Genomic DNA, 288,358 nt, shown 5'->3' with positions numbered 1-288,358 from the left:
GATCTCCAGCACTCAGCGTCATATGATTCTGGGGTCAGAGGTTATCCCCACTGATGAATATCGAGCCGAGCCTTGTCTCCCTCACAAAAGAAAGGGAGTTGTTTTCACTCCCTGGGTCTGGAAAGTTTATTTCAGGAATCCATCCTGCCAGCACGAGACTGTAAACCTGTCTAAAGGCAGAAGAGTTACGTCCACAAATATTACTTCTTTTTTTTTACGGTTTTATCTGCCTGCCAAAACATCTAGAAATGCTCTCATTCTCATTCAAATGCATCTATGGATGTAATCACATAGCAATTGGAGAAAGAACAAAGATACATAAAGTAAGTGTGTTTATTTACTAGCGAAACATACATACATCCCTGGGTTTTTTGACAGGATTTGGAAGATTATAGTTTGCAGTCTGTGAACTGTGTGAAAGTACACTGGTGTTTTGTGTTTATCCTTTCATACTGAACGCCTCATCCCACAAGCCATCTCATTATATCCCAGTGACTTAAGGTGGTAATACACCAGCTTTCTGGGCAACGTAGAAGTGCAACAGTCCCAGAAACAAGCAGAAAAGTGAAAGACGCTGTTAAAAATACATATCTGATTCTTTCCTTGCAAGAATTTACAAGTTATTTTTGTCCATACAGTTGTTCTGTGAATCACCATCTTTAGAGATCTTCCCGCCGATATGTAAACTCTATAATGAATAATTACAAGGCATTTCAAATAACACTGTCAGCAGGATTTCTACTAAAAGCCTCTGGGAGATTATAGCTGCCCACGAGTGACAAGTGTGATATATGAGATCACACATGTGAACAAATGGATGGCAGAAGCTTGGACATTTATGAGCCTACTGGATCAGTCTCCTCCAGGATATATACAGTCGTTTGACAGTTTTGATTTGAGTAATGAAAAATCACACTGGTGCTCCCTGCAGAGTGAGAAAATCTGGTCTGCCACTGACTGAGGTGACAACACAGGGTCAAGCTGAGGAGGGAAAAGGAAGCAGAGGCGTGTGGGATTCAGAAGAAGCCTCTTTCCTCAAGCCCGCAAAGACAGAAACACAAACAGGAGGTAAAACTATAAAGCTTAATGGATGATGACACTGTGGATGATGTTACCAAGGTAGGGTGTGGCCAAGTTTGAGGTTTACAGTTCATACCGACATAGGCGTCATCCCGTGGGTGTTCGGGAACTCGGGCACCCGAAGGGCAATCAGGTGACCATACCAGGAGATAGGGCATAGCAGAGTTTTAACTATTAACCACTTAATTGGTGTCCTGACAGCTCAGCTCTTTCTGACTGACTGATATAAAAGTGCGTCAACTTTCAACACCTTGTAAACCGATGCTGTCTAACCTGACTGTCACAGTAACATTCAAACCTGAGCTGTTGCAGCCAGTATAACACACCCAGTCCATTAACAACTAGACCTTTAAAAAAAAAAACATTAAAGTTTATACAATAAATGGTAGAGTTCTTCTGTGGCACCAAAACATTCAGTACCCACATTACACCACTTATGTCTTTAGCAGTCACCGTTGATATTGTTTGCATTGCATTTACTCATGGTTTCCTATGTTATGTACAGTGTCTCATAGTGTTTTGTCTAGGCCTATGCTGATCTGTTGAGCCTGGAATGATTCAGACAGATCCCCATCAAGAACAAACTAAATAATAGCTAAACAAGTTCAAATGCAGTTTTCAAAGTGTGGCATCATCATGAGTGGTGACTGAGCTGTGTGTTCAGTCTGCTACGTAAATACTCCATCATTTCCATATTGTAAGGGGGAGGGGATGCTTAGGTTATTTCGGGTATCCCCTGGGAATTTATAAATTCCACTCCTATGCAGGCCTACATTAACCACACACGAACCCTCTCATTCATTTGAATGAAAAAGTTGAACCTGGTTCAGCTTTTGCTGAAACACAACGTGACATCATCTTGCAAGTCGCTGCACTGGCCAATCACAAATATGCAATGCAAGCACACAATGCATTCACACTGCTATAATTTTCAGTGACTCCAATCATGTACCGCCTGCTTCATCACTTCCATACATACATTTCTGAACTCACCCACATAACTTCCAGGCCTTATCTTATCCACACTATCAACCTCAAACTCACCACACCCTCAGCTATGAGCTACCAACCCACAACCGGACCAGCAGGTCTGCTGTCTTTATTCCCAGGAGCCCCAAACATGGGTCGCCTCACCCACACCCCCCCTGCTCCATCCTCTGCTATCTCTCAGGGAAAAGATAATGAGGGATATTTGCCCTTATTAGTGTCCATTGTGCAATTTAAGGTGTAATCATCTGTCTTATGGAGAGACACGTATTACACTGGATGTCTGACATGTTTTTCATAAGCAGCTTAGTTGTTGCACAAAGAAGCCTGATAACATAACTGGAACTTGAGGAACTGTACATTTAAACATAGTTTTAAAGGAATAGTTCAACATTTTGGGTAATACACTTCTACACTTATCATGTAGATGCATACAATGTGCATTGCAAAGTGAAGTTCCAACAATATCCCTATAATCTTGCATTAGTGAGTGCTGAAATAGTTAAATATTTAGTGGTACAGCAGTCAGATTAATGGAATAGTTCAACATTTTGGGAATTATGATTATCTGTCTTCTTACTAACAATTGGACTTGAAGATTCATACCACACATGGCTGTAAGGTAAATATTAGACTAGAGCCAGGAAACAGTTAGCTTAGCTTAGCATAAAGAATGGAAATAGAGTAAACCAAGTGCAAAATGCTTTAAATTAAAGAAATTATTCAACATTTTTGGAAAAACACTGTTTCTTCTCAAGACTTAGATGAGACAATCAACACCAATCTCATGTTTGTGTGGGAAATATGAAGCTACAGCCAGCAGTCACTCAGCTAAGCATAAAGACTGGAGACAGGGCTTTTTCCAAAGATTACTTTCTAACACATTCTTGTTTTTTAGTTCATACAAAAAAACAAAGTTTAAAAATGACAAGTTGGACAGAGCCAGGCTAGCCCCTCTTTCCACACTTCATGCTAAGCTAAGCTAACTGTCTCTTGGCTGTTGCTTCATATGAAACAGACAAACATGAGAGTGGTATCAATCTTCTTGTCAAACTGTCATCAAGACAGTGAATAAGCACATTTTCCAAAATGTCAAACTATGTCTTTAACACACACAAACACACACAAGAAATGTAGTGTGGCATGAGAAAAGTCAGACAAGACAGGTTAGTAATGAGCACAATAGGTCTTGAGTCTGCGTGTGCAATTGTCCCTAATTATGACAATGATTCAAGGGAGCTCCACATTCCAGTGCCTCTTATGGTTTTGCTGCTATGTATCTTGGAGCCTGCGGAGCCATTAACACGATACCAATCTCACCAATGGCTCCAGTTCGGGCCTCCAATGGGCTCCTGAATGCAACCTGTCCGGCTCAAGGGAATCCAAACATCCACCCCCTTCCCCTCTACTCTCACACACTTCTCTCCCCAAGGAGGTGGCCATCAGGACAAACAATCAATGCCAATGACAGATCCCCGTCAGACAGAGCGTAATTATGGGAACGGCGTTCTGAAAGATACTGTGTCATTAAAACCCACCGTCTCCACTCCAACTGCAACAGACTCTTTCCTGCTACTCGTCCATGCTGTGTGGTGTGTGTGCGTGTCTGTGTGTGTGTGTGTGGGTTTGCTCTATGAATGTCAAGCTGGACCAGTGCTTGTGTCGCTTCCAATGTGTCCTCATATAACTTTTTGTGTAACTGCTCTTGGTTGCTGAGTGAAGCTGTAAAGGTGCAGAGATGAAGCCATGTAGACATGACAGAGACATGAGACACAATTTGAGAGGCCATGCATGACTGAGGGAAGCCTCAAATGCACTTGACAGCAGCAATTTGAGAACTAAATTGCTGAAAATGCTTAGCTGCCTTGTTTTGAAACCATTCTCACCCAGACACCATTAATACAAGATTATTCGGAGGAAGATAGGACACTTTTAGTTTGCGTGGCTGGCAGAAAAGCGGTCATGACACTCAATTTGTACAGGTAAACAAGGATAATGTTCTGCAGGCAGTGTGTAAAGACATGATCTGTGTTTGTCTCTCTCTTCTTCTCCTAGACAATAATTAAGTCGATGAGCCAAAAACCAAATCATGTAGAAAAACCACCAAGAACTAATGATGTGAATTAAAATCTGCCTCTTTCAATTTAAAACCCACCGACAAACCAATGAGATGAGAGCTCAGCAATGAAAAATTACACACTGGATGTACCTGAGCTATTATTTATATAATATATTTGTTATATTAGCAGGTAGAGAAGCTTTTTATTATAAAAAAATCCTTTCTGAGGCACCACTGAAGTTCATTGTGCACACTGAAATATTCTGTCTTACAATAGTGAATGGTTGCATGACTAGTTCGACATTTAGGAAAATATGCACATTTGCTTTCCTGCTGAGAATTAGATGAGAAGTTAAAAACCACGCTCATGTCTGTCCATTCAATATAAAGCTACAACCAGACAATTCGCTTAGCTAGCCATTTTGTTACATTAAGGGAGAGCCAGGCTAGCTGTTTCCAGTTTTTATGATGAGCTAAACTAACCGTCTCGATCCTCTCATCTAATTGTCTACAAGAAAGCAAATAAGCATATTTTCCAAAATGTTGAACTATTCCTTTAAAAAGCCAGCAAGTCAGTTAATGTCAGAGGGATAATCTAAGTGTTATATATTATATTAATGAGAAAACCAGCAAGAAATGAGCAGCAGTGCATTGCATTTCCTCTTGACTTGCAGGACAGAGGGGACGGGGACAGTATCATAGCAACAGGTTTGTTTAGGGCAGCCTTGGTATCAGCAGGACTTGGACTGCTCGGCTCTGTTTGGAGTAACTTAGGCTGCTGTGAAAAAATCCGAGGCATGCTAAAAACATAATATACAGGAGCCTGGCATCCCTTAGAGAGAGTCTCACTGTCTGTCCCTCTCTGCAGGTAGCCATGTTTGGAAGTGCTGACAAACAGAGAAGAAAGACAGAATGCATGGGGTCCGGGCCAGTGGTTGGCTCTTCGCCAAAATGTCATGTCCTCTTCATATTTGGGCTCCAGCTATGGTTACCCTTCAAAACCATGCTTGATTGTTTGCGTTTGGAGTAAATTTAAGCAGTTTTACTAATAATCAAAAGTGAACTGGATTGATTTCCCTCCTTTGAATGAATTCTAGAGTTTGAAAACAACGTATGAAAGCATTTTCACATTACAGCGGAAAAGAATAAGAGCTTGTACTGTGTGTTGGTCAGAGCATTCTCATTAAGGTTTTCTCACTAATTACTCATAATTAATGCTATAACTTTTGTAACTAGCCATATTTGTTATACGTAATGTTTAACCTCTTCTGGTTACCTGGTAGATTACATTTTGCAAAAATTACCAACAATGCTAATGTTACTAGCAGCAGATCGTTACATTTCAGAGACTCAAACTGTGTTTTTGTAACAAACCTGGTAGCTACATCTGCATGCTGATATTTAAAGTAATTGTCTTTTTTGTCTGGACTCGATATGAGGTAAATTTGTTATTGTGCAGTTCTGGAAATTAAGAAACAAAAGTACTGTATTTGCCCAAATATAAGTCATTAAGATGTTGTTTGTGGTCTTTATGTTGCTAGGCTTATGAATGTCTTCATGTTCATTTATAGGGTGCCTTTTAGTCTGCCCAAAAAGTTTTTCATTGCAAACAAAAGTCCAAAGTGTCTACTGATGTCTTTACTACAGAGCTGGACCTTGGACTGAATCATCTGTCAAGTTGCCAATTACCGCTGTCACAGATGTTGAGAAACTCAAAAATAGTCTGAAAAATGCTAACCGCTGAAGAAAATTATTTATATCGCTTCCAAGACACTGACAGGAGAGCATGTGAGTATGTGACTGATGGACAAACTATACAAATGTGGGATTTACGTTCTGCTTTAATGGTATCTCACTTTTACGAGAGAAAAGGCTTCAAGGATGAGGACTCTCTTCTCTTTGGATTAATAGTATCTTGGGGAAACTTTCCTAACAGGACTAGTGTGAGAGTGTTGTATGTTCAATGTATACCATACCAATACCATAATTCCTTTTTTTATCCATCTTTCAGTTCAAGCAATGGTCAACAATGATTGGCTACACCCACAAAGGAAAGCGCAGCTCAGGTCAAAGATCAACAAATGAAAACTTTCAGCACACCCCCACTCTGCAAGGCGTACCATGGACATCCACGCAGAGCCATCACAACACACCACATACACAATAATGGAGGAGGCATGATAATGTCAACATGCCTTAAGGTATTAAAAATATGTGGTGTGTTGTTGTATGGTCACACTTAGTTCTGGTGTCTCTTTGTCTCAAGGACGTCTGTACACCAGAAGATTTGCTTAAAGCCGTCACCCAATGAGTCAGTCACTAAGGTAGAGGAATCTCATAATTAAGGCCTCATTAAAGCCACACAGCCCAACTATGTTGGTTTACAGGGCAGACAGAAACCTCACAGATTCACAATGGGGCCATTCATAATACCTCACTTCTCTGAAGGAAAAGAGAAAAAGCAGTTGCTCTTAGCATTTGGGCAGATGTAATTGCAATCACTCAGCTTGTCTGATGCTGATAATGGGGCGATGGGAAATTCCTGTCAGAGTCGTGGCGCAGGGTGGTTTCGCAACCACTTTGGCAGGCTCTGTGTTCCACTGCAGGGCAGCGAATGCGTTACGGCACGCTCACATATCTGTCATTAAACACATTTTGAAAAAAAAAAAAAACAGAAGACAATCAAAACTCACAAGTGTGTGCCATTCTCTTGCTTCTTGAGCAATGAAAAGGCAAATATTATGTGAAACATATATCGTCTGTCATCCCTGCACAGTTTAACATGTTGAAAGACCACAGCTTATGAAAAACAGGAAACTAAATATGCTTTAGCAATAGCCAGTAACCTAATATACACTAAAAATCCTGGATGAGCTATTTTCAACATCTTTATTTTCATTTGTCATTTTAAAAACATTTCTCTTGACTGGTAGTTTATGTGAAAATTAAGCTGTGGAGAAATAAGAACACACATTAACTGGTACCTAAAAATGTTGGGCAGTTCATTTAAAAATAAAAAAGTCATGTTTGTTTTCCATATTTTGGGTGTGCTTTTCAGCAAGCAGCCCATTCCTGTCTGAAATGTGTGCTACAGTAGGTGGCTGAAATAGCATGTGGGTGCAACGTTCTTGTGGTTGGTCCTTGGGTACAGTATGTGACACTTGGCATTTCAGCAATGCTTCCATGAGAAGCCTCTATTATAAAGCATTCATGCAATGATGCTAACAAGCTCATTTTACTGGCTGGACAAGCTTTCGAGCCATAAAGTCTAAGACCTTCTTATTAGTGTCTTGTGAGACCACCCAGGAAACAATATACTATCATTAAAGATTTTTTAATAATCACTAAAGTATAATGATAAAGACATGATTTCCCTTGACTGCAGTGTGTTTTAATTAAGCTGGAAACTTGAGGATTATAAAATACATGAAAAGCAGTCTGGACAAAAGGTAATAGCCATTAGATTTAGTTCCCTGGACACACAATCCTGAATGACATGCAGAGTGTCTCATTTCAAACACGAAGATGTTTTAGTAATATTTTACAGGTAGGTAACTGCAGTCATGGATTTACTTGGCAGTCTGCCAGTGTTTGCAAAAGTATTTGAGGTATTTGGGGTATTTTACATTTACCATGATGCCACAGAGAAAAGTTTTGTTGCGCTTCAGAGGATCATATCATAAACAAATCAGAAAAAAAAGAAACCCTGATAGCAATTTCCCTCCCTTGAGCTTTTGATCATAATGTTATCATGAGTGTTTAAATTAATATGCATCACTATTATCATCATTATTATGTGCAGAAACCAAAAAGCAAAGATTTTAAAGAGTTTAATTTCAAATTACAGCATATTATGAGTAATAAAAAAATAGTAAAAAGATATAACTTTATTCTTGCAGTAATCTGTGGTTTCAACAGTCCACGAGACTGTAAATCAACACGATTGATACATTTTCTCAAACATAAATACCATATCAAATTTCAATGCTTCCCAATGTTACTGGTGTATCACTTATGATAAATTACAAATATCTATATGCAAAGAAAAGAATAAAATACAGTGAAAATAAACAAGTGATAAATGAGAACACAAATGGGCCTGTAAAAAGGAGTCTTCTCTTACAGTCAAAAGGTGTATCTGGATTTGTTTGACACGTTTAAACGAGACTAACTGGATGTTCAGACAGAACACAAAGCAAATTTTAGACATGGTGCGATTACATACAAACTCAATGCAAAGACGTGAATAGACATAAATTCACCCAGGACAGCACAACTTGATGCAAATATATGTCAGCGTGAGTTGAAAATGTTCCAACTTGTACGAAAAATGTGTGTGTATCACGGGGCTTTATGATCTATCTATCTGCTTCATAAACATACAGAGATGAGAGGGGAAAAGGAGAGACTAGAGGGAAATAACAGAAAGAACCGGAGTATCTGGTGAGTTCAGTCAGAGGCTGAACTGAACACAAACACTAAGGCACACTCCGTTGCTAGCTAGCTTATAGCAACATACAGTTGGTATTTTGACTGTTAAGGGTGAATAAATACAAATGATGCAGTGGTCAAACTCTTCACTTTGCGTTCTGTCTGAATAATGGATGTATAACAAGAACGGGATATGGCGCTGCTGCTCAGCCTTGCTGCCAATTTGTCCCAGTGGCTACTCGCGGTATTGCAGAAAAAAAAATCCCCTGCGGCCATTATGAAAGAGACTGTTCTCTTTCACCTGGAACTGCAAATAAGGTAAACTCTCACTCTCTCTATTATGAATTTTTAATCTATGAAGGTTTTATATTTGTAAAACTGTCCTCAAGCCTAGAAAAGCGATTTTAAAATCTGTGATGTCATCCCATGTAAAGTCTATGGGCCAAGCGGGAACTTGCGGGCGGGCTCATTCTCATTCGACTGAACATCTTTGAGTTTGGTATCCAATTCTTATAATACATCCATTTTCTGAACACACCTTAAAAGTCTATAGCCATGCTAGCAGCTCATTGACGCTGTACTCAGGTACAGCAGTGCTTTGAGCTAAATGCTAATGTCATCATGCTAACACTTACAATGCTAACATGCGTATCTTTAGCAGGTAATGTTTACCATGTTCACCATCTGAGTTTAGAGTGTTAGCATGCTAAAATTGTAGTTACTGAGATATTTCTGTTTACACCAAAGTAAGTGGACCGACAGGCCAACACTGACATCCCTATAGAGCCATGCTGCTAGCATAGCTAAAAATGCTAATAACAGTTATGTTACAAAATGTGTAATTTTTACATATATGGGACATCACTTTTCCAACATCATGTGAGGCCATATTCTGTCTATTGTCCATTGTCCAGTGTACTCACAGAGTCTATGTACCATATAACATATATAAATGTGAGATTAAATCCTTGAGAAAAATAACTAAAGTTCATGAGTGTGTACACAACAAAAGCATCAACATGTCAGTATACATTAAACACAAAAATACACTGTTTCATGTTCCCTAGCTCTTCCAACATCTACAGAGAACATAAAAAACATTGATATTTGGTTTAGCGCAAAGGTCTTCAACAACCATGACAATATACTGTAATAGACATATTCACATACTGCTTTATTTTCAGGTTATTCTATTGGTGAAGCGACAGGCATCCAAGTTCCTCCGGGAAGTGGCAGCGCACTGTGAAAAACAAACTCAGTCCTAGAGTTCTTCACACTGTCCTTTCACTATCTGACGAGCAGTCAAGTCAATATAAGCCTTACTTCCTTCCTTCAAACCTCCCCCGTAGTTGTGTGGTGGTGCTCATTAGCAGTCCATTGAGAAAAATAATAGTGGATGGCTTGGATGATGCCTTGTTCATGTGTGAGGCTATACACCAAGCAGCATGCCCATAAAATCAGAGCCGTTCTGTATTGTTATGGAGGCGCCGGCTGCATTATCCACAAATATGGAGGTGTACTGTCCAGCCTGCAAAAAAGAAAAGAACATACAACTTTGATGCAGAAAGATTGCACAAATACAGATATGTTATGTTTGAGTATGTCTTAGCATGCTGCTTACCTGTAGTTCCAGCAGCCCCTGTACACTGACAGTGAAGATCTTGCTGTTACTTTCTAATCCAACAATCATTTCCAGTGAACTGCAATCATATTTTAAAAAAGACATTTCTGGATGAATATTGTGTTTTCAACTATTCATGTCAAATTTGAATTGTTCCAGAAGTGCAAAATACTTTAAATCAAAGGAATAGTTCAACATTTCGGGAAATATGCTTATTCGTTTCCTGTCAAGAGTTAGACAACAAACAGCCAGTTAGGTTAGTTTAGCATTGAGAATGGAAACAGTGGGAAACAACTAGCCTGACTCTGTCCAAAGGCAACAAAATCTACTTACCAGCACCTCTTAATCTCACTAATTGACACGTTGAATCTTGTTTGTTTAATTTGTTCAAAAACTAAAGCGTAAAAACAACAATTTGCTGTTTTACAGGCGTTATGCGCCAGCCAAACTACTTCTTGGCCAGGACCTATTGCTGTGTCTGAAATCATGCCCTTGTACACTCACTCACTACCCTCTATAATAGACAATATAATATAATAGACACCTAATAGTTGTCAAATTGAGATTTCGGACACTTACTAATTGGAATTGTTTTGCGTCATCACTATCTAAAAAATGTGGAGCACTGCATTTTGGGATTGTTAGGAGAACATAGTGTACATGCCATGAACACTACATTTTTGTCGTTCCACTGTGAAATGTAAACATAGTTCACTACATAGTAAATAGAGAGTGATTTCGGACACAGCCTTAATCTGACACATAACCCCCTTTAAAACAGCAAAAATGTCATTTTTACACTTCTATTTTAATTCAGTGATCATCTAGTGATCCAGATGCACTAGAGGCTGGATTTTGTTACCATTGAAAAGAGCCAGACTGTTTCCCCTGTTCCAGTCTTAAAGCCAGCCAGCTGCTGGCGGTAGCTTAATATTTAGCATAACGACACGAGAGTCGTATCAATCTTCTCATCTAACGCTTGGTAAGAAAACGAATAAATGTATTACCCAAAATGCCAAACTTTTCCCTCAACAACTCAGTGCTCTAAGAGTCTGTGTATATGGTTGTTACATCTCTGCAGGCTTTAACCACACAGTGAAAGCGCTGGCTCCTGTTAAGTGGAAAATGCTACATTTTTATGGCAAATCAATCATGTTTGTCTTCACTCCAACTGCCATCACAATGAGCCTCATTTCACATTCTCTACATTTTCATGTGTGGGAGGGCGAGACTGGCTGGGGCTTTGGCTCGAAAAAGCAAAAGCCAAGCACTCTTTTGGGTTAGGTAACCCATCATAATAATATTATTTATACGTTCCTCTCATTGTACCACGCTATAAGGGAGGCTGTGGAGCTCTGCACAGTCCGGGGGAGACTTGAGGGAGCAATTTATTTCAGCAATTTTCACTGACTTTATGTAAATAAAAATGTTGAAATATTGGAAAGAACTCAAAACCATTCCCAACTGGATTTGTAAATTTTTCGTAGACCCACTGTATCAGAAACTTCATTATCTGTCTTCCACATCCCAAACAAGGACATTTCATTGCTGAACTGTTGAATATAACAGGCTGCCTGAAGTGTCAAAGGTGAGTCTATAAAGATTAGTTAGGCGACAAGGATGAGGACATTTCCTTTAAAGACCTGCTCTGCCTTTATACAGGAAATGCCAAACTGGTTCCACACAAACTGTAACAGACAACACCTTTAACAGCTCATAAATTCTGGTTAAAGTTAAAGCGGCATTAAACACCAATAAAATACCACTGTTACGTGGTAAAAGTAAACAAATGGTCAAAACAAGAATGTCAAGACTGCAAAGTGTGGTTGCAGTCAGATTAATTACTTCCCAAGATCTTTTTTATTAACTTTTATTGGTAATAGCTGGGGGTACTACTGACCAGCATGTGCTATAGCCATAACAAATGAGAGCCACATGGTTACTAGCTATTGTGGTAACAAAGAGTGTAAGGCAGCGTGTATTTGATTTGGATTCACAGAATACCTACGTGTATCTGTGGCAGAGTGATTCAATGCAGATCAGCACACGAACGTTGTCCCTGGCCTTGAGCTGACTCTTGCTCCTCTTCACCTCATTGTGATCTGTAAGGAGGAAAAGTGTTCACAATCACATGAAGATACCGGCTGTATCATAGCTCACAAAAATATACGTTGTCCTTGAATTGACTGTTCGCTAAACCCCTAGCAACCATAACAAGGCGTGTCAAGCTTTGGATTTCTCTACATGTTGATGCGTTGTGTGTGACGCTGTAAGAGCAATAATCATATATTGTTAGTCTTTCAAAACCAAAAAACAAATGTTTATCTGCTGTAATGTAAACTGCAATCGTCCTGCAAGTATGTGTGGCTTACTAGCTTAGGCTGCAGCAGTGACCAAGCGTTACAATCAAGGTCCTGTCCTGTCCTTTATTGGATTTGGGGACATTTACACTCCAGCTAACATCCGCAATTTTTTGTGTGAAAAAGTGGCCAAATTTTCTTCACCGACAGAAACACATCTGATCAGTCACAACTCTACATGCAGAAAAGTCACACAAAAACATTCAACATGTCGGATGGTCTGACTGTTGTGGTTTCTCATAATAATCACAGTATGTGGTGTGTTGAGTTTGCCTCCAAAAAGCTTGCTATTTTATATTTGTGTTGTTTTGGTGTCCTCTTTTTCTCTTACTACATTAAAAGTGAAAATATACTGTTTGAAAATATGAATAAGTATGTAAGCTAAGCAGCCAAACGATGTTGTGTCAGAATGAAATAACAGTCTGATCTTCCTTTTTTTTTAAAACTAATACTGGGACTTTTCATGTCTTCTGCGTGGATCATCAATAGGAGAGGATGGGTTTTTTTGCCCTAGACATGTAGCTTTAGTCTCATATGTAGCTATCAAGTGCATATTTGAAAAATGTTGTTTTAAGATTGTTGTTTTAAAACGATTCAGCTGGAAACATTAAAATATCAGCCAGAGATGATGTTGTGTTTTGAACCAACAGCTAAAGTTAGCCAAATTAGCTAGCTAGCTACAGCCGATAAATCTGACAGCAGCAGGTGTCGTTTCCGCTGGAAAGGTTAGTCATATCAAGTGGACATCTGCCACATTTACATTTTGATTATGGCACGAAAAATCTATTTCAATGTTCATTTGGACACCTGACCATTGTTTTAAGACAGACTTGAAAAATTGTGAACCCATCCTTTAAATCTTCAATTATTAACACACAAAATTTTGCAGTCAGAACTGTTCCTTTACTGTTTTAGACTCTTAAGGCCTTGATGTATGTACTGTAATACCCCATATAGGACAATAACTGTGATTTACCGATGTGGACATTAGCAGAGAACTGGTAGATCCCTGTGATGGGAGCTGTGAATCTCCCGGTTGACTGGTCCATTCCAGACCCTCTGAGGAAGGCTCCTTTAGCCGGCGGCTGAAAGCACAGAAAATCAAAATTAATGTGTTTACATTTTAGAGCAATAATGCATTTATCCCTCCTCAAAGGCTCAAAGTCACTCAGTGTCTTGCTCGAGGGCACTTCAGCAGGGTTAATCCTGAAACCTAAAAGTCTTGGATACAGACCTCATTTGAATCCTCCTTGTGTCTTTCTTCTGTAAAATATCTCTTTCCACAACCAAAGTAACACATCTACACTAACATAATGCTGTGTTAGCATGTTAAGCTTAATCCTCCCTCCTCCAGCCTTGTCAGCCCATCCCAACAGGGCATAGTTCTTCCACTACAGCATGCTGTTTCAAACAGTGTCTATTTCTGTCCTCTCCACACTTTATTCCAAGTCAGAGACAGAGTGCCTTTTGTATGCCGCCCAGAGAGTGATGTGTAGAATTGAAAAAGTAGATATTTTTGACCAAACAGCCAGTCTGAGTCTCGGAGTGGCACTGCATGCTTTGCCAGTGCCAGTTACCAGTGAGGGGATGATCCTCTCATAATTCCACCACATGCAAACTAAGCGATGATTACTAAACACTCGCTCTTTCAAACACAGTTAAGACAGAGAAGCAAATGGGTCAGAAACAAAGTATGTAACCACGCAGAGGAGGATTAGCCAAAACTTTACTTTTTCAGCCACGCGCAGGGAACAAAGCTGAACCAGTTCATAAACATTTACTTGGTTTCAAACAAACATACTGTCTGAAAATTTTGGAGCTCCACCAGAGTCTTCTTGTCGACCAGCACGGGTCCCTTGAGCTTGCAATGGAAAGCCTCCTCTATTCGTCGGTAAGAGGTCATCCCCTCCAGGGTAAGGAGAGCCATAGGTAGCTGGCTGGGGCTGGTTTGTCTGTCCAATGCTGCTGCTCTCCTCTCTGTAGCCTCTGACAGAAACAAATCCAGGTTATCACAGTGCAGACTGAGTTTACATCAGTTTTCAAACCACACTTTCATCATAATGTAATGAAATACTGGGTGTTTGCAAAACTGACATAATTGTAGACAAAATATTGTGCATCCTCAAATGATCTGCACAACTTTGTCACCTTCAATGGGCTGGAAAATCAATATGTTTCTACCTTTAATCATATCTTTGAATTCCTGGAGAAGAACTTCCTGGGTCACTTCAGCCCCAGGAGAGCCAGGGGGTCCCTGTGGGCCTGGAGGACCTGGTGGACCAGGTGGGCCCGGCTAGTGAAAGATAGACACACAAAACATTAGCATTCATCTAACTTGCTTTGAAAATGAGTATGCAACTTCACCTTATTTACAGATTACCACCTATATGTCAGTTACTCGTCATAAAATGTAAAAATCATTAAAAATGCAATGTTTTTGAAAAACTGCAGGACACACAGTCCATCTACTGGGTTTACCAGGGGTCGTTTCCGTTTGCGACACTTTCCAGGGAAGTTGCCAACAGGTCTTTTGACAAAGTCCATCCATGATCCTAGTGGATCTACTCTCTGATGATCAGAAATCTGCTACAGAAAAGACACAGAAAAAAAGAATTTCCCACATGAATCATTAGGCCAATATGAGTATTGGCTAATACACAACAAAAGGATATCAAAGAACTGTACAATATAATCAATAATGATAATAATGATGTGGAGAGGTGATGGCAAGATATAAACATATATTGATGTCCTGCTGTAGGAAAGCAACGTGAGGCATTCATGGAAAGCAAATACAACAAACCTTTTAAAAGGGACTAATTATCAGATTAATCACATATTTCATTTTTAAATATATTCATCCCAATGGGGTATAATGCAAATGATTGTACCTACGTAGCTAAATCCTATGAGTCATAATTTCTTCTTTTAAACCATCACTGGAAAATCTTGCCCTAAGATACAATTAAATGGTGCCAGACACCAAGGGAGGTCAAACAGGGAAACCCTCTTTCTTTCTTCTGCACAGTCGACTGCAACTCTTTGAAGAGTAATGCGGCTTTTCAATTTGCCATCTAAGTTTAGTCACCATTCTTCTCCGAAAGGTTTGGTTTATGCTTATTCTATTTCATTCCAGATAATTCACTCAGGTGCCGCGTCAGTTCTTATTTGCCCAATAGGCTTGGATGAATGTAAACAAACCTTGTCAAGTGATTTTTTTTTCAACACATGAAAATTTCCATGAGCACTCTCATGAAAAATGAGTCTGCTTGTGTATGCGTGATGTAGATTCTGTGGATTGCAGAGCTCAATTACTGTAGTTTATAACAACATGTCAAAATGGCCAATACTTTCTCTCTCACCCTAGGACATACTAGTATTTTCTTTTATTAATACTGCTTGTTTGAGTAATGTAATGATGGAGAATTTAATAAACGAGACAAAAGTGTATATACAGTATGTATACCAGGGTGTCTTATGATTTAAGATTGTTAGTCTATTTCCTAACTGTGTGTATGCTCAATCTTCTTATCTGAAATAACTCAGTTATAATAAATTACTGTATAGGAGACTGGGATTTGTTGGAGAGATAAGAAACACACTCCAAGAAGACCTCTGGAAGCAACATTTTTATGCATACTGCTGCAAATTGGCGTATTTTCATTCTGGTCAAATGTGAATCTGTATGAATTCCAATTACAACGAGCTTGAATCTTAACCTCACCCTTCCCCAAAAATGTCAAGTGCCTTCAGTTGAGATAGAAGAGGAGATAAAGACGAGCTATGGAGGTGAGCTGTCTGAAATGGAATTTGTTTAGGTTTGGCAGCGGGACACGGATCACTTATCTGCAAAACCAACATGCCCCTTTCTTCACTTTTAAAGACGCGCCTCTTGTTCCACCACAACAAAGTAACTCCTTGTTTGTCTTTTCAATATGCTGGAATACAAACTGTTTTCTGAAATATTTGGGATTTTCAGGAGTCTCTCTCTCTCTCTCTCTCTATTTCTCTATTTCTTCCCCCCCCCCCCCCCCCCCCCTCTCTCTGTGACTTTCTCTTCTCTCTGACAGCAGACAAAATAAACAACTTAACAGGCGCTGTGCTGGCTGCATGTCGGATGGTTCTGTGTTTTTGTTGTGAGTTTGAGGCTTGGAAACAGATAAAAGCGGGACTGATTTGGTCAAAACAAGAATACTTTTACAATGCTTGATACTGTTTCCATAAGACTGGGAGTCTGCTGAATAAAATGTTTTTTCCTTTCAATTATTGTCATATTCATTAACATAGTGGTCTGTAAGTTGTAAAGGAATAGTTTGACATTTTGGGAAATACCCTTATTCGATCTTTTGCCGAGAGTTAGATGAGAAAATCAATACCATTCTGATATCTGTTCATTCAAAGTAAAACTACAGACAGCGGCCAGTTAGCTTAGCTTAGCGTAAAGGCTGGAAACAAGGGGAAATGGTAAGCCTGGCTCTGTCCAAAGGTAACAAATTCCACAACCATCGGCACCTCTAAAGCTCATTGATTACCACGTTTCATGTGGTTTTATGAAGGGTTATGCATCGGACTATTTCTTGGCCGGCCACACTGACTTCCTGGTGTCTCAGCTGGTTTCCTGATAACCTCATATTGATGACAAGACTTCAGGAAGCCACATATGCCATTAATTTCACATCGGAGTTTCTGACTTGTAAATAGCATTCAACATCCAAGTTGTACTAACAACTGCTCAGATTTTTCTGAGAGCTCCGATATATCGAACTTAGTACCTGAAAATCAAGGAAACATGGTTGGCTCACATTAGCTATGACCAACTCTTGTCCGATGATATGAAAGCTTGAAAGCTGTAAATATTGGAATCTTTCCGATATTTAATAAAAAAAAATACAGTAATCCTGCATTTGAGAGTGCTGAAATTATAGCAATTGTTCAGCATCATAGGAATTACTCTTTACTCTCACTTTATTGCTGAGAGTTAGATGAGTGGATTGATATCACTCTCAAATCTGTCCATTAAATATGGAGTGAAAGCCAGCAGTGGGTTAGCTTAGCTTAGCATAAAGACTGAATATTTAATAATTACTGGATACTGGGTAATTAACATGTTTTATCTTGTTTGTTTAATCCGTACAAACACTGAAGTGTAAAAACAACACGTTGTGCTTTTTATGAGGGGGTTATGATAAACATGTCATAAACGTGTCAGTTATACATTTCGGTTTTTACTGGCTGTAGCGTCATATTTACAGACATGAGACTGGTATTGATCTTCATGTCTTTCTCTTGGCGAGAAAGCGAATAAGCGTATTTTCCCAGATGTCTAACTTGTCCTTTAACATAAGAACATTCAGTTCTGTGAGCTTTAACAAATATTAACATGATGATAACTGGGAGTTGTGGAGGCGCTGGGGTTGTTCTAGTATTCCATGCCTGTGGCAGTTTGAGTATATTTCCACTGAGATTAATTGTAAAACTGTGAATCATCACCTCAGACACTGTTAGACAGCTCAGTATGATCTGAAAGACACACATTTGATTAGGAGAGCCTGTGGCCGCTAATTCCTTAAAAGTCAAAGCTTTACATTTGTTCTTTTGTTTATGTCATAGATCACTGTCTTACGCTGCCAGAGATATGAAACAGTGCACGTTGGCCCACACATGTGACTTGTAATGACACATCTTAGCCATTCCCTACATGATAATAAAAAAGACAGCATATCATTGCCAGGAAATCAGCCATACTCTGAGCTTGTTATCCTCTTTAACACACGCCATTGTAATTAAACCATTAAAATCTTGCCCTCAAGGATTTTCTGTGCTCAGGGAAGAAAGGCTATGACCAAGGTAATTATTACCTTCATTTCTGAGCTACAAAATAACAGCAAATCACTGTATAAATAATTTAATCATCAGCTCAAGGAATGCTATATTTTTCCATTATACAATTGTGTTCTCATTTTAGGCATCTGCCCTGTCAGATACACCATAATGACAGCTGGGATGGCTCACACAACTTGAAAAAATGTGATTCATTGTAAGCAGGTGAGTCTCTGTCTCGACTGAGAATATCAAAGCCTCCACACATGCAGACTGAAAACCATATTGCTTGATGACACAAGGAAACCTGTCAGAGGCGTTCAATCTCTCACTCGCCGCTATTCACTGTGGCGCAAAGTAAACTATGGATTCCCGCGCATAGCTCTGTATCAGCACGTACAACTCGTGAACAAAGTGGGGCGGGAGTAGATCCAGGTATCAGTCTGAGAGTTGATGAAGAACACCAGGGTTCTGGCTTTGATCACCGCTGATGTGTGAGTGCCTCGTCTGTCAGCAGGTGTGTGCGCACGCCTTTCCAGCACGGACCGAGAGAATGTGTCAGGTATTCTGTCGAAAGGTGAGAAACTTTAAATCTTCCAGACAGTGTTTATCTTCATAGGTGGGGGTTTAAATCATACTGCATTACTGAGGCTCAGACACTAACACTGGGATGTATTGTCTGTGAAAGAAGTACTCAGAGCCTCCGCATAAAAGGGACATAAAGCACTTTTTGTGATTTTCTGTAATTTATACACTGTTATGATGTCAAATGTTTATGTTAAACATGGTCAAACTTCCAAAACTTGAGGTTAACGCATATAAAAATACTCTCTGAAAGTCAAAAGCCAGAGCCTGCTCTGAATGCTCCGTTTGCAGTGTTACCTCTACTTTCCCATCGAACTGACGTCAGATTGTTCACGCAATGCCCACAAACAGCCATTCGCTGGTAGCCTTTGTTGCTAAGGTAAATGGTAAATGGACTTGACGTATATAGCACCTTTCTAGTCTTAAGACCGCTCAAAGCGCTTTTACACTACAAGCCACATTCACCTATTCACACACACACTCACACACTGATGGCGGCAAGCTACCATGCAGGGTGCTGGTGCAGCCATCGGGAGCAATTTAGGGTTCAGTATCTTGCCTTGGGACACTTCGACATGTGGACTGGAGAAGCCGGGAATCGAACCGCCAATCTTAGAATTAGTGGATGACCCGCTCTACCCACTCTATTGGTTGCTTACATTGTCCATTTGCATAATTCTGATTGGATCCAGACTCGAACGAAGTTTAGATTTTGATTAAAGAACGAGACAAAGAAGCAAAATCCGACTACTGCTGTTTGTGTACGTAGCTTCCTGAGCTGCTGTTTGCTGAGAGGCACCTTCTGGAAGCTGACCAATCAGAACAGAGTTGGTTTAGCAGGAGGGGGACCTTAAAGAGACAGGAGCTAAAACGGCCTGTTTCAGACAGAGGCTGAACTGAGACTGCATAAAGAGCCAGTATAAGATAACTACATTTCAGTAGATCACTAGAATATGAATATAGAGCTGGAAATGTGCAGGATATATCCCCTTTAAGTTGAAACAACAATGTAAATATACTCCATTACAAGTAAAAGTACTGTATTCAACATTTTACTTAAGTTAACATACAAGAGACTTATCAGCAAAATGTACTTAAAGTGTACATGTAACAGTACTTGCTCTGATTGATTCATTAAATATGAGCTTATTAGATTGTTTTTACTGATGCATCAATGTATAAGCAGCATTTTACTGTTGTAGCTCGTCGAGTTGAAGCTAGTTTGTAAATACTGTCAAGTCTTGTGGTTCCCAACCTCCAGAGGGTCATAAGATAAATTTGGGGGGTTCATGAGATGATTTATGGGACATGAGTGAAAACCACAGATTTCTGTTCATACTGTATTTCTCTAATCTTTGCTGTTTTTGTAAAATATTGGCTAGCTTTTACCACAATTACTGTAAATGAAACCATCTCAAAAGTTTAAAGGGGAAATAATTCTTTGGAGGAACTTCTAACGACCCAAAGACATCTGAAACGTGACAAGAGACGAAACTAGACACTGCTTTTTTGTTAAAATTCTTGGGAGCCATTAGTCTAACCTTTACCAATGCATTGTATTTTATAAGCTTATCGTATGTCTGTTATTTTAAAATGTCATTTTACTAACTGGAAAGTAACAAGTTTCTATAGCCTGCCAAATAAATGTAGTAAAAGTATAAAATGGAAATACTAAAGAACAAATACCTCAAAATTGAATTACAGTATTTGAGAAAATATATTTACTTTCCTTGTTTTATTAACCTACAGCACAGTGTATTTGGAGTTTTTGGATCAATTAGTGAATCACTTGTAACCAGTGTTGATCATTCACAGAAGCCTATGAGATTTTATTACCAAGTAAAGAATGATTTGGCTCCACATGAATAATCCTTGTACGTGCACTGCTTTAAGTGTGTTTGTCATGTAGTTTGGGGGAAAATTAGGGTGAATTTATTTGAAGCAATAAAAATGGGAAAATTTCCCTGGGGCAGCATGCCACCAAAAACACAAACACAACTGTTAAAACATGTCTCTGAAACTCTACTCCATGGCAGGCAGCTCCTGAATTTTTCCACGAGTACAGTTGAACTTATCTTATTTTCTTTTCTGTGTTATCTGTTTTGCTACCTGTTCATGCACACTGGAGGACATGAAACTTTTTGTAGCTGATAAAAATGTTGCACAGGCAGGTTTAAGGTTAGACAGGATGATGGAGAGCCTTCCATAATCCCTTGTTTTTACATCCCCATACTGCTCTCTGTGCAGTCATCCATGCATGGGTGGACGGGCCCGACGCTGGGCCGATCCCTCCCCTGGAGGCAGGGATCCCCAGGCTGTGTAGGATGAGGGGATCCTGGTAACCTGCGTGCATCCCAGTCGTCATGCATCCACCCTCGTGTTCCCCACCGCTGCACTTCACACAAACAGATTGCCTCGAGGATTTATTGCTGAAGAGCTAAATACAGTTCGGCATGCAATGTTGACTCTGTTTTTGTCTCACTGTGTTATTACTCAATTGGCAAGCAACGTGTGCAAAACATAATTACTCTATCACACTATGGATGCTGCTATTAGTTCAGCAAATGTTGAAGGAACACCATGTGAAAGTGTAAATGAAATATAGTTTATTATAATGATATAGTTGAACATGCTTTTTATATTATGGCCTGATTTCAAGTTGCTGTTTCTAACAACTTCACTGTTGTCCAAACAAAGGTGTGTATGCATTTATTATGTGTGAGAGAAAATGAATAAATTTGTGTTTATGCTTGAGAAATTACCAGAGACAACCTTGGCTTCCTCTTTATATAAAAAGGCAATATAAGCTGGAAGAGACTTTGATCGCTCTGTCACATCTGTTTTGTGTACAAATTATAGCTTTGAAATTGGAGTGAGTGCTCATTTTCCCTGTGGTAGGTAAAATGTTGAAAAGCACCAGTGATCCAGTTCCATCTCAGGTACAGGTTTGCCCCATGGTTTGACTGTGGGCAGAACATTTGAGGTACAAAGTCCTTAGATCCTCCTCCTTTTATATGATTCATTTGTGGTTCTATGTCACATAAGTACATACCGTCAATGGTTTATTTTTAGTTTCTTATTTTTATTATGCAACTAATTTTCCCCTGAGTATTTGGAGAAATATAAAAGGTTGTAGCACAACAGGGTGACTAACCAACTAAAACTGCAAAACAGTTGTACAACATGTTTGTTTTAAAAAGTACGATAGATGCCAAAAACAATGGCATGCATTATTAAAGGAATACTTCATTACATCAATTCAGTACTTCAATACATCATTTTCATTTGCTTTCTTGAAGAGAGTTAGATGAGAAGATTGATACTCATCTTGTGTCTCTTAAATATGAAGCTAAAGCCAGCAGACTGTTAGCTGAGCTTAGCATAAATACTGGAAGCAGGGGAAAACAGCTAGCCTGGCTCTGTCCACTGCAAGCAGCAACTATCACGGCTTGAGGCTGCTAGATGCTGACTCCTCTTGACTCCCATTCAAAAAGTGCCAACTTCTCTCTAGAAATACTAAGTCATCATTTTTTTCAATGAGTCATTATGGTGTGAATTGCTAAATTCAGGCTCTCATATAAGTGTGCTGGTGGTCATTTTGGAAATCATTGCTCCGTTAATACAATTTGAATACTTATAGTAACTTTGATATCTGCCATGTGGGTGTTGATTGACAGCTGTGATTGACACCTGCTGTTCTCTCCAGCTCCTGGACTGGCACTGAGTTGGACTATTGTCGCAATATTTCAGTAAGTTTAATGTTACTTGATTATGATACGTGCCCTGTTAGCACAATTTAGCTAAAGTAGATTAGTCAGAGTGTGCAGCGGTCAGTGTTCCCAATAAGTTAGCGTTAGCTTCAGTCTGAGGTAGGGATGTGTGTTTCCACAGTGTGAAAGGCAACAGCTCATACTCCTTATTTGGAAGATGTCGATGACCATAAGCTGCAACTCTGGGCTTCAAAACTGGCTGGAACGTAAACCAAAATGTGATGTCACACCTCGCTATGTCCATCTTTATATACAGTCTATGGTCCACCAATTGTGGTGCCAGAAGGTCAGTAATTAAATTTAGCTCACTATTTAGCATGTCATATCTCTTATGTATAATCCATACAGAAACCAAAGTATAAAATAACATGTTTAGCGCCCATAACCTCCCATAAAACCACAATGCGTTGTTTAAATATGTCAGTTTTTTTTTTTACAAATTAAACAAACAAGATATAACATGTTAATTAGTGAGCTTTAGAGGTGCTGGTAGGCAGATGTTGTTACCTTTGGACAGAGCCAGGCTAGCTGTTTCCTGTTTCCAGTGTTTATGCTAAGCTAAGCAAAACAGCTACTGGCTGGAGCTTCATATTTAACAAACAGATTTGAGAGCGGTATCAATCCTCTCATATAACTCTTGGTAAGAAAGTGAAAAGGCATATTTTCTAAAATGTTGAACTATTGCTTTAATCTAACTGCTACACAGGAAATTGTGACACTACATATCTAACCATTTCAATATTCTCAAATGCAGTATGCATGGGATTTTTTTATACAACTGCACCTTGTAATGCACATCATATGCACCTGCAAGATAAATGTGGAACCTCCACCCTCCATTGTTGATAAAAAAAAATATATATAATGGCCATCTTAGGTTGATTAACCAGCACTGTAGTTGTCTTTACTTTAAACCACAGTGGACCAATCGACTATAAAAATGCAGCAATAATTCTGAAATCATGGTTTCAGGAACATGACCAGCACATGATAAGAATCAGGCAAGATTAAGGGATTTTTGTATAAATCTGGCATCAATCTGAATCCATTATAAATGAAACAAAATCCAAATAAAACAGTCCCTCTATGTGTCTGGGAGGTGAAAATACAATACTATGCCGTTTATTTTACTTGCGAATTTCAGATATAATGACAAAAGAGTATTTATTATTTGTTTCTCTTTCGTTCTCCCTCTGAAGACTTCATTAGGTAATTTTACAATGTTAAATAAGCGTAACCTTTTGGTGGTCTGACATGTTGAAAGCAGACTATAAGTAGTTCACACCAGCAGTAGTGTATGAGAGGTGTGTGCTCTCACAGTGGTCCTGTTTCCTGTGGGACTCTGTCTTGTCTCTTATGTGTAGGTTGATCCAAAAGGTCCCACACACTGCTGCATTAATCATCATTGGGGATGAGAGAGAGGAAACAAAAACCCTCGCCTCGGGCTAAACCCAGCCATTACTCAACACGCCAGGCGTGATGTTTGACTTGACTCCCTCAATTACAGCCATCACAGATCCCTCACTGCTCTCAATAATGACAGATTCCTCTCATCTTTAGAGTGGAGAGCAATAAGGCTTACATCGGTGCGCCTCTAAAAGTATAAATCGGACAACGTGAGGGTTCACAGAGATCACGGTTGTTTGAAATGTTCCTCAGTTATCATCTCATTAAAAAAATTCCACTCACAGCACAACTCCACACCTCACTATTGTGATCACTTTCAAATGGAAAATCTCCCGAGGAATGCAGTGTACAACTGCACGCTGCCAACAGCCCACACACGGGATTGGTCAGATAGAAAGTGAATACCATCATAAGAACTGTTTCCACTGTTTCCACTGGGTACAAGGGAAAAAAATGTAAATGTGGAGTGTAAATGTTTGGCTTGTTTGAGAACACAAATTTCTTGCCAAGACAGCTCCAATGGACGTGTTGTTTTCTCTGGGACGCAACAGATGTGTAATAGGATAAACTTACAAACTACCCAAGAAAAGCAAGTTTACCACTTTCCTGGTGTGTGGCACACTTTTTTTTTTTACTTGAACAAAAATCTCACATAGAGTGGCAACAACAAATGCGTTTTCCAATCTTGAATACAACCACTTCCACAGATGTCAAGCTTAAAGCTCAGGTTCTCATCAGAGGTGACACTGTTTGGCAAAGACACTATCTGGCATAACACTGCGTCTTAAGAGTGATTATGTCATTACCCTCTGATTGTGAGAGATGAGATGAAAAGAATGTTACTGAGGGAGGCACAGGGGGCTAATCCTCGCCGAGGTGTTCTCTTTCAGGACCCTTTCTATGGGGCTTTGTGAGGGGCTTACACGGCATGCTGCCCCAGTTTTCGGGGCCGCACCGCCCCTATCGGATGTCCCAGACACAGCGGAGTCAGACTAGGCCTGTGAATGACAGAATCAATGGGCTGGGAACAACATCGCCATAGGTCTTTAAATATCTGCCCACCTAACTTTCCCAGGAGTTACATCATGACAGTGGGCCTGCGGGGGGAAGTTTGTGAAGACAGCGAGACACCCAGCTCCCTATGGGATGAGACAGAGGAGTGAGAACCCAGTGGGGTGCAATCTTCAGCAGGCTTGAGGGTTGACACAAGGTCATCCTTCATAGCCTCTGCTTTTACAGGGCAAACCAAGTCAAATAAACATCACCAGGCCACAACCACCTACAATGTGTTCTTAAAGATACAAAGGAGACCTCACTGCGCGGTTTTCATGGGGGGGGGGGGGGGGGGGGAGTCGGTGGAGGTTACCGTTAGGATTCCAGAGGCTGGCTGGTAGGGGCTGAAGTGAAGGCGGGTATATAGGGCAGTGAGAGTTATATGAGAATGCCAACATAATGGGTGGGCTGAAAGCAAAACAAATAGCCTGTTGGAAACCCTCGCAAATATGCAACACCAGCAATAAACCAATAAATAACAGAGTCAAGGGCCAACTGTTGCTCCTGAAAATGGAATTGTACCACTGTGGCGCAGTTTTACCAGACGTTTCTAATGAAAACAACGCTGTTCTTCATTTACAGATGACTATTTTTCTCACTTGTTGTCATGGTAACAATTCTCTTGAGCTAATAAGAATCTGTTTCGCATTTTCAATTGTTTTGTTTACGCATTAATTTCCTGCTGTGGCGATGAGGCATCAATAAATATCTTATCTCCTTCTACCTGATACATGAAACCTTGCAATGTCTTGATTTGTTCACATAGGCCGGAAAATTGGTGGCAGACACCCGCAGCGTGCACTAATTGATGCATTGATCAGCCTTTAGATGTCCACATTCCTAGCATACCTCCGGAAGTCATCCATTTAGTGTTTCACACATTTGGGTCCGTCTCACTGTCTGAGGTTTGACCTAGTAGGGCACACCTGTCCTGTCCCAGCTTTTTACCATTGCCACACTTTTATTTGCCCTGCATATTGCCTGTGCTGACAAGAAATCTGCACATATCTCACATATCTGCAGGTTGACTTCAAACTTTAATCTACACTTCTGTTTATCTATACGCTATATCACTATAAGAAAGTAGCTCATAAATGATACATTAAGAAGCTTAATATATTTTTTTAAAAAGTAATTTTAACATTTAGAGAGTTGCAGCCACTACCTTGATGCTTCCACCGACCTCCTCACTGTTGGATAGAGTAGCGTTGTACGTCTCTGTGTGCTGTGGGGTGGCTTCCTTTGGCCTCTTTTTCTCCTTCTTGGCATCCACCCCATCCAGAAGGACACACTGAGTCCAAAAAACTGCAGCCACCACAGCCAGAGGCCCGGCCCCACACCACATCTTCACACTCTTTCTATCAGCACCAGGATCCTTGCAGAAACAACCTGAATCTTCTGGGGAGGAACCGCCGTGTGATTAGTCAGAAGCTTGAAGATGCCCACAAGGCTCACAAACACAAAGTCCCAACGGGTGGAAGGAGAGTGGAGGAATGCAGCTTCAGGGACTCCCTGTCCAAGAGACTGATTGCTGCCGCTGTTGCTCCCTTCTTGATGAGCTCTCAGCCAGCACAACGTTGCAGGGGCACTGCTAACTCTAGCCAGAAAGCCAGGAGGCTTACTCAACTATGAAATGTGTCAAGCAGAATGGTCCAAGGGTATGACAGATCGGCGCAGATCTGACAGCAAATAAACCCATTAGTGAGATTTTTCACGCTTTCTGCTCTGTTGGGGGGTGAGGTGTAGGGGAGGGAGGGGGGGTGTGGGGGGGGGGGGGGGTACAGGGGGCAAAAGAAGAGGCAGAGAGGAGGGGCGTCCAAAGCTGAGGGTGGGCTGTGGGGGGTAGAGATGGATGGCAATATTCTCTTTTTACCCCCACTCTTCTCCTACTGTTTCTCACACTGAGCAGTGGATCCAGTCTCCAGCAAAGTGGTGCGGTGGCTGGAAAAACTGCAAGATCCACAGAAGTTGGACTTTCACCAAAAGATGCAGCTCAGCATTCAAATCAGTCAGGTCTGTCCGCGCACCATGTGCCCGCGGGGATGCAGAGGGAACAAAGCCTGAGAGAAGATGGATGAGGTCCAGTTTTGATCTTTGCCCAGACTTTTTCTTCTTGAAGTATAAACTCACAAAACTTTACAGGTAGCAGCGTGCTCTTTTTTTTTGCTTGTGCTCAGGTGCTCTCCCTACTGACTGTCCCAGCAAGTCATCAAGTCCAAGGCCATGTGCACGTTTCACGTCAAAGAGCAGCGGTTTGATGTGTGGTAGGTCTCTTTATGTCTGCTCCGTCGCACTCCCTGTCCCTCTGGTCTCAGTTGCTCCTTTGCTCTCTGACTGAGCGTACAGGAGGGCTCACAGTGGAGTTTTATCATCACCCTTTCTCCCTCCCTCCCTCCCGCCTCTCTTTCTCTCCCCCCCCCCCCCCCCCCCCTCTCTCCCTCTCCCACTCCCTCTCTGTTTCTCTCCCTTGCCTCTATTGGCAATCTCACTAGCTTATTCAGCTCTGTTTTATCTCATACTGTAGATGAAATGCTCAAGCTGAAGAGGTTCTTTGGCAGACAAGCACTGTGTGTGTGCATGTGTGTGTGTGTGTGTATGTGTGTGTGTGTGTGTGTGCCTGTGAAAGACGTGTGTATCTGTCATTTTGGCTCAGTATTAGCCTACTCCACCAAAACCCTGTGTTTAGATCCAAGCAAGAAAGAGAAACAAATTCATGCACTTTTTTTTGTGACCTTAAGGCATTATCTTGTGTAATCTCTTGCTTGAAAACGTGCCAAAGATTCCTGACTGTGCGATATACCACAGCGCATACCTGTTTGTTTTATTCTGTTCAGATGTTCAGCAAAATGTCACTTGTCTGAATGCTCTGAGAGGAAAAGAGTTGAAGTAATACTTGTATTTCAAGTAGTGTAAATTGCAGCTTTCAGTAAATAGCCTAACACAGGACTGATGTGAACAAATTGTTGGTCTGATATTCCTACAGTCAGCTCATCTGACTTAAAGGAAATCAGCCCTTTCATACTCTTATTAGGATAAATAACATGTTAGCTCAAGAGTGCCACAAAGTTGTTGTTTTTTTTTTGTTTGTTTTAACTTGACAACTTTTTCTTAGACTGCTGTTTGGTCTGTTTGACATTATTACATTTTAATATAGTGCCACCCAGAGGCAGCAGCCTGAAGTACAAACAGCTCAACCAGTAAAGTACCTTTCCAGTATGGCTTCATACTGGTGCCATCTAGAGTTCCTGGCACTTCTCTCTGAAAACACACAGCAGCCCAAACAGTGTCAAGCCTGCCAGACGAAAACATAATGAAACCGGAAAACTGGGTGATTTTGCCTTTAAAGTAAAAGATAGAAATCCAGATTGTATGAGTCAGAATAAAACAAGAAATAAAAAATGTTTTCCATTACTTTTAGCTTCTATTTCTAATGTTGATCCATTACTTTTAGCTTCCATTTCATGTATTGATTCATACCATACCATTTATCCATTACTTTTAGCCACAATTTATACATTTTTTCTTACTCTTTATATTGTCCATACATTACTTTCAACTATTTGAACTGTTATTCATTACTTTTAGATCTATTTCAACCATTTATCCATAATTAGTATCCATTATTTTCTTCATTTTCAACACAGATCACCATTCGGCTCACATAGTAAAGATTTTGACCTGCAGAAATGCTGAGCAGAATGTGCTAAAGTAATATAACAATCATTAATAACACAATATAAAATAATATTTTCATACTAAAAAAAATGAATGATTTGATGTGTGAAAAAAATGATGAATGTGATTTAGTATATGTGCATTTATGTATAAAGTATTTCACCAATAGAATTATATTATTAACCAAAAATTCAATACTTTTGTCCACAACAAATATCCAATGTTGATTTTTTTGAATGTAAAATTCTTAATATGTATTTCTTTAGAGATAAAACAAATTATAAACATTTGTCCACATTTTCAGGATTCCAGTAACCTTGTGTTACTTCCTGCAAGTGCAGAGGTATCCTCCGGGGTAAATACTCCTACTGCTTTACCAGTGGTGGAAGATAACTAAGTACATTTACTCAAGTATTGTACTTATGTACAATTTTGAGGTACTTGTACTTTACTTGAGTATTTCCATGTTATGCTACTTTATACTTCCACTCCACTACATTTCAGAGAGAAATATTGTACTTTCTACTCCACTACATTTACCTGACAGCCTTAGGTACTTTTCAGATGAAGATCTGATGCAATGGATAATATAACAAGCTTTTAAAATACAACACATTGTTAACCAGTGGTCTCCAACTTTTTTGGCTTTTGATGTCTTACAAAAAGCAGTGTGTAGTTGGGGTCACATTTCAGATGTCTATGAGTTGTTAACAGCTCCACCAAATAGTGACTTTTCCCTCTAAACTTCTCACATGGTTTCCTTTTCATTAAATGTTCACATGATGCAATATTTCATCAAAAATCAAAGATTAGAGGAAAAAGTCCAAAAACTGAAAACAGAATATAAAGTAGTTCAAACTAGCTCTACATCCAGCAGCTACAACAGTAACATGCTGCTTATACACTGATGCTACAGTATTAATAATCTAATGATGTCATATATAATAATATATCAGTCACAGGGATCAAACCACTACTTTTACTGCAATACTTTGACCACATCAAGCTGATAATACTTATGACCTTTTACCTAAGTAGGATTTGCAGGACTTGTACTTGTAATGGAGTATTTTTACATTGCTGTATTGGTAATTTTACTCAAGTAAAGGGTCTGAATACTTCTTCCACCACTGTAAACATTAAGTCAGTAAGGAGTTTACTTCTGAAGTGCTAACCGGAAGTCATACTTGAGTATTTCGGTTGGCTTTACATATTTACCAGAGCAAGGTTAGCAACTAGCTACCGGTTCAACTGACAGCTTGAGTGAATTAACAGAAACTGGAATATCGGCTCGGACTTTAACGACCTGTGACTCTGTAGTGTTGTCTTGTGTTGAGCCGTCCCACATTCTGGGGGTGGGGGCGTTGTGGTGGAGCCACGTGTACAGGAACTGAAGTCTGACAGCTCGCAGGTCTGTTTGACTCTCCCAGCTAACACTTAGCGTCTGCTAGCTGCTGCTCGCATCTCTCATTTCACAGCTGTTTCCTCTGTTGTGATCGAGCTCGACAGGTTGGTCCTTCTCTGCGAGAGTCACCGCTTATATTCTGACTGTTTACTTCTACCAGCTAATGATAGTTTTAATGTCTTATTAGTCTGCCTGTGCTAGCCGCTTAGCATAGTCAATTACGTTATAAAATAATGAGAATGACGTGACGCTGACTGTGAACGTTATTTACGTTAAGGAACCGTTGGTGTCCTTCTGAGCACGTAGTTTCAGTTTATATATATGTATTTGCTTTCAAAGAGGTTTATTGAAAGAGATATTTAGAAATGTTATAAAGTTCAACCATTGATAATGCTATCACACAACCAGAACCTGCAGCTGAACGCCATCCAACTCGCTTCAGCGTCTGATAATGAAATTGGTACTTAATATTAACTAAATGTCAAGGACTTCCAGTTAAACTAACGTTATAATCTTACAGTATGTGGCGTTCATTAAACGCACCATGTCTCGTAGCAACATGTTGGAGGCGTTCACTTCCGCAAAGTTTATAGTTTATGACCACTAAATAAACCTAGAGTTGCGACGATTAGTTGATTAATCGATTAGTTGTCAACTATCACATTACTCGCCAACTATTTTGATAATCAATTGATTGTTTTGAGGCATTTTTTTAAGTTAAAAAGTCCAAATTCTCTGATTCCAGCTCAAATGTAAATATTTTTTGGTTTCTTTATTCTTTCTATGTCAGTAAACTGAATATCTAAACAGACAAGACATTTTATAGATCAAACAACTAATCAATTGATTGAGAAAATAATCAACAGATTAATTGATAAGTAAAATAATTGTTAGTTGCAGCAGTAAGTGAACCAACTGCAGTTTTAAAGTTAGCTTTGCTAGCTAGCGTGGCTTTAATTTGTTTCGCTTTTACCTGCCTCTATTTCTGTATATCTGGATGTGAAAGGTTTGTGTTGATTCTTGCTATTTGGATTTTTACAAACCCCTCGTCCACACAGTAATGTTTGTAATAAGGCTGACATGAATTGGTTTGTCCAGGGAATGTGTTGCCATTATGGAAACTCCGATGAGTCATTAAAATGGTATTTAAGTTGAGGCAGCAGTGTAAAAATTGTACAAGCACACTTGATGCTGTGCATCACATTATCTTGTTATTGCCTCAGATAACTTAAGTTGATACCTTTTTATTTTCATAATAAGTTCACTTTATAAAATTAACGTTTACATTTACCCTTCCACAGGCAGTCATGGCTGTTTGGAGAAGACTTTGGTGCAGAAACCTCTTGGCTGTTTCTCTGCTTTTTTACATCCTACTCCACACCTTGGATGTTCATGCACGACCAGCCAACATGTCAGCCTCTAAAGACAAGAGTCCAGCCAGCAAGGACGATAACGAGATTCTTCCCCAAGACCACATGAATGGGGTGAAGATGGAGATGGACGGCCACCTCAACAAGGACTTCCACCAGGAGGTTTTCTTGGGTAAAGACATGGAGGAGTTCGAAGAGGACTCGGAGCCAAGGAGGAACAGGAAGAAGCTTATTGAAATCTTCACCAAGTAAGACATTCTTTTTATTCTTTGAGTTGCAGTCAGGAGTAACAACTTTCCTGTACTAGATTTTGATTTGATTTAATTGACATATCAAAATATATCTATACACATAATGTCATATACTGTGACAAATACATATTCATTGAAAATGTAGAGGATAACACAATAAGGTTAAATGATAACTTATTTCCATTGTGGTTCTCTTTCAAGAAAGACAAAGATAGCAAGACAAGTCACAGATGACTAGGGTACCCTGTGCCATTGCATATGCTACAATAAAAAAACAATGCATCCTTATACATATAAAATTACAAAGCAGCGACTCCCATCTTGAGTGTGGCCACTTTATTAGGTGCACCCACATGCCAGAGTCATGCTTGAGTGTAGCTGCAGATCAGGTTCTTCAGGATTCACCAGCATGAAGTGTGACTGCAGTTGTAGGACTTAATATCCCAAATGTTTCAGCACTAGATTAGCTAAGAGACAAAACCTTTAGGGGAAAAAAGTCCCGTTTCCTGTGATAACTATACTTGTCACTGTTAGGACAAGCTGCTTGAAGATGTGTTGGATTTAGATAAGGCTGCAACTAACTTGTTTGATGATTTATTTTCTCAATTAATCCATTAGTTGTTTGGTCCAGAAAATGGCAGAAAATGGTGAAAAATGTCACTTTTTTCCAAAGTCCAAACTGACGTCCTCAAATATCCTGTTTTTGTTCTGAGCAACAGTCCACAACCAAAAGATATTCAGTACTGTCATAGAGGATTAAAAAAAACAGATAAATTCACATCTGAGAAGCTGGAATCAGAGAATTTGGACTTTTTTTCTTCTTAAAAATAGATTAATCTAATAGATGGCAACTAATTGATTCATTGACTAATCGTTGCAGCTCTGCTATACTCATGAGTGTTATAAGGATATGTTGGGTTTAGATGTGGTTCAAGTGTGTGGCAACAGCGTGACATTACAGAACACACACAAGTTGAGAAACTGAACTGCATGTTGTGAAACCCCAGTGTGACTTTTTTTGTTAAGTCATTTTCCACTTTGTTGAAGGCCAAATGCAACTGTAGAAGAAAAAAACTTTTACTAAAGAACAAATTTGAGGAAACAGATAAGTGCACCTGCACTTTGAAAGAAAGCACTTGTGTTGAAACAAGTTGTGCAACAATTTCTCTGCATAATATACAGTTACAAGTCATGGTGCCGTTGTTATATCAAAGAGTAACAAAGGAGGGAAATGCAGACCTGCCAACCCTGCACAAATTTTTTGAGTAACACTTCGGCGACCTAGATGCAAATTACTGCTGTTCGCACAATGAATTATTGTACATAATTTGCATACTTGTAGCAGTCAAACAAACAAAACATTGAGGGAAGCACTGATATGGAAATTCTTGATACCATTAACAGATAGTCTACAAAAATACCCGCAGATGCTGTGAGTTGGTCATTTATGCCTGTTTGTCCATTTGCCTTTCACCTGCCTAAACACAGCTTACCAAGGAGCACACTTTCACTCAGGCTACACACTAACCTACCACTACTGCTGCATTTATGCCTGGTGAACAAGTAAGCTAGCTTGCTAAATTATGTAATGTTAGGCTAACGCTATTAATGTTCAATATTTTCCCAAGGTTGGCAGGTCTGCGTTAACTTAAGTCGCAATTTAAACTTTCCACATCCACATCCTGCGCTGGTGGAACTCTTCCTCTTCTGCTTTTCAGCAGGCTAGATGCTGCTGCCTCTTGCTGTTAGACTTGATTACCGCACGTGCACGATTGAACTTACAGGCGCCACCAGCTTTTTGCATAGTTAAGAGTGACAAATCATACCAGCATACTTTGATGTCAAAATGTGTACAGGTTGGCAGGTCTGGAAACTGAAACTTTTAAAACTAATCCGTGTCTCTGACTTGACAAATTTTCCCTTTTTAGGAAGAAAGCTACTTGACAAATCCTCACCATTCTTTCGTTATTTTACCTTAAATGGTCAGGAAACATCTATGTTAAAGGTATTGGTGCTTGGCAGGTTTTAAACGAAAGCACCAGATGGGACACAAGCCAGACTGATATTACATCATATGGGTCATTACAGCTGATAATATGTAATTAGCAATTCAGTGGAGCGTTTAATGAGTGTTAAAGTTCAATAACTCAAACTTTTTTAAATTTTCCTCTCACAGAGTTGACTTCAACAAGGACAGGAGTGTGAGCGCCAAGGAGATGCAGCGCTGGATTATGGAGAAGACGGAGGAGCACTTTCAGGAGGCCATGGTGGAAAACAAGAACAGTTTCCGATCTGTTGATCCAGATGGTGACGGTGAGAGGCAGCAAGTAGAAAGTCACGTCCACGTATAGTTCAGAACACTCTGAACTCTTTCTTGTCACGCTTGTGATCTGTCGTGTTGCAACACTGCTTCATAAACTAATATATATTTTCTATTTACTCAAAACCCAGATCCTAAATTCATGCTTTGTCTGTAGGTCACGTGACATGGGATGAATACAGAATCAAATTTCTTGCCAGCAAAGGTTTCAACGAAAAAGAAGTTGCTGAGAAAATAAAGAATAATGAAGATCTGAAGCTGGACGAGGAAAGTAAGTAGAGAGTTTTATGGAATATGTTGTAATCTTTTCAAGAATATCTGAGAATATGTGTGGAAGATATCTCATTTAAACATATCTAACATACCTAACAGCACTCAGTTTCACTGTGCTATAAATATTTCTCTGATCTTTTTCATTGCAGCTCAGGAGGTTCTGGAAAGCCTGAAGGACCGCTGGTTTCAGGCTGACAACCCTCCAGCTGACCAGCTGCTGAACGAGCAGGAGTTCCTGTCTTTCCTCCACCCTGAGCACAGCCGAGGCATGCTCAAATACATGGTCAAGGAGATTGTGCGCGACCTAGGTACATTTTGCTTATCCGATATCTGAATCATGAGCTTTAGTGTTTAAAACTTACATTAACTGGGTTTTTTCTGCAGCAGAAACAAGCCGTAAACACGGACATGTTATCACTTTTCAAATTGATGTGGCAAAGTTGTCAGCAAACAGCAGCTTATGTACATATGCAGCAAATACAGAACATTTTGAGTCATGTTTGAGGCCATGTGATAAACATGAGTCTGCTAAATGGTCGACTTTGTTCACCAGCTAGTCGCTAACTTTGTCTGCTGTTAGGTGTTGGAGGTCGTCCACAGTGGATGTTTAAAGCTTTTTTTGTTGAAAATAGCTGCCTGCTGTGTGTTAAAGCATTCGATGAGAGCACTGAGAGTTAGTCAAAACAGTGAAGTTGGTCACTGGGGAAACCAAAACAATGAGCTAAAAGTCACTGAAACACTCCATTGAGCTGATGGGAACTCAAAACTACTGATTATAGTGAATTTAATATACACATTGTAGGATATTTGAGATGTATGTATTGCAGTTTTAAATATCTGCATTTGTGTTTACATATAGGGAGTATTTTGCTCTTAAAGTGACCTGGTTTTGTGTAAATATAATAACTCAGTTCAGGTAACCTCATAAGCTCACACTCTAATGATAAGAAAGCTGACGAAGCTGAATTAGCTGGTGTTGAACTGGTTACTGGGTTATATAAACATCCTACTTCTTCTCTGCTTTCGGTTCACGCTGTCTGCACAAACAGCTCTGCATGGCGTCATGGGTACCTTTTTTGGCATTTTGCCTCAGCAGATGGCACAGTAGGAAGTTAAAGGAAACATGGCAGGGACATCAAGGTTATGTGGTATGCCTTAGGCCAGAAACTAATGATTTTGTGGATTATTTGATTTACTGTTTGATCTATAAAATGTCAGAAAATAGTAAAAAAATTCCATTACGAGTTCCCAGAGCCCCAGGTGGCATTTTTAAATAGCTTGTTTTGTCCGAACAACAGTTCTCAACTCACGGAACAAATTTACTATCATAGAAGACAAAGAAAAGAAGGAAATCTTTTCATTTGAGAGGCTGGAACCAGCAAATTTGAAATTGCTGCTGATTGAGTTTCTGTAGATCGATTAATTGTTTCAGCTCTAATATACATTATAGACTTATATCAAAACATGACGATTAGCAGTACTTTCACCATCTGTCAATAAATATCTCATCTGTTTATGTCATAAACAGAATGGTCGAGTCAAGTCACTTTTATTGTATATCCCTGTATCACATATTTGTCTCAGGGGGCTTTACAGTCTGTACAGCAATACATCATCATCTATCTTTAGACCTTTGATTCGGTTAAGGATTATAGTGAATCTGTATATTGGATGTTCAAATGCTAAATACACATAAATGCTCATGTGTATTTGAATATTAATATTAGTTATTAGGGATGCACGATATTATCGGCATGTCATCGGTATCGGCCGATAAAAGCTCTAAAATGAAATATCGGCATCTGCAAATTCTGCCGATTATGAGAGGCCGATATGTCCCCTTCTCCTCCGCCACCTGACTGTGCTTCCCTCGACGGACTGTGTCACCCTGACGGTGCCGGTGCTTCCTCCGCAGGCTCCAGCTTGGATCTGGTTGGATCCAAACAGAGAGCCGGGGCTAACGTTAGCTGGGAGGCTAGCTGAGGCTAGTTGGCTGTGCTTCCCTCCAGTCATGCAGCGGCTAACGCTCCGCTAGCCTCTCAGCTAACGTTAACCTCGGCTCTCCATGTGGATCCAACCGGAGCACTGAGCCCCGGTTTGTTATTCAGGTGAAAGTGGGAAGAAGCAGTGGGTCTGACGGTCAGCTGAGTGAAGTGGAGCCTGCAGAGGAAACACCAGGACCGTCGGGGTGAAACAGTCCGTCGAAAAGCTGCTGAGTTCAGCTGCACAGATAGGAAACACTTCGACTGACAGGATGTATCACTCTGTTTGGGGGGGGGGGGGGGGGAACAACTTCTTTTTGGTTTATAACGGCGGTTGGCAACCAGTGTATTAGGTGCATTACCGCCTCCAGAGTGTGGACCAAAGATTAAGTCCTACACATTAATCTTGTCTGTCTCATAAACTCAAAGAAAACTACTGCTCCACCCACTTGGCAGGTTCATTAAAGTTTTAATGCTGAGCTCCTGAACTCCAGTCTTCCTAAGTTCTTCCTTCATATATTGTCTTTCTTGATCATACTTAGTACAATATGTGAATATATCAACATCAGCAATGGGCCACAATGAGTTGGAAATATCGGCATATCAGATATCGGCAAAAAATCCTATATCGTGCATCCCTATTAATGATGAACATTATCCTGTGATGAGGCCCTTCATGAGAATGTATCTAAACAAATACAGAGTGTAAAATCAGATGTTTGTTGTGCTTTGCTTGTAGACCAGGATGGTGATAAGAAGCTGACACTGTCAGAGTTCATCTCTCTACCTGTTGGCACTGTGGAGAACCAACAGGCTCAGGACATCGATGACGACTGGGTCCGAGAGAGGAAGAAGGAGTTTGAGGACGTCATTGATTCAGATCGTGATGGCATCGTAACCATGGAGGAATTGGAGGTATATAATAAGAAAGAAAAGTCTTTTTTTAATAGCCTTTATTATCTGATTCTCTATATTTGTTGTGAAGAAAAAAATCCAGTCAATATTTCTGTGTATCCAGCTTGCTAAAACATTTTAAAGGATAGGTTCACAATCTTTCAAGTGTATCTTAAAACAACAGTCAGGTATACATATGAACTGTTCATACTGGCTGTTAAAAGATCCCTTTCAAATGTGCTTTCAATGTAAGTGAAGGGGGGGCAAAATCCACAGTGTGTCCACACAGTCATTTAGTGCAAAAATACATTTAAAAGTTGATCTGAACCTTATATGAGGCTTCAGCAGTCTGAGTTAGTCATATCAAGTGGATATCTGCCACATTTACAGTCTTTTTAGCATCAAATTCCCTCTTTGTGTTTCCTCGGACAGTGTTGAGCTGAGATGGAAGTATAACAACAAAAAGAGGGACTTTAGCACTAAAAAGACTGTAATGTTTGAAAGATATCTACTTGATTTGACTCATTTGGACACTGAAGCTTCATATTAGCTTCAGATAAGTTTTTAAATACATTTTTGCACTGAAGGAGGACTGTGGATTTTGGCCCCCATCACTTATTCAGTGTTCATATGGGCACCTGACTGTTGTTTTAAAACAGACTTGAAAAATTGTTAAACCGTCCTTTAAGTTGTCAACAAGGACTCATAACACATCATGATGTCATTTCAACTTTGTGCAGTCAATCAGAGTGAGATTGAAACGTCGTTGACAGTTTTTTCCTCCTTTCTTCTTCTGATATGTCTTCCTGCGTGATGTTCAGGAGTACATGGACCCGATGAACGAGCACAATGCTTTGAACGAAGCCAAGCAGATGATCGCCGTCGCAGACGAGAACCAGAATCATAATTTGGAACTGGACGAGATTCTCAAGTACAGTGAATACTTCACAGGCAGCAAACTCATGGATTACGCCAGAAATGTTCACGAGGAGTTCTGAAGAAAACAAAAAATCATCCTCTCTCTCTCTCTCTCTCTGTCTGAGACATCCTACATCTGCTTCAGGGACAAGCCTGTCTTACTGACGAGAGAGGGCGACTTAAAGATATGATAGGATGTTTTAGTGTGCAATTCTGTGTTTAAAAGTCTAGTCTCAGCGGCCTCTTTCACTGCTGACTCCACTTAATACACCCCTCCTTCAGCCCTGGATTGTCCACTATCAAAGACTGTTTTTAATGGATATCGAGTGTTGGGCTTTTCCGTGAATTTGAGGCACTGCTTCGACTCCAAATTGATTTGTGTTCTATTGTGAAATGTGTGTATATGAGGAATTTTAACCCTGACTGGATTTTCTGTTTCTGGTGCAGTGGTGAGAGAGACGGCGCAGCTAGGAGAGATATTTGGTCTGAGCTGGTGTGTCTGTACACAGTGTAAATATTCATCGTTACATACCAACATCTCTATCAGAGAGAAAAGCCGAAAAAATAAATATAATGCTGCTGAAAGGAACAACAGATATATCAATATTATCATGAGTCTGGTAACACCTTCCCAAAAAAATCTAAAGGTGATTTTTATCATTAGTGGTGTACAAGTCCACTAGTTTCCATGATGATATTATCCGTCCTACTACTTATAAACAGGGTATTTATGGTCTGTGTTTAAAAAAAGAAACAACTTTTAAAAATTGCTACAGTAACATTATCTTCACAGACTTTCATTAACAAGCTTTTGAGAGTTCTAATCACTGAAAATGTAGGAAAAACAGATTAAAATATGACAACAAAGTGCCTTTTTCACAGCAGATGTTTTGACTCATTGAAGGAAAAGAACAGGTGTCACTGATAACGTTAACGACAGCCTGATTAACATAATTAGTTTAACCTGCGTCTGACAGGTCAAAATGTCCCCTGTGATAAAGGCCTATTGTTTTGTTCTTCACTACGATTTAATCGTCACGCTCGTGTGAAAATGTGGATAAAGATTTATTTATTTGATCAGTATGATTTGGATCGGCTGCATCTTTGAACTTCACACAGGTGTGTACGTATGAATGCTTTATGGCAGCACAGGCTGGTTTCATGGTGTCCTTTTCTTTCTCAAAGGATCGATAGTTTACTCTTCATCATATTTACTCGTTAATGTTTGAATGCTCTTGGTTAATCCATACAGTTTCACCTGTACGTGGTTTTTAAATGCATGGACAAACAATGAAATTAAACACATCAGTTTAGTTGAGATTTACCCTGTGGAGTGTTTGGATTTACAGTCTTCTGTCCCTGGTACTATTTGGATTGTAAAATAAGATTTATGATGACAGAATGTGAAACAGCTTTATAAAAGTGTATTGCAAATATACTGGTAAACAATAAATATTTCTTATCAATTAAAAACCACTTGGATTTCTTTAGTGTTCAGTTATTTGCTGTATACAGATTGGTGAGTAAATATAGGTTTTAGGAAAATAGGTGCTGCCAGAACAGCTTCAGTAGACTCTCTGGAAAGGAGGGAATTAAACACCAGACTTCCACAAGATATTCCCTCATCTGGTAATGATGATGTAGCCTAAAGTCTGCCATAGGTCTGGTCCCAAATTTGTGCTAAAAGTAAAAAATTTGAATTGAAGTGAAAGATTAAAGTAAAAATCCATCACTTCTGCTCGTACTTGCAGGCTCATGAATAAAAACTATTAAACTTTTTATGACTTAAAAATGCTCTTAGATGTAAAATAGCTCCAGAGTTCATTCAGGGTAGATCGTAGATGACTGCAGCACAGAAACAAGAGCAAAGCATGCTTCTGTTTTCTGTCTTATTGTGCAAAATATCATTGGTCGATAAGACAATGAATGATGAATTAGACATGAAGCTGTATAATTAAAAATAGAGAAGTCTTAGCCTGCCCATTAATTGTATCTGAATATTTGAACAATTGCTTAGAACAAAATTCACTTTATGATTTCTCTGCAACAGCAGACTGTTTTTTCCATTTCAGCCAATTTATTACTTCAGCCCTATTTATGTACAGTATTTATAATTCTATTAATTGATTTAACAACACTAAACCAATTGTTGCTTCAGGTGCAGCAATCACACTTTGTTCTTCTCAGTTTATTATTTTTATTCCAACAACTTTTGCACCAACAACTAGTCCCACACGCTTACAGCTAGAAACATGGTTCCACTTCTAAAATGTTGAGTGTGTTTCCACAGTTTAAGCTATTACTTTATTTTTTCTTACATATTTCTGTGATTAGTTATTTATATATATGTATGTGTATATATATTTAAATTTATAATGGTAGCCTATGGGGGGAAATTGAAAAACTCTTTGTAACTTTGAAACTCACATGCTCGGATAGATGTTGGCCAACAGACCCAAAGTTTAAAACATTCAGCAAACTTTTAATATTCAAAGTTGTGTTGTGATACCTTTTGCACTTTTGGGCAATTTAAGTCCAAAGTGAGGGCTTTTCCAGTAGTTTTCAGATCTTATCAGTGTGTGGTGTATATATTATTCCCATAGGAGTTTTAGTTTTTTAGTTCTAAACCTTAATTGATAGGGAGAACAATGTCCAGCTCTCACTCACTGCAATACAAACTGCAGTTGGTCCCTCTTGTTTCTTAAACTTACAGATTCTCTCCCCCTTCAAACACTGTGTAAACACATTAAACATTTTCATCCTCAACTTATCTTGCTGCCACTAATGATGTATAAATCTCTGGGCTATAAACTTTAGTTTCAGGCAAATCAATTTCTCCTCAACAAAATGGGAACTTTTTCTTCACATATCAGGGTTAGTCTACTGGCTCTGCGGTTTAAGCACTGTTCTTATGTTCAGCTTTCCTGTGGGATTACAAGGTTGTGGGTTTGATCCCCGCTCCTGGCAAGACTGCTGTTTTTAAGGAAACGCAGACACAGAGACACACAGCTGGTTCCAATCAGCCGATAGAGATTCTCTCTCTCCCCTTTAACTGTAAGAACATTCAGACCTTCAGAGGCTTCATGTTTCATTCACAATTCAAAACTGCTTCAGTTTCTCTCTTTCTCTCACACACACATACGCACGCACACAGACTTATCTGATCAATAAATCTATGACAATATGTCTTCACATAGAGAAAGAACAAATATTAAAACAGTAAAAGCATATGATTATTTGTACACTATTATTACATTTACACACTATTAATACATAAATCACTATTCTATTAATGTATGAAAACTGTACTATTTTAACTACATGTTCAAAATATAACACAGTAAATAGTAAAGAAAATAAGGAAAATACTATATTTTTGCAAATAATTTCTTTATACATTATTGTAAATAAACATGTTGCACATGTTGTAAATAAAGTTATTATCACTTGTATGACGTTAGTGACATATGTGACTGGGGACCCGCCAGGGGCCTCGACGGGACGTTGAGAGCCTGACATATCAACACATGAAGAACTTAAGCAGCTATTAGCGCATGAAAATAAAACCATAAATGTGCCAATAGAAGATGAAGAAATAAAGAAAATCAATACCCTGCAATTAACATCCAAATCCTCACCCTTTGTGTCAAAACACAAGAAGAAAAAAACTAAAAAAAAGGCATTTTTCATTTCTCATTTCATTTCACATCAAGACTTGTGTAAGCAATGTCGCACTGCCCGTGTGGTCATATCGTTCGATATCTGAAATGGTCAAGGGCTTAAAAACAGAATTATGAAAGGATGAAAAGTTTGACAATATTGAGTTAGACAAATTAATCAGAAAATTAAGACCAAAATATGACTCATAACCATATGAGGTTATCATGTGGAAATATAGTCAACCCTAATTTTATGGTACAGAAAGTAATTTTAAAAGTTACCATACACTTAAATTAAATTCTCATTTAATATTTACCAATACCCCCCGCTCCCAAAAAGTTTAAAGGTGCTGAACATACTAACAATGTACTTAACCTATTGATTATATATAATTAGTGCAAGTACAAATATACTGAAATACACTTTTGGACACTTGACTGTGTGATTTTGAGACACCATTAAGTTATAATTAAGTCCCCATCCACTTTAAATATTTTTTTCTTCTCGTTCCTTTGCTTAGATGTTTGAGTTCCACTGTGCAGACTTTGACCCTCTGGTGTTATAGGATAAAACACGCAGTTGCACTTTAAAGGAAATGAAATGACTCAGACTGTGAAATTAATTACATTATTGCACTTGAAAATTGAGCATTTTTCCAATGCAGTGGACTGATTTAGCCTGGGACTGTGCAATCTACTGTGCATGACATTTGAGGTTACTGTATATATGGTGCATTGATTGAGAAAAGACCTGGGTTGAAGCAGTTTATTCTATATACAGCATATAGTACAGTATCTTCTAATCTTTATATTGTACTGCTTTCATATGAGAAAACAATGTCCACATTGTTTTACAGAATTTATTTCAAAAATTGAATCGTTATTTTTGTTTTCTTAGATGTTCCTGGAGCTGTCTCACCACCATCCACTACTATTTTTCATTTTGTCCAGCGGTGAGTACTGTAGCTCCCTCACTTTGTTTTGTGCATTGCATTGTTGGAGAATATTATCCATCAACAGCACACACAAAAATCAATCGAAAGTCAATTTTGTCACTTTTCCATTATGAACACACTAAACACTTAAACCTGCTATATAGTGAATGACTGATCCAACTGTGGTGAATGATGAATGAGCAGAATACACTGAAACTTAGTGACTCTTTTGTCCACTCTACTGCTGTGTTTTTTAGATATATATGGTATGGTCTGAATATACATTCATGTTTCTATCTCCAGTGGATTCAAATGTGTTTTACTTCTTTAGGGGAGATGTCAATCAAGGACAGTCTATACAGGCCCACACAATCCTAAGTAGAAGTCTAATCAAGCAAAATAAGCCAAAACTCCTCTGTGGGTCTATCATTAAGGACCTTTAAACTGGGAGAAGCAGAAGAATTTAAAAACGTATTGTTATGACCCAGCCTAAGAGAAACCCTGGCGCAACATGAAAATGACACTCCCTCGTCCCAGCTCCCAAGAAACAGCAGCAACAACGGACTTTTCAGCCCTTTAAATGTTTATTTCATAGTTGTAGTTTCAGGGTGAGTTAACAGCAAAACAACAAACAAAAGGGAACTAAAGCTAATCAACCTAAAATTACTTATTTAAACATAAAGAAACAAAAATACAAATCACTGACTTAACTCCTAACTTAACAGAAACAGGAGAAAAGATATTAAACAAAAATGCTATCCACCCCTACAGAAACTGGGCTGTTGAATATATTTACAAAGTTATTTACAATACTAGTTTCCTGTTATATTTCTATTGAAAATAAAACATACTTAAATAAATATTAATATTGATGAATTAGGGCCCCTGGTGGCCTTGGATGTCTCCAACATTGGTTTCTAAAATAGGGGAAAGTGGAACTTGAATTATTAGAAACTAAATTAAAGACTTTTAACATATTTATTTGTAATTGCATTTTAATGAGTTAATTACTATATGCTTTTAAATTACGCACTGTAAAACTCAAAATAAAAAATATATACTTCATATTGTTAAATTTGCTAATTAATAATTGTATTTCTTTGATCTGTCTTTAAATGTTTAATGATTAAGCCTACATTTAAAAAGGATATTACAAAATGAGTATTTAAAAGCAGCAAGAGCACTGATTATTTTTATAGGTTATATTTTGCTCACATGATGTGACTTCCCAAACACAGCTGTGTTTCATCAAATTACCACAAACTAACCAACAAACAGAAAAACATATCAAAAACTTGGGCCAGGTGTTTCAGTACAGGTGTACTCAGTCCTGTTTCCTGAGAAAACATATTGGACGGACGCCTGACACGCTCTTTTTATTTTTCTCTTTTTTTCATTTTTTCCTTAAGCGTTAATTAATGATAAAATGATGATGCGAAATACAGGACTGTAAAACACCACAGAATGAGAAATATATGTAACATCTGTAAAGATCATGTTTGCTGAATTCATTGTTATAAATGTTTTAGAGATTACAGCAAAGAGAGAAAGCAATAACCATGTAAAAAACAAGTGATGTACTCTGAATATATGTACTGAATAAGTAGCGAATGAGTATTTTTATTCAAGTGTAATACACCCAAAACTGCCCAGAAACATGGGATACAAAATAATATTTACATCACCTGTAGAGGCAAGAAAAATGAAGGGAAAGCAACCCACACATGTTATGTGTAAGACACATTACATCAGATAGTAACATATGTTGGTGTTAATGATTTAACACAAACTGAGCTGATGTCAAATAGACTGGGATGTCTGGTGGATATTTTCAGGAAAAAGTTCACATTAAGATCCTGATAAAAAGAAATAACTAACAGCCACTTTCTGCTCCAAGAAAACTTAATTGAAGTTAATATCAGTGTCAATACAGTTTATACATATTAATTCAGCCCGGCGGAAATCATTTTGCTACTTCTAATAGAAACAATATTCTAACAATAAAGCATAGTCAGTGATCAAATGAAATCAGAGTGAAACTTCGTCCATTTAAGCACAGGGAGCTGCCGGTGTCACTTCCAGTTTCCAGTTCACCAGTTGTTCACTGGCAAACAGAGTGAACAGTGATTGAGCAGCTGTCTTCACTCAGCAGTCTGAGTGTTTGTCTACACAGGGGGACACAGAGACACCGAGGCACCAGGCCAGAGCCCAAACCCAGGATACAGAGGTTGAGTGAATGTAATGTTGAAGGTGTGGAGGTGGATCAGTGTGCCAGAGGAGACTCTGTAGAAGGACAGAATGCCAGCAGGACAGTCCACATACACTACTACTCTGTTAGAGGCAGAGGAGGGGAAGAAGAGGGGGTAGGACGAGGAAGGGATGGATGTGCGTATCCCATTGTGACGGACATGGTAACCAAGAGCAGAGCAGTCCAGAGTCCAGGACTGATCATTAAATCCAAACAAACAGTCAGAACTGTCTCCTTTCCTGCCGATCCCTCTGTAAGACACTGCTATAAGAACTCCTCCTGTCCACTCTACCTCCCAGTAACAGCGACCAGTAAGGCCATTTCTATACAGCAGCTGAGGACCTACGTCAAATCTGTCTGGATGATCAGGATATGGCTGATGCTGTCCTACACATGTCACCGTCCTGTTGTTGTTAAACAGTTTGAGGGTTGTGTTTATTGTGTTTGTATCCGGTGTGAGTTCACAGATATCTGATGAAGAAAAGATGAAACAACAAAGCAGCAGTTTATCATCTGACACACCTGTTGGATTTATTCTCTGTTTAAGTTGATCTTTTGTACATTTCTATCAAGTTTGACAATGATGCATTTTCTAAGAAATGTTTTACTGAATAAATACCACAAAGATCAACTTAGTATTTAAAGAGAAAAAGACTGTGTGCTGTTAAGTTGTCATGAATCAAATAAAATCCACACTTACACTTCTTCATACCAGGTTTTAACCTGTGCTCTCCACCATGGTCCACCCTGGAGGAAGAAACACAGTTAAAATTGTTTTCTATCCAACATGAGTCCTAACTGCTGGTTAACATGAAGCAGTGTTCATGTTCTCAACTGTGTGCTGCATTCTTTAACTGAAGTCTGTGAGGAACGTGAAGAAGAAGATGTGATGTACAAATATGTCCTCCCATGTGATAAATCAGAATATTAAATATTGACAGAGTTTGTCATGACTTCAATATCAAAAGGAGACTGAATTTCAAGGTGAATGTTAAGGAGCAATTTTGAAATTATCAAAGAATAAATACACCTATAAGATAGCAAACCATTTTAATGCAATTATATGCATTTGTTTATTCGTTTGCTTTCAATATATAATTATAAAGGTTATAATAATAATGATAATAATAATAATGATGATAATAATAATAATAAATAGTACAGGAAAATATGTGACTTGGAGATGTATAGTAATGCAATATTGAAAGGAGATTGTATTTCAAGTTGATTAAGGAGTAATTTTTCAGTTGGAGAATAAATGCACCTTTAAAACATCTTACTGTAATTATATGCATTTGTTCATTCATTTGGTTTGAATATATAGGCTAATAATAATAGTTGAAAGACACTGTAAGAAGCAACAAGGACAAGTTAGGAAGTTCTAAATAAAGTTCATGATACAAGTGAACCTCTTTATAATAAACATTAAATATATCCATAATAAAATAATATATGGACTCTCCTCTGATGAGTTAAGGGACACCAGGAGAACAGGAAAGTTTCACAAAAAAATAACTTTAGGTCGCCTTACTAGCTTTTTCCAAAGGTTTCACTCACATCACATGGTCTTCAAACTATTATTTCCATGATCAAGAATGAACATTTATGTTCAGCATCAAAGTTATACCGATTTTTACATTTTAAACTTACAATTATACATTATGTGCAATAAACATTTCAGTGCATGAGCTGCTCTTACAAACTGACAGCTGTCTTGTGTGCACAGTGTTATAGCAGAGGGACATGCAGAGGTTTTATTCTGAGCTGAGGCTGAGTTCACGCTGTGTAATATCCAACGTGAAGGCAAAAACCGTTGTTCAAAGAAATGACTGATGCGCACAAAAGCAGTAACTTTAGATAGTCCTGAGTAACTAAACTCATATCAAACCAGGATTTTGATTTTTTGATACGTATAAATGATAATGAGGAAATGAAACAGTTTGTCTGTTTTCGCTTTCAGGAAACAGGGCCCCGGAGCCTGTACTACGAAGCGGGAGTTGGAGTTACTGGAGTTAGCGAGGTAACTTCAGGTCTGGGTTTTCAGGGTTACGACGGTGGTTCACTTCTTACCTGTGTTCAACGCCATGGTAACTTATGCTGAACAACTAACTTGCTCCGGCGCAGACTGACGTGAACGTCCCGTCCATGATTGAATTACATGATCACGGCCAAGCAACATCTTGACCACTGACCAATGGTAGAGATCACTGCAAAAAAAAAAAAAAAAAAAAAAAAAAAATTCATAATTTCTACAGGATCTCGACATGGACAAAAATCCTGAGTTTACAATAAAGTGACAAGTTAAAAGAAGCAATATATCGATGGAAAGAGCACAAAACATCCTATCTGCAGAATTTTCCGATTGGCTGATTTCACTTTGGATGATGAGAAAAAGGAAAGCTGCTCATATTCAGTCTGTCTGCAAGATAATCCCGTCCTTCGTTGTGACAGAAAAGTCACACAACAAAACAAAAACACAACACAGAGTCCCTGGATGTGTAGGGAGGCTATAGCACGAGTGTGTTACACAATCACTGAACATTCACTTCCAGCGGACAAGTAAGCAAATACACTGAATTTAGGGAATTCTGACCCTAGTATACTAAAATGTAGTAACTATTACATTTACTACATCTATTTACTTGAAAACAAACTTAATTTTATTTTAAATTTAATTTTAATTATTAACTTAATTTAGAGCATCGTTTTGTAGAACCTCTTCCAACTTGCACCAAGTGCAAAAGCTCCTATCTGCACTTTGCGAGGCATTAATACCTAGTCGATATTGTTAACACATAATAGGGATGTGCAGAGAGCCCAGTATTTGTATTTGTATCTGTATTTGTTGAGGCAGCAAAATTATTTGTATTTGTATTCGAATAAAAGTGGACAGAGGCTTAAAAATTGCTTAAAAATACACTTTTAATTTTAGAAACTTAAAGTGTTGCAATAAGTGTTCATGAAGCGTGTGTCAGGGAGTGATGTCCAAATTAGGAAATGTGCGTCATGTAGCAGGTGGATGTGACTCCCCTCACTGAGCCCCACTGATAGACGTCACAGCAGAGAGACACTGAGATAGCGATGTAACCGACCTGCACTCTGGTATTTGAAATGGTTTATTGTACTTCCTGAAAACAAATAATTTTTGACATATTTGTATGAAACAAATATTCGTAAAAAAAAACCAACAACACTATTTGTAGTGTAATAATGTAAAAATAATGTATTTGTATTCGGGCACACCCCTAACACGTGACATAATAATATAGTCCAAAAACAGTGTATTATATATTGGGTTTCCTTAACAAATAGCATTCTGCAAGAAAACAAGTTTTTTTTAAGTTTTCTCAAAAAAGTGCATTTTTCAGATAGGAGATTTTGCTCTTCGGCTATCGATATATATTTATAGGTCAGTAGAAACATTCAGTTTTTTCAGACTTTCTATTTCCACTCTGGTTTTAAAACAGATCTTCTACCAAACAGAGAGATCGTCTACATCACTAAACACATAATGGTTATTTTAGCTGCATTTTAATTGTGCAAAGTTTATTTTATCCCTGGACTGACAGCTGACAGTGTGGAATATTTTGACACTCTGATTCCATCACTGCACCTCAGAATAACATGAGACAACTGTGTGATACTAACTGGACATAAAAATGTAAGCTTGTCTTTTATTAGAAAAATAATCCACACACTGTTAATTGGCTCCCATGATTATAAAAGGCACATTTGGGTCAGATATCAGTCATTAATTACTTTACCCTCTTTGCTTCAGTAGCAGAAATAGTCTGGCATTACTTTTAATGTGACACATTCAGAATGGTTTCATCATCCAACTAAATAGCAAAAACTACTCACTCTATAGTTGAGTCTTATATAATTATTCCTACATGTATTTTAAGCCTTAGCCTACTTTTAATATGTGGAAATTATTTCTACTGTTTCTAGTCTTCTTATTCTGTTGTATGATTAGTCTGTCATTTACATTTCACTTTGCTGAATATGACTTTTTGCTAGCCCTAAAACAGCAGTTTTTCGTAGGTACTTGATATCACTGTTTCATATCATATTAAGTTTTTCATTCATGGTTCTGATGATGTCGCTCGTAATTAGCAACCCCATGTCTTTCACATGAATTTGCTCCTAGCTGGATAGGAAAACCCAGAGTTGACTGAGGTAGTTGATAACCAGCTTCATAGTACTGGTTATTGTGACGGCCAATGTTAGGCTCAGTGAAGCCAGATAACGAAAAGATATCCTGGATATGTTGAACTTGCTTCGTAGTGCAGGCCCCTGATCTCCTCTCTTTTAATTGGGTTGTTTAGACACAGTGTTAGCTTATTTGAATATACTTCCCAGCATGCATTGCAGTGGTGTGAAAACTGTCCAGAAAACCTGGCATCTGGCAGTTTAATCAGCTGCAGCAATCACACACATTTTCTTCAGGAAATGTAAATTCTAGTTTCACATGTGAATAATTCATATAGACTTATAGATTTCACACACAAAAAATAACGTTTTAAAAATTATAAGTATTTGCTGTAATAAACTGTAAGGTGTTGTTTAAAAGGATGTACAATATGGCAGGCACACAGTAGAGTGGAATGAACATCATGACAACAACATTTACTCAAGTATTGTACTTAAGTACAATTTTGAGTACTTGTACTTTACTTGAATATTTACAAGGGAAATATTGTACTACGACTAGAATTATTTCATAGCTGTAGTTACTTTTCAGATCTATATGTAAAACTGTAAAACTGATGTATTTTGAAATATTTCAATAATATATTTGTAATTCATTTAGATCACTTTGGATACATGTTTTCACTTTATTAAATGTCTTTATTAATGATTCATTAATTTTATTTAATTACATTTTTTTTCTGTTGATCAGTGTAAAAAAAAAATCCACATTAAATAACCTTTGATTCAATGTTAAAAGTTAAAACATGAAACCTTCCAGAGTGTTAATACTTTTTTAAAGGCACTGTATGAATGTGTAAATATAATACATGTATAACTATGTGTTGCCATTTTGAATTGATACTTTTACTTTTGATATTTTGAGCAAAATTTGCAACTAATACTTTTGTAATTTTACTTAAGATTTACAATACAGATCCCAGATCTCTGACTATTCCTTCTCTGAGAATACATATGAGTTAATTTTACACTTCGCTGTAAGTCACTTGATAAATGCATGTTATTGCTCACACTCAGCAGCTAACTTTAACTCATAAGTTGGTTCTTTTGGCAATATTTTGCTGTCGTAAGATAATGTATATTCTCTAAATCATATCATAGTTTGGATATGTATGAGATTATGTAGATTTATAAGAATTATTTATTTTGAATCATAAATGAGTCCTGAATTCAGTTTTGAGAAGATTTTATTGCGTATATACGGGTTAAGGTTCATTGTGTGTTCTATGTAATGTAGCACTTCACAACACAGCAGGATTGTAAGAACAACCATCATTTCACCAAACCAATGATTTGCTTAGAAGCAGTAAACATAACATCAATTCGTATTTTCATGAATCACCGTCGTCAGATTTGATTATTCACAATTCAAAAACGCATTAATGTGAATTTCACAATTATTGAATCTAAATGGCTTCAACTTTTACGTGATCAATCAGATTTTATGTGCAACGCTTTACTTCACAGACATCACTTCACAAGACAAGAGCTTTTACATTTTCTCCAAATATCATTGATGTGTGTTGTCGTACAAATTAAACATGACATTGCACCGTCTTCCTGCGAGCAATGCGGACAAAATCAGTGCGGCTGCAGTTTACAAAACCTCTCTTGAATGCTACTCCATGTCAGACACATGCGACCTTAACTACAACTTCAAAACTGTAAAAAACACAACAACCCCCCTCTGAATACCAACACGCTACTCTACACTGAAAAGCACCGCGTCATTCAACATACTAAACATACAAATATAATTAAGTCAGTGGCCAGTACTAAAACAGAATTAAAACATTTGAAGAGCACAGTGACACATCGTTATACAGTACAGTACATAGCTTACGTTCTCCATTTGTTTTTATAGTACAGATAACAAACACACAATACATTCATAAAGAAAACACACAACATACTAACTTAATCACAACGTGCTGACATATTAAAAGTTAAAATAACAAAAGAAATTGGCCTAAATAAGTAAGGCGACTGTGTAAATGAAACCTTTAAAACATTATTTGATGATTCTGACAAAATAATAAATGACAGCAGCAGAACAGTTAGTGTTAAAGAGTCGAATTCCAGTTTCTCCTCAACACACATTTCTTAAATAAAATAAAAAAATTAGGGCTTTTCACATTTAAAATCAGCTTACAGTGCAGTCTGAGAGTAGTCGAATTTACAGCTTTATGTTTGGTCACCAGAATTTGAAGGCTTGGACATATAAAAACAGTGACTTTCCTACACAGTTTCATTGAATGTGGATGTTAACGCCCTTAAATTAAAGCTGAAACTCAGCACTTAAGCCTTGTTCACATTGGGCCTCATGCAAGAACATTTTTATCATCTTCTCCTAAAACTCTCTTACGTTTTTCTCTGAGGTTTGTTCGTACGAGTGTTCCAAGTCAGACTCAAGAAACTCTCTTAACTCCACAAACTTGTCGTAAATCGCTTGTTTCAGCCTGATGATTGTCATCTGTTCATGAGGAGGTGCGTGGTCGTGAGATTTGATCATTAGTGCTATCAATACCCCTGACTTGTCCATATAAGGCTCCATATTGCGCTTCATTTGTGGGAAAGTTTCGTTCACAAAAATGTTACCAAAGAGTAAAAACAAGTCCTGTTTTCAGAAATCAACAGACAAAAACAACAAAATTTAGGGGCGTCAGTAGTAATGGACCCAAAACGATTAAAATATATTAAAACAGCTGCCAACAACGTGTCATTAGAGCAGCGCTGTAGTGTGACAGAAATAAAGAGGGAATGCTTTGACATGGAGGAGATAGAGCATTATAGCCTTCTGCAGGTGATGTTTCACTGACAGCTGCTACAGAAGATGATACTGGATCTGCAGAAAGAATTTTGCTATTAACTGATTCTTTTTTTTTTTTGGCCACTTGGGGGCAGCGGAAACAAGGTGTGAACACAAAACTGTTACAGAGCAACATTTTCATTCATTTAGAGTCGTGTTTCTGTCCATCTGGTGAATGTAAGTCCAATTTTCACTCTTTTAGCTCTGTTAACAGTAAAGTTGTGGCTGGACAGCTAAATAATGAGCTGAAAGTCACTATAAAGCTCCGTAAAGCCGAGGAAAGCTGCAGAGTCGCTGATAATTCTCTGTAGGTTAATCACTACAAGCAGCGCCTCACACATTACACAGTCATTTGATACATTGCTATTATAAAAATATTGATTATAGCCGCTTCAAACTCATGACATTATAATTCTAAGTCAAACTAGTGTTTTCCTCTTCATCTCTTCAGAATTAATCTGTTTGTACGAGTCGTTTTTGCACGAGGCCCAATGTTTCGTTTCAAATCCAGTGTGCTGGAGTCCAGAGCCAACACAACGCTGTTCAAATACTTACAGACTACACTGTTTGTCGCTGTTAACATACAGTATGCAACACAAAGAAAATGTAAAGTTGGAATAGATTTTTTTTAAACTGACCATGATTAAAATATAAATACATTCTGTGATTATTTTTTGCAAAATAATCAGAGAAAGTTTCAAAAACAAGGACCGGACGATAAAGGAAAGTTGAAACAGGTCCAATCACAGCCACCTATGATGAGCTTGTGCTCGTCTCTAGTCTCGGTCTCCATTTGGTCTTCATGCAGAGCTACGGTGCCAGCGTCTGTCTCCGTCAGTCTTTACAGGTAAGGATACTGGTTGAGTTTTCGGGGGTAGGTAGCACTGGAACGGTGGAAAGGCTGCCCTCCCAGCTGATGCTGCTGCTGCTGTTGTTGGTGGTGGTTGCCGTACTGTCCCGGAGTAGACCCTCCCAGGGCTAAGCTGCCATTCTTTTGGAGCAGCGCCAGGGAAGAATAAGCCCCGCTCGCCCTGCCGTGGCGGGACGAGGCCCCTTGCATCTGGTCCACAGCCTGGGAGACGGAGGCCAAGGCGGCGGATGCAGGGTAGGCATACAGGTTAGGGGTCGAGCTGAAGAGCGTGTTCTCATGAAGCCGGTAGGAGGAGTGGGAGGAGACGGGAGGAGGGTATGTGGGCTGCCGCCTCAGAGATGTACTGCTTCCTGTTTGGTCATGAGATGATGACATCACAGACTGCTGTACCTGAAACAACAGAGAACGCTGAACTCTGCAAACAGACTCTTTATGGGTTCACGTTCATGTTTCAGTTTGTTTAAAGATAGATTCACGTTTTTTGAACAATTGTATACACTGAAAAAGCTCATTCCTCTCGTTCATACTAGCCATAAAGAGATCCCTTCCTATCATGGCTCTAATGGAACAGATGCTGAAGCAAATATTAGGCTTGAGCAGTCTCTTTTAGGCTCCACGCAAGTAAGTAAATGCCAACATCTGGTCCAGCTGGCAGAAACAAACATTCTGTGAACATACTCAACATGAGCTCTTGCACACCAGTGAAGGCTAGTTAAATCTAATCAGAGCGTTTCCATGACCACGGTTGTAAACAAACATTGCATAAAGAAGGAAAAAAAGAAAACACTGAAGATACGAGCTGCGATCTCTGAATTACTCACCGAGGAAGAATAGAATTTCTGTCTGAATGAAGTGACAAAGTTCAGCTAGAGCTTCGTTGAACTAGTCAGCAGATTGTTTTGAGCAGAAGTAAACCCAAACGAAAGGGGTCCACTTTCTCTTGTTGTTTCATGCTATAGCGACCCAAGCTAGAACACAGACCGCAGCTTGTGCTTGCATTGGGTTTAAGGGGATGTATCATGCACATTTCCAGGTCTATATTTTTATTCTGGGGTTCTACTGGAATATCTTTGCGTGATTTACAGTTAAAAAAACTCCTTATTTATCTTCTACTGACTCTTTATGCAGCGTCTCAATTACAGCCTCTGTCTAAAACAGGTCGTTTTAGCTCCTGTCTCTTTAAGGCCCTGCTCCCGATGAGCCCACTCAGATCTGATCGGTTAGCTTTGTGGCTCTAGAGGCTACAAACAGTAGCTTAAAATGGAAACTACTGAAATACATCCGTACATGTTCAAGCACAATCATACTTTCACCTGAGGTTTTAGAACATTGACCATGTTTGACACAGACATCCAACATCATAACAGTGTATACAGTAAATGAAAGAAAAGCTTAATAAATCCTCTTTAAGTATTTTTAGGTGACTCCATAATGCAATGACGTGTGAAATGGATCTTGCATAACTCGAAGCATGTTCATACTTGCAAGGCTCTGACTTTGTTAAACCTGCTTTCTTGAAGAGGCCCTCGCTGCATTGAAAACCTGTTACCTGACTCAAGTTGAGAGGCTGAGATCTGCTGGATGCAGCCCGCTGATGGCGCTCCGTGTTGGAGTCTCCTGGCCGACTGGACTGCTGAGATGACCCCTTCTTGGCCTTACTAGAGCCACTTGTAGCTTGATCTATTGGTGCAAAACCACACAGAAGAATGTGAGCACTAAGAAGAGTATCGCTTACAGATGTTGGAAGTAAAATGGATCTGTCATTTCAGTTAAAAGTTTATCCTGTCAACAGAAAAATGTATCCAATGATGTAACTTGCAACCACATCTAGTTATTTAAAATACAATGAATATGTTCGGAGGCTTCACTGTAAGAAGAATATTCATTGCTGGATATAAAGCAAATAAATGAGGACTTTATGTTTCGAGTTAGGCAGTGAAGTGCCCTGGAGGACCTGGAGCTGCTGGAGCTTTGTGGGTTGTGCTCTCCCCAGGCTGGCTCTTCACAGAGGGCATGATGACGGCCAGAGACTTGGTGGGCTGCGAGGAGGTCTTGGGGCTGAGGGGGCTGCTGGTGGAAGAGTCAGAGTCGTGGGAGTCGTGTACCGTCACACAGCTAATCACGTTGGTCCTCTGGCTCGTTCCCGAGCTGCGGGAGAGGATAAGAGAAGAGTAAACAAAAATTTCAGCTAAATAAAACCTCTCAATTTTTCTCAAAGTGTGAAAAATATAAGTCTACTAAAATATAATATGTCCAAACTTGCTTGAAAATGGGCCAAACAGTCTAATAATATCTGTCTGAACAGGAAATGAGCTCACCAGGCAGCAGGGAACTTCCTGTCATCTTCATCCTCTGAGTCGCTGTGGATGGTGATGATGCTGACGGCAGGACTCGGCGTGTCAGAGATGACGATTGGCTGAGACTGATCACCGGCCAAAGTAGAAGTGTTGTGGACCACAGTGGTGGACGAAAGCACTGACGACACAGGCCTAGAGGGGGAAAAAGACGCTCTCTCACTGAATCATCTTAATCATTGAAGACTGTTTTCAAGCAAAATGACAAACATTGTCTGATTCCAGATTCACAATTTTGAGGATTTGCTGATTTTCTTTGACTGGTGTGATAGTAAACTGAATATCTTTGGTTTTTGACTGTTCGAATAAAACAAGAATGTCGATGGTGTCAACATGGACTTAAAGGATAAGGCTGGTGATGATGATGATGATTTTTTTAATTGCTAATCATGTCTCTATACTTTTTGACTTCCCATTCATTCCTATTGAAATCTTTAAATATGGGTCAAAAATATGTAGCCTATTTTATTTTTATAAAATGATAAATAATTTCCTAGAACAGCTGGACACTGTCATTTTTAACAAACATTACTCAGACTGGTGTAAATAGTGCATTTGTTGGGGACTATTTTCAGCTGCGGATTGATACACATTTGGTTCTAGTATTTCCAGCAGAATGGTGTATGAGGGATTGATACAGAATAAACTGCTGTGTGTGTGTGTGTTCATGATAATGAAGGAACATCAAGTCATCCAGTGCAACTGTGTGGCTCCTTAAAGGATAAGTTAACACATTTTCCAATGTCTGTCTTAAAGGATATGACTGGCGATTTTTCATATTGTCAACAAATCTCATGTGCAGATCCTACTTAGAAGTATTAGTATGTATCCAAAGTCTGATATATCTTATTCCATATAATCAAATACGAGGCTTCAGCAATCTGAGTTAGTCAAACCAAGTCTCCCAAAGTCTTTTTTAGTATAAAGTTCAACTTTGTGTTTCCCTTTTGAGCATTTCTCCCAATTTCCGACATTTTTTACTGACATTGATTGATTCATTAATCAAGAAAAGAATCAGTAAATCAATTGTCCATAACGTCTTTTACTCAAGGAGATCGAACCACCAACACTACAATTTTTAGACAACCTTCCCCCCATCAACATAGATGAGGTGACTGTGTGACAGTCTGACAGGATACCTGGCTCTGCTCTCAGCATGTCGAGCCTTTGACCTCTTGCCCTGTTGGGATCTTGAGTGAGCGGCCCCGGTGCTGTGGCTTTGGGAGGCAGCGTGACGGCCCACGCCAGAGTCCTGCTGGCTGCCTCCATCGTACTGGCTGCCGTGACGACCCCTAAGAAAAGCAAGAACACATTTAACTCGTGTAATCTAAACTATCACTTCTGTTTGCTTGACTGATGTTTTACTAAATGTCCCATTATATTTTGACATTAGAATGAAAGACAGACTCTCACCTCCAGCCAGAAGCTTGTTGACTGTCGGAGACAGGCGCTCCCATGGGTGAGTCGGGCACTACGGCCTGCCCAGGGTTATGGATGGCCATGCCAGGCATCTGCTGCCATGTGGAAGGGATGAGGATCTGTTGTGTGCCTGCTGGCCAGCCCTGCTGTATTCACACACACATGCACACACATACATAAGCACATCTAAAAAATGGCAAGGGCTAGATGTCACTTGGTCTATTTTCAAAAACCTTAAATTTCAGTAGTGACACTGTAAGAAGAGGATAAACAGTGCAGAGTAAGTCATGATTGTATCGACCACAGTGGAATACACAGCGGAGATATTTTCTGAACTGAAAGAGAAAACATAATGAGAACATGCAGTCTGTACATATACACAAAAGGTTCCCATAAGTGTCAAACACCAAGACATCCAGCATGTTCCACAAGAAGTACAACACACTTTCACCTCAGATGTCACATTTAAAATGAGCCCTGACACATTGACAAGCTGAACACAATTGAGATGTCGCCGCCACCAGAGAGCTGCATTTGTTACCGCTGAGAGGAAAATGTGCTAGAAGCGAATCAACAAGCAGTAAATACCCTGAGTCACAGCAGGTCAAACCAAGCTCACAGAAAGACAGAAAAAAAACCACATTTCAATCCTGAGCCAAACGTGCATGCCAGACAGTCCTGCGCTGTGGAAAACAGAGTGTCCAGTAACAAGACAGCCAACCTGAAATTGAAAGGAATGTGTTTGTCTGAGATAAGAGCAAGAAAGAAATGACGATGTTAAAGCTGGTCACAATGCTATTTTGACTCTTGCTGACATTTGTTATATTGCGTTTTTTAACTAAAATAAATATTGGCGGAAGCTTTCAGAGCTTTATAATAGTGTGCATTGCTGTCTGCCAGTCTTTTTTGTTTGACACTACCACTAGGGGACGCCAGAGTTCTATAGACAAGTTTGAAGGAATCTCTGAAAATTTCTTCTGTGATGACTTTTGATATTTACAAAAGTGTTTTCACTTGAGACAACACAGTGTGGCAGTCAGCATTTTGTAGGGAAGCTTTAAAAGGATCCATCTGCTGTAGTCAAAATGCCAAATTAAAAGGAACACATTGGATTTTTCTTCTTAATAATTAAATTTCTCTTTACATTCTGGTGTTGAATGCATTTCCTTCCACATGGAACATTTGCAAAACTGATTTTTTTTCAAACAATTTGAAACATGCATTGTTTACAGTTTATGGTCTTCTTATCAGCATTTTGCTGGCATATAAATACATTTATTGGTGTGTTACTGCCAGGTGTTGATCAGTGGAATAGTGTGAAATCATTGGCAGGAATGTGTATCGCGTCACCCGCAACCTTGTGCATGTGAAAGTGTGCTCTCAAATTTGAGAAAAACACTGTTTTCCTGTATTCTAATCTGTATGGATGAAGGGCTGAAATAGAGAGAAAAAGATGAGTTTTTAAATTTAACCGTCTTAATGTGGTCTTGGACCTGCTCCATATTCTACTGAATCCCAAAGAGGGGGGGAGTCTTTGTTTGTGGAGCCGCACTTGATCAAGAGTTCTCAATTTGTGGGAACACCAGAACAAGTGTCATTTTGAGAGTTTTATTTGGAGTGGAGAGGACTGAATGGTTTTTGGCATGCAAAAAAAAAAAAGAAAACATAAATGACCAATTATGATACAGTGGCCACTTGCATTTTGGATCTGGGTCCCGGCTGATAAAATTCCTGGATTCACTAAGCTACAAGGCTGACAAATCTCATTCAAACTTTTTACCTCTCTTCACTTTTTTAATTTTGCAATGTGCAAAACATTCTGGTAGCAGCTTTTCATTTTTAACCAGCGCTGAATGTGACATTAATGTCACCATCAAATTAAACTTAGTTATTAAATCAAATTAAAGCAGTGTTTCTCTGCCTTCTCTGGTGCTAAGTTTCACATCTGTCACACTTCTTCCTGCAGCCCACATTACTGATTTTGATTCATTCAGTAGATGGATTCAATATTGGATTCAATACTGGACTCAGATTCAATAAAACTCCATCAAAGCCAAACCCTGGTAGTCATGCAGCGGGTCCTACCTGTGCCAGCATGCTAGGCTGGATGTGAAGAGGCTGGGACGACTGGTTCTGAGGAACTAAAGGTACTGAGTTGTCCATCCTCACTGGGTAACCAGAGGGCTTATTGGATGTTTGAAGACCTGTAAGAAGAAGATGGAGGCAGATTATATTATGTAAAAAAGAGAAATGTGTGAATTCTGAAGTTAGCTGCACAAAAGCAAAATATCAAAAGATGTTATTTTCCTTTTGTTTCTCTTGATTGTGATAAAAACAGACAAATACATTTTCTAAAATTCTAGTTATTGCCTTCATGTCTGGTGGTCATATTATTATAATTCCTACAATGTAATATGTAAGTGTAAAATGAGATTTCTTTTCTTTGAAGCAACACTAACATCTTGCTCTCTCACCCTGGATGGTGGGTGGGCAAACGATGAGGGTTTGCTGGAAGGGCTCGGTCTGGGTACAGAGCTGGGTGGGTCTGGTCTGCAGGGGCACGCCCTGCTGGGCCAGGCCAGGGATGTTTATGGTGGCCTGCTGGTAAAGGCCAGGCTGGTAGTTCAGCAACGGGACATTACTGCTGAGGGACAGGGACTGGCCTCCTGTTGAAGCCATCTGGCAGACAAAACATGCAGAAAAGAGTATTTAATGCCTGAAATGATGAGTCAAGTACAGTTTCAAAGTCCAGCAGCCTCATTTATGATTTACACATTAATGCTAAATGTGTTTGCGAAAAAGCAAATTGGTGTTATCAAACATACAATATGGACAATGATAAATCTCACCTGTTCTACATTAATCTAACATACAGAATTCAGATTAACATATAGAAATGCCAAATATGGTCGATTTATTGTTGAGTTACTTGTGGGCAAAAGTAGCAGCTGAGAAAGAAAACATCACAGACCATATGGTTAAGATACTTGAGCATCCCGGGAGCAGGCATGTGGGAAAGCTTCCCAGCAATACAAAATGCAGTCATTAATGCAGATTGATTCAACCGAGTGTGACTGACAGATCCTCTGAATCTCTAATATGGAGCCACAAGTGCTCAGTGATGCAGTACAAGAGAAACAAGATGAAATTGAGGCAATGAAGGTATAATTTCACCCTGAAAGACATGATTAACTTGTTTACCAAATAAAAACAGAAATGCACGTCTCTGCATATTTTCATCATTCTCAAGCACAAGAAGAAAGTGATAAATCAGATTCTATGCATAGAAATGAAGCACAAAACTGTAGATAAATGAGCCCTCACTTTACAAAGCTCACGATATATAACCTGCAACAAATGAAAACTGGATCAACAAGCGAAATGTTTCAAATCTGATCAAAACTCACCTGATTGTGCTGGTTCAGTTGGCTGCTGAAGGTGACTGTGAGGTTGGTGGCTGCACTTGGGGTGTTGTTGCTGGCAAACATATTTTTTCCATTCTCGAAGGCGCTGCATCTGCGTTTGCATATGTCCATATTTTGGAAGCAGGACTTCACACTGTAACATGAACAAAAAATCGTCATACAGGAGCTCAATCAATCAGTGGAATCATTGGAACAATGTTAAACCAAGGCCGACACAATCACTGCGAATGGCTTACTGCGAGCTGTGAGGGAAGTGCAGCAGGTGCGTCATGGTAACGAAGGGGTGGTTCAGTGTCTTCATGGGCGTGATCCGTTTGTCTGCATCTAGAGTCAACATCTTCTTCAGCAGGTCTATGAACTCCCGTCTGTCGGCCTTCTCCGCCAAGATGTCTGTCCCTTCCAGGTTTGTCATGTTTACCTGCAGAGGGACAGGAAATCAGTGTTTGTCAAACTGCAACATTCAAAAGGTTTTAATATACCCAACAGCATCACTATCTAGGATATTGTAAAATTCTGTTAATAGTAAAAGTACAGTGATACAGCAGTTACACACAGAAGTTATGTGTCCTACTTTACATCCCTCGAGGGGGAAATTATAAAATAATCAGTTCCAGCAACAAGGAAACAGTTCTGTAAATGCTAATCTGAGATTAAACAGTTCCTTCCTCACCTGCATCATATCATCAAGACAGTTGAAGATGTATTTTCTCGCCTCCTTCGACTTTATCCCCATCTCTGCCTCGTGCTCTGCAGGAGTCTGCAGAAAAATAACCGCAACAACACCTCAGTACATGTATATATTTTAGATTTATGATAGAAGAATGTTATGACGTCTCTGTGGGCTGAATCTCTGCGGAGACGCTTACTTTGAGTCTCCAGAGGGGGTAGCTCGAGTCGGGGCCTCTGTTGAAAAAACGGCTGGTCTTGGTTCCTGCACTGAGCAGGTACTCTGCTGGAAGGCCCTGCGTCTGAGAAATGTAACGAATCTGAGGGAGACAAACAAAAAAACAATCTGTCAGTTAATAATATATCACAAATGTAAATCTTGTTACCAACAGTGTATCTGTGATCAATAACAGTTAATACAGTTTATGCCGACTGGTTGTGTCGACCTGTGAAGGGGTCTTGATTTAAATATTAAGACTCACAATGCAATGAAATGCAAACAATCTGGTAGGTAATTATTGTAGATGGACTCTCACATGTCCCCACTCACATGTTTTGAGATTTTCTAATTATTTATAAGCAAGAAAAACATTTTTTAAAGTATTTTTCTGTGTGTTTTATGACTTTACTAGATAGCAATAGTGGAAAGATGACAGGAAATGAGGGAGAAAGAGATGCAATAAAGGTCCCACTGGACTTGAACCAAGGATGTTGCAGCTCATCGTCAGCATCTTAACCCTTAACTAACTGGGCGCCACAAAAAGTGTTTAAATCAAAACACACTTTAAACTCATGTGTTGACACCTCAACAAAGTTGCTATGACTGAATTGCCAGCAACAGTAATCACCCCTTTTCACAATTTATGTATGCTGCTTTACAACCATTTCCTATTAAGCATGAAATAAATGTGACTTTAAAGTATTTGTGAGAGCGCTGCAGCTGACCTGATCATACTCTGAGGCTCCGGGATAGAGGGGCCAACCCAAGAATAGCTCAGCAATGACACATCCCAAAGACCACATGTCGATCGCTTCACAGAAAGGAAGGCCCAGAATGATCTCTGGAGCTCTGTGAGTACATCAGAATGGACAAATGACAAGATCACAGCAGGTTATTTACATATTACAGACCCAATGAATGATGTACTGTACTTACTGTACAGTCTTACCTGTAGTAGCGTGACTGCAGGTATGTGGAGCAAACAGCTTTGGACACGTGGCTGGCAGAGCCGAAATCAATGACTTTCACCCTGTACGGCTGCCTCAGAGGGTCAACCAACATAATGTTTTCTGGCTTCAGGTCGGCGTGGATCAACCCCAGGCTTTTCAGCTTCATCAGCGCTGTGGCGACCTGCTGCAGAATAGGCCGTATACATTTGAGTAGCAGAGGGCTGAACTTGCTGTGCTTCAGGAAGTCGTAGAGGTTCTGCTCCAGCATCTCAAACACAAGGCACGTGTGGTTCTTGTGCTGAAAACACTCGTATGAGCGCACAAAGTTGAACTCATCAGCGTTTTCTGTGCTCAGCCGGCTAAGGATGCTCACCTACAGTAGAGTACAGGGAGGAAGGAGAAGAAGATTAAGATACAATGTCTTCATTAATGGAGAAAACATTAGGTCACCACATTTTGTATTTTAACCCTTTGAACCCTCTGATTTTTTGCTCACTTTTCTATCCCTTTGTTTCCAGGCTTTCAGCATAGTGACTACGTGTCTTAGCCAGACATGCCATACTGTGTATTATTATTTTTCACAATAAGTTGGGCTTCTAAATGCAAGTTGCACATTTTCTAGGTCAGTTTTCATACAAAAAACTTCCAGCTTCATGCGATTAAAAATTGTTTGAGTTTTTTCTCTGTATGTCCACAATTTTCAGTATGTGACCGGATGTATAGAGGAGAGTGTCACTGTTCCAGTAATATAAGAACCATGTTGATGGGACATTCTGATCTTTAATAATATGAAAAATAATTTGAAATAATCATGTTGTAAGATTTGGAACTACAGTTCCCATAATGCTTTGGGGGAAGGAAGCAGAAGGCAGTCAGTGAGACGCCAGTGGACATTTTTTTGACTATATTTGTTTATATTTTGGCTAATTTGCATTATGAAAAGTGATACAGAATTTGCTATTAGCAGTTCCTGTTTGCACTGTACACACAGATGTTACTGTTGAATTATCACCGGATTACTTTTGATACCCGAACTTCCAAATGCGATAATTATCAGGCAAGGTCTGAAGTTATAATGAGCATCTTTGTCTTTAGATTTCTATGACTTCTGTTTATTTGAGAACCAGGTGCAATGGGTTAAAGAGTGAGAACAGCTTTTCTATCCTGTATGTTGTCTCTTTAACTGTATGTTGTCTCTTTTAACTGAATGTTGTTTTTTTTGTCAGGTGTCTTGGCACATACACCCTTTGAGAAACACCTTTTCATTCTGCCAAGTGTATGAAATACATATGACATGAATGATAAAAATAAAGCAAATCTGAATCTATCTTTCCTGGAGTCCTTTTCTTTTCAACACAACACACTCACTTCAATTTGACCTTGTCGAGCATAAGAAGGATGGTTCTTCAAGATTTTGATCGCCACAATCTCATTTGTGCCACGCTTCCAGCATTTTGCCACCTGGCCGAAGGTGCCGCGTCCCAGGAACTCGAGCACCTCGTAACTATTGGACATCGAGCACAGAATCTCGTGCTGGACCAGCTGGTAGTCGCCCTCGCTGTGGGAGTTGCTGCTCTTCGTAGTAGAAGTGGAATGTGCTATGGACTGAGCTGTGGTGGTCCCTCCTCCACCACCGGTGCGGTTTGACACAACGGGGGCTGAGAGCTCTTCCAGTATCTGGACGCTGTCGCTGCTGTCCACCTCCTCGCTTTTCCGCTTCAAGCTGTACTGCTTGTGGTAGAGGTCGCACGGCTGGGAGGAGGACTCTGCATCCTTAATGCGGCGGCTGGAGGAGGAGGAGGAGGAGGAGGAGGAGGGAGGTCCGCGGAGGCTACCTGTGCTGTCTGCTGCCCGCACCACCGTCTGCTCCCTGGAGCCTGCTGTCGGCGGGTGCACCTGGTTGGCGTTGTACACCGGGTTGAAGTTGGAGCCAGAAGTGGAGGGTGCAGCTCCCTGCGTGGGGCTCTGCTGGTAGTAACCATTGTCCCCCAGCTGGTTGGACACATCCCAGGCAGGGTTCTCTACTTTAAGCCTCTTTGAACGAGAGTAGGCACTGGAGGACACAGAGGGAGAGGAGAACACCTGGAGCTGGGACGCCATGTCTGTGGACGAGATTAAAGATCAGCAGCAACCATCAATCAGACATCTAAAACACCTTGAAACAAGTGAAATGGATCCAACTAGTGCAGCTCACTTGATTTAGGATGACAGCCCCTGCCTTTTATTTTTTTAGTCCTTGTTCAAACAGAAAATAATTTTAACCCTCACAAGCTGCTTGTACATATAATACAGTTGAAGAAGTTCTTTTTTAGGCAGATTACAAGGATTTGAGTGGTAAATTAGTGTAAATTGTAACAATTAGGCTGGTGATAGGGCTGCAACTAACGATTATTTTTGATTAATCTGCAAACAATTTTCTCAATTAATCGTTTAATCAATGAAATGTGAAAGAATTGCTTTCACAATTTCTTAAAGCCCACACTGATGTATTCAATTTGCTTATTTTGTCTGAATAGCAGTCCAAAATAAATATGAAAAAAACAGCAAATGTTTAAGAAGCTAGAACCACAGAACATTTTTGCTTAAAAAATGACAAATGATTAATCAATAATTGAAATAGTTGCAATTAATTTTCTGTTGATCGATTCATTGATAAATTGTTGCAGCCCTAGCTGGCAATATTTTATATTTTTGTTATTGTCCACAAACCCCATGAGAAGACTCTCTGACTACCCTTATCTGTCTGTGGCTCTCATATTCAAGCCTGTGGCATCCTTCTGAAAATAAAAGTCTTTAAAAACAGGTCACAAATATTTAGTTTCATTTTTTTCTAAAAAGGCTCAGTAATTTCCTTGAACAGCTTGAACAGTAATTTCCTTGTTGGGGACTATTTTCAGCAGTTCAACAGTTATATGAAGGGAAATTTAGAGGAATTTAGATGTCTCTTTTGGTAGAGCTTACAGCAACTCTGCCATCTGAAACATGACAAGGAGACACAACTACACACTGATTTTTGTATGGGGCCAAAAGCCAAAAAGTTTGGGAACCACTGGTTTCATCTTAAAGTCCCCTCCTCTCAAAACTGTTTTTTCTTGTTCCTACAGTTGAATGTTTGAGCTTCACTGTGCAAAAAGATGTGCAGTTGAGTTGAGTTTGACACTAGATGGCTGTTTTCACATCCGTCTGCTGAAAGTAGAAAGTTTCTCTGTGCTCATTAAAAATCTGATTTTAAGGGACGGGCCTGCTAGCCTGATTTATGACATCACAACTAATTTGGAGGCCAATCCTGATCCAATATGCAACTTATATAAGTGTGATACAGAAACAGTTTTGAAGCCTCCAGTGCACAAACACTGAGAATGGACTTAACAGTGAAGAAGGAGACATCTTGCGTCCACCAGTTAAACTTAAAACAAAATATATTCATAGATTCTGGACTTTTTTTAATGAGGGAAAAGAGGTAAATGTAATTTTAAGGATTTTCACAAGATATTTGAACTTTTTTGGTGGAAAAAACATACCAGATACATATTATTCAAAGTAGATACATCTTAAAACATGTCTGGAGGGGATCTTTAACATTCCAGTGTAATTTATAAGCTCATCATTGTGATATTATATGTAAAATTGTATTCTGAAAAGTAACTAAAGCTGTCAAATAAATGTAGTGGAGTAGAGAGTACAATATTTCTCCCTAAAATGTAATGGAGTGGAAGCATAAAGTAGCATAAAATGAAAATGCTCAAGTAAAGTACAAGTACCTTAAAATCGTACTTAAGTACAGTAGTTGAGTACATGTACTTAGTTACTTTCCACCACTGTTGTCTACCTATAGTCTACCTTTAATGCCCCACTTGGATCACACACACTAACAAAAATAACAATGACTGCTGTCGGTAAATCACAGCACTGAGACTTTAACTATTCATGAATGACAATACCTGTATCTGATAAGTGAACACACCGCCGCCGATCCTACATTTAAGGCCTCCACCTCATCTTCTCCTGTCCGGGCTGTGTGAGGTGCTGCAGCGGATCAGCTGAGCTGCTAGCCGCCTGCTGCTGGAGCTCCGGCTGTATGTAGCAGGATGGATGAGCGCTAAGCTAACTGCCAGCTACAAGCATCCGAGTCATATCTGACTCAAGAGTTACATCGCGTGTCAAGCAGGCAAAATGTGCATGATGTCCCTCGAAATGTCAGATATCTTCATCGTGAGCGCTGTCGCCTTGACAGAGCTCCATCATCGCGGACTGACTGCTCGCCGTACTTCCTACCCTGCCGACGTAACGGCGGGACGTGACAGACGTCAACGGCCGGGACCGTTGGCATGGTTACAAAGATGGAATCAAAGATCGTCTATGACTCAATATTGGAGCACATTTTACATCTGCTTTAAGAATCGTAAACTGCAGCTGAATATAAAGGTGGGAGAGGCAGTGACGGAATGTAAGTAAGCTCATTAGTCTGCATAAAGATGTAGGCTACTTAAAGGACAGGTAAACAATTTTTTAGACTGTCTTTAAACAACAGTCAGGTGTCCAAATAAGCATTTAATCAGGTTATTCTTGCTGTTATCATTCCTCCTGTTCATACTGACCATTATTCATAATGCACTTACAATGTAAGTGGCGGGGACAGAATCTACCGTCCTCCTTCTGTGCAATAATGTATTATAAGTTTATCTGAAGCTAATATGAAGCTTCAGCCGTCCAAATGAGTCAAATCAAGTACCGGTAGATATCTTTCAACATTACAGTCTTTTTAGTGCCAAAGTCCCTCTTTTTGTTACTTTACCTCCACTGCAGCTCAACAAGGAAACACAAAGAGGGAATTTGATGCTAAAAAGACAGTAAATGTGACAGATATCCACTTGATGTAACTCAGACTGCTGAAGCCTCATATAAGCTTCAGATAAACTTTTAAATGCATTTTTGCACAAAATGACTGTGTGGACTCACTGTGGATTTTGGCCCCCATCAATTACATTGAAAACACATTTGAAGGGGATCTTTTAATAGCCAGTATGAACAGGAGGAATGATTACAGCGAGTTTAACCTCTTTCAGTGTTCATACGGACACCCGACTGTTGTTTTAAGACACATTTGAAAAATTGTGAACCTGTCCTTTAAGTACAAATTTGAAGTACTTGCACCTGGTTATCACCATCAAATAAACTCAGCTAGTTTTATACTTAACATGCATGATCCAGGCCTGTTTTATCATTTGTGACTGACTAGTCTCACTTTTCGACACAGGAGGGCGCTGTTGCCTCAGCTACATGGATGTATGATGTTGTCAAACTCAACATAGACTCTTACTGCACATATGTAAACACAGACAATGTTTATTTTAATACATCTTTCATCAGTACTCCTGTTCATTCAGATATATTAGCATTTTTGCCTCTACAGCATGTAAACAGCATCATAAGCACTGCATTTCATAGTGGTACTGCAAAGTACATTTAAACAAAAATTATTTATCACCGAGACTATACCAGCATAGTCGATGCAAAATAACACATTTCATATCAAAATAAACTATCCATCAAGAGAGATAACACTGCGAGTTCAAGATGTTGGACTGGTGATGCTGATAACTAATGATGATATGACACTTTTTAGCCTTACAGACATAGCAGAATTCAAGTTTAAGTATGAAATATAATGAGAGTAAATGCATGCATTACACATACAGAAAAAAACATTAATATACTGTAAAGCATTGATGAACTTCCTTCAACCAATTATGAAACTGATGACAGCAAACAAATCATGGTTTATATAAAAAAAAAAAAAAGAAACAAAACAAGTGCTTGGTATTTTTTATCCATCTAACACTGTACAAAAATGCTTTATTTATATATGCATATAAGAGGAAAAGACCAGCAAATCCTCACAGAACACATTCCTATCAAAACAACTGGTTGATCTGAGAACAGCACATGATTCTTGCAGATATAATGCAGCTATCCTAAACAAAACAACAACAGCATCCAAAAAAAAAAAAAAAAATGTCTTCCACTAAATCCACTGTGTAGGTAGGGTAACGGAGTACAGAATCAGGTTTCTCCAACTAGTGGTTCAAAACATGGAGCTCAGGATCACTTGTGACTGCGTTTGGAAAGTGGCTACTGCACTTTTCAAGTATGTCTTCCTCTGTAGACGCTTGGCGGACTACCTGAAGGAGTGTCGGAAGTGCACACTCCTCCGTTTCAGCTTCTCTGGGTTGTGCGATGCCATGTGGGAAAATTCTCGGAAGATGTCGAGGTATGTGGCGTCTCCTGATGAAGGAAAACAAAAAGGAAAATATTAATGAAACTAATATATATGCTATTTGTGCAGTTTAACTAAAAAAAGGGAAAGTAGCATTACCCCTTTATACAGTCAAAACATCTTTTATATGAATTGAGGAAAACAGAAAGCAGAGGGTGAGAAAGCCTCGTAAATGGAGGGGCAAAAACAGCCTGAGGCACCATGAAGCCCTCCTCTTTCAACTTTCCAAATTCTGAGGCTTTACTTTTCTTGTGGCCATGGTAACCACTGAATCTACGGACATAACAAAAGCAGTTGAACTCCTTTGTGTCCCATGAGAGCTCCCAGGCTCGGCTAATTAAAAAGGGGAATGAACATTCCTGGCTTTCCCTGTGTGTGTGTGTGTGTGTGTGTATGTGTGTGTGTGTGTGTGTGTGTGTGTGTGTGTAAGGAGAAGGAAGTTGAGAGATCACTGAGTACAAGCCTTATAGTAAATATGGTTTCTTGGTAACACTTTATTTTAACCCCCCCCCCCCCCCCATTCAGTATTTATAAGAAGTATAGAAATTATTAATACATGTTTTATAACACGGTATAACATACTAGTTATAAGCAGATATAAGCAAAGTTTAAAGGACGGCTTCACAATTTTTCAAGTCTGTCTTAAAACAACAGTCAGGAGCCCAAAGGAAAATTGAAACAGGTTTTTCTTGCTGTAATCATTCCTCCTGTTCATACTGACAATTAGAAGTACCCTTCATAATGCACTTACAATGTAAGTGACGGAGGACAAAATCCACAGTCCTCCTGTGCAAAAATGTATTTAAAAGTTTATCTGAAGCTAATATGAAGCTTCAGCTGTTCAAATGAGTCAAATCAAGTAGATATCTTTCAACATTACAGTCTTTTTAGTGCCAAAGTTCCTCTTTTTGTTACTATACTTCCACTGCAGCTCAACAAGGAAACACTGTCCGAGGAAACACAAAGAGGAAATCTGATGCTTAAAAGACTGTAAATGTGGTAGATATCCACTTGATATGACTAACTCAGACTGCTGAAGCCTCACATAAACTTCAGATAAACTTTTAAATGCATTTTTGCACAGAATGACTGTGGACACACTGTGGATTTTGGCCCCCATCATTTACATTGAAAACACATTTGAAGGGGATCTTTTAATAGCCAGTATGAACAGGAGGAATGATTACAGTGAGGAAAACTTCTTTCAGTGTTCATATGGACATCTGACTGTTGTTTTAAGACAGACTTGAAAAAATTGTGAACCTGTCCTTTATCAATGAATTTGTCAGCAACTATAACTCTTCCTGTGGATCATCTATAACAGGTGTACACTACAATGTTAGAAAGTTATTAAGTACTTACAGTACTGTACATGCAGTTTTGAGGTACTTTTTCTTGAGTTAAACCTGCATTAACTGATTTTTTGGCCTCGTTTTCAGCAAAAACAAACATCATCACCTTTTAAGTTTATATGTTGAACTCGTTAGCAAACAGTTGCTTATTTCCACATCCAGCAGTTACAGATCAACATTATCTTTCATTTGGAGTCGTGTTTATGTCCATCTGGTGAATCTAAGTCCAATATTCACTCTCTTTAAGCTCTGTATTTGCTCTCTACCAACTCCTGAGGGAAACATCTGGCTCTTTAGCAGCTAAATGTTCACCAGCTGCTACTCCTCTACATTTCAGAGGGAAATACTACTACTTTGAATCCAATACATTAATCTGGAAGCCACAGTTACCAGTTAATATTTTACATATAAAACATTTGATAAACTAATAGAATATAATGCATATATAATACCACATAACATACAACATGCCATACCCGTGTCTGTATCTCTACTATCACTATCAAGTGAAGCCATGAATGTAAAAACAGAGCAATATTATTTAAAATTAGCTCCACGTTGATCAGCTGTGACATAAAAATGCTGCTTAAATGTCAATACTATCAATCCATTAATATTATATATATGAGTATTATATATAATACTCATACACACATAATACATAGAATATATATATATATATATGAGTATTTTTACAGTGTACTTTGACTTAAGTTGCATGAATATTTCTTCCACAACAGCAATTGTATAAACTGTTGACAATATAACAGAACAGCTGTAATCATATAATGCTGTATATTTATTAATGACATATGTATTTGTATACAAATACTTCTACTTCACTCTCATGACAGCTGAGCAAACTCCATCAGCTGATAAAAGCTCCAGAAGAAATCTAGTAAGTGTGTTAAGAAATTTTGTCACACTTGTGCTCATGAGGTGAAGAATAAACCTTGAAGCTCGACACGTCTTCATCAGTTTTGAACACGTTTGTAACCCGTTTTAAAGCCGCCTGTGAATAATTTGTTCATAAGAGTTCATAACTTTTTATAACACACTGAAAGGGTTTGTTCATGTGTGTAATTATATATCACTGAATATAATTACAGCTATGTTATATAAGCATTATAGTGTGTTATAAATAATTAATTTCATATTTGTATACTGCTTATAAATTCTAAATAGGGAGGTTAAAATGAAGTGTTACCAATTTCTTTGAACCAGAGCTAAAGATTATAATGTGTCTTCAGCCTGAGTGGAAAAGATGAAATGCGAAAATCAAACTCTCTCCACAATCTCTAATGTCATGCATGATCAATCAAGTCAGTCATGTTATAATGTCATGTTGTGAAAATCAAAGATATTTGACCCATAATTAGTGCACCAGTGTACCATCAAGTTAGAAGTTTGTTAATGCTGTTAGATGTAGTAAAAAGGCTGTCAAGGCAACTAAAAGAGGAGTTAGAGATGAAGCAAAGAGGCAGAGGGAGAGGTTAGTTTTTAGTCACATCTTCTGTTTATTTTCAGTATGATTTTAGAAGACACTGGGAGGAGATTTTGAACAAAAAACAGAGTCTAAACCAAACATAGGTAGCAGTAAGTGTTAGTAAGCACATGTACTGTATATTCAGAGACACACGTTCTCTTACAATATTCAAAGAAATTGTACAGATAACAGTCAGAGACAGAAAAAATACAAGAAAGTTCAAAATTGCATGTTAGAAGCAAGCAGTTAAAGTGTTAATAGTTTTTAGTTTATATACACAACAGTCAACTCGCTGACCTACTGACTGATACACTGTAGACACACCGTACTGTACAACACATAATCCTTCAATGGCTTGATGCAAATCATTGTTTGGTCAGTGATGACATCATTCATGTCGTATAATCGGCTTCCTGTTAACTTTTGTAAAGTCAGTGTGTAGCCACCACACGCATGTACTGCAAGTAAAGGCTGGATTAAGAGAGATTTGTGTGTTTCAAAGTGCTTAAAATCTATCACTGACGAGAAAGAAGGGAAAAGAGACACTGCCACATCCATTAAAATAACATTTCACTGCTTAATGACTCCAACCTGTACACTATGTGTCTTGACAATGCAAGTTAGGGACTGTACGAAAGTTATTTGCAGGGTGGTTTGAAGTTTTTAGAACATATCCATGTCCCACATTTAAGGCCCGACTATACCAGCATTTAAAACTGTCAAATTGTGTGACAAAATCAGTTTCACTAACAGGAGCAAAATGGAGGACGCTATTGTAGATTATGAGTTGTGTTATATCCTCCACTATCAGAGTATAAACTGCTCCACAAAGGAGGAAATTATGAGACAGGAATCAATGGAATAAATGCGTACATATTCTGAATACACTGCTTGAACTTATTGTCCCGTTAGCAACAAAGCTAACAAGCTTGCTAAGTTAGCAAGCCCGTTAGCTCAGACAGCTTTTTTTCCCCTCTTGAATAAAACTGGCAATTATGACAAATATGTCAGCTTTGAGAAAAAGTACATGTGGATTTTTATATTTAATAAGGACTGAAGTAGAACTAAAACTATTAATCGTTCAACAGAAAATGGATCAGCAACTATTTTGACATTTTGTTTCAGCTTCTGGAACAAGCAAATGTGATGTGAAATAGGATGTTTTGTTTTTCTTTGTTTTATGTCATTGTACAGTGAATATCTTTGGGTTTTGAAGTGTTTGTTGAAAAACAAGGAGCCATTTAAAGATATTCCACTGGGCTCTTGGAAATATTCTTACAGTTTTCTGATACTGCTATTTGCTTATTCAGTGACAGTTTAATAACTGTTCATGTAGTTGCTCTTGATTCAAAAATATAGAGCAGCTGGGATGCTTTTTTTAAAAATTAAATCAAATTTGAGGCTTCTGATTCATATCTTGCACTGCACCTTTTATTCTCCTGTTTTATCTGTCTTATTCTATTTTAGCTTATTTTTATTTTCCATTGAACTCTTTTTAAATTGTATTTAAATGTCTTTTTATATGTTTATTTTAAATTTTGTCTTGATACCTTATGTTTTATGTAAAGCACTTTGAATTGCCTTGTTGTTGAAATGTGCTATACAAATAAACTTGCTTGGCCTTGGTAATTAAAACACATTTGTTATGTTTCCAATTTTGGTAATCGCTAATTCCACTCCAAAATGATTGTTCTATTCACATATTAAACTTGAAATCAGGGTTGAGTTGAGAAATGAGGGGTGTTGTAATTAAGTCCAAAGCAAATATTAATAACCCTGGGAAAAGTATTGCTTTTTCAAAAAGTCAACATTAGTACCGGTCTCCCTCCCTCAACAATAATTTTCATACAGTCCCTTATAAGTAAAAGAAATCCCTTTGGACTCATGGCCTACTATGAGAAAGGAAATGGTAAAAACACTTGCTGGCTCTGATAAAACTGTCTGTGGTCTTTGGTTTGAACTAAACCCCAACAGTCGCTAACATCTGTGAAAGACAAGCAACATCTTTGGGAAAAGGTAATTCATTAATACTGTTCTTTAGGCTGATTCTGCCTCAGATACCATGTGAACAACGCAGTGGTCCGTTACATACGAAGCTGTTCAATGATTAAAAAACACAAAAATGTCAAAAATGTAGTTAGTGGTTTGTCCATTTGGGGCTATGAGTGATAGGATGAATAAATACAGTTTTAGGCAGCGTCCAGCCTGCCTAATGTTCATTGTCATCAAGCTTTTTTTTACACTCGCATCACCCTGCTAATGGAAGACAGCGGGAAAGTTTGTTTGTATCCATTTCTGTCTGAAAAATTGAGATAGTGGCTCATGAATGTCATTCCATGCACTGTTGTCATGATTTGGCAGCATATAATATGGATATTAACATTATTCAACAATACTAAATGTCAAATATTCACATACACTGGGTACAGAAGTAAACAAAAGCAACAGGGCTTAGGAAGACCTGGGCAACAGCCACCCATGCACTATAAACAAAGAACAAATCTAATATAGGCCTAGTTGTGATACATCAGATTACCATAAACAAATGTTTTCAACAAACATTTTAACATACAAATACCGTATATCAAGTAACACATGTTAGTTTAGTGTAATTTATCAAAAATGTCCATCTTCTACTGCAGTTTGTACTGCAGAATTACTCCAAGTGATTATATATTACGAAATTGTGGAGTATTGGCTCTCTTTCTCATAATGAGAATATAACACTGGCGCTGTGTGTGCGTGAGTGCTCAGCAAAATAAAATCTAACAAAATATATCCAGCTTAAAAAAATACCATCTGCATTGTTGTGAAACATAATACAAAAAATACAGATTATCTGTACTGAAATAATCATTGCACTATTGCTCTGGACGTTTTGTCATAAATAAAAACAAAAGCATTCAAACCTGTTCCCGGAAAAAAAAAAAAAAAAAAAAAAAAAAAAGGTACAACGACATAAGAGCAGAAAAAAAAAAAAAATTCAAATCACTGTTGGTAAGAAAAAGTGCATAATTTCGCTTTTAATTAAACATAAAAGCTTTACTTGATCAATCTCTCGATCAATACAGAGAAATGATACTTCTTCTGTGATCATTCGACTCTTTAGCCTCACAGTTACCCCTCATGACCTTCACACATATAAATTCAAGAGCTCCACCACCGCTCGATCACACGTGCACCGACAACAGATCCTCAGGTTTTAAAGAAGCGCAGCCAACACAGATTTAGTCGACCTCCTACAGGTGAGTCAGCTGTACCTCCCTGTACTCGTCAATTTGGCATTATTCCACGCTCTGAAACAACATCATCTGTGCTACATATACCATATAGCGTAAGACTGTAATAACAGCTCAGTTACATAAAGAAATTAAACTTATTGGGATAGATGTCAGGTCTTTGGTTCAGAGCACCCTGTACCCTCTAATACCTCCAAATGTATGACACGGTTGGTCCCAAATACACGACTTTATTGGTGTCTTTTGATTGCTTCACAATAGTGCTGCTGGATAAGCTTTTAAAAAAAAAAAAAGTGGCTAACCCTTCCCTGGCAGTGATTTCTCAAATCCTATCAGCACCTCGCTAAGCTCATCACTGATTTTTTTTTTTTTTTTTTTTTTTTGGCAACCGTCGGATTTGACATCATTAAAGGAAGTTAACACTGAGTTCTTGTGTGATCCTGAGAGGGGAGCTGACTTGCTGGCAGACTGTGCAGGGGAGAGGAATAATTCTGGATATATTTGATGTAAAGAAGAAGTTAATCTGGTGGTTAAAAGTCCTGTTTAGAGAGAACAAGTGGAGGAAAACAAAGCTTGAAGCACAGGATCCCCAAAAGGCCTCTCTCTCTCAGTCAGTCATATGTCTACTGGCACCCCCTGCACTGGTTTCACCTGACTGGATTTGATTCTAGCACTCTGCTATAGTGAGACAAATAAACTCCTGTATGCATTTCTTATACTGCTGTTCAGTGGGGCTGCTGGTTGGGTATTGACCTGGTTGACCAAAAGGTCCCTCCGACTCCCGCATCTCCTCGTTCATCCTGGCCAGACGCAGCCTGCAAGAAAGACACAAAAGAAACAGAGAAGAAGAGCAGAATGTTAGAAATTTGTCAAAACTGGAGAATAAAAAAAACATTAAGTATATAGCTGCTGATTTTCAATAATTTTCTTATTGTCACAGAATCTAATGTAATGTTTTTTTTTCTGTCTGCACATGTGCAGGAACATGAGTCTGTTTACAGAGCTTCACTAGCTTGTTGTGCTACATATTACAACCTCTTGACTTTGTCCTACATTATAAATTTCTCAAAGAACTTCACTACAAAGTCAAGAGGTTGTGATATGTGGCACAACAAGCTAGCAAAGCTCTTTAAATGGAGCAGCTTTCCTACATCCTGCACATGCTCATTGGCGTCTGCCTTACACAGAACTACTCTCCTGAGGCTGAAAACGTGATCGCTGTTATTAGTCTTTGGAGCTGTTTCTAAACTGTAATCTTCGGGGTGAAGAAACATGTCACCCAGTGCAGCGGTGTGACTCACTGATGTGTTTTTAATAGTTTTTGGACAACAACGGAGGTCTACTGCAGTGAGGAATAAGATGTATCAGGCTTTGGATACACACACAATACTTGTAAGTAGGTCAATCCATTGTTGGTTTGGCTCTGCACATGAGATTTGTGGACAAAAAACAGAAATGGAAAATATGTAAGAAATTCGACGTACAGTGTGACTATATCTGCATTGGCCTGCTGTACAGCTATACTCAAAGGATCCTGGCCGTCTTCATCCCCGTCATTCTGTGTGGCTCCTCTTTTCAGGAATAAACACACCTGCCTGGAAATACAAGGCAAATGGAGATCAATAAGAGCAAACAAATTATACATTTTGTTTTATGTGTAAGCATGCAAATGACAATAAATTATCTTTGAACCTTGAAACACATATCCAGTCACATTCTCATTTTTACTCAAAGTCTGTGCTCCGTACGTCTCCCTCAGCGACACAAAACAAACAGTTCAAATTCAAAGAGGCAGCTGCAAATTCTGGAAATCATTTTACGTTTTATTGAAATAGAAGCCGTGTGAAAAGTGGTTACAAATGCTGCATACGCAGCTTTCCGCCTCATGACTCACCCTGTGTGTCCCAGATATGTGGCATGATGCAGGGGCCCCCGCCCTCTCGCGTCTCTTTGATTGACATCAGCAGCGTTCTGCAGCAGGAACTCACAGGCTATCAATGAACCCTGAAATAAAGTAACAACGCCAGTCAGCACTGACAACAAAATATCACTATTGATTATGGCAGTAAATCAGTATTGAAAATGGATGTTCATACATTCTCAGATGCTGACACGTGACTTCTTTTTTTTTATATATTTAGTATCGGCAAGAGTTGTGTGGTGAATGCACAACAAAAACTAGGTGCTGGTCATTGCAATGGCATATACTGATGAGACTATGACTGCACACTGCTTTGATTTTATCCATAAAACCAATGTTTTGATCACACTTGCTTTGAAAGACCAAGTGAGGTTAAAATGTTGGTTATATAATAAAATCATTGGACCGTAGTGTGCGGTCATCTTCTCTTCTATATACAGTGTGTATATGTGAAAGTTAATCAGAAAATGTAACATGCTTTTTTGAAATAAAAGGGTCAAGTAACAGGACTACTTCAGCACGCTGGCAACTCTGCGAGGCTGTACTTACACACGGCGATCCTTTGAGCAAAATTCTAACATCAACATTTAGCAGGTATAATGTTTCCCATGTTAATATCTTAGTTAAGCGCATTAGCATGCTAACATTATCTAATTAGCACTAAACACAAAGAGAAGCTGAGGCTGATGGAAATGTCATTAGTTTTTTAGGTATACATTTAAGTGAATTAATGAATTGATTTTTTACTTTCATGTCCATAAAATGGTCCATCCAACATGGGTATTGGATAAATGTATATTTTTACCTGATAATGGTTATTATAATTTACCCTGACAAGGGCATGCATATCCTTTGTATCTAATTTTGTGTTATCATCTTGTAAAGTTTGTATATATTGTGCTTATAGTTTAAATACTCATAATTTTATATTTTTTTAGATTAAATTCTCTACTCTGGTTATCTATGGCGACTGGAAGGGAGTGAAAACTAAAAATTTCATTGTACAGAGCAACTGACTGTTCTCTGTACATATGACAATAAATATTTGGTTGATTGATTGATTGATTGATCAATAGTTGTTGAGACATTTAACTCAAAACCACAAAAGTCAACCTCACGGTGGCGCTAGAGGAAAATTGCTCATGTAAGATTTTAAAAGTTTACCATAAAAAACAAACATTACATGTTGTAGTATCACATGTATAAATCTGCTGCTCGTCATAGATCTAATTTCAGTACGGAAATCAATACATTATCCGATCACATAACTGCCAAATTTACATGAGCTATTTCATTTCTTTTTGTTCTATTACTAAAACACTGATATTCACAAATGACAAATTTTCCCATATGACTAATTTCTGGTGCTTCTCGACTGACTCACCCCGATGACAGCCTGTATGAGGGGCGTCTTTCCTTCATCCTCCTCGTTGACCAGATTGACGTCCGCTCCATGGGCTAGTGCTTCAGCCATGACAGGCAGGTTGCGTGCTTTCGAGGCTTTGTAGAGCAGCGCTCCAGGATGAAGATCCCTCATGTCCTCCGGGTCTGACGTCTCCGGCTCGGCCTCCAGCTCAGCCTCGCCACTCGAGTCCTCTGACACCTCACACTCTGAGGACAGGGAAAGGAGACTGAGTACTCATATTACAGGAACATACAGTAGGTTAAACAAAGTATATAAATTGTTCATGTAGCTGTTGAACTTTCATTTAAAGGATAAAACCAGCATATTTCTGTATTTTTCTTTTCATCCCATGAAAACAACAAAACCAAAAATAAGCTAGCCCTTCTTTAAATACTTAAATATTGAAAAATTTGACTCAAACATATACTTTCATTTTTTAAAAAGGCTCAATAATTTCCTAAAACACCTGGGCACTGTTGTTTCTAGCAAATATTACTCAGACAGGAGTAAAAAGTGTTTTTGTCTGGAACTACTTTCAGTGGCGGATTAATACACATTTGTTACTTTAGTAAATTCAGTAAATTGTTCCTGGTAATGGAGAAACATGTCACCCAGTGCAACAGTGTGGCTCATTGGTTTTTAATAGTTTTTGGACAACAGTGGAGCTCTACAGCACAGAGGAATAAGATATATATCAGGGTTTGGACACACAGACAATACTTAGTAACTATGGGATTTGTTGACAAGGGGAAAAATATAAAATATCACCAGCTTTATTCTTTAATTTATTGATTTCATAATGTATCATTTTATGCCAACAGTGTACACATAATACCAAAGTGGCCATCTGGACTCACCCTCCTCTGTGACGCTGTCCACCACCGAGCCAAACACCAGGATGTCTGTGCTGCCGTCTGTGCTGCCTCCCAACCCGCTGTCACTGCTTAGGCCTGCCGGACCGGGAGACGCCAGAACATGGACACATTAGTTACCGCTGTCTCTTTCAGGCTGACCGGTTTTGTTTAAAAGGGACATCACACTCATTCAAGAACAAACAGATCCATTCAAGCATCTTATCCACACACTATCTGGCTTTAATGTGGCAGACTGTCAAAATAGCGAGTCGCTTACTTCGAGGTCCAGATCCTGTATCAAAGTAGGAGAAGAGAGAGTCCAGCTCATCGGGACAAAACAGGGAGTCTCGTCTGAATTTAGCAGCAGCTGTGAGACGAACATAAGTGACAAGTTAGAATTCAGACATACAAGCATTTATATATTAAATAAATTAACCATATCATTAAAAAGTACCTGAGGAGAGGGTGGAAGGGGAGACGCTTCCAGGCTCTTGCCGATATCTTCGCCGTGTTTTGGGTACTGTGGTAGCGCTGTTGTGCCTCCGACACTTTTTTACGCTCCACCGCCGCTCCGACTTCCTCTCTCCATTAATGAGTATCTCTGTGGAGCCCAGCTTCTTCAGGAATTTCTTCTCTACGTACTTTGCCTTAATCCAAGCCTCTTTTTCCTGCCTGCAACACGACCATGCAAAATATGACAGATTTTAGTGTTCGAAAGTAAATATTTCGTTATTTAAATAAGGCGTTCGATTGTGCTTATACTGTATATTTGAGCTATATTTTATTAATTCCTACCTTGAACTGGATGGTAACGGTTTCTTCAGACCTTGTTCTTGGTATGAGCCTTCATAGATGTGGTTGATGACGCTGTTTCCAAGCTCACACATTAACTACAAAGCAAACACATGAGACATTACATTAATGGTCTTCACACCAACTGATTTGTACTATATTAGTTTGACATTTTGGTTAGTACACTTATTCACTTCATATTAGCTTCAGATAAACTTTTAAATACATCTTTGCACAGGAGGAGGACTGTGGATTTTGGCCCCCATCACTTACATTGTAAGTGCATTGTGAAGGGATCCTCTAATAGTCAGTATGAACAGGAGGAATGATTACAGCAACTATTTCAATGTACATTTGGGCACCTGATTGTTGTTTTAAGACAGACTTGAAAAATTGTGAACCTGTCTTTAAAGCTCAATTAATATGTTATATCTTGTTTATTTAATCGTTTTTTTAATCTTTCCTTTTACAGAGCCAGGTTAGCTGTTTTCCCCTGCATCCAGTCTTTATGCTAAGCTAAACTATCCATTTCCTCGCTGTAGCTTTATATCTAACAGACAGCCATGAAAGTGGTATCGATCTTCTCATCTAACTCTCAAAAAAGCTAATATGCGTCTTTTCCAAAATGTCAAGCTATTTCTTTAATGCATTAAAACCTGCTTCATGGATAAACAATAATAACTGCCTTGTTCTCATCATTATTTGGCAGGAAACTGTACCTTTAATAATTCTGGTTCCCATGAGTCCAGTGTGAGTGAGCGCACCTTCGAACAGTGAACTCCGAGACTCCTGCAACAGAACATATTTTAAAGTTTAAAAAAAAATGTGTTTTGTTGTTAAATAGTTCAGTGGTAAAAGTAAAAAAGAAACTGATTTGGCAGCCAGTGCAAGGACACAAAAGAAGTTTCTATTCTTCTGATAGGAAAAGAGGAAGTTTTACAAATGAATCATACGCTGTGGTGCTGTACGGTGACCTGGTTTGAATCTAAAATCACAACAGTGTTATCCCAGGGGGAAATGAGAGAAGCCGCTCCTAATGTCATGCAAATCACTAAGTTCCACCGATGAAGCTGTCTGGTATCCAGGCAACAGCGATGCATTAGAAAAAAAACTGATACTGTGTTTTTTTTCCCCCCTCGTCGCTCTGCATTGTAACATGAGGCCACGTCTGATCTCACTGTGGGAAGACAAGCCCAAAAGGGGAACATGAATATTCAACAGGTGGGAACGCACAGGGACGAGGGTTTTGTGATTACATAAGCAGTGATAATTGCAGCATCAAAATAAACACAACTCCGGAGGGAAATCTTTTCCCACCGGGAGCTTGAAAACTAACCTCAGTGATGCAACAGTGTGATGTAACAGAACATGAGCTTGGCGCACTGATCTGGATGATGAGAGGACGTGTTATGTGATACGTTCATTCAACGGCATTACATCATGACTATATTCACCAGGATCTGACACCGAATTTCACTATTCACTGGCTCGTTCGCTAGTGTGTGTCTCAGCTCTGCAGCCGCCTTTATCTTCTCACTTCCCTCCCTCAATAAGAAACTCTCAAATCAAAGCCTGATCCAATAAGCAACATATTGCACTTTAATCCCTTCAGCTGTGTGTGTGTGTGTGTGTGTGGCAGAACGTGCTCGCTGCCTTTAGCAGCGCAAGTTAAGGCCAAAGTAACAGACAGTTGGCACGTCTTCCTGTCTTCGGAGCCAGCACCCTCACAGCACACATGGCTGCGGTGGAGGAAGCATTCAGATCCTTTACTTAAGTAAAAGCCTCAACGCCACAGTGTGAAATTACTCCATTAGAAGTAAAAGTCCTGCAAAGTTTTACTTAAAGAATGAGGCGAACAATTTTCTATTTTTTCTTCTCCTATTGTCAATAAATATCATGTGCAGAGCCAAACCAACAGTGAATTCATCCGACTTATAAAAATGTGATCGCTGTTATTAGTCTTTGGAGCCGTTTCTAAAAACAAACTATTGTAACTAAACTCTTTGTGGTGAAGGAACATGTCACCCGGTGCAGCGGTGCGGCTCGCTGACGTGTTTTTAATAGTTTTTGGGACAACAATGGAGGTCTACACAGAGGAATAAGATATATAAAGCTTTGGAAACACATATAATACTTGTAAGTAGATCAGTTCATTGTTGGTTTGGCTGAGATTTGCTGACAATAAGAAAAATATAGAAAATCACCAGCTTTATCCTTTCAAGTACAGAAGAATTATTAGCAAAAAGTAGTCTTTATGCAGAGCGACCCCTTTCACAGTGTTTTAATATACACTATAACTTATTATTGTATTGTTATCATCTATGCATTAACATGTCAGCAGCATTTTAATGTTGGCTGGTCAAGGTGGAGCTGATTTAACCACTTTATATGATGATTATGATGATGATGTTCTACAGTGAAAAATGAAGTTATTTATTAGTTATTAAGGCCTAAAAGTCTTTAAAATACTTTAAGTGAAAAAGTCTGCCAGTCTAGTTAGATTATTTCAAACTGCTTCCGATAAAACTCAACTTGTTTCAAGAACTATTTAGAAATTAGTGTGAGAATCTTAAAAGAAAACAGAATAAGATTGAAATTATCTCACCACAACGGCTGATTTTTTTTTAAGAAAATAAGACTTTAAGGACTTAATAATAAACTACAATTACTTGGTAAGATGAAGATTCTTGCAGTAAATGTAGTAGGTAAAATGTTAAGCCTACAGAGTAACTCCAACACTAAGATAAATGTAGTGGAAACTGAGGAGCAGAACTTCACTATTTTTCGGTTTATTCTGACAGTTGCAGATGTTCTTCTGAACTCTACCTGTGGATGCCGGAGCATTCGATACACAGCAAGATGCCCAGGTTGATTGAGGCCCAGCGAGGGTCGGCCTGTCCGCAGTCACAGCACTGCTCGTTCCCCGGCAGACACTGGATCCGCTGCAGGATGGTCTCCCCTCGGGCGCTGCGCTCCCGCGGCTCACTGGCTGAATCGATGCTGCTGGTGGACGGGGAGGCTGTTCTGTCCAGATGCTGAATATACACAAACACACAAAAAAGACATCAGTCAGGATTGTAAAACATCACGTAAATGTGCATTTTCTGTGATTTGCAATTGCACTCCTTATTTCTGTTTTTAAGTGCCACATAGTTGGAGTTTATCACATTATTATGTTTCTTAATAATATCTACAGTAGTAAGAGCTCAGTTGTACATACAACAATAGTAGCGGAAGAAGTATTCCGACATTTACTTTTATTTACCACAAAAATAATCCATTACAAGTAAAAATATTCAAAATTTCAACAAAACCAAAGTTTTTGGTGACTACAAGTTTCCAGGAAGTTATTGTGTATTTCCCATAATGTTGAACTATTCCTTTAAATAAATTTAACTGCTTTACATACCAGGTACTTTAATCTATAACAATGCAGCATATTTTATAAACTGATCATATGTTGTGTGTCTAAAATCTTAAACCACAAAGTAACTAGTAAGTATATCTGTCAAATAAATGTTGCAAAAAGTAGAATATGTCCACCTGAAATGTAGTGAAGTATAAGTACTAGCATTAAATGGGTATCTCATTATAGTACTTACATAGCCTACAGTACATAAGTTAGTACTTCCACCACTGCACTGATACAATAAAACCTCATAAACAAGCTATAAAGCATATTTGTACGTGGTTTATGACCCACATCTGTGACTTACCTCTATATAGCAGGTGTCTGGGCTCTCTCTGTAGGCTGAGGCGATGCTAGCTTGAACTGCCTGAATCCACGCTTGTCTTAGCTTCTCAGACTCAGCCTGAAGCATACAGCTCCTTTAAAAACAGACGATCAGATTACTATTACCGTGTCATAGTGTACTTCCTTACAGATCTGTGTAATATAGTGTGACATGCTTAACTTACACCATTAAAAAGGAAAGTTTTCTTCTACATTCACATGTAACATTTATTTCATCATAATGTTTTTATAAACTTTATAAACTTTTTAAGAGCGACAATAAAACAACTACAACCATGATTTTTTATACAATCTCATAAACGAAAAGGAGTGTTATTATGTTATTTTACTTTGCTACAGCACGATGAAATAAAACATAGTAGTGATTAGGATTGGATTAGGGCTGTAATATCAATTATTGTCATTGTAGGTTAATCTGGTGATTATTTTTTTGATATTTGCTGAATCATTTTATCTATAAATTGTCTTGAAATATTAAAAATGTCTGTATTTCCCTACTGTATGTCCTATGGGAGGTGATGACCTCAAATATCTTGTTTTGTTCGACCAGCAGTCTAAAACCCATAGATATTAGTTTACAATGATACAAAACAAACAAAAGCAGCAAAATCCTCACAGTGGAGAAGCTGGAACCAAAGAATTTTTGGCATTTTGGCTTAAAGATGATTATCAAAATAGTTGCCGATCAGTTTTCTGGCAATAGCCTAATTGATTAATCAACTTACTGTTGCAGCTCTACTACGACAGGACCATGAATGCCAATTTCATGGCAATCTGATAGTTTTTGGGATATTTTTGTCTGGACCAAAGTGGAGGACTGACCAACAGATACCGTCCCTTGAGCCGCTAACATGGCTAAAAAGTAAAGTTTTCTTCTGCATATTTAAAAGGTGTCACATGATACGCCCATTTCATATTTTTAACGTTTACAGGCAACAATAAAACCACTGCAACCATAATTTATTATAAAACTAGATTTTGTACTTGTATAACATAACCTAAATGATTATCAAAGGGCAATTAAGGGGATAAAATTAAAAATATATGTTATTGTCGCAGTGAGAGAGTGACTTACTTGGAGGGGGAGACGACCTCAAAGCAGAACCTCCTCTCGATGTCCTCACATGGTTTAACAGAGCACAGCCGGAGGTCTTCCACCACCACTGTCAGAGAGTCCTGCCGACACACAAACAACAACTTCTCATTTCTCCCCCCAACACAACATAAACATATAACAGCTGTTCCTCTCTGATAAGACATTTGTCCTGGCAGCTGGAAGCCTCAGTGTACCTGAACATTAGATATTCACACACATGGATGTCAAGCAGAGAGTTGAAAATGACCTGAAAACCACATAAGGCTCCAGACTGAGTACTCAGATATCAGCGGAGACCTCTTGACTCACATGCAGTTGGTGGGGAAGTGAGTGATGATGGATCCCAGTGAAGATCACCATAATGTTAAAAACATTCAAAGCCCACCCATTACAGTTGCACTTAACCTCTTTGGTTAAGTGCAACTGTAGGTAACCTTTTAGGTTGAGTTATGGGCTATCAGTTCTCCCCACTTTACCCCGGGGAAGCTGATAGCTCCAAGATATATGGACTTGCCTTGAGCTTCTTCTGATAGACCAGCTGACTGTTCTGTATGGAGAACCACCGCCTAGAGAGAGAGAGAGAGAGAGGGGGGACATAAATAAAAAATGTTTTAGATGGATATCTTTGCGATGCTGAAGGGTCAGTGCACAAAGGTGGGTTTTGCTCCTGGCAGCACGATATCGTGACCAGCGCTTCATATCTACTCTAAGCTCTCTAACCTGCTACAGAGGAGAGGAATACGCTGACAAATCGACTAATGAATAAGAAACTGAGGAGACATCACGCATCACAGGCGTCGCGCCCATTCAGGTATTTGAGATCGGATGACTTTAGAAAAGTCTATTTGTTTTAGGACACATTTGAAAAATTGTGAACTCATCCTTTAACTCTGCTTGCTGCACAGCTGCTGCAGATACTTGGTTCCTTCTAGCTAGAAAGCTCTACACAGTATCCGCAGAGCTTGGAAGTAGCTCCATGTCTATGAGTTTTCTTTACTTAAATAATTAACAATGCTACGAGCTAACCAGCTAACGTTACCTCTGAGTTTAAAGCCGATTCACTAACATTTACTTGTTCAATAATGCTGGTAAATGCAATATTGTGTTATCAAGTGTCATTCAATGACAGTTCTAGATAGCTTTGACAATAGAAGCCAAAACAGATAATTACTGGTAACAAGTCTTGGTTTGAAGTGAACATTAATATATGCATTGTGTAACTGTGCACCCTCAAAAAAACTGACTGTATGACGCTCCTGACATGCACAGTAATCACCTGGTAACTGTCTGTGTAGAGCTGCAACTTAAATCAAACTTAATTGGCAACTATTTTGATAGTCAATGAATCGTTTGCTGGTTCCAGCTTCTTAAATGTGAGGATTTACTCCTTCTCTCTGTTTTCATTCATTGCAGTCGAGTCTATTTATTTATAGAACACATTAAAATCAACAGATGTTGACCAATGTGCTTTACAGAGAGATTAAATTATAGGATTATTTGATTTCGTACGACTGTACACAAAGTATCTTTGAACTCTTGGTCGGACACAAGACATTTGAAAACATCACTATTATCTGACATTTCATAGACTAAACAATCAATTGATTAATCACAAAAATAATCAGCAGAATAATTAATAATGAAAATAATCATTAGTTGCAGCCCTGCAGTACTTCTACAGTGATATTAAATCCACATACAGTGTTTCACCATCAATTTCCAGTGCATACTAATGTCGTACATTCCTGTATGTAGAGATTTTCACTCACCTGTTCCAGGTCTTAAAGGCATTACTGGCCCTCTTGAACAGGTAGCCCTCCATCACCACACCATTAGGAGCGTCCACATTGAACTCCACCTTGGTGTCGTCATAAGAGAAGTCCTGAAAGAGAAGCGAAATACCCCCAAAATTAACCCTGGCTGTCACAGAAAAGGTTAATAGCCTAGCAGCTAATAGTTGGGCAGGATGTTGTTCTAACCTTTTACCCATCAAACAGGAAACAAAACACTAAGAGAGGTTGCATTCATGAGGTTCCTGGAATACCAGTAGCATTCAATGTGCAATGTACTGTACATACTCTCCACCAAGCCAGTAAATCATCATAAATTGTGCGATCATGTGGAAACAGTCACATGTTTGTCCATGTATGCATTTGAGTTGCATGCATATTCCTGAGTGTCACACTGGGGCATTTCATAACTCAACAGATGTGAGTGTGACGCAAATTATTACATAAACTGTATGATTCATGTGAAATTAGCCTCTAACCTTTTTATGACTTCTAGCATGACACTAAGCGCTTTAATGCTAGCCAACAGAAAGTGGTACATAGGTATGAGTTATGGTGCAAGTTGGTCATGGCTTCAGTATGTTAAAGTGTTTTAGGAAGCACAAAAATCATCATTTAAACATTTTTGTTTCAATGTTTCATGTATCAAGGATGAGAAGTACGACACGGTTTGTCCTGAGAACACCAATAGACGACATTTTAGTAGTAATGTAATATTGCAGTAGGCACAGAACATTAACTTATCCCTAATTGAATTACGACAGTACACACATGAAGCGCTGAGAAAACACCAGACCCAGTCTTCCCACCAGAGTCAGTTCAGGTTGCAAGCTTAAAATACAAAGACGTATCAGTCATAAAAAAAAGGAACCGAAGAAATAAATATATAATATGAAAATGTCTGCTGGAACGACCCATATAAAAAACTCTTCTGTTTCGTAACAGAGTACGTGTCCTCGCAGCGGCTCCCAACACACCACTGCATGTTTGAATAATAGAACGACTTTCTTCTCTCCACATATCACTATTTTAACACATGTACATATGAAAAAAAGGTTGATTTCCTGCACACTGTCAGCACTTTGTGTTTGTTAGAGACACAACGTTTCGGTCATGGAGCTTTGTCAAGCATTACATTTAAAAAAAAAGGGGAAATCTTGAACATTTGAGACAGTAACTGCATCAATAATTAATAAAAAGCATCCTCAAAAGGAGACAAACAATACATGTCATATGAAGGGAAAAAAAAAAAAGGCTTTTTTTTCTTATACTGTAAGTAAATGTAAAATACGTGATTTTAATCAACAAAAGAAGTGGTTCAGATCAGACATATCTTCATAACTGTGAAGAAAAACAAATCATACATCTATAAATGAAGTAAATAGTCTAATATTGCAAAAAATATAAAGTCAGTATATCAAAGTATGCAGGAATTCAATCTGTTTTTTTTAAACATGATTGCATTTTCCTATGAACTGCAACCACCAGTGTGCATTGGTTAACACTTATTTTAACATGTATACATAAAACATATTTCACTAAGCGTTATATATATTTTAACTGTACTGAATGTGCAACTATTAGCATGCAAAACCTACAAAACATCTCTGAAGTCATGACAGAAAAATAATCACAAATCAAAGCAGATTATTCTTAGTATAAAGTTGAATATTACTGTACGATAACTGAATTAGAAGATGTACTAAAGTAACAGACAGCCAATGTAATGCAAATCAACCCACCAAAGTGTGATCCCACTGGCAAAAGATCTTCATTTTAAAACGTTTAGTATGCTCCAACAACATTGAAAAGCACAAAAAAAAGCCAAAAAGTTAAAAAAAAAGAAAAAAAATACAACAAACAGGCTCCAAAAAAACCCAGCAGTCTCAGAGTAGAGGCATGTCTGAGGAGATAACGGTCTTCACTCTCTCACTGCTGCAGCTCTCACTGTGAAGGGAAGCGCATTGTGTCGCTGCAGAGCGGTGCGTAATTCCAACACTGACATGTGTGTCCTCCACTGCAGCCACCTGCCTCCTGCCCCTGTGAGACTCAGGATTAGTACTCAGGACTAATTAACATACAGCTGCCAATGTATCCGCGGCAGGGTGCTGCGGAAGAATAGTCAACTACACTGTAGGGTACTGTAGCTGCTCTTGACCTAAAGACAAGCAAGGCTGCTTTGACACTTCGGTGTGTGGGTCTGCTCCACTCCCTAAACACACCTCCCCTGCCGAAGAAGGAGGGGAGTTTCAGTCTCCTGTTGACCCAGAGGGAATCTGTCTGCCCAGTTCACCAAAGCAAACACTACTGAAGGTTTGATTTACCATCTAATGACAGCGGCTCTGCAAACAACTCCTACATTGCAACTTTCAAATCTGTAAGAAATCAAGTCGACGCAGCTTACCTTCAGTTGTTAGATGCCTTTCTCTCTTTTTAAAAAAATATACAGCAGAGCACCACAAACATAGGAGGCAACAACGCCGAACAAGAAGTGCACTGGGTGGCACTCTGCAATCTCTCAAGCCCACAACAATCTATTTTTAATGATGCAACGTCATACAGACAGAAACTGAACATCAGTGAATTATTGAACGAGCAGGGAAACAGAGACTACCAAATATTTGGAGCAAAATAACTAAACTGGCTGGCTGTTGTGGAAAAAAAACCACAACAGACTGCAACACCGGATGATGCCGACAACATGTCCTGATGCTTCATCCACCTGCTGTTGTGTGTGCTGTAGGCCGGCCTGCGGGCTATGCTGCAGAGCCGTGATGCCAAATGGCGAGCCCAGTCGGTAGCGCTGATTACTCAGACTGCTGTCAGGTGTTTGTTTACTGGCTGTAGGATCCTTCTGTGTCTCATTATTACTACACTCTGCAAGCAATCATCTGTTAGCGACTGGCCTTTAACATTCGTCCCATACCTGCCTGACATCTGCTTTGCCTTCTTCAGTTAATCCTCAAACCACCTGGTTGACTTCATGACAAAGTTACCACATGCTACGACATCTTTGAAGTCTTTTTAAATACTATTCAGCCATGAGACATCCACCGCAATTTTCTGTGATTAATTTAATGTGACGGAAACTACCACAACAATAAAGACCTCAAACTGCGCCGATCAGGGAGGCTCAAGTTAATTCCTTAATTAAAAATGAGATTTAACAACAGACCTGAGGAGCAGATGTGAACACGACCACAACGACGACCACACAGACAGCATTATTGTAAGAAAACTTTCCTCTGGAAACACTTCTCTCCATGTACAGCTGCAACAGAGGCTTTCATTGAATCCTTGACTTTCTATAACTTCTCTCAAATGCAAAAGGGATGTTGATAATGAAGATATTAGATTAAAAAACCCAGCATTCAAACAGCTACAGACAAGGAAAAAAAAGCAACACTTGAAAAATGCAGAGTAGCTCTTATAGCTATTAGTTATTCATCAAAAAGCGACGTGAAGTTTAAGCCATTGGTTTTAATCCGATGACCTCTTCTAATGAAGGCCCAGGGCTGAAACGTCATGTGATAATGAACGAACAGAGCTATATTTATCTACATAGCATGTGTTGCAACTACTTTTTTCCTGCTGTAGGATGAGAGCATTCAAACAGAGGAGACAAACAACTACTTTTGTACAGCTTTTTCTCCCCCAAGGAAATTTAAAAAATGAGACTTTTTGGACTAAATGGATGTAAAAATGTATCAGATACAGTAAATATGAGTTTTTGTTTTAAGATAGACTTTGAAAAATGTCAACCAGTCCTTTCAAATGAGGTCTGGCTGATTTAATTAAATTTTTTTTGTCCAAAGTGACCTACATATTTTCCCTAATATACACACACCGGCTGCAATTTGAGGTTCAGTAACTTGCTTAAGGACTCTTTGACATGTGGACAGGAAGATATGAGACTACCAACCCTACAATTAATCTTGCATCCAACCCACTCTACCACCTAAACTTATTAAACTTAGTTGATCAACAGAAAATTGATCTGCTACTATTTCATTTTAGTCATTTTTTCAAGCATAAATGTCAAATATTTATGTGTCCCAGCTTCTCACATGTGAGAACTTGCTGCTTTTCCTTGTCTTACACTATAATCAATTTAATATCTTTGGGTTTTAGACTGTTGGCTGCACTAAAAAAGCCATTTGAGGACAGCCAACGTGTGCTAAAAGGGCTATAGCTCACACACAGTCCTTACTATATTGACGTAAAACTACTCAAATTAAAGCTGAGACACTTTAGAGCCTGGAAAACAAGATATATCTAACTGTCGAAATACTGCATATACATTTACTTATGTATGATCTCTCTACCGTATATCCTCCTACATTAGTCCTCTGATTTAATGCTTTGTTGTCTGATGTACAGTGTCGTTGACTATCATGAAAAGGACCAAACAAACAAAATATTTAATCATTATTTTATCACAACATCTATCTGTATTTCCAAGCAGTAAAAATAAACCCAGTGACACACAGGGGAACCATGTAGCGCTGTGCCGGTGATATAAATGTAGAAATATAGAACAGTAGGCAGAGCCAGCTGCCTTGGACAGGACTTCTCCATTAAATCTGCAGTTAAAAATGAATGGCTCTGGCATTTAGATGCTTTCGCTGCACTGTGTGCCCAGCCGGCAATAGCGACAGTCCACGGTTGGAGCACTTTAACTCCCTTTTCTGCTCCCCTGGTTTTCGCTTGTACTGAGTAAGGGCTGCCCCTTTGTCCTGTGTAAGTTTACACAAGGCTTATTGCACATGAAGAAAGAAAAAAAAACATCTCTTTAAAGGAAGGATGAAAGAATAACAAAGTAGGCCATACCGTTCTAAAAGCAGCGGAGAACAAAGATGGCCAAATATAATACAAAATACAATTAAATTCTACAATTTTGTGCATGAATAAACTACCCATTCCTATTAATAAGATTCTGTCATTAAATATTTCAGCTTCAGAAAGATTACATGGTTAATTTTGGTGCATATACAATGAAATAACAACATAAAAAAGCAAAAATAGAACAGATGTCACTTATTATTATGCAGGAAAAGCATCCTCAATGGTCAATAATTACGCTGCTATCTATTTAAGGAAACTGCAATTACCCCCTTGCAGCAGGTGATATAACAGACAGCTTCGATACAGGCACCTATTCAAACTTAGTTCAGTGTTTCTAATTGTTTTCTATAAATTATTCAGGATGCACTTCAGCTCGCCCTCAAGGCTTTTTGGAGTCCGACCACAGCTGAAGAAAACTTCAAAGGGGTTTAATAATGTTCTGTACTAACACAGCGGGCTGTGCTGTGCCCTCGCCACTCACTAAACCAAAGATGTATTAGTCAAGTAAAAAATGAGAATTCAGATGGGAGAACAAATGGAGGAGTACTCACCTGCATGAGGGTCTGAGAGTAGATGGTGGCATTGGGAGGATGCAAGCACAGAAGAAGGAAAGAGAATTAAGAGTTAGGACCACCAAAGACAAATTTAAAAGCAGATTTAAGTGGGGATAAAACAATAATCCTTCAGGTTGAATGCACCTCCTGCTCACTGGCCTTCCAGCAATGAAGCTTCAGTGCGTGTGTAAAACAAAAAACATCAATCGTCTGACACCACAATATTTTAATACCATGCAAATTTCAATGTGGTTTCAACGACGGACCTTGTTTATTTACTACTACATGTCCCTTGCTGATGTAGAGTGTGGCGTATGAAGCTTAGTGTCTAACAGCTCTGGCAAAAACAGATCAATAACTGTCCCCACATTTGACCCAGCCCTTCCCCGTGGCTCTATCCACAGCACAGACCGCAGCGCCCGGAGGGAGAGCGTTGACCGGCGCTGTCTGACAGATGGTCACTGATCCTGGGGTACAGAAGAGCCAGACATCGGCCTACTGAAAACACTGCTCTCTGAATTATTTAGTAAAGAGATGCCAGACAGGGAGTGCACCCGATATTTATGGAGTCCATTTTAGATACTCCTAGAGAAAACATGCAATATGCAAACAGAGACTGTTTTAAATGTGTAAAAATAGCAAAATTCTGGTGAAATATGTGGTGATGAATTATTAAGGACATAATTATAAGAGTCTACAGCCATGCTATCTGTATTTTTGAAGCTGTACTGTTTACCATCAGATGTTTACCATCTTAGTTTAGCATGTTAGCATGCTAACATTTGCTAATTAGCAGACCAATTTTACCAAATCATAGCGTTCTTCCTTATGGATTTGCATGATATAGTGCGACATGCTTAATTAACACCACATTTGAAAAGGAAAGTTTTCTTGTGCGTATCCCTGCTGTAGTTTTCACATGTTAGGTTGTTACATCGTAATGTTAAATTATTAAGAGATGAAAATACAACAACCAGTCCTATACAATCACATAACACTTCTTCTTCTTATTATTATTTTTTACTAAAGCTAGCACGGTTAAAAAGATGAAGATAAACAAGTTTATAGCTGTGCTAGCAGCTCTGTGAAGCTGTTCTGTACTTAGTTAAATGCTAATGTTAGTAAGCTAACATGCCCACAATGACAATGCTAACACGCTGGTTTTTAGCAGGTATAATGTTTACCATATTGACTAAATTAGTTTAGTGTGTTAGCATGCTAACATTAGCTAATTAACATTGAACACAAAATACAGCTGAGGCTACAGCAATTGGACAAATTGAGGTATAACCTGATGATGGTGCAAGTTAAGGGATCTCCACAATTATTACACTTCATCCTGAGGGGGAAAGGAGTGTGTGTACTAGAGCCCGATATCAGCTCATTGCAGATATATAGTTTCGATATATGTCAGCCAATAAATGACAAGAAATTAAACTACAGAAATGCCAAAGATATGTTTTGAAACAATGTCATCATTCTATAGTTTGTCCAACAGAGAAGTGATCAGTTTACTTTTCAACTGAAAACGTCCTGCCCAGTAGGTTTCTTGGTCGCAATTATCAAAAAAAATTATTCATAGGTTGTGTATACAAAATAAGTATCAGCAGATTTATTATTGTTGAATTTTTTTAAACCACAATATTATTATCAACATCAAAAATCCAGTATTGGTTGTGCTATAGCTTGCACCAAATTTCATCAAACTCAAAACCACAAATGTGGTGCTAGAGAAAAAGTCAGGGGATCATCAAAGTCGGCGGGATTCATCCTTTGGGGACCATGAATGTCTTTGCAAAATGTCATCTTGATCCATCCAATGATTGTTGAGATAGATATGTCAGTCTGGACCAAAGTGGTGGACAAACCAACTAACCAAGTCCAAAATCACCACACTGATAGCATGGCTAAACATGCTCAATAAACCATAAACTCAGCACTTTACTGGACTAAAAGCACACTGTGGCTCGTGCTAAAGCATCAGCACATATTCAGTAGTTAATGTGCTGACTGTTACCATCTACAGCAGACAACAGCGGGATTAATATCTCTTAAAAACACTTAATCCCACCTGATTTAATGCTTTAAGCAATGCCTAAACTTTGTTAGGGAGATTAATCAAACACTTCTGAGCTGCCCAGGTCTAATCCCTCCCCAGTCACAACAGATGCACTTATCCAAGTAGCAGACTGGATCTTAGAGGTGTGATGTGAGCACATTCACACCCTGTCAGATTCTCAGTATCAGCCTGCCAGCCTAATAGACAAAAGAAAGATTCTTAAGGGTCAAAACATGCATCCAAACCTGATAAATCCTTAACTGAAAGAAATAACTGAAGCCACATTTTTTTAAAAATTGGTCGAACTGATAAAATAAGAACTCACCCTTTGCTGAATAGTTGCATGTTTATGCTCCATTTCCCTCTTCTCCATGGCTGAATCAATCACCAGCTGATCCAGCTGAAAGTCAGTTCCCACGAACAAAAATGATAAACAAGATCACTGTTTCTGAAGAGACATTTAGCCAAAAGTACATCCAGTGAAACTCTTCATTACATATTTAGTAAAGACACTGTGAGAGCTGAAGTGATTCAGAGCAACTGAATGTAACACAGCGGCAAACACAGGCTAAGCCCGCAATGACACGTTAGGTCAGTGTTTGGTACTGAAGCATTGATTCAGTTTTCCTGCAGCAGTCAATCTGCTGTGACAAACAAGTTAGCCCACAATAACATGTGTACACAACAGCTAAGGATAACATGTTGTTTTTTTTTTTTTTATGAGTCACAAATTAAATGTATGCAAACAGGAAGCTTTTTATTAGGTACAGAAGCCTCAAAATAGAAAGTAAGTATCACAATGTATAATTAAAATGAGGAATTATGCAACTGTCCCTTGTCGATAATTCAAATGAGGATCAAACCTCTTCCAATCAAGATGGAAAGCCTGGGGAAATGACACAGGCCCACTGATGGAGCATAAGCTAAGTGATGATGATAAAGATATTAATTTTTAAGATATTTAAAATAACGGTTTCTGCGCATGCCACATATCTGCAACTTCCTTGGTTCAAGTCCAGCAAGCGTTGCGTGTTATATCCATCTCACTCTGCCCTTGTTTCCTTCTTCCATCTTTGCCAGTAACCTTCCAATAAAGGCAAAAAGTACCAAAAAAAATCTTAAAAAAAGATGTTTAACTGACCTCAGCAGCCAGTTTCTTCATGTACGGGTCAATCTCATCCAGCAGGTTGTAGCCCTGCTGGAACAGCGAGTACTGGGCGTGCATGAATGACAGCATCTGGACCAGAGAGAGAGGCAGTTGCAGGTAGAATATAGAACACAGATGCTCTTGAAGGTATTATGTGTTTTTTGTATACTTTGCATTAGGAGACACAATGCTTACAGCATCTAGGATCTCAAATTTCTTCTTCGCCTGGAGGACGTTGATCTGCAGGAAAGACAAATAGAAATGTGTTTATAAATGAACACTGGACACTCTGGAGTATTAATTATCTGTTTGATTATATCTATATCAACACATCATCACGTCATACAGTATAAAGTACATGACACCCATTAAATGTTGAGACAACTCCCTCTTGTGGACAGTATTTTCTTTTTCTAACTGTGGCACCATCAAGTTTAGTTTGAATCAACTCTAACAAAGGCAAAACTTGTAACTGAACTTGTAACTGAACTCGTACCTCTCTTCCCAGGTTCTGAAATAAAACTAGGTCAGTTTCATATAAATTTTGTAACACCCAATACATTTAAAAGTTTAAAAGTCCTACATAACATATGCCACACAGATGTTTTTGTTTGCTGATACTAACTGAACTCTTTGTAGAAAAGAAAATGAATCATTCACATGTTTTCAGTTATAACCTCAGAGCCAAATTTGGTTCAAAAATAAACATAATTTTAAACTTAATATCAGCAGCTAGCAGCTAGCGTTAGTGTCAGCTCCACCCTCTCGTCCAAATATGGTCACTTCTGGCTCAAAAAATCCAAGATGGCGATGGTCAAAATGCCAACTCGAGGCTTCAAAAGTCCACAAGCCAGCGGGTGATGTCACGGTGGCTACGTCCATTATTTTTTACAGTCTATGGCGTGAATGCAACTTTGAACACACATTTTTTTTCCCTTTATACTCCACTTTGCGCTGTTTCTTTAATGTAACTGTCCCATAACTTGTTGTATGAACTCCATTTAGTCCTTGTGGCGTTTCATATTCATATTGCATTGTATATCTTAACTGATGCAAAACTAAATGACATTTTGTGCTACATTTAAGAGGTCACATACATATAGCGCATTACCCGACCTTTTCTGCCTCGAGACACTTTCAATTAAGACTCAAAAGGGTAAGCTGTCTGAGAGTAGAAAGAGGGCACGGCCATCACACTGCGATCACACTGAATCAGTCTCTTTGTTCCCACAGGCAGTTGTGGATAGGAGGTTACAACTTGTGGGTAAAATAAACCCCTTGCTGCATATGAACAAAGTGAAGAATGTGTCACACAGGCAGACGTACAGACGCAGACATCGCTGCAGGGTAAAGAGCTACGTCACAGTCGCTCCCCGATTCTTCTCATAATATATAAACAAATGTGAATACGTTATTTGAATATGAACAGATTGTAGATGTCTTGTATTCTGTTTGGTACAAGATATAATCTTGTGTTGGCTATTCATTTTACTTTGGATTGATTCTGAATTTTCCTTTAGGTATCATATTGATTTTATGATAAAACACAAGCCAGCTTCAGAATATTACCTTCATCCTTTAGATGTAGTTTAACATTAATATCTTCATATTTGTTTGGAGGTGACCTTATTGGACACATCATTGTTTCATATATGATACACTTAACTAGTTATCATTTAACACTCAGCTTTTTTAAGAGAAATATTGGCCCAGAGCAACTCTTATTTTTATTTTCCTCATGTTAAAACCTCCTGATCTTTTTCCACTGCTCATTTCCACCTTGATCCTTAACAGTCACACTACTTTTCTTAAAGACTCAGTTTAGACTTAAAATATGAATCTTGCTTCATTATTTACATTTACATGTATTCATTTGGCAGACACTTTTGTTCAAAGCAATTTAGGTACATTTATTTTCTCAATTTATTGATTAGTCGTTGTGTCAGTAAACATGTCAATCACTGATTCCCTCAAATGTTGTTTTGTCCCGACCAACAATCCACAACCCAAAGATATTCAGTTTACTCTAATAGAAGACTACCAGAAAGTATTCACATTTAACAATGTGGAACCAGAGAATTTTGGTATTTTTTCTTAAGAAACACTGGCAAATCTAGACTACTTCTAACAATTTCCAGTGTGGAGACCATCCACCTCTAGTATAAATCCCACAACAGATATTTTATCAACAGATACAGATACGGATAATAACTTTGATTTACACCTCTTCTGTCCAGATCTTTATGTCTCTGTCAGGCAGTTGAATATATAAAATTGTACCTTTGGGAACATATGTTCTCAAACAAGAAGGTGCTCAGTTGCAACTGAAGTTTTCTTTAATAAAACACTGCAAACTAGACAACGACAGGAAGAGTCATTTTTCTGACCTGTAGAACGTAGTCCAGAGCGAGGTGTCTGAAGCACTTGCGGGTGATGCTGAGCGAGCTGGTGGCTTCTTCTACCTCGTGAGGCTTGTTCCTCGGAGCCTGAGCGTTCTTCACTTGGGCGATCTCCATATCCTCACGCACCCTATCAAAGTGCTTCTTGGTCTCCTTGAACTTCCGTACATCCCTGACAAACAGGTGAATACAGAAACTTTATTCTGGATCACAAACAAACTGAAATTCAGTTCAAGACATATGGGGATTACAGATTTTAAGATATTTAAAGCCACCACAAAGTCAATGTGAGACTACAAGTAACCTACTTTAGCTGGATTGTTCAGGACATTCATGTGACAACATATCTGGGCTGCAAAAAGTTGTACTCGGTTTAATAATTAAAAGGCTTGCAGGGGAAACAAGAGTATGTTTGCCTTTTAAAGGGTATGGACTTTGGGTTTTTCTACAAGTGCTGAATTTTTCATACACCTCAAGTTCTGCAGAGACACCTTGCTGAAGCATCATGAATCATAGGTTTACTCACTCTTTCACAAAGTTGTGCAACTGCTGCTTTACAGACCGCTGAGCTTGATCAAACAGTATCTGAAACAGATGAAAAGAAGACCTTGATTATTATTGATGAGGAAGATTATGAAGACCTTGTACACCTGGAGCTGAAAAACATGGTCAAAACATCCTACACTGCTAGTGCTGAACTGCTATTATTGTGTTACAAATCCTAGGAAGAAATGGTTTTGTTTATCCATGAATGTATCAAATCTACAGCTGAAATTATTCATCAATTGAAGGAAAATTAATTGTCAACTGTTAATATTCCATTGAACAAGTCATTTTTAAGCAAAAATGCCAAAAAATACCTAGTTCCAGCTTCTCAAATGGGAAGATTTACTACTCTTAGTTTTATTAGACAGCAAACTGAAAATCTTTGGATTTCAAAGTGCTGGTCAGAAAAAAAGAATTAATTTGAAGACGTCAACTTGGGCTTTAGCAAACTGTGCTAGGCATTTCTAACAATTTTCTGACATTTTATATTTAATTAATCAAGAAAATAAGTTGGGTATAACATAAATTAGATATAAAAAGCTGTAGTTCACTGTTTGCTTATTATCTGTATTATTAAACCAATATGGCACAAAATATTGAAATTAATAACTACCGCCAGTAGGGCTGCAACAAACAACTCTTTCCATTATCAGTTAATCTTCCAATTATTTTCTCGATTAAAACTTTGGTCCAAAAAATATCAGAATATTGTGAAAAATGCAAATCCTAGTTGGCCGGAGTCAAAGGTGATGTATTCAAGGGTCTCATTTTGTCCGACCAATAGACCAAAACCCAAAGATATTCTGTTTACTATCAAGTTTGACAGAGAAAAGCAAAAAATCCTCACACTGTAGAAGCTAAAACCAGCATGTTTGCTAGAAAAATAACTTAGACGATTAAACGATCATAAAATTTGCTGCCATTTCATTTTCTGTTGACTCCAAACGTCTCAAATGCATTCTGACATGTCCCAATCTGAATAATAAAGACTTTTGGAGGGAAAACAAAAGTGGGCTTCTCTCAATACACCTGCAATGTATTTGTAACCAACAGAGGGCGACAGAGCACAGCTTTTTTTTCCCCCCCCTCCACATGATGCATGCAGATGATGCAAATTAGCCCTTAATGCCTGTTGGAATGAATGGAGGAGGAATGTCACTCAGACTCGTACACACCCGCTTTAACACAATAACACACTGCCTTCAGTTAGATGTTTTAAATTCAAGTTCCCTCCTCTTTTCTTTCACACACTGAGCACATCCTCTGTGATCGTTCCTGCTATGCTGCCGCCGCCACTGCTGCTGCTGCTGCTAAATAGGTCACTCGGGCAGAGAGGGAGGGAGGAAGTGAGTGAAAGGGAGGAGAGGAGAGGAGGTTTTTGGTACAATGTGACACTGCAGACTCTGCATCCAATGCAGGGTGCAAACCCCCCCCCCTCTCAGACAAACTGTCAGAGCCTGCGTGCTATCACCATAACTGAGCAGTTAGATTTAAGGGGTTTGCGTCCTCATGCACCCTGCCTGAATAATTGGATATATAACTGTGTGTGTGGATTAGAAGATTTGACTTTGCAAAGGCCTATAAAACTGGGCTTATGGGTGTTTTAACTCTGGGATTACAAGAGTTGATGAAGAATGAGACACTTCTCTCTATTGATGCCACAATAGGCGTTGTACAGAGTGAGCCAACAATCAGCATAACACTTGAAAAAACAGATTGAAAAATAAAAATATGGCTGTGATGGAAGTGGTCAGTTTTACTGTATTCATGCCACCACCTTTAAGAGAGACATGTTTGTTTTGATGGCGGGTTAAAGCTAAATTTTACAGCTCTATAAACTCACTGGGTCCAAGTGAGTGTGAGAGTGATGCTACAAAGCAGCCGTGCCATTCTGTTTTTTGCTTTGTGAATCTGCCATCACATCAGAAACAATCGACTCTACTGTATGTGATCACAGAACAAAGAAAATCCCTCCGATCCTGCACCAGACGCTGTCTTATCCAACTCGGGAGTAACACACAAACAGGTGAGCCAACCTTTCTAGTCAAGTTAATAAACCGCTTTTAATGGCTTCTCGCAAAGTGTCATGTTCAAAGGCCGCCCCGGTCTGACTGCAAATCACTCGGGGTCTGATTGTGCATGTGCGGTCAATCTGTTTTCCTGGATCCTGTTTAAAAAGCTGTTAGAAAAACTGCAAGTGAGAGCTGGAATCTTGTGCCATCGAACGCTCCCACAAACTGCAGTGACTCAAAACAAAATCAGCAGTGCAGCAGTGTGCAGCGGTCATAAACACTCGGGTGTAACGTTGGGTTGCAGACAGGACTGAGGTGGACGATGGCTCAGTGTAAAAAACCACAGTCTTTAAAAGCTGTCAAGTCAACAAGCACACTGCCATGTTGTTTGTGTGTCTTTGTGTGTGTGTGTGTGAGTGGTGGCAGGAAAACTGCTGTGAGACTTCCTGGTTCTGGGGGTAGCAGTCAGCCGTTAGCATTCCTGTGCTGCTTTGTGGCAAGTTGACACCCTATTTTCATTGGACCAAGATGCTACAGGTTGTCTCTGTAGGGTCTGATGTGACTGACAGTGAGGAGGGCAGAATTAACAATACATAACTAAATGTATTCAATAAGACTAAAGGGATGATGACACTAATGGGGAGGGTGATGTCGGTCAGATGGTCTGTCAGTCCGATGGTTTGTGAAATATCTTGGCAAATATTGAATAAGTTGCCATGGAATATTACATAAAGGCATTCATGGTCGCCAAAGGTTCGTGCCAAGTGAGTAAAAGTTAAGTAAGTAAGTAAAAACCCATTTATCAGGCACGTCAGTTGACAGGTTACCTAAAAAAAACAAATTCCCATCAATTTAAGCTGCTCTTTGACCTTAAAAGTAGCGTGTGAAGTTTTTGACAGCAAATCGCTATTGAGCAAGTGGTTCCATGTGGGCATAGTATATGTCATATAATGCATATATGTATATACACTCTCTCCTTTTAGCTCAGTTTTTGGCGTGAAAGTAAACCAAAATGGTAAAGTCGAGAGTCAGAAAACCAAAACAACAAGCTGAGAGACGCTGAGTCGGCTGATAATTCTCTACCCTATCGACCCTTTTCACATTATACTTAGGCTAGTTATTTGATGTATTGTTATTATATAAAATTTACTATAAAAACATTGATTATAGCTGCTTTAACACTGTGCTCATTACAGGCTCTTTTTGTGGCTACAGACTTTTATTGAAATGAGATCACTCTGGACTTGAAATCTCAGCAGTTACTGGATATCATAACTTTTTATTGTCATATTTGATATACAGGCCAACATACTTATTGGAGTTTGAACAAAGAAAAACAGTCAATCATGTAAGTACGTGAAAAACTAAGTAAGGAAGGAAGGCCGGAAGGAATATCTGGCACATCTTCATTGACCTGATACCAGAACTGAGGAATGAGACCGCCACAAACACCATCACAATGGACTACTGTACTGGCTGTCTAGTTTGCTAATTTCCCTGTTATTCCACCGGCATGTCGGGGCACATAATGATGTAATGAAAGCAGTCAAAGCAATTATCTTTAGCCCAGTCGGTGCTCATCCCAGCACAAGAGAAAGCGCATCTGTCAAACAGATATAACATATCATAGTGTGGCAAGAAACATGTTTTTAGACTTTATCCGGGAGGGATGACTGATCGTACTTCCAGTGAATTGTATTCCTTTATTCTGACAGATGTTTCTAATCTTTAATCCACTTCAAAAACACTTGACCGAATATAATTCAACTGCACCACAAACTACAGCCTCCAAAATAACTGTTGAGTTGAATCTAGGGCTGCAACTGACAATTATTTTCATTGTTGATTAATCTATTGATTATTTTCTTGACTAATCGATCAGTCGCTTGGTCTATAAAATGCCTGAAAATGGTGAAAACTGTCAATCACTGTTTCCCAAAACCCAAGGTGTTGTCCTCAAATGAATTGTTTTGTCCCGACCAACAGTCCACAACCAAAAGATATTCAGTTAACTGTCATAGAGGACTAAAGAAACCAGAAAATATTCATACTTGAGAAACTGGAATCAGAAAATTTGGATATTTTTGCTTAAAAAAATGGAAATGGGAATTTCTCATATTCCAATTCTTCAACGGCATCAAGATTTCAGATCGTTTGTATATTCCCATCTGTAGCTGTTTTTACATGTGTTGTTCACGTTGTCGCATGCTTCAGATCAGATTCAGGCTCAAACATGTACCGCTGTATTTGAGAAGTTTCCATTTTGAATAAAGAACGAGAAAAAGAAGTGAAGTCCAATTACTACTGTTTGTTTATGTTGCCTCCTGAACTGGTGAGCTGGCCAATCAGAATAGAGTGAGTTCATCAGGAGCCTTAAAGAGACAGGAGCTGAAACGGCCTGTTTCAGACAGAGGCTGAACTGAGGGGCTGCATGAAAGCCCAGTATAAGATAAATAAGAAGTTTTTTGAACTGTAAATCATGCAAAGATATTCCAGTAGAGCCCCAGAATATAAATATAGACCTGGAAATATGCATGATACGTGCCCTTTAAGAAGAAGGGTGCTGCAGAGCAAAACAAATGAAAGTATTTTAAGGAATACAATAACAACAACAAAGTGTTAGGAAACATAAGGACTGAAATCTGTATGTGTGTGTTCCTTTGAAGACACATTTTCATATATTTTTATTTTTATCAACAAAGGACGCAGTTATGCCCTGTAGGGAATGATAAGGGTTGCAGTTGTAGACATAACTGCCTTCCTACTGTGTCTTGTTTTGTTTTCCAGTTGCCAAATATAACCAGGAGACAGTAGCGTTGGCATCCCACATGGGAATTCACTCCTTCAGTGCATACAGCCTACTGCCCGAGCATACTTATTCTATTCAAATGCATTAAAATCAGGGGAATATTGTATGCCACAGAAACTATATTTGAAAACCATATGTAACTGCAATCTAAATTATTTCATCCAAACATGTTTTCTCCCCCATCTACCGAAATCCCACCAGCACCTATGTAATTTATAATCCCTTATGTGAATATGGTTTTCAATGCATAAAGACTTGGCAGCTCAGATGTTCGTCTCTCTTCGCATCCATGTGTCAGTCTCCGCTCATTTTTAATGGATGTTCAGAGAGTCAAACATGAGTCAATAATTTATTGAGTATTCATATGGAGTTTCATGCTTGAATTAAACAGAGAAAATGTTGGCCTGATTCTGTTGATGCCTGTTCCTGTCCTGAAAGAAAAATCTATTGTGAAATCTTTGGACGCGCGGGCTCCGAGCTGAAGTAAAAGGAGCTATACTTGGCTTGACATTCATACAAACAGAGCCTGCTTGTTCTGTTGTGTGGTGTTGGACTGGCAAGAGAGGAAATGGAGGGAAGAAAGGGCCAAGACTCTTTTCTGCTTTTCTTGGACGTGTGTGTTTGCTTGTCTGAGCTCATGTTCACGTATATGCTCAAACATATGTGCAGTTTGTGTTTATTTTATGGGTTTTAAAGGCATCTGAGCATGGCAGCAACAAGGGCAGTTGGCACTCAGCGGCCCCATTTGTACGGTGCCATTTAATATTCTGGAGTGTCTGCAGCGAAGGGTAAGCACAGCGGCAGCTGCGAGGCAAAGCATGCACACAGAGGGACATCCGTCATGACTGGCAGATATAACCATCATCATTTCTTATTCATCGGAGCCCTGCCGGAGTCCCTCAGCTACGGGAGCGCCACACAGTCAACTGCACACGGTGTCATTCCTGATTAAAATAGGAATATGTAAAAGACGCCAACAGAAAAAAATTACTGCATCAGCTAATGAAACTGCAGTTACAAAGCTCTCCTCACTGTAATCAGGTCACTTCACAGGTTTTTCATCTCAAGGGAATCCCTCTTGTCAGTCACACTGCTCTGTTCTGCTTTTACATCAAAGTAACACAGAAAACTTTTGAGAGCCAATCATATTAATGTCCAGTCAGGCTCTTGGCTCTGATGGACTGGAGAGAGGGAGAGGGGGAAACAGGAGGTTGAAAACCCAGCTGAGCTTTCAGTGGACAGGCCAGCTGATCTCAAGCCAAACCTTGCTCTCTTCTGGTCTCTAAAGTGTGACATACTGAACCAGACAAACAGGGGAATCTGTCAGTCTGACAGAAACGCTGACAGAATGACCAGAGGTGCTTTTGACTGAAGCTGGCAAGCAGTGGACACAAGCATGTAATCCTAAAACTGCCAAAATGTAAATGGTATGTTTTTTTTGGTATATGCCCAATATATAGTAGGTTTAAAGATCAGTAGTTCTCAAATATTATTATGTCAAGGACTGTAGATCAGTATTTCATCAGATTTTTTTAACAGATTTTGTACCAAATTGTGAGTTGGATGCAGGATAATTAAGGTTGAGTTTGTTAGGTACACCTAAAAACAAATGCAGTCTTATACAACAGCTCTGTAATAAAGCCCACCTCCTGGAGGGCTATAAATAAATATTAATTTGAAACTGTTTTAGAGATGTGTTGATTTAACCTTATGCTTATTTTGGAGGCTGCAGTTTGTGGTGCTGATATTTTTATTGTGTTATACTGAGAGTAATGTCTAATATTCAGTTTACTCTCAGTGGTATAAATGGACTCTCCTCAGGGTCCTTTAAGGTGCTACCAGCCAGGAACAAAAATTGATAGAATTCACAAATAGGTTGCACGAGGGCTCACAAATGTTCTTCTTGCATTTAACATTTTGGGAAATATGCTTATTTTATTTCATGCAGAGAGTTAGAAGAGAATATCAATACTACTCTCATGTGTGTGCGGTAAATATGAAGCTGGAGCCAGAAACTGGTTAGCTTAGCATAAAAGACTGGAAACAGGGGAAAACAGCTAGCGTAGCTCCGTCCAAAGGTAACAAAACCCACCTACCAGCAACTTTACAGCTTACTGTTTAACAAAATATATCTTGTTTGGTTTAATCCACACAAACACTGAAGAATAATTTTTTTGGCATTACAAGAGGTTATGCAATAGACTACTTCTTAGTGGGGAGCAGTCATTTTATGAAGTCGTGTCATCACCATGAGGTTGCCAGGCAACCGATGAAGACTCCAGGACTCCTGGCCAAGAAGTAGTCCAGCACATAATTCCCCCCCATAACACCATAAATTCTTCACTTTGGTTTTTGTGCAGATTAAACTTAAAAAACATGTTAATTAGTGAGCCGGGCTAGCTGTTTCCCCCCGTTTCCAGTCTTTATGCTAAGCTAACCTCTCCTGGCTGTAGCTTGGTGGTACTGAATGGTATCAATCCTCTCTTCTCACTCTAAAGCGAATAAGATTTCCCAAACTATTCCTTTAAATCAATTAGTAGCTTAAAAGAAACTAAATTCCCGATGGAGGTTAATGAGTTTTTGCCCTACTTATTTGTGAAATCTACATAAATTATGTTGATCAGAGGTTTCTGTGCCGCTTCTCTGTCACTGTCAACAAACTCAATGCAGCACAACAATTCAGCAAAAGCCCACAGGATGTCATGTGCGTGACACCATGTCTTTGATCTGTCTTTTGGCACTGAAGCACCAGATCATGACAAAGTTTTCCTTTGTAGTTACAACATTAACTCATCACCACAGCGACTCTGACAGAAAATCCACACACATTTACTGCATCAGACAAGAGCACACTATTGTATGGCCACAAGTTATCGACACCAATGTCATCGACAGTCACATGCACATAGATGCCTGGCCATATGTGACATGTCAAGGTTGTACAGGGTTACTACTGTCCACCGGCTAAAGCTAATCCACGCTTGCCTGAGCGACCCGGGCCATTAACCCTCCATTAGTAATACTGACCTCTCTCTCCACCAATGGATAGAGAGTGATTGGGGTGAAGGGAGTGGCTGATTTGCGATGACACATCTTTGTTGCTTTAGAAAGGAATGTGATCTATACACACACACACACACTCACACTGCACTTTACAGCACCGTCAAGCATGCAACGGGTTCAAGCTAATGGACTTCAAAGGGCTTCAGAGGGGCAGGATGGGGGCAGGGGGTCAGGAGCCTTAAAGGCAGGGAGGGGAAACGACACAGCAGTAAAGCACATGCTCTGTTAAATGTCAGCAGACAGATGTGGATAAAGAAAATACAGTAACAAAGATGGGAATAAGGAGACTATTACTTTACTGTTATTCAAGGTTGTGATTCTCAGGAATTTTATGAGGTTTTAAAATACTTGTAGATAACTTTTTGAAAACAGAAAATTACACAAATGGCTAGTAATAAGGCACCCTTTATAACGGGTTCATAAGTTGTAACTAATGGCTTTATTAATAGCTAATAAGTAGTTTAATAATGCTTTATAGATGAATGCGGGTTGCAGGCAGAAGTAGCAAAGTCGTCATTATTACTAACACTGTAATTTATGTGAAAGGATCTCACTGTTTGGGTGCTTTTGCTAAGAAATATGTCCAAGAGATCCTGTAAAAGCAGTAATATGTTGGAAATATAGTCATCATATGCCATTAAAATACAGGTTATAATCTACTGAATTTAACTTTTCAGTGAAATTTAGTCCAGTTTTTACAGACAGCTCTTTACTGTGCTATTATTATCACCTGCTATACAAAGAAACTGACTCTTTGGAAAAGACAAGAGTGATCGTCTTACATGGGGTTGATGGTGAGCTGCCTGTTAGCTAGGTACTACAGTACTTTTACATTATCATGTGTTTCCGCTTTTTTTTTTTTAGCTTAAATTATGATTTTATTCTGATTAAAATGACAGAAGCTCATAAACTAGCTAGTAGCTCCTGCTGAGTTAAATTAGCCGCTACACACAGCACTTTAACATCCACACTATGGAGGCTATGTTCATGTTATTTTTTCATAAAGCCTGGTTCCCAATTAATTTAATGTTTATAGACTGAATAACTTCCACATTCACACAGACTATCTTCATCTGTCGGAGGGGGCGACAGCTGACCGTGATTAACCCAAACATCTCTGCTTTCAATATCAGTGTACGTGTGTTCAGTTCCCATCAGCCATCGTAGCAATGGGGCGACGCTCGAGAGTGCAACACATAAATCAGCTGCCGGATTTGTCTATAGATCAGTTATAAGGCATGAAAAAGAGCTGGTAAAACTGGATTTTGACTTATTAATAGCTTATTAAGACTTAAAACTGCAAATTCCATGATTAAAAGCCTTTATTAATGACTTATTAACCTGTATATCTTGTTTTTAACTGTAAGCACAAATTATATGTTTGTGATTTAAAACAAACTCAGGCTCTACAAACAAAGACATCAGAGAGGACAAGCAATAAATTTGGAGCAGATATGAGGAAAGAATACACAACATTTTTGGAGTTAAATAAATAATTTGGGACCAAAATGCTTTGAAGAAATTCCTGTGCAGGTTTGGTGTGAAGAAGAAACATCATTGGATTTGATTAAGATATTAAATGAACTTCTTAGGACAAAATTAAAACTTCTGACAATGAGTTTTATGAACATAAACTATGATGTTTGACGAGGGAACATGTGACGCAGTACCCCCAAAGTAATGATTATTTAAATAGAGACCCAAGTAGAGAAGAAGTGAAGGAGAAAAAAGGATATTTTTCACGACCTGGCAACCCCAAATTTGTTCTTATTAATTGCTCATAACTGATCCATAAAGCATTAGTAAATAATTGATTAGCCATTACTAACGTCATTAGTTACAATTAATAATCTCTTTATAAAAAGGTGCCTTGCTAGTATGTGGTACCGCCTTTAATGAACCATACAATATGATATAAAGCCACCTTAGAACGACAGAGGAAGGGTCTTTTTGTGTCCTCGGTCTCTGCTCTGACTGACAGGTACATTTACATACTGACAGTCACACAGCGACAGACAGACGGATTCAATTATGTGTGAAAGTCAGTTCAAATACAGCTCAGACTGACCCTTGGTGCTCTACTGAGGGGGATATAGGACCCTAGTGAGGCCTTAAATGCCAGTTAATGTCAGCATTTCAAGATGAGATGATTTCATTGTGCTGGTCTGTCTCAATCTACTGTACACTGAGCATATGGGGGACAGACTGCAGAACAGACTCACCATGTGGTAGTTGATGATTTCCTGGAGGCTTTCCCCGCACTTTTCCAGGCACTCCTGCAAACACCATATAACATTTAACCTAGATAATATAAAGAAATATTCTCATAACTGCTACCGTATCTGCATCTAAGGCTGTCATAAAGTAAAAACCAAAATGTATTTGAATTCTAAATGGAAGAAAATGAAATGATCTGCAGTGCTAAAATTAAGTCAAGGCTGGTTAATGTCACTGAGGTGTACTTTTGTGCTCTAGCAGCCTTTTTTTTTTTCCCTTGAACCTTGCACGGGAAAGGGAACTATAATTGCAGGGCTGATTCAGTTCTTTTTTTACAATGGAAACTACAAATACGAACAAGACTTTAATAAGAAACTCTAAATTAGTCATACAGTTAAAGCCAAGACGGCTTTTAATAGTACTTAATGTCAGTAGCAATGAAACTAGTCCAGAGCTGCGGAGACACTGCTACTGCTGCTGCTGCCAGAAGTAAGTTTCCAGGCTTGATCTGATCCTCACTTACTATTCTGTTTGTAATCAGGTTTACTGACACACAGACCTGTAAGGCTAACAGACAAACATGAGGAAAGTCTCCATCCCTGGATACAGTTAACTATAACAATCCTATCCACTGAATGACAGAAAACGATTACAACGTAAGACAATAAAACCACAATAAAGGCTATAATGGATCAAACAGACACTCATCGGAACCTCACCGAGATCATTTCATCCTTCTTGCACTGCTGAGACAGATCCCGGATGCCGTTGACGAAGAGCTTGTTGGCGCTGACATACGCCTTCCCCGCTTCAATCATCCCACTGCATAGCTTCACCAGCTGTGGAGAGAAGAGGAGACACACAATTGAAGGAGATAAAGGAAAATATTGCAGCTTTCATCGACACATCAAATTAATGTCAGTTAAAGGACGGGTTCACAGTTTTTCCAAGTCTGTCTTAAAACAATAGTCTGGTGCCAAATGAACATTGAAAAATAATTTTCTTGCCATAATCATTCCTCCTGTTCATACTGATCATTAGAAGATCCCTTCATGATAATTATCTGAAGCTAATATGAAGCTTCAGCCGTCCAAATGAGTCAAATCAAGTAGATATCTTTAAACGTTGAAGTCTTTTTAGTGCCAAAGTTCCTCTTTTTGTTACTATACTTCCACCAAAGCTCAACAGGGAAACACAAAGGGGGAATTTGATGCTAAAAAGACTGTAAATGTGTCAGATATCCACTTGATATGACTAACTCAGACTGCTGAAGACTCATATAAGCTTCACATCAACTTTTAAATGCATTTTTGCACAAAATGTGGATTTTGGCCTCCATCTCTTACATTGAAAGCACATTTGAAGGGGATCTTTTAATAGCCAGTATGAACAGGAGGAATGATTACAGCGAGCAAAACCTCTGTCAGTGTTCATTCAGGCACCTGACTGTTGTTTTCAGACAGACTTGAAAATTTGTGAACCTATCCTTTAAACTCATATTGTCTCATCATATGGGGGGAAAGGCTGGCTGAGATCAGAGACTCCATGTGACTATCACTTCTGAAGTACTGTCAACGCTCGAAGGCAGCAACTTTTACGGCTGAACAACATCATATGCTCAGGCAAAGCACTCAAATGTTGGCTTCCAGGTCACACTTCTTCTGTTTTCAGCACATTATCACACACGGACCGGGACGATGCCTGTTTGTTGTCTGGTTATCACCTGTGGTTACATACAGTAGACGGTGCATTCTCAAGTGGGGTCCATATGTTAGCCTGTGACATTAGCATGTAAAAGCTACGGAGGCTTAATGTTATCCAGGAATGGAGAATTGATACCAGACACTGATAATTCAACATGTATGTTTTGTGTAAGATTTTGTATCTCGACCACATACTGTAACATGCCGCAGTGAACGCACCACAATATACATTTTCTCTGTGACTCTCAGCGAAATCATTAGAGTCATTAGAGGCCTGTTTTATTTTGCTTCGACCTTCATGAGAGGAAAATTAATTCTTCTTATTTTTCACTCTGTGTTGTAACGCCAGACTTTCTGTTTTTAAGCACCCTTCATCTCCAGCAAAGTCCCATTTCCTCCCAGCTGCTAACCAGACGTGAGTCTGAACTCTTCTGCCCTTTTGTTTAAAGGAATAGTGAGACATTTTGAAAAAAAAAAAAAATGCTTATTCACTTTCTGACAGAAAGCTAGATGAGAAGATTGGTACCATTCTCATGTCTGTACAGTAACCTAGAAACACAATTTAGGGCTGCAACTAACAATTACTTTCATTATCAATTAATCTGTTGATTATTTTCTCAAATTAATCAAAACTACTTTAAAGCCAGGCTAGCGGTTTTCCCTTTGTTTCCAGTCTTTATGCTGAGCTAAAAGTCTCCTGGCTCCTAGCTTCATATTTAGCGCGCAGACAGAGCGGCATCTTCTCATCTAACTCTCGGCAAGAAAGCAAATGAGCCTCATTTCCCAAAATGTCAAACTATTTCCTTATTACCTTAGAAGGAGCTGTGTAGGACTGAGACAGTGCTGGCACTGCTGCGCATTGAAATGGAAATGCCACCTGTTGTTTGACAGTCTCGCCTTGTTACAGACATTGTGTGTCCATACAGAACAACACCCAGTTATTTGTTCCACTGTAAACGTTTAAGAGGACTAAGAGTCTACGGCCATAGCTTCTCTGTGAGGCTGAGGCTAAACGCTAACAACCATAGAGCTGCAATGATTAATTGATTGGTTGCTATCTATTAAATTAATTGCCAACTATTTTGATAATTGATTCATCTTTTTGAGGCTTTTTTGAGGGATTTTTTTCTGATTCCAGCTTCTCAAATGTGAATATTTTCTGGTTTCTTTAGTCTTCTATGACAGTAAACTGAATATCTTTGGGTTGTGGACAAAACAAGACATCTGAGGACGTCATCTTGGGCTCTGGGAAACAGTGATCAACATTTTTCACAATTTTCTGACATTTTATGGACCAAACAACTAATTGATTAATAGGGAAAATAATCAACAGATTAATCAATAATGAAAATAATCGTTAGTTGCAACTAAACATGAGCATGCTAACATCCTCACAATAAAAATGCTAACAAGCTGATTTTTAGCAGGTATATTGTTGACCACGTTTACCACTTTAATTTAGTGTGTTAGCATGCTAACATTTGCTAATTAGCATTAACAAAGTACATCCGATACTAATGGGACTGTCATTAGTTTTGCAGGTATTTGGTTATAAACCAAAAGTATTGGACAAATTAACATTTTGAATTGATGATGGTGCTGGATGTAAAGTCAGGAGATCACTAAAGTCAGTGGTTTTTAATGTCGAATGTCTACAAAATGTCATGGCAATCCATCAGATAGCTGTTGATGGACCAACAGATATTTCCTCCCTCATGTTACGCCCCTAGCACGGCCAAAAATGATCATTTAAAAGCATTTGGCATATATTGTGATATTTAGGTAGGACCCTGCTTTTTTGGTATAACACTTGGGATATTATTTTTTTGCTAATAGAACATTATTAATCTAGACCAACAAATCATTTGAAATACGAACTGAATAGTTTCTCCTTCAATTTTTCCCATTTTCATGATCTAGTTTTAAACGTTTTTAAAGAGAACAGTTTGATTAAGGAATATTGAATATTCAGGGATGACTTTTGACAGGAATATGAACCACAGTGGAGGTTTCCAACACTGATGGCAGTAAGACCACAACTGTCTAATCCTGGTCTCTCGCTGACACATACTGTAATTCAATGTCAAGAGGAACAGATGGACCTGTGACATGAGCATTACAGGCAAAGCATCTGGCTGCCTCATTACAGGCAACTGGATGGTTTGAAAGCCAGAATGATTCAATCTAATGTTTTTCAGAGAGTCCCGGTCTTACTCTGTTGCCACGTTACGTTTCAACAAACCTGCGCTGAACTTCAACAGGGTGACTGAGTGACATTACGCCGTCTAAAAGAGTCCAGACTGCCATAAGTAGAGGTTAGCAATGTTAGCGCTGTGAGATTGGGCACTGCGGAGTAAGGCTGGGAGTAAGTAGCTGTGTATGATGCCAAAGCTGTGACTAATTTCTGTAGCAGCAAGACATGACTTACCTGCAATTATCTCCAAATCAGTAACAGACTCATAATTAAATATACTTAGAACTGGCAACTTAGGCGGTAGAGGCAAAAGTTTGAAGTGTAAGGGTCCTGTTGAGGTGCACTATGTGCCGTAGCAGTAATAGTAGTAAATAAATGATAAAAAATAAACAACGCTAGTAGTGCTGATTGCAGAGCATCCTCAGTGTTTTCAGTCTATTATGTTCACTTGTATTTCCACCACAATATCAACTCACTGTTGTGTATTTTACATACAGTGTCCATACCTTTCATTTATAATTTAAATATTCTGACCCAGTACCAAGATGGTATGCGCCCATGAAAATGCAAAAGATTTCAAGTTGATACTGTGAAATTATTTGGAGTATAGAAGCCAACTTTTTTTTATTTTTAGCAAATGTTAAAACCCCATTTTTATGTTTTTTTGGTCATTAAAAGTATGGTTTAAGGACTTTTTTCTCATGGCATGAATAAGAACTTACAATTTGAATATGAACTCTTTTACATATATAGTACTTTTGAGACTTAAATTAGGCTTTTCAAATACACAAAGGAGCAGAACCGCAAAGTTTAAATGTATTAATTAGCCTACTTATACAACTATAAGCCAGTATTCATGCCAGGAGATGCTATACTATGCTGTAATATACTATAATAACGTATACTGTTAACTGTAAATTAGCTGCATATTCACAGTCAGTCACGTTTACTGTGCTACTCCTCACCGTTACCACTTCAACATGCAAATAAACTTTACAATATAGATAAATAATGAGCTTAATTTTTAAGACCCCTGTTGTTTTCAGGGGGTCCTAGGTGGTAATTAAGAGGTCTGAGATCAGCTGTCACCTGAATCATTGAACGGTTTATCATGTATTTTGTATCAGCATGATGCCTTTATGTTCTATTAAAATAAATCCATCACTCTGAAGGCTGTACTGTATGTTGCATTGATATACGAAACAATCAGTGCTAGAAAATCATTGCTGTACTGTTATTTAAACTTTCAGGCACGTTGGACTTCTGGCCGCGCCTCGTTCAGTGATGTCACAGCGGGAGTTTTGCCTTCAGGTGGGCTCTGAAACACGACCGGCACAGACTTGTGGCAAATGGGCATGATTTCACAGCCATTTAAATTCGGCACACATAACGGCACGTGCTACTTGGCCCGATCTCAACAAGCATGTAGCAACAGCACTGATTGGCAAGGCTGAATATACCGTAAATGTAGAAGGCCTTTGCCAAAGTTGTGTCAAGATGTCAGCCTGAATGGTATGTTTTTAATATATTACTCTAACTGATTTTGGCTTTTTTTCTGGTGCAATTTAGTAGCAAACAAGCAAGAAAACTTTATTTCCATAGCACAGAAGTTACAAAGTGCTTGACAGGGAGAAGAAAAAAGGGAAATCCACAAAATAAAAGGTACAAAATCAAGAGAAAGCAAAAGAAAACAAATAGGTTTTAAGATGCTCTTAAGAATGTGCACTGATTTGGCTTCTCTGACACTTTCCAGAGTCGTGAAGCAACAACATTTAATTGTCAACCAGTAGCGCTTTCACTGCTCATCCACGCTACATCAAACTGTTGGATTATGAGCTGATCAGTTATCATGGTGTTTACTATCATGTGGCATGTCAGCAAGGAGAACAGCCTTGGAGAGATGATGCAAAAACCAGCTGCGGCATCACTGTGTGTGTGTGTGTGTGTGTGTGTGTGTGTGTGTGTGTGTGTGTGTGTGTGCGTGACATGCCTGAAGGTTTTATCTCATTGAGAACAGTGTAGCAATACTTTCCTGCTCTGTTTTCAGGGTTAATTTACTCTTTTATCATATCACATATCACATTTTCTGCTTCTGAAAATAGCCACATGGAAACAGATACGGTTCACAGCGACAATATCAAATGTCTTACCTTATCTAGTTTCGCCTCAATCTCCACAACCTCCGTCTCCACCTCATCAATATTTGCCCTGAAAAACAAGAGCGAGAGAATGCATGTGTGTTACTTTACGACTGAAATAAATTCCATTAAAGGTCATTCATCTCGTTGGATGAACAGCCGTTCTCCAGTCTGCTTGTGATTTCCCACGTTCTCAGAAAGCATGACGGTGCTCCGTAATCTGTGAGTGACAGATGGAGCTACGTGGAGCCAAACCCAGACATGTTGGAGCAGCGTCAGGCCAGAGTTTGGGTGCGCTTAAGCGAGCGAGCGAGACGCCGCCCTGGGAGCAGTTCAGCTCCGTCCAAACAAAGTGACACGACAAGGTCTCTAAACAGTGAAGGGAACATAGCTGTCTGGCTCATGTCAAAAAACCCCGATCCACCTACCCAATGTCAACACCCCCACCACCAATACCACACCCAATTGCATCTGGATCCCAGGCCACTGGGAGAGCTGTGATTTACACCCAGCTGAATCATGTAGTCCCTAAAAACACCACTCCCCAACTTCTCCACAAGTGATGTCAATGAGGAGTTCGGGGATTATGAGCAGATTTAGAGTCACCATCTTGATGAGTTCATTTCTATCTATTACCTGCTTCCTGTTGCACTGTGGGACCTCATGGTTTTAGTGGAGTATAAATATGATCTATAGCCCGTCTGTCTTCTGATTGTTTTGTTTTGTTTCTCGAAAACACACATGATGAGGACACAATATTTATATTCTGGGGCTGTACTGGTATATCTTTGCATGAGTTAGAGTTGAAAACAATACATATTTATCTTATACTGGCTCTTTATGCAGCCGCTCAGTTCAGCCTCTGTCTGAAACAGGCTGTTTTAGCTCCTGTCTCTTTAAGGACCCGCCTCTGAGAAACCTACTCTGTTCTGATTGGTTAGATCTGGAGGCTCTGAAAAAAAATGTTCCACTTCTTTTTCTCATTCTTTACTGGAAATATAAACTTCTCAAATCACAGAACAGATGGTAGTTTGTGGCCATGCACAACCAATCTGATGTCATCGTGAGGAGGAAGTAGAGGTAACACTTCAAATGAACCATTTAGAGCAGGTTGAAGCCCTGGGTTTTGACTTGAAGGCTGTATTTTTACATACGTTCACCTGAGTTTTGGACCTCTGACCATTTTTAACATGGACATCCAACATTATAACAGCATAAAAATGACAGAAAATCACAAACAAGGCACGATATGTCCCCTTTAAAGCTAGTTTTTTTTATTTGGTGTCAAAGGGATGGGAGTCACAGCGCTACATAAAAAGCACGTCTGTGATGAGAGCATCTGTGGCATATATCGGCCATGGCTGGCAGGATATAAAACTTGTATCTCTGCCTCATCTCTTTCTCTCTGGCCTTGGGTGGATTAGCCTGCTTGGCCGAAGCTGCAGAGAGCTCAGAGGACGAAGGATGGCACGTGCTGTTCTCATACTCCTCTCCACCCCCACAGCCTTTCCTCTCACCATCTCCTTTTATATGGAACAGAGGGAGTGAAGCAGGGGATAATACTCCAGAGAGGAAATATCTGTCAAAAGCTCCGACTCATGCAGAATGGAAACATACATTACCTAAATAATCAATATATATTATTCCACATGTGGACGTGTGTTATTGTAACCTCAAGTGATCTCCTGCTGAACAGAACTTCAGCCAACCACACCCAGGATTAATCTTGCAGTGAGCAAAGCTGTTTTCATTGCTGATGTCATTTTTCGAAACTGCACTTCTTTTTTTTTACGCGATAATGCAGAGCTTAGTGAGCTCTCGCTTTTCAGGAGGCTCGTTCCCCTTCACGCTTTTCAGCTACAGCAGCGGCCAGACTAGTCTCGAAAAGTCATATTTTGTTTTAAAATGTCTACGTATGACCAACACGGTTCACGAATGACCAGTTTAAATTAGAAACAAGTAGAGAGTCTCAGAAGCTGTGATACATATTTTCCGAAGATACCTTCTTTGGAAATAAAATCATGCTTTTGGGTTTTGTGTGTTTTAACCCATTGCTGTTGCCTGTCTTTGCCGGGACACTGTTGAAAAAGAGATTTTTCGTCTCAATGAGGTTAAATAAAGGTTAATTAATACCATCAGTATTTAGATCTGATCTTCTACATCTACCTGCTTCAAATTTATTCCACTGTGGTGTGAATATCAGCTTACAGAAACTTCAGACATGCTTTAAAGGGGTTAATTAATCACAGTAAACATTTAATTAACTTCACTTTTTGTCAAAGATATGCTGTGTTTGTGTAGAGTTTTGTGGAAGATCAAATTCACATCATCCTTTTAACGTTGTTTTATTTACATAGTTGGTCTTCTGAGTTAGTTTTTTTTTTTTTGTAGCCAATATAGCTCATGAATACAATGTTGTTTGACAGCTGACTCTCAAAACTCAACCCTTAAGTGCAGTGGTTCCTAACCTGGGAGTGGAAGATGAGATGATTAACAAGACAGGAAAGAGGAAGACAAAACATTCCTGCTACACAAAATGTTACTTTTCCTGGCTTTTCTCAAATCTTTGTCTTGTGTCTACTTATTTTGGTTTTTAAAAACTATTCCAATTAAACAATCTGACACTCTTTTCATTATCGATGAATCTGTCGATTATTCTCTTGATTAGTCGTTTGGTCTTTAAAATGTCAGAAAACTGTGGAAAATGTAAATTACTTTCCCAAAGCCCACGGAGACGTCCTCAAATGTCTTGTTATGTCTCGACCAACAGTCAACAACCCAAAGATATTCAGTTTACTATCAATGACGACTAAAGAAACCAGAAAATATTAATTCATATTATATTCATTTGAGAGGCTGGAACCTCTGGAGACCTTTGATTTCTTTTTCCTTAAAAATTGCTAAAAACATCTGTTGATTGACTAATCATTCATACACAACCTGTTAGAAGGGATGGCTAGTAGGCATTAGGTGTCTATAAAGGGTCACATGCCAAAAAGGTGCATTAGCGCTTTATAACCCTGCGTTAAACCAATGTAAAACATCTTCATTCATGCCAGTTTATAGTCACATGATTGTGAAAATTAGGTTTCAGAGGCATTTTCACCTCTCCAAAAGGTGTAGCACTGAAACGTTTAATTGTGTGGCAATAAAAAGGCCAAATTTCAAAGGAACTGACTGACAACACTAAATATAAACTCTTAGTTGTTCCAGTCTAAAAATACTAAAGTCAGCAGTCAGTGAGAGCCAGAGATGGCGCTGGGTTTCAGTCATGCTTCTCCTGCAGAGCGCTGCTCTGAACGCAACTGAACCAGTGTGGCTCCACATGGTGACAGCCCAGCTAGCTGTTCCAGATGTGCGGGCGCTGGCTTGTGAGACAGCTGCTCCCTCTGAACCCCCCCCCCCAACCCACTACCCCCCTCCTCCCCCGACACTCCAGGCTGTAACCCCCACTGCCCTGTCTCACTGCACATGCCTCCCATAATGGATGCACACAGTGCCCCGGGCCCGTAGCCACGGCAACCATCTCCTAAGTGGGCCGCAGCGGTCTCTGATGTGCTTGTGAGTTGACCCTTATTCACACCACGGGGAGCAGAGTAGCTAAGTAGATAATAACATGACTCACAACAAGGCTACTGTGACAGGAGATGACCGTCTTCACACCATTAAAACCTCGTCAGGAGACTATTAAACACCAGTACTGTGACTCTGCACTGATTTACTCAAATAAACACGCAGTTGTTGGTTGTTCTTGACGGCAAAAACACTTTATAATAACTTGTCAAGGCAGATTGCAGTTTCATGCCTATTAGTGTGCAGGATTAGTCTGGGATCATTTATCTGACATGGAACAGTGCAGTTAAGTAGCGGTGTAAAAACATATATCTGAGATTGTGCTGAGCAAGCTGCAACTCCGGTGGTTTCTGGCTGGTGACATGCTGACGGGGCGTCCAGGAGAACGGCCGAGGTGCTGTTTACTGGCCCAAAGTCCTACAACACCTCTGTTTCTCTTTAAGTCAAGCGCTACCTCACATCTTTATTTGTTTCACATGCTACTAGGGCTGAAGCCTTTTGAAATTCTATAAGAATCACCTCAAAGAAAATGTTTCCATTATTCCAGTAAGTGTGGCTTGGCTGCTGTGTGTGAACCGGATGGCTGGGAGAAATGCAGCTGGGCACTGATGCCCCAGAGGGTTGTGTTTTGGAGGGTGAACCGAGGCAAAGCAGTCTGGTGGCCTGGATGGAGAATGAGCAGGTGGGATGCTGAGGACGGAGCCAGCACTAGTGACCCCTAAAATACAACCGCGACTCCCCAACCAAACCCAAAGTGTCCACCAGCTGGGGTACGCCGATTGAACCTACTGACAGCGGCCCGCTGGGGAGAGCGAATTACCCAGCGAGTAATGCGGCGGTGTCAGCACGCTCTGGTCTCTGTGCCAGCATTCAAATGAGAACAGCTGTAGAGCAGACTGGAGGCTAACTTCAAGTGATCCTCAGCAATCAGGAGACTGTTTGATATCAATCTGCTGTTTGCTCTTTCCTACACTCTTCAGTATCTTTAATCTCATATTAATTCAAAACCTACCACAGAAGGTTTCATCAATGTGGAGAATTTGGGAGGCCAAAGAGGGAATGGGAGGAGGGGGTGGAGGAGAGTGGGTGGGGGGGGGGGGGACCAGAGGGTTGGAGACGGGACGGCCCTGTCTGTCTGAGGGCCCCATTGTGACAAAGCAACTTCCTGTCTGGAGAAATGGCAGCATTTTGTTATAATATTGATTGCTTTAGTGTCCTAATTGAGGCTGGACTGCAGGGCTGAATGGCTGATTGGAGGAGGAGGGGGTGAGATCCCCGAGCATATTCCCTTCAGCTACATTGAACAACAGCTGAGCTCCTAATAACCCTGCCCAGCTCTCCTCCTCCTCCTCCTCCTCCTCCTCTTCCTCCTCTAGACCACAACATGAACTAATCAGTCCCTCCAGGAAATTGCGATTTTGCGATCACAATGATTAATGCAAATTCAAGAAATCTTGCAGAAGAACTTGCAGATTTGCTAAATTACTGCAACTTTTCTGCATCGAATGGCCAAATGAACTGACCGCCTGTGATTTGGAACAATTGTCGCATTTTGTGTGGCGGTAGCTTACGTCATCGCAGAGCACAGCGCGCATTCAACAAGGTTTCAGGCGCCATTCAGGTGGAAGATGGACACATCTCGCCATAGACTATGAAAACAATTACCAAATGTTCCTAAATGAGTTTTGCATTCAGTCAGTCAGAAGAATACAAGTTGATGCATTGTTCAGACAGCAGAGATGAACATTTACCTCAAACATAAAAATGGGCACTTTGGAAATTAAATCAAATTTTTATTGTAATGTTGAGGTGAAAGTTTATTTAATAAAGGCTTATAAATGGAACTCATGTACGGTATTTTCTTTTTTATATAACTAAGCTCATGGTTCTCATGTTCAGAAAATAAGTTAAAAAATAAGCACTGAAATATAGTTGTTTCTGTGATATGCAGTATGACTTTTAGCGAAGGAAGTGATTACATTTGACTCTTCATTGGCAGTTGTTTTCAAAAAAAATTGCAATATTTTCCTTCCAACTTCACAAAAACCGCTGCGAAATCAAGCATTTCTGGCTGCAATAATCACAAAAAAACTCTGCAAAATCTTGGAGTGACTGAATAATGGAGAGTCAGGATTGCACTATATATGCCAAGCACTTACAACACTCCTGCCCAGTACTTCTAAATAGCGTTCAACCTCCAAGACGTAATTACAACTGGGAAACTGGGATTTTTCTGAAAGCTTTGATATATCCAAAGTGCCTGAAAACCAAGCTAACATAGATGCCTTCCATCAGCCAAAGTCCATCATTCAATGTAATTAAACTCAAATTTAATGGATATAATGTAATTTTGCCAATGCACAGTATTTTAAACCCTCATATAACCAACTCAGTTATCATAAAACCTTCCTGAGAGTTGTCAGATGACGTGAAGACTCGCAAATCCTTAACATGGAATTCCTTACGATCCTTCCAATCCATCTGAAGATGACGGTCTTATGGTCAATTACTACTACCCATCAAGAATGTAAACAGCCCATGTTGCAGCGCCTAAACATGACCTTATGCCCTCCACACATCCAGTTGGCGTCACATTTACATCATCATACTAATAATTTCAGAATTACGATGCCCCCTAATCTGTGGTAACTCAATCCTAATACATTTTAAGGTGCAGATAGAGTTCAAATGTTTCCAGTAATACCCTCTCCAACATGTGTTCAAAGAGCTGACTATTGTTTCATAAGCCCTGGATTGTATTTCCACTTGAAAGCTTAGATATGTTCCTCATACTTTCTGTTCTGAAAGAGGAGAGCTCAGCCACACTATAAACACTGCTCACATTTCTGCACCAGACTATATTTAAGTACGTGCCAGTGTCTTTGCATTAACCTCAAACCCTCCTCAACACATTTCTGTACTAATGGATCTACAGAAGTGACACATCTTCTGCAGCAATAATTACTCATTTATGCTTCGATAACAACATGCTAAAAGCCCTGAGCATTACTGTAAGCCATCTTTGAAAGCATAGATTTAGTTGCTTTTAGTATATGTGTGGTATCCATCACAGGGTTAACATGTATGTCTCACGACAGGTGCTCACATCAGTTATGTCAGTATATATACTAAGGGTTGGTTGGTTCTTCTACAAGTGGAGGTTAGTCCTCACCATCCCCCCTCTGATTGCCTACTGTGCCACATACTTGTGTGTAGCCAAACAGCTGAGTGGCACCCATTCACCAGGCCCCCGTTTCTACAGCAACATTCATCTACCCTCGTAGACAGACGACCCTCCCAGCCCACCCACTCATTCAGTGGACTCTATACAGAGACCACCAACACTCCCATCAAACTATTTCCTCACAGAGGACCTCGTGTGTCTGATCTCTGTCACGTCTATAAAGACTGTCTGGTGTCGAGTTCAGGAGAGGACGGGACCTACAATCCTGCGAGGTCACATGCTTTCACATTAGTGCTGAAACAATTAAATCCATAGATCAGTCTACAGGGAAGGAATCTGTAACAATGTTGCCTAGCGATTAATTGTTTTAAGTCATTATTATGCATAAAAGACAAATATTGGTTCTATCTTCTCAATTATAAAGTGAATTGGACAAAATAAGGTATTTGAAGATGTTACTTTGGGATCTTGGAATTTGTGAGTGAACTTTTCTGGGGATTTTCTAGATCAAACTTAAAAATTAACTGAATAATGAAAATAAAAATTGATACACAAAAGAATTTCATCAATTTCAGCCCGACTGTTTTTGTCATCAGTTATAAAAATGTGCAGAGCTACAAACTAAAAATTATTTTCTCAATTAACTGTAAAAGAAATTAGTGTCAGGAAATAGTGAAAAATCATCATTTCCTTAAGTCCAAGGTGTCTTCTTGAAATTGCTTGTTTTAGATGATCAATATTCTAAAACCCAAACATATTCAGTTTACATGACATAATAAAAAGAAAAGTAATAATAAAATCCTCACAACTGAGAAGCTGAACCAATGAATGTTTGAGATTTTTTGCTAGAAAAAAATCACAATTAATCAACTATGAGAACAGTTGCAGATTAATTTTCTGTCAGTTGACTAACCAATAAATTGACTAATTACTTCAGATCTGTTTTACATAATTGCAGATTTAAGACCTTTGGAATATCAACTGTTGATCGGACATAAAGAATGAGGGATCTGGAAACTTGTTATGGACATTTTTCACAGTTTTTTAACATTCTAGATGAAACGATTAATTGACTTATTGTTTAACCAAGAAAATGACTGTTAGATTAATACAAAGTTAAGTTAATCATTAGTTGCAGCCTTATTTTACATGCAAAAAAGACCAGACCTGCTGCTACTGGTCATTCGTAATAATGCTGTATATGTTTTATATGAAGCAGACACAAATTAAATAAAATTGTTGTCAGTTTGGGAGAGAAAAAACATGAAAAAACATTCTCTGAATACTAGAGCACGTGCCCGACGTTGTGCCATCTAACACTGCCAGGATGAATGCCAAGCCACACACTCCCCTTGGGGCCTCTCAGTGAAGCAGTGACTAAATTGACAGTGACTGACCTAACTGCCACCTGACCGAATCTGTCCAGGCGGAAAAATCCCCCCAAAAAACTGGGTCTATTTTAGCAGAAGGGCATGTGTGTACCCTCTCTCATGACAATGAGAGGCTTCATAAATCACAGACAAGGACAAAGGCTCACACACGCCAAGAGCAGGACTGTATGCCTGCATGAGAAGTTATTAAGAACAACCAGCACAACCACATTTATATGTGACTCAGACACACTAAGTCTACAGTTAAGCAAACAGGCTAAAATAGAATAATCCAACAGTGTAAAATTAATCTATTAGGTTAATTCTGCACAGTTTTGTTGTTGCATGCGATGAGAAACCTCTGAAATGCAAATTAGATTAGACAGGGTGTCTCAAAATAGATACAGTATGTGTGCATACTTCATATTTTCTGCAACAATTTTCCAGTATTTTAGTCACTCACGCATTTCACTAATTCAGTCTCCGCTGCAAGTTCAGCTTAGAACAATAAACTTCCCATGTGCAATGAGATTAGTCTATTTTTTCTTTCTTCATGGTTGTTGCTGTAATGTATCAGCAGATTGTGGAAGCAAAATAAAGTGGCAAACAGAGTTGATGTTTAAAGGAACAGTTGGACAATTTGGGGAGTACTTATTTGCTTTCTTGATGAGCGTTAGGGCGTTTTCAAACCTGCGTTGTTTGTTGAATTGAACTCTGGTTCATTTTCCCACTCGGTACGATTTCTTTGGGCTGATCTGAGCATAGCAATCGTACTCGGGTGTGGACCAAAACAATTTACCAAGATCCTTTGAGGAAGTGGTCTCGGCCCGGTCCCAAACGAACTCTGGAACAGTTTGTTCGTGGTGGGAACGTGATCCGACCTCGATCCGACCCAACTACTAGGCATATTAACTCTACAAGTTTGAAATAAATGGCTCCCATAGCCAGGAGTGCTTTGATATACTGGGATACAGATGAGAGAAGTAAACAGTGAGATTAACCCAGATCCGACCTGGAGTAGCGCAAGTTGCATGTTTGATATTTAGGCAGACTGAACCTTCTTCTTCTGTTTACATACCTGCTCCCACACCAGACACAACTAACCAATGAGTGGAGCGAATGTTCTCAAGTGGCTTTTAGTGATGCATCTTGGATATTTTTCTGTGTGAAAAGAAACTGAACCAATGGGAAAATGCCCCAAGTCTAACAAGTCATCCACTGATTCAGACCAGAGCAAACTAACTATAGGTTTGAAAGCACTCTTTGATGAGAGGAGCGATACCACACTGATGTCTGTATGATAAAAATTGCACTACAGGCAGCAGTCTGTTAGCTTAGCATAAACACTGGAAAAAGGGGGAAAACTCACAGATTAATACTTTATATCTCATTTGTTTAATCCTGAAAAAATGGGCCATAAATGGGTAAATTTGTGGTTTTTATATGGGGTTATGTGCTGGAGTGATTTCTTGTCTTCCAATGACTTGCAATAATTTCCTGTAGTCGTGTCACTGTGAGGTTTGGATGAAATGAATGCAGGCTGGTCATCTATCTTCCTTTCCTCAACCTCTCTGAGTGAGAAGGCAGGCGAGACATCCCAGTTGCAATGCCAGGTGAGCCACGTGTATCCACCATGTGTGACCCAGCGTTCCCTAATCTGTGCAGTATTTGGGGCACGTTTTTTCAAATTCACAGACTGAAGTCAGCAAGGTGTCAGTCTACCAAAACTGAAAGCATGAGACTGAAACTGTGAAAACATACACCATGTGCTGCTGTGGCTTCTCTGTAAGGAATTCCCCAAGGCCTGAACTAGTATAAGGTGTCAGAAACTTACAGTATCTGCATGTGGAGCCCAGATGAGCTTCATCGGAACATTTCTCATCCAGTAAATAGAAAGAGAGGGAAAGACCAGTAAACGAAGGTGAGAGAGGTAAAGAAGTCTGACTGCAGAGAGTCTGGCTGATAATACTTACTCCTCTCTCCTGACTGCACAGCGACCTCTCCAAAATCAACACTCCTGATATTTTTTTAACTGAAGGAGATATCTAGTCTGGCGGCGGGTAGAGCTCTCCACCTCAGAAGACCAGTCTGCCTGCTGTGGGTGAACTTTTGCCTGTCTGCTTCCTACACCTCCTCCTCCTCCTCATCCTCCTCCTCCGACCCTGCCACACCCCTGCCAGCTCTCCCTCCTACATGCTCATGGGTTAGCTGTGTGGTGCTTGTCTGTAGGCTGCAGACCACAGCACATAAATCCTGAGGGAATGAACAGCTCGAGGGCTCGATGTGTCTCTGTCTTCTCCTCAATAAGCAACCCAAAAACACACACAAAAAAACCCCAAATCAAAAACACATTTGGTGTAAAAAATACAACAACAAAAAAAACAAGTTACCCACTGAAGTTACCCACAGAAGCAACCCTTAAAATAAATATTTCATGTGTTTAAAATAAAGGCTTAACTGATGAGGACTGATTGATTAATGCCAGTGTTAAATATCTTTATATATGAACACTACTATGCCAAAAATTACAAATGTTCAATGGCTCCCCCATAATTTTTTACTTTGAAATGACACTTAGACTCTTTAGCTGCCCAGGAAAACCAAAAGTAATTAAAAAGTCAAAAAAGTGAATGATAAATAAATGTTATGGCTGGTTTTGCTGATTGATTCTATGTAGCTGTGGTCAGGAATGACCATAAATCATTTCAGAAGAAGGCCACACGATTTGCCAATGTCCTGCATTTATTAACAGGGCCAATATTTGTCTGAAATCTTGGCAGATGTAGTATCTAAGTAATTTTAAAAATTATTTATTCAAAGGGGAATTTGAGTAGTTTACATGAACTCATTTGACTTGTCAGATTTTGATCATAGTGAATCAGTTATACTAGCCATCTTTGGGGTTTTTTAAGAGTTTGCTTTTAAATTACAGAGCCACTCTTTCCAAGAAACTAACACAACTTTAAAGATCTACTCCAGCAATTTTGACTTCACTTTGGCTATCCCACAATAGAAACATTTATAAAGGGTTCAAGGATGCAGCAGAGGCAAAAATATGCTGACTTTTAGTCCCTATAGTATGACCTAAAAATGCTGGATCCTACATTTCCCATAATGCAACTCAACTCAATTTTCATTAGATGCACATTGCCTGGCAAACGCCCACATCTACATATCCCCAGTTTGTAAACTTTCTGTTGCTAGAAAAAGAAAGCCTGAAAAGAGTTACCTTGCGAGGCGCGTGGATTCGCGAGATCACAAGACCACGCGAGAATCCATCGTGTCAGGTTTCAAGTTATGCGCTTGTGTCTGAACCACCGGTGGTTCAGACCAATCAGCGTACTATGAGGATTCTCGTGTGATATCACAAATCCAGCTGCCTTGCAAGTTGAGACAGTGATAGACAGATGGATCATCCAATCACCTGCCAAGTATTTTTTTTGAAAGCGCCTGCTGTTTTCCAAACAGTTTCCAAGGAAGATGGTTTGTTACACAGAACCATCTAAGAAGGTCATGAAGAGATAACCCTGATGACATCACTATGACACGATCAGGGTTACTTTCTCAAACTTAGAAAAAGCTCTCTGCAAAGACATTATACAAGTGTTTTCATAGGCAGAGTAGTACAAATCGGGTTGAGTAAGCTGGTCTTCATATGTTAAATCTGTGGAATGTCCCTTTAAGGAAAGACAAATTTTCCTGTTTATCAACTAGAGAAAGAATAGCTTTCAATTATAATCAAATATTCTCTCTGCTGTTACAAATCCACCTCCTGTATCAGGCTGTTGGACCTTGAACAACATGTGTGCATATTTTCAGACCCTCCCTTGGCGAGAGACAATAGTTCTGGCGCTGTCCAACGACCAACGGTTCACAGGCAGTAAAGCAGCCAGGCAGGCAGTCCCTGAGCAGGGGATAACATTCCCGTTTAATCTGAGCAGATGAAGTCCATCTTCTAAATGTGCACATGAAGAGAAGGGGAACAGAAAGACATTCTTCAGCAGAAACACTCAAATCAAACAAGACGTCTGCAGCCAAGCTGATTCCTGCAAAAACTCCTGCCAGGTTTGTTCTTTGAGACGTCCACAGGAAAAAGTCCAAGGATGAAAATCACGTTTTATTTGAACACGACTTGTAATACAGATTGATTCAGAATGTAAAGTGAAAACTATAAAGTTAAAGGAACACTTTGTGAGATTCACTTATTTGCTTTCCTGTGGTGATTTAGATGACAAATTAATTCAACTCTCATATCTGTTTGTTCAATATGAAGCTATAGCCGGCAGCCAGTTGGCTTATTAGCTTAGCATAAAGACTGGAACCAGGGGGAAACTGCTAGCCTGACCTGTCCGAATCTGCCTACCAGCACCTCTAAATCTTACTCAACTTGTCGTTTTTACACTTCTGTTTTTGAACCAATACAACGTGTTAATTAGTGAGCTTTAGAGATGCTAGTAGGCATATTCAGTTACCTTCGGACAGAGCCAGGCTAGCTGTTATTCCCACGTCTTGTCTTAATGCTAAGCTATGCTAACCAGCTGTAGCTTAATATTTATCGGACAGATATGACAGTGGTATCGATCTTCTTATCAAACTCTAGGCAAGAAGGGGAATAAGCAAATTTCTAAAAATGTTGAACTCCTGTATACCTTTAGATAAATGACACAAAATAGAACAAGACTAAGAGTCAGTCACGCTAGCGGCTCTGTAAGGCTACTTACAGGCATAGTGGTGCTTAATGCTACATCAGCATGCTAACATGCTCACTATGACAATACTAAAACACTGATGTTTAACAATGTTATGCATGTTAACCATGTTAATCTAGCTTGTTAACATGCTAACATTTGCTAATTAGCCCTGAACACAAAGTACAGCTGAAGTTGATGGGAATGTCATTAGTTTTTCATAAACCAAAGTATTGGACAAATTCAAACTTTGACTTGATGATGGCACTATATGGTAAAATCAGGAGATCAAAGTTATTTCAGTTTTATTATTTTTATTATTGTAATTCGTCCTGATGGGAACATGATCGTATGGACCAAATTTCAAAGCATCCATTCTGTAGATGTAGAGACATTTCACTCGAAACCATAAACGTGAATCTCATGGTGGCGCTAGAGAAAAACTCAGGGGAATCACCAAAGTCACCAGGATTCATCATCTGGGCTCCATGAATGTCTGTACAAAATTTCAGGGCAATCCATCCAATAGTTGTTGAGATATTGTTGATGAGACTGCCTGACAAACATCTCCATCTCTAGAGCCATGCTGCTAGCTTGGCTAAAAAAAAATCCAGATTCAAATGACACAATAGCTTGTAGTAGTGAATGTAGTAGCTGCTGTATCACACCTCAGTCATTCATCACATATACTGGCTGCCAAACTCTAACTCCTGACCCTGCAGCAACCATGTGAGTGACCTGACCCCTGGGGAGCTAGCAGCTGCCCTCGGCCTCCCCCGTCTGATCACACTCCAGGCACAGACAAAAACTGGGTTAGCCCGCCAAAAGAAAAAAAAGAGAGCGTGTCTCCCCCAGTTTGCTTCACAGCCACAGAATAACGTGTCAGACAGAGAGAGACAGGCTGCCGCTGACCAACAGCAACAGCTGAGGAGGCATTTCCCGCTCTTTTTGAAATCCAGACTGCTCAAATTCAAAGCAGTCAGCCCTAACAGATCCACCAAGAGAACACGCAGATGGTTCAATCTACTGTCTGACAAAGAAACATCTTCACATGAGTTAATCAGAGTGAAGAGAACAAAAAAAAAAGCTCTTTAAGGAAGAAAATATGCAATTTTGACAAGCATTACTGCTTTCTTCTTGTTGAAGTCATCCACTGAGATTTTTTTATGTCTAAAATAATGAAAATGTTTCCATTTTTAACTCGTCTGGCTCTTGGATTTGTGTGGCAGACAAATGGCAAAACATCTGGATTATCTAATTTTAGCTTCTACTCAGACAGATAGATTTAAGGGTACATGACCCAAGTAAAAAGACGTGTCAAAGCACATGCCTGAACTCCACAATTATAACCCCTAATGCCCATTATGTGGCAGAAAGTTTCTATCCTGCTGCATCAGAGTTGGATCTGCGAGGGTTTTCTTTTCCTGTGTCAGCCTTTCCATTAATATTTCAAAGCTTTAACTACGGGTCAGCTTTGGAACAGACGTCTTCTGCACAATATCGCCTTTCATTCTGTAGTCAGACAGCTGGATAGATTTCAGTGCTGAAGACAGTCATATAAAAGACTTTAAGAGGCTAAAAGCAACTTCACTTCTTATTCAACCAGAGGAAAAAACTTCACCTTCTTTTTTTAAAATAACTGACTGTTGATCTTCCCCTTGAGTTGCACTAAGAAGAAGAAAATTAATCTGCAGTTTTTAAACCAATTGATGGTTTCGGTCAATCAGTCAAGCAAAAATACCAAACATTCATTAGTTCTAGTTGCTGAAATGTGAATATTTGCTGCTATTCTTTGCTTTATGTGAAAGTAAATAGGATGTCTCTGAATATGTCACCTCTTTATAATATAAATTATAATGGGCATTTTTCATTTTTTCCCTTTTATAGATAAAATGATCACTAAAATTAATGCCAAATTAATCGATTTTTGCAGCCCTAACTAAACAGAGGTAGACAACATTTCAATGCTGTTATTTAAGATATTTTGGTAGTTATATTTATGATATCATAGTAGTGATTCAAACAATGCCATTCCTGGTCTGACATGTTTAATTTTCTTTAACGGTGTTGAAACAATCAGTCAATTAGGATCCCATAACATTTAATCAAGTAGCCTTTTGACAGAGAATTACTCAACAATTTTGATAATTGCTTAATCATTTAAGTGATTTATGTATCAAAAATGATGATTTTTCAGCTTCTCAAATATGAGGATTTGCTGCTCTTAGGCTATATCATTGTAAATTGTATATGTTCTGATTTTGGGATATTACAAGGACAAAACTAGACATTTAAACCTGACATTTTCCTGACATTTTATAGACCAAAGGACTAATCAATCAATAAGAAAAATAGTATAGTTCTTATAACAAACCCCTGTAAAGGAGTGGCACTTTGTTTGGAGCACATGAAATCATCCCATTCGAATGACATTTTTACAAAATTGTTAAAAATACAATAATTTAAGCACCTCTTATGACGGATATTGACATTAAGTACAGCTGCAACAATTAGTCGATTAATCAATTGGTCCATTAGTTGATAGACAAAAAATTAATTGGCAACTATTTTGATAATCAAATAATCATTTAAAAGCAAAAAATGGCAAAAAATCAACTGATTCTGGTTTTGATTTTCTTTTATGATACTAAATCAATTATCTTTTACTCTTAAAGTGACCATGGGCTCTGGGATTTTGTGGTGGACATATTTCACAAGTTGCTGACATCTTACAGACCACATAGATAATTGACTCATCTGAAAAATAATTGTTAAATTATTCAATAATCCATATAATCACTAGTTGCAGCCCTACATGTAAGTGTTTTCCAACTTTCAATACAGACACCATAACTGACATCTCACTGTGTCAGCTGTAGGAAGGTTCGCAAGCTGTGAATTTAATTTGTGCCTTTAGTCGATTTCCACACATCAGTCATGTTCCTGAAAGCCTGTGGAGCTTTGTGGTTAGAGCTGCATTAGCTACTAATACGTCCCCAGTCTGTACTGAACACCACAACCACAGTGCAGGAGATTATAGAGATCAGTTAGCAACAACTGATGACACTCAGTCCAGACAAAGAGCTAAATCTACTGCATATAATAGAAAGACAATATTCTCTGAGAGGAGGAGAGGATGATGTAGGTCCAGACAGAGATTTCTGCAAATTCCTCAGTGTCCAGTATTTACAGTGACTCTGTAAGCAGCCATGTGTTACTCCCCAGCTGAACTTCCTGCTGTTCTTGGAGGCTGAGCTGGAATGCAATGTTGAAAGGAGAGACAATGAAACGGGAATGCAGCCAGCGAGTCCTGCGTGACCTTGGTGTTGTTGTGGGTCAGTGGTGAAGTCATTCTGGAAATCCCACAAACAACAACTCCCACTTTGATATCACCACAGGAAGAAACAACAACAACTACCCGGCTTTCACTCTCGCTACTTTAATGGATAAAACATCAGTGTGAATGAAAACCAACGGTGCAGATCGGCTGGAGGGGAGAGCAGAGCCGGTGTGATGCAACAGCCTGTAACTAGACTTGACCAAATATCACATTGAAATCATTGTTTTTTAACGTGCCACAGTATCTTTCTACTTCTTGGGCAATAGCAGGGTGATAGATAAATAACTGAAAACAGAAAGAAAGAGAATGAGAATCAGGACTGGAAGCTGCTTGAGGGCAACATAGAAAGGTTTTGCATTTATAGTAGTGAAACAATAACTCGACAATTCAATTAGTCAATAAACAAAGGATTAATTTACTTTAATTTTGACAATACTTTAATTATCTAAGTAAATATGCCAAACATTTGCTGGTTAAAGCCACTAAAATGTTGTTGTTTTTCTGTTTCATCTCTGTAAATTTAAAATCTTTGGTGACCTCTATTGAGACAAAATTAGCAATATGAAGACATTGGGTTTTGGTAATAGCGGTGATATTTTTGGGGCGAAATGATTAAAAATAAGATAAACAAATTAATCAATAATGAAAATAACTGTTTTTTGCAGACATTAATAATTACGCTTATTGTTATAACTTTAATTCTCTATCAAACATGGTCAGAAGTCATGCTAGTTTCAGACATAAATCATCTAAAAGTCAAGTAAAGTCAATTCTCATAAATCAAAATCAAATCAAAAATTTGGCTCAAGGGACTTTACAATCTGTACAGCACACGACACCCTCCATCTTTAGACTCCTTTAGCAAAAAGCAAAAGTCAAACACCAATACTAATTTGAAATTTAACCAATTTAATTGTGATTTAAATTTAAAAAAGAGCCTACTGCCACGCTAGCAGCTCTGCGGGGTTGTAATTTGGTTAGCCAAATGCTAACATGCTGATGTTTAACGGGCATAATGTTTACCATTGTCATCTTAGCTTAGCGTGTTAGCATGCCAATATTTGCTAATTCTTAGTAAACACAAAATACATCTGCAGCTGAAGGGAATATCATGATGATGGCGCTAGATGTGAGGTCAGGGGGATCAACAGAGTTATTACAATTCATCCTAATGAGAAAATGAATGTCTGCATTATATTTCATGGCGATCCACGTGACAGCTGTCAAAACCACAAATGTCAACCTCGTGGAGGAAAAGTCAGAGGATCACCAATGTAGGCATCATACAATGAGGACCATGAATGTCTGTTTACAATTTAATAGCAATCCCAAGCGTTGATAAGATATTTCAGTGTGGACCAAAGTGGTGGACCAACAGTCCCACATTGCCATCCCTAGTAGAGTCACACTACAATTTAGCTAACCTCAGCTTCTTCTGTAGATGCTCTTTTGGGCAAATCTCATTTCTTGTTTTCAGTTTAAACTTAGACTTACCACATCTTGATTGATAATTGTCAAATTTGGCACAGAGCACGGAGAGGGTCTTTAATACTGGCTCCAATTAGGCTTTTTGACAAACCATCTGGGTTTAGTGGCCATGCATAATGCAGTGCCAGCTCCATCCATCCCCCCGCAGCTATGGGGGGGGGCTGGGTCGCACAATTAGGCCACTACAGCCCATGGGGAAATGTCACTTAAGACAGGGAGCCAACAAAGACGATCATGTAGGGGAAACGTGACATAGGTTAACCCTTTCAGCACAGCTCTTTTACACCAAGAACTGCCCTCTGAATGAGTTTGGTCTGCGAGTGCTTCCTGTACATCATCATGACGGAAACAAACTTGAATGGACAGTCTCAAATCGTGTGTTTGTTATTACATACTGTAGGATGCAAGAGGATGTGTGCAACGTCACAACAGTATTGTAAGAGTGGGTGGGGAGTAAACAGGAGAAAGGCTGACAGGCCAAAGAAAGATCAGGATATGAGAGGTCTCGCCTGGCGGCGCAGGTTTATATTAACTCAGGGTGGTCTGAGATGACTCCAACACACAAAAATGTCAATGAAGATATTCGGGACGAGGGAGACGAAAGAAAGAACACACACACAGAATCTAGAAGAGGCCTGGGCTGTGAGAACTGGCCTGGACAATGTTCCATTGAAGGGAGGAAGACAATAAAGCCTACAGACATGGTGCTTCTCGCAGCCTTTTTCTGGGCAGCACACCAGACTGCCTGGGTAAAAAGTGGCGCAGAATAGAGCACCACTCACAGTGAGCCAATCCTACTGTGTAACACCCTGACATTTTGGTGAAATAGCTGAATTCCCTCAGTGAAAATCCCTCACGTACACAGGCGTGATGTGTCCGGCGGTGGTGGGGCTGAGCTGGGAGTCTTCCCGGCATTTTTGTGGGCTAAACATGCAGCTTGGCTTGCACTAGAAAGACATACCAGACGTGTGAAGCATTCAGCTCTTTCCTGTCTGAAAGCTTGAGAGATGGAACTCGCAGAAACAACAGTGCAAACGACAGGCAGCCTCCATGTGAATTATGCTGACATCCCTTTAACTGTGAACAGGCTTCGAAACATTAAAACATCAACTGTTTTAAATTTGATCCAAAAATCCAACAATACAAACTGAAATGCCTTGGAGACACAATCCAAACAGCGGATTCATGGTTTACATAAGCATGTGCAGCTGGTGCTTGTTCATGTTACCCAATCATACATCATGTGAATGTCACAGCGGTCCGAAAGACAGTCAGAGACAGCAGGAGAGGTACTGGATCCTGTCACTTCCTTCTGGGTTTCCCCCAGGTGTTTCCTCTGGTCTGAGGTCAGCAACAGGCCCCTGACGTCAGTCTCTGGCTCTCTTCCATAACCTCTGACCCCTTTCCATCAGTGCATGGACCTGAATGTTGATGTGACTCCTGTGTCAACCAACAGAGACCTAACCGGACCCTGACACTGTCAGTAAGGAAAGCATAACAAGGAGACAAAGCGAGGCAAAGCGCTGAGAAAACAACTCTCCCATAGCCTGCAGTTTGTGTTGCTCAACCTGAGATGGGATCTTTACATATTAAAGAGGATAAGTTAAGAAGACAACAATAGCTGTTCTTTGTTAAATCTGCCTTTGTGAACCCACAAATTGTGTGAGAAAAATCCAACAGCAGGATGACGGCAGAAAATATCAACAAATGACACTTAATGTGCAAAAACAAAAAAAAAAAAACAGTCAGAGTACAGTGAAGTGAAGTATGGGCTGAAACACGGCACTGAAAATGACTCCAGAGATTAACAGCTTCAGTTGTTCTGCCCGTCTCGGAGTGTGGAAAGAACAGACTAGAATTATACAGTTTTGTGAGAAAAAATGAACCAGAGTCACGGCTCATTGGTCTCTTCACCAAACCACATCCTCCGGGGAGCGCCACAACAAACTTCAACAACAGTAAGAAAACAATGAAAAATGACTTAAGCGGAATGTAAAGTTCAGGCTGATCTGAATGCAGATGAGGTCCAAAGAAATATATATATATATACATAAAACCCTTGTGTAAGGATGAAAAAATAGATAGGAAATGTCACAATGGAATGTAGTGCTCCCAAGCTTAAGTCCCAAAATCCTGGACCGGGACAACATAACTCCAAGGTGCTGCCAGTGGTAGGCATTAACATCGGTCAAGGCCAGTTTGTGGTATAGGCGAGATAGGCAATTGCTGAGGGCACCAGTGTGTGGGAGAGCAAACAGAGTGAAAAAAAAAATGGCTTGGCGCTCCCCTCACACAACTTCTTCTCAGATATTTACACACATTACTGGAATCATCAGAAGTTACATTTTACAGGCACAGTGGAATCTTATCTCAGAGATAAAAAAGATGCTTCTTACTGAATAACTTCATAGCTCATCACTTCATCTTCATGTTCATACACTTTTTTTTTCAGTATCAAAAGTATTCAAGTGATAGTTGTCTGTACATCCAGGGTAACAGTACAAATGAACTGCTAACAGCTATACAGCGTGTATGTTCTTGGCGCAGATTCACAAAAACATACAATATAGGCTAAAACAACAGGACTTATGGTGTAGTGAAGCAGTAACTACCAAGGCTTGAAGCTGAAGCCAATGCAGAAGTACCTTAAAGTGCTACTGATGACCATTAGATGTTGGGGCTCCAACTGACTCCCAGTTGACTTGCTAAATTCAGGCCCTCTAATAGGTGTGCTGGTGGTCATTTTGGAAATTATTGCTCCATTAATAAGATTTGAAGACATATAAGTAGCTTTGATGTGAAATATCCAATGTTAGCCAAAGTGTGCACCAGTCGGTGTTCCCAGTAAGCTTGCGTTTGCCTTGGTCTGAGGTAGCAGGACGTGTTTCCAGAGCGTAAAAGGCAACACACCACACTCCTTATTTGGAAGATCATTTTGAGGCTTTTGGACTGGACTAACAAACAAAAAATAGGAGGACATTCACTTGGGCTTTAGAAGATGTACTGGGCATTTTTCACAATTTTCCAACATTTTATGGACCAAATATTTAATCAGTTAATGAAGAAAATGATCTGCATGTTGATTGATAATGAAAATAACCATTAATTGCAGCCCGGAACATGATCATCCTGAATAGAAGACAAAGAAAAACAGTGACCAAATCCATGAATATCAGATTCATTCATTCATTCATTTATCACTATCAATACTTTTTAATACATTATTATATAAAATTATTGTATTAGCATATTGATAGTGATCAGAATGCCCCATAAATATGATTCTTATATCCTTGGAACACTGTATTATAGTCACATATTTACTCTGTGTTGTAAGCCTGTGGACAAAACTGTAAAACATTTAATTGCAGAAAACCACCTTTTCTATAAAACTGTCTTAGGACATGCATGTTATAACTCACACACAACTTGATAAAACATTAATTGACTCAAATAAAAGTCTGTCAATTAAGTGGCGTTGGGAGGGTTTAGTCTGTAAATGTCAGAATAAAGTGAAAATGCCCATCACATCACAACTTCCCAGAATCCAAGGTGACGTCTTTAAATGTGTTGTTTTGTCTTGACTAACCATCCCAAACCAAGAAGTATTTAATTTACAATGATATAAAACACAGGAAATCTGCAAATCCTCACATTTGAGAGGCTGGAAGGAGTCGACATTTTGCATTTTTGCTTGATGAATTGACGGAAATGATTACATTTCTATAGATTAATTTTCTTTCATTCAACACTACTAAGAATATTAATTTCTTTCCACTGACTAAAAACCGGTAAACAACATGTTTCTTCACTTACAGCTTTTCTTTAAATTGGCAGAATAAAGAAAATAATAACCATTCTTCTCATTGTCTGCTGTCATTTAAGTTTTATGAATGCTGGAAGTTGTTCAAGGGTGTTTAGGGGATTTATGTTGTGACTCAGGGTTGGGTGTCAGCATCCTCCTCACACACCACCTCCCTGGGGTTTCGCCCTTTACTCTGAACCGGTTTTTAATATTTGAGCAGACTGACGCATTTCCTGACCCGTCCCTAGACCCGGTTCTGGCCCAGCCACGACAAGAGGTCTGCCCCCGCACACAGAGGAAGCCAGGGAGGACGGAAAAAAGGGAAGAGAGGGAGAGAGTATGAGGCAGGGAGTGAGAGGGATGGAACAAATCAAAAACAGATGCTTGTACACGTGTGATTCAGCATTTCAAAAAACTGAGCGGAGACGGAGCTAAGTGCCTGTGGAGCCTAACGATTTCTCCCTTTATCTCCTCTTCACACTTCATATTTGTGTTGGACATAGTGTCATTTCATATTCCCCAGGTGACGACAAACAGCCGCAGCTCCTATCTCTTACTTTATCACATTTCCTGACCCATGTTGACACACCTGGAAACTACCCAGCCACTTTCCCTTCGAGACAGAGGCTTTCCAAGCAGCCAGGTCATCAGGGGAGAAGCTTCAGAGACATGATGTTAAACAGTGAACTCTGGTAGTCATAACTCTCTTTTTGTCCAGTCAAACACAGATTCAACTATGCGTACTGCTTATTTTATTTATCAAGAGTCTGTACTGGTGCAATAACTACAGGTCATCGTCTGCTGACAAATGACGCACAGCAACGACCGCTGACTGGAGGGAGAGCTTTTAAAAAACAGCAAATCTCCTCCAGCACCGTCTAAAAACAAAGCTGAAAGATGGGCCACGAGATAGGAGCGATGCGGCCGTTATGTGCTGAGGAAATTGGATATTTTCCAATTAGTGCTGAATGTAAAACTCAGTAGGTGAAATACCAAACATACTGCACCCCTAATGAGAAAACCTGATACAGATTAATCAGATTTTTAGAACCTAAAGTTTGAACCTTTATGTAATGTCTTTGGGTCATGAACTCATGAGAGAGGAAGCCTTTTAAACAATCCAGGCTCTCGAGGCTACTAACGTGACGTGAAAGCAACCACAAAAAAAAAAAAGACTGATCAGAGCAGAGAGGAAGAGAAAGACTGCACTGCTGTCCTGTCCTATTACACCGGCCTTTCCTGCAGCACATCTGACAGCTCTACTTTACAGTATGGATAATCCAGGAGGAACATTAGTCAGACTATTTATATTAACTCAGAATTATAGTCCATTTCATAAGACATGGAGTCACGTTGCAACTGAGGCTTAACTCCCTCCATACAGGGTCAGAAAGGGCTGCACAGATGATAGTCATCCAAAAAAAATGAGGGATTCATTCCAGCAACCTGTTGTTTTATGCTCTAGTACACACATTTTCATGTTTCTCAGTGTTTCTGCCTTTGCCATCCTGCGGCAAAAACACATGATTGGGCCTGTCTCTCGGCAAATTGGAGCCCTTCTCTTTTATATCAAGGGGAAAGTGGATTTTCTCCTCCGTAACAGTATGAGACATCTGATATCCACAGCCATACAGAATTGAGATCAGATGTTTGGTCTCCATTACCATAATCCAATCTGCTAGGGAAAACAAATGCTGAGTTGTGAGCGATTTTGTTCACCCACACTGTGAAGTAAGACCAAAGGCTTGGATTATCAGCGTTAAAAATCTGCTCAGTGTGTCCCAGTGTGTGTGTGATACTGCATTCACTGGCCCCAGCTCTTGTTTTCTAACTCCCCTGCCTCGCATTAGTCATTGCTGGTTTCATTCACCATGGGTTGTGATAGGAATACTAATGCCAATTTACTACAACTCATCCATCATTTAGGGCTCAGGATGTTGCCATCGTGCTGATTCAATGTCTGCGACACAGCATGCGCAACCTTCGGCAATACCGGATGTCTGATTTGAAAGAGAGACAAGGGCAACTGAGCAAAGTCACAGCCATGAGCTTTAGCTATAGGCCCTGTGCATGACTGTAGTCTGCTGACTTCGGTTTCCCGAAGGTGTCATATGTGTTTCCGGGTTCAAATCTGCTGCCAACCAAAACCTAGCAAATAGCAACCTGCAAAGAAATCAACATGAAGCGTAAATATAATTGAAAAAGTGTCAGATATCAGCGGAGGGGAAGCGGTTCACATCATTGTTGTGTTCCACTGCGCTCCAATTCGAGTCGATACAACTCCGTATCGAGCTTCCACCGCTTTCCGAGTCGTCTCAAGTCGTTAAACAAAATTAGGTGGGATTGTTTTACGATAACAAGTCACACAAAAGGTATGCAGCCGACATTTTAGCAGTGACGAAATTTGCATTACATCACAAGGAAGAACAATGTTGAAAGTCGGGGCAATTCCCTCTTTATTTAATGGAACTACACAAAACCACAAACACGGTCTGGGGTTTGGCAGTGCCGTAAATGACCCAGCACACCACCAACCCAGTCCGACCCAGAGGAGCCTGCAACAAACAAATGAGGAGGTGGTGCCAGTCATTGCGGACCGTGAGTACTGTGTTCCCAGTAAAAGTGTAGTCATGGACTGTGCACACTATGACGGTATGCTACGGGAGATTGAAGCCTTGAAGGACCAGCTACAAGCCCTCCGTTTACAAGACCCCTGTGGGTTGCAGCGGTTCGCTGGATCACCACAAAACATTTGATTTTACACCAGGTAAGACAGATAAACTGCAAGCAGTGCAGACAGATAATCCAGCTCATTACGACTGATAGCCATTTCAGAACTGTTTGATGACGCTCTAAACTCTGGTAGATAAAATAGCATTTGTAAATAAGCAAAGACTGAATCAGAAAGCATTCTTACTTCAGTATGCATATAGATTGCTTCTGTCATTAGTATGTATGTCTTCTTAATGCTATTTGTGAATACTTATTAAAAGTTATTATAATTTAAACGTTCAAAATCACTTGAATTAAAATGATTTGGCCTGTTTTCATATTGCTTCTGTCTTCAGAAGACTCACTCAGGGAATATTAAAAACACCAGAATATATAATGCAGTGTTTCCCTTGTAATTGTACAGGACTGACGGGCCACCAGGCCAACAAGAACCGCCAGGCCAAAAAATATATTTTTCAATGCCAATAATAACGCCAAATATCCATTCATTCGGAAATTAATAGCTTTTGGGAGCCTCTGTGCAGCGCTGTTCCGAAACGTGAGTTAACCTCTGTGGTATTGCCTAGGAAAGTCTTGGTAGCGTAGCCCCCCACCAGGCCAAAGCAATAAACCTAGAAGAAACTCTGGACTCTCATCGAACCAGTAACATTAAGGATGGTACGGGCTACAAGGGCCAGAGGAACCTCTTTCTTTGCTGTGAGAGAGGCGGCCTCCAACAGAACCACAGTAAGAGGTCACTGCAAAAGTCACCATAGCAATACAAAAGGGATATACTGTGTAATACTAATCATGCCTTTTTTCCACACCAGAAACTGGTCCCCATACGACAGCTGGATGCACCCAGTGGGACTTGGCCACTGTTTTAACATCCACCACACAACGGTCAGCAGAATTATTATAACATGGGCCAGCTTCCTCTACTGCTTGCTCAGATCTGTGTGCACATGGACGACACCTGAAGAAATTAGAGCCTATCTTCCTCATGAGTTCAGGGACTGTGCAGACACACAGGTAATCATTGACTGTACAGAGCTGCGCTGCTTAACGCCAAAGTTTTCTCTTCATACAAGTCCCACAGCACCTTTAAGGCCAGGATAGGCACGGCACCATGTGATGCTCTAACATTTGTGTCAGTGCTCTACGAAGGCTCTGTGAGTGACAAAAAGATCTTCAGGCAACCAGGCATCATACGATAAGGTTGATAAGGGCTTCCTGGTAGATGACCTTGTCCCTGGCAAGTTCACCGGCCTGCCTTTCTGTCTAAAGGGAACCAAATGTCAGCGCATGATGAGTCCATTGCTCGTTTGAGAGCCCATGTGGAGAGGTTAATTAGGAGGGTCAAGGAAAACAAACTGTTTGATACTGAAATCCCCCTCTTCATCTTATTCACTGTGGCATGTCTCCTCTCCAATTACCAGAATGTACCTCTGGTTAAAAAGTGAAGAGTAGAAGTCTGAGGATGCAGTTTGCCCTAACACACTGTACACTTGAGTACACACTGAGTTGAAACACTGTTAATTAGTTTAGGGGTATCACATTTACTGTAAACTAAATATAATTGGTTTTAGACTGTTGGTCAGACAAAACAAGACATTTAAAAGACATCCCTTTGGCATTTAGCAACTTGTAATGGACATTTTCACTTCTGTCCTTTTTTAATTGGCCAAAAATAATCTAATTCTTTTAATTCTAGAAAAATAATCTGATAATTTATATAAAAAATAATATATAGTGATAATAATAAGTTTACGGACATCAAGCTAGGCTATAGACTAGGCTAGGCTATAGGCTTAATTACTCACCCTCGTAATTGTGGACGAAACTTGATATGTGCAACTTGACACCGTTCTCCCATTTGCTGGAGGGTGCAGGTGAAAGTGCGTCAACAATAATATATTGCAAATGATATATATAAATAATAATATAATAATTCTGTGCACATCGTTGACATTTATCTGTGGTAAATCTTATAGGCATAGCGAAAAATATTCCATTGTTGATAGCATACGGTATGACCACCGCGGTAGAAACCGGAAGTCAGTGTACCACAGTTATGCACAGAGGTGATTAGATTTCCTCACACTTAATAAACTGCTCACACTCTTGCCGGTTGTGGTAGGAGAGCAGGTCCACGTCTTTCTCACCTCTCAGGATGTCCGACAGAAGCAGATTAGCACAGTGTTCACAATGCCTTTCATGGCTCTTTGTGTGAGCAGTGTGTGAAACGTCTTGCTATTCATTGAAATGAAATGAGAGGGACAGCCAGGGCTCATGTGGCGAGTCCCCTCGTTTCAACACAAAAGGCTCAGGGATGACATCATCTCTGCATCCCAAAGCATCTCACCAGGGATTAATCTCCATTTACACAAATTGTTAATTAACTTCCTGGATATAAATCATGTAATTAGACATGGTATAATATAGAGCTGCAACGATTAGTCAATTGACATAAAATTAATTGTCAACTATTTTGATAATCGAATAAACATTTTAGTCATTTTTTTTTCAGGAACAATGCCATAAAATTTGCTGGTTGCAGCTTCTCAATGTGAGAATTTGAAGCTTTCCTTTTCCATACATGACAATAAACTGAATATCTTTTGGATTTTGGGATGGTTGACCAGACAAAACAAAACATTTGAAGGCAACAACATGAAATCATAAGAGGCATTTTTCACTATTTTATAGATGAAACGATTAATCGAGAAAATAATCTGCAGATTAATCGATAATGAAAATAATTGTTAATGGCAGCCTTTGTATAATACCTAATGCAGCACTGTATAAAATAATTAAACCTGTTCTGTGACCTCATGGCTAAGTGTATATTAACATCTTCTACCATATCATTTTGAAAATTATAGCAAAATGTTTTTTCAAAACAGTAGTCTTGACCATTAGAAATCGCAATAATCGGGTTAATTTTCAGTTTTCCTGCATTTAGTCTTAAGTTTAGTTGACACATTGTTGGCTGTTATAGTGATTAACCTTTATCCTTAACACCTGGACCCATGACGCTGACTAAAATGACTTGCTAGAAACCTGAGTCATCTCGGATGTGGAGCTACAAAGCTGAGTCACCAACAACACAGCAAACAGAGGAAGCTCCTGAGGAAATTATCCTGAACTCTGAGTCGATTCAAAAAGCGCTGAGCCAAGAAATCTGTGGGAAGTTTGACGTCATAACCACCAAAGGTGACAAGTGTCCATTGACTCAAACAGCTTTCTCACACAGTGATACTATAAAGAAGGTGGACTTGTCTCTACAAAGGCCCTGAAGACGAGCATGTGAAGATCTGGAGAGGATGCAGAGAAGAAATAATAGGTCTGCAACTGACAATTTTTTTAAATAATTTGATTAATTGATGAATCGTTTAGTCTATAAAATGTCAGAAAATAGTGACAAATGAATCAAATTTGATGTCTTCAAATGACTTGTTTTGTCCAAGCAAAAGTCCAAAACCCAGAGATATTCAGTTCACTATCATATGTCACATAGAAACGCATTAAATCATCATATTTGAGAAGCTGACACCAGCAAAGTTTTAGCATTTCAGCTTAAAATATGACTGAAACAATTATTCGATTATCAAAATAGCGGCTGATTAATTTGGGGTTTCCAGACCAACCGAATGTAATACTCATCTGCTACAAGAACTGCTTAATTTGGATGAAAAACTTCTATTGGACTGAGCACAAGCATAGATCCCTGCAGGGAAAACCTAAAGCTAGTGAAACTCCACCTTCCTTTGTCATTGGGATTCACTTTAACCAGATTCACAACCTTTATTCTTCGCCAAGCAGAAGAAACTTTGCCTCTGATGCATCAAGGCAAAAGGGTAGTCTCCATCTAACGCGCTGCACATACAGAGCCATCTTTGTCTCCTGAGATTTACCCTGAGGACTTGTATATATCTGTTGCCTTTGAAGGAATATATGTCTTCTCAGCAAACACAAAGTCAAACACTATGATAATCTATGTGCAGCGACCTTCCAACAGCTGCCCTACATGCTTTGGAGCCTGGTGAGCTCCGAGTCTCCAACTGGCAAAAGCCCTTCATCTAGTCTCATTTTTGAAAAGATGAAAGCTAATAGTGCTGTGCTTTCTCTGCAGGAGGGCAACAACACTGTGACTAAAAAAATCATATTGTGCTATGTATCATTGGATGTGTTTGGAGTCCTTCACATCAGGATGACACCAACTGGACGTTAAGCTTCCAGGTGTGACACCTTTTGCCGTCCAGGGATTGAGCAGAGGAATGTGGGGCAATCCCTGATTAAGACACGCAGCCATTAAACTGCACACTGCTGACTTTAATCCCTGTCACTTTCATTACCTGGAGTCGTTAGCTCCAGCGCGCAGAGCTCACTTAACAAGATGGTGAAAATGCCCGCAGGCCAGCGCCACTGAGCTTTCATCATGTCGTTAAATCAAGGACATGAATGAAAATTAAAATAGCAGAATAACTTCACACGGGTGGGTGAGAAGGTAGTGGAGCACGAGTTTAATGAATCTAATGTGGAAATCACAAGCAGAGGTCACTAAATTGATGCCACACAGGATAAAGACTTCATGAGTAAAATGCTTTGGTTCAGACTAGGGCTTAGCGATCTATTAAATCAATACAAATATAGTCTTTTTTATAAAATGTCTACATGGTGAAAACAGTAATTTTAGTCAAATAGTAACAAAAATCATGGCTTGCTACTGGGGCTGCTGTCCCTACCAAGCCTACTGATTTGACATAGTGGCCAAACCGTGTAATTACAATGTCTGGGTCAGTCACGAGATGCGCACTGACCCAAACAGCATTTTTCCCGCTCACAAACATTGGGAAAGGAGAGGCTGTAAAACAGTGAATACATTATTTTAGCGTCACAACCACCACAAAATTACTTATTTTAGTATCAAGATTTGATCCATTCAGTTTGATAACATCTGGAAAGTCTAAAAGAGCCGCTTGATTAAATTATTTCATCCCTATTTAAGAGAACGAGGAGCCAACCGGAAGTCTGCAGGCTCTAGTGCACATGCTCTACGGGCCCAAAAATACGGAAGCATGAGGAAGCCTGCAGAAAAACTGTGGGCCTTTTTTTGGCTTCACACGCCGCTGAGCAACTTTCATAGGAATTAATGGGCACCATGTTTGAACACAGTATCCAGTTCTCCTTAATACATCCATGGTCCCTACCAGCTAGCTAGCTAGCGTTAGCTACCCAGCTGCTGATATCAGTCTGGTGTCTCCAAACAGCAGAAGAATTATGCTCATGTGTGACGAAACTTTTATTTTAAACTGGATGTCCTAGTTGCAGAATCGTGTTCTGACAGTCTACAGCTGTGTGGGATAATCTGTATATTGAATATGTATAATGATTTTGTATTATTCTTGCTCAATTCTCTTGCACACAAAGTCCTAAAAAATAGAGCTGGGTTTTAATGTTCTTGCATTTTGCAGGAAAAGAAAAATGATTAATTGTTCCCTAGCTTGAAAAACATTTTTGGGGCCATATCGCCAAATAGCACTAGGACAGACTTTCCTAAAACTATGCAAATGTTACAAGACAGACAGTGTCATTTGTAAAAGTACCAATTATTTAATAAAAATGATCAGTTTCAGCTGCTGCTGCACGAGGAAACGGATGTGATGGAGACCAGCTTGATATCAGCAAATTGTTTTTTGCGTCCCCCACCCTTACTGGCCAGAGTCACAGTCTTGGGAGGAGCACTCTTGGCTGAGCAGAAGGGCCACTGACACAGATTCAAGATGGAAGGAGGTCAGTCTGAAATAGAGCAGAAGCAACAAGCCCACATAGAAGAAATCCCTTCCAGCTCCAAGCAGCTGGAGATGCAGATCTTCCAGAAACATGAGAAAAACATCCTCCAACCTCCCAAAACACAAAGACAATTTGTCATGAACCAAGATGAACCAGATGCTTTGCCTCACTTTAGATGTTCTTGGTACCATGGTCAGCTGCTTGGCAATGAGTTTCTTTTAGTAAAACTGTTTTAAATATGGAGTCAGCTATTATAATCCCACTATAAATTCCCTCCCTACAAAGAAGGAAACAGATGGGTTGAGTACATCTTGAAATATAAAAAGGCAAAATAAGTCAGGTACTTTCCAGTTTGCTAAACAATGTACATAATGCCAAAAGGAGATCTAATGTTTGGCAAGTGTCAAATATGGAAGCAACAAGCACTAACATGAAGATTTGATCTTAATCAAACAACGGTTGGATGTAGACAAACTGAAGAAGAATGCAAACCTCACAGAGGTGGCGTTACATTTCCAGCATTTCATACTGAATGAGGAAACTTATCTTTAACGCACCAAAACAATAGGAACATGTGTTTTTACAGGGATTAGTGATAATTTTGTATCATCTATTGACATTCACTGGAGTCATATTGTGACCATATGATCAGAAAATGTTTTACTAATTTTTTTTTTTTTTTAAATTATGGTTTCTTTATTAATTTTCAAGGCTGCAATTTACAATTGTTTTCATAATTTTTCATTGTATTTATAATTATTTTCCAAGGGGAGCTCAGAGTAGAGCCGCTAATCCTTTGCACCAAAAGGAGCCAGCTGAGGTGGTTTGGGTTTGGATGCCTCCTTGACGCCTCCCTCTGAAGGTGTTCCAGGCACGTTCGACTGGTAGGAGACCCCGGGGCAGAGCCAGAACATGCTGGAGAGACTACAAATCTCTTCTGGTCTGGGAACACCTTGGGTGGGATCCCCCAGAAGGAGCTGGATGGAAGAATGCCGGGATGAAGGATGTCTGGGTTTTCTTACTCAGTTTGATGCCACGGCAACGCATCCCGGATAAGCAGTGGAAAATGGATGGATGGATTTATTATTAATCTGCTGATTATTTCAGTTGGTCCATAAAATGTTTATAAAATATAGTTTCTCAAAGTCCTAGAAAATGTCTTCAGAAGTCCCAAAAAAGAGAACGTTTGCCTTTTTTTGTTTGACTAAAACAATTAATAAACTATCAAAATAGTTGCTCATTCATTTTTTTATGGACTAATGGTTTCACTTCTACTAATCTTCATTAAAAACTAAAAAAAAAAAATCACTACTAAAGTTTCATACTGATTTCTCATCAAATGCAAAGCAGTGTCAGTTCCATGCGTTGAACATCAATTCGATAATTCTGCATGTGATTTTGCATGCGTTTACCACATTGTGAGATCAACACCAGAAAAAATATTCATATTAATATCATCATTTTAATTTCAGCCACATGACCCAGCCCTAACGTTTTACTCGGCTTTCTTCCAGTAGATTCACTCAATAGCCACTTTATTGGCTTCCTGTATAATCTAATGCAACAGCTCTTTCATGAATTCTACTTTCTTCTACTGAATCCATTCAATTTACACACATAAAGTAGAATTCAAGGCAGAGCTGTTTGTATTGGACTGGATTAAATTGTAAAAGTGTAACTAATAAAGCGACCAGTAAATGTCTTTACTGGCTGTACAACTTGTACAAGTACTTAAATTTCTGATTTTGTACTTAATTTTCCACTAAACAGCCGTAGCTTTTTGTCCCCTACAAAGCGGGACATCACACCAGATGCTCCGCATTCCTCAATACCCGGCATCTCCTGGAATCTGACATACCTCACCCCCCCCCCCCCCCCCCCTCTTCCTCACCCTCCTCACCCTCCTCACCCTGTCATCTGACTCTGTGTCACAAATCCATCCATCCAGTCATTCTCTCACAGACGCTGCAGACACACAAGCAGCGAGCGCCACAGGTCATTGGCCTCGGATTCCCCGCCTTGTCGGGGGGGGGGGGGGGTGGGGGCGGGGGGCTCTGCGCTCTGCTCTGCTCTGTGAGTCAATGACAAGCCCATCACCACGAAGGCGGCCTCGCCTCGCCTCGGCTCTCCGCCCCCAGCTGTTCACATGGGAGGGGAGGAAGGATCATCTGGGCTCTGTGCCCCCGGGCCATTCAGACACAGAGAAAAGAGTCTGTCTCTCAGCGGAAGCAAGAAGCTCTCTGGACAATAGTCATATTCTAGTGGAAGAGAGCTAAGAGAGCATGAATACTGGACTCACATTCACCAGGTGGACGGAAACACTCCAAATGAATGATAATGTTGTATATAAGCAACGTCCGGCTCTATTTCTGACTATTTGATAGTGTATTAAAGTGCAAAACAAAACCTTGGCTTCACAAATAAAGCCAAGAAGCTCAGAAGTTATTTCTATAGTGACAGATCTATTTCTTCATGTCAACTTGATTAAAAGATAGTAGCTGCTACGCGAGTGAGGTTCTATCAGTATCATCCTCCGACAGTGTCTGAGTGTGACCTCGAATTGACATGTCAGTGGGGAGAAAACAGCTCAAACGTTGTGTGTGTGTTGCCAATGTTGTGCCGGAGCAAACACAAACACACGAGTTCCTGCAGTCGTGTAATCATTACAGACCACTCTCTCAAAACAGATGTGGAGAGAGCATCGGCGGCTGCAATCTCACATCTGTCCGAGTCGGGGTATCCATAGAGACTAAAAAAAAACACAGAATACACACACAGGTTTGAGCTCGAGAGATCTCAGGGCCCCGAAGTGGACGGTTCATCCATCATATCGTCGTAGAGCGCTTAAACAGAACGTCAAAGAAGAAGAAGAAGAAGAAGAAGAAAAACCTAACTGTCAGATATTTTTCTTCCCCGCCTGGATGATCAATCGTTAAGCGATCGAAGCTACAGCGAAAGAATCCTGCAACATGTCGGAGATGATGGTGCAGAACTGATTTCCCCGCATGTTTTTTTTTGCACGTGTGGGAAGCAATCTGTCATGCAAATCCTAATCGTGAAAAGCCTTGATTTTTCCTGTATTCTGCGCCTGCTTCCTTCCAGTCGTCCTCCTCCAGAGGTTGTTACGTAACACTTGCTGCATGCTGCTTTTAGCTTCACAAAGGATCCATTTGAATGCTCTCTGAAAACACTGTTACAGGCTTCAGTGGCTACGAGAACACGCGTTTACTTTATCTCTTTCAGCGTCGTTTAAACAGCGCGGGCAGCTAGATAAAAGACTCTTAACATAAACTGGGGCGTATAGGAACATCTCTCTGTGCTGTGGGTGTTTGATCCTCTTCAGCCAGTGAGGAAGTTCTGTACAGTGTTTATGAAGAGGAGGCATTCACAGCTCCAGCCAGATAAGAAATAACTTCATCCACTCAGGCCTCGTGAGGGGAAAAGAAGACATAGCGAGGCATCTCAGAGCTCTAAATAATGAGGTGGATGACTCTTTAGCATGCAGCTTGTCTCGCTGTAGCTTCACTGCTGCTTAGCATATGAAACAAGGGGAGAAGGTTAGTGTGCAAATACCCTTCACTCAGCGCTTCCTGAGATGTGCCTTTCTCCAGCCCAGATGGCAGTCATTAAGGTGCTGCTGCCAAGTCTGGAAGTCTTTGATTTGGAACAGAGATCCTATCTTCAGGAGTACACAGACACACACACACACACAAACACACACACAAACACACACACACATGTGCAGTAGTGGAAAGTAACTCGGTATATTTACTCAAATTCTGCTCTTAAGCACAATTTTAAAAAGGGGATTTCTATTCTATGCTGCTTTATACTTCTACTCCGTCACATTTCTGAGGCAAATATTGCACTTTTTACTCCGTTATATTTATCTGACAGCTTTAGCTACTAGTACAGCTGCAACCACCAGTCAATTAATTGATTAGTAGATCGACAGAAAATTAATTGGCAACTATTTAGATAATCAATTAATCGTTTTTCGTGTATGACAATAAACTGAATCTGTTTTGGTTTTGGACCGTTGGTTGAAGAAAGCAAGACTCGAGCTCCTTAAACTGTGGGAAATTATGACTTAAATTAAATTATTATGCATTTTTCACTATTATCTAGCAACTAAAAGATTAAGTCAATTCACTGTGAAAGTAATCTGCAGATGAATTGATAATAAAAATAATTGTTAGTCCCATCTCTGGCTACTAGTTACTTTTCAGATTAAGATTTTACTTTAAAACATATGAAAAGTTTAGAAAATACAATCTATTGTTGAAGACTAAACCTTTGATTTGTTATAAAAACAGTCCTAGTTTGGTCCCTTGTCATGTTTCAGATGTCTATGAGCTGTTAGCAGTTCCAGCAAAGAGAGATTTCCCTCCTAAACTCGTCAAATGGTTTCATTTAATTAATTGTTCAAGGCCCAAAAGTGTAAAAATATCCAATATTTTACAAAAACAGCAAGTATTGCAAAAAATCTGAACCCAGATTTGCACAGCAGATCTTTGTTTTTTCTTCTTTCCTCTCCTGTTAATCATCTCAGGACCCCTCAGATTTATCTAGTGGCTCTTTGAAGGAGCCCGACCCCTAGGTTGGGAACCACCGGACATAAACTGTATATAAAGTAGTTGAAACTAGCTCCACTCAACAGTAACATGGTGCTCTAACACTGATGCAGCAGTGTAAACAATCCAATAATGTTAGATAAATGAATTACACTTAAAGTACATGTTGAATGCAGGACTTTTTCTTGTAATTAGTATCTTTACTTTGTTGTATTGGTACTTTAAAGGATCTGAGTACTTCTCCCACTACTACAGGAGGATAAAAGGTCCTGAGACTGAGGCTCTTGACTTTTGCTCAGGTTTTGATGTGGGTGTAGAAAAATTCCTGCCTTATTTATATAACCTTTGGTGCACAGGCTGTCAGGGGCTTTAGCACAGTCTGTGTGTGGAAACCTTCAGTTTCCTCTGATCCAAATGATGAGCGTCACTGTTTGAACTGCGCTCTTTAGACAGGAGCCCATTTATAAGGGAAGTTAATACAGAGTTGTTATCGCAGTTAAGCATTTCCTCCAATTTCCTTTATTTTTTGGATGAGGATATGATATCTAATCACAGACAACTGTTACAGATCTCCTAAACCAGTGGTGGAAAGTAACAAAGTATATTTACTCAACTACTGTACTTCAGTACAATTTTGAGGTACTTGTACTTTACTTGAGTATTTCCATTTGATGCTACTTTATACTTCCACTCCACTACATTTATCTGACAGCTTTAGTTATTTTTCAGATGAAGATTTGACACAATAGATAATATAACAAGCTTTTAAAATACAACACATTGTTAAAGATGAAACCAGTGGTTTCCAACCTTTTCGGCTTTTGATGTCTTACAAAAAGCAGTGTGTAGTCGGGGTCACATTTCACATGTCTATGAGTTGTTAACAGCTCCACCAAAGTGTTTTTTCCCTCTGAACTTCTCACATGGTTTCATTTCAATAAATGTTCAAATGATCCAATATTTCACCAAAAATCAAAGACTAGAGAAAAAGTCCAAAAAACTGAGAACAGATTTTTGTATCAGAACTTTGTTTTTTCTTCTTTCCTCTCCCATTAATCATCTCACGACCCCTCAGATTTATCTGGTGACCCTTTGGAGGGGCCTGACCCCTAGGTTGGGAACCACTGGACTAAACTAGCTAACTGTATATAAAGTAGTTGAAACTAGCTCCACCTCCAGCAGCTACAACAGTAACATACTGCTCTAACACTGATGCTTCACTATTAATAATCACATCATACATTTTACTGCTGATACTTATGTACTTTTGCTTAAGTAGGATTTTTCATGGGGGGCTTTTACTTGTAATGGAGTATTTCTACTTTGCTGTATTAGTACTTTTACTTCAGTAAAGGATCTGAATACTTCCTCCACCACTGTCCTAAAGACCATTTTGGCGGGGGGCGTGGAAGCAATATACAAATCTGACAATGTGAGGACCAACAGACTGATCTCAGTCAGTCCATGTGACATCTCATATGGCTGCATTGCTCATCATCATCATCATCATCATCATCATCCTCATCATCATATTGCCTACTTGTCAGTAAGGACTGACTCTCAGACAGTGAAATGACTCAGATATGATGTATATTCCAAACTGTAATTGTAATCCAGACACCATTTATCAGATCGGGGGTATTAATCCCACTGAGATTCACGTGCAACGTGTCGCAGTTTAATTAGTCCAACATGCAGCAGCGCACGTTGAAGACACATGTTTGATCGCATGTTACAATACAGATTGATCATGTGCATTAAAACAAACAAACAAAAAAATAAATGCAAGCAATCGTACAGTCAGTATGAGCATTGCTGAGGCGTTCAACAGTTCAGCGGGCAGATGAGGAGTTTCATGTTCTTACCTAAACCGGGGTGAATCTTTAATACAGTCTTCAAAATCCACCGTCATCTTGGGCTGGAGTGAAGTTTTTGTTGTGTTTAAAATGCGGGTTTCATCTCCTGTGTAGAGTAAAGCAGAAGATGTAAGTATCCGTTACAGTGATCCTCCCTCCGTCTCTCCTGCTCCTGCAGCGCTTCACTCACTGATGATCTGAAGCGGCTCCACTCAGTACAGGACGCTGTGCTGCCTTCATGAACTCCGGATGAGCTCGTACTTTTAAGCGTCCTACCTCCGATGTACGACTTTTATTCAGCTGAGTTTTAGTGGGGAAACGATGACTGGTGGAAAGACGGGCTCACAATTTTTCAGTTCTGTCTTAAAACAATAATCAAGTGCCCAAATCAACATTGAAATCGTTTTGGGTTTTTTTTTCATATAATAGTAATCATGGGATGGGGGACAAAATCCACAGTCCTCCTTTTCTGTGCAAAAATGTATTTTTAAGTTTATCTATAGCTAATATGATGCTTCAGCCGTTCAAATTAGTCAAATCAGGTGGAAATCTTTTAATGTTAGTCTTTTTAGAGCCAAAATCCTTCTTTTTGTTACTATACTTCCACTGCAGCTCAATGGGGAAACACTGTCTGAGGAAACACAAAGAGGGAATTTGATGCTAAAAAGATTGTAAATGTGGCAGATATCCACTTGATATGACTAACTCAGATTGCTGAAGCCTCATCTAAGCTTCAGATATACTTTTAAATGCGTTTTTGCACAAAATGACTGTGTGGACACACTGTGGATTTTGGCCCCCATCACTTACATTGAAAGCGCATTTGAAGGATCTTTTAATAGCCAGTATGAACAGGAGGAATGATTACAGTGAGGAAAACCTCTTTCACTGTTCATATGGCCACCTGACCGTACTGACAGACTTGAAAAATTATGAACTTAGTGCTTCTATTTTATCTGACTGCTTCTTTAGTGCTTCTATTTTATGCCACATCGACTTTTATGCATACATCGACTTCATTACATTTCAGAGGGAAATATTGTACTTTTTACTCCACTACATTTATTTGGCAGCTACTACTTTGCAAACAAAGGTTTAAAAAACTATGAGCACATAAAATTTTTACTTTAGTAAAAAATATTTAGAAATACTTCTTACTCCACTGTAAAGAATGCTGCCGATGAACCACACGGGCTGCCATCTTAACTTTTTCAAACTGTCAAACACCATGATTGTAGTTTTCTAAAAACTTTGTAGGCTATTATTCTTTAAGCAGCATTTCATCCTAAAGGATGAATGTAAAGTCCAAAAATTCAGCTCAGTTTTGATACAACAAATCCAATGTTAATCCAATTTCCAAAAAAAGTATAAATGACACTGCATATAACACATACTTTGTAATAATAAAACATATCACCTCTACACAAGCAGTAGGCCTTTAATAGGTTTACTTATTCTCTGAACATCACTCCATCTTATCATGGTATCATAACCAGTAGTGGCAGAAGTATTCAAATCCTTTACGTTATGTGAAAGTAGAAAATCCACAGTGAAACACTCAAGTCACAAGTAAAAATCCTGCATTCAATATTTTATTTGAATAAAAGTACAGAAGTATTAACAGCAAAATGTATTTAAAGTATCAAAAGTAGAAACAGGCCTATTCATTATGCAGAATAGTTGTATAGTATGTTATTAATATTTATGCATTAGCATGTAATCAGCATTTTAATATTGAGGTTGAGCTCATTTTAACGAGGTCTACATATTGTTGGGCAAATTAATCTACAAAACTGCACCATATATTATATATTTAACATGTGTTTTGTATGTAAAATCCAATACTTATATTATGTTAAATACATGTAGTGGAGTAAAAAGCAGCCTACAATCAGTCTATTTCTCTCTGAAATGTTGTGAGCAGAAATTTAGGCTAAAGTAACATAAAATTTAAGTTTTGAAGTTAAGTATAAGACCTTCAAAACTGTAATTAAGTACAGGTAAGTAAACGTATTTTGTTACTTTCCACAGCTGATCATAGAAAATTCCGACTCTTAACAGTTGCATTATGTCGCACAACTCGTAATGATCTCAACATTTCCGACGGCACTTGAAAGCAACACATGCTCAGCCCTCTGCATGTGAGCGCGTAGAGCACTGACGTCACATTTCAGCTCATTTGAATGAATACAACGTGATTTCTCTGAACAATGCTGTCATGTTAAGCACATATGAAAAATACGACAGTATTTTCTCCAAGGATTAACGTCATTCTGACATTTTTCATTGTTTTTTTCGATTAAAACACCAAAAAAGGAGAACATTTAAGTTTTAGTCACTACAGGTCAAGATAAAAATAACTGGAAGGTCTGTAGGTTAATCAGTCTTATTCTGTTATTCTTTCCATTTTCTATAAATAAAGACAGAGAGTAAATAAATATATTCAGGAATTGGTGATGATATTGTGTTTAACTCATTAGCGCTGATAATTTGTACAGCTGATATTGATTAACTCTCAGATCTTCATCTCTTCATTGTGTCTGAGATGTTTCAGCTACATATTCATCAGAAAAGTGTGATGAAGGTATTTTTATACTCTCTGGAGTGTTAACTCAGGCAGTGAATAAGCAAACACCCACGACAGCTTCAGTTACTGCTCTTGATTCTTAACAGTCAGATTCATCTCATGTTTTTCACACCTTTGATACTGTATGATAAGTCCTGCATGTCATGTTTTACTGCTGCAAGCTGTGAAATGTATTCATTGGAAAGGCCTGACTCACTGAAACTAATAGCTTTTTAACACATCCTACAGTTAATCTACCACTTTCCAATGCAGCTGTTAAATGAGGGGATCTTAAGTGCATCCATTTCCCCAGCAGGGCTATTATTAATTCATAGGAAATGGAAAGCTTGGAGAATGAGCGCCTGCTTTGGATTTCACTGCAGGTTTTCATAGAGCGCCATTGTTCCTTCCTATCCCCAGCTTTAAAAAGGCTGCCACTCAGGCTATGAATGGAGATGATCTCATTCACTCTCGGCGGAGGTGTCTTGACAATACCACCATCATTCACTGACACAACCAAATGTCAGAGGAACAACACAGATATGATCAACTGTGCAGTTGTTTGTAGTCAGCGGCTAAGAGATGCCAATCAGTTGGTCCACCGCTTTGGTCGAGACTGAAATATCTCAACATCTAGTGGATGTATTGCTGTGAAATTTTGAACAGCTAGTCGTGATCCTCAGAGGATGAATCCTACTGACTTTGGTGACCATCTGTGGTTCTAAGTGATAGGTCTCCACAATTATTGGATGGATCGCCATGACATTTGGTACCGACATTCATATCTCCTTCAGGAAAACTGTGGTAATCTCTTTACTTTTCATCCGGTGCAATCATCATCAGATTTGTCCAATAGTTTAGTTTATCTCAAATACCTGTGAAATGTATGACGTTCCCGTTAGCCTTAGCTTTACAATACTTTATGTTTAATGCTAATCAGCAAATGTTAGCATGCTAACATGTTTAAGTACATGGCACGGTAAACAGGATAAACATCATAAACATGAGAAATAGAGAAAGAGGATGACAGAGGCCTATGATATAGCATTTAAACATGCAGGCAAGTCAGCCGACAGTGGAAAAAAACAATATGACAAAAGAATATATGGTCAAGAGTGAGTCAACTGAGTTCTGGTGAAGAATATGACGGAGAGGGGATGGCCAGGCAAGCTCCGCTTGCACTGGGGGAAGGAGGTTTACATCATCAGAGGACGGAAAGGGGATAACAGTCCAGTGTTTGTCCAACTGGAGAGTGGAAAAGTCCTTCATTGAAATCTGTTGTTGCCATGTGACTTCCTGTTTGTACATGAAAACACAAAACCACTCCAGGGCACAGAGCAAGTAAGGACAAGAGACAATAACAGACTCAAACAGGGACTCGTAACACAACACACCCAGCAAACAGACGCTGATGAGGAATCAGATGAGGAGTTTCCCACAGGACTACTCTCTTGGTCAAGGTCCACTGGCACTGAATCTCAAAGCACAGGAACTCTATCCTCAGGGCACATCTGATGTTTCAGACAGACAACACTTGCTCCATGGAGCTGATGAGGAACAGGATGAAAACCTGGCTGCTGACATGGGAGAACTGGATGATATAGACTACAAGGATGACACTGGGAATCGAGGAGGATGTGTGAACTGAGATGCTGGAGGAGTTTCACACAGAGAACAGTGTCCACCAGAGAAACAGCTGTGAGCGGCTACTGGCGGCCTAAGTAATGGAAATGGACTGATACACCTCATGGACTGTTAAAATAAAAGATTGAGAAAAGAGACTCTACAGTGGCTTTGGCCTGAGGAAAGAGATGAGCACACAATCTTTTGGCCGAAGTGTGTCATGGTGTATAAAGTATTGAGTGGGTATAAGGACTGACAGAGAGAGACCACTCTACGGATTTAGGGGTAAAAAAAAACTGTACTGGTGTAGTTGAATACAGAGACGACATTTTTTCAAGGCGGGGAGAATATGTGAAAGATTTATATTTAATTTGTGGTAAGAATACCAGTTCATCGGAAATTAAGTTGAACTCGGTTGTATACCCATTGTTTTTCTTTATTTTGCATAGATTACTAACTTTACACTTTAAAGGTGCACATATACGACATTCAGCCCCACTAGATGTCACACTAGAGCGCCAGCACCTCAGACCAAAACAAATGTGCAACCCTAAAGTTGGAAAAAAAAAGAAAGAAAGCAGTCCTTTAACTGACAGCTCACAAATAGGCGGTGCTGATCAAATATGAACGAGATTCTCTTACTGCGTACCGCCTCTGACGCTGTATCCAGTTCTCTTTTCACATCCATGTAGGACACGGAGAGACTTACATGCACTAACATGCACTAACATGCACTAACATGCACGGCCAGACCGACTATCAAAACAAAGAACAGAGAGGCTCGGATTACAACACACACAGAGGGAGTGTGACTTCATTCTCTGCTCAGGACGCCATTACTCCACTATATCTTTACATAGCAAATAGTTGTTTGCTGACATCTAGTGGGGCTGAATGTCATATATTGCACCAATAGGTGTATCCATCTCACCCTGAGGCAGTTGTCCATCCAGTATATTCACACTTCACACTTCTTGGTATTAGAAAAGCAGACATTGTTCAAAGAGATTGTCACTCAATGTGAGGTTAGTAGCCTAGCAAACTAACCTGTTAATTAATGTGATGTGTACAACATGTTTATTTCAGTAGTATTATTTAGTTTGGAATATATTACGTTTATCTCAGAGGAAAAACAGCAAGAGAAGAGTGTGTAATGCAGAGCAGGCACTCTCATTAAAATAGTTTGTTTTAACTATATTCAAGCTGTCTGCTGCCCTTATTTGGTGCACCTCACCATCACACACTGATGGGAGGGCAACACATACAGCTGCTAGAGTTAAGGCTTTGATACTTCAATGTAAACATAATAAGTTTGGGGCATTTGCTGAAGTGACTTATACAGATTTTTCTTTTGAAAGGACGTCTCTGTTTACCATCACTTACACAGGAATCACAATAGGAGATGGATCTCTTTAGGGCCAATATGGACAGGAGGAACATTTGCAGTGACTGACAACTCTTTCAATTTACAAATGGGCATATGAATATTGTTTAAAGACTTAAAAATACTAGCTTACCCTTTAAAATTTGAGAAGGCAATCAGTGAGGTTTCTTGGGCTGATTATTAGTCATGGGATGAATGAGACTGGTTTGCTTAACAATGAGATGATTTACAGAAGAGACTGCCCAGCTATCATATCAGTAGTGGACTGTTCATGAGCTGCTTCCTGCATCTGCTTTTGCTTGTGTGGCATCTACCAAGAGCGAGGATGAGGCTTCCCTGCCTTTGTGTAGGAAAACCATGAGGAAGGCGTCTGTCGACTCCCATTTTTGTTTCCATCAGAGGCCCTCTCATGGCAGACGTGAGCAGCACTGCAGCGTGGAATCACTGGGAGAGATGTGTGGGTCTCTGGGAGGGTGACCTACTTTTGCTCCCTTCTTTGGTCTGCTGGAGAGAGCTGCGAGTCGCGCTGCTGAGCACACAGCTTGTAATGTTATCCCTTCTGACTGCAGGTGCAAGGCTCTACAAGCCACTACCAATGAGGCGTGTGCAGATGCTGCATGAATGTTCTGTATTATGCATGTATATGACTTACTCCAAAATGCATTCCCAAATCTATTTTAAATGAATTTTCTTGACTGCTGTGCTCACACTGGTGGAGATGTGTGTGTGTACTAAGTGTACTTGAAAGGTAGATAGAGATATAATGAAATACTGACATGACATAGTGCTGGTGACATGACATTTTTATTTTCTTATTTTTGTTTATTTTTTTGTGAAGCACTTTGAGCTGCATTTTATATGAAAGGTGCTATACAAATAAAGTTTATTATTATTATTATTATTATAGTATTACTATGATCATGTATACTTTCATAGTATAAAATGTTTTAGACAGTCAGCAGACTTTTCTGTTCGGCGTAAAACAATGAGAAAAATAATTAAGTCTTTAAGAATTACTGTAGTTTCTTGTTATTTAGAAAATGTAAATGATCGGTAAATGATTTAAAACATTAGAAAGGACAACATAATGTATTAATTCAGTAGAGATTAATGGTATGGAGATCAATTTATGAAAAATGTGTTGCACTCCTCCAAAAAAAAGTGCTTATTTTCTGCTCAACTTTTAATGATAATATCTGGTTTTTGTTTTGTTTTCTTCAGGTTCAACCAAACCATCATACCGATGTGTTTTAGTGAACTGACCAAGAGGGAAGTCATATACACAGTACTGCAGGACACTATGGGGAAAAAAATACTTTTGTTTACTAAACTGGGGAAGGATTTTGGGGTTTTGCACAGTGTGCACAGTTTATGAGATCCACTCTTCACTGACCCTGTAAATAAGAGTTTTCAATACCTAATTATGATGTGTGTTATTACTACATATAAATAAAACAGTGGTTTCCTCACAAAGGGTCACAAGACAATTGTGATGACTCACAAGACTTTAAAAGGGATAGAAAAGGAGATTACTTCTGTTGCACCAAATGATGTTTATTTTTTCAGATTTTTCTCTAATATGCTTTTTTCTTGTGCATTACCGGACAATTTTACCTCTAAAAATGACTCAAATAAAACAATTTTTAGTTTTCTTTGGTTTAACTGGTAATAACCAGTAGATGCTACCAGTGAAGACAGGCCACAAGCTAACCACTGAACTAACGTGAACTGCATGTTCTGATAATAACCTTCATAAATTATGTCCTCGTTCTGCATACTGGGTCACATCCAAAAGCCCTTGACGGATGACCTTTGTAAGTTTGAAACACCCATTACCAGAAGCTGTTTGCAGTCATGCTAACATCACTGCTGATTTATTTAGCAGGTCTGCCAATGCAGATTAGCCCGTGCAGCTAACGTCTCAGCCAGAGTGCTTCTCTGCCTCTGCAGCTCAAAGCATCACTCCTGGGTGCGATACTGCTGCTGCAGCAAAAATAACTTCAGGGGATTTTCATGCGTTTACTTTAGCTGTGTGCTGACATGGTCCCAATAAATAAATGATAAATGTGGGGAATGTGAAACCTCCTCAAAACTGATGAAAGAATTTCACAAACACATGGACTAAACTCTTTTTAAAGCTTTTATATTACTGCAAACAGATATTACGTTAGCTAAAGAGCAACATCTTCAGGGAATTAAAGGACTAGTTTGACATTTTGAAAACATGCACATTTGCTTATATTGCCATCAGATGAGAAGATCAATAATGTGTCGTGTTTGTAGGTAAATAATAAAACTAGGGCCTGAAGGCGGTTAGCTTAGTTTAGCATAAAGATTTGGAAGCTTTGGCTTTGTCCAATAGTTAACAACTTATGAGTCTACAGCCATGCTAGCGGCTCTGTGAGGCTACTTGTAATGCTAACTGTATAACAAACGCCGAAACTGTTGGACGTCTGAATGAATGTCTGCAACCACACTGCACAGTAATCAATCCAACCGTCAGGAGATCTCTACGGTCAGATCATACTCAGATCACTGATGTAGCTAGCATTTAAAGCTCACTAATTAAAAAGTTATTATTTTTATGTTTGAGGTAGATTATGTCCATCTTTGCTGTCTGAACAACGCATCAACTTGTATTCTTTCGACTAACTGAACGTAAACCTCATTTGGGAACATTTGGGAGTTGTTTTGATCGTTTTTTTATCATCGGCAGTCATTTTTTTGTTGGCAGGTGAGATTTGTCCATCTTCCACCTGAACGCGGGCCTGAATCCTTGCTGATTGCGCGCTACAATGACGCAAGTTTCCACGACATGAAAAGACGACAACTGGTCCAAATCACAGGCGGTCTATTGATTTGGCCATTTCATGCCAAAAAATATGGTAATTAAGCAAAACTGCGAGCTCTCGCGAATATTGTGGAGATTTCTTGAATTTGTGTTAATTATTGCGATCACAAAATCACAATTTCCTGGAAGGACTGATTAGTATCAGACTTCCTCTGGAGCACTGAGTCATTAGAAGTATTTTTGACCTTGGCTCCATTGTGTGTTAATCATGTTAGGGTAAGCTTAATTGCTTAAGGAGTCACAGGCTTTAAGCCCCCCAGCACCGGCAGCTACTTATCGACTGCAAGGCTCTTTAAATGGCTGCTGTTCCCGTCAGTGATTCCTGCGAGGGAAACAGTGACAGGATCCCATAAAGAGTGGATAGGGTGAGTACTGGGTCAGCACTGGAACAGCTGGAACAAAAACAAAGGAAAGTACTTTTCAGGAAGCTGTGTCAGCTAGAGTAGTATCAAATATTCAGATGCCCAAAAGCAATCCAAATCTCCATCCACCACCAGATGTGAGGACGACAGGATTCAATGAATGGTGGAACAAGGTCAACTAGGGTCACAGGGGAGGACTACTGGGAGTGAAACTGACATCATTACAGCAACAAAGCAGCTGGCCTCTTCCAAAAAACAAGTTGTTTGGCTGAACCCTATCAACAAAAAGAACAATGTGTTCATCCAAGCCTGACGAGATGTATCAATCTTGTCATCTCAGCAAAAAAGTTCCTAAAATGTCAAACTATTCTTTTTAAACTACAACTCACCATCAATGGAGAAGAAAGCAGAAAATACTGTATCTCACAGTGAAAAATGTGTAAACACAGATGATTTGCCTTTAGTCAACATTCATTATGAATTTTGTAGAATTTTATCACCCTGCAGTTTAAAAAAGTAAATTAAAAACTGCAAATGTCATACCTTGAAATTTGAAATTACAACATGAATACTGACAACAGGGCTCTGCCGTCTGTACATGAGTTTTGGGGCGTCTACTTGAGTTACATTATCTCTTTTACAAGGGAGAACTGGACAAAATGGCAGCGTTAAATAGGTGTTACAATCTGCTCAACAAAACAGAATGTGAGAGAAAAATGAAAACTTGACTATTTAAAACAATTACATTAGTCATGAAATGTTTTTTTAATGTTATAATGAAGCCTTGGACAAATTTAATGCAAAGGCTTCTGAATGAAAAGTGATTTTTAGTATCAATCATAAAATCATTAAACCTTCCATAGCTCTTTTCTGATCAAAAACAACCCGTCAGAAGTTTTATTCAATACTTAAAACGGCTTTTAAAAATGGAAAGCCGCTAGTAAAGAAACAAAAATGTCAGAATAGAAGATGAATAATGCAAAAAGCTGCTCTCCAATAATCTTAAATAAGGCTAAACCAACAAACAAGAAACTGTGAGCGCTTTACTGTGTGCGCTTTGTGTTACACACCCTATGGTGTCTGAGCCAGGACATTTTGTTCATTTCAACAGTTCTGCTCAGCAAACATGTCTGGCCAATGAAGGTGAACATTTGTTTTTCTGCGCACGTTGTTTTTTGGGGGAAAGTAGGGCAAGATGAGCTGCAGGCTCGTTTAGTCCCCGCCCACTGAATCACACTGATAACCACACAAACACACATACACACACATCAACTGAGCATGGACATATATATATATATATATACATATATATATAAACTATAATAACTTCACTATAATATCAGGAATCACACTGATGGTTGAACACATGATTTCTTGACCTCACAGTAGTCTTTTATTTTCTTGCATCTCCCACAAACTAGTTTTGATTTCTCTGCTTCAGCATGTGATGCTTTTGGACATCAAAGGCTGGATTTAATATCAAAAGACCGGAAACAACAGATCTGAGAGTGTCTGTCTGAGGCAGCCTCCTCTTGGGTACGGCTGGACGAGAGCCTGAGAAATCACAGAGGCTGGTGTTGCTAGGCGATGGGCTCAGTGCTGCTGAGAGGCAGGATGAGGAAATCCTGCAGACGAGCACAAGAGCTGCTCTTTGATTCAGTGACACCTTTGTCGCCTCGCATACTTTCTTTAGCCAGCATCCATCTACACTGTGCTCCTTGTAACAAAATCACTACGGATCAGATGGGGACATCGCATGTAATCTGCTCATTTGATAAATATATCTGGTCTAATTTTCAGAGGTCCAACTGAATGTTGTAATTAAAGGACCAGTTTGTAGGATTTAGTGGCATCTAGTGGTGAGGTTGCAGATTGCAACCAAATGAACATCCCTCCCCTCAACCTCCCCTTTCTAGCATGTAGGAGAACCTATGGTGGCTGCGAAACTCGCGAAAAACGTGAAAGGCCCTCTCCAGAGCCAGCGTCTGGTTTGGCCATTCTGGGCTACTGTAGGAACATGGCGGTGCAATATGGCGGACTCTGTGGAAGAGGACCCGCAGTGATAAAGGGCTCATTCTAAGATAACGAAAACACAACAATTCTTATCTTCAGGTGATTATACACTAATTAAAACATACTTATGAATATATTCCATTTCTGCCAACAGATCCCCCTAAATCTTACACACTGGTCCTTTAAGTAATACTGTTCTCTGTCAATATTGATTGTTGGTACTGTTTTTTGTTTTTTTTTACTATTTTGTTTTTTGGTAAGGCTCCACTTGGACCCCTGTGCTTCTCCACTTATTTGAACCCATTACTTACAAACACTGTTATCTTATGTTTCACCAGTTGGTCAGATGTGTTTGTTCTTTGCCTCGCGTAAGACAAAATCGCCAAATTTCTTCATGTAAATGTAAGTGTAATTTTCTTTAAAAAATGACTCAAAATGATTACTTGATTATCAGAATAGTTGGCGATTAATTTCCTATCGATCATTAATTGTTGCATGAAATTTTGTACAGACATTCATGACCCTCAGAGAACGAAGCCTGCTGGCTTTGATGATCCACTGACTTTCTCTGTAGCACCACAATGAGGTCGATGTTTGTGGGTTTGAATGAAATGTTTCAACAACTACTGGATGGATTACAATGAAATGTGGTAAACACATTCATGTTTCCCTCAGGATGAACTGGGTGACCTCTTCAGTTCCCATCTAGCACCATAATCAGGTCAAATTTTTAATTTGTCCAATACTTTGATTTATGAGGCAAATGTTAGCATGATAGTACCTTAAAATAAGATGGTGAACATGGTCAACATACCCGCTAAACATCAGCAAAACACAGCTAGTGTGGCTGTAGACGGTCATGTTTCACAACTTGTTTGTTGAAAAGACAAACTTGTTTTCAGTGTAAAAGTCAAAAAAATTGCCAAAAGTTATGATTTCTTTTGCAGATGAAGGTGGTGTATTACAAAATTCAGCTCATAAAATGGTTCATTAAGTTTTATTTCATTAAATAATACATTGGTCACATTAAAAAAAAAAAAAAAAAAAAATCGAGCAGCTGTGGCTCATGAACAGGTCGTCCAGTAGTTGGCGGGTCAATCCTCGCCTTGTCCTGTCCAGATGTTAAATTGTCCTTGAGGAAGAAACTGAACCTCCAGAATTGCTCCAGATGATCGGGGCAGCACCTTGTATGGGAGCTCCTCCACTGTTGTGAATGTGAAGTACTTCTCTACCTTTCAGATTACAAGTTTAAGAAACTTTTGATTAATGTTTTATTTAAATCCCCAACGTGAAACATAACAAGGAACACTCTAGATATTTTAAATGCCTGTGCTGTGTATAACCAGGACTGGTTGTAAAAGACCCTGTAATATTTTGAAGAGCTTCTAATTGTCCTGCAGAAACATGCCGTCCAACTTTTTCTACTGTTTTATAAAGCAGTACAACTTAAAAATGATATTGCATCTGGTGAGTGTATCCTGCTGTTTAAAAAGTTAATCAGTGCCTTTTCTGATACCTCATGTTTTCTGCAGTAAATCAACCAGCAACAGAGATGCTGACATACATACAGAGGAACAGGAATGTCAAACAATTAATACTTTATTTACACAGATTATATGACAAATAAAAGTAAATAAGCCTGGTGATATTCTATACTGTTCTTATTGTCAACAAATCCAACAAAAACCCCAAAACCAACAATAAATTCTTCCTGCTGACAAGGGTTTGTAGCTGGAGCCAGATATATCTTATTCCTCTGCGCTATGGAGCTCCATTGTTGTCCAAAAATTATTAAAAACACAACAGTGAGTCACGCTGTTGCAGCGGCTGACGTGTCCTTTCATTATGCTGAAGATGGCAACCGCAGTTTATTTTGAGTCAATCCCACATAGACCATCCTGCTGCAGCAAATTCGCACTAGAACCAAGTGTATTAATCCATGGCTGAAAATAGTCCTCAGCTAATGCTCTATTTACTTGGATTTGCATGAACGTTTGCCACCTTTACAAAAAAATAACCTCTTAAAAGTAATTTTTAGAAGCTGTTTTATATATTTTTAACCCAAGAACCAGTAAAGTTGACAAAGTTTTGATGGACAGACTAACTCTCATAGGATTTGTTGACAATAAGAAAAATATAGATTATTATCAGCCTTACTGTTTCAGGAAAGTGAAAACAGAAACATTCAACAACAGTTTTTACAAAGGATATCAAACAACGTCACTGTTAAAATAAACCAAAAAAAAAAAAGCACCTGGTTCAAGTTCAGTTCCTTCATATCATGTTTATGTTTGGAACGTCTGACAGCTAACGCGATGCTGCCACCATGTGGTTGTTTCTGGCAGAAGCACATTCAGCTGTTGTGACGATATGAACTGTATTCCAGCAGCTCAAGTTGCACGTTTCCTTCTTTTTCTGGTCTTTAAATCTGTGAAACACACAAAAACAGACAAAAGTTAAACATCAAAGCGTGTACAGACTCTTGAAGCTTCGGGGGAAGTGAGCTGATAGATGATAACTTACTGCTGTGTTGAGGTGATTCATCTGTTGTGACTGACGGCTTTGATGCCCGTAACAAGTATTTAGGTACGTGCTGAGAAATAAGAACAAAAAACAGTGATGATAATTCAAAGTCGTAAACATCCAAGTAATGGAAAGTTGTGTTTCACAGATTGCCAGCAAACCTGACGTTACTTTTAACTGAGATAATGTCTTTTTTTTCCTCTAATCTCCTTTACTGCATTTGTTTTCTACTTTTAACACTGTGTCTTTACTGCTGCTCTGTTGTTATGTTGTATGATGTCTTGTGGTCAATCTGTTTATCTATGTGAGGCGTCTTCGAGTGCCTTTTAAAAGAGCTATATGAATAAAATACATTATTATCAACTGACAAGATTTCATTTGGCACATGATGGTGTTCCTGCATGGTGCCTTATTAACAGTATGCTGGTATTTATTCACATAAAAGGTTTGTATTTTTGTATCCTGTCATCCGCACAACTTTGTCTTTATATTTGGTAAATATGAAGTATTTACAACACAAATGTGAATTATGTGTTTTTTTAAAGAAATAAGGACTATTCAATAATTGAGAATGAAAGCTAAATCCATGTCAGCAAATCCGGACCATGGTCTCTTTAAGGATTTGATATCTTTGCTTCTAATCAGAGATACAAGTTACCAAAAATTTGATGCAACAGGTCCAGGTTTTCATTAATCCCATATACAATGAATGTTTGTCTTTAATACACTGTAAACTGCCCTTTTAGCATTTTATCTTATCCCTATTCTTATTGTAGCAGTTTTTCTTTTCTTTTATTACATTAACTTCTTATTGTATTCTGTATTGTGTGTATGATATAGTCACTTTTAAAGTCTTCAACTGTCTCCATGTATTTATGTTATGTTTTTATTTTTTTATGCTGCAAAAGGATTTTTTTTTTATTGTAAGACAATAAAGGTCTGAACTGAGCTTAAAGAATGAAAAAAAGCTGTAAAGCATTTTGTGACTTTCTTAAGAAAAGTGCTATTTAAATAATGTTTATTATAATAATTATTACTATAATAAACTGGCTATTTCCCCTTTTTTTAAAAGATAGGATATTTTTGACATGAACAGGAAGAAGTGTTCAATACCCCTGAATTAATTGTGCAGTTGCCGGCTAAAAATAGTAGCCAGAGACTTTTAGTTTACATAAAAGTGGGTTATGACCTGATTGACTGTCAACAAATCACTAAAACACGAAGTAGAGGAGCGGAGATGATCCACAGAGTCCTCGAGCAACAGAAGACCACAGTTCAAGTCTTGGTTGAAAAGAGGAAAAACACACGCTTGGATGTCCTTGAGTGAGTAAACAAAGCCGTCTTCACTTCACGAGCTAACAGATGTCTCGTCAGGTAAAGAGAGTGCCACCTGAAGAACTGTACTCTTAACAGCTTAAGAAGAAGAGCTTCTTTTGATGAATACAGCAAACTAAAGGCCCCCTTGACCCCTGATTAAACACCAGTATATCAGAAGTCACAATAAACCAGTGTCACACAAGCAGAAGCAGCAGCTGTAAACCCACACAGATGAACCCAGGAGGGCAAAGAAAATGTTTTTTGTCAGACAGTAACCACAAACACCAGAAGGCGCCCTGTTTGACCGACCGTGCAGCCAAAGATGATACAAATGTGTCTGCAGACAGATGACTGATCTTCTAGGAAAGTGTATTTGCACCACTTACAGTACACGTACAGGAAAATCACTCAGCATGGCAGGAAGTGTGGTTAGATGCTGCACTTAAGAAATCTTTTCCCCTCGATGCCTGCTTGAATTATTTTCATTTGCCCTATTTACTTGAGCAAGTTAACGACATACCTGAGGTTACTTAAATGAATAATGTCCGTAATACATTTAATAACATACACCAAATGCCCATAATTTGAATTATATTTAATTTGTAGTTTGTTTATGCCAAGATTCTCAGTAAAAAAGGTCAAGGTATATGTAGAAGGGCTAAGTTAAGGCCTTTCATCCAAAAGGTGTCTAAAGCTCTGACTGACTGGTGGGGAGTCCCGGACATTTAACAAATACCATGTCCTCACACGGAGGTTACATGCCTCTTGACTTTCTGACACCAACCCGCCAACATTCACACCCACAGTGACTGGCCAGCTGTGCAGAGGTGAGAAAGGAGCCAAGGTTTCAACTTTTCTCTCCAGCTCTTATTTTCATTCTTGACACAACTATTTCTGTCACTTTCTCTGTGAACAATAGAGTGCAAACACTATGACTGCCTTCCAGGAGAGACAATCAGAAAACATGCACCGTTATCCCTGTTGTTTAAACGATATTGCATCTCCCCCGCACCCCTTCCCTCTCTGTGACGGTTGACTTTTCACACCATCCTTTGAGTGAAGCCATTCGAAACTGTAAACACATTTGATTTCAAACGTGGTCAGACGACACGTCATAAGAACCTGTTCTCTATGGACTATACATCGTGGATTTGCATTTAATTTTGTAGAGCTGCAACAATTAGCCGATTAATTGATTAGTTGCCAACTCTTACATTAATAGGAAACTATTTTGATAATTGAGTAATCATTTTGAGCCATTAAAAAAAAAAGTGTCCAAATTTTATCTTTGAGTTGTGGACAAAACAAGATATTTGAAGACGTCATCTTGGGCTTTGTGAAGCAGGGGGTTAAGGTGACCTCTAACTGCCCCCACAGTATGATAAAATGTTCTCCAAGGTGCCAGCACAAAGGAGAAAACATACCAAAGTTCTGTTCTGTAAATCAGGATGAAATGCCCTTTAGAGTGTCTCTACATGTGACAATCACTGGTGCCCTTTCAGTGGAACAAAGTGTGATAGTGACCTGTAAAGAACCCCCGAAAGCGAGAAAACATGATGTGCCCTTTAAATGAAGAGAGCGGTGCCCTCTGAGTTGCCTTTTGTGATGGGATGAGCTGTAGGCTCTGTATGGATGCCTTTCTAGTGAACAAAAAAAGTGCAATTTAGTGTTCCCTTAAGTCTAACATACTGAAGTGCAGAATTGTGTTTCAATGAAAAAAAAAAACACCTCTTGGGTGTCCCCATGTGTGAGAAAACATGATGCCATGATGAGTCCCCCTTTCAATGAACAAAAACAATGCTGTTAAGGTGCTCTATAGGGTGCACTATACAGGAGAACAACATTGTGAAGTACCCTTCCAGTGAAGGGTAACCCCTTAGATTAATCCAACCCCTTAGATTAATCCAACGACCCCATGTGCAGGATCTGACCCTGTGGGTTGGGAACCACTGCACTAGAGCACCAATTATGTATTAATTTTCTCTGAAAATAGACCCCAAAAAATGTACCATTTCCTCCTGACTGGGTGACATTTTATAAACACCGCAGTGCACAGTGTTTTAGTAAATTATTGGTTGTAAATTGTTGGTTTTTGGCGGTATTTGTTGAAAATAACAAAAATATAGAATATCACCGGTCTTATCCTTAAAAAATATGGTCATATTTTTGTCTTATTGTCCAGCCTTTCTGTATTTCTGCCACACATAAACTCCAACATCATGAATGTAGGCCTACACATTTTGTAAAGCAAAAATTAGCCGATCTCCAGAAATGGACATATTTAACAACCTCGCCTCATGATATCTGGAAAATAAACACAGTACTGTAATTTAATGCTGAACTGACCCAGGAGGTTTGGGGGCGAGGGTCAGGACTGCTGCTGGCTCTGCTCTGGATCCTCTGGCTGTGTCGTCGTCCACTGGAGCTGCTGGGTTGATTGATGGTGGAGGGCCGAAGGCGACTGCTGGTAGACGGCGTCTCATCTACTTCGGCTAAGAGGTCTGTTAGTTCCCCATCACTGATCTCTTCTTCTACCGCTGAGCTTTCTGTGCAGGAACAATTTCACAAAAACGAATCTAAATCTATTCCCCTTTACATCCTGCAAACTGGTGCTTTAATGGTTACTTCCTAGGAACCATCACTACCTGTAGCCTCAGAGTCCGAGAGGCTACAGGTAGTGATGATCTATTTCCTTTTATAATTTCCAAATAGAGAGCAATTATTTGTCTTTATTTAAACTCGAAAATCCTTGAGGGAAAAGCCTTAATTTACAATGACGTCGAGCAAGAAAGAAGACAATCAATAAAACAAACATATAAATACAATTAATAAATAAAGTAACAACTAAATCATTAAAAACAGGTACAAACAGAAGTTAAAAGGTTTGAGATAGTGGATTTAAAATGACCAAGAGTTACCAATGAATTCATTTTTAAAGTGCTTTGTAGTGTGTTCCAGGTTGATGGTGCAAAGAGGCCAAAAGCAAAAGCTCTGTATGAACACGAGGGACATGGAGCGTAAGCCAGTCATTACTCCTGGTGTAATGTGGTCCAGTGGACCAAACTAGCATGGAATTAATGTAAGAAGGCAGCTTTCCAATAAGGGCCTTATAAATAAACAAATATACATGTGCAAATCCTGCCTCTCAGAGAGAGAGGACCTCCCAACCTTTTTGTACAGGATGTTTTAAGCATCATCAGTAATGAATGAGTACAGAATGCTAGACGGCATCAAGGTGCTTTAAAGTGGCTGCCGAGGCATGTCACCATAGTCTAAAACTGATAAAACGGAGAAATGTTCCTATCTATCAGAGAGAACATTTAGATTTGGTTTTATTCCTGTAATGTTGACTGCCATACCTTATTGACATAAACAAAAAACAGTGGCTTCCTGGAAGACACATTTATGAGGTGCTATATGTTTTGGAAACGGGTTGGCAGTAATGTGGTGAGTACATGGTTTGAATTAAATGAGTTAGAAAATGTAAAAACCCCAGGATGGTCCTTTGAAGAAGGGTTACAATCAGTTTGAGTGTTGTGACATGTAACATGAGTGATCATTGACTACACAGCTGTACCTGTATGATGAGGAGTGACGGCACAATCAGGACAAATCCAGTCACCTTCAGGGCCCGTGTTTAATGAGGGTGTCAAGCAGTCTATATGATACCTGAAACATACAGTACAACCACAATTTTGGGATGAAATGTCTTTAACCTCATGAACCTTGTGTATTTCCCACAGCTGCACCAGAGTCTGACAGAAGAGGATGTCTCAGTGAAAAATGGTTAAAGTCAAATAAAACCCCCTCTTTCTCTCACAGAATTACTAATACTGAAATAAAACTTGATATTTACTGAACATTTAAGATTAGATTAGAAAAATCATGACAAATTAAACATCCGCTGTAACAACATCACTACATAAAAATGTGTCATATGTGAACAAGATAATGACTTGCGTGCACAGGATATGGGTCTTGTTCACAAGAAAATACATATCTAGTGCCCTAAAGTCATTATCTTAGTCCACATCATCTCATGCACAGAAGATAATGACGTGTGTTCGTGCCGACAAGATTTTTCAGAACGTCCGGGGCTCCGTACATACTGTTCTGTAATATCATACCCTGAATCACAGTGGATGCACACCAGCAGCCGGTGCCTACGGTCGCTGCGTCCACATTCCTCACAGATAACAGCACTGCTCCGCTCCTCTTCTTCTTCTTCTTCTTCATCATCATCCTTTTTGTGCGTCCTCACTTTGATCTGCAGCAGCACAAACAATTCAGCCACCAACGCTGTTAACATATTTCTAAATGCTTGGCAGAAAGCCTCCTTCACATACTGCAAATAGTCACCTTCTTTTGAATGTTGCCTCCAGGATGGATGAAAGTAAAACTGATCCGATCCACCGGACAGGTGTTGGCTGTCTGAGATTCAAGACAGAACAACAAAATGTTTTCATTCCCTTGATGGTTATTATGCAACTTAGCATTGAAATAACAGTGTTTTACAATTTGATTCACATTTTGAACACAGAAGAGGTACTGTGTGTACCACCTTGGAGGCTCATGCATCTCAAATAGGTTTATAACTAATTATTATTTTGTTTAGCAATTAATCTGACAGTTATGTTCTTGATTAATCCTGTTAATTGTTTTCCCTAAATAAAATAGTGGAAGCTGATTCAATTTACAACAACATAAAACAGAGAAAATCAGCAAATCTTCACATTTGAGAAGCTGGAACCAAACAATGTTTGGTTGTTATCAAAAACATTTTTAAAGATGTCATTACATCTACTTTTATGTGCTTAAATATTTTCATTTAAACTATTAAACAATGTGCTGTTAAGAGAGGACAGTTGTAAAGTGAATTTATTTGAGTTTTGGCCTGTTGGTTGGAAAAAAACAAGCACTGTGTAATCATCACTTCATATCATACTGGAAATTTTTAGCTATCTGACATTTTAAAGGCAAAGCGATGAACCGATTAAATAATCGATAAGGAAATTATAAAGGGCTTATCAAAAATCCCTGCAAATATGTGACATCACTCATGTAGGACTGTTACATCACATTGGCAAGAGAAAATATTTTTCTGATAAAAGTATCTGTGGGTAAGACTGACACAGATATCCTGTTAATACACACACACACATACTTTATTAGCATTCACATTTATATTTATTTATAGTTGTTTTTTTTATCATGTCAATTGCACTGCTTTTTTGCAGTTTTTATCATGTCAATATGTATGCACATAGTCCATCCCACTGCACAGGATCTTTATAAATTACTGTCCTTCTCTTTCTTACACTGTTATGTTTATGTTTACTGTTTATTGCTTTTTCTGTTGACATCTGGACCACACTGACTACATACGATTGTGAGACAGGAGTGACAGGTGAGGTGTGTGTTTACCTGGGACCACTGAAGGATACATTCAAGACAAAACACATGCTGGCAGTTGTCCAGAGAGGCAACAGTCTGCTCTCTGAAGAAACTCAGGCAGATATAACATTTATCTGCATCCACTGTTGCATCTTCACCGTCTGTGTTTAAAACAGCTGATTTATCCATATTATAGATATTACTGGGCTAAAAGTGTATGTTTTGTGACACTCTTACTTTAAGAGAATGTCAACAATAACGACCAAAAGTGCCAAATATAAGTTATCGTTTAAATCAGGGTGAAAAGCGGGTCACCAGGTTAGGCATGAAACTGTTTTATAGCTAACAGTAGCTAGTTAGCTAAGTTAGCATAACAGTCTTTTCTGAATACGCCCTTGAATTAAGTCAATAATGTCAGGCATGTTTCGGCATTTAGCTAGATAGTGTTGCAGCATATCTTACTTCATTTAATCACGATCATTTGCATGTTAACTTCGGTTCCAACTAGCTAGCGAACAACTTCGTGGTTCGATACTTCTTCCGCCGAACGCTGAACGTAATCACTTTACTTCCGGTGAGAAGCCCATCCTCCTTAACAAGTCGTCTTTTATGATGCTCAAACTTAACCGAACCACAACTCAACCAGCTACGTCTAATCACCATAACCTTGACCCTAAACACAGAGGAGGGAGCTGCGAGAAACTCTTATTTTAACTGTAGGGGAACATTATTCGAGAGACGAACCGACTTCGATACACCGGTGTTATGTCCTAACTGGTTTTAAAGCTGACTTGTTCCCGTACGCGTGCACGCGCTGTGTTCACCTGAACAGATGTAAAGGACTGAAACTGCCAAAAATCAAAAATTATAAATAACTCATGATGATAAATTAATATGCCATCAGATGTACCAAAATAATGTTGTTAAATAATAAAATAATACAATTAAATTTAGGCATTGATTATTTGATAAAATGTGACATAAATTGTAATTTCTGTTTTGCAATTTGCTTCTGTATTTACTTACCTTTGTATAAATTCCCCTATCTACTTTCCCATTGAATTTATTCCGTTTTAAATATATTTATGTAAATGAGGGGGCTATCGTTCAAAGTGTGTGACGGGGTCAACTTTTTGTTGATGTGCATAGATGACTATGTTGATGTCTGGATTTGAGTAATATGAAACCTTAAATCTGAAGGACTATGAGTTAATAGTTTGAGTCAAGCATAGAGGCTGTACTATATGTAGCTTGTAAAATAGCGATACAGGACACTGAATTTGATGAATTTACTGCACAAATCAGACAAGAATCAGCACAATACTCTGTCTCAGTTGCTTCTGTCTCTTCATGTAATTTCAGACTGACTCCATGATGTTGAGATCAGGGCTCTGTGGGGGGCAAAACCATCTGTTGCAGGACTCATCGCTCTTATTGTCACTGAAGATAGTTCTTTATGACTGTAGCTGTATGTTTGGGGTCGTTGTCATGCTGCAGAATACATTTGGGAGTGATTAGATGCCTCCCTGATGGTATTGCAGAATAGACAAGAATCTAAACATATGAAGTGCCTAAAACTTTTGCAGTCCTCTTTATCATCATATCAGTATACAATGCTGTCATTTGTCAGCCAGCAGTCAAACACTGTGTGGAAATACCATCAGTTTATGTTGTTGAACAATTACAAGCCAGGACAGCACGCCTTTGAATTCTAATTCACCTCTGAATGCCCATGACTTTAAAAAACCTCTGTTCAAATCCCTGTATCCTTTTCAACTAATTACCCAGATTGCACAGAGCACAGCTGACACTTAAATCCAAATATAACAGAGCATGTGCAGCATGTTTGACCTCTGTGTAATCATATCAACGCCCCAGGCCAGCCCGCAAACCATCCAGAAATCATAAATACACTCATCATAAAGGAAAATGTGGAAATGTATGAGGAGACGAAAGCTTTATCTGTTTTTCTGCGATATTAAAGGATCGCACCCAGACAGAAATAACGATTCAATAGCAAATTATTCTCAGGACATGCAAGACTCCTGGGGAGCCTACCTACAGGATTGGGTGACAGAATAAGGACAGAAAAATAATGAAATGGTAAAGCAAATGAATTATATTGATTTCCATATGAGAGTTATGCTGTTTTTTTAATGTATCACATAATTTGCAGGGGGTTTTTTTGTTTTTGGTTGACCATTCTTGTTTCTTTGTTTGGGGAATAAGGAGAGTTTGGGTTTACCCACCACATATCACACTGCACTGGGTGGGTGACAGAAATAGACTACTACATGCATAATCTAGTGTCATGCTATAGTTTCAAGCCTACTTCTCAATCGTACACCTACATCTCACCTAAACAGGAAATCAGGAGGTCTGAGCGAAGAGCAGCATGTTATACTCACTGTACACAAGGAGCCACACGGAGAGGAGCTGCACAAAGTGCAGCAGCAAAACACGGCTTCGTCTCATGAGTTTTCAACCGACACCGAAGCTTTCTATGTCTGAAGATTGAACCAAGGAGTCTCAGTTAAACTAAGTAAGTGATTTTTTTACTCCCCAAATGCTTTATAGTTTATTGTTAAGTTGTATAGTCTAGGTTTTGTTGATTTCAGGCAATTTGTAACTTCTGAAAATGTGAAAAGTCAATCCATAAGTAATAATATTCACTCTTACAAGTACAGTAATGGATGAAGTGTAACTTTGTTGACTTTATTACCCGTTAGTCTTCTTCTGCTTTGTTTCACTTCGCTCTTCTTTAGATTATCCCTGAAATGAGTAACTGTGTATCGTATGAAGCGTACAAATGTTCACCCCCAGCTTTTCATCTTGCTTTAAGAAACCTGAACAATTCAGAGTAATCAAGTCTGTTTCCAGACCAAAAATAATGTGTTTGGCAGAATAAAAGTGTTGTTAGTCAAGTAGACGGTTTGTTTCCAAGATCATGTGAAAGTGTGAAAAACTCTGAATGGAAACATGTCTGTTTTTCTACAGTTGTCATTACAGCAGACGGTCTGCAAAGCAGCAGTGTTTATGAGAATCAACCCACGCTCTCTGATTTTCATTTGACTACATTCAAAAAACACTCACCCTGCAACGATGAACGAGACGGGTGCCAACTGTGGTATGCCCTCAGCAGAGTACCAGTACTACGTTTACCCAGTGGTTTACATCTTAGCTTTAGTTTTAGGTCTACCAGGTAATCTCGCTGCCCTCTTCGCCTTCACCTTCAAGATCACTCCCCGCACAGCCTTCAGTGTTTACATCAGCAATCTGGCTCTGGCAGACATCCTCATCCTGTGCACTCTACCCTTTCGGATCCACTACCACCTCAACAGAAACAACTGGGAGTTTGGGGACTTTACCTGCCGCATCACAGGGATTCTGTTCTTTGCCAACGTCTACATGAGCATCTATTTCATGACGTGCATCTGCGTGGACCGCTACATGGCCACCGTACATCCGCACGTCTACCTGAGGCTGCGGAGCCCCCGGTGCTCTCTGGTTGTGAGCGCAGTGCTGTGGGGCGTCATTGGAGTGGCTATGCTCGTCTTTGTCCTCCTGGGACCTCTGAAAACCAACAATCAAGAATCTGGAGGTCATAGCTGCTTTGAGAATTTTGCCATGAATGAGTGGCAAACGCGCTTAGGGGTGTACAGCGTGTTGGGCCTGATCTTTGGCTCCCTGCTGCCCTCCATTATCATCCTGGTGTGTTACCCACTGGCTGCGAGGCGCATCTCCAAGATACAGACTAAAACAGCCCAAAAAGCCGTGAGGGTCATTTACACCATCCTGGCTATAACGCTGTTCTGCTTCATGCCCAACCATGTTGTGTACCTGCTGCACTTCCTTCGACGCATGGGTGTCATCGAGAGCTGCTCTGCCGCCGATGCCATCTACCACGCCCGGCGGATCACCCTGGCCCTCGTCACCCTCAACACATGTCTGGACCCTGTGCTTTACTATGTCACCACCAGCCACTGCAACTGGAAATGCTTAAAGATGACATGGCTGTGGGGAACAATCAGGAGGACCAGAGGTGTTTATACCATTCCAGTTAGCTGAGTGAAGGGGTAGCAGCACATGAATACTGTAAATATAGCTCTGTATATGCTTCTTTGTCATTGGATATGTAACTTCTTTGGTACAAGTATTTCAAAAATGAGACTTTCCTATAAAAGTGTTTATTCAAATTTGGCTTTTTACATCACAATAAAAAGGGACAAATCAGAATTTGTGTATCTTTCTTAGCAGAACAGGAGCCTGGGTACATTTAAGCATTGTTATCCCAAGAGTGAAAGAGGGCTGATTCAGCCATGATGTTGTTTACAGGTTATAATCTAGATTTTATCACTGTAAAAGTAGTTTGTAGCTTCCACAAATCCAAGATCAAAACAGTGACAGGACATTCATTCTTTTTTTTAGTGTGAATTTCCCTTCAAATGTTCATAGTTTCGGAAACAAAAGATATTTCAGCACAGTCCGGACGGAAGCCCTTTTTTCAGCAGAGTTGAAAGAAAGCTTCCCAGGTCCTCGTCCTGAAAGAGACAAAGAGAACATAAAGTCAAAAAAGAAGACGTATTGACATATTACACATTACAGTTTAACCACTGATGACTGAATTTCAAAATCTGCACAGAATTGCGTAATTTCTAGTTTTTGAAAGCTGTAATCAAAATCCTTGAGAACATAGTTTTTCAAGATTAATTAGGTGAAGATAACACACCCAGCAGTTACAGAGAAACATTTATTTGTTTGTTTGTTTATCTAACAGGGACAGTGCACATTACTAAACATTGCTGTAAATGCGTCAGAGTTAGCCAAGAGGCTATTTTTCATCTGTAGTCCCTGGACAGATGTTACAGAGTCTCCTTAAAAACATAACATGAAAATGAAATTGAAATTACGAAGTTAAAAAGATCATTTATAAGCATGCGGAACAAATAATAAAATTAAGAAAAAAGAATATATTAAACTTCATTCAGACATCCTTAAAACATACAACACAGAGGCTCATAATACAAGATATGCAAGACAATAAATACATTGAGTTATTAATGTTAATAGAAATGTAGATTGAATAAGACCACATTGAGCTGCATTGTTAGACACTAAGTGAAACATGCGAAGCAGAAGCATAGACATTCATTTAGAGTTATATCTCTGTCCACTTGGTAAATATTGAGTTTTAGCTCTGTTTTTGCTCTCCACTGACTCCCGAGAGAAACACCAGCTCTTTAGCTGCTTAATGCTCCGCTATGTTCACCAGCTGGTCGCTAACTGTGTCTGTTTGCTGTTTGGTGCTGAGCAGGTAGAGTATAGTGGGTTTTTAGAGCTCCATAAAGCCGAGGGGAGCTGCAGAGTCGCTGATAATTCTCTGTAGGTTAATCACTACCAGTAACACATTAAAAACTGTCATTTGATACACTGTTATTGTAAAAATATCAATCATAGCAGTTTTTAATTCTTACAGAGTAGCTGATTATACTGTATGCATGTTTTGAAAAGGTTTTAAAAAGTACAGTGTTTCATATCTTGCCAATCAAATCTGTGAGATACTTTTCTTTGGGAGTATAAGATGGAAAAGGTACAACAGAGAGGCAAAAATATGCATAATTTTTTCTCTTCTCTTGCCCTTTGCACATGGAACATATTAAGCCTTAGAGAGTTCAACTGGCAGGTTTCCCCACCCTCAACTTTGATCTCATTCTCACTTTCAAAGCCCCTACTCTCATACTGTCCGCCCACACAACCGTTTTCGTTTCTTTTAGCACTCCTCGGGTCTACATGAGCATGCTCAAACTGTTAAAACTTGCACCCCTCCAGAGTTGCAGCCAGACCGGATTTTACCAAGTAAGATTAACTCACGTGTTGTGGCGAAAAAGGACCTGGGACAGGAAATAGTGTGGCTTTAAAGCTTTCCATAAGCTGTACTGTCATTTGTGCCACTGTCTTTCTACTAACTGTGGTCCAACAGCCTCCCTCCTCCTCTGCTGCTGCTTTCATTTATTTAACTGTGTAGTTACAGTTATAAACATGAATATAAATAATAAATTATTCCAGAATGAATCCTGAACGCTTCTGTTAGTTTTGTTGCATCCGTTAGCGTTATACAGCTCACACCTTTGGTTCTTGATGATTGTTTAACAATACGGAGTTTAACAACTTCCCAGCAAAGCCCTCTAAAGCTCCCTCAATATGAAAAGAGATCTAATCAGTAAGTGCAAGATCCCCCCAGAAAGACAACATTACTGGAGAACCGTTGAACGTCTGTGCAGGTGAGTTGTGTGATTTCTGTCACCATCTGTCAGAGAGTCCCTAGAATATGGAAGCAGTCAATAATTATACCAACAGGGATGAAAACATCCCCAAAGGAGCTCAGTGACTTCAGGCCAGTGTGGTATGAACTGGTAATGAGAGACTGGTCAGGGCCCGTATTTATCAAGTGTCTCAGAGAAAATCAGTCCTAAACAGCCAGAAATTCTCATTGACACATTTTTTGATTCTGCTTCAAGGATTTAGACTAAAAGTGTTTTATCAACTTCCTTATCTTAGGAAATGATTCTTATCACAGACGATATTTAAAGTAGGAGAACTCAAGAGGTGTCCTAACCTGATCAGACAGAAACAATCCATGAGAAGAGAGATGTTCTGGGATCTCTTGATAAAAAAACACTTGCTTTGATGAAGTCTGAGGTACGTTTGTGACTGATTTTGTGCGAGTGCGGAGGAGGACACGTGCTGTCTCTACGGCAACAGATGTTTTTACAACTGCGAGTTTGTATCTTTGCCACACTGCTGTTACATCCAACAACATCAGTCATCAAAAATAACTTTTGATCACTCTTAAAAGTTAATTTGCCTCAATAATAATTTGACTCAAGAGTCCAGAGTGAGAGCAGACTGAAACTTTTATTTTGAACACAATCATGTACCTCCATGTACCCATTGTTGCTAACTTTGGAGCTAACCCCCTTTACTTTTCCAGCATTTGGGGAAACAACAGACGTGACTTTTTAGCATTTATTAACTGACACACTGTAGTCTGTACTGTACATTTACTGCCAGACTGACAACTTACTACTGACCTTTTCCTCTGCCCCGTTCACATCCACCGTCACTTCTCTGCCCCTGGCACTTTCCCACTCGCTACGCAAACATACTACGCAATGACGTATTCCTTAACGGAGCCACGCTACCAGTGGTTTCCCAGGCAACAACAGAGGTTGACTCACGTACCGGAACAGCGCTGCACAGAGACTCCCAAACGCTATCGATTTCAATATTATCAAATATTAAAAATTTCTTTTTAGCCTGGCGGGGGTTCTTGTTGTGTCATTAGGGAGAAACACAGATTCAGTTAACGTTCAGCACGTTCAGTAGACGTTAAGCACAGGTGGACCTAGCAGTTTCCATTACGTTGGGCGAGTTCAAAGTTGTGAAAAAAACGGGGGTGTTTTCAAACAGGTAATTTGTTAGACTGTCCCACCCGCCGCAGGGAATAATGGATTACTCCTGGAAAGCTATTGATGTAGCACTTTTCTCCTTATGAAAATAACACGGAGATTATTCGACCAATGAGAATTTAGTCGGACGAGAGCATATCGACAAACTAATCGACCAGTCGACCAGCAGACTACAGCCCTAATAAATAAAGAGTTTTTTGGCATGAACTGTAAATCATGCAAAGATATTCCAGTACAGCCCTAGATTAAAAATACAGACCTGGAAATGCACGTGTCCCATTTAAAAAGGACCAGTGTGTGAGATTTAGGGGGATATTTTGGCAGAAATTGAATATATATATTCATAAGTATGTTTTAATTAGTGTATAATGACCTGAAAATAAGAATCGTTGTGTTTTTGTTACCATAGAATGAGCAGGTCGTCTTTCACAGAGCCCCTGCAATAAAGGTCTGCGGTTTGTTGCGGTTATGTGGTATACATCTTAACCAACTAAGCTGTTATATTTGACAAATGTGTTCATATCGTTATGAGTGTATGTTGGCCCAAGACTGGGCAACAGTAAAGAAATATATTTTCCCCGCCTTAAGGGGACATACAGTAGGAGGTTTCATGCTCTTCACAGACAGATGACCACAGGCCACAGAGGTTTTTCATCATCATTGATGTGTGTGCACTACAAGACGCAGCATGTTTAAAATAAAGGATTAAAATGACCAATTATTTTCATTTGCATGTACATTTATTTTTAAGCCTGTGTGAATGTTTGCTTGTGTTTGCTCAAAGTCTATAATGTAAAGGGTGTATTGGTGAATATCATTATGAGATTTAACCTATGTATTAATTTTGGTATCATGCTTTTGCATTTATAACATTGGTAACAAGTTATTGCATACACACCTACCCCCCCAAAGAATGAACTTTTACCCTCGTTTGCAACTGCAACTGTCAAAAAAACCTACAATTTTATGCTTATCAGGTGTTGTCACATTATGAGTCATTGCTCAGTTTTCAGCACCTTTCCTTGCAGTGATTCGGAGGCGCTTGATAAAAACAGGTCAAGGACTCAGCAGCTGAGCGAGGTTGAGGGTCTCCTTGACTTGTTGCAGTTTGAGAGTTGGTGCTGATAAACCACTTTGCTCATATACCTCCACAAGCTCCTTAAGTGCACAGAAAGTCACACAAGACTCTTTTCTGTCCCCACACGCTAATGTCCTGTCACCTCTATTGTTTATTCTCTACACCATCAACTGCAGAAGTCAGTACAATTTGCAGATGACACGGTTGTTGTAAGTCTGACACGGGCCGGTGGTCAGTCATAGATAATGACTTCTCAGATGTTAAGAGGGTCAGAAGACATAACTGTGGAGCACTATAAGTACCTTGGCGCTCATATTCTGTATTGTTGTATATTAACCAAGTATATAAGTAATACGTAAACTGTTGACATGCATGTGCACTTATGCACAATGTTTTGCACAATCCATGAACGCTGCAACAGTTTCAACTGCCTGCAACACCTCGACCTTGCACACTGTCTTCTTTTATTTACCTTCTCTTCTCCTTATTTTCTCTCTCTTTTATTTTATTGTTTTGCTCTTCTTGCACTATTATTTGTGCGTAGTTTAAACCTTGAATTTCAAATTCTTCTAAGGTTAAAAACATCTTACGTATTAAAATACTTTCTCCCCAAAGCCCCAGGAAACGAAGGAGTATGAATGTAACTGCGGTGAGATGACAAAGGTCCTCGTATTAAGCAAAACAAATCTCCTGTCATGTTAAGTAATTTAAAAGACTGTTTAGTTACCACCGTGAAATTGACTCAGTGATGTACAGACGATGCAAATGTTTTACCTGATAACTCCAGGACAGCAGTATGACCTTGGTTTTGCTGTCTTCAGCAGAGGAGGAGACTTTGATGACGATAGACTCCACCATGACGGTGCCGTCAGGGAGATGCTGGATGGTGTAACCTTTTAACACGCTGAAGCATGGAAATTTAAAGATAAAGGGATCAGATACCATCAGATATAATCTTACATGTGCATCATTAAAATTTCATACACAACATATTACCGTCAAAATTACAATTCTAAGACAAGTGGGGTTTTTTTTTACTCTTTTTCTGAATCATATAGGGAAAATGTACAAAGATGATGCGGTTTGGTGCTGGAGAATTGCACAATAATTCAGATGAGTTGATAAAAACAGGAAGCCCAGCGACCTTCGTCTTCCTGTGCTAATATTCTCACCTCTTCAGGTGTGTGTAGATTCTGTGGAGCGTGTCTGGGTCGCTGTGGGGGTCTTGGAGCTGCACACGGCAGGTGAAGCGTAACTGATGTTCGTTGAGGCCCAGCTCCTTCAGGGCCTGCTCCGAGGACACCAGCTTCAGGTTCTGTGCTCAGGATAAGACAACGAGGAAGTACATCATCATCATCTGTTGACTGCAGCTCACACATTAAATGCACTAACTGGACTGACCTAGATTTTATATAAACAAAGTGTTGTGAGAACAGTAAACTTACGTTTTCTTTCATGATCAGGGTTCCATGCATGGTGCGAGGTTTTTTAGGATCAGGTAGAGGCCCTGCAACAAGAATTGTTTTATACATGAATAAATGACCAACAACAACAGGCAGTTCCTTATGTAGTTGATCTGCTTGTCTATAAGGTTCAGGGTGGGATATGGAGGATTGAGAGTGCAAAACAGATGCTCTTATTTCTTGATTTTTGTTTGTTAATCTTGTTTTGGTTATTGCATGAACGTTTGTGATGACATGAATTTACTTTCTCCGTGGTCTATCAAATGTATAACCCAAAAATGATCACAAAAATAATAAATAAACAAGTAATAGATGACATAAACACACATGCTGGTGGTCAAAACTGGACAGAATAGTAAACACAAACCAAGTCTCACAAGGAAAAACGCTTTTTGTGATGTGCACCTCGTGGCAATGAAACATTACAGTCCGTCCTGGGAAAGCGAGATAACTTTCTTGGACGCTGTATTTCTACCATTTACCTCATGACTGTTGTGATGAAAGATAAAACAATAACTGCCAAGAGCATTTCAGAGCAGTATAAATAATATCTGAAAACCATGTGAAGTGTTTTGGTGTCTGATAAACATTCAAATTCATTGATCTGTTACTCAAACTAACATTTGTGGACCTTATTCCATCATTTCCCCTTTATCTGAAGCAAAATGCTCACAGGGCTGTTTTTGGGTTAACATGCATTTGCAGGTATTCGACTGGCCAACGCAGCGCCAGATTGTGTTGCACTGTGTTGTGGAAAAAGTTGAAACAGAGCTGTCTGCATCAAGGTTGTTTTTTTTCCACACAGTGCTGTTATCTGTCTAAATCAGGCACCACAGTTCTGAGCGGCGGTCTTTTTCCAACTGTCTTTTCTTATTTCTATATACTGTACTCTAATATAACAAGAGTAACCCTGAAGAAGAAGCCACATTCATCTTCTTATAAATGTTAACCTTGGGCTTATTCCAGTATCAACAGAAAATTCATCTGGAACTATTTTTAGATCATTTATTAATCATTTAAGTCAAAAATTCACAAGTTGTAGCTTCTCAAATGTGAATTATTTGCTTGTTTTTCTAGTCCTCCATGAAAGTAAACTGAAGATGTTTTAAAAATATTCCTACAGTACAAATCAACACTTTAACCAGCAAAGTATCCATCATATTTTAATATCACCAGACTTCAGTGCAAATATACTTACTTTCTGTGAAACTTGCTGAAGAGAAAGTTGAGAGTAAATTTTTTGAAGTTGTTCTGCACTGATAAACATGACTGATCATTGTGTCTGATTTTAGAGTACTATGACACATAAAAGACATCAATCATTATGACAACTAATCTAGGTTATGATATATATATATATATATATATATATATATATATATATATATATATATATATATATATATATATATATATATATATATATATATATATATGAGTAACAACTCGCTATGTAAAGCATGCTGCATAACCACTTCAAAATGTCAAATTCAAGAGAAATGTAAATGACAACAAACAGAACTGTAAAAGCGAGACTGTGTAGGCAAGCTGTACCGAGCAACATAACTGAAGAAACACTTTGTGCCAGTTTATTACTCATTTGGCTGTAAGTTAAACAAATCCCTTTTATAAAAAGGTTTCCCAACTGTCAACAGAACATACCTCCGAGAGCCATCTCCCTCTTGAGCAGGTTGAGCGAGATATCCACAGGCACGCTGGGATTTGTTGTCACAGTGGCCGTCTCTCCGTTGGCTGGCATGTAGCAGTCGATGCCTGAAAACATAAAGCAATAACAAGACTGAAAACTCCTTCTCATCCTACTCTCAATATGCATACACCACCAAATTTCCTTTAATGGGTTTAAAGCTGTGGATGTATGGTGTACGGGTCTTCTTTACAGATCTGTCTAAAGCGACGGATAGTCGCACTTACTGAACTCCTGTTCAATCTTTCCCTTGAGGAACTCCATCTTCACCGCCTCCCCGTGTACCAGCAGCATGTTACGAGGCTCCGCCATACGTATGAGCTGCATGATGCCCTTAGCATCAGCGTGGGCACTGAAGGACATGTACTCCACCTGCAGCTTCACATCCAACTGTAAGAAATCACAGAAAGGTTAAGAGTCAGTGAGTCAGTGACTATGCTAATGTTGTTTTTCACATGGATCAACAATTTCATGTTTTTTTTTTGGTTGTTATTTTTGAAGCAATAGCAGAATAGCCAGGAGATGGATAGCTTAGCTTAGTATAAAGACTGTTAAAAATAGAAAACAGGCCTGGCTCTGTTCAAAGGTAAGAAAAGAATCTGCACCTCTAAGCTCTAATTAACATGTTATATCATGTTTGTTTAATCTGTACAGAAACCGACGTGTAAAAACAACAACCTGTGGTTTTACAAGTGGTTATGGACTCTCTTCTGCTGAGCGCAGTGACTTTCGCTTGTTGCCTGGCAACCTCAAGGTGAGGATAGCTCCAGGAAGTCACTGTGTCCACTGTGTTCAGCATATAACCTTGTTAATTTGTGAGCTTTAGAGGTGCTAGTAATCAGATTTTCTACTTTTAGACAAAGCCAGGCTATCAGTTTCCCCTGTTTCCAGTCTTTACGCTAAGCTAAGCAAAGCTAAGCTAAGCTAAGCTAACTGTCTTCTGGTTGTAGCTTAATTTTTAACAGACAAACATTACAGTGGTATTGATCTTCTCATCTAATTTTCAGTGAGAATGGGAATAAGCATATGTCTCAAAATGTCAAATTATTCCTTAAAGAATATTTGCATTAACAGATAGAAGTCACAAGGAAGATGAGTAGAGCTGCAACGATTAGTCGATTAATCAATTAGTTGAGCAACAGAGAAAAAATTAGCAACTATCTGATTATCACATAATCATTTTAGTAATTTTTTAAGGAGAAAGGCCAAATATTTGCTCGTTGTAGCTTCTTAAATGTGAAGATTTGAGTCGTGCATGTTAGTAAACTGAATATCTTTTGAATTTGAAAACGTCACCTTGTGTTCTAAGAAATGATAACAGGCATTTTTCACTAGTTTCTGGCTTTTTATAGACATTGTATAGTTGAGAAAATAATTGTCAGATTAATCAATAATGAAAATAATCGTTAGTTGCAGTCCTAAAGATGAGATGTCATGACAGAGATCATGAAGTTCCAGCTGTACAATATGTGACTTTATCTGCTGAGCTGAAAGAAATCATTCAAGCCATAAAATACTGTTTGACCTCATAACTCACATGGATGTCGAGGAAATTAAAAACAATCTTTGTTACAAGAAAAATAAAAAAAATCTTACCATTGCTCTTCCTTCCATCTCCAGTTTCCTCTGCCCGTTTAGGATCTTGTGACCGATTGTTCCTTGTACACAATATCCAGGCATGATTACCTACGAAAAAGAAGTTGTACATCAAATATTGTCATTTTTTAAATTTTTAAATAAATATTCTTCCATTTCTTTATGAGACTCACCATGTTCTTCTCATTGCCAGCCCATTTCTTGAAGATCTGCAACGACTGACCCGCGTGCAGCATACCCGGCGTAGCAAACACCACCTGAAAATGCACATATTGTTGTATCAGCTGTGATATGAATTTTGCTGAAACTTTTTTTTAATTGGAGGAGGGATAAAAAAAAAAAAAAAAAAGAGTTACCATAGGTCCAGGATTGTCTGCGTAGGAGCGATCGAACGCCTTGATGTGCTTAAATTCAAACATGTTTCTCTGTACAAAGGTTTTTCGAATCTTCTGGTTGGTCCACGTTATGAAAAGCTTGTAGTAATGATTAGCTTTCTCTGTCAGCCCAGTGGAGAAGTAGATTGGTGCCTTCAGGTTCATTCTCTCCCTGTGGAGTGAGAGGCGGGTGATTAAAGTGTCTACCCAGTGAGCCACCAATTAATGATGAAACAGTCCATATACCGCTGTTATTCTATCAAGCTTAACAAAATGAATACAGCTATTACAGGAGGCTGAGATTTTTTAGTCGAGACACTTTATGACAATCATGCATCATAATCATGTGCAATTATTACACATTGAAAGAACTTTCTATTTAATTGGAGCGGCAACAATTATAAACCAGAAAAATGGCCTTTATTATCACTCAGCAAGGGAGCTGCGATCATCTCGACACATCGCTGTCTTTCATCTCTTATTTCCTAATGTTCACATTCACAAGCTTTTAAAAGTAGTTGGAGCTTCTTTTAAACATGAACCCTACCAAAATGTCTCCAACAGGATGCAGAGTTCTTGTGCTCTTCCGAGGGCAAAAACTGGAATGAGAACCTGGAAAAAAATAAGAAAGATGACACTGAATTAGTACAACTGTCTCTCTCTGTGACGCCATATTAAAAAGAAATAAAACCAAAACCTTTACATCAAAATACAGTGTTAAACTAACTGCAACTATTACCTTTCCTCCTCTTTCTATGGATTCATGCACTTTCTTCAAAAAGTCTCTCTCTCTGCATCTCTTTGAGTCTCGGATGGTGGTGGCGTATGTGGACTCAGAGATGAGGATGTCTGGACGGCACTTATCGATCCATGCAGCACTATGAATATACAACACAGGGATGAAGAGACTGAACAATATGTAGGTATATTCTTAAAAAGTTGTTTAAAAAAGGTGAGATATTGTCTTTTTTCATTCCATGCATTCTTCTTCCTTGTCAAAACCTGGTGCCTACATTACCCACGATGCTCGATTCACTCGACTGTACAGATTTGGGAGACTCGACAGACAACTACGACCTGCAAGGAAAGGATCAAGTGACCGACAGAGACAGTCGAAGGTGTTGTGATCCTCTCCTTGCAGGTCATAGTCGTCCGTTGAGAGTCGCCATACAGATTTGGGTGTATTATGTTAGCAGAGGCTAATATAGCCTGGATCTGCTAGCTTCAAGCGGAGATGAGGAGTGGGCTACAGAGGTCTGGCAACTAACGATTATTTTTGTTATCAATCTGTCGATTATTTTCTCGATTAAACGATTAGTTGTTTGGTCTATAAAATGTCAGAAAATTATGAAAAACGTTGATCACTGTTTCCCAAAGTCCATGGTGACACTACAAATGTCTTTTGTCTGCAACAGTCCACAACCCAAAGATATTAAGTTTACTGTTATAGAAGACTAAAGAAACTAGTAAATATTCACATTTCAGGAGCTGGAATCAGAGAATTTGGACATTTTTTTCTAAAAAATGACTCAAAAGAATTAATCTTGTATCAAAATAGTTGGCGATTAATTTACAAGTTGGCAACTAGTCAATTAATCGACTAATCGTTGAAGCTGTACTGGTATGGTTTGTTACTCCTTGTAACCAAATTTAACCCCAGGCGACGCTGACTCAATGGACATTTATGGGAAATTTATCAGAGTTGTATATGCAGTAGTATATGCAGTAGTATTTCCCAACACCTGTAAATGGAGCGTGAAATTAACACCCGCCAAGCGCCAAATGTGGGTAGATTTTCTGTTTGGTGAGTAAATCTCTGAAGGCTATCCGCCTCACTGGTGGGTAAATGTTTATTCCAAAAAAGTCATGCAACAAAATATCTGGTGAGATGACTCAGAGGAAATGACTCATGTTTGTATCTATACAGTGTATACAGTATATGTGTTTTTTTCATACGTGTCTAAACAGTGCTGCAAAACTGTGAGCTCTTGAGACAGTGTGAAAGTGTGTCTACACAGAAAGCATAGCGAGAGCAGCAGCAGCAGCAGCGAGTGCTCCGTCTGTGTGTCTACACAGGAGGCGTTCAGGTACAGTGTTTAGAGTAGGTCACCTGTGTTTTGGAAGTGCTAAGAGCCCAGTCACAATGACTTATGTGTGTAAAACTCAGTGCAGCACTTTGGTCAACTATAGTTTTTTTTTTAAATGTGCTCAAAAAATAAAGTTGATTTGATTTAATTAACTGTTGATCAATATATTAAAATAGTTTTGCTTCAAATTTTGCTCTGGCCTCTCCTTTAAGTTTATATTCAACATAATACCTTATTATCTCAATGAAATGTACTTAGACGAATGAATATGTGACACAAAAAGGCAATTTATTACTTTGGCCAGTAAAAAATATACTTGGCCGGTTTGATTTTTTTCATCTACCAGTCTCCTTGGCAGCTGAGTCAAAATGTTAATCTCAGACACTGCCTGTGAACCTACTTTGATGTGTAAGACTGTTAGAGTCCACCTTTAAATACAGTAAAGGTCACTTACCCTAAATGCCTGTCTGGTGTCATGTTATAGTCTCCCTGAAAACGAAAAGCAGTTTGACATTATCCTTTTTGTGAGATTGTAGTTGTTAAATTCATTGACTTCAACACAGTCCAGACTTGTTTACACTCACAGTGTAGACCACAGACTCTGATCCCACTTTGATGTGCACCATGGCAGCTCCCAGGACATGGCCTGCATAGTACGCCTTGATCTCCAGCTCATCATCCACCTGCCACCAGCACAACAGAAACAGCTTTATTAGCCATCAAAAGAGACGAGCAGCTGGTGCAGAGGTGATTAAAAGACGGATATCTGGGCTCAGCAAAAAATGATATCAGCGCTGCACCTGGACGGTTTGGTGGAGGTTCAAAGGTATCACTTTCTTCATGCAGTCCTTGATCATCTGTGAGGTGAAGAAGTTAGTTTCTCCCTTTTTGTCAACGGTGATCTTCCGGAAGTCTTCCAGCAAAATGGGACAAATGGCCTTGGTGGGATGGGTCATGTAGATGGGTCCGTCGTAGCCCACCATCTCACTCATGTAGGGCAGAGCGCCACAGTGGTCTAAGTGGAAATGACTGAGAGAGGAACAAGTGCAGTCATGTAGAAACACTGGATTGTTTTACTGCTTTTATAAACATACAGTACTGTGCAATAGTTTTAGGCACTTTAGATGTTTAGATTCTTATCCGTAATGCACTACCATCAGGGAGGCATCTGATTGGTCCAAATGTATTCTGCAGCATGACAACAACCCCAAACATACAGCCAGAGCCATAAAGAACTATCTTCAGTGACTCATACTAAATATTGATTTAATTTAGGTTTCTTCTGTTTACTGAACTTCGTATGAAATTAACTGATAAATAAAAACTATTAATGGCATTATTTTTGAGAGCAACCTCACTTTACCTTTAGTGGGTAAAACATTTGCACAGTACTGTATATAATATTGAAATGGCACATTATAGCAAACAAACCTGATGATCACACAGTCCAAAAAGTCTGTCAGGCGTCCATTCTGGATTATATACGAAAAATCTGGGAAACGTCTCTGGAATGACAACACAGATTTACACTCAACTAGGATTATACTGTGAAAAAAAAATTCTACACAAGGTACAAAACATACAAGACTCATGATGTAGTTTTTAAAAACCAGCAGTGGAAATCCTTTTTATTTAAAGGAAATGCAAAGAGAGATGGATGAATGCACTATGAAAAGTGAATCTACATATTACACTTAAGTCCACTTAATGTAGCAGAGGCACAGCAGTCTTTGTTTTCTTAGTCTTTTGTGCAGGTTTTACTGTGATTATTATTATTTTTAAGTGAATATTTGGCCATGTGTGTTCTGTGTAGGTTACTTACAGGGCTGCCACTAACAGTTACTTTTATTATCAATTAATCTGTTGATTATTTTCTTGATTAATTGATTAGTTGTTCAGCCCAGTTCACAATGCAAAGATATTCAGTTTATTGTCAGTGAAGACTAAAGACATCAGAAAATATTCACACTTGAGAAGCTGGAATCATAGACTTTGGAAATTTTCTTCCATTAATGGATTATCAAAATAGTTGGCAATAAATTAATTAGAATTAAACCAAACCAACGAATAATCCTTGACACACTGCCCAGGTGTTGTTTCTCTTTTGCAGAAGAAGCCACCATACTTACATCGTCGTTATATCCCATGTGCATCCCACAGTCCAGCATTATGTTTTTGCCCCCAATGGAGACAAGTATGCAGCTGCGGCCGACATCCTGTCCAGCACCTTGGAGAGAGAACAAGTTAGTTGTGAGAAAACTCAAAAACACAACACATCATGAATGCACCACCAGTAGGACCACTGACTTTAGCTTCTGCGGCTAACAACGGTTGTTTAACAGTAAACGGTTAAACTTACAAGCTGTTTTCAACCACTGTTAACAGCAAATACACAAGCTATTCCTACTCAAAGAGAGCTACACACTTAGCGTCAAATAACGTCAAAGTTATGTACACATTTAATGTTGACGGAACTAGCTTTGCAGATGCTAAGTAGCCTCTGTACTCACCCAGTGGCGTTACATTTATTTCAGGCATGTTTTCTCATCGGAACAGCCTGATTTTTTAGATAAATGAGGATCAGTTACGTAACCCAGATGGACTGACTCCTTCCGATGAATTACTCCGAGTTTGCAAGGAAGTGTTTATTGTCTAGCTTGTTGTAAACATGTGGATATTTCATTAAGTTCTCACACCAGTGTCAAACTACCCGCAGTGAAGTGTAACACTTCCGGGTACGGAATTCAAAATAAAATCCCTTTTTGTACCAAGACTGTTACAAAAAGTCACTTACAGAGCAGGTTCACAATGTTTCAAGTCTCTTTCTCTGAAAAATGTATTTAAAAGTTTATCTGAAGCTATACTTATCCTCTAAAAAAAGAAGATAATAAAACAAAAGAGGTTAGCTCCATGATATAACTCCCAATGCTGCAAATTAAAGGACAAGTCTGTAGGATTTAGTGGCATAAAGCACTGAGGTTGCAACTAAATTAATACCGACCCTCCTCTCTTTTTGCTCTCAACCCAACATAGAGTCCAGTTCTGCTTGAGGTTTCTTCCCATCAAAGCAGAGTTTTTCCTTGCTGCTGTCGCCAAGTGCTTGCTCATTGGGGAATGTTGGGTCTCTGTAAATTAAAGAGTACAGTCTATAAGCACTATATAGATAAATTGACTTGACTTGAAGCTATATTATATAAAAATTCTCATAATAAAACATTATTTGAAATAGAAAAGTTTATCTGAAGCTAATATAAAGCTTCAGCTGTCCAAATTAGTCAAATCAAATAGATGGATAGATAGATAGATAGATAGATAGATAGATAGATAGATAGATAGACATTATTACTGACTGACATAAAACAAGTAAGATAACATAAACAAGTTTCCCAAGCCATTTTTCACACACATTTTTAAAATGTATATGACCATTTAGAGTATTGCACAAAATTGTTTAATTAAATCCAAATTTTAGATTCAAAATTAATTTATTTATTTGGCAGGGACAATGCTCATTAATCAACAGAAGCATAGAACTGTAAATGAGCCAGAGTTAGCCAAATTTTCATCTGTTATCTTTGACCAGATGTTAAAGGGGCGACTTAAAATTAGTATAAAATTCATGGTACACAACATAATTAATACACATAAACTAAACAATATACATCCACCAATCAAACAATGTCAAAACACAATATAGTTAGGCATACTGAGTAAATGTCTCTTGCTTTCAAAAAATGTGCATATTTAACCGATTAACGTTAATTTTTCCAAATGCCACAGAAGCAAATATGAGGCTCTCCATTGAAAGCACATTATGAGAGGATCTCTAATTAGCCATTATATATGTAAACGTTCAATGTTTATATGTAGGCGTGAAAAATTTTGAACTTGCCCTTTAATTACCGACGCTTTTAGTTTGAAGGCAGTGTCGCCAATTTCCGGCGTTTCCCCGGCGCGAGTCTGCGCCTGCGCAGTGGCAGCAGATTAGAACGAGTACGACCAGTCGTTTCAAGGAGCCGAAGGAAATGCTTAATTTTCCTTTCACTTTTAAGTTTTGTCGCAGGTAACGTTTTTCGTATCAGACTGTTTACATCAGTACGGACATCTGTTAAGATCTCAGGCTCGGTGGCGGCCGTTAAAAACATTTTCTCATTAATTTATCGTGTCTTGGTTTCTGTCAACAGCACTTCCTATTAGAAACCATGGCTGGTACTGTGGCTTCAGAAGACCAGAAATTCTGCTTGAAAGAGGTGCTCGACACTTTCAAGTTGTGTCTGTCAGAAAATAAAGAAGTCTACCTTGAACACTACGTCGCTGGGTGGCGTGGACTTATAAAGTAAGTTATTTAGGAGCATATCTTTTAGCATATGTTGGATATATGACTCTTTTTTGTGTGTGAACTGATGATATTTTCAAGGCACTTACAGCATGATTATACTGTACATTCACTATAAGGCTGCAAATATCGATTATTTTCATTACTGATTAATCTGTCGATTATTTTCTAGATTAAATGTTTAGTTGTTTGGTCTATAAAATGTCAGTCACTGTTTCCCAAACCCCAAATGTGATGTTTTGTCCACAACGTAAATATAAAGAAACCAGAAAATATTATTCCACATTTTATTATATTATATTCATTTCAGAGGCTCAAAATAATGTATTATCAAAATAGTTTTCTGTTGATAGACTTAATGGATTATTTGACTAATTGTTGCAGCTCTAGTTTATACACATCCTATTATAAGGGATGGCTAATCAGCACTGTGTGTCTATAAAGGGTCATAAGCCAGAAAGGTTGGGTACCAGTGCTTTAGGGCTTTATAATCCTGCATGAAACGAACCTAAAACGCCTTCGGTCATGTCAGTTTAATCTCACATGATTATGAAAAGTATGTAGTTCCGCCTCACCAAATACAAAGGGGTGGGACAAACTGAAACATTAAACCATGTGACAATAAAAAGCCCAAAATTCAAAGGAACTGAATGACAAATTTAAATTTAACATCTAGTTGCTTCAGTCTAAAAACACCCAACAATCTTGATCTCTGAGGCTGAATATTTCTCTTTCACCCCAAATGAATTTTAATATTGTTGTTTTGTAAAACCCACCTTCACACGATATCAGCTTTTATGATGAACTGATAAGACTCCTCACAATATGTAATAATTTTTCTGGAAGTATTTTGTTTGGGGAACAATATTAACTGGATGGATAAAGATGCTAAACAGAAACTGAAACAATAATGTCAAAATTCAATTACCAACAACTTAGGAAACTCTGAGTATTTGGTTTCAGAACAGCTGATTAGAGATCAGTTCAATCAACTCTGAGTTAAGCGCGTGCTTAATGAATGAATAAAAGCATCAATGGAGCTCTGATACAATGAGTCACTATGGCAACAGGTAAATAACAGACAGAGTCTCCATTTTAATCCAGTGGATGTAGAGATATTAATGCATGTGTATGCGGACGCTGCACATTTATCTTCTTAAAAAAAAGAGCCTGTGTCAGCTTGAAAAGTGTCAATAAGTTAACACAATAAAGTTTTATTCAGTGTCGTCCATTAATACATGATTTACCAGACTTACATTTCCTTAATGATGATAAAGTGGAATCTGACTGCGCATCAGGCTGCAGCTACATTACATTTTAAGTATATTTGTTCAGCTTTAATCTGATGGACAAAACACAAGAAGCAGCAACTGTAGATGGAAAATATAGTTAAAAGATTTAAATCATATATAGATCAAAGACTTAGAGACATGACTGTAAGCTCACAATCTGATCCAGTAATAATGTTTTTGGTGATTTGTACTTGAAAAGGTGTCGAGGTTAAAATGCAGAATATTTTAAATTTTTAGACATCTGTTTGTATCACAGCTCAACAGCATTCAGTCAGTTACTGCGGTAACTGACCCAGAGTTTAATTTAGTTCTCTTTCTGAAACTGAAAACCCAGAGTTTCCCTCTTCTCAGGGTTAAGAAACTTTCAGTTTTCAGAGTTTTCACCAAACCTGCTTTCTGAAACCGGTCCCTGATCTGACCTGACCTACAAGAATAACGGAAAAGTAAAACTGGTTGATCTTGTTTTCACAGGCAGGATAGAAAAAGAATAAGAGGCCTATCAGATCATAATATGACATTGGCTGTTAGAAAACTGACCAATAAACGACTGGTTCATCACACCAAGAATGAAAACTGTAAAATCAGGGATTCCAAAATGTAAATTAGCAGATTTTGAAAGAGAATTGATGCAAATGAACTGGGAAACACTAACAGAAACACTTGCTGTGATCATTTTATGACAGCAGTTAATGGTTTAATAGACAGATACACAAAAACATGGAAGAGCTGCACTAAAAGGACGTCACTTCCAGGGTTTAGTCAAGATATCTGGCACTTAATGAAAAAATGTGACTTTGCCCTCAGAAGGTTTCTAGTCACAAAGACTGATACTGATCATCTCATTTACACAGGGCTTAGAAACATAGTTGTCTCTGAACTGAAGGCTGAAGACAAATTACTTCTCAAAACGTATTGAAGAGGCTAATTGAGTAGCTCCAAACCCTGGAAGCACATCAATAGTTTAACCAACTCAAACACCCGTAAGCATCAGAGAATAAAGGAGCTCAGAATAAACAACAAACATATTTCTGATAATGCAACAATTGCAAATGAATTCAATGCTTTTTTTGTAAAGTACCAGCCTCAACAAATGGTAACTGTGACATTGCAATGTGTAAAACCTCATTTGGAGAATCAGTTTTCTCTGTTTAAGGAGCAAAACTATGGAACTGTAAAACCACTGAGTTGAAAATGCAACACAATAAGCAGAAGTGTTAAATCATGGCTAAAAGAGAAACAACATTGTTCTCACATCTCACACCCCTGTATAGACACACCTGTATTTTTGATGTATGTATTTTTGTTTTTCCTGTAATCTTTCTTTCTTTTCTTCTTTACATTTTAAATTTTATATTCTAACTTAAAAAAAAAACCTTCCTGTGGACAAGTGTTGTAATTTAGCGTTGGTGCTTGTGCATAATTGTATGTTGCAGTTCCAATGCTATTGTGATGTCCATGTCAATGTTAAGTCTATTTATTTGTCCATGTCAAATAAATAGACTTAACTTAACTTAAAGTGAAGGCAGACAGTGGCACTGATTTTCAGTTAGAGCTACGACTTATGATTATTATCAATTGATCTGAGATCTGTCAGAAAATAGTGAAAATGCAAATTTTAATTACTGAGACACCGAGGTGGCATCTTCAAATGTCTTGTTTTGTCTGATCAACAGTCCATAATCGAAAGTTATTCAGTTTACCATCATGTATGACACAGAAAAGCATCAAATCATCACATCTGAGAAGCTGCAACCAGCTAATTTTTGACATTTTGCTTAAAAAAAAAAGACTAAAATGATTATTCATCAAAATAGTTGCGGATTAATTTTCTGTTGATCGACTAACTGATCAATCGACTGATCATTGCAGCTTTATTGTGCTACACTCAGCTGTAACAGTCCACCAGATATCATAGATACATCAACAGCCTGTTCTCCTTTATCCCATCAACAGGTTTCTGAACAGCTTGGGAAGCGTCTTTGGCTTCATTTCTAAGGATGCTGTCAACAAGATCCAGATCCTGGTCAACTATCTGAATGGCGAGAACGGGTCCCAGTATATCACCTTCCAGTCGATGGTAAAATATGAGCTGGAGAACGAACTGGTGGACCTCAACAAGAGAGGCAGCCACCCAGAGTCGGGCTGCCGTACTCTGCTGAGGCTCCACCGTGCACTGAGGTGGCTGGAGCTGTTCTTGGAGCGCCTCCGTACCAGCACCGAGAACTGCAAGACCTCTGTCATGTGCGCAGAGGCTTACAACGAGTCCCTCTCCCAGCACCACCCTTGGGTGGTCCGTAAAGCCGCGGGTATGGCATTCTGCATGCTCCCTGGACGCCTCGCTTTCTTTGAAGTGATGAACGTAGGCCAGCCAGAGCAGGTCGTGGCCATGCTGGGGGAAGCTCTGCCTCTGGTCTCTGAGGTGTATCAGATCACAGAGGAACTTTACGCTCAACATAACCTGCTTGACTTACCTTAGAGAGGAAGAAGTGCTGTGATTTGCAACTTCATACATGACATGATTAAGCTCCTGATGACGGGCTGTCAAGCTAGCTGCTACTACTGTTTGGTGATTTGAGGGTTGTGTGTTGTCGCTACAGTGTTGTGCACAAATATAATTTCACTTACATTAATCTATACCTACTGCATTCCCACTTTTTAATATCAAACTACTGTTAATTATAGTGCTTGATGTTTATCTTTACTCTTTATGAGGCACATGTGAATGATCTTTTTAATTCATCCTGTAGATTTTTTTTAATAGATGAAAGAACAACAGTGGGGACCAGAAGTCTTTGCTCACTGCTAAAAGCTGCTTGTTTTCACCATTTATCAAAAAATCAAGTTCCTCTGTTTGACAAAGTTGAAACTTCTTATTAGGGAACACATTATGTAGAATTGCTACCGATTATGATTTTTATATATTAGAAAAATGCACGTATGAAATGATGAAGGAATATATTTTTGCACTCTATAAGTTTCTTAAGATCGCAGATATTAACACATTTATGCGCTTGTAACACAGTAGGAATTGCTCTTATCTAATATTAGATGATTTTGTTACTAAAGTAAAAATACAAAAAAACAAAACTACAGTTAAAATACAAATTAGCAAACTGCAGCCTTAATGAGAGAGTAGCAGTTTCCAAACCACTTCTACAACGACAAAAAAAAGTGTAAACATGCCAAATGATACCAAAATTATACAAACCAAAAGCAAACTGAAATATACTGAGAACATTTTACTTTCACTAATTTTATTTTATTATTTTTTGTAGTAAAAATATGTAATCTCACTTTAGTAATGTCTTTGTTTTTGGTAAATTATGAAACATAGTTCTTAGTAGTGGACTCAGAATTGTTAACCCCACTGTGTATGATCTCCATGTAATTATTCATTTACATATAAATGATAAAACATGCTATATTTATAGCTAATGCTAATGATTTAAGGATATGGTATATGGTTTTGAGGTATATGGTATGTCCATGTATAACAATAAAGTAAATGTATTGATAATGGGTTATTCATTATTTGAAGCGAATGGTGTATTGTTTTACAGTAATATATATATTGTGTGTATATATACATGATATTACTTCAAACTGAAATCGTCGGCTACATAAACAGTGGAGCTTAATAAAAAAAATAAGTCCACCTGATTGTCGTGAATTTGTGTGATGTTAAATTTATTTTTTACGACTGATTATTGATTAATTTGAGAAACATTTTGCCCAGTGGCCTGTTACCTGTTGTCTAACGTAAATGAGGAGGTAATTTAACTAATAAAACTGATCGTGTCCTGATGTTTGTGAGTTTTGTGATTCCCCCAAATCTTACTTTGGTCATCAAATGTCCACAGCACATTACTGTTGAATATTTTAATCCTTGTGTTTTGTTGACATTTACTCCCTCATTGTAAAAATAAAAACAATTTTGAAAAAGTGAAAATAATTGCAAAATCTACCATTTTCTTCTTGCTTTATTAAAACCCAATATGTAGAGAAGTATTGAAGTGGTGACTCTTCATTTGTCACAACTCGCATTTTTTATGAAGGTGGCAAAATATTAAAATAACCATGGATCATTTTCTTACACTGTACAATATGTCATGTTATATATGCTATATGGACCATGCATGAACAAATATATGTTCCTTTTGTTCCCTAAAAGCCTTACACAGACTAAGAAATGTACTGTATATTACCCAACATAGTTGTTACTTATTCACAATGAACAAACTGTTACAAAACCTCAATAACAGAAACAGACTTAATTTGTAGCAATACAACAGCATGAAATACTGCAATACTGCAATACTACTTAAGCAAATTTATAAAAATATTAGTTGCAAAATGTCCTTAAAGTATTGAAAGTAAGTAAGTATACTGTATATAGACTACTGTATTCACCTCACTTGGAATTTGTTTTGTTTTAAAACATCGAATCAGAGAGGATTTAATGTGGATTGTTTGACACTGATCAACAGAAAAAGAGCCTTTAAAAGTGACTATAGCTGTGAAATAAATGTAGTGGAGTAAAAAACACAATGTTTTCCTGTAAAATGTAGTGGAGTGGAAGTATAAAGTAGCATAAAATGGAAATACTCAAGTAAAATAAAAGTGCCTTGAAACTTAGGTACAGTACTTGAGTAAATGTGCTTAGTCACAGTTCACCACTGGCTATAACTGTATATAACCATGTTCTTCAGCAGGTTTCTGACACCACAAACAGAACTAATGTGTCATTTTCTATGGTGGATACCAGTTCAAAATCAGGTTTACAAACAGTAAAGATAGGAAAAGCCCTGAATTATAGAGGTAATTAAGCAATGTTAGGTATATTTTTTGAGCTGTTAAAGAGGGCTTGGCATCACCGGGAACTCATAACCCAAAAATCAGAGTTACGTCTAGCTGCAGGTGTATACTTTTTTTTAAAGAATCTATTTTTTTAATAAATCATCAAAAGTCCACACATCTACAAAAAGTAATAGATCAACAAGATTTACTGCAGCGTAATCATTATAGATCTTATTTACAATTGCTGAATTATTTTTATTTCAGTGATGAGATCCAAATTTAGTTAGGGAATGAGTCCAATCTAAAGAAAATTGATTCAACTCATTTATTTACAGACCACATTTAAGCAAATTTAAACTGAACTTGAAGTCTGAAACCCTGCATTTTTAATTGGCTTAATCTGTGAGAGCTAACCTTTAATTAAGACCAAATAAACTGACAATGAAGATTGAAATCCACATATTAATCTCTACATCTATGGAACTGCAGATTCAATTAATCTCCAGCATTGCTAGAAATGATTTGCTCTCACGGTAACGTAGAGGTGATATTAATCAGCTTTCAATTAATTTCTTATTCTTACACTTGATCAGCTGAACAGAGCAGAAAATAAAAACTTTTAGGAACCCCAGATGCCCTCACCCAATCACTCAATCACTCCTTTTTTATTTATTTTTTATTTTTGCACACTTGACTTGACAAATTTCACTTGAGATTAGAAAGAAAGTATCCTGGGTTATATACAGTTGCGTACATCTAACAGCAGGAGGCTCCCTGCCTTCAACTACAGGCCGTCGTCAAGGCAACCAGGCTGTCATGGTAACCGCGCTGACGCTGACGAGCGGCACTTCCTGCTGACGCCGTGAAACTGGATGGAAAGCGACACAAAAGTAATGCGCAGACACGGCATTTTAACGTCTTAACCTTTCATTTAGCGACAGTAGTGTGTATTTAGACTTCCATGTTGTATGATAAGCTTCTAACACTGTCTTAGTGTTGTGTAGTAACTTTCTGTGCTCCTTTCATGAAGGATTGAAGCCGAGAAACAACTGTGAATCTTGACTGTTGTCTTCAACTCTAATCGCAAGAAAGAGGCTCAACAGCTGCTCACTAATGCATTTAACAAGGCCAAAGTCCTCCAAAGGGCGAAGCAGACCCGCTGTAAACAACACTCTATATGCAAGTGACACAGACAGCATCCAGAGGCCGCCTGAGTCTGGATACAGCAGGCCGGACAGAAACCTCCGCTCCCAGTCCCAGCCAATAATGTGGCAGACCAGCCAGCTGAGCCAGGATCAAGTCCTGCAGATGCTGCAACAAGCACCTGCCGCCCCCCCGCAGTCCTTAAACAAATACAAGGTGCTTCCATCCATCGAGAGGAGGCGGTCAGAGGTGAGTCCTGGGAGAAACCTGGACAAGAAGATGTCAAAGCTCCACCTGTCTGATGATGCTCTCCTGCAGCAGAGGCATGAGGAACCAGATCTCCCCTCATCCATGGCTGTGACCCAGACCAGCAGCCCTGAGGTGGACAAGAGGGCTGACGGGCCTCAGCCTCATGATCCAGAATCAAAAACGACCAGAGAATTACAAGAAGACAGCTCCTCTGCAGGTACCACTGGCAACTTGCTGTTAGCTATCAGAGCACCATGCGGGAGGAGGTTTCAGCAGCACTTTGACCCCACAGACGCTCTGCGGATGGTGAGAGCCAGTGCAGAGGCCAGGTATGGAACCAGGTATGGAGAGGTTTCCATTGAGACCATGGACGTGCCACGCAGGACCTTCACAGACATGGATATGACTTTGGCCCAGTGTGGCATCTTGAACAGATCAGTGCTGTGCATCTCTCAGACTGACAGTGAGGTGGAGCATGAGAGAGCCTAAAAAACTTTAAAGTCTTGTTTTCCAGTTGAAATTAGGCTGCCTGGTGGTATTTATGTATACACAAGGTTGTCTCTTCTGGTTACTTTTATTGACTAAAGCTAATTCAGTACAAATAGGTTCAATAATTAATTTTGGTAACTTGTTTTGCTGCACTATTGCACATAATACACTAGAGCTGCAATGATAAGTCGATTAATCGATTGGTTGCCAACTATTAAATTAATCAGCAACTATTTTGATAGTCGATCAGTTGTTTTAAGCCATTTTTTAAGAAAAAAAGTCTAAATTTTCTGATTTCAGCTTCTCAAATGCGATTATTTCCTGGTTTATTTGGTCTTCTGTGATAGTAAACTGAATATTTTTGGGGTGTGGACTTTTGTTTGGGACAAAAGATGATGTTTGAGTACGTCAGCTTGGACTCTGGGAAACGGTGACATCATTTTCTGACATTCTATGGACCAAACAACTAATCGAATAATTATTAGTTGCAGCCCTATAATACTCAAGACAACTGCATTAAAATGTAACCTGTATGTCTGTATATAACCACAGCTGCATGAGGACATTTAATATGACATGTATGTTCTATTTCAGTAAGACTACACAAGATTTTAATCAAAATAACAAAGTAAGCACTTGGATATGGTGTCAGATATTGATTTAGACATAAAAGTCTGGTTTATGTATGTGAAACTGGCAGTGGTGCTGGCACTCAATAGCAAAGTGTAATCAGATTATTGTATTTTCACCAGGCCTGCTGACAAATGCAGCCACAAACTGTTTGTTTGCCATTTTCCACGTCATTTCTTCAAAGTTAATGTTCTTAAATGCCAAATAAAAGTCTTTCATTAGGGTGCAGAGGCACAGCTGCTCATTACAAGGTTGTCAATAGCTGGTGAATCCATCAGACTATTTTTATACTAGAACTACTGCCCTGCTTCTCAAGTGTGTAAAAACATGAGTGCATCGAAAGTTAGCCTTTATCCTGTGCTTTTCTAGCTTGGCATCTGTTGAGTCATACGTCAAGATAGAAGCAACAAGCAGCACAAAAGAGAGGAGAAAAGGAAGCTGACTAATGCACATCAAACAGGAAAATAGCAAGCACTCAACTGTTACATCGTACCCTACTGAATTGACTCACAAAATTATTTCTGGATGGATAAGAGCTCCGCGTGTGATGAAGACTGGAAATAACACTTCAAAACTAATCAAACGTCTTTCAACATAAACACGAGACACGAAACACCTGCTCACTCTGGAAGGTTTATTAAAACAAACAATCACACTGTTAAGTTCAAAAACCTGTCCATTGACAAGCTAAAGCTGTCCTGCAAAAAACAGCATCTTAGCAGCAATAAACTGTCTGAACAGGTTTCACATTTGATAGTTATATTTATTTTTTTGTCCACACAAAAAAACTGAGCAACAGCTCTGGATTCACAGTCTGATAAAGCATCAAATGAAATGATAAGTAAAGTAATAAGTCAACTACCACTAAGCTCAAACAGGCATTTTTCAAACCTTCAAATGCTTCAAGTCACTCATGGATATTTTATGTGAAATCAACCTTGATCAAGCCGTGCAAACATCTATAGATGAGACACACTAGTAATTCACTTCAGATAATCAAAAACACGACACAGCAAACCATAAACTCTAGTATTAGCACCACCCTTCCAAAATGCTGTTTTAACAGCTAGTGGTTAGTTTTTTGTCTCTGGGAGACACATCTTAAGGCTTAAGGTGACTTCAGTGATCAAAAAAAATAAATCAAAAAGTCGGACAAATCAAATCTTAAGTGAAAAAGTTACTGCTATGAAAGAAGTCTGCATAGTCAACATTAGCATGCATCTCTCTTTTGTAAACAATATAATGCAAACAATAAACCCTTGAAAGAACTCAAGTCACATTTGAGGTAACACGTCTAACTGCTTCAGTATTCGGTAGTGCATGTAAACAAAGCGTTCAGGTCATCAGGCTTTCCATTTCTTCAAGATTGTCAGTGTCAAGTTTAGTGATTCTCCTGTCTGTTGGAGAAAGAGAGAGAGAGAGAGAAGAAAAATCATGTTTGGATCCTAATATTTGATGTATTACATGATCAAACTGGAAGAAACAGGAACATACTGAAATGCATCTCAATCTGGTTGATGATATCCATGCTGTGTTTGCTGTCAACCATATTGACAGCAAATCCTCTTCTGCCGAAGCGTCCGGTGCGGCCGATCCGGTGAAGGTAAGTCTCGTTGTCAGCGTTCCCGTCCATGTCCACGGGGAGGTCGAAGTTGACCACCAGTGACACCTGCTCCACGTCAATACCTGTGATCAACATAACCATGAATGGGAGTTGAGATATAAATACTCACCTCTAAACATTAAGTGAAGGTTTTAAAGTCTCTCTTACCTCTGGAGCACACATTTGTGGTCACAAGCACCTTCTCCTTGCCTTGCCTGAAGCGTTCGATGACAGCAGCTCTCTGCTCCACTGTCATTTCCCCGCTCAACAACGCCACCTGGTGGCCCTCTTTGGTCAGGTGTGCAGTCAGCCAAGAAGCCATCTTGCGAGTCTGCAGAGAGAAAAACATTTAAAAACATTAGCTAACAGAACAGCTCATACTAAGTCTCCAAAGTCAGTAGGATTTAGCATTTGGGGACTTTGTATGTCTGTAGCAAAATGTTGTTTCAATCCATCTGGAAGATGTTGAGATACCCCACTAGATCTAGATCTGGATAAAAACCATCAGAAAACCCTGAAAAATGCCAATAACAATATCCTAGAGCGAAAAGTGACATCATTAAACATGTTTTGTCAAAAAACAGTGCACAACCCAAAAATATTCTTACTATAATGTAAGACAAAGAAAGGCAGCAAATTCTCACATTAAAAACCTGGAACCATCAAATCTTTGGTATTTTTGCTTGAAAACTGACAAACAATTATCAAATAATTGTGAATATTCTTTCGATTTACTAATCCTCTGAGGATTGTGGATGCCTGTGCAAAATTTAAAACAATCCATCCAATAAACTTTGAGATATTTCAGTCTGGACCAAAATGGTTGACCGACTGCCATCGTCATCCCTTGGCTGCTGACGTGGGTGCTTAGGCCAAATATATTAACACTACACAACTACAGCACAGTTGATTGTATCTGTAGCATTCCTCTGAGATTTAGTCATGTCAGTGAATGATGGTGGTATTTAGTCAAGACACCTCTGCTGAGAGCGAATGACATCATTTCTCTCTCTCCTGAGCTGCAGCCTTTTTAAAGCTGGTGATAGGAAGGGACAATGGCGCTCTATGAAAACCTGCAGTGAAATCCCAAGCAGGTGCTCTTTCTCCAAGCTTTCCATTTCCTGTGAATTTAATAGCAGCCCTGCTGGGGAAATGGATGCACTTTAAGTATATGACTGGTGATTTTCTGTATTTTTCTTATTGTTAACATGTTCATATGCAGAGCCAAACCAACAATGGTTTGATCTATTTAACCAGTCATTAAGATTCATCTTCTGGGGAAAACAAATGTCTGTAACAAATTTCAAGGCAATTCATTTAATAGTTGAGATACCAGGTGAGTCCAACAGTACAATAACAACCATTGTAATGACGTGTGTGCTGTGCACGGCTACAGTAACTGACTCACATGGCAGAAGATCATGGCCTGTGCGATGGTAAGGCTCCCGTATAGATTACAGAGTGCTGTGAACTTGTCCTCCTTCTCCTTGCAGACCACATAGAACTGCTTGATGGTGTCCAGTGTCTCCTCTTCACGCTTCAGCCTGATGATATTGGGGTCGGGAACCACCTGCTCAGCAAACTTCCACACAGACTCCTCAAAGGTTGCAGAGAAAAGGAGCATCTGACAGTCTTTATTCAGCAGTCTGCACCAGTATGAAGAGAATGAGGACAAGAGAAGCTTGTTGAATGACATGACAAAGAAAATGCATCCTCTATTATTATCATCATCATCATCATCATCAGTGGATGCTTGTAGGTTTATCTGAAAGGAGCCCACCTATGGATACGAATGCTCTGGTCCCGATGACCCTGCGTAGCAATCATCACATCAGCCTCATCCAGCACAAACATTGTAATCTTCTTGGGGTCAATGAGCTTGTACTTGGTGCACCAGTCGAGGACGGTGCCTGGTGTTCCTATGATAATCTGCTCCTGCAACTTGATGCCTCGCTCCACTGAACATAAAGCAGAAATTTATGGAGTGATACAGCCAACAGCGGCAACCAAATGACTTGAAATACCATTTTGCTACCGATCCCATCAGGTGTCATTACGATTACGGTAATGTTCTTACCTTTGTTGCCCCGAATGGCATACGCCAGTTTCACATCAGGATAAAATTTCCCCATTTGCTCGATTACTTGACCAATCTGCAGAGCGAGCTCGTATGTTGGCGAGATGCAAAGACACTGGAAGAACCAAACAGTTTTTATGGGTGAGAACATTTCAGACTACAGATTTGTGAACCCTGGCTGGCGGTGCAGATTACATGTTATGCTTACCTGAGTCCATTTGTTGGCTGTGTTTACATGGCTGAGCATGGCCAGAGAAAATGCAGCAGTTTTACCTGTGCCAGACTGTGACTGGGCGATCAGATTCTGAGGTCTGGAACCAAAGAAAACATCAAAAACAAACTGAATTAATCAAAACAGATTAATGTTAAATTAGATTTTAGAGAAGAGGGATAAAAACAGCGAATTACTGTTTTTATACTTAGGTTTTTGTACAGATTAAAATAAGATATAATGCGTACATTTGTGAGTTTCAGAGGTACTGGTGAGCAGATTTTACTACCTTTTGAGAGAACCAGGTTAGCGGCTTCTCCTTGTTTCCAGTCTTTATGCTACACTGAGCATCTCCTGGTTGCAGCCTCATATTCAAAAGACAGATATGAGAGCGGTATCCACTCATCAAACTCTCCTTTAGAAAGTGAGTGAGTGTATTTCCCAGAATGTCAGAGAATTTACTTAAGAAGGATTTTAATAACTAGTGTTGTTAGAGAGTTTCTGGCATTAAATTACAAGGACAATTGTTACATACCATTTACTTCATGCCAATTTTCTTTCAACATTTACTTATTTTCCATTATTTTTATAGTGTGTTATAGTTTCAAACCTAGCTTACAATTAGTTGTCCAGACTAACATTGATACAGTAAAAACACTGATATGATGTGTGATATGTTTTTAAAATGCACTATGTTTTTAAGTCTTAGTCATTAGAATGTGGCATAAAAATAACAACAAAGAAAAAGAAAAGAACAAAGTTTTATCATTAAGCCAAATTCTGCACTGAACTGCATTTGAATGAATTAGATAAGACAATTATAACGCAAACATTCTGGCTTCAGGTTCTCAGTTGTGAGAATTTCCTGCCTTTCATTTTTATATTGTTGTAAATCAAATATCTTTGAGTTTTAGACTGTTGGTTCAATCAAACTAGCAATTTGAAGACCTTGGAGCCTGAGAAATTATGATGGACACTTCACTATTTTCTGACATTTAATATAATAAACATTTAAGGTTAATTGAAAAAACAAAGTCAACAGATTGCTCAATGATGAGTAATAATGGCTGTTTTCGGACCTAAACAGAATAATCCTTCAATAAGCAAAAAGAGGTTACTGGTTCAAGAGTGCTTTAACCCAACAATAGATTACTTTTATTAGATTAATCTATGGATTTTTAAATTAATAATTGATCAATTGAATTATAGAAAATTGTTAAAACATCCATCAAAATTTCCCAGAGTCCAAGATGATGACATTAAGTTGCTTTTGTTTGTCCAAGAGACCAGTCCTAAACCAAATATTTTATTTTTTCATTATATTAAAAAGGGGGAAGAGCAGCACATCCTCACATCTGAGAAACTTGAACCAGCAAATATTTGGTATGTTTCCTTAATTAATGACTTAACAGTTGGAATAGATCTTTATTGGGTGGAAAATTGTCTTTGGTCTTTGTCATCAAATGGTTCATAGATGATTCTTACATCTATGAGCCACATTACACATTAAAAAACAGTTCATGTGTCGTCTCTCATCTCAGTCACTTTGCAGAGTTCAGAATACTGATGGCACTTGGGATGAAGGACTTGTTAAACAAATTTTTAGTTGCTAGAAGCACTCTATAGCGCCTCCCAGAACACAAAGGCTCAAACTGACTGAACAGAGGATGAGAGCCATCTTCTAGGATACTTTTTTCTCGTCTTTTCTGTAATGAGTTGAGAATTGAGGACTTTCAGGGTTTGCCAACTATTCTGCTGGCTGTTAGGACAAATGTGTAGGGCTGCAACTAACGTTTATTATCAATTAATCTGACAATTATTTTCTCAATTAATCAATTAAATCATTTTACCTACAAAGTGTCAGAAATGAGAGAAAAATTGTGAAAAATGAAGGTTATAGTTTTACAGATCACAATAGTTGCTGATTCATTCTCTGTCGAATGACTAATCAATTTATCAACTAATCTTTGCAGCGCTACACTCCTGGAATGTTTATTCTAAGACCTACAATTACTACAAACAAGTGATCATGCCAGGTGGGAAGATGAAAAGTTAACACTGTCAACCCAAAAGGTTTTGTGAACTAGTTCTAAAATTTGCTGACTAACACTGAGGCTGCTGAGTCTCCTGAGAAGATGAAGTCGCTGTGAAAATATACTCACCTGGAAGTCAACAACAGTCAACAGTGATTTCTCCGTCTAAACTTCTCACATGGCTTCATTTCAATAAATGTTCAAATGATCCAGTATTTTACCAAAAATCTAAATTTAGAGAAAAAGTCCAAAAACTGATGTCATATATATTATCAGACCTTTGTTTTTTCTTCTTTCCTCTCCCAATAATCCAATAGGGCCAAACCCCTAGGTTGAGAACCACTGGACTAAACTAGTTAACTGTATATAAAGTAGTTGAAACTAGCTCCACCTCCAGCAGCTACAACAGAAACATGCTGCTCTAACACTGATGCTTCTGTATTGATAATCTAATGATGTTGTATATATTATAGAATCAGTTTGTTTGGCATTTTTGCTTAAAAACTTACAAAGATGATTATTCGATTATCAAAACAGTTGCCTATTAATGTTCAGCCAAATGACTAATCATTGCAGCTCTACAATCCTGGAAAGTTTATTCTAACACCTACAATTTAAGTGATCTTGTCAGGCGGGAAGTTAAAAACTCTATCAACCCCAAAAGTTTTGTAAACTAGTTCTAAAATTTGCTGACCAACACTGAGGCTGCTCAGTCTCCTGAAAAGATGAAGTCGCTGTGAGCATGTCTTGAAAATATACTCACCTGGAAATCAAAAACTGTACCTGTAGATTTAAAGTTTTCCACAGTTTCAACCTGTTGGCCATCAAGTGAAACTGGCTCAATCTTTAAATGTTGTTTTCTAAAGATAATTAATTACTTTGTCCTTACCACATTGATTTCCAGCTGGCTAATTGTTGTCAGTTAATTTTAAGTTGGTCCACTAATTGATTAATCAATTAAGTCTTCCTGCACCACTCCAGAAGAGTAAAAAAGAACTCACGGCTGTGCCAGCATCATGGGCAAAGCATTCTCCTGGATCTTGGATGGTCTATTGAAACCCATGTCGTACACACCCTTCAGCAGCTCGGGTTTCCTGTTGATCATCAAGTCAAAATAACAAGAAAACAAGTGTTTGAGGAAGGAAAAATAAACATAAATGACTATGCATGTGCTCATTTGTTTGAGAGCCCAGTCACTCTCATAACGGTTTTCCTTGCAGACTCACAGTCTCAGCTCCTCAAAGGTCTTCACGGAGTACAGAGGAGAGGTGGGGTCCCGCTGCAGGACCTCCACCTGGTTTCTGTTCCTCACCAAAGACCGGCGGATCAGTTTATTCAGCAGGGACTGCTCGGCCAGATCCACTTTGTCCACATCTTTTCTGCAGCTTCCATTTTCAGCTTTCTCCGGCAAAATGTTTCCTGCACAGGTGGGAGGAAGGAAAAAAAAAAACACACACACACACCAGAGAGGATCAAACACCACCACACGTTAGTCAGCGGTTTTATTCCTCAGCTGAAGTGTTAATAAAAGAGAAAAAACGGTTGATTTAGTTTACCATTTATGTCTCCTTTCACGTTACGCGGACCACGGACTCGCTCCAGTTTCTTTGAGAGGTCAAACTAAACAGAAAAAATACAGTTTTATACATTATTAGCGGTTAAATCTGACTGATGCAACAAACTGCGTAGAAACATTACCGAGGCAGACGGCAACGCGGCTAGGTGGTAGCAGCAGATGTAGCTAGCAGCCTGCTAGCTAACGGGACGGATTAGTTGTGTTTGAAGTTACTTTTTGAGCCGTTTGTCACCTCTAAAACTCACCTGTATGGATGGAGTTGTTGCTTCTTGAACGTCGACAGCGAGCGCCCAGGAGTCTCCGGACATTTTCAAACATTAAAGGGCTTATTTTCTGTCTAGACGAGCAAGACTTTTTTATTTTTTTTAATCAAAAAAGTTTGGTGTCAGCGTGAATGATGTGCGTGACAGTAGAGTGACGACGTGCCGCTGTGCTGACCTGAGCCAACCGCAACCCGCTGGACCACACCACTGATGCTGCCTTCAGTCCCATCGGAAAATAGCACGTTTTAACACCTGAGCCATCAGAGGCAACCAATCGAATCGACAAATAGCCTACAAATAGGAACCTGTGGGTCATTTTACGACGGCAGCTATTGTTAACCTTAATTCTGTATCTTTAGGTGAAAGGTTGTAGGATAACTTTTAGGAAACGGCTAATTTGATCCTCTGTCGACTACATAAAAGTTACTGTTAGGTTGCTGTTTCTCTGTTTGTTTGAGAGTTGGTGTCAGACATTTCTCACATTAGTTTAATGTCTTCTTTACGCAACTGTGGAACCGTTTGTTTTTAGGATTAAACAAAATGCAAACGCTTAAATGTGTTCAACTTAATGTTTACGAAGTTTATGAGGGAAACCTAAAAGCACCATCGTATTCCCACCCTGTTTGCAAAGGGAACTTTCGGACACACCCGTCACAGATATCTGTTCACCACAAAACTACCACATAATGCGGTGTTTAATCAGTTCAAGGCAGTAAACTGTTCTCATCTTTATGGAAATCCGTGAAAAACAAATAATTGCAATAATATTGCACATGATATGAAATGTGCAGCGGTGGAAGACGTATTCAGAACCTTTACTTAAGTAAAAGTACCAACACAACAATGTAAAAATACTCCATTACAAGTAAAAGTCCTGCATGACAAATCCTACTTTAGTAAAAGTACATAAGTATCAGCAGCAAAATGTAGTTAAAGTATTGCAGTAAAAGTAGTGGTTTGGTCCCTCTGACTGATATATTATTATATATGACATCATTAGATTATTAATACTGAAGCATCAGTGTGTAAGCAGCATGTTACTGTTACATCTTACTTGTTACTATTGTAGCTGCTGGAGGTGGAGCTAGTTTGAACTACTTTATATACAGTTAGTTTAGTACAGTGGTTCCCAACCTAGGGGTCGGGTCCCTCTAAAGGGTCAGCAGATAAATCTGAGGGGTCTTGAGATGATTAATGGGAGAGGAAAGAAGAAAAAACAAAGTTCTGATACACAAATCTGTTTTCAGTTCTTGGACTTTTTCTCTGATCTTTGATATTTTGGTTAAATATTGGATCATTTGAACATCTATTGAAATGAAAGCATGTGAGAAGTTAAAAGGGAAAAATCACTATTTGATGGAGCTGTTAACAACTCATAGACATCTGAAATGTGACCCCGACTACACACTGCTTTTCGTAAGACGTCAAAAGCTGAAAAGGTTGGAAACCACTGGTTTCATCTTTAACAATGTGTTGTATTTTAAAAGCTTGTTATATTATCCATTGTGTCAAATCTTCATCTGAAAAATAACTAAAGCTGTCAGATTAATGTAGTGAAACAAAAAGTACAATATTTCTCTCTGAAATGTAGTGGAGTGGAAGTATAAAGTAGCATCAAATGGAAACACTCAAGTAAAGTTCAAGTACCTCAAAACTATACTTAAGTACAGTACTTGAGTAAATGTACTTTGTTACTTTCCACCCCTGGACACATCCATCACATATCTGTTCTCCACAAAACTACTATATGATGAGTCTTTAATCAGTTAAAGGCAGTAGGTTATTCTCATCTTTATGTAAATCTGTGAAAAACAAACTAATTGCAATAATATTGCAGATGATGTGTCAAATCAAAACAGTCTTTATCTGTTTTATAACAGTTCAGTGATTAAGTTTCCCCAGAGCACTGATTATTGGAATCCTAATGTTTACTAATATGTATGTGCTGAAGCTTAAATCAGTTCAAGTCTAATTTTAGGTGTATAGTCATAAGTTTATATTTATAGTTTATATTTTATGTAAAGCTCTGAGTATCTGGAAAAGAGCTCTATATGAAACATGTTATTAGTATTATCATAGCTCCGTTGCACAGTAAGGCTGCAACTAATGATTCTTATCATTATAGATAAATCTACTGATTATTTATTTGATAAATTGATTAATCATTTGGCCTATAAGATGTCAAAAAATAGAGAAAAATGCCCATCACAATTTTCCAACCAACAGTCATAAACCTAAAGATATTCACTTTACTTTGATCTCAGAATTTCTGCATGATCAGTGACTTAATCATTTTTAATCAATTAATTGATTTCATTTTCTTGTCATTCTGATTAATTGACTAAGCGCTGATACACAGTGGACTGTTGGTTGGGACAAAAGAAGGCATTTGAGGACGTCAGCTTGGGCTTTGGGAAAAACTGATCAACATTTTATGACATTTTATGGGCCAAATAGCTAATCGATTAATCGAGGAAAGCGACAGATTAATCAATAATAGGAGTAATCTTTTGTTGCAGCCCTAGTTCAAATTAGAGCTGAGGTGATTAGTTGATTAGTCAAGCTTAAATCAATTATTTTGATAATCAATTTAGCTTTGAAGTCATTTCTCAGGCCAAAAAAAGCAGAACATTCCCTTGTTTCCACTTTTCAATTCATCACCTTGAATTTCAGGATTTTTTTAGGACATTGACACTATCTTCTGACTAAATGATTAACTGAGAAAATAATAGTCAGATCAATTGATAAGGAAGATGATCATTAGTTGCAGCTGTAGTTCAAACTCTCATATGTTACTAAAACAAAACCTCCACATTTAAGTGGAATTTGCCTTTAACCCTATTTGGTTGTTGTGAGAAAGAGAGAATGAGTGTGTGTGTGTGTGTATGTGTGTGCACGTTTTTGTTACCTCATTGGGACCTTTTCCGGTAGCAACACCGATCTTGTCTGGACCAGTAGTCCTCATGGGGACCAAAGGCCCGGTCCCAATGAGGCAAAACGTCATTTCTGAGGTCCTAGTCAGGGTTTGGGTTCGGCTGTCCTCAATGAATGGAAGTCAATGTAATGTCCTAACAAGGATAGCTGCGCAAACATGTGTGCGTGTGTGTGTATGTATGTGCGTGTATGTGTATGTGTATGTGTGTGTGTGACAGTGTTTGGGAGGTTGAGAAACAGATAGGCAGGGAGAGGGAGGGGGGGGAGATGGGGGAGTTTTATTGGCTGCAGGTTAATTCAATTTGGAGGCGGATGCTGAGTTTCAGCCAACCCACCCACACACTCACACGCTCACACACACATTCACACACACTCACACATACATAGAGAGAGAGAGAGAGAGAGAGAGAGAGAGAGAGAGAAACATGCATCATCTACATTATCACCACTACCACGATGACTTTATAAACACATATTAATTGTCATGGTAACCCCAGCAAGAAAACAGATGGATCAAACCAAGTGATAACAAAACATAGAGACAGCCAAACACCCACCATAGGTTTAAAACATTAAAGTCTTTCCAATCCCCCCAGAGGGAGGAAAAGAGAGGTGATATGATGGAGAGACTTCCAATCATATGTTGCTCCAAGCCTTTATTTCACTCTCCTGGTGTTACAGTACATGTCATTTAATCTGATCCCTGGCTATTAAATAGGGTACCTGAACAGTTCCTCTCTTGTCATCGATGTCAGGGAAGGCTGGAGTGAGTGGGTGGTGCTGAAGCTTTGCATGCATAGGGGATGGGAAGGGGGGATATTTATTAGAAGGACTGGACCCTCTGTCTCAACCCCTCTCTCTCTCTCTCTCTCTCTCAAAGCCCTCCAACTCCAGCAGCCACAGGGAGGAGGAGGGGGAAGAGGAGGAGGAGGAGGAGGAGGAGACAATAAATGAAACCGTTTTTTGTAACCACATGTTGCTGTGCTTGATTGAACTGCTGCAGCAGGTCCTACCTACCTTCCTTTTCTTTGCATTGTACATCTAACTAACAATGTGGCTGCTGCATCTGTAGTTTCTGCCACCTGTGGCAGCACTCCTATTCCCTCTACGCCACAGAGAGAGAACAAAAAAGAAGAGCTCAGAGAGGTCGGAGAGGAGGAGGATATCTTTCATGGTAAGTGGACTTCTGACAGAGAGAGATCCTCGCTGCATACCCAGTTGACACAAATGAAAGGTAAGATAATCAGGCTGATATTGTGATCATATCAGATGCATTTTAATGCCGCAGTGTGTCTCTCTGATCATGCATGTTTAAACATCACTGTCATTTGTTCAGAATGAGGGAAAAGGTCAGCCAGATGATGATTAAAACTGCCAATTGATGCATCTTGATTTGCATTGTTAACAGATATAAAGACACCGTGTTTCAACAGGTGGTTACCACAGCATCTGCTCTCTGTTTTGACACTAATGAGAGCAAAGAAGTGTGGCAATGCTGGTAGAAAATGTTGAGAGTTAATGGTTTGGTGGTGTTTTAGCAAACCCTGAGGGAGGTAGGGTGATTCATATGACTGAGCCAACCAGGAGAAAAGCACCGTGGGACTGACACTATTAACATTAATTACTATAAGCTGAAAGACTGTAAAGAAAAAGGGATGCACTCACTCATCATGCAGTTCACTGAAATTTAGTTTTATTTTCTTATCACCTTTTATATGAGACAGATCTCTGATTTCACATGAATTAGTAATTATTTAAGGATGCTCAGGGTCTGTATCTCATCACTTTTGTCAGCATATGGATATTTTGCAGTCCAGCTGTGCTTGAATTTTTATGTTAAGTCTTTCTTTATTTACATTTAAGGCTTTATATTTCCACTGAGGGACAAAGGGGATGTGTTCATCAGTTTGCTTTGCAATCTGTGGTTGACTGGACACATGATGGCACTGTTGAGACAGACAACAAAATAGCCTGTAATTGCATCTGAATGACCTTTTCCTCACCATAAATAACCATGTGGTGCCTAAAACGCCGGTTCTGACTATTAGAGGGACTGATCGAATTTGTTATTGACCCTGATGTAGCCGGGGAATATGAGTGAGAGAGTTGTCTCATCTTGTCTGTGCAACCTGTTTGAATTTATCCAAGAGAATATGATTTTGTGGATTGCAGAAGAAAGAGACCGCCCGGTGTTTTCATTCCAATCAGTCACTGTATCACAATTAAAGGCACACTTTGGAGCCGTTACTGGTCAGCGCAGGCAAGCAGGCAAGCAAGCAAGCAAGCAAGCAAGCAGAGCTGTCTCTATGGAAATTGCTTTCGTCATAACACTTCCTATCAAGCCTGTGCTGGGGCTCTGGTCGTGCCGCACACACAGACCCTTGATAGCACATAACCAAGATTGTTGGTGGAGGAGATGACATTAATAATAAAGCACGGCCCCGAAGCGACAGATAATTTTATTGTATATATTACATAGTTAGAGATGCTGCTTTTTACCTCGAGCATTTTAAATGTATCTTAAGTTTCTTTTTTCCCCCTCACTATGACACTGAGTATTGATTTTCTATCCTATTATATTAGTGGTTGGTGTGTTGTAATGATAATACCACCCTAAATTTGTTTTATTGCTGTGACGTTTATCTCAAATCCTCAAGGGACCAGTGTCACCCATCCTTAGGCTCCTGGTTTTCCATTATATCCTTGAAGATTATTGATGTTGGAAAACCTATAAAACCTGACGCACTGAACTGACATCTAAATAACAGCTTTCATGTAGTTTTGGAGTCAGTAATGAGACCCTGCCGTGTGTTTGATGTTATTGCTGGGTAATGAAAAGAAGCAAAACATAGGGGACATATCGTTATCTGACGAGTTTTTTCTTTGAACTTTTTTTTTTTTTTTTTTTTTACATGTTTCTGGCAATGAACCAGAATCCTAAAACCAGCACCATGCCTGGACTCATTAACAAGGAGAACCGGAGCGCTCTGCCCCTCAGTGTCTCTGACATCACTTCCTGTGTCAGAGGTTATACTCTGGCCCTGACGGCTTCTATGACCTATGAGAATATTGAGGATCATGCAATCGAGGGTAAGTGAGTACACTACAGAAGACTAATTTGTTTACTTTAGTTTACTACGTGACCACTTTCAACAAATCTAATTCCACTTTATGCTCCAAAACACTGTTGTAAAATTCAATATTATCGACCAAATATGTGTAATTGCTTGTTTGCTGCACCTGGTTCATGCACTTATTTTCTGTTTCTTCCTCTCGTACTGCTTTTTAGGCATATTTATTTATCCACTGGAGGAAAATTCCATTGTTGTGGGGTTTGAGGCGATGATATCCAGTCAGATTATAACACTGCAAATCAAAGACAAGGCAAAAATTGACGACTGTTATCTGGATTTCTGCAACACATCTAATGGAGGCCTCCAGAGTGGCAGCGGTAAGATTAAAGCTGCTCTAATCAATATTTTTATACTAGCAATGGATCAAAAGACTATCTGTATTATGAAAGGGGTCGCCTCTAGTGATGAACTCACAAAAAATTATGACTTGACTCTGCAGTTCCACTTAGCTATCTAAAGCAATTTAGGGTCTTTCAGCTCATTGTTTTCCAGCTCACAATTTAACTGTTTTGGTTCACTCTCACCGCTGTCAGCAGCAGTTTTCACCTAAAAAAATCTGTAATAAACCCACTGTGCACCACTTGGCAAGTGCCAGATGACACAGTGATGAAATTAGCTGGTGAAGCAACTTAAGAGCCACACATTTCTTCTCAGGAGTTGGTGGAGATCAAAACAGAGCTAAAAGGAGAGTGAATATTGGGCTTTTCAAGAAGAGCCCAGAAAACGACTCAAAATGAATGCTAATGTTGCTCTATGACTGCTAGATGTGTAAACAGGCAACTCTTTGCCAACACATTTTCCATATCAACTTTATACGGTGATTATATATCAGATGTGTTTACAACTTTAGCAGATGTATAATGTCTTCTGTGTCATCATCTCGTATCGGGCTTTTGACTATAAAATTTTTACAGAAAGCCTTTGTCACAAACTGCGAGTGTTGGGTTTGAAAGTCATGGACATTTACCAGACACAGAGGGTCTTTAGGAAAAACCCCAAAACACACTGTAGAGCTGCATTATGGGACATTTAGGAAGTGTTTTTGAAGCTAGAGAACTAAGAGTCAGGATATCTTGGCCTCTGCTGTTTTGATTTAGATCATTCTTATTTTAATCTGTCTCTCACGAGTCCCCCAACTTTATGAAAGTGTAAAACTAAATTGCTGGAGTACTCCTTTAAGTCCTCTGTTACATGGGTATGCATTGGAAAATCCAACACATTTTCATCCAGTGGACTTTATTTGTAGACCTAAATATAGGTTAGGGTTAGGTAGATACAAATGAAGTAATATTTTAGGTTTCAAAGGAGTACAATTTTTTAAAAGTATTTTTTTATAATCAAACTGAACAACCAGATGTGATATAATGATAACATTATACTAAAGACATAGAAATACTGCCTGTAGAATGAACTTTGAGTCATAATCTGTAAAAGCCAGCACTGAGAATGGCAGCCTGCAGTCTTTCTAAAAATGCCACCGCCTTCTCAAGCCGGCTTTAATCTTAAGTCTAGTATTAGAAATGCCCTGAAAGACTCCTGCTCTAAGTTGTTCGCAGGCTTCTGAGAGGTTAGAAAGTCAGAGATATAATTGATGGGTTTTTTTAATCAGTAAAATCTTAAACCAGCAAAATGTCATGTCAGAGTCCTGTACAAGAGCTACTAATCGGAGGAGCAAGAGTGGCGTCTGTTTTACGAGATAATATTTATGGTAAATTTTTTAAAAATTTGGTTGTTAATTAATCTAATCTGATATTACAGGACAAATAGTGATGGATGAGGATTTGGAGAGGACAGTGTTAGTGGTTAACCTTGGGATCATCCCTCCTATGGAGACGGTCCATATTCTGGTCAGTACATCCTCTGAGCTCTCCACCCTGCCCAGTGGGGGCATCAGGGTCTCATCCCCACCGGTGTGTACGCCTCGGGTACAGAGGACCATCAACGAGGAGCAGGGAATATCCCCAAACTTCTCCAGAACGTAAGAAATAAATGGATAAATTCATGGAAACAATAAAACAAAGCACTGACTTGTTGATATTTCATCATATTGTGTTCAAAGTCTGACTGAAATCACATTTAGTCATCCTGTTTTGCAAAAGTAATGTTTTTAAATGCATTGTTAATAATTCTTTATCAGTAAAAGGAAGTAAACTGGCTTTTCAAGCCCCATATTGTACAGTATGGATGGATGGAAACTGACTATACCAACATTTTGCATATTCATTCACATTGGCTCCATTTGACTACTTTTAGGCGGGACAGGCATTCCTGTGCCTCCAGTCCTCATGATCAGCCTCCCAACTCCCCTCAGCTGTGTTTGGCCTCACTGCTTGAGGAGGAGGCAATCAACTCCATGGACTACGAGTTTAACTTCCAGCTAGAGATACGTGCTCCCTATCTCCTCGCAGGTCAGAAAATTAACTATATCTCCTTGGGCAAAACCACTTTTTGACAGTGAAATACTGTTTTTTCAGTGTCTATATAAGATTTATGATCACTTCAGCAATCCTGTAAGCAAGCATTACACCTCAGTGCACCTGGATATAAGACATTGTTGTTTTAAGGAATAAGAGGTAAAAACATTGCTCCAGTGTTATTCTTTTGTGTGTGTTTGCAGATATGTGTATGTGCGCGTTGTAACTATGTCACTAGATTACAAATTATATTCATATTTTTCTAACATTAGTAGGCAACACAAAACATGTTAAATGAACAGTATGACATTTTTGACAAACCAGCAGGCCAGCAGGCAAACCAGCATACTCCAATCATCAAGTTGTCAAGTTCAAATGAATAGTTTGACATTTTGAATAATAGTCAGATTTGTTTTCTCACTTTCTTTTTGTTATCTGTCTTTTCAATATGAAGCTGGAGCTAGAAGACTGTTAGCTTAGCTTAGCATAAAGACTGCTAACAAGTGGAAACAGCTCCTTTAACCTTAACAACTCGGTGATTTGATTATCATCGAATTTTTCATATAATATTACATAATTATTGATTGCTTATTCTTCATGTTTGGTCAAGCTGCAGCAGCATTTGAAGGCTCTTTAAATCTTTTAGAAATGAGTGCTCTCATATAGAACTGCATCAATTACTCAATTAATCAATTAGTTGATCGACAAAAAATTCAGCGGCAACTATTTTTATAATCAAGTAATCATTTTACTCATTTACTTGAGCAAAAATCTCAAATGTTTACTGGTTGCAGCTTCTCAAATGTAAAGAGTTGAAGCTTCTCTGTGTCATATATAGATGGTTTGGGTTGTTTATCAGACCAAACAAGACCTTTGAAGACGTCACCATGAGCTCTAATAAATCATATTTTTTCACATATTTCTGGCTTTATATAGACAAAACGATTAATCAACAAAATAATTGGCGAATTAATCGATGATAACAATATTCGTTGATTGCAGCCTTGCTCTCATCCGTGCACAAATTGCAATGGGACCTGCTGGTTTGTGTTACTGTTATTACTGGAGGTGGAGCCTCTGGTTATTTGATCTGCTGTGGTGGTTGCTGTGTAGGTGTGGAGAGCCCGTCTCATGCCATCCGAGCTGATGCAGACCCTCTGGCTCGCTCTGCAACCAGCGTCGTCATCACTCTGGCTGACAAGTACACTTATGACTGTCCTGTTAAAATCCTCATCTACCCCAGTGGTAGGTCTACAGCTTAAATGCTCACTTACAGTATAGCTGTGCAATTACTTTTTTTTCTCCCCTCTCAATTGCAATATTTTGAAATTGCTTATTTCAGCTGTGTCAAGCTTCTTTTACCTGTTTTTTTTGTGCTAAGCATTTGATCAGATCAGTGATGTGAGTATCTCAGTCAAAAGGAAAAAAATGGTCCCCCTGTTATTAATGTATAACATGCCTGTGGAGTCAGACAGCCATTGTGTGGGTGTGCACTATGTGTCAGGTCTTTATTTCTTTCCTGTGCTCTCGTCTCTCCCTCACTGCCATCTTGACTTACAGTATGTGTAAGCCAGTTGTCTCCCACAGGCAGGAATGAGGTCCGGCCTTGCTGATCCAATAGGCCTCTTATAAAGGCTTTGTTCACAAACAAACCCGCGGCCAGCGCTGAGCAATTTAATTCAGCTCAGACCAGTGTTGCAGTTTCAATCACAACATGGATGCTCTGCTCGAACAGAGAGATGAGGGGAACCGAACTGCGCTGTAACAAACAAAACCAAGATAAAAACACGAACAGAGCAGTTTATTTTCATCATCATCTTGGCAGATTAACAACCAGAAACACAGGATGTGTGTCATATGAATTACTAAAGAGAAGAAAAGAAATAAGAATCAAAATCCCCAGGTTTCAATCAAAATTCAATCCTCTGAGCTCATTTTGTCTTCCTGAAACCCAGCTGTGAGTAAGCGTCTTTATATGCAATCACCTCTTAATTTTCACTTCAGTATGGGAATAACTATTCACTATACTCCCTCTCCCTCTGTGCTACATCTGGTGTCAATTTCAGGCATTATCCATCTTCTTTATAACCAGTCTGTAATGTTTATAGTAATGTCTTTGTCCTGACCAATTGTGTCACTTCAGAGCCTCATCTGCCACATGTGCTCATTGAGAACGGAGACATGACGCAGGAGGACTATGATGAGTATCTTCACGGTCGGAGCGATTTCATCAAGGCCACTAAGAAGGACTCGAGCAATGAGAGGAAAGTGAGTGTGTCCTTGTGCACCATGTACCTGAACTGATGACAATAATATCATTTTCAGTCTGGTAAAGACTGCACAATATCATGAACAATGCCTTGCAACAAATGCTATTTTTGTGAAGCTGCAGTGATTTTTGCACATTACTTTGTTATATCTTATAATATAATGTGATCCAGTAATGCTATAAAAATGACTATAGGTGTTAAATTAGCTCCTAGCTGTCTGGAAGAAGTCTCAATAAAAATGAACACTATGATCTTGGCAAAGGTAATGTTTTACTCAAATTATCTGCTAGCTTTTCCAGGTGTTTATGACACTGTTTCCACCCTCTGTATGTCAATATTTCATGAAATGTGGACATTTGTAAATTGCATTTAAAAGTCTGGAAAGAGTTAAGTGTACATTTTCTACTCTTTGCCCTACAAAGTAAGCAGTGACTGCAAAGCTATAAAGTTTTCAGACTGGTAAAGTAAAGTTTGCTATGCCTTAATTTTATGCTTTTTTAGGCTGATTATTTTTCCCAAAAATATGCCATACAATCTACTTAACACCTAAAAATGCAGTTTTTACAAGCAAACTTTTTTCCCCATTCCAACTAGTTTATTTAAGAAAATAAACTATATTTTGATCATTTACAGTTCATAGTTAATTAAATGATTAAATGTCTGTTTTGCAAGGTGTCAGTATATCCGTCTACTATAATAGCCTATACTATGCCTGCTATATAATGTGTTCCTCAATATTTATATTGAAATAAATACATTACAATTTGATACATTTAAATATATGATTTGAAAGTGGGTTAACCTCAACAAATCGCATTATATCAAAGGAGTCAAAAACTCAGATGGCAGTTACTGCTAAGCTAACTTAGTTAGCCTAATCAGTTTAATGCTAGCTAAGCTATTTTTTTCCTCTGCCGTGATTGTAGCTACTTCCCTAAATTAGTTATGTGGAATAACAGGCTGAATTTCCAAGATGTGGAATTTCATCAAAATTAATATTATTCAATTACAGATAACAGGTAGGGAGAAATGAGAGACAAATTTTTGCTTTAGCTTTAGCTACGGCTATCTCACAAACTAGCCTTCATTTGAGAGCTGGTTAGCTTGTGAAAATTTTAATTACATGCAGTTTTCAGAGACGTTATACTCTTCTATGGCACAATAATTTTTTATATGGTAAAACATGTCAAAAAGTCAGCTTCCTTCCCTTTACTCAATTTTGACCCAATACTGTATGCAGTTATAGTTGCAGTGTGTTTGACTTTGTAGGTTGTAAATGAATCTTTTCACCAGTTCGGCAGTATTATTTTTCAATCTGCCTGGCTGAACAGCGTTGTCGATTCAGTTAAGAGAGTCATTTGGTTATGTGTCCATTCACATCTCCGCTACGATGAGGTTGTTAAGTGACAAGCAGACCTAAACAGGAGGAGAGCAAGCACTATAAAAATGGGTTTCTATGGAAACACTCCAAAGGCTCCACATTCTGCCTGGAATTTCCTGCACAACAACAATTGATGTGCTCTTTCTATTGACCTAATCACTCGCCTCTTTTTTGCCTCTTTTTTTTGCCTCCTTGAAGTGTTAAATGAATGTCAGATTCATAGTCGGTGCAGTTATCTCACGGTGCTCAGTTCGCTGTTATTCATGCTTTTTCTTTTGATTCCTCTGTCTGTGTAGGTAGATATCATTCACAGGCGACTCCATAAAGACATCCTCCACAACCCTGTGGTCATGTTGAACTTCTGTCCTGACCTCAAGTCTATCAGCTCAGATCTGAGGAAGGTGCACGGCGAGTTCGTCTTCCTCATTGACCGCAGCGGCAGCATGAGTGGGGTCAATATCAACCGTGTAAAGGTATTTGAGTCTCAGTGTGGTGTAATGTGTTGTATTTCTTGTATAGATGCAGATGGAAACATACAGTAAAGCACAAACTGATTCACATATAGATTGTTATATATATATATCACATACCATCACCAGTTTACAGTTTTTTCTTAAATAATATCTGCAGAATACAATGAATTTGATGGAAAGTGTTGTCATGTAGTCGCTCAAAGCACATTAAAATATACAAATTCTTAGACAGATTAAATTTAAACACCCTAATTCATTAAAAAAACATGATGACCATGGCTGCGTTCTAGGCTCACAGCCATACGGTTTCTCTGTGCAATCTGTGGAGATTACAGACGTGTTTAGCCAACTGTGTTAAGGGTATGTACACAGGGATATTGATTAGACAAATCATTCACCATTCACCAAATGTCTTCCAGTTGCTAGGTTCCAGACATGAGTCTTTGAGGTCATATCAGACTTCATGTGGGGTTTCTGAAATACCTATAGTAAAGAGCAGACTCTAAGGTTGATGTTTTTGTATGTTATTTGCCAGCTTGTTGCACTGACTCTGCCTTGCGATGTGATGCTGACTGATGTTTCATTTGTGACTCAGACTCAGGCTTTTATTGGACGTGTCTGATGTAATAACTGTCTATCACTGATCTCTCAAGAAATCCTTCAGAATACCTTTAAAAAAATCCTCTAAATTCTTGCACATACCATATTGAATTTTTGCTTTGTTAATGCACCCGAACAGGCATTTTTACTATAGATTGTCTGGCTGGTGTGCTGTTCACTTGAATTGAAGGACGAGATAAGCGGTATTTCCTTTAGAAACTCCCCTCTGAAGGAGAAGAGGCAGTGATGGATAAAATGACACTCTTCTCAGAAAATCCGCTGTACAGTGATGCCAGCCGAGTACAGGACCATGCTTCCATTCAACCAGACATCAGCAGATATAGTTGTGTCGCAGTGGAAAATAATCAATTAGTTCAACAGGATATTAAGCTCTTATTGAGCAGGAGAGTGTTTTCTTTTCTTTAAGAATTTCAGATTTCATAGCCTTTTTGTTCTTTTCCATTTTTTTTTTTTGGCCAAGAACTTAATCTGCTCTCCGTGTCTTTCTCAGGATGCCATGGTGGTGATTCTCAAGAGCCTTGTGCCAGGCTGCCTTTTCAACATAATAGGCTTTGGCTCTACATTTAAATCACTATTCACAACCAGCCAGAGCTATGAGGAGGTAAAGCAGAACTGTATAATTAGGAGAAATGTTTTAAACTGTATAAATGTTTTTGCTTTCAACTTCTTTACATTATAGTACTTTATGATTCATAACAGAGTTTCAATGTGCAAAACAGAGCCAAACTGACTTTAAACACAGAATACTGTGCTTGCATACAAAATGACAAACATTACATCACATGCTCAGTCTTCAAAATACAGACATCTCATTGTTAGCACAATTTTCAGTCCTTATTAATAAGCATTTCTCCTTATTTTAATTAATTACATTTCTACTGCGGTGAGCAGTATTGCAACATAATTGCTAATGTGTACCGCGCCACTGCCATACATTTCAAATGAAAAAAAGGATAAGGAAATGTATTATTTGTTGTTTTAATTAATTTCAAAATGTTAAAATATACTCAGTGTGTAAAATTTGGAATGATATTATTTTCTAGCATTACCATGTACTGTAACTGTACAGCCTGGTCACCAGAATAAAACGTTGACATCATACGTTTCTGTAAACCACAGAAACATTGATTATCTACGTTTCAACACGTGTAATATGTAGCATATTAACATTTTAACAATACATATCCTATCAACATTTTTAAAGTGACGTAGTTCACATGAGGGGTCGGTGGATGGTTAGGAAGTTTCTTGGCAGAAAGTTGGAAATCAGCACAGAGCACAGTTCGAAACCACCTTGAAACCAATGCCTGCTTCCCGTTTCAACCGACAGAAGCGGGTGTTTTTAGCGAGACGTCGGGACCTTTGCAGCCATCTTAATTTTATATTTTACTTATTTTAACCCATACCATGATCTTTCCCTAACCCTAACCAAGTGGTCTTTGTGCCTAAACCTAACCAGACATTAACCACAGCGTTGTCACATCATAAAACATCATTATTCAATGGATAATGGCCAATAATCTCAGTTTCGGTGTCTTGGATAAAACCAAACTTCGTGGTCCATACAAAAAAAAAAAGTAAATTGATGCAGTGAAACACAATCATCAACGTGTCTTGTATGAATGCCGAACTCACTGAAAGTCAGACTCGAGCTCTAGACTACATCACCTGTATTTAAAAGTAAAACATCTTCAATGAATAACATTAAAGTTTTCAAAAGTCTGTCTCACTCTCCAGCATTCAAATACTTTCTTCTGCATACATTTCACATATTTTCCCATTGCTGTTTGTATAATCATGAGGAATGATGACATATAATCATTGTGAAATACCTTTCCCCATGATGTATTACCTCATTTATTTTCATTTTGTGTGCCTGAAAGGTCCCTGTGTGGTTTTCTTGTAAACAAACAGAGGTTATACATTCAGCATTACGCAACAATACACGCTGTGTGTGTCCTTGAGGTCTAACAAAAGCGCCGAATGCATCTCCTTCCTCATAAAACATTTGCAAAGCAGTATTTTAATCTATTACATCCATGTTTACAAGCTTAGTTGCTTACTTTCTTGGCACATTACAGCCACCTGTCGATCAGCGGAATAGTGTGAAACCTGTTAATGTGAAAGTGCTGTAACTCAAGAAACCTCAGATTATATTCTCCCCTCCTCATCTTCATGATCCAGGAAGCTTTGGCTCTGGCTTGTGAGTATGTCAGGAAGATCAGAGCCGACATGGGGGGGACCAACATCCTGGCACCGCTTAACTGGATCCTGAGGCAGCCGATGTTCAGCGGACACCCCCGCCTGCTTTTCCTGCTCACCGACGGGGCCGTCAGCAACACAGGCAGGGTTATCGAGCTTGTCCGCAGCCATGCACGCTACATCAGGCAAGTATTACTGTTAACACACTCTGGCTAATAACTGAGCTCTGTCCTGACTGTTAAAATAAAGGAGAAAGATCAATACTGTTTTACACTGTTATGGATATTGTCATTATTGTCTTGTAGCTATCTTTGTTGTTATGGCCTCTAAACGCATTACAGAATGACCCATTTGTTACTAAATGTGATTCATATCTGCAGGTTATTGCAATATCCCATACTGACGTGGATGTGTTAGGTCTGAGGCAGCTGCTTGTTTTTTAAGAGTTAAGAATGAATTTAGAGAAGCAGCACTGGCCGAGAAACTACTGTATGTCAAAGCAAATGATAATAAATTCATCTTGTGTTTATGCTTATTATGCAAATAGCAAATGGAGAGCTCCCTGATAACATCAAGGGATTTTCAGGGGCTTTAATACAACACCTGGTTATAGAGCTCTAATCCTCTTAAAATGAAATCTAGGAATGTGAATCAAATGTTGTGTCTAACATGATAAACTGTATATCTCTGCAAAGAATCTGTCAGAAGGGCAACATTTGTGCAGGTTTGATTAAAAAGTATGTTGTTTTAGAGCTACATCAAGAATACGGAAATAAGAAAACACCCTGCAGGATGCAAACACCACCTGTCAACTGGGCATGAGAGCTGATAGCACATTACATTTGCAGTACACAGGGAAATCATTTCATTTTGCTGTTTGCATCTGAGTCTCATACTGTGAATCCCTCTCCCTAGTCACTCTGGAAATAATTGACTTTTGTCTTTCCCCTTTTAATGGATGACTGCCCCCAGACGATCGCATTAGGTACACAGAGCTTGGCCAATTCATTGACGCTTCCTGAGTCATTATCACACTATGCTTACAAATCAGAGCAGCCGGTCAGAGGCAAGATCAAACAACGATGAACCTCTGTTTCGAAAATCCGTGTTAGGTTTTTAACTATGCAGAAGGTGACATTTCCGTTTTTTTTCATCTGCTCTCATTAAAAATGCAAACGGACTTACCAGGTGCAATGAAATTAGCCATCTCATTCCTCAGTGAAAATTGAACAAAAATGGCAAAACAAAGCATCAGCCAATCTCTCTGGAGGACTCAGTGAAACAGCAGACATGACTCAACTTTTCAACAGGAAAGATAATTTCCTGTTTGGCTCTGTTTTTTCCCCAGAAAGCTGTATATGACAAATTAGATTATTTAAAGAGGTTACACCTTTCGGCTCTGTGTTATATAAATCCAGAGTGTGTCTCGAAATGTATGCACATCCTGTTATCATGCTCATATATGTCTCGATCTGTCCATGGAGCTGCAGTGTTTAATCTGTTTGTGCAGATGTTTTACATTTGGCATAGGACAGAATGCTTGCAGGAGGCTGGTGCAAGGACTGGCAACAGTTTCCAAAGGAACAGCAGAGTTTCTGGCCGACGGCGAGAGGCTGCAACCTAAGGTACTCGTTTTCAGTGTTGTGTATCTCTCTTAACGACAGCCAGCTATTCTGAGGGCCACTGGAGAGCCATTATGCTGTGGTTTCAAAGCAGGGAGTGTCTGCCATTGATACCAATTAGGAAATCATATCTCACAGACGCCATTTGTTTTACGTACCGGTTAGAGAGAAGCTGTGTTTTATATACGACAGTCTATTAATCTGCTTTTTAAAAAACTCTACAGATGATAAAGTCCCTGAAGAAAACCATGTCTCCAGTGCTAAGCGACATCTCCATCGAGTGGCTCTTTCCTGAGACCAAAGAGGTGCTGCTCTCCCCTGTGGGCAACACCTTCCTGTTTCCAGGGGACAGTCTGATTGGCTACAGTGTGGTTTGCGACACCACCCGTTACCATGCCAACCCCAAATCTGTAAGTGCAAGACACCTGCTGAAAGGTGACGAGTGACTGCATGCATGACTTTCTGTGTTGTGAACATTTCTGTAAAGGAACCTCAAATTACACCATGTGTTTTTTTTGTTGTATTTTTGATGTTCAGTTTGATAAATCACTCAATAATTCCATTTAAAGAGGGCATATCATGCACATTTCCAGGTCTATATTTCTATTCTGGGGCTCTACTGGAATAAATTTGCATTATTTAAAGATAATTTATCCTATAATGGCTGTTTATGCAGCCACTCAGTTCAGCCTGGGTCTGAAACAGACTGTTTTAGCTCCTGTCTCTTTAAGGCTCCCCTCCCACTGAACCCACTCTTTTCTGATTGGCCAGCTTCTGGAAACTGCCCCTCTGCAGACTTCAAATCAAAACCTCTTGAATATTCGAGCCAGAATCCTATCTGAAATATGCAAGTGGGTAACATAAACAACCTCAGCAACGAAGGCTACGGAAAGGATGGCCGTTTGTAGACATGCGCGAACAATTTGTTGCCATCATGAGGAGGAAGTAGAGGTCACATAGCAAACCAAGCATTCAGGGCAAGTTTTTACTTGCAGGGAGCATTTAAACATACATTAACCTCAAGTTTTGGACCTTTGACTGTGTTTAACATAAACATCCAACATCATAACAATATAAAAATAACAGAAAATCACAAAAAGCATGATATGTCCCCTTTAAATCATATAAAAAAGGCTAATGCTGCATTGAAAACAACAATCAAATTCAAAACACAGTAACATATTAACATGTGTAAGAACAAAAAGAGGAGACAAAGTACCAGGGAATGAAATTATAACATTACAAAAATAAACATTCAGTAAAAAGATAATGCAGGAGACTCTTCAATCATTTAAAATAAAATAATATATGGTAGGAGGAACAACCAAATCTGTAATCATAACATGGGAAATGCAAAATGTTAACATGGGAACGTTTCCCATTTGTACCATCCAGGACGTATGACTTGAACACAGCGTAGGAATTCTTTATCAAATCTTGTGAGTGGGTTTTCATTGAAGCACTTGTCACGGATGTGTCACCTACTCAAAATCTCAACAGGATAAAAGGAGGCGATACAGCATGATGCGCTCCATTGAGTCAGCCAGCTCAGTGTTTTATCACTCTCAAGAAGAGGATTCGATGAAGACAGGTGTGGATGTTTCGGGGTCTTACAGGGAAGCACCCTCTGGTGCTCTGTATGACTCCTACCAGGACTCTGTGACAGACAGCAGCCCTGTCACCACAGAGCAAGACACTATGGGTAAGAACCCGCAATACTTCCTGAATGAGGGCTTTTCAATTGCTTAGATTACTGTTGTAAAATGTTAATTTATGTGCTCTTACTACTACTTCACTACACTTGTCTTTTGTAACATTGATTGGCGGCTGGAAAACTGCATTTCAAACCAGCTGGGCCGGCCAATGTAGAAGTAGAGTAGATACAGTGTATATATAAGGCCTGATTAAGCAGCAGAGTTTCTCCTTTTTCTTTGGTTAAAGGTAGGATTCAAAGGATGTTTAAAGGTACTTTAGGTCAGGATTAGCAACATTACATAGAGATGGCAGTGGATTATTGTGACATTCATGGTACCCAGAGGATGAATCTTTGCAATCTCCTGACTTTTCCTCTAGTCACCACCAGGTCAAAATTTTTACATATCCAGGGAAATATCAACATCTACTCAATGAATTGGCACACAGTTTTTGATAGACATTCATGGTTCCCAGTTGATGTGTCCCATTGACTTTGGTGATCCCCTGGAGTTTTTACTCCATCATGAGGTTGACATTTGTGGTTTCGTCTTGTGAATTATTGGATGGATTGTCATGAAATTTGATACACACATTCATGTCCCCCTCAGGATGAATTGTAATAACTTTGGTGAACGCTGTCATCAGGTCAAAATTTTAAGGTGGTGTTAAAATGGTTTAGTCCTAATTAAGTTTGCAAAAATTTGTATGCTAACATGCTAAGCTACGATGGTGAACATGGTAAAAGTAACCTGCTAAACATCAGCATGTTAGCATTATGCTTACATTAGCATCTAGCTCAGAGCACCACTGAGCACAAGTACAGAGTTGCTAGCATGAATGTCCACTCTTGTTTATCTGTGATAGTGGTTGTCATTGCACATGCCAACTAGCTACTTATTGTATTTATTCCAAACAAAATTATGCTTTTGAAAATGTAAAATGAATCACTTTGTGCTGGCAGAAGATTTTCTCCATTCAGGAAAGAACCAACCCTAATAAATAGTCACTATTGTGTCAAAAATCAGCAATTCAGAGTTGGTAAAATAAACAGTCATTGTATGAAAATGTCATGGATTGTTATTTTAAAATGTTTTGGGTTTTTACTTTTTTTTTTTTTTTTTTTTTTTCAACAAAATATTAGGGTTGGATAGCAAGACATCCCCAAGAAGGCGTGCATACAGTACCAACCAGATAATAGACTTCAACCCAGCGAAGAAGGTCTACACTCCCAGTGACCCCAGCTCTGTGGTGACCAAGAATCCCCTGAGGAGAGCCAAAGTCCAGGAACTGATTGGCCAGATGAGCCCTGAACATGAGGCGCAGTGGAAGAACGACTACCAGGTGTGTTCCCACACTGTGACGAAAATAATAAATAACATTTGCATGATTGCTTTTAAAATGATCTGCTTCGGTCTAGTTTTTAAAATGGGTCAGCAGTTACTTCTGATTCAGTTTGTAATTTAGTTGTGCCTCACATGTGTCAAACCAGTACCTTTCAAACTAAACTTTCTTTACTAATAAAAATACACTTGTATGTTTAAGCCCACATATGCACACGAAATAAACCACAAACCATTATAGGTGTAAATGTGAACGAATCTTATTTTGAACAATGTATCAATTATATATGAATGAAATATTCATATATATGAATATTTGTATTCAGACTGTGTTGACAAATTAAACAGCCCTCTGATCCTTGTCTGGACTGGAGTATAATCAAGAACAGAATAATGTGCTCTCCTCAGTAATGAGGGGCAAAATTTATGAATGGTAATTAGGTCTGAATATTGCTCAGAGATCATCTTAGTATAACTAACCAGAATTCACCGGGCTGTGAAGAAATGGTGTCCTCTCTTTGCAAATCCTTCTGAGGATCCATTTTATTCGCTATGACTAATCTATTTCTTAATAGCTTTCTATGTATTTGTTTGTTTATTTGCACATAAATTAAAGAAATAAAATTAATTTATTAAAAAGACTGTGCAAGAGGGGTGAAAGATGAAGGTTTTTATATCTCTCCTAAAAGTCAGAGGAGCATAAACAATTCTTCCATCACATTCATTTCATGGTAATGCACAAATCAAATCTAATCTCATCTTGGCAATTATAGCTATAACAATTAGTCATTTTGGCATAAAAAAAGATTAATTAAGATTATTTTTATAATCAATTAATGGTTTACATCATGTTTTAATCAAAAAAAGGCCAAACATTCCCTGCATTTGTAAGCATTTGCTGCTTTTTCTTTGTTTTATTTGAAAATAAACTGAACATCTTTGTGTTTTGGTCTCTTGGTCAGACATTTGATAATGAAAATAATTTTTAGCTGCAGCCCTTTTTTCTCTAGAGTTGCAACTAATAGATGATTTGAATGAGTTTCATCAAACAATAAGAGTTTGGGAATCTTTATTGGTTTAAATGTGTCTGTTTCACTGTTGCACCAATTTTTTTAAGTCTTATTTGATATTTCTTTTGAACACATAGTCAAGACTCTGTATGTCACTCATCACCATGAACCAACTTTGAGTGAGCACACCAAAAGGACCAGAATTACAATTAGTAGATAAGGTTTCATATCTTGTTGAAACCTGTGACAGTACCAGGATATTAAAGGTAAATTTACCAGGTAAATTAAAACAGCTTTCTTTTGTTTACAGCCACAGCTGGCAAGCCTGTGTGCCACATCTTCCAGAGGGCGTCCTGCCAGCTGTCACAGGCTGGTCCCTCAGCAGGAGGCGCTTCTGCAGCAGGAAGCCGACTCAGAGCTTCATTTGCATCCCCAGCCTCAGGACAACCCTCTGCCCGGCAGCAGCGTGCCGCCTGCAGCTCGCAACACCGCTGGGGAAGACGGATCCAGATCCTCCACGGACAGCCCATCTGTTGGCAGCGTCGGAGATACAGGTTAGACCACATGCTCAACTATTCTGTTTTACTGAAAATGCAAAGAAGTTGTTGAATATATCTACACATCTTTTAAAGAAACTAAACATTTTTAAGTCGTAATGATGTTTACCCGAAATTATTTAGCACTTTGAGTCCATAGTGTTGGTGGGACTTGATAATAAAGGCATGTAGTAATATGAGTGACATCAGAGCATAATACTTTGTTACATTAACTGGAATTGATTACATTGAAAAAAACAATTTTGTGTTTGTGATTTGTCACATGTATTAGGATTTTCCCTTTAAAGGCATAATTCAGCACTTTGGGAAATACTCTTATTTGCTTTCTTGACTAGAATTACACGAGAGGATTGAAACCTCTTTCATATCTTTCTGTTAAATATGAAGCAACTTCAGCTGAAATAAGCAAACATGTGTGCTTTAGAGGTGCTGGTAGGTAGATTTTGTTACCTTTGGAGAGCTCTAGGCTAGCCGTTTCCTCTTGTTTCCAGTCTTTATGCTAAGTGGCTGCTGGTTGTAGCTTCATATTTCATGGACAGATACAAGAGTGGTAATAATCTTCTCATCTAACTCTCGGCAAGAAAGCAAATAAATGTATTTCCCAAAGTGTTGAAATATTCCTTTAATATGATAGAATATGATGTAAAATTATTGTGGCCATAAAATTACAAACCCTTGAATTTGAGCCCTGACCACAGCGTGTTAATTCAGTCTGATGTGACAAGTCCCTCAAAAGTTTGATTTAAATGGCGTACATCTTTAATCTAAGATAAGAAAGGCTGCACTTGAGTCTTGGCAAATGGTCGAGCATAAAGGTAGCTCTGGGGGAGGACAGGAAATAATTTTTCTATATTAGTGGACAATACTGAAAATTAGACAGGAGATGAATAAGAAATGAAAGAGACAGTATTTTAGAAAACAGTTATTTGAGGTACATTCAAGCAGGATGAACTCAAAGGTTTGAAAACAGATGATGAATTAATTTAAAGGGGACATAATCTTCAGGTGCTCTGAATGCTTCATGCTTCATTTGCAATGTTACGTCTACTTCCCCATCACACTGACGTCAGATTGTTTGCACATGCCCACAAACAGCCGTCTGTTCTGTTGTCTTTGTTACTAAAGTTGTTCCACAGGTGTTTGTGTTGTCCACTTGCATATTTTGGTTCAAACATGTACGGACAAAATTAGATTTCGAGTAAATAATGGGAAAAATAAGTGAAATACAGCTACTATTGTTTGTTTATGTAGCCTCTGGACCTGGTGGAAGTCTGCCAAAGAGGAGCTTCTGGGAGTTAACCAATCAGACCAAAGAGGGCTTGTCAGGATAAAGAAAATGGAGCTGGTTTCAGACAGAGACTGACCTGGGGGGCTGTATAAAGAGCTAGTATAAGATAAATAAGGAGAACTGTAAATCATACAAAGATATTCTAGCAGGGCCCCAGAAAATAAACACAGACCTGGAAATGTGCATGTTATGTCCTCTTTAACAAAAATCCAATCACAAGTGAGCAGTAGCAGATAACAAACTTCAGTGAAATCTGAATACAACACACATAGTGATCGATAAATGCACATTCAGGTGTCAAATCTCGCTCCTGTGATATTTCAGATGGATATGGCCACCAGTTATGTCAGGCAGAAACTCCACAGGAGTCCAAAACTTCAGATCTGGGTGCTGCCAGCCAGCAAAAAGGCGACTGCAAGGCTGTGGTGTCCGGACTGCTGTGTGGGAAACCGGTGAAGTGGGAGGTGGTCTTTGATGTCGAGCCCTTCCTGAACGGCCGGGAACGTGAGGAGAAGGTTCATGAGGAACTGTGGAACGAGACCTTCCACCACCTGGCTGGACGCTCCATCATACATGACTTTGAGCACATGGCGGATAAGGAGTGTGAGATTGAGCACGGTGAGCTCTACGGGGATTTAAGTGTTTGTGTGGTGACTAAATTATGAGGATTTTAAGATTATAAAGACAGGAGTCAGGAGTTGGCCTACTGACAAATCCAATTTGGCATTCAGCTGCTGTATTTCTCATCTGCTTATTTCACATAGCTGTTGAATTATTAGGAAAAAAAATAGTTTTGACATTTTAGATAATACTTTTATTAGCTTTCTTGCCAAGAGTTAGAGGAGAAAATCAATGCCACTCTCATGTCTGTCGGTTAAATATGAAGTTAGAGCTAGAAGACAGTTAGCTTAGCTTAGCATAAAGACTAGAAACAGCGGGAAACAGCTAGCCTTGCTCTGTCCAAAGGTAACAAAAATCAGCCAGATTATCCAAACATGTTAATTAGTGACCTTTAGAGGTTGTGGTGGGCAGATTTTGTTACCATTTGCTGTTTCCCCCTGTTTCCAGTCTTTATGCTAAGCTAAGCTAACTGATTGCTAGTTATAGCTTCGTATTAACAGAAATGAGAATGGTATTGATCTTCTCATCTAAATCAAGAAAGCAAATACCGTGAGTGTATTTCCCAAAATGTCAAACTATATCTTTCAGGCCTGAGCATGAAAGTACTGAAAGTGCAAGGAACCTATTGTTTTTGTAAAGATTATTATTATTTCCCCCCCCCCCATTGCGTTTTTGAGGGGCTTGGGATGCTCAAAAACCCACGAAAATTGGCACACGTATCAGAACTGGTGAATATTGCAAAGTTCTGTTATGATTGGGCGTGGCCAGCAGGCTCCATAGCACCCCCAAATGCAGGGCCATGTTGGGATAAAGTTGCTTGGATGTTCATGAAATTCGGTGGGATCATTGCTCTCATCATTCTGGACATAATACATTTTCTGACTTCCCAACACGAAGTCAGCCATTTTGGATTTCGTGCACCAATTTTAATTTTAGGAACACATTTGAGACCTTTAGGATGCACAAAAATGCACAAAACTTGCACCCATGTTCGAACTAGTAAATGTTTCGATTTGATATTGCAATTGGGTTTGGGTGTGGCACGTCGGCTCTATAGCGCCCCCAAATTACTTTTAGCATTTTTGAGATGCTAGGTTACATGTTAAATGTATTTCTGCATTAATATTTCACTTATTTAGTCAGACTACAGGCAACAGGAAGTGAAGCCCAAATGACACACAGTTCATCAAATGTATACACAATAATTTCCAACATGTCATCTCCATCGCCATGTACTACACATAGGAAATATTTTATCCAGTCATACAGTGTCCGATAATCCTGAAAATTCAGAGCCGTGTCAACCAACACTTTCTCCGATGCGTGTGAGGGTCCATTCATCGCTGTTTGCAGCTCTAATTAAGATTCCTTTCATACATATGCATGATTTATGCATGCATTATGTATGATTGACAAATGTTATCCTATATCATGTAATGCATATTCATGTTACGTAATCCTATGAAATGTCATGTAATCATTTTGTGTATATACTATAATTCACAGGCTCTGGCAGGAAATACCAACTATACGCTATTCACACCAGCAAGGCCTGCAATATACTGAGCAAACACACAGCGTTTGTTCCCATTGACCTGGACACTAATGAATATTTGCAGACATGTATTGAATACATAAACCCCGGTAAGTCGTATGGATTTTATGTGAAGAGGTCCTTATGCAGCCCATTTTTTGAATAGAATATGTTGTCATCAAACATAACCTGGAACAACTTCTTTCAGTTGAACTTCTTCAGTTCAGCATTTTGAGAAATATGCTTATTCACTTTCTAGAGGTGCGGAGATGAATACCACTCTCACATCTGTCCCTTAAATATGAAGCTGGGGCAGACCCATTTCATGACAGTTGGCCAGCAGCAGGGTTGTGGCTTCAAAGTATTTTCACAATCTCACAGATGTCTTTTTTTCTGCCCAGAATGATGAAATGTTTGGGCAACCTGAAACCAACATTTAAATTTACTACTTCTACAGACTTTGCCTGCTGTGACCTGTGCAGTGGACTTGAAAAATTCCAGCAAAGAAGAAGAAGAGCAGAGCCGAGCAGCACAGTTTAGTAAAGATATTTGATTTAAAAGTTGTTTTTTCTCCAAGTTAATGTTTTATCATACCAGGCAGACAGTGGGCATCTGTGGAATCACAGAAATACCTTTGAAGATACAACCCACTGTTGGATTTGTATTTTTCCCTAAGGTCTGTGTAGAGAACACTATGCAACTAAATCACACAGTAAGGTGGGCGTGCTGAGATCAAAAATGAGCCTTGCACTGCCCAAAGCTAAAGAATCTGCCTACCAATACCTCTAAAGCTCACTATTTAACATGCTAGATTTAGTTTGTTTAATCCGTACAATGATCTAAGTGTAAAGACAAGTTGCTCTTTATGTGCTGGCGGTATGTGCTGGACTATTTCTTGGTTGAGAGTGGTAACTTTCTGGAGTTTTTGTCATGATCTTGAGGTTGCTGGTTGATACTCCGGTAAGATACTGCACCTGGTCAAGAGAGTGAATAAGCATATTTCCCAAAATGTTGAACTATTCTTTTAACTTTCATTGTAGCAATCTGAGGATATCTCTCTACAAGTTATCAATATTGACTTGGCTCTCTTATCTAGTTTTTGGCTTTGAAACACTCAGCTGTTTTTGGTTCAACGCCCAGATCCAAAATTATATTCATCTGGAAACACTTTCAAATGTTGATTAAAGGTACAGGCCAGCTTGAAATTTGCTTTAGTCTGTCTACATTAAAAAGACAATGTACTGTTTTCAGGTGAAGGTCTGAAGAGGGGCTCACACTCGAGCTCTCGCTCGGGAAGCAGGAAGAACAGAGGTTACTCCGTTGGACTGGGTCGCTCTCAGTCTGGCGGCATGACGGAGGAAGCTGAAGATGTCCTACTGCCCAACAGTAGGCTGCGTTTTACATTAAATAATTACACAGCAGAAGAAGCTTCAATTTCTACGTCAATCACAATGAGAAATATAGTAGAAAGAAAGATAAACGCTGCAGTGAAAGGTAGAGGGGATCTTTTATTGAGAATGCAAGAAGTGAGTATATGATTGAAGGAATATCAGAGATATGAGATTCCTGCATATGAAAGAAGACTGATGTTAATATATTTATATTTATTTAAATCTGTCTTTATTTGAAATGAAAAGGTTGGAGCCTTGCATCAACAGCAAGTGGGAGCTATGAGATATTGAGCACTCAGAAAGCTGTATGCTTTACATTAAAAATACTCCAACTTCAGCAAAAGGGCACAACATTTTAAATTGGTTTGCAGCGGTGGCATAGCAACAGCATGAGCTAAGACTGGCACATTGCTCAAGCATCTGCTTGGCATGGCAAGTTAAAGAAGTGGTGCTCAGTGGGCACAAAAACATGTGGGTTGCATCAGTGTGGCCTGATAATGCAGTCTTTTTTTTTAAAGCAATAATGTCTGGTTAGGCTCTGAGAAAATAGAGGGAAAAATAAAGTACATTTTTAATCTTATTAATCTTTTTGATTAATGTCTCAGGTGGAGAGGACGGAGTCTCTCCCTGCAGCACGCCCTCTTCCTCCGGCTGGGACAGATGTAACTTCACAGAGGGTAAGAGCAGCAAATCAACCGGTCAGTGACTTTGCTGTATCTCATCAATTTTCTCCACAGAGACCTTTGACACACACACTGCCCGGTAGTCTCTTGTTTTCTGGGCAACATCGGTGCATTGTTCCAAATGTGAAACATGAGATTATTGACATTTTAGTCCTTCTTCTTGTAAGTGATGACAGGAGTCGACACAGTTTTGTGGCTTGTATTGACAGACTCTGTCTGGACCTTTTCATAAAACAATGAGCACATGCTGAATACACAAACACACACATACACACAGAGAAAGAAGTGTTTCACCCGGATACGAGGGACAGCTGCTGGAATATAGTTTGTCCTCAGCTGTCACTGTTACATCTCAGTGTGTGTGTTTTAGCTCTTTATTATGGGAGACTGCACTGACAGAAATGCCACTGCCTCTCTCTCTCTCTCCTCTCCTTGTCTAACACTGCTTATAAATCTGCCTCTGTGTTTCTAAGTTTTCCAGAGGAGTCCGTCTGTGACTTCTGACCAATCACAGAAATCAGTGGAGAGCCTTTTTTCTGCCAGGTGGGTGATTGGAGACTGGCTGGTTGCATAAATATGCTGTAGCTGTAATACCAGTGCGTGACCAAACACAGGGAGTTCAGTATTATACTTCTGTCTAAAATCTGCCTTACAAAGCAGAGAATATTTCATCTCCATCTTAACCATGACTTTGTTGTGATGATTGACAATTTCTTCTCCTTTCAAAAACAAGACTACAAGTCTAGAGACATGTTAGCTTCATAGTTTAACATTTCGACGTTCGATTTGTTTTGAGTTCATACGTACATCAATCTCATCATGATCTCCTTACTGCTGCCCCCCCAGTCCATCAGTCTGTTGTAATTTTCGCTGTAGTTCTGTTAATATGTCACTTTTTCAGGCAAGAAAATTTAGATTCCCAATATGTGGTCAGTTTATCCAAATAATGCCTATTTGAAAATTTGCTGCATTTTCGGAGATGTGAGGAGCCCGTCTGTCGTCATCCTGGGGAGAACATGATCCGATGAACTGATCTGTGCAGCTCTTTGGTAAATTTACCTCTGGCTCTAATATCTCTGAAGGATTTTGATATATGATATAATTCCTTTTGGAAGATAAATGTTGGTTTCACAGATGAAATCTAACAGCTGTAGCTGCCTCATTAGTTTGTCTGAATGTAAAGTGATACTCATGTTCTTACTGGACAGAACAGGATCGCTGTCTCTGCGGCTCTATATGAACAGATATCACCACGTTTCAATAAATATGAATGTATTAAAATGAACAGATCAGTCTATATTAAATTTCATCTTATTAAGTTACATAACAGTTTGGATTTTCATTATAGCTTCATTAACAGACTGAATAATATAATTTACTACATCTCTCCGTCAATGAGGTTATTTTTTTGTGGGAAGTGTTAGAGGAGCTTTGAATTGAGATTATTTTGTCACAGTAACTTCAGGTAGATGTGAAACTGAGGTTGAAACTGAAACTGAGCTGCTGCTGTCAGCAAGTACACTGCTGTTCAAATTGCAGAATGATCGTACTGCGCCCTCCCGTCCTCAGAAGTTTGTGCTCCCGAGTCGAACTTGCCAAGTCTGAACCAGCAAGTATGCAAGTCCGAACTTGGCATACTTTGCTTAGAGAAAGGCCCTATGATTAATTTTGTGTGTATAAGCACTCATGTGACGTAGCATATAGCTTGTGCTGGTGCCATCTCACATTTTTCGTATTTGAACACCTAACAATTAAAATGATCCATGAATAAAAACAAACGTAATAATTTCATTTGGAGTTTTCTACTGTCCAAGAATTGTCCCAGACACTGTATCTTTGTGTCCCAGGTGCTATTTTTATTGTTTTGGAGACAACGGGACATTCTTAATTTCAAGCGCTGGTAGCATGAGAGCCTGCTTGCTACAGTTGACAGGAATGTCATTAGTATTGAATGAACCAAAGTATTGCTTGGACTAATTGAAAATTTGACCTGCTGATGGCATTCAAGCAAAAAGTTACGTTATTACCAAAATTATTATAATTCATACATTTGTTTAACAAATTTCATGGTAATCCATCCAATAGTTGTCAAGCCATTTCTCACATTTCATGTCGGCACTAGAGGAAAAGTCAAGAGATCACCAAAGTCAGAGGCCTTCATCATCTGAAAGCCATGAAAGTCTGTACAAAATTTGGTGCCAATCTATCTGGTAGATGTTGGGAGATTTCACTGGAACAACTTTGACCTGCTGGTGGCGCTAGATGAAAAGTCAGATTACCAAAGTCATTAGGAGTCATCCTCTGGGCACTGTGAATATATGTAGCAAATTTCACTGTAAACCATCCAATAGTTGTAGAGATATTTCATCTGTGATTAAAGTGGTGGACTGACTGACCCACAGACAAACATTGCCATCCACAGAGCCACACCGCTAGCATGGCTAGAGAACAGAATAGAAGTAGTAGATTAAATCTAATAGTGTGTGTACTCTGTGAATCACTCTGTGATTTACATCTGCTGTCTCCTTCTCCTCTTTAAGGTTGGCCCTCAGCAGGACTCGTCTCCTGACTCGGGCTGCCAAAGGATTCATGTGTCGATCTCACAGCAAGTCCGGTGATTCAATTGGAGAGAGTGACAACGAGAACAAAGACTACATTCCTCTGGTGGGCAGCGGATCTATACACGTGAATGCTCTGTCAACCTGCATGTTCTTGATGGACACTAATTTGAACTGACTGTGGATTTCTCTGGAGAGATGAATGTGTCACAATCTGTTGAGCCACTAAATATGCTTAAAATAATCCCTATCAAATCCAACCAAGTACCTTTTTTTTTGCATGTAGTACCTCTTTCTTTGCACATACTCCTAGTCTCCCACTGAAAGACAGAAATAAAGAAAAAAATAAGTAATATAGCAATAATGAAAAAGGTGATGAATGGCTTTCAAAGTTCCAGCCACTTAATCAGTCCTTATTTATTGCTAATTATGCAGCACATACCACCTTGCTCATGTATTATTCATCAATATGCAAATAATTCAATGGATAGAAAATATCTGACAAAAGTGTTCAGTATAGCTGCCTCGAAAAAGATTTTCCCTTCCTTTACCAACTATCATAGAGGTACCCTTTAGCGAGGCACCTCACGTCCAGCTGCTGATTGGAGCAGTAAGTGATGAACCATAAAAAACTATGCACACTAGTGCACAGGAGCAGCATACACTCAAATCAGATGGCCAGTTGCTCCCTCACTTCTTATTTTGTTGTTTGTCCTGCAGGAAAAATAATTCTTACTGCAGCTAATTTTGGGGGCTGATTAAGGGTTACCAAAATAATAGCTGTAACTTTTTCTGTATTTTATGTCAAACTGAACTGTTTCCATCTCTACAGGTGTTGTTGCAGTTGGCCAGTGGTGCATTTCTCCTGGACATAGCTCTGTGTGATGCCATTAATGTGCCCATTAACAAGCTGAAGTGGACATCCCCCTTCACCAGCCACCGCAGCAGCCTGGGCCACCTGTCTCACTCCAGCACCCGGCGTGCTGAGAGTGCTGATGATGGACGTAGATCACCATGTGAACCAGAAACATATCAACAACCTGCAGAGCACACTGTAGGCATCCACAGCCCTTCTCATCTGTCCAGGAGCGCCTGGGCGGATGCTGGCCCTTCCTCGTTGGGCAGTCCATCCACTGCTGCTGAGCCTCCGCTCTCCCCGAACTCCCAGGCGGACAGCGGACGGAGCTCTGGGTCCGGAGGCTTGGAAACTGCATCGCCTGGCGGTGTGCTAAAGAGGATGCTAGATCCGGAGAGCATGGTGTGGGCCACAGCTGTGGCTCTTGCCTGGCTGGAGCACAGCTCTGCCAGTTATTTCATAGAGTGGGAACTGGTTGCCGCCAAAGCCAGCATGTGGTTGAGTGCGCAGGACATCCCAGAGGGCCGGGATTTGGCCTCCGTCAAGGCTGCTGCCAACCAGCTCTTCATCATCCTCAGACACTGGGATGAAAACCTGCAACTGAACATGCTCTGTTACAACCCTAACAGTGTCTGAGGCCTGCTAGTGTGATACAGATCACTGAAGGTACTTAACCCCATATGATACTATGCTAACTGAGACTGTACTATTCTCTGTTCAGCAGTATGTCCTCTGAAGTCTGATCTGGTTGTTGCAGTTGTGAACAATGTGTATTTTTTTTTTCGTGTGCTACTCCTCTAAACATATCACAGGCTCTTCAGAGGCACTATGTGCAAGCTATTACCTCGCTGGTGCCATATACTGTAGCTGGATCCTTGTTAGCAAGGGATCTAAGTTATGCCACAGATTTGAGTTTCATGGAGAAGAATGTTAGTGTTAATTTAGTAGCATGCTGGACCACTGATCATCCCCATCTGAGAAAAGCTCTTATTGTCATCATATTGATGTTATGGGGGGAATGCTGCAAAACTGTTCCATTGATTGACACATACTGTTTTTAGATCTTTACAGCCTTTTCTGGATTGATTGTATTGTGTATATGTTACATGAAAACAACTGGGTACTTGCTAGCAGTATTGCCAGTCTTTTCTAATGCCTGTTATCATTACAGTGTTATTAATATTTCTCATTTTTGCAGTTTGATTATAGCAGAAACAGAAAAATATGCAAAAAGCTAAAGATAACATATGGATTTGGTTTAAAAAATATGTGGCTTGGGTGGGAATCTATGAATGCGTATCCCACTGACATATTATTTACTGTTTATTATTTAATGATACATACACAGTATATATTTTTTCACTTATCTGAGTATACCTGTCTTATAGTAGAGGTTTTGATCATGCATTAGTTTTTGGGTTCAGCAAGAATAACATAGACCAGGAGCTGGTTGGGCCAGCTATTCGTAAGTTCAAACTTTACCAAGTTAGAAGTGTTTAGTAAGAGGAGATTTATCTGTTACTCCTTTAAAACAGGTTGCACCACACAAACTATTTCTTACACACATTAGTGATTACTAAATATTAAAAACCAGTAACTGCCAGTTGTTAACCGTTTTATAGCTAACTGAACTGCCTGACAAAGTTAACATTTGCTTGCTACTATATTAAAAACCAATAGACAAAGTTAATGTTAGCTTGCTAATATATTGCCAACCGACTGACAAACCTAATGTTAGCTTGCTAATATATTACCAACTGACAAAGTTAATGTTAGTGTGTTAATATACTATCAACCACTGACAAAGTTAACGTTAGGTTGCTAATATACTACCAACCAACTGACAAAGTTAATGTTAGCTTGTTAATATACTACTTACCAACCCACAAAGCTAATGTTAGCTTGCTAATATACTACCAACCGACTGACAAAGCTAATGTTAGCTTGCTAATATACTACCAACCGACAAAGTTAATGTTAGCTTGTTAATATACTACCAACTACAAAGTTAACATTAGACAAATACTGTCAGTCTGTTTGGTTGGTGTAATTAGGTGTTTCTGTGTCATTCTAAATTGTCTACAGCTAACATGGATTTCTCCATATATGCAGATATAAATAAAATTAAGTCATATATTTGTTTAAAAAAGATTGGCAGTTAAGTTTAAGATGTCTCTTGACCCCATAAAACTGTTAGAAGTTATTTACAGTTCTCGATGCTACCATGATTTTGTATTTGACAGTGCAACAGATTTCCTAGCAAACAATTTACATATTGAAGTATTTACTAGCTAATACATTCTTCAAGTAATGATGGTGCAACACAATTTAGTAAATCACTAATTTGAAACTAGGTAGTAGTTACGAGGAACTTATTAAGGACGATCCCCAAAAACGTAGAAATGGATTTATTCACAGCTGGTGCGAGTCCTGAGGAATATAAGCAGCGATCAACAGTCCAGAGAGGAAAGGGGCCCTGCTAGTTCTGTCATGCTCACAGCTCATGTACCGCAAGTGCCTATCCAAGGTTTAAGTTCGCAGAAAATGTAGATCTGTTCACTGCAGTTTAATTAGTGTGGATATTGATTGGTTCTTTTTCTTAAATATATAGTAGGTACCCTTTCTTTTTTTGTTTGAACTTTTCTTGATTCCCTTTGTGGCCTATTTAGGTATCTTTCAGTATTGATTTTTCTCTTTCTTATTCCATTACAGTGTTGCTTTACTCAGGTATTTATTCATTTTTTCACTCAGGCTGAGTTGCATAAATCCTTCTGCATGAACACAGATGTTGATGTTATGATGTTAAATGAATGAATTGCCACATTGGAGCCAATAGTGCAGTATTTTGCTCTCTGAAATGAGAAATACAGTGGATGTCATATAGTAATATTTTTGTGCTGTAATTGCAGTAGTAAGTGCAGCTGTAATTGTAATAAGTTGTATTTTTTATGTACTGGGTCAGTTGTATAGTGCAGTATCTTTCAACTTGCTGTGTGTGCCTTTATAAATGAGTGTTGACTGTTTGAGGCTGTTGAAAGCTTCTGTAGTGTCTTTATAACTGTGCTCTGCGGGTGCATGTAATAAAATAATTCTACAATAAAAGGTTGTACAGCTATTATTGCCCTACTAATAATAACAAGGGGTACCTCAAGGATCTGTGCTTGGACCCCTTCTTAATATACAACCACGTTCTTTGGTGTGATTATCCGATCACATGGTTTCTCTTGCTATGCTGATGATACTTAGCTCTATCTATTCTTCTAGCCAGATGACACTACTTCTTGTCATGGATCTTGGCCTATATCTCAAAATGGATGATTGAACACCTTCAACAAAATCTCTGTAAAGGCCCGGTCACACTAACATTTAAAACAGCTTAATTTTGCCGCACAATCAGTTCATTTCAATGAAATTGCTTCATTCAATAGATCTGAAAATCTTTGGGTTCAATTTTGGGGAACTTTGACACTTAAATTTGCGAGTTGCAACGTGGGAGAGCTGCTTGTTCTGTAAGTGTTTTGCCCCGGTCTATATTTCCATTAAACAATATTCTCAATAATGGAACCAGTGTGTAGGATTTAGTGGCATTTAGCAGTGAGATTGCAACCAAATGAATACTACTCCCCTCACCCTCCCCTTTCAAGTGTGTAGGAGAACCTATGGTGGCCGCAAAACTCGTCAAAAACACGAAAGGCCCTCTCTAGAGCCAGTGTTTGGTTTGTCTGTTCTGGGCTACTGCAGCAACATGGCAGCCTCCATGGAAGGGGACCTGCTCCCTATTTCGATATAAAGGGCTCATTCTGAGGTAACGAAAACACAACCATTCTTATTTTCATGGGATTATACACTAATTAAAACATATTTTTGAATATTACATTCCATTTCTGCCAAGTCCGTTCCACTAGATGCCACTAAATCTTACACACTGGTCTGCTGGTTGGTGTTATGACCAACAGTTTCAATTATTTCAACATTTCTGTTAAATCATGTTTTGTCCATCATTTTGGCATGGTGGATGGCTAAAGATACAACAATACCCCCAAAAGCCTCGGCTGCTGTTGCTATGGAGAAAAGCCAATCAGATAGGTGTGAGTCAGGGCGGTACTGAATTCAAAAAGTGTCATTGTTGCAATTGTAAACAACACATGATGTCATAGTTGCCGAATTCACTTGAAAGTGACCCAGAAATTAAAAGCGAAATGATTTATACTGTAGATGATAAAATCAGTTATCTCAACACTGTAATCTTTGGCTTCCGTGACGTGTGACAGAATTTTAAGCTCACTGATTGGATGTTTCTTGCCAAAATGCACCTTGGGAGTTGTAGTTAACATCTTCTCCAAAGTTTTTATGTACATAGTCTTGTAACTTTTTTAATCAAAGAACCAGATATTTTCTAATGTAGTTGTTCCTCTGTTGTACTTAACCAGGAGAATATTGTGAATCAAGCTGTAGAAGAGCTCTAACTGTGTCAGGTAACACTGTCTAGTACACCTTCCTGTGTAATATTGTGATTATACAACGGTTACCAACAAAATAAAAGATATAATCAAAATATATTCACATTGTGGGGTGATTCGCTAGTTATCTCCATTTCCATTTAAATACATGTGGTCTGAGGAAAAGTGGAAAATAATCATTGTTATGTCAGTAGACAGTTATGTCAGTAGAGTTTACTACTCCAGCAAGTAATCCGACCCTAACAACCAAGCAACAGAGACAATTTCTAGTCCCTGTTGAGTCAGCCAGCCAATTTGAGCTTATGCTTTCTAGAGATCGAGGGAGTTCCGCATAAATACCACACATATAAACACAAAACTGCCTTGCTAGCTCAGTCTTGTTGTAACTAAGATATCTGTTGAAAAACATAAATTTTCCATGGACAGATTTAGTTACTACGTCCACAAACTTCACATTTTTAAGCTAGTTGAGCCGTGCCTCCAACTAACCAGTACATCTAATGGAGGATGCAAGAGTGGGAGCTGAGATCTACTCTCAACTGAGGAGAAAATAGTTGAGTCTTGTTGTGTATTGGCGTGCCAGGTAATGATAAAAAGTAGAGCAGGGTTCAGGTTTTTCAGTGTGTGTCAGAGAGTGAGTGTGTAACTCGTACCAGTCTCAGAGTTCAATCCACTCAGAAAAGGATCAGTTTATTTTTCCCCACAACCCTAAATCAGTTCAGTTTAATCCAGTTTCACAAACAGAAAAGAAATACAACTGAAAGGTCTGCTCTGGGTTTTACTGCTGATCCCCACAAAACAAAATATCAAAGACTTACAAGGCAACACAGTACATAAAATAAGGACAGCAGAAGTGTCAGATAGGTCTGACCACCATGTTTAACTATATATCTTCAAACGTTGCAGTTACGGCTGAAAATGACAACAGAAATAAACAAGTCAACCACCAGTTGTGTACCCAGAAGTGACTGTTGTTAGTGCAATGTCACAGTCTACAGTTATAATCAATGGTGGAGTAATATTTATAGTGATGAGGCATTTTTCATTTGAGCACGGCTAGCTGTGCTGTCATGCTGATTTGATCATATTCTAAAAGTCTAGTTGACCAATCAGACTGCTTGGTTGCAGCTGCCCGTTGTATAATTTTGCTACTCCACTTTCTGGTGGAGTAGCAAAAGGCTTAGACTGAATTCCTGGTAATGCCACATTTCCTACTTGTGGCCCTTATGTTGGGTGGCATTTGAAACTGAGCCTTGTGGTACTCTCAGTTACTTCCCCTTGAACCAGTGTGGCTTGCATTGTACCTCATTTGTGCATTGCTAAGGACAATAAAATGTTAATATATACAACCCATTTGTAAGTATTACTTTTTGCTCCATCCTTTACACATACAGTACACGCTATATCTACTTACTACTGTAATTCCCAATGAACATTGTCTTCTCAAGTAGGTCCCATGGTGAAAGACATGCTATATAATCCCATCTGGCACAGCAGGTGATGTGATGTCAAGGTAACATCAACTGTATTGGTTGTATTTCTTCCCAGACTGACATGGAACATGCCTCATTAACAACAAAAGCTGCCATAGTATGGCTCCTTGAAATGAAAGATGTACTAGTAATTGGGATGACAAGACATAATTTATACTAGCCAGCCTATTACATGGTAAAACATACACAGCATGAGAGACAGAGATTTGAAAAGGATGAGTGAAGGAGGAATGGAGGGACAGAAAACAGACAGCGGTGTAGGAAAAACGATAGCTCATTACTGTACTGCTATTAACCAACTCCACCCCTGCTTCAGAGATCACACAAGACTCTAACAGTTCCTGACAGTATACAGTGCTTTAAAGAGAACATGCATACCAAAAAACTAAACAAAACAAATCAAAAAAACAAAGAAAGAGATTTTGTGGAGATGTTTTACACAGATATTATTGCAAACTCCAGTACATTGTGATATCATATGTGGAAACAGCAAACAAAGCAGGGCTATTAATTTCCTCAATACACTGACAAAGGAAAATTATAGGAACTTTTAACCATATTCTGTTGTTGCTAGGCTACTGACTATAAGATGATAAAATATATTGTTTGAACAAATATCATTTATAGCATATACTGTGTTATGTATAGTACAGTATAATAAAGCTTAACAAACTGACAGTAAGCTTTTCCCACTGCTTGAACCACTATTTGAATTTAGATTTATGTTGAAATACATAAAATCTCTCATTTAGCTCGACTCACACAGCCATGATCATGTTTTTTTTCTCATTGTGTCCTCACTGACAATTATTCTCCTACATTACAGCTACTTAAATTGCTTTGGCTGCAGAACGGAGGCTGGTGTCTCTAATTTAATCCAGCCCACTATATCAAAATAGTTTAATGTGCACATAAACAGCGGCCAGAACAAACATAAGTAATTGCATTGTCTGGCTGAGAGCTAGTCCAGAGGTAGGTCGTGGGGTACGACAAATGAATCTTGTCTCAACTTTGGGGTTGCAGGAGTTAAGACGATGATTAACAGTTCCCATGGAAACCATTGGTGTTTTGTTCCATTGAGGTCTGTCTGGAGTGCTGCAAGGAAAATGATCTCAGGAATGTTTATTTTGTTTTGGTCCAAAGGGTCCCTAAACATGTCCATTTATTTATTTAGTTATTTTCATATCAATTGACTTACTGTACTTATCTCTTAACTGATATATATTTTATTTAACCGTGGGTACTTGATAATTTCACAAGAGGCTCTTGATGATAATTATACTGTATGTCTAGATCTATGTAGGAGGCTGAAGTGTGTGAGACTGTTCGATACTTAAACTCACAGCAAGTCAAGACAAGTACAACCACTACTTGCTCCCCCAACACTGTAGCTGCAAGATATCCAATTTCTTTCACAGATATGATTTAATCACAGTAAGGATGGTGATAATGAGAGACTCTGTGGGGAAAAACTGTTTAAAATGTATTATTTGTTAAAAGTTTGATCTTAAAGAGTTTAACTAGCCCCATGAACTAGCCCTGACATCATCACAGCAGAGAAGTCTGGACACTTTTATTAGGTTTTTCCCATTGTTTGATCGTGAATCACCATAATGTAAGATGTCTTCATGGTTCCATGGAGTTGTCATTCAGCAATTATGTTTTGGGCTTGTTTTAAGTTAAAGTTGTTTGACTGTTTTAGCCTTAATTGGCATCTTAATGGCTGATTAGTGTGGAGGGCACATCATGATTGCTATTTTATGTTTTGACCAATGCTGATATACTGTCTGTATATGACAACTCCACATGACCGCACCTCCACAAACTCCTCTGTAAAGCTCCTCAGGTTTGAAGATGATACAACCATCATTGGTCTGATCCAGAACGGGGACGAGTCTGTGTACAGACAGGAAGTGGCGCAGCTGAAATCCTGGTGTAGCTATAACAGCCAGGAGCTAAACACCCTCATAACAGAGTTGACAATAGACTTCAGGAGAGCCCTCCACCCCCCCAGCCCTCCCTCCACTCACCATCAACAGCACCACAGCTATAGCCGTGGAGTCATTTAATTTCCTTGGCACCATCTCCAAGCATTTTAAATGGGACATCAACATAAGCTGCATAACCAAGAAGGCCCAGAGGATGTTCTTCCTGAGACAGCTGAATCATCCATCAATGTTTAGCACAGTGCAGCAACCAAAAAGGACATTCATAGGCTGCAGTGCATCATCCGCTCAGCTGAGAAGATCATCGGCTGCATACCCCCCCCCCCCCCATCGATCAGCTGCACTCCTCCAGGGAAAGGCAGCGTGGAAGCAAGATCATCTCTGATCCATACAACCCCGGACACAGACTCTTTGAACTTCTTCCCCCCTGAGATCCATAAAAACATCCACTAGCAGACACAGTAACAGGAATTTCTTTCCAGTAGCCCTAATAAATAGCTGAACTGTACTGTTATCAAACTGAACTTTACATATCACATCCTTCACTTAATCCCTGCACCGGTCACTTTCATATATTTCATAAAACTAGACTTAACATTGCACATTGCATTCAACCTCCACTGGTACATAATTTAATTATTTATTGCACATGTCACATTTAATTTTTGCACTTGTCACCTTCATATATTTCATACACTTCATTTCTTTGTCCATAGCACAGTCCATATTTCCTTTGTACAATCAATATTTCATTTCAAGTTTAATACCCCATTTCACAACTATTTTTATGTCATTCTGTAAATAGATTGAACATTTTAATAGTATTTTGTTTAAATTCATTATTTATTATTACCTTACTTATGTTCTATTTTTATTCTTCTATGTTGTGTTTATGGGAAGTAGCAAGTGGCAAGACACGTTCTTTGTACGCTTGCATATTTGGCTAATAAAACTGATTCTGATGCTCTATGGTTGTATGACTAAGCAATATCTCATGACTGGCTGTGACTGGCACCATGACCAATTAAACCGTAGGCTGTTGATATAATGGTTTAGGCCAGCTCGGAGACCAATGTAGCTGCTTATAGCATACATTTCATCTTTACTATTTCTCACATTTGTGTAAAAATCTTGCAAAATATCATTAACATGGTTTGTTGATGATATCTTAAAATCCAAAATGATGCCTTTCTGTTGACACCAGTGCTTGAAGCATTTTACAGCCCATTTGGTCTGTTTTTCTGTATTAATTTTGTTTTGTTTTTTATTCCCATGTCGTCTATCTCCTCTTTTAAAAGGTTTGCATCCTGTCCTTTTTTGGGGCTCTGCAGGTGGATTTTTTCCCCCGTGACAAGCACTGCTCTATCCACCGCTACATAGTCAGACCTCCATGAAGATCAAAGCTGATGTTAAATTCATCCGTTTTATAACTGATTGCTGTTGAATGTAAAGTTTATGGTTTTTAGGTTAGAACGTAGCAAACAGTTTTAATGGTAGGCGCAGAGGAATAATTAAAAATAGAACTGTAAAAGGACATTAAACATCATATCCGTGGTATACTATGGTTATCAACCAATCAAATCATATTTTAACTACTTGTTTTATAACTTTAAATATGTTTATAAACAGTAAACTGTAGTAATGTGAAGGTGCAATATTGTACATTAATGTCTACTAATTTATGCACAGTTAATTTCAGTACTTGGAAATGGAGTTTTCCTACATTTGCATGATTATCCATGAAGTGTGTGAAGAATTATGATGATTGTTTATGCTTTTCAGGGCTGCAGTAAATAGCTTTGTTATTTAAATATTATGTTAATTCACATTTATGTAATAACACATCATGTATTATTATTCTCTGTTTGTAGACCACAAACATACCCCCTTAGCCATCCTGTTATTGGAACGTACATATATGTTTGTCCACTGCACTTCCCTACAATAAAACCACCTCTGAATCTTTGACGAGAATCATTTCCATATCTTGTAAATCAAACCATTTTCATTTTCCAAAGGCCCCACCTTTATTTAAATGTACGCAATCAAAATGATCATAATCATGCCCGAGGCCAGCCCAGATTACCAATTGGGAAAAGCTGGTAACTGCTCAAGGGCCCCTGACTGAGCCTTCAAGTAAACCTGTGAAAGCATCTGGAGTTAAATGGGTTCTTTTTTATTTTTACAGTGGGGCAGGGAAGGGGGACCACTGACATTTAGCAAAACCAGGATGCTCATCATCAAGGACGTTTCTAGAGCAGCATGTTGGGCAAGAGGTTACATCCTCACGGAAATTAAGTCATGGGTTCAAACTTCACAAGGGCTCCACGGTTTGTATATTCTCCCTGTGTGTTTTGTGTGTTTTCTCAAGGTGATCTGGTCTCTTCCCACACAAAAATAAATGTGTTTACTTGGAATCCTCCTGCCGGTGTAACTAACCGAGATCCTAAATAGTTAGGATGGCTCAAACGCTGGCGGGACATTAATGAATAATTATCCTCTGTGTAAAAGCCAGTGCATGAATCCGGTTAACTCTATTTGTGTTCCTCCTGAGCTACGCTGGACACCACTTACTGTCACACATCAGAGTCAACATCCTGAAGTCTGCAGCTGTATGTCCTGCTGGTATTTCTCTCTCCCCCAAAATAATTGGATCTTTTCTGCTCCAAAATGTCTCCACTCCTCTACCGCTGCTCTCATCTGTTTTACTTTAACTTTAACGGTACTTTATTAATCTTATCTACTGTATGTGTGAATGATAAAATCAACTCAATCTGTAGATGATCATATTGATTTAATCTGTAAACAAATGTCACTGTATCTTATTGTCCATATTTGTCTGTTTAAATTAAAATTTAGAAGAATAAAGCAACTTTGTAGAGGTGGACTTCAACAGAGAAGAAAAAGAAACGTCAGATGAGAAAAGTTCTACAAAGTCACAATAAAGTGACTAAAGATTACGATGAGCACCAAAGTGAGGAAACTCTCTTTTCGTAGTGTACTCTGGTCAGAACACTCTCTACCTGAAAGATACAACTGGAGGCTAGTTGGGAAACTTCAACACTTAAGGGCACTTAAAATGCAGTGATAAAAAATTAGCATTTTCATAGACCTGTAACATCATAAAAAGATGCAAATATTTCAATTTTAGCCAAGCATTCAGTTATAATGATGTTACCAACAGGGAACAATATGTTCCTCTAAATCACAGTATCAAATGAATTGATGGGGGCCTTGAGGGGGGGCCATGGCTCATTTTTACCTTGGGGCCCTGTAGAGGCTTAATCTGTTCCAGATCATGAAATGAGAACCAGTAAGTAGTCTCCCACTAGAGTTTCTAACCTGGGGATCGGGACCCCCCCCCCCCACAATATAAATCTGAGAAGTTGTGAGATGATTTTTAAAGTATGTCTGTTATATAGAAATTACAAGTTTTCTGGCTTTTCTGTTATATTTCCCTTTTTCACTGTGAAATTCTACATACCTGACCAAAAAATCTCACCTCAAGCACCATGTAGTAGCTGTTCTTGAGCTTTTCATCATAACATATGATCTTCATTTTTTGTAACCAGAAAAAAATAGAAATTTGAACGTCTACACTTCTTCTGACAACTAGACAAACTCAAAGATCATGTGATACGATGATGACAAAAGCCCTAGAAAAGCTACTAAACGAACCTTGAAGTGTGAATGTTTTGTCAGCTGTTGTTTCCAAAGTTATGGATGAACTTTGAAGTTAAGATTCTGGTTCTAGTTTTATCTCTTCAGATCTCTAAAAAACTTTTCGAATGACAAGAAGCCACAGTCAGACGTTGCTTTGCTTTAAATAGTCACAAACCAAAAAAGTTGGGCACCACTCTTCGATTAAGTCACAAAATCTTAACAATGTAATACCTCACAATAAGTCATTGTTCTTTGATCAAAAAAGCATATAGTTATAATGGTATGATGCCAACAGACAGTAATACTAAATATGTAGTTTAGGGCTGTAATAGCCATAACTAATATCTGATATGATATATACTGAAGATTAATGTTATGTTTCACATTGTAATATGTATATTTTAATGATTGCATGTCCATATGTCATCAGGAGAAATATAATCAAAAGTTAAAGAATCAAGGAAACAGTCGACTGGCTCCCCACTGCTGATAAATTATTCCTATATATGAATCATATTAATTATACACTATTAGCCGAGCTCACACTTTACATTTATGCAGCGCTGGAATACTTAAAGATTTATATTGAAGTGCAATTTTGAAAACTTTTCTTGAGTATTTCCATTTTATGGTACTTCTACTACTTCACATTTCAAAGGGAAATATTGTACTTTTTACTACATTTATGACAATTATAGTTACTTTACAGATTCATGGGTTGCATACAACACATATGAACATCTTGTATATTAAACCACCCAGCAGTATGTAAAATAATTACATTTGATGCACCTCCACCAGCTACAACATTAAATTAATATACATGTATAATAACACAATACTAAAGGGTCCATTCTACCTGATAAGAACCGTTACTTTTGATGATTTAACTACATTTTGATGATAATACTAACATACTTTTACTTAATTAGGCAGGACTTTTCCTTGTAATTGAGTGTTTTTACATTGTGGTTTCAATATATTTACTGCAAAAAATATATATACTGTATACTTCTTCTGCTACTGCATGTATCCAGATTGTAACTGTATTATATCAGCAGTATCAACTTTATCTTTAAAACTATGAAATTGGAAGTATTCATAGAAACTAATGATAGGATTTAACATGAATTATCCTTCCACAAATACTCAAAAAGATTTTATTCAAGGGATTGAAAATCTGTCTCACACGGAAATGCAATAAACAAACTGTGTGGCTTCTTAAGAAATCATTTTCATTGAAATATACTGTAGCTGTGAACATTTGTTTACTTGAAGACTCTCAAGCACTTGCTTTCAAAAGATTGCTACCACCACAGCAGCTTAATTGAATCGAAAAAATCAATCCACTTGCCTTGACAGCTAACATCACTTTTCTGATGAAAGAAGAGAATAACTGAGGTGATTCAAGTGATTTACTGAAGTGATTTATACCACTGTAATTGGCACCACTTTCTAATATAAAGGGTGCTTGTTAGAAAATGCTACCAATTCCAGATATCCTGTAGTATAAAAGAACATTTATGAGCTTTGAGTGAAGTCAAAAACAAAATACAATATAACAAATTTGATATATATATAAACTGCCTCTGATGCCATTCTTGTCAAAAATAATTAAATTACTGTGCTTAAAGAGCAGTGAATTGTACATTTAAATTAGCATATTTTGACCAAAGTGAAAACAAGACTGTAGATTCTTCACATTTACAATTATACATTAATGTGAAGAATTAGCAGACAGTCTTGATGGTTTGTCAGAGCAAATTACACAGTAATCCTGAGTGCTATTCATATCAATGTGTTGTCTGAGGTTTTATTTGTCTGATTAATCTTACTGACTGACTGTCTGAAATTATGTGTTTGAGAAAAACATCTCTGACACGTCTGTTGTTTTGAGGTTCAGCCCAGATTGATGTGTGAATTCTGCAGATTTGAATCAGGGCTGATTCGTGCTTTTATCCACGCTAAACGCTGCACAGTAAACATCTCACCTCCGTCATTAGGCCTGTGTATAGCTCTTATCATCCAATTCTTGCCCAGTCCTCATGTGGGATTGAAATTCAAAACTCTTAAGTGGGGAATAATAGAGGGAATGTCTTTGATGGTTCACTCAATGTCAGTACAGTGACAGCTCCTGCTGCTAAAAGCACTGCAGGAACAGATTGAAGGGTTTCCATGGTGTTGGACCAGAGCTGCTGCTTTCATGTTCGTAGCACAGTGAGAAAGAGTGGTTTGTTAATACGTGACTAGTGGCTGAACAAGTGATGTTTTCACAAGTGAGATCATTTGGTATCATATTGATTTATAGCCACACTACAAGTCAGAGTGTATGGTAAACATCTGGTAACTAAGATCTGAGAGCCTCATTATTGCTTCTGACATGTTGCTCAAAAATACACCTAACAACAATATTTAACATGACTAAAAGAGTCTGCAGCCACACTAGCAGCTATGTTAGGTTGTATTTAGGCTCGGCATGCATTAGCATACATTTGGGTCACCGAGGTAACCAGGTTTCTAAAAGATAATATACTAGTAGATATTGTTTACGTAAAAAACAAAGAGTCACTTAACTCTGTGACCCAAATATAAGCTAATGTATGAGAGGCACCAACACACAGCAATGGTTTGAGCTAAGTCCTATATGCTAATGTTAGTACGGAAACATGCTCACAATGACAATGTTACAACTCTGATGTTTAAAAGTTTTATATTGATCATGTTAGTTTAGCATGTTAACATTTGCTAATTAGCATAAAGTACAGTTGAGGCTAATGGGACTGTCATTAATTTAGCAGGTATTTCCTGAAAACCAAAGTATCGGACAAATTAAAGCATGATGATGGCGCTGGATAACAAAAGTTATTACAATTCATTCTGAGGAGAACATGAATGCGTGCACCAAATTTCAACCGTGTGATAGTTCTCGAGACGTTTTGCTCAAAACCACGTGTCACCCTCATGGTGGCGCTACAGATCACCAGTCAGTAGGCTTCGTCTTCTGGACACCATGAATGTCTGCACAAAATTTCATGGAAATCCATCCAATAGTTGTGAAGATATTTCAGTAAGAACCAAAGTGGTGGACCAACTGAACAATCGTCACATCCGTTACTATCATAGCAAAAAACATGTAAATGATAGAAATAAGAACCAGAAATGATTGTAGGTAGCTCAGGGTTAGTTATGGTCCTGATGCGGGTATGATGATGCTTTTAGTGGGATCAATACATCCAACAGGAGTTAGTGCGTAATGCTCTTCCTCCTTGATTACACTGTATAACTGACATTTAGCACAAGTTTCCTTCAGAGACAAACCGACATCTGCTCAGTCCTGGAAATCTGTGAGCCAGCCACTGAATACTAATGTGATGATAATGCCAAAATCCCAATGTAACGTTAAGTAATACATCTGAGATTTCATAGCATAATGTGGGGTGATAAAATGTGATTTTTTTTCTTTTTAAATAATTCAGTTTAATTTGAGAATACAAAGCACATTCTTGTGTGCTCAAATTGCCTTAAGATGCCTCCTCTGGAGCCATATGTGCATCCCTGCTGGCCTAAAATTGAATCGTGCTGGAGCATTTCCCTCTGCCTCCACCTTTGCTGTCCAATTGTCTGACTAAAAATGTGCTTGAATGATCATCTATTTTCTCAAGAATAAAGGATTCAATAAAGGTTTTAAACTTTGCCTGCTGCCTTACAATGAAAAAATGTGAGTGTGTCACAGTGAAACAGAGGCTTGAATCATTAATTGATTCGTTTCATTTCACAGAAACAAAGCCGAATTAAAGGTGATATTTGTCTTGACTGTTTTAATGTATAGGCAGCTTAAAGTGGAACAACAAACACAGAAGGAGTTTAAAATAACTGCTCGTGTTCAGGGAGCATGTGGCTTTACCTTTTTATGTCTATTCCGGCCCCTGAATCTCTGAATTTCCTCACAGGCAGACATCTCCCTCTCCTGGCAGCAATCTCCATCTTCCTCTAACAACAAGGCGTTCTCCTTTTGTCTAATTTTACACAATGACATAATTAAAGTAATTCAGTTTTCCAACAATAATTGGCTTAACATTGCATTTGTCTTTAATGCGGTTTCATTTGCAAGTAGACAATGGGTTCAACATTTCTGCCATTATTCCCAAGAAAAACAGTTTCAAAGTGCAACAATCAATGAGGGTTCAGATGGCGCCTCTGTTCAGTGTTCTTTAACAAGTTTAACATGCTTCTGTCTGCTACTGTGGCTGAATGTAGAGCCTGAGCACCTGCTCCACATGTCTTTATTAGCAGGCACCCAGAGGACGTAAGAACAGGACAGGGTCAGCTTGCTCTCTCTACAGAACAAGGACACAATCTGACAAAAGGGTTGTACAATTATCCCCCCACCACTCCACTTCACTCTTCAAACTCCCACACAGAATTTTTTAACGTGAACCACACAACCTTTCTTCTGCCTCGTCTATGTAGCACAAAGCACAACCTTAAATGAACCACAAGACCTTCATTAACCTTAAATGAACCACAAGACCTTCTTTAAGCTAAAATAATCAACATTAAGACATGAAAAGACACATGTACAGTCTGTACACACTCCCAAATTAAATGTAATGACTAGACAAGATGGGCCCTGTTTCCCAAAAGTATCGTAAGGCTAAGATCGAACGACCCTCTTAAGTTCATGAGGTGTCTTCCAACTTTAAAACGCACTTGAGGGAGACTAAGAGCATCTTAAGAAGCTCTTGAACCTGCAGGAGGAACTGAAGATGTTCATCTTTAAACCTGCATTAACTGATTCTTTGACTACTTGTGGGGAGCAGAAATAAGTTGTGAACACAACACTGACACATCCAGATGTTACAGAGCAACATTATCATTCATGTGGAGTTGTGTTTCTGTCTACCTGATGAATATGAGTCCAAAATTGACTCTCTTTTAGCTCTGTTGAGTTAAGTGAAATATCTCTCAGCTACTAAATGTTCCACTGTGTTTACCAGCTAGTTGCTAACTGTGTCTGTGTGCCGTTTGGTGCTGAATAGGTAGTGTAAAGTGTGTTTTTTGGAGCTTTTTCTCTGAAAACAGCTGCCTGCTGCTGCCAAAAACGACACTATGAGAGCACTGAGAGTGAACCAAAACAGTACAGTCAGCCAGACAGCTAAACAATGAGCTGAAACTCGCTATAAAGCTCCGTAAAGCCGAGGGAAGCTGCAGAGTCGCTGATAATTCTCTGCAGGTTCACCACTATGAGCGACACCTCTGATATTACACATTATCTGACACATTGTTTATTAAAAATATTGATTATAGCTGCTTTAAGGTCAAATACAGAAACCATGACAGAATGACATTCCTAACAAATGATGTGTACTTTCATCAAACGTGAACAGCCACTGCTTTATTTTAGGTATAATATGTGCTTAAGAGCAGCAAATTCAAGCAACAGTTGCATCGATTAAAGTTTAATTTCTTCCATCCAGTAACATAAATTATTGAGGGAAAGCTCCAAGCTGAAAGCTGTTGGCGTCACATTAAGAAGAACATTTTTTAGTGTTTGTAGAAATGCTTTTAACTTCTAAGATCAATCGTTATCAGGAAACAGGGCCAAGATCAATCAATATTTGTCAGCGTCTAAGTAAGACGAGATCTCATTTTCTCTCTCAAGATGAATCACAGGTTCCGAATCTGATTTCAACATTTGATTGGAAATGCGATTAAGTGATTCAGCACAGAGATACTTACTATTCATCATTCATCAGTAGTAAGCAAGAGTAAGCAAAAAAAAAAATCCAACCAAAGTACAAAAAGTACAGACGCAACCCTTTCCAAGCTTGAAAGAACAGATTTTGAATGATATATTTCCAAGTTCTCCATGACTGAGAATGTCTTCTCCACATTTTCATTTCTATATTTCCAACAGTCCCTACATTAACTGTTGTAAAGAGGCACCACCCTGTCTATAATTGCCCTGCAGATGGGGCATTTCTTTGGCTCTGGCAGGGCCTCATAGCACTGGGTGCAGGCACACACGTGACCGCATTCGAGAAACACGCAGGACCGTTCCTGGCTCAGGCAGACAGTACAGCTGGTGGGGGACACGCTGCTTTCCTCAATGTTGAGATCACGCATACGTTTCCTCTGATGTTCCTTGAACTCCTCGAGCAGGCTCCTTTCCTTCTTAATCTGCCTGTGGTGCACGTATCGTTTCCACAGGATGAAGAGGAGCGTGGAGCAGGCGGCGACGCCGAAGACGACGGTCAGGATCCTCCACAGTCTGACGCTCTTCCCCTGCTTCCTCAGAAGGGAGTCGTAGTCCAGACGAGTGAGGAAATAACGGAAGCCCTGCTTGGGAGGTTGGAGCTTGATCAGGTTGTTGTCTAGGACCAGCTCTCCGATGCCTGTGACGCTGTCTCCCAACCGCAGCATCTCCTCAGTTTCGTGGATGCCCTTGGGTCGTTCCCCGCTGATGAAGTGGCCGATAACATTGGACAGGGACTGGACTGTGGGGTGGAAGTTCTCGTAGGTGGTCTCCAGGTCCAACTCCGCGGCGTCCAGTGGACGTACAATTCGTATCGTGGCAGCGATGTCTTCATCGTGAGAGCCGAGGGCAAATGGAACCGTGTTGGTGCGCTGGTGGATGACTTTCTCTGTGTTGTTCCTGTTCATAAATATCATGTTTACTTTTGTCTGTTACTTCAAACACAACAGCAAAAATTGTAATATACAGTTCAGCAAGCCTTCACATACCTTCTGACTATATTTTAGAATACTTTTAACTCATATTTTAACATTCTCACTGACTTTATTTTACTGTAATCTGTTTTTTTGGGGGGGGAAGGGTGTTATTGTCTTATTATTTTCTTTCTTTTGTTATTTTTTTGTCTTGTTTTTATAACTTAAAGACCGAAAACAATCAATAAATCAATCAAACTTACCAGAGATGAGTGGTGCGATTCCACACCATCTTCTCCTCCTTCAGGGTCAGTCTTTCAATGACGCCTTTACAATTATCAACAAACTGGCTGTTCAGAGTTTCCTTCACAGATCTCACTACACCTGCAATGTGCAATAAATAAAACCATGTATGAAACCACTGATATAATAATGCAAGATCAATATTAGTCATCATGAACAAATTATATAGTCTAAGTTAGGTTTTGGTGAGTAAAACTTTGATTCAGACCTTCTATGACAGCGTATGGGACACATCTTCCAGGAGTTTCAGACAGGATGTTTTTCAAATCCTGGTCAATAGTTACTTTCTTGGCTTCCTGTGTGAAAAAAAAAAACACAAAACAAGATTAACAACTGTAACATTACAGTCTTGTCACATATATGCATTATATCCACACACTCCTGACATTCACATTACTAAGATGGACTGTTTGTTGAAATGTGGCTGACCTTTAATCTGGCCACTGTTGTTGCTCTGCTCCTGTAAATTGTATAGAAGACCGCAGTCAGGGCTGAGCTGGTGGCTAAAACCACGATCTGTGCGGTTGATGGTTTCCCGCCGGAGTCCATCCTGCGATCCTCAGCATGCAGCGCTGTTGGGAAAGAGATGACGAGCACAGATTGAGCTGTCTTTAGATTAATTCTGAGTCAAATAGGACTGAACTAAAGTAAAATTTAGAGGTATTTGTATTGAGTATTTCCATTTCTGCTACCTGATACTTTGGTAAATTGTACTTTTTACTCCACTGCATTTATTTGACAGCTGCAGTATCGTCACTTTGAAGAGTTTACATACAAACCATTTGATCATCTTATAAGATAAGATGCACTGTTTAATTTTAAACTGCTCAACAGTATGTTAAATAGGCCTGCAACTAATAATTATTCTCATTATCACTCAATCAGCTGATTATTTTGATGTCAAATCGATTAATCGTTCGGTCTAGGAAATGAGATATGATAGTGAATTAAAAAATCACAGTGCCCAAGGTGATATTATCTAATTACTTGTTTTATCAGAACAACGGTCCAAAACTCAAAGATATTTAATTTCTATTAAATATGTCAGAAAAAAGCAACCAATCCTCACAATTAAGAAGCTGGAACTAGGGCATATTTTGTATTTTTGCTTTGATGAAGATTAATAGATTATCAAAATAGCTGCCAATAAATTTTCTGTTAATTGACTCATCGATTATTCAGCTAATGTGAAGTAGTTCAAATGACCTTCTCAAATGCTGCTTACATATTAATTTATCAACAGTAACTAGCAATGAAAGGATAGGTTCAAATTTTTTTAAATCCGTCTTAAAACAATAATCAGGAGCCCAAATGAACATCGACATGTTTATCTTGCAGTTATCATTCCTCCTGTTCATACTGGCCATTATGAGATCCCTTCATAATGCACTTACAATGTAACAAAATCCACAGCCCTCTCTCTGTGCAAAAATGAAGTTTCAGTTGTCCAAATTAGCCAAATCAAGTCAATATTTTTCAAAGTTACTGTCTTTTTATTGCCAAATTCCCTATTTTTTGTTATGATCCTTCTACTGCACCTGGACAGGAAGACACTGTTCATCGAGGCAAAAAGAGGGATTTATTTATTTTTTTACTAATATGACTGTAATTGTTGAATTATTATTTGACTTACTCAGACAGTTGAAGCATTCAGATAAATTTTTAAATACATTTTTGCTCAAAACAAGGATTGTGTGTGATTTTTGTTCCCCATCACTTACATTATAAGAGCATTCGGGAGGGCCAGAATGAACAGGAAGAATAATTACAGCAAGCAAAACATGTCTCGATGTTCATTTAGCCACCTGAATATTTTTTTAAGCAGACTTGAAAAATTGTCAACCCATCCTGTAATATGATATAATACAATACATTGAAAGGGCCAATTCTGTGTTGCTACAGTTGTGTACAGAAGTGAAACTCTGAATGCTGAACTTCAACTTGTAGCAGAATAGTTTTTACATTATTATATTACTTATTAGCTTCGTAAGTGTCTGAATACTTCCATCACATCATAAAACACTCATTACAACACTGTACACAGAATGTAAATGAGCCCGTGTGATTAAGGGAGCTTTTAATTAAAAATCAACCTGTTTTCTACAACCTACACTGACAAAGTACCTGAACTTCCTAATAATAATAACAGCTTAAAGAGAATGACACAGTGCTAAAATATCCATAATTTCGCTGACTGTGGCTACTTTACTACTATAACCTTTACCTTCCTTCTTGTACATGATTGACAAGTTTTGATTTTTGGTGTTCAATATTTGACACGACATGATGATTCATCACAAGATAACTCAGAGGTTAATGCTAACTGTCACGACCTTGCATGCTAGTGAACAGCTTTAGTTACTAGAAACATAAATATATATAGATATAAATCAAAATATAAAGGTTTTTGCACGTCAAACCGTGGCTGTAAGTTACTATTACAGCTACAGAAATGTTAGCTTTCCGGCAGTGTCACACACTTCCTTGATTTGGGCTTCCTGGCTAGCTAAATTAGCACTCTGCTAGCAATGTTTCAGCCTAACTAAGGCAACACGACTCAAACATCCGTTTTGAAGATATTGTAGCTTTAGTACGTCAGATACAAAAAAAAAAACCAAAGCTGACAGTTAAAAGCTTCTACAGACCACATCAAAATTGGTCAAACCTGTATTTTCACTCGTCCCTCTGTCAACAGAGCTTAAACAGCAGCAGCGTCTCCTCAATTCAAAACAAAAACCAGTAGACGTGCAGTTCCCCTCCCTGCCAGCAGGTGTCGCTGTAGAACCACTTATAGTATAGAAAGCTACCACGTAATAATAATAATAATAATAATAATAATAATAATAATAATAATAATAATAATAATAATATTAATAATAACAATAATAATAATAATGAAACAAATAATACAACAGAAGCTATTTATACAATATATATATAGACATATTGGCAGTAAAACTGTGCGGTATCAATTAAATAAAGGCCTTTCTACAAAGATGAGTTTTGAAAAGTGATTTAAGAGATGTCACTGATTCTTCAAGCCTCAAATCCTCAGGCAGGGAGCTGCAGAGCTGAGGGGCACTCACTGCAAAAGCCCAATCAACTTTAGTCTGGAGCCAGCAGCCAGAGGGGCCCTGTCTGATGATCTGAGGCTGGGAAAAAAAAAAAAAAGACAGCTACTTGCAAGGATGGTTATAAATCCATAAGATGGCTTTTTCAAACAGACATCATCACACTACCATATGTGATCTCATACTGGAATCTGACATGGAAAAAAGCCTGGCTGGCTCCTGTCAAATCGTTACCAGTAGTGGAAAGTAACTAAGTACATTTACTCAAGTACTTTTTTTATTTTTTATTTTGAGGTACTTGTACTTAACTTGAGGATTTCCATTTGATGCTACTTTATACTTCCGCTCCACTACATTTATTTGACAGGTTTAGTTACTTTTCAGATGAAGATTTGACACAATGGATAATATAACAAGCTTTTAAAATACAACACATTGATTCAGTTCTCTTTTCCTCTATCCAAAGGCTGTAAAAACAATCAATTCCAGTTTTTTGTTTAAAATCTTTGGATGAACTGTAACTCCCCCTGCTCTGAGTTTTTTTACTTTTCTTTTGCAAACCGCAAGATGAATATTTTGATATTTTGTATATGATCATTTTGTGGAAGAAGAAAGTGTAATTGTTTTATATGTCAATAAAGAAAAAAAAACTTGTAAGGATGGTAGGTTGAAGCTCCTTGACCTGACAGAAGATATCTGACATGTTACAGTGAAGTAAAAGCACAGGTGTAAATTAAATTCATGATGGCCGAATTTTAAATGACAAATATGTGTATATATCCACATGTATATACTGTACAAAACCCACTGTATGCACCTAAAGTAACTTATTACATCACCAATACTATTTGAACTACTGTGTACATAGTTTACAGTGATAGTTTGACCAAATAGACATTTTATGTATGTTGTTGTCCATTGTTTTGTGTATATACTTTTTATTTCATTCATTTTTTATATACATATTTATGATATTTTTCTTCTTTTTCCACCCACTTGCCTATATATAATAGCTATATGTTTATATCTGCTTATCTCTGTTAGCCTGCTGCACTTGTATAGCTGTATGTATTACATTCTGTATGTATACAGAATACATACAATGTACCCTAACATATACATGTATATGTTAGGGTACATTGTATGTGAATGCATTGAGATTGAGAGCAAGTGGAAACCGGATTCAAATTCCTTGTGTGTTCAAACATAGTTCTCCATAAAAGCTGATTCAGATTTCATTTAGCTGCTTCTGTTTCAGGGTCCTGTATTGTGCATGCTGGCTCATTAGCTGTCAGGACTTACTGGGACACACAGAACCATTATTAGTAACACTGGTGCTTTTCCTAAGTCAAAATGTCTGCTGTAAACCCCCACCCTAACCATAGCTGTGTTCTAATTCGATACTAATTCAAAGCAGGTTTTGAAATGTAGTGTGTTCACACTGGAAAAGTGCCAAAGTTACTCATAAAAAGGCAGAATGTGTACTAAAAATGCTTGATTTTTGAGTGGGGTGCTGATGTCTCACAATGCATTACACAGAGGAAACTGAGGACACACTGAATACTCACAGCTGCAAAACATAAAAATAAACTATGAATGGTGGAAAGAGGAAGCTCACCTTTTTGGACTATATGTGTTGTGTTGACTAAAAAAAACTGTCCGTGAGGTTATTTTTTCTTATTTTTTCCTGGTTAGTGGAACTTTGAGTAGGGATTATTTTGTCACAGTATAGTAATTTAGTTGTGTTTAAGTGTAATGACCAGAGCCAAGCTGAGCTGGTGGTGTCAACAAGAACACTGCTGTTTCAATTGCAAATGATCGTATTACGTCTTCCCATCCTCAGGAGAACAAACTCCAGAGTTGAACTTGCCAAATTCAAACTCCCAAGTACGCAAGTCTGGACTTTGCGTACTTTGCCTTAAACTTCCCATAAACACTACAAATAATAGTGATTTCACAGCTGTGCACTCGATTTAAAAAGGTGCATTGACATATATCATCTAAATCTTTAAATGTTAAAAATGCTTTAAAGGTATTAGTCCTTTTAGCCATTTGAAGGCATAAAGATCTTATTTACCACCAAGTACTAGATGATATTTAGGTGGTAATCACTTATCTCAAAGCACAAAAAAGTTTTTGCACACCCAAATCAGTTAGATTACTCATTTGATTTAGTTTTATTTAGTGTATTGACCATTAAAAAAGGCATAAAAATATTTGCATTTATTTCCCCTGTGCTCAAACTGGATGAATTAAAAAGCAAACCCCTTTTTATTTTTGGTTGAGCACAATGATCTTTATTGTTACGGAGTAATAACTTACCTAAAAGCATAGCTGAAATGCAATCATCACATTTGAATTTAGAGCCACATATTCTACTTTGAGTTGTTTACTTTGTGCTCACTGTGAACCTAACTGTATATCAGTTTGTTTTTAGTCACTTGAGTTGAGATGACAAAGCAGTGTCTTCACATTTAATCAAAATGACATATATGATACATACAAAGCACTGTTAAACATAGGAAAAGTGGTAGATTCAATGATAAAAAAGATAAATCGAAATCCATACATTGCAGCACAGCACTGGCTCCACTTACAAACCTTAGTAGTTAATCAATACCAGCACCAAAGCTGACACATTCACACAACTTCACAGTGGGTCTATTTATGGTTAACTGTATGACTAAAGTCAGCTGTTGGCACATTCATGATGTAGAGTAACAGCACATTCGATACTATCTGCAGTGAAATTGCAGGAAAACATTGTGTATAATGGATACCGTCTCCTCTCTGTTGTGGCACTGTGCACACATCTATTTGCAAGTTGTCCAACAGGTAAGAATGATGGTGCAGAATCAGTCTGTGCACCCAGCAGACTCAAAAATTTCCCAAAATATGTCTGTCTGTCTGCGGCTGCAACATGTCAGATTTGTTTGTGGTGTATGTTGATGTTTCCCCTTCCAGATTTGACTCTTTTCAAGGAATTCAGCTATAGAAAGATTTATTTATATAGCACTTTTCAACACACACACACACACACACACACACACACACACACACACACACACACACAAAGGGATTCAAGCAAAAATGAAGAAACGAAACAAAACAAAATAAAATGCAAAACCATTACTGAAGAAAAACAAGGTACCAAGTACAAGTGGGTCTTGAGAATTTTCTTTAAATGGAGTTTTAATGAAAGTTCAGTGAGGAAGGCTATCTCTTGCATGCTCATGTCTGCAGTTTTATTTCTCAAACCATCTATCATTCCCATCCGTCACGCATGCTCACTCATAATTTCCTTGATGTCATTGCCCGGGGTCATCAATTGAGACGTCAGCTTTTCACATCAGCTGGTCAATAGCAATAGCACGACGACACACCTTTATTGTCAGTCTATCATCCTGCAGCTGTCTTTTTAAATATGTTTTCTCCCTCTCTGCCTCTGGTGCTTTTCATGCTGCCATTATGCATGCCCCACCACCTCCCCATCACCGCCCAGTCTTTGCAGATTCATCAGTGCATCACAAACTCATCAGCCTTATCTGTCTCAGCAGAAGTCATCATCCACCACCACCACCACCACCAGTGTCTGGACTCCATGGGGGGATCTATCTTGCTGCTGCTCAGGACTGATGTCCCTCGATTATAAAATCTCCCCATAGAGTCTAAGCAGCAAAGACTTTTGACAAGACTTAATCATCAATGTCATCTGTATAATAAGCAATTATTTTTGCTTCATTCACTCGTCTCTGATGATTGAAACGCCAGTTGAGTTGGATGATCTAATGGTGAAAGGTAAAGTATTCCAAAGTATAGGGGCAAATGCACCACCTCCTTTCATTTTAAGACAAGCTCTAAGAAAATTCAAAAGGCCCTAGTTGGCCGACCTTAAAGACCGTACGTTTCTATAGGGACACAACAATTCAGAGCTGTATTTGAGGGCTTCATGTATAAAGCCTGATAGGTAATTACTAAAATTTTATATTTAATTCTAAATTCCACTGGCAGCCAGTGGAGAGAGGCCAACACTGGAGTAATTATACTCCCCGTGCTTTGACTTAATAAGAAGACAGGCAGCAGCATTTTGAACCATCTGCAGACAAGCTACAAATATAACTGGAAGTGCTATTTATTATAGTAGTTCCCAGTCTGAAAAGTTAAGCCAATGCGGAGGTGCCTTAATTCTGCATTCTCTCTAATGGCCATTAAGGGGCGACTCCACTGGCTCCAAAAAGAAGTCCAATTGTATAGAAGTCTATGGGAAAATGACCCTACTTCTCACTTGATTTATTACCTCAGTAAACACTTTCCTAATGAGTTCATGGTCTCAATCGCTAGTTTCAAGTCCTCTTCAATACATCATGATGTTCATTTTGTAAATTACGGTCCCATTTAATTTAAATTTGACGATAAAGCAGGGTATGCTTTAAGGCTTTGCTTTAACGTTGTGTTTGACAACTCACTACTACGACGACAGTGTTGGTTAGGTAACGTAACCATGGCATAATCCCAGATTCACAGAGTATAAGTGTAGCTACCACTATTTCAATGTTTTTTCAGTTCATGAAGGTTAATTGTAACATTTTGTTTGCCTAAAAAGTATTTTCAGCGTTTGGTTGTACTAAAAGAGCCTCTAAGGAGTCAGATGTTCAGCTTTTCCGGTAAGTACATTTTGTTATAATGTTTTTAAGCCTGTTTTTCATTAGTGAAAATTAGCATTAGCATTATCACAGTTAAGCATAGACTGTAAATGCACCATGCTAACCAAGCTAGCAGCTAGCATTAGGGTCAGCTCCACCCTCTCATTCAAATATGGTTACTTCTGGCTCCAAAAACCCAAGACGGTCAATGGTGACGGTCAAAATGCCAAACTCGAGGCTTTAAAACACGAGTCCACAAACCAATGGGTGACGTCACGGTAGCTATGTTCATTATTTTTATACAGTCTATGTTTATTCCAAGGTCACAGTTTGAGTGACGTTCTGTCATAGACAGTAGTCCATGACTTAATTAGTATATACTACATAGCTTTACACATTAGTATGTAGTATGGAACTGGCACACTGTACAAGCACCTTAGCAATCTGGAATTTTTTGTGTCGCAGTAGGAAAAACACAGATGTAACTATTATCTTTAATGATAGCTCTGTTGCCTTTGGGAAGGCCATTCAGCCATGCACCCATTATTAATGTTATTACTTACACCTGCGTAAATCTGCATGCTTCATATAAAAAGCCACCTCTGTGTTCTGAAGTATGTGCCAACAGAAACATAACAGAACAGTCCAATTGTTTTTAATGAATTATTGGGTAACTGCCATTTATAAAGTTATTATTAAGTAATTGGTAAACCGCCCATCACTTCAAGAATTTATTATTCATTATTGTGTCTAAGCAGTAAATTAGTTTCTCAGTTGATACCGGAGACTTAAAATGAGAATTCCAACTTGACTGTATTGGTGTTAAGAGTGTTTTCCTTTTCCTCATTTCCATCTCACATTTAATTTGCCTGCTGCACCATTCACACATTCTTCTTATGCCACTGCAGAGGACATAAAGCCAGAGCCGTAGTAAAATTAAAACAGATTCCAACCCATAGAAATGTGAAGGAGCACCCATAAGCCACCTGGAGGGTATGAGGGTTGTCTTGCCCTGAGTTGACCTTCTCAGCTAGTGGTTCAACCCAGGCTGCATACAAATTATGCTTTTTTTACATTAGACTCTAACCCGAACCATGACTTTAGGTCCACTTATAATCCCCACCAGTATACACTCATGCACACAATTACATTTGGATAAAAAACAAATCTGTTGTCAGACAGAATAAAGCAGAGTATGAGTCAGTAGATAAAACAGCCTTTCATTCTGATAGTCTGCTCCTCCTCCTCCTTATTTCAACTGAATTTGCCTTTTTATATACTGCTTCTCTGCGCATTGTATCATGTGTATGGCGTATTTCTTCAGAGTTGTTGAATTCTTAGTAGCCAAATGCTGAAATTAAGATGTTATTTTACTTAAAAATTCATGCAGTTCTAACACTGACTGAATCTACCCTTAATGCCAGGTGTGGTCTACATATTTTGAGAGTTTGAGTGCATGATATGGATTTTACATAGGAATCAGAGACATCCAGATGATACAGCTACATTTAGCCCAAACCATTTCAGATTGTTTGTTTGTTTGCTCTAGGATCTCCAGCTGTCAAAACTGTCCTATTGAAGTCCATTAAAACACTGGGACTGCACAGTGTTTGTGAGTGAATTACCCACAAGTGAACTGTGGAGCAAATAACCAGCAGCCAGTTTCAGTCAATAATAGCCTGCATCAGTGCAAGCAGAGCTGCTTTGAGTTTTGTCTTGATTTCAGTGGTATTCTGCAGGTTATACAACGACAGTTTGCTCATTAAATAAGCAACAATGGATGAAAAGGTGGAATAAAAGAGAATCCACCATTTGCAGCAATTCATCAAGGTTTCCATCATGTCCTTGTCATTGTTACTGTGTGGGCGGCTGTAGCTCAGGAGGTAGATGAAAATGTTGAATTTGTACTTATTACTATGGTTATATGCACTTAATTTTGGCTAGATTTACTCATGTTAAGAAAAAGCTACAATAACTCCCCCTAAAATCACTATTTGTAATTCTTACATTTCTGTTCATGTGGTGGTTAAGGATTATACAACTGAGATGCATCATGTAAATAGGACAGCTTTAGAGGTACTGGTGGGTGTCTTTTTTTCACTTTAGAAGGAGTCGGGCTTCTTTCATCCTGCCTCTTGTCTTTATGCTAAGCTAAGCTAACCATGTCCTGCAGGCTCCGAGCTTAAAGCACAGACATGAGATGAAAACATCTTCTCATATGAACCTCGAGGAAAATATGCAAATACGCATATTTCCCAGAACTTTAAACTATTCCATTAAGAAGTTGCACATGTACTTTTTCATGTAGTCATATTTGCTCAATCTGCTTTGTCCACGTCTACCTCAGTTGATGATTTTTCTGCATTGCTGTACAGAATCGTCAATGCTGGGGGCACAATTGAACTAATGGAGATGCCAACATTTCTTCCTTTTAATGATGCACAAATTCAAAATGTGCATATAAAAGCAGGTGGTTGGAAACATACCTTGAAAAGCAGGCAGCGAATGTAAACCTTTTGAGAATTTTGAAGGAAGGAAGGTTGCCAAATGTAAAGGAATGAAATTTTATTTAATCATAGGTGTTTAAGAATAGGAATCAGTGGACGATCATTGCATTCACTTTAGGGCCTCTAAATTTTTGGCTGATGTCTCTGCCTTCAATTAAGTGCACAAAAACACTATAAAACACCGTAAGTCTACTTGTTTTGGAAAGGATTTGCCATTGAAATGTTTTATGTAAAGAGAAAATATAACTGGATTGTAAATTTTTACTTCCATCTTCTCTGAGCTATCCTTCAAAATTTTAGATGTTCAATAATGTAACAGGAATGGCTGCCACAGAAAAAAAACTCTTCTGGCAGAATCAGTCTGACATAATCAACCTGACATGTGAATGATTAGCCTACGAGACTTGCTTCCGATGGGAAAAGGTGCAACCTTGTTTTCAACCCCGGTAAAAGAACAGAAATGTCCTCGGGGCTTTTATTCAACATTAGTCACCTTGTTTTGTGGACAGAGTGTACCTTGCAGACCCAGTAACCCCTCTGCCCACGTAAACCTCCCACTGCCTTACTTTCTTTGTGTCTGTCACATAATGACTTCCGTTCAAATGTCTGCCTCACACGCATTCACGTGTACTTCAAACAGACAGAAATAGCGACAGCAGATGGAGGCAACAGCTTTATGGGAGGAGTACGAGAGGCGAGAAGAACATCATATGTGTCCTCTGAATCCTGTAGCGTCGAAAAAGGATGACAGTTGGAAATTGCTGACTGCTTGAGATAAGCCCAGACCCTTGTCTGCATGTGCAACATCCGAAAACACTCTTCCCTGTAGAGTCTATGCACTTACAGTACACAGTAAGAACCCAAACACACACCAGTCGCATACATTTAGTGTAATATTGTGTCAGATTTACCACACAGATGCTGAAATTACAAATTGTGTAAGCTCCTTTTTAAAATGCCAAAGTAATTCAGGGCAGACCAGAAGAAATTGTTATTATTATGCATGCATAGGATTAACTTTTCAAATGTCACATTTGATTATCTGGCTTCTTTCATATGAAGGAGCAGAGAAAGTTGGTTATAACTCTCCAGAAGTTTCTGCACACTCTTAACTTTTCGGTCATTCTGATCTGACTAATACCATTCTTGAGTATATATATATATATATATATATATATATATATATATATATATATATATATATATGGGCCTTTCAAACCTTCAATATCAAGTATGCATCAAAAAGTCTTTTAGGTAAAAAACTTCAAAAGCACATTATTTCATGTGAAATCCATTTGGAATAATTTGAAGATTTTTATTTCAGTTCTCATACCTCTTAGCTATATCCAAGCATGCAATCTGCTTACTGTCCCACTGAAAAGCATATTATTTGGTGCAAAGTCCCAGTTCCTGAAGATATTGAAATCAGCTGGCAGCTTGGAGGATTGTCTCTGAGGATTAACCAACAAGAGCAGAGGATGTATACTGAAGCTATCTGGCACAGACTTTATCATGATTTGTCATATTCTGTCTTTCAAAACTTGACATATTTATTTACATTTGACACATGATGAAACACTGAATACCAATCATACTGAATGTAGGGTAATCTGCTATTATCACATGAACTGTGTGAATAAGGGCTACTGCACAGAAAGTGTAGATTTCATGAAGCTTTGAATTTGAGCATAGATCCAAAATGTGCTTCTAAACAGCACACTCAGCTGTCTTGCTGAGAGTTAGATGAGAAGATTGATACCACCCTTATATCTGTCCATTTAATATGAAGCTGGAGCCAGGAGATGGTTACCGTAATTTAGCATAAAGGCTAACTGTAGCCCTGTTTCCAGCTTGCCTGGCTTTGTCCAAAAGCAACAAGCAACTGACGCAATTAGACGCATACTTGCCCAGGGTGATGTGAACTGATGCTAAAACACATCCATGCCAAATGATCCCAATCCAGCTGATGTTTTTGGCTGTTTGGGGCGAATAAACACAAACAGTCCAAATACGTGCAAATGAAGCTCATGAATTAACATGACTTCCTGGAGTCTCCACCGGGAGTCACAGCACCTGGCCATGAAATTTTCTTGCGCATAAACCCTGTTTAAACTACAAATTATACAGATTAAATTGTCGAGATATAACGTGTTAATTAGTGAGCTTTTTGAGGATTTTGTTACATTCAGACAGAACTGACAGAGTCTTTATGCTAAGCTAAGCTAACTGGCTCCTGGCTGTTGTTTCATATTTAACAAACAGATATGAGAGTGGTATCTAACTTTCAGCAAGAAAGTGATTATGTGTGTTCCCCAAAATGTTTTAATTATTTTTTTCCTTCAAGCGTTCCAAATCCAGATCCTGATCAAAAACTGCAGCTATGTATAATTCAATCTAACATGCTCTAATTGGGTCTCATTTTAATTTCTCTTAGCTAATTGGCTGTTATTTTTTCTTTGACCTTACATGCAAACTAATAAATCATTTACTGTAGAGCAGCACTCTCCCCGTGCCGAAGTATAAGAATAAATGAGAGGGAGTTGACCTGCTGGTCTCCCGCGACTGTATCGTTCTCCTGATTAAGGAAGGGAATGAGGCTCCTGTACCTAATGTCCTGCACTCTCCCTGTTCATTAAATTATGATTCAGTTGAACTGCATTATGTATTCGGTCAAGCCGATGGGAATCTATAGGATGGGAATGAGATGGTATTGATTTCCATCCCTTGAGGCTTATAATTCCTCTTTTTGTAAACAAAGAAATGACTTCAGCTCTTCAAAATCTTCATGACATTCCCTTATCATTTTTGTGAAACTAGTATCTTTTTTTTTGTGATTGGGTGTAGGCGTGTTATCTATAGCAGCAGTCTGATGTATGAGCACAGTAGCCCTTTCTGTCATCATTCCCTCTCTCTCGTTCTTTACTGTGTGCCGTGCTGCCTCGCTGCTGCCCTCACGTACAGCCATAAATCAGCCATTTGAGAGCTGGGACCCTCTCTGCCAGGCCCCTCTCATTGATTACACTGCACTGGGTAACTGTAGCGTGATGAAGAGAGAACCCAATTCAATTAGGCTGCCTTGCAAGACAGAAATATGTAGCATACGCTGCCCCGGTTAAAAGGATGTCTTAAAGAGCAACGGAAAGAAGCTAAGGAAAAGGGAGAAGAATTTGGGAGGTGAGAGTTGGGCGCCATTTAGATAAAAGTAATTGGATCGCTGTGATAACATTCTGCCCCCTGGGTTGCTTGTGTGAGTTGATAACGGATGTTCATGTTCAAGGGAAGGCGAGGGAGGGAGGAAGTTACAGCGAATGAGGATGAATCAGGAGTCAGAGGTGAGCTGGAAATGAGTTTGTAACTGTTTCCAAAACTGTTGCTCATCTGAAAACAATCTCTAGTGACGGTAAAGTCGGTCTGTCGGTTCACAACTTTGGTTCAGACTGAAATATCTCAACTATTACATGAACTTCCATAAAATTATTTACAGACATTTATGGTCAACAGAGGATAAATCCTAATAAGTTTGGTGATCCTCTGACTTTTTATCAAGCACCACCAGCAGGTACAGTGAAACATCTACTCGATGAATTGGTACAAAATTTTGTACAAACATTTATCATTCCAACAGTAGACAATGTCTCCTAATGACTTTGGTGATCCCATCATTTTTGCACAAACACCACCATGAGGTTGACATTTGTGCTTTTGAGTGCAATATCTCAACAACTATCGAGTGGATTGTCATAAAATTTGGTACAGAAATTCATGTCCCCTCACCATGTATCAAAACATAACTTAACTCTTCATATAGCACCATTTTGAGCTCAAAATATTAATTTGTCTAATACTTTTATGACCAAATACTGCAAAACTGATCAAAACTCATCAGCCGCAACTGCTTGTATAGTGCTAATTAGCAAACTTAGCAGCCTAACACTCTAAACTAAGACAGTGACGAGGGGAAATATACCTGCTAAACATCCACGTTTTAGCATTGTCATTGTCAGCATGTTAGCAGGCTGATGTTAGCATTAAACTCAAAGCAACACTATATTTAAGTATAGCCTCACAGAGCTGATAATATGGATGGAGATTTTTAGTCTTGTTTCATACCCCCCCCCCCCCCCCCCCCCCCCCCCTTCCTTTTTTACAGATGAGTTCATGATGAAGCACTGATGCATTTGCTGAGTGCTTTAAATTGACATTAGTTCCAATGGAAAAGGCTGATGAACACTTCACGAGATTGGACTGTATAATGAGTATGTTTTTACCATGCTAATTTAGGAACTGCTAGTTCTCCAACAGGATTAAACCTATTTATTTGTTGGTGATATGAACCGAAAACATAAGAAAGTGGTTTGAACTTTTTTAAAACTCTGTCCTAACATTCACTTTGAATCCAGAAAGATTTATTAAAATGCACCAAACTCTCCGTCTGAGAGAACAAATTCATAAAAAAATAATTTTGTTGATCTTCCTGATATTCCTCAGTCCTCACTGTTCACACCAACATACTCTTAATTGAATGCTTGCAGAGATAATTATATTGTATTGCTTTTTACGACAGCTCCAACATTTTGTTACACACACGTTGTTTCATACTTTCACATCCCTTTAAAGGGGTCAAATCACGCACATTTCCAGGTCTTTATTTTTATTCAGGGGCTCTACTGGACTACCTTTAAAAAAGTCCTTATTTATGCAGCCCCTCAGTTCAGCCTCTGTCTGAAACAGGCTGTTTTAGTTCCTGTCTCTTTTAAGTTTCATTTATACTCCCAATCGATGCCCACACGGACAGCTGCGGACACCATGGACGGGTAGTTAATGTGTTTATACTACCTCCTGGGGTCCGCTTGGAGGACGTGTTCCACACATGTGCAGTAGATCGATGTCTACAGGAACACAGCTTTGTGACTACGTGGATTGGTGCGGACAGGTCCACACGGACACAACAAATTGCAGGTATGCGGATGTCCGCACAGAGCCTACGCGCTCATCCTCTGATGACGAAATTTACGTCAAGTGGACCCTAGTGGACCCTCACCGACTCACGGATGCGGAAACTATAATTTCAGCTTAAGGCCCCCTCCTGAGGAGCGTCTCTGTTATAATTGACCAGCTCCCCCGAGGCTGCCGAGGCAGTTCTTTAAGCTATGTAAACAAACTATAGTATAAGAATTTCACTTCTTTTTCATGTTCTTACTTGAAATATAAACTTCTCAAATACAATGCAATGCGATGTTTGAGCCATAATCTAATAGACCATGGAAAGGACAGCTATTTGTAGGCATGCATGAACAATCTGACATTGTCATGAGGAGGATGTAGAGGTAACTTTTTAAATGAAGTGTTTAGAGCAGTTTGAAGCCTTGGATTTTGACTTGCAGGGAGCATTTTTACATTTGTTAACCTCAAGTTTTGTAACCATGTTTAACACAGAAATCCATTAATCCAACATTATAACAGTATACAATAACAGAAAATCACAAAACGCTTGATATGTCACCATTAAAGCTGAGATAGACACAGATTAAACTGACAGCCAGGAGATAAACGACTGGACACGTTACACGTAAGACTCGAGACATTTCCTAATTTCACTGAACAACCCTCTCATACAGGCTGATAACTCGAATGGCAGATAAGTCAACACTGAATACATGCATCCATCTCTGTAAAGGCCAAAACATGATGGATTTTTTCAATTTAGCATATCAGAATCTGCGTTAATCTTCTGTGGTTAGAGATGAGCTATCTCACATCACAGAGGTGATTTATGGGACCACAGCTGTTTGCATAAGGCCTCTCCATCACACTATCTTTGGAGACTTGAGAAGATGCTGGCTCATCCTAGACCATATCATGGTCCCATTTTTTATTCACTCCAACTAGACTATAAGCAAAAGTCACTTCATCATTTTTTTACAGGGTAGCATCTCTTTTATGGCTACTGCCCAGACTATTCCCAAAGCATTTTATCAGATTTAACCATTTCCAAACAATCTTTGGTTTGGCCACATAAACTCTGGCTATGTGCGTGGTTTACTAAGAAGCCCTTTTCAGTGTGCATCCTGAGCCATCGAGAACAATTGAGATTTTAAATATATAGGAAGAGTAACAGAAAAGAAATGCAAAATAGTTCTGCACCCAGATTTGCTCTCTCCCTTAATAATAATTGGAATAAATCATATCTGCATATGAGATAGTGCCTCCAAAGCGATTCAATTTATTTTCCTATTCATGCTTTTCTTTCATTCACAGCACACATCAGGGCCAAAAAAAGAAAAAAAAAACAGACATTTACTCTTCAGTGTTGCCACAGTAACTAACTTCCATTTCTCTCTAGTCATTTCCTCGGTAGAGAACTTCATCCACCATCTACACATGACAATTCAGTACATGCTGCCCGGCAGCCTCGGTAGGAGACACATATGATACTTATTTTGATTCATTGCAGCATAATTCTCCACTGAAAGAGCAGCCGCCTTTTATCTGCCCTCGTTATAAGGTGTCGGCCAGTCACGTAGACAAAAAAAGTAATATATATATACGAAAGATGTTCACTGATGTTCTCTTAGTCGTGCTCCAGAGCACATTGCACTGTAGATTTTCAACCAAGTCTCCTAGAAATTACTTTTATATTGCCTACTTCTAATTTGTTATGTTTTTAGGGAAATGTAATGCAGTCCAGTTTTTTAACAACATAATGATGGATTGTCTTAAAGAACATATTGCAAAATGTTCATTGACAATGTATTTGATTTGTTTTCCTACATACAACATCTGCTCATAAATCTGGTAGAAGTACAGTAACTAAAGCATGTAGCATACATAAAGCTTTTTTCTGGTTATGTTTAACCCAGGTGGTAATTACTGTGGTTTGAAATGTGGAAGTACTGTAAAGTGCAATGCCACTGAAGGCCACTGGATGCTGAATCATAATAATTATAGTCATAGTCTTTTGACTAAAATGCCATTTAGCTTTAGTCATATTTTAGTCATCTGAATTGTGTAGTTTAAGTCTAGTTTTAGTTGAATAAATATCATAATCATGATTTAGTTGACCAAAATCTAACAGGTTTAGTTAAATTAAATGCATCAATTAAACTTTTCTCTAGAATTTCCAGTTAATTTTCTGCATGTAAACAGATTTGCTCTACAAACTCGTTATAGACTCCCGGAGGAAACATCTGTTTTCATGTTATTATGGAACGATATTAAGGTTTTAATTTGCAGTATAGAGACAGTTTTAACTGTTATGCTATGAAACATGCATTTATTTGTCTCAAAATCAAAAACATATAAAATTAAGTCTCATATAAAAGAATCAAGAATATGGCCTTGCTTTTTGCAAAAGACCATCTCAGACAATAACGAAATAACGCCAATGAGCATTAGGCCTACTCTCCCTGAGTAATTAGATATACTCTACTGTCTCTGTCATTAGAACAAAGTCTTCAGTCTTCAGTCGTGACCAGTAATCCTGTTCGCTCAATCCATTATCTATGCCCTCCTCCTTTCTATGTTGTTCTTTAGAGTCACTTTTGTACTTAAAAGCACTTAGAAGAGCTGTTGAAATATTCTGCTGGGATGCACTAGCTTTATTTGCAATCAGTGGCCCATTCTTGTCATCGGAGGTCTTCTGTCTAATTTTTCTCTCTTTCACCGCCTAACCTCCCCTCCCTTCTCTCACTCATACACAAGCACACATGACTCCAAGTTGTCTCTATTCTACCTCCCCTCCTTCATATGTCTGATATTAAGTAACATTAACATGAACATTAAATTTAACAAACATTTTTTTGATGCATCAGTGTGGTACTGAAAGCTCAACGTAAACATTTCTTCAGATGTGCATTCATCTGTTTGTTACATATTTGTTTCAATTTGAGGACATTGAAACTTTATTATCTTTAGCGTGTCAATCAATACTTTAATTTATTATCTAAGATTAGCAACTCTGGGTCATTCACTTCTCTTATCAGTAAAGGACAGCAGTGGTTTCTTTTAGCTTTTATTGTATTACAAGTTTAGTGAAAACACACCAGCTCGGGTTAGCTGATAAAATAACGTTAGCTTGAAAAAAAAACATAAAAGTGCACTTACCTTTAAATGAATTTTGGGATGACTTTTCTGCAAATGTTGCTTCAATTTTGTTGTTTTTAATTTATTCATATGACTGATCTCTTCCCAACTCGTCTCTCCTTAACATTTTCATCCAGATTTTTATTTGTTGACGAAAGTGTCATTAGATTTTGTCATCATAAATTAGTTTTTATTTAGTTATCGTCTCATTTTGAAAAAATGTTGTTGACGAAAACTATGAGCAAATTATTCGTCAATGAAATGAACACTGGCTCCAATTGACTCCCATTGAAAATGTGACAACTTCTCTCTAGAAATATTAAGTCAATAATTGTTTTCTATGAGTCATTATGGTCTCAATCACTGAATTCAGGCCCTGTTAAAGGTGTGCTGGTGATCATTTTGGAAATTATTGCACCGTTAATAAGATTTTAAGACTAATAGTAGCGTTGATGTCTGCAGTGTGGGCATTGATTGACAGCTGTGATTGACAGTTGGTTCACCTGCTGCTCTCCCTGGCTCTGAGTCCGACTATTGACGCAATATTTCAGTAAGTTTAATCTTGATTATGATGCCTGCCCTTTTAGTGCAATTTAGCTAAAGTAGCTAACAAGCCCAAATGTGCACAGCTTAGTGTTCCCAGTAAGCTAGCAGTCACTTCAGTCTCGAGTAGCGGGGCATGTTTCCAGAGTATGAAAGGCAACATCCTGCACTCCTTATTTGGAAGATCCTGGCTCCAAACAGAAAAGCTGCAACTCTCGGCTTCAAACCGGCTCCAATACAAACCAATGGGTGACATTACATCTTGCTATATCTTTATTAACAGTCTATGGTTCAACCTGTTTATCTTGGTTAAATCTTGGTTAAATATGAAACAAGAGTCTAGAGCTATACTAGTGGCTAAATGTTAATGCTAGCATGCTTATATGCTCACCATCACAACGAGTTACATGACTTTAGTAAAAAATTAGAAGTGTGTAGAATACATTTTCTGTTACAAATACACTGGGACTCCTTATTTCAAATGCATATTTTATGTTTTATCCTCTGAATCTCTTTAGCTGTAACTTGCTCTTTGAGTTTCTCTTGAATTATTGAATAATGTCATCCATCTCTAATGGAAGTCCAATCTGTAATTATTCTGACCACATATTCCAAGTATTTTCATCACATATATATTTCAAGAAATTGTGCCACATATGTAAATTCTTCCTTTTTTGTCTTTCACAAGTGAAATTACTGGTGTAAACAAACCTCTTAGAGCATTAGAGAAAACAGTAGAGACTTGGATTTTGCTTGTTATCCAGTGTTATCCAATCCAATCAAGCAAATTTACAGTAATACCAGGTTTTGAGCTTGTGTTTTGGCTTTTAACAGTAGAGCCCAGCATCACATGTTGTGTTAACTTCTTTAAAGATGAAGACAATTTGTAAATTCACAGTGAAGACCAATATGTTTAATCCGTAAAAGTATCACTACTAACAAGATCATTTTATGGACATTTAAACGTTGCAGTAAACAAGAAGACTTAATTAAATTCTGTGGACTTCACTGACTTTTACCAGAATTTACAAGTAGTCACATAAGCCCCCTGACAGAGAATGACGGGGCGATGTACCCTCTTCCTCAGATTTACCAGAAACATCAATACAGTGATACATCAGTGCAAAGCTGGACGGATAAATAATGCTTTGGTAGGGAGCCATTTGGAAGCAAAACAACGAAGCAGGGAGGGGGTTGAGGGTGCTTGAACACTGGGCTAAGGCTCCTGCACTGATCAACGCTGCATGGTGCAGACAGCAGAGGAGAAAGAGGAGTAGGAGGAGGAGGAGGAGGAGGAGGAGAGGAAGGAGGAGCGAGCAGGGGAACAGACAGGCTGAGGCTCGCAGCCCTCAGTCTCTCTTCTGTGCTTCACAAAGCAGCTTCTCTCCTCTGTTCTTCCTCTCACTCTCGTACGCACACCGGCTCTCCTACTCTTCTTGCCTGAGCTGACGAGAGCAAACGCAGCGGCAGAGGGGCTCACTCGCTCCAACTCCTCTCGTACCATGTTGCCCTGGAGAAGGAATAAGTTTGTTCTGGTGGAGGACGAGGCCAAGAGTAAACCCAAGAGCCTGGGGACGGGGCTGACCTACCAATCCATTCTCTCCTCCCTGCTGCGCTCCTGTCCTGACTTGCTGCCCGACTGCCCCTTCGACTGGGTGGGCAGCATCTTTCATACCAAACGGCAGAAGGTGGAACTGAACAAAGAGGAGCCTGTTTACAACGTGCGCTACCTGGGAAGTGTGGTCACCATCACGGCTAAGGGAGACGGCTGCACCCAGGAGGCAGTGGCCAAGATCTGGGCGAGGAGCAACTATGGGGAAGAGAGTGTCAAGATGAGGTTAACAGTGGGACCACAAGGGATCCGGATGAGTGCTGACAAATCCGGGAAAAAGAAACCCATCCATCTTTACTCTCTGAACAGAATCACCTACTGCAGTGCTGACCCTTGCCGGCCCAAAATACTGGCCTGGATCTACAGACACCAGGTCAAGAACATGGCGGTGGTGCTTCGGTGTCATGCCGTCCTAGTTAGCAAATCGGAAAAGGCCCAGGCCATCGCCCACAGCCTCTACCAGAATGCAACCTCTGCCTTCAGCGAGTTCAAACGGCTGAAGCGTCAGAGTGACTTCCGGCACTGCCAGCAGCAGCTGCTGGGTGAGGAAGCAGTGCCCCTGATGCCCCTGAGGAGGCTGCTGAACGGGCAGTGCCACTATAGACCGCCTGCCGACAACACCGGGTGTGCAACCCGCCTCTGCTCTATCACAGAGGAAGAGGAGGAGGATGATGAGGACAGCAAAGATGAGAAGGCAGCCGGAGAGGAGGAGGAGGAGGAGGAGGATGTGGAGGAGCAGCATGAAAAACAGAAGGTTTTAACAACAAACACTGACCCAACTCAGTTATTATCAGAGTTGGACCTCGGGGATATTGCCAGACTGGAGCAGTGCCAAATCAACTTCGTCAGTGACAGCAACAACAACACATTTACGTTTATAACCTCTCTGGTGTGACTATTACGCAGTTAAAAGAATGCGACTCTGCAAAAACACTACAGTAAAACATTCCTCTCTTTGCCCTTCACTGGTACCCCACTCAGGCTCCCTCCTTCCCCATCCATGTAATGTGAAGTGTTTACCAGAAACTTCTCCCACTGCCGGGTGGTAGAGAGAAGACAGACGATCGTTGTGTGGGAGTAAATTTCTATTCTGGCCAGATGGCTCAGATGCTGGTTTGCCAGATTGACTGTAGCAGTTTGGAAAACTGTGCACGTGTTTACAAAGAGGGCTGGTTATGCACAGACTAACGATAGCACAATGACGAACGAGGACAATGGTTTCAGAAAACACCAGAGCGCTGACGCTGAGATCACTGACATGCAGGTCACATATTGATCACAGCACCAACTAGGATGTGTTTATTAGTCCTCTATGTCTTATTTTTGTGAGTATAATTAATGCAGTGTTTGCCAGCAGGGACATTTTTCGGATTGACTTGTAATATTTTTTTAAGGGAGGCTCTTTGTAAATTTGTGTAATTTTTCTAATATGACAATCCTCACTAATGTTGTTCACAGACTGACCTTTCTGAATGCTTACAATCGCGAAGAAGTTTATTACTGTTTTACTAATGATCACGGCCGACTAATGAATAAGGCTATAATTTAGGAAGCAAGCCATTGAGTTGACATGTTTATTGCTGCCATTTGTTACAGTCCTTATCATTTATGCATGACATGTCAGCAGTAACCTTTCATGCTGAGCTTTTGTCTTTTTTTTCATGTGACATCTTTGATCCTTCAGCTTTTAAAATGAACACTGTGATAAATGTGTGACCAGGGACAAATACACAGCTGTTCATGCAGCAATGTCTGATTTATGTAATGCATTTTTTTGTCATCTGGTTTTCCAGAACAACAAAAAAAAAACAACCTGATCTCAATTTCCCATAGCTGTGCTCTGTTTCTTTTTTTTTTTTTAGCAAAGTTTTGCAAATGCTTTTCCACATCAGCCTGTGCAAAAACACAGATGGACCCTCACAATTTAACACAAAATGACTTAAGCTAATTTTTTTGTTGATGATATCTGTGCCGATGTCTAAAGATACATTGTGATTATTATTGGATGAAGCGATTTAAATATTTATTTTCAAAATATGATGAATAAAAATCACCCTCACTTGGGTTTCCTTCTTGAATCTCAGAGGGAAGGTATTTCTAGATACTATCAAAGAGAGTATTCAAATGACTACAACAACTCTGCGTACCACTAGTGTGCATTTGCATGTTTCAGATGTGAAAATATGTGTAACCTACACTTCAAAGAAAAAAAAACACGACATATTTACACCAGCATAATCTGCTTCCTTTCCCCACAAGGAAAGACAGACAATATCAACTTTAAATTGGCAGTCACTCTCAGTAGATGTTAATGTGGTTTGATTTGAATTCCTGCAGGCCTTGTGCTGACGTCCCAACCCTTTTACTCTGAGGGGAGCAATTAATCAGCGGATTGAATTATTCGGGAAATGAACATAAAGCACCTGCCTGGGCAGGACTGCTGTCAGGCTCTGACAAAACCGAGTGATCCAAAACGGGGACCAGGAAGTTGACTCACCCATCAACCATTTTACTGCTAACATCAGCCATTTTAGTGATGACGGAGTCTTTAAGCTGCTTTACTGGAATCACACATCAGCAAGTGAAAACAATGAAATATTTAGCACGTTGTGGGTTTTTTTTTTTTCAATGGGGCAGTTTACAGTCTTCAACATCTTTGAACAACAATGAATTAATCTTTTATTGACCACCATTATATCATCACAATATTACACCGCAGTGCTATAAATATATTAATGCTCCGTGAAATTATTTATGTTGATACTGTTCATACATTCCCTTTAATTGTCTTACGTAACAACATCAAAAGCTTTGTTTGATTTGACAGTACAGAGTCCATATTAGGAGTTCTGCTTTTGAAGAGGGATAGGTGCTGCTCTGTTGACGTTTCAAAAAACAAATTACTTTGGTTTGAATTACTGAGATGGATTGTTCTGAAGGGATTCTTTCAGCTGGAGCCTTTGAGATCAATATTTATCTTTTCCTCAAATAAAGTACCACTGAGGAAGAACAGGATCTAATGTCAGAAGACAGATAATAAAGGATTCCCGTGTCCTTGTCATAGCTGTCAAATCCACTCAAAGGAAGGATGACTGCAAGATCTGAAGAGAAACCCTTTGTGATTATATTGCTTCGTTACATTTTTCCCCTGCGTTTTAATCTTCAGCCAGTTCGATAGGCTCCTGCTCTGCATAGATAAACAGTCACACAATGTGATAAAGTCACACTGTTTGCACTGTAATGCTTTGTGTCTGACATGCTGCCAACGCCACGTTAATATGGAGTGGTTAGCAGAGGAGCCACAGTGCTTTTATGTAAACATTATTCCTGTCAGGCAAGCAGAAAAGAGGGAGCAGATGGCAATAGCAAGGTGCACGCTGGGCTACATCACCGTCATCATCCAGAATAACAAGGGCTCGAGCCCGTGATCACAAGCTTGTTTTGTTTTGTCACGTCGTCAGCTTCGGGGGACGCTTTAAGAGGAACACCGAATCTAATCAAACACAGCGCTGACAGACACTGGCCTGTCAAGTGTCAAATATGAGTGCTGTGCCATTTGACAGCGGGGCGTCTTCGGAGCCCCCTAAGAAAGCCGCTTCTGTCTGCACACAGCTGTTCAAAGGCTTTCTTGTCCCTACGCAGCTTCTGTGTAGCAAACAGAGGGATCGAGGTGAGTGACAGCACCACAGGCCGGCTTGTCTCCATCACGACGAGGAGGAGCGGAGGAACAAAATGTTGTGTCCCAGAGCAGCTGGCAGCAGGTGGCAGTCCGTTTAGTTCCAGTGAGAATTGTACAACAACAACAAGAGAAAGAAGCTTTCTTTGTGAAGATGGCAAAGGGGAAGAACAGTCCATGCAGGGAAAAGGAGAATAAATGAGACATTGTAGAAACGTGGTTATCTGTGTGTTTGAGTATGTTAATGCTGCTGACTGCACAGAGATTTTATTCCACATATTACCTACCTCATTGCTTGCATCATTTGATGATCCTATCCTGTTACAGTCGAAGGAGAAAACTTGAGCTACAAGTTCAAATGATCAGACTATCAAAGCTAACAAGCAGCATTTTCCATCTCATGCATATCTTATAGGGTCTTCTGAGAAAAGAGTCGCACACCTGGCAATTTGCAAATGAGATGCTGTATGTTTTGCTGCTCAGCAACACTGTCAAAATAACACCGAGGCAGAAGATGCTCTCCCTGTTGGTGCAAACAACCAAACTGCAAAGCAATGCACATTCATGATTTTTTTCTTTGTTTTTCATTTGACTGAAATACTTTCTGTTGAATATTATACAGCACAGCTTCTCCACATGCTCTGAAAGTGAGTGAGAGCTCATTAGAATAAGTTGTCAAATAATCTCCTGGGGCCACAACTGAGCTGTTGAGTGTAAACTGAAGCCCAGACTGCAGAAAAAAAAAACAACAAAAAAAAAACCTTGAGTGCCAGTGAGCATAACTATACAGCTAACTAATTCATGAGAATCAGGGATTAGTTACTGCCATCAAATGTTTATCCTTTTATCTTGTAAAAACATAATAAGAAATGCCAAAATTGTCAGGGAAGAAGTCTGAGAAGAAAAATCACGCCTCAGGAAATGTAATTTTGCTTAATAATGCTGTTCATAAAAGTGAATAACATCTCTGTCGTCTCTTTTCTCCTTGGAACAGTGCATGTTTTTTGTAGCAAGGCAAAAGACTGCAGCTAAATTTATGGTGGTGAAACGACTGAATCTTGCAGTCTTGAATAGTGTTTCAGTCAGCTTTACTGCTCATCCCTGCACACTTTTTAGCTGCTGGGTTTATTGAAAATGAGCAACAGAAGATATTCCCTGCTCTTCTCACCGCTATTCCACTATTAACCCTATTTAAATTACTCTTTGCAAAATTGGAAAAAGTCTCTTTAAAGGTTATTTGTAATGATGTTACAGAAACTGGAACACATAATTTCGTAAAGCCTACATGAGGAAATTTAATAGCCCTGTCATCCACCACCTGATGTCTTTCTACCACAGGCTACAGAGCCGGGGGATTGCAGAAGGTTACACGTATCTGTCGTCCCCTGACGTCACCAGAAAGCCATTACACAGACTAATTATAAAATCAATAACCTGAGAGCACACGTTTGTGATTTCAAAGTGTTCTTTTATGGCACCCGGTTGGAGCTCATGTCCTTGTGGGGGTCTGTTTAAATTGTTTTGTGGTTGTTGTGCTTGTGCGTCAGCTGCTTCGCTGATTGAAATGGTGAGATCCGGTTACACGCCGCATCAACCTTGTCTGATACCTGTGATGTATGCTGAGCCTGACTGCTGTAATTGCATTCTGACATCACCGGTGTTGACAGCAAAACACAAGTTTGGATCTAAAGAGTAGAATATGAAGAGAAGACTATACATATCCAATGGTGTTGTGGTGTTTTGGTAGGTTGGTATCTATAAAATAAACTCCAGCTTGACCAACTACAACAATAAAAATCCCACTTACACATTAATGCATCAGTAATCCAATAATATATTATATTAAAGTGATTTTTTGGAAATGTATGAGTTATACTTTAAGTACATTTTGCTAATAATACTTATGTTGCTGTAATTACAATGCAAACACCCCTGTGGTGCTGTGATTAACGTCATTAACTAACATTTATGTTTGTCTTTAGAGATACTGACAGTTTTTGCTTGTTAACACACTTTAATAATGTGCATTGATGTGTTTGCGTCATATATGTAGTTGTGTGCACCTGATAAGCTAGCTACCAGTGTTTTAAGTGGCCACTCATCATTTCATACCCTTCCATGAAGCTCAGGGGTTATAGAACGACAGCAGAGTTTGTCCTTAAGGCTGCACTTCTCTCCAGGTTTGGTAGTGTTTTATAGTTAGTTTATTACGTTGCCAGGCCTCCTGGCTTGAAAATGGAAAAATGTTGCTTGTTCTCTGGCTAAAGTCAAGCAACACAAATCTCTTGTGTGCAGTAAACAGCACAGATTACATAAAACACTGTGAAATGATTGGCTGCAGCCTTGCTCAGCAAAATGTGCAGTGATACGTATCTGTAGCTATTTTTAGGTGGGTGTACAGTAAATTCCCCTGTTCATAGGGAAAGTTTCTCTCATCTTAAGTCTGAGTTAAAGACATGTACCTATGAGCATGAATGGTGACATCACAAATAGTTTGGAGACAATTGTGGTCAAATATGCAACTTAAACAAGTGTGATGTGGAAACTTGAAGCCTCCAATAAACATACAGTTAGAATGGACTTTACAGTGAAGTACGAGACATCTTGTATCCAGCAGTTAAACTTTTGAAATGAACAATATTTGCATATTCATAGATTCTGGATTTTTTTAATGACAGAGAGAGAGGAGATGCCATCTTAAGGATTTTAACAAGGTAATTGATATTTTAAAAATTACATATCAGACACAAATTATTATTCAAAGAAGAGTATTTTTATGTATCTTAAAGCATGCCTAGAGGGGACCTTTAAAGGACCAGTGTGTAATATTTAGGGGGATCCATAGGCAGAAATGGAATATAATATTCATTAAGTACATTTTAATTAGTGTATAATCATCTGAAAATAAGAATCATTGTTTTCATTATCGTAAAATGAGCCTTTTATATCTACATAGAGAGCGGGTCCTCTTCCACATAGGCCGACATGTTGCACCACCATGTTTCTAACCCAGAACAGACAAACCAAGCACATAAACTTGGATTAAATAAACAATATATGATGCAAGTTTTTGTGAGCTTTAGAGCTGCTGGTAGATAGATTTTTTAACCTTTGGACAGAGCCAGGCTAGCTGTTTCCCCATGCTTCCAGTCTTTATGCCAAACTAAGCTAATCTAACTGTATCCTGGCTGCTTTGGGCGTGAGAGTGATATTGATCTTCTAATCTAACTCTCAGCATGAAAGCAAATAAGTTCCCAAAATGTCAAACAATTCCTTTAACAAACATGATAACCAAGTGTAATATGAGATTAGCGTCAGATTAGATCAAGTCTTTCAAATAGAGCGAGGTGTTCTCGAATTTCTCATGTCCTTCTTTTCACCTTCTCCTTCTACTTGTAATGCAGCGATCTCACATTCATGACATCCACTGGGTTGCAACAAAGATAATCCACCATCCAGATGTCTTTTTTTTTGTCTTTGTCTTTTAAACCTTTGCTGCTTGCTGCAGCCACAGAGATGAATAACATTACAGTCATGCCATTTGCCTTCCCGCTAAAGGCTCCATATATTTAGCTCGTACAAAACAGCAAGGGGCAACATGAAAGTAATTGGCTGCAATTATCATCACATTTGCAGCTATTTGCAGTAATGCGGAGGTGTACTTGTCATTATACCTGTGCCTCTCTGGGTTCATTCTGATGCTGCATTTGTAGCTCTTTGATGTCTTAGTAGAAGGCATGACTAAATATCATGACCAAACAGAAGCACTTTGGAGAAAGTTGTTTGAAGGAGAAGAAAACAAGGCTCCATCAAAAAGGGAAAAAAAAAAAAATCCCTATTTACCCCTAAAGCATTTTGTAGGACAGCGAAGAGGCAATCAGTCCAGCATCCGTTTGTTATAAAGTCATAAAAGAAACTGGGCCAAGACACACACATACACACATGCAAAGCTGGGGGCATTTCATTTAGATAGATAGTCTTTGAGGATAAGATAAGCCTTTTTTTTCCTCTCTTTGATGAGCTACACAGAGTGGCAGGTGGATAAAAGGGGCAGCAGAGTGGGTGGACTTGGCTGGCATGTGAGTAGGTTGGCACATGCCACAGAAAAGGCTGTGAATGGACCTGAGCCATGACCACAGTACCTGAATAAACAGGGATGCACAAAAACAAACAGGCGGGACCTCTGCAGCCTTTTAGAGGGGACACACCAGGGTACATTTCTAGCTTTTGGCATCACTTTATGCACTAACGACCACATTGAGTGTCAGTTATTAATGGTTGACTTAAATCTTACCTTTACTAAATTACATTTTAACGTATTCATCACATACAGTACAGATGACGTCAGAGAAAAGAAAAATAAAAATTTACTGTATACAGAACATTTCACAATTGCAGACTCCCCATGTCTATGAGTAGGTGTAACATCAAGTCTGTGATATTGCATCAGGACCTTTATTATATCACAAATACATCGATGTAGGAGTACACCGCAAAGGATCCAAGGCAACAAAATAAATATAACTAAAGCAATATCAACAATCAACAATAAATAAATGAAATCCAATAATCATAATATAATTTAAAAATGTATAAATTCATGGAGCTCACAACAGAAAAATGTAAAAATGTCTTTTAATGAATGACGTTAGCAATGTCACCGCTTCCTGTTTCCAACCGCGAGGCGTTTAAAAACTGTAACATGGTGTTTACTCTTGCCGACGAAGGTTTCCTAACTTTAAGGAAGTACTGACCATGTTTAAAGTGGTCTGTTAACCTAAATCATGATTTCCCTAACCAGACCTTAACCACAGCGCTGTCACACCATAAAACATCATTATTTTTTAACAGTGATTTGTAATGGTTTTGGAAAGCGGCATATTACGCTCCTATGGGTCGTTCTAGAGCACAGGTACAATCGCTCTATGTGGTTGTGTCATTATGAGGATGTGTTACCTCAAATATTGTTCAGAAATTGTTTAATGAGATGCATGACTAGAACATATGGCCCATTTATACTGATGATTGATGACACAGGACAGTTGGCGGGAGAATCAGAATACATTTTCTCAAGTAAAACAGAGACAGAGAGCAACTTTGATCTGTAGCAAGCTATCAACGGCGTTGTCGGTCTGTTGGTCCACCACTTCTGTCCAGACTGAAATATCTCCACAACTATTAGGATTGTATGTCAGGGTTATGACACCACTTGGGATCTCATTATTGATCCCATTCACTCCTTATCTAGTTGCATTCATCAAAGTTAAAGCAGCTATAATTATCTATTTTTTTATAATGATAGTATGTAAATCATAAAATGATAAGAGGTGTTGCATTATCAGAAACTCTGCAGTTTCACTCGACTTTACGGAGCTTTATAGTGCATTTCAGCTCATTGTTTAGCTGCCCGGCTGCTTTACTGTTTTGGTTCACTCTCAGTGCTCTCACAGTGCTGCTTTCAGCCACAGCTGGCAGCTGTTTTTAGAGAAAAAGCTTTAAAAACTGACTACCTGTTCAGCACCAAATGGCAAAGAAACACAATTAGCGCCAAGCGGGTGAACATAGTGGAGCATTTAGCAGCTGAAGAGCCAGATATTTCCCTCAGGAGTTGATACAGACCAAAAACAGAGCTAAAGGAGAGTGAATATTGACGAGATGGACAGAAACACGACTCCAAATGAATGATAATGATGCTCTGTAACTGCTGGATGTGTAAATAAGCAATTGTTAACTTAAGAGGTGATAACATGTCAGTGTTGTGTCCACTATTTGTTTCCACTGTCCAGTTAAAGCAGGTTAAAATAAAGCTAAACCTCCTGATGGTCTTGAACTCTTGAGGCTTGTTTTACAAATCCCTGTTTTATTCCAACCTAAATTAAATGAAACACTTACAGAATAATACAGATATTTAATAACAAAATAATACATATATTTAATAACACCTACTCATGAAGGGAATTAGGAATTTTCTATTTTTCTTGGGATATTTCATCAGCCTAATGTTTCCCCAACCACAGATATTGCGTTCCAATTGGATTACCCCATCTGGCGATTTACATGCATGACAAATTCCTCTTGCTCTCGCAGACAGTGCCCGTGTTCATTTGGGATCAGCAGGAAGTCATTATAAAACCTGCCAATCTCTACCTTGAATCTGAGATGAAGGAGGCCATCCTCATCACACGCATGCTTCAATAAAGGATAAGACAGATTAAACATGCAACACGTTACATCACATGAAGGTTTATGTCGGGGCCCGAGAGCCGCACGACATTAGCTTTGTTTATTTTTAACAGCAATGCATGACACAACTGCTTGAACGTTCATCCATCTATAAATTCACCATATCTGCATTTATCCGCTCTAACACACTCATTTATTCACAGCCAAGTTTTCTTCATCTGTCCTTGTATCCATTTTGTCAGTTATCTCTCCACCACTGCATGACATGCCTGAAAATGTTGACAAGAGCTGGAGGGGAATACTGATGTGGTCCCCAAAAGCACAACACACACACACACACACACTGTAATGCCAATTAATTTTAAAAATCATCATCTCCTGTGTCTGCGTTCGGAGAACAGACAGGCATCACCACAGATAACTCAAAAAAATTTTCCCTGAATATCCTCCAGTCTCTTGCCCACGCTGTGCTTGATTCCTTTCATCAAGAGTCTTCATTATCTGTCGCAGGTAGAGACTACACATGTGGAGCTGGCTCCAGCTGTTGGCTTGATGAAAGTTTTAAGTGTCTAACTTTATGTCGATAGTGATGATATTGCAGCTATTGTGCATGTTTTTATGTTTCTCAAAAGAGGATAAAAAAGAGGACATATTCTTGGAGACGTCTTAATGTGTGTTCAGCCTTGCCTCGTTCACTTGTGTTTGACTGCTGGACCCTGTTTATTCACCCCAAACAGTTGAAATACTTACTATACATTAGCTGTAAGCTAGCTTGTAACAGACGCACCAAACCTGTCCACATGTTTGTGTTCAGTTCAACTGCTGACTGACCTCAGAACTCATCAGAGACTCCAGCTCTTTCAGTTATTTCCTTCCAGTCTGTCTCCTTTTTCCCCCTAGTGTCTGTATGTCTCCTTATGAAGTAGATTCATAATGGTGAAGACCAACTGAACGTGATGCGATGCGACCCGAAGTTCACCCTCATTCATTTTCTATGGGACACAAGAGAATCGCTTCACAAGGAATTGAGGGCGCTTTGGTAAAAAGTTGGGAATTCGACTTTTATATGACTCTTCTGTACCACATTACGAAGCTAAGGACAAAAAAAAATGCAGCACGGTCAATTGTTAGTGAAGGCGATGAGTTGTTTATTTACACAAGGCTTGCTATAATGCTAACAAGCGAAAAACATGTCTCAAATATTAATAGGAAACACTCACAGTGGTTGACATGCCGATAGTGACAAGTGAGAAGTGCAATGTTGCACGATTTGTATGCTTTTAGAGACCTGTACTATGATGCAGGATTTGGTGTTAGCGAGGTAAATTTAGGTTTAATTCTGGCTTTTCAGGGTTACGACAGTGATTCACTTCTTACCGGAGTACATTGCCATGGTAACTTTCGCTAAACAGCTAACCTGCTCTGGATGTCAAGGCCTCGCCCCTGTCTCTCCTTATGTTTTCCTCTGTTTCCCCATTCCTCCTGTTTCATGTCTTACTCTGTGTTTGTGTGTGTGTGTGTGTGTTCCTGCTGCTGAACTGGATTTAACACGTCTACCTGCTATCAGCTCATCACCTCCTCAGCCAACACACCTGTCATGCATCAGCTAATCACCTCTCCAGGATATCTACCCCGGTGTTCTCCCACTCATCGCCAGATTGTTGTTTCTGCCAGTGTGATAGCTATACACCAGCCCTTTTTTTTTGCAAGTGATGTTTTCTGTGTTAGGTTCCTCGTGTTTTTTGCAACTGGATTAATACCTGTTTGTCTTCTGTGCTTCAGGATCCTTGTCAGTCTGCCTGCCTGCCTGTCTGGCTGCCTGTCTGCTCACCTACCTGCATGTTCATTCTCCCTCATTACCTCTGTCAGCCATGCCGCCTTGCCATCTCCGATCCTCCTGCCTTTGTCAGCTAACCCCAGTCATCTCATTATCTTTTGAACAACAATAAGTCTGTAAAATGTCATCTGCCTCTCTGAGTCTTATGTTCTGCATTTGGGTTCACTAGTAAACTAATCTTGAAACCAGAGCTGATTAACTACAGAGGATCAGATAAAAAATACTTGTCAAAACCCCGACTACTGACCAATCAGATCACTGGGAAAAAAAGAGTCATCATTCTTACACAGGATCCAGGTTTACAATAAGGTGACAAGTAAAATAGAGCAATATATAATTGTATAGGTCAAAGGAAACATTTTATTGTTCCAGACTTTCTATTTCCACTCTTCTAACAAACAGAGAGCTCGTTAACGACACTAAACACATAATGATGATTTTAGCTGCATTTTAATTGTGCAAAGTTTATTTTATCCCCCGACTGACAGCTGACAGTGTGGATGATTGTAACACTC

At 39.0% G+C, this 288,358-nt stretch overlaps 14 protein-coding genes across 20 annotated transcripts; 7 read left to right on the top strand and 7 right to left on the bottom strand.

Annotated features, from left to right (window-relative positions):
* Positions 1-7,941: 7,941 nt before the first annotated feature.
* c1qtnf12 (C1q and TNF related 12) lies at positions 7,942-26,907 on the bottom strand. 2 transcript variants are annotated; one of them, XM_044352904.1, is made up of 8 exons: positions 26,339-26,907; positions 15,017-15,124; positions 14,720-14,831; positions 14,340-14,524; positions 13,515-13,623; positions 12,187-12,280; positions 10,179-10,257; positions 7,942-10,085 (listed from the first exon to the last, which is right to left on the bottom strand). In XM_044352904.1, the coding sequence occupies exons 1-8, from the start codon at positions 26,516-26,518 to the stop codon at positions 9,987-9,989; spliced, it is 966 nt and encodes a 321-aa protein (XP_044208839.1). In that variant the 5' UTR covers positions 26,519-26,907; the 3' UTR covers positions 7,942-9,986. The 2 variants fall into 2 exon arrangements, with proteins under 2 accessions (XP_044208839.1, XP_044208840.1); XM_044352905.1 differs by having other exon boundaries at positions 15,017-15,121.
* A 3,138-nt stretch (positions 26,908-30,045) lies between these two features.
* sdf4 (stromal cell derived factor 4) lies at positions 30,046-39,747 on the top strand. Of its 2 annotated transcripts, none has more exons than XM_044350824.1 (7): positions 30,046-30,259; positions 31,555-31,871; positions 34,051-34,187; positions 34,352-34,465; positions 34,617-34,775; positions 37,189-37,364; positions 38,165-39,747. In XM_044350824.1, the coding sequence occupies exons 2-7, from the start codon at positions 31,561-31,563 to the stop codon at positions 38,339-38,341; spliced, it is 1,074 nt and encodes a 357-aa protein (XP_044206759.1). In that variant the 5' UTR covers positions 30,046-30,259; positions 31,555-31,560; the 3' UTR covers positions 38,342-39,747. The 2 variants fall into 2 exon arrangements, with proteins under 2 accessions (XP_044206759.1, XP_044206760.1); XM_044350825.1 differs by having other exon boundaries at positions 30,245-30,357.
* On the top strand, positions 39,296-45,791 carry LOC122981945. The gene is made up of 3 exons (XM_044350826.1): positions 39,296-39,380; positions 42,819-42,873; positions 45,029-45,791. Exons 1-3 carry the CDS (start codon positions 39,344-39,346, stop codon positions 45,576-45,578), a joined length of 642 nt encoding a protein of 213 aa, XP_044206761.1. The 5' UTR covers positions 39,296-39,343; the 3' UTR covers positions 45,579-45,791.
* A 6,570-nt stretch (positions 45,792-52,361) lies between these two features.
* hipk1a (homeodomain interacting protein kinase 1a) lies at positions 52,362-66,489 on the bottom strand. Of its 2 annotated transcripts, none has more exons than XM_044350823.1 (16): positions 65,971-66,489; positions 63,398-64,131; positions 62,029-62,402; positions 61,805-61,928; positions 61,060-61,179; positions 60,864-60,950; positions 60,430-60,611; positions 60,176-60,326; positions 59,243-59,447; positions 58,854-58,972; positions 56,763-56,911; positions 56,489-56,641; positions 55,314-55,484; positions 54,950-55,143; positions 54,545-54,675; positions 52,362-53,385 (listed from the first exon to the last, which is right to left on the bottom strand). In XM_044350823.1, exons 2-16 carry the CDS (start codon positions 64,127-64,129, stop codon positions 52,966-52,968), a joined length of 3,312 nt encoding a protein of 1,103 aa, XP_044206758.1. In that variant the 5' UTR covers positions 64,130-64,131; positions 65,971-66,489; the 3' UTR covers positions 52,362-52,965. The 2 variants fall into 2 exon arrangements, with proteins under 2 accessions (XP_044206758.1, XP_044206757.1); XM_044350822.1 differs by having other exon boundaries at positions 56,763-56,914; positions 65,971-66,486.
* Positions 66,490-67,357: 868 nt separating this feature from the next.
* On the bottom strand, positions 67,358-150,244 carry acap3a (ArfGAP with coiled-coil, ankyrin repeat and PH domains 3a). 2 transcript variants are annotated; one of them, XM_044351418.1, is made up of 25 exons: positions 150,077-150,244; positions 113,694-113,751; positions 108,366-108,485; positions 107,652-107,705; positions 97,526-97,584; positions 96,988-97,171; positions 94,796-94,840; positions 94,595-94,690; positions 93,779-93,853; positions 91,392-91,403; positions 85,975-86,087; positions 84,720-84,771; positions 84,185-84,285; positions 83,072-83,183; positions 82,182-82,390; positions 80,075-80,144; positions 79,359-79,453; positions 79,018-79,235; positions 78,841-78,930; positions 78,567-78,668; positions 77,689-77,915; positions 76,278-76,387; positions 75,868-75,978; positions 75,137-75,198; positions 67,358-68,314 (listed from the first exon to the last, which is right to left on the bottom strand). In XM_044351418.1, exons 1-25 carry the CDS (start codon positions 150,121-150,123, stop codon positions 68,208-68,210), a joined length of 2,529 nt encoding a protein of 842 aa, XP_044207353.1. In that variant the 5' UTR covers positions 150,124-150,244; the 3' UTR covers positions 67,358-68,207. The 2 variants fall into 2 exon arrangements, with proteins under 2 accessions (XP_044207353.1, XP_044207354.1); XM_044351419.1 differs by having other exon boundaries at positions 78,567-78,659.
* Positions 150,245-162,449: 12,205 nt separating this feature from the next.
* LOC122981702 (PHD and RING finger domain-containing protein 1-like) lies at positions 162,450-170,876 on the bottom strand. The gene is made up of 7 exons (XM_044350379.1): positions 170,131-170,876; positions 169,066-169,137; positions 168,834-168,973; positions 168,284-168,375; positions 167,053-167,252; positions 163,390-163,459; positions 162,450-163,294 (listed from the first exon to the last, which is right to left on the bottom strand). The coding sequence occupies exons 1-7, from the start codon at positions 170,287-170,289 to the stop codon at positions 163,257-163,259; spliced, it is 771 nt and encodes a 256-aa protein (XP_044206314.1). The 5' UTR covers positions 170,290-170,876; the 3' UTR covers positions 162,450-163,256.
* On the top strand, positions 169,930-174,554 carry LOC122981701 (lysophosphatidic acid receptor 6). Of its 2 annotated transcripts, none has more exons than XM_044350377.1 (3): positions 169,930-170,113; positions 172,467-172,642; positions 173,098-174,554. In XM_044350377.1, exon 3 carries the CDS (start codon positions 173,203-173,205, stop codon positions 174,166-174,168), a length of 966 nt encoding a protein of 321 aa, XP_044206312.1. In that variant the 5' UTR covers positions 169,930-170,113; positions 172,467-172,642; positions 173,098-173,202; the 3' UTR covers positions 174,169-174,554. The 2 variants fall into 2 exon arrangements, with proteins under 2 accessions (XP_044206312.1, XP_044206313.1); XM_044350378.1 differs by lacking the exon at positions 169,930-170,113 and adding an exon at positions 171,585-172,203.
* Positions 174,261-188,626, bottom strand: ints11 (integrator complex subunit 11). Its single transcript, XM_044350374.1, has 17 exons — positions 188,383-188,626; positions 188,002-188,099; positions 187,304-187,377; positions 186,673-186,901; positions 186,457-186,555; positions 186,327-186,361; positions 184,525-184,663; positions 184,333-184,397; positions 183,768-183,957; positions 183,585-183,668; positions 183,412-183,501; positions 182,043-182,205; positions 181,773-181,883; positions 180,093-180,154; positions 179,820-179,962; positions 179,422-179,551; positions 174,261-174,641 (listed from the first exon to the last, which is right to left on the bottom strand). The coding sequence occupies exons 1-17, from the start codon at positions 188,408-188,410 to the stop codon at positions 174,576-174,578; spliced, it is 1,806 nt and encodes a 601-aa protein (XP_044206309.1). The 5' UTR covers positions 188,411-188,626; the 3' UTR covers positions 174,261-174,575.
* A 1,191-nt stretch (positions 188,627-189,817) lies between these two features.
* LOC122981704 (ceramide-1-phosphate transfer protein) lies at positions 189,818-195,304 on the top strand. Its single transcript, XM_044350381.1, has 3 exons — positions 189,818-189,935; positions 190,057-190,208; positions 193,454-195,304. The coding sequence occupies exons 2-3, from the start codon at positions 190,075-190,077 to the stop codon at positions 193,974-193,976; spliced, it is 657 nt and encodes a 218-aa protein (XP_044206316.1). The 5' UTR covers positions 189,818-189,935; positions 190,057-190,074; the 3' UTR covers positions 193,977-195,304.
* A 1,730-nt stretch (positions 195,305-197,034) lies between these two features.
* Positions 197,035-198,209, top strand: ubxn10 (UBX domain protein 10). The gene is made up of 2 exons (XM_044350380.1): positions 197,035-197,187; positions 197,328-198,209. Exon 2 carries the CDS (start codon positions 197,411-197,413, stop codon positions 198,176-198,178), a length of 768 nt encoding a protein of 255 aa, XP_044206315.1. The 5' UTR covers positions 197,035-197,187; positions 197,328-197,410; the 3' UTR covers positions 198,179-198,209.
* A 245-nt stretch (positions 198,210-198,454) lies between these two features.
* Positions 198,455-206,785, bottom strand: LOC122981700 (ATP-dependent RNA helicase DDX19B-like). The gene is made up of 11 exons (XM_044350375.1): positions 206,554-206,785; positions 206,289-206,352; positions 205,959-206,151; positions 205,734-205,826; positions 202,697-202,799; positions 202,489-202,603; positions 202,192-202,369; positions 201,820-202,057; positions 200,580-200,742; positions 200,303-200,494; positions 198,455-200,205 (listed from the first exon to the last, which is right to left on the bottom strand). The coding sequence occupies exons 1-11, from the start codon at positions 206,614-206,616 to the stop codon at positions 200,144-200,146; spliced, it is 1,464 nt and encodes a 487-aa protein (XP_044206310.1). The 5' UTR covers positions 206,617-206,785; the 3' UTR covers positions 198,455-200,143.
* A 2,998-nt stretch (positions 206,786-209,783) lies between these two features.
* Positions 209,784-239,003, top strand: vwa5b1 (von Willebrand factor A domain containing 5B1). Of its 2 annotated transcripts, none has more exons than XM_044351151.1 (21): positions 209,784-212,595; positions 212,795-212,956; positions 214,398-214,617; positions 214,893-215,047; positions 216,167-216,298; positions 217,197-217,321; positions 219,001-219,177; positions 220,289-220,399; positions 221,983-222,185; positions 223,511-223,625; positions 223,847-224,032; positions 225,123-225,324; positions 226,459-226,658; positions 227,978-228,221; positions 229,837-230,130; positions 231,640-231,777; positions 232,919-233,053; positions 233,664-233,735; positions 234,215-234,284; positions 236,282-236,405; positions 237,132-239,003. In XM_044351151.1, the coding sequence occupies exons 1-21, from the start codon at positions 212,418-212,420 to the stop codon at positions 237,789-237,791; spliced, it is 3,903 nt and encodes a 1,300-aa protein (XP_044207086.1). In that variant the 5' UTR covers positions 209,784-212,417; the 3' UTR covers positions 237,792-239,003. The 2 variants fall into 2 exon arrangements, with proteins under 2 accessions (XP_044207086.1, XP_044207085.1); XM_044351150.1 differs by having other exon boundaries at positions 233,664-233,756.
* Positions 239,004-253,684: 14,681 nt separating this feature from the next.
* mul1b (mitochondrial E3 ubiquitin protein ligase 1b) lies at positions 253,685-258,460 on the bottom strand. Its single transcript, XM_044351152.1, has 5 exons — positions 258,355-258,460; positions 256,119-256,261; positions 255,898-255,985; positions 255,650-255,770; positions 253,685-255,372 (listed from the first exon to the last, which is right to left on the bottom strand). Exons 2-5 carry the CDS (start codon positions 256,236-256,238, stop codon positions 254,643-254,645), a joined length of 1,059 nt encoding a protein of 352 aa, XP_044207087.1. The 5' UTR covers positions 256,239-256,261; positions 258,355-258,460; the 3' UTR covers positions 253,685-254,642.
* A 16,300-nt stretch (positions 258,461-274,760) lies between these two features.
* Positions 274,761-278,195, top strand: fam43b (family with sequence similarity 43 member B). Its single transcript, XM_044351926.1, has one exon. It carries the CDS (start codon positions 276,038-276,040, stop codon positions 277,040-277,042), a length of 1,005 nt encoding a protein of 334 aa, XP_044207861.1. The 5' UTR covers positions 274,761-276,037; the 3' UTR covers positions 277,043-278,195.
* The last annotated feature ends 10,163 nt before the right edge of the window (positions 278,196-288,358 follow it).

This window comes from Thunnus albacares, chromosome 5 (genome assembly GCF_914725855.1).
Source record: "Thunnus albacares chromosome 5, fThuAlb1.1, whole genome shotgun sequence".
In the NCBI taxonomy this organism is placed as follows: Eukaryota; Metazoa; Chordata; class Actinopteri; order Scombriformes; family Scombridae; genus Thunnus; species Thunnus albacares.
Note: the sequence above shows the minus strand (reverse complement) of the source record. Positions and strands in the feature narration are given on the sequence as shown.

Excerpts from the sequence above, each read along its gene's own strand:
- LOC122981700 (XM_044350375.1), bottom strand. The coding sequence starts at position 206,616 with ATGTCCGGAGACTCCTGGGCGCTCGCTGTCGACGTTCAAGAAGCAACA. Across the intron at positions 205,827-205,958 it reads ACCTTTGAGGAGCTGAGACT|GAAACCCGAGCTGCTGAAGG; the intron begins GTGAGTCTGCAA and ends GATGATCAACAG. Across the intron at positions 202,604-202,696 it reads CAGCCAACAAATGGACTCAG|TGTCTTTGCATCTCGCCAAC; the intron begins GTAAGCATAACA and ends TGGTTCTTCCAG.
- fam43b (XM_044351926.1), top strand. The coding sequence starts at position 276,038 with ATGTTGCCCTGGAGAAGGAATAAGTTTGTTCTGGTGGAGGACGAGGCC.
- ubxn10 (XM_044350380.1), top strand. The coding sequence starts at position 197,411 with ATGCATTTAACAAGGCCAAAGTCCTCCAAAGGGCGAAGCAGACCCGCT.
- sdf4 (XM_044350824.1), top strand. The coding sequence starts at position 31,561 with ATGGCTGTTTGGAGAAGACTTTGGTGCAGAAACCTCTTGGCTGTTTCT. Across the intron at positions 34,776-37,188 it reads GGAGATTGTGCGCGACCTAG|ACCAGGATGGTGATAAGAAG; the intron begins GTACATTTTGCT and ends CTTTGCTTGTAG. Across the intron at positions 37,365-38,164 it reads TAACCATGGAGGAATTGGAG|GAGTACATGGACCCGATGAA; the intron begins GTATATAATAAG and ends CGTGATGTTCAG.
- hipk1a (XM_044350822.1), bottom strand. The coding sequence starts at position 64,129 with ATGGCGTCCCAGCTCCAGGTGTTCTCCTCTCCCTCTGTGTCCTCCAGT. Across the intron at positions 60,612-60,863 it reads GTCTTGATGATATGATGCAG|GTAAACATGACAAACCTGGA; the intron begins GTGAGGAAGGAA and ends GTCCCTCTGCAG. Across the intron at positions 55,485-56,488 it reads CATGCTGAGAGCAGAGCCAG|GCCTGTGTCGTCAGTGCTTT; the intron begins GTATCCTGTCAG and ends TTCCCCCTCTAG.
- LOC122981702 (XM_044350379.1), bottom strand. The coding sequence starts at position 170,289 with ATGGATAAATCAGCTGTTTTAAACACAGACGGTGAAGATGCAACAGTG. Across the intron at positions 169,138-170,130 it reads GTATCCTTCAGTGGTCCCAG|ACAGCCAACACCTGTCCGGT; the intron begins GTAAACACACAC and ends CTTGAATCTCAG. Across the intron at positions 168,376-168,833 it reads TGCATCCACTGTGATTCAGG|GTATCATATAGACTGCTTGA; the intron begins GTATGATATTAC and ends TGTATGTTTCAG.
- LOC122981701 (XM_044350377.1), top strand. The coding sequence starts at position 173,203 with ATGAACGAGACGGGTGCCAACTGTGGTATGCCCTCAGCAGAGTACCAG.
- c1qtnf12 (XM_044352904.1), bottom strand. The coding sequence starts at position 26,518 with ATGTGGTGTGGGGCCGGGCCTCTGGCTGTGGTGGCTGCAGTTTTTTGG. Across the intron at positions 13,624-14,339 it reads AGCTCCAAAATTTTCAGACA|CCGCCGGCTAAAGGAGCCTT; the intron begins GTATGTTTGTTT and ends CTGTGCTTTCAG. Across the intron at positions 10,258-12,186 it reads TCACTCTGCCACAGATACAC|TTCACTGGAAATGATTGTTG; the intron begins GTAGGTATTCTG and ends ATATGATTGCAG.
- ints11 (XM_044350374.1), bottom strand. The coding sequence starts at position 188,410 with ATGCCTGAAATAAATGTAACGCCACTGG. Across the intron at positions 187,378-188,001 it reads ACATGGGATATAACGACGAT|AGACGTTTCCCAGATTTTTC; the intron begins GTAAGTATGGTG and ends TTGTCATTCCAG. Across the intron at positions 174,642-179,421 it reads TGCTGTCCTGGAGTTATCAG|GACGAGGACCTGGGAAGCTT; the intron begins GTAAAACATTTG and ends TGTCTCTTTCAG.
- LOC122981704 (XM_044350381.1), top strand. The coding sequence starts at position 190,075 with ATGGCTGGTACTGTGGCTTCAGAAGACCAGAAATTCTGCTTGAAAGAG. Across the intron at positions 190,209-193,453 it reads GGGTGGCGTGGACTTATAAA|GTTTCTGAACAGCTTGGGAA; the intron begins GTAAGTTATTTA and ends TCCCATCAACAG.
- acap3a (XM_044351418.1), bottom strand. The coding sequence starts at position 150,123 with ATGACGGTGGATTTTGAAGACTGTATTAAAGATTCACCCCGGTTTAG. Across the intron at positions 113,752-150,076 it reads AAAGATTCACCCCGGTTTAG|GGCAAATATTGATGAGGTGG; the intron begins GTAAGAACATGA and ends CTTGTTTTTCAG. Across the intron at positions 84,772-85,974 it reads GCCTTTAAGACCTGGAACAG|GCGGTGGTTCTCCATACAGA; the intron begins GTGAGTGAAAAT and ends CTCTCTCTCTAG.
- mul1b (XM_044351152.1), bottom strand. The coding sequence starts at position 256,238 with ATGGACTCCGGCGGGAAACCATCAACCGCACAGATCGTGGTTTTAGCC. Across the intron at positions 255,771-255,897 it reads CCCATACGCTGTCATAGAAG|GTGTAGTGAGATCTGTGAAG; the intron begins GTCTGAATCAAA and ends TGCACATTGCAG. Across the intron at positions 255,373-255,649 it reads AATCGCACCACTCATCTCTG|GAACAACACAGAGAAAGTCA; the intron begins GTAAGTTTGATT and ends ATTTATGAACAG.
- LOC122981945 (XM_044350826.1), top strand. The coding sequence starts at position 39,344 with ATGATTTGGATCGGCTGCATCTTTGAACTTCACACAG. Across the intron at positions 39,381-42,818 it reads CATCTTTGAACTTCACACAG|ATGTTCCTGGAGCTGTCTCA; the intron begins GTGTGTACGTAT and ends TTGTTTTCTTAG. Across the intron at positions 42,874-45,028 it reads ATTTTTCATTTTGTCCAGCG|GGGGACACAGAGACACCGAG; the intron begins GTGAGTACTGTA and ends TTGTCTACACAG.
- vwa5b1 (XM_044351150.1), top strand. The coding sequence starts at position 212,418 with ATGTTTCTGGCAATGAACCAGAATCCTAAAACCAGCACCATGCCTGGA. Across the intron at positions 223,626-223,846 it reads GCGAGAGGCTGCAACCTAAG|ATGATAAAGTCCCTGAAGAA; the intron begins GTACTCGTTTTC and ends AAAACTCTACAG. Across the intron at positions 233,757-234,214 it reads TAAGAGCAGCAAATCAACCG|TTTTCCAGAGGAGTCCGTCT; the intron begins GTCAGTGACTTT and ends TGTGTTTCTAAG.